At 33.0% G+C, this 257702-nt stretch overlaps 10 protein-coding genes and 3 long non-coding RNA genes across 26 annotated transcripts; 4 read left to right on the forward strand and 9 right to left on the reverse strand.

Moving 5' to 3' along the window:
• Positions 1–3875: 3875 nt before the first annotated feature.
• LOC111418350 (1,4-alpha-glucan-branching enzyme) lies at positions 3876–19650 on the reverse strand. Of its 4 annotated transcripts, XM_023050872.2 has the most exons (8): positions 19632–19650; positions 19504–19563; positions 19272–19359; positions 18767–18936; positions 18582–18697; positions 18391–18519; positions 4845–5586; positions 3876–4790 (listed from the first exon to the last, which is right to left on the reverse strand). In XM_023050872.2, the coding sequence occupies exons 3-8, from the start codon at positions 19352–19354 to the stop codon at positions 3979–3981; spliced, it is 2052 nt and encodes a 683-aa protein (XP_022906640.2). In that variant the 5' UTR covers positions 19355–19359; positions 19504–19563; positions 19632–19650; the 3' UTR covers positions 3876–3978. The 4 variants fall into 4 exon arrangements, with proteins under 4 accessions (XP_022906640.2, XP_022906639.2, XP_022906641.2 ...); XM_023050871.2 differs by lacking the exon at positions 19632–19650 and having other exon boundaries at positions 19504–19585; XM_023050873.2 differs by lacking the exons at positions 19504–19563; positions 19632–19650 and adding an exon at positions 19425–19485.
• Positions 19462–28626, forward strand: LOC139430868 (uncharacterized). The gene is made up of 2 exons (XR_011641241.1): positions 19462–19658; positions 28429–28626. It is a non-coding gene; the product is annotated as an uncharacterized lncRNA (long non-coding RNA).
• A 2321-nt stretch (positions 28627–30947) lies between these two features.
• Positions 30948–46638, reverse strand: LOC111418351 (annexin B11-like). Of its 3 annotated transcripts, none has more exons than XM_071198276.1 (6): positions 46588–46638; positions 46368–46407; positions 36719–37100; positions 36513–36665; positions 36099–36454; positions 30948–31375 (listed from the first exon to the last, which is right to left on the reverse strand). In XM_071198276.1, exons 2-6 carry the CDS (start codon positions 46389–46391, stop codon positions 31322–31324), a joined length of 969 nt encoding a protein of 322 aa, XP_071054377.1. In that variant the 5' UTR covers positions 46392–46407; positions 46588–46638; the 3' UTR covers positions 30948–31321. The 3 variants fall into 3 exon arrangements, with proteins under 3 accessions (XP_071054377.1, XP_022906643.1, XP_022906644.1); XM_023050875.2 differs by lacking the exons at positions 46368–46407; positions 46588–46638 and adding exons at positions 37407–37994; positions 38358–38500; XM_023050876.2 differs by lacking the exons at positions 46368–46407; positions 46588–46638 and adding an exon at positions 38358–38498.
• Positions 44369–46640, reverse strand: LOC111418354 (annexin B9-like). The gene is made up of 4 exons (XM_023050881.2): positions 46588–46640; positions 46368–46407; positions 45355–45531; positions 44369–45301 (listed from the first exon to the last, which is right to left on the reverse strand). Exons 2-4 carry the CDS (start codon positions 46389–46391, stop codon positions 44531–44533), a joined length of 972 nt encoding a protein of 323 aa, XP_022906649.2. The 5' UTR covers positions 46392–46407; positions 46588–46640; the 3' UTR covers positions 44369–44530.
• Positions 46641–55194: 8554 nt separating this feature from the next.
• On the reverse strand, positions 55195–64749 carry LOC111418352 (annexin B9-like). 3 transcript variants are annotated; one of them, XM_023050878.2, is made up of 5 exons: positions 64589–64749; positions 64281–64320; positions 56644–57012; positions 56328–56504; positions 55195–56266 (listed from the first exon to the last, which is right to left on the reverse strand). In XM_023050878.2, exons 2-5 carry the CDS (start codon positions 64302–64304, stop codon positions 55496–55498), a joined length of 1341 nt encoding a protein of 446 aa, XP_022906646.2. In that variant the 5' UTR covers positions 64305–64320; positions 64589–64749; the 3' UTR covers positions 55195–55495. The 3 variants fall into 3 exon arrangements, with proteins under 3 accessions (XP_022906646.2, XP_022906647.2, XP_071054400.1); XM_023050879.2 differs by having other exon boundaries at positions 64640–64745; XM_071198299.1 differs by lacking the exon at positions 64589–64749 and adding an exon at positions 64378–64454.
• A 6451-nt stretch (positions 64750–71200) lies between these two features.
• LOC111418353 (annexin B9-like) lies at positions 71201–72781 on the reverse strand. Its single transcript, XM_023050880.2, has 5 exons — positions 72662–72781; positions 72219–72594; positions 72057–72136; positions 71468–71896; positions 71201–71406 (listed from the first exon to the last, which is right to left on the reverse strand). The coding sequence occupies exons 1-5, from the start codon at positions 72668–72670 to the stop codon at positions 71356–71358; spliced, it is 945 nt and encodes a 314-aa protein (XP_022906648.1). The 5' UTR covers positions 72671–72781; the 3' UTR covers positions 71201–71355.
• Positions 72782–85928: 13147 nt separating this feature from the next.
• On the reverse strand, positions 85929–87611 carry LOC111419801 (PHD finger protein 5a). Of its 3 annotated transcripts, none has more exons than XM_071198318.1 (2): positions 87526–87611; positions 85929–86353 (listed from the first exon to the last, which is right to left on the reverse strand). In XM_071198318.1, exon 2 carries the CDS (start codon positions 86330–86332, stop codon positions 86000–86002), a length of 333 nt encoding a protein of 110 aa, XP_071054419.1. In that variant the 5' UTR covers positions 86333–86353; positions 87526–87611; the 3' UTR covers positions 85929–85999. The 3 variants fall into 3 exon arrangements, with proteins under 3 accessions (XP_071054419.1, XP_071054416.1, XP_022908436.1); XM_071198315.1 differs by lacking the exon at positions 87526–87611 and adding an exon at positions 86402–86576 and having other exon boundaries at positions 85929–86347; XM_023052668.2 differs by lacking the exon at positions 87526–87611 and adding an exon at positions 86402–86574.
• A 1987-nt stretch (positions 87612–89598) lies between these two features.
• Positions 89599–90528, forward strand: LOC139431200 (uncharacterized). Its single transcript, XM_071198852.1, has one exon. The coding sequence runs from the start codon at positions 89599–89601 to the stop codon at positions 90526–90528; it is 930 nt and encodes a 309-aa protein (XP_071054953.1).
• A 7922-nt stretch (positions 90529–98450) lies between these two features.
• On the reverse strand, positions 98451–106036 carry LOC111415195 (uncharacterized). Its single transcript, XM_023046749.2, has one exon. The coding sequence runs from the start codon at positions 99516–99518 to the stop codon at positions 98451–98453; it is 1068 nt and encodes a 355-aa protein (XP_022902517.2). The 5' UTR covers positions 99519–106036.
• Positions 106037–107407: 1371 nt separating this feature from the next.
• LOC139430891 (uncharacterized) lies at positions 107408–111661 on the reverse strand. Its single transcript, XR_011641255.1, has 2 exons — positions 111458–111661; positions 107408–111405 (listed from the first exon to the last, which is right to left on the reverse strand). It is a non-coding gene; the product is annotated as an uncharacterized lncRNA (long non-coding RNA).
• A 6270-nt stretch (positions 111662–117931) lies between these two features.
• Positions 117932–137016, forward strand: LOC111415317 (protein MTO1 homolog, mitochondrial). 2 transcript variants are annotated; one of them, XM_023046934.2, is made up of 9 exons: positions 117932–117949; positions 118008–118207; positions 118262–118380; positions 118437–118629; positions 118684–118973; positions 119028–119495; positions 125430–125764; positions 136544–136820; positions 136880–137016. In XM_023046934.2, exons 2-9 carry the CDS (start codon positions 118027–118029, stop codon positions 136979–136981), a joined length of 1965 nt encoding a protein of 654 aa, XP_022902702.2. In that variant the 5' UTR covers positions 117932–117949; positions 118008–118026; the 3' UTR covers positions 136982–137016. The 2 variants fall into 2 exon arrangements, with proteins under 2 accessions (XP_022902702.2, XP_022902703.2); XM_023046935.2 differs by lacking the exon at positions 117932–117949 and having other exon boundaries at positions 118123–118203.
• A 21-nt stretch (positions 137017–137037) lies between these two features.
• On the reverse strand, positions 137038–231023 carry LOC111415318 (methuselah-like 1). Of its 2 annotated transcripts, none has more exons than XM_071198367.1 (7): positions 230322–231023; positions 213502–213780; positions 185277–185355; positions 147592–147770; positions 139652–139790; positions 138185–138356; positions 137038–138107 (listed from the first exon to the last, which is right to left on the reverse strand). In XM_071198367.1, exons 1-7 carry the CDS (start codon positions 230983–230985, stop codon positions 137931–137933), a joined length of 1689 nt encoding a protein of 562 aa, XP_071054468.1. In that variant the 5' UTR covers positions 230986–231023; the 3' UTR covers positions 137038–137930. The 2 variants fall into 2 exon arrangements, with proteins under 2 accessions (XP_071054468.1, XP_022902704.2); XM_023046936.2 differs by lacking the exon at positions 230322–231023 and adding an exon at positions 219529–220356.
• On the forward strand, positions 154903–155926 carry LOC139430899 (uncharacterized). Of its 3 annotated transcripts, none has more exons than XR_011641261.1 (3): positions 154907–155574; positions 155633–155724; positions 155782–155926. It is a non-coding gene; the product is annotated as an uncharacterized lncRNA (long non-coding RNA). The 3 variants fall into 3 exon arrangements; XR_011641260.1 differs by having other exon boundaries at positions 154907–155216; positions 155270–155724; XR_011641258.1 differs by having other exon boundaries at positions 154903–155724.
• Positions 231024–257702: the final 26679 nt, after the last annotated feature.

Raw genomic sequence — 257702 nt, forward strand, 5'->3', positions numbered from 1 at the left:
AGATCGGAATATTTGCGAATCAATAAATAATTCGTTTTTCTTCACTTTTATTTATTTATATTTTCTTTGTAAATAATTTGTATGTAGAGTATACTAGTACTTTTAGTTAGAAATCAAACTTAGCAATTAAAATACTACATGCTACGTGCTCTGATTAATTTAAAAGATTACATTATATTTATTGTGTTTAATACTTTCAAGTCTTATTAAAACTTGACAAAGATATAGAAAAAATGCATTCTACAATTTATAAAATTGTTACAATAATTTTTCAATTGGTAGTTAGTTTAACAATTAATTTTTAATTTTAATTTTATATAATAAATTAGGATGCTCTTTGGATACGCCATTGGATAAAGTCTGACTAGGGATGGCAAATATAGTAAATACATCGATGTAATCTATCATATGATACATCATAAGCATCCGACGATGTACTCAATATATCGTTTAAAAAACATCGATGGGTGTATCGATGTTTTTTTAATCAATTTCCACAAGTCAACTGAAGTCCTTAGATTTACAGAGTACCGCAAATACCTTGTCAAATATATGGTCCAAATGCGGAAAATTTGAATATTAAGCTTTGTGGAGAATTGGTTCTTTTTATATTTAATATTAACTATGAAACCGTTATACTATCCATAGCAAGTAAGGAATTTATGAGGAGGTAATTCTCAACGAAGCTTGATCTTTAAATTTTCCGCCGTTTGGATCATATTTTGTATCGCAAATATTTTTGCCATTCTTTGTAAATCTAGGGACTTTAAATTTAACACTTCGATACATTTTTAATAACTGTGATATAACAGAGGGATTCTATAAATTTATTTAAAAATTATTTATGTAATAATAAAATATAAAAATTACACTTTCAAGCACTATTACACAAGTAACTGGTGGACACCCTCTTGGAGACAAGTCTATTTCGTGTTTTGGATGCAGTGGCTCCAGCCTTGGAAAAGAGTCGTTCATTAGGAACGGATGTGGCGGACACTGTTAAGTACTTTTGACTGAGTTTGTATTGCGATATACAGTTTTCATTTCATCCCACACTGCCAAGGGATTTTCTGACAAGGTGTTTACTCCTGTATTAAGGTACTGTGATAATTCATCACTGCTGCTGTTTTCTTTACCTTCTTTCATGCCTGCGTGGGCCAGCGTTTTGTGATGAGCCCAAAGATCAAAGGTTACTGTCTCATTGTAGTCAGTTGAATCCAATGGTGACAGCTCATCGTCAGAATCAATCTTTATATGGTCGCGCAAATATTTTAATATTGACGCGATAGCCAAACTATCGCTAAAATGAATATTTTTAAATCTTGGATCTAAACAAGTGCCAACTGCCAATAGAAAGCTTTTTTCAACAGTGGAAAATCTTTTTTCAAACTCCTTCAATACCGATTGTTTTATTTGTTGTCCACTTTCCGAACCAGGATTCAACTTTTTGTATTCTTCAATTGTGCAGCTTATCCTACCCAATACACAACGCGAGTTTCAAGTTAATACAACTTTCACTAGATGGCGACAAAATTTTACAAATAAAGTTAGGGCTATATCAATAACCTTTTTCATAAATATCGAAACCAAAGTGTCGATGCAAGCGCTTCGATGTATCGTTAACACAAAATATCAATTTATATTTGCCATCCCTAAGTCTGACCAATTTCATCTAAATCATACACGCCACTGTCGCTAGGACCAAGGTCAATTTTGTTTCCAAACAAATGCTCTTGCGTTGGCTTCAAACCGGTATACGGGCGATACGGACGAACATAGGCGATGCGGCTTCTATATATACAATTTCTTTGCATGGAACAGTCGCTTAGGCCTAAAAAAAACTATGAATGCATAATCCAACTCCACCACCCGAGGAACCACGAGGCTGATGATAAAAAATATAGTTCTTTATCATGAGATAATCCAAGTCCACACTTGTACCAAACCACGCATATTTCTGTATTCTAAATGACACCATTGTGCTTATTAACACAGTATATTTCTCCAACTCGTACACGGGCAACTTTTTACAGCTTCAATCTTAACGTTCATCCTGAATCATTGCGTCTTGAAGATTTATAATGTTAACTTCCGTTTAACTACTTTTGGAACGTCCACTGTTTCCTTTATAATCATTAATCAATGACAATGTACGCACAAATTTAGCATATATTCGTCGCATCGTTAAACTAAGGGTGACCCAAACACGTCCATCCCTGATGCTACCTTCCTTCTTTCTTCTAATCTAAATCTGATGGCCATATTTAGCTTCCAACAACAGAAAATTAAAAGTAATGTACTACCATACAGCAGTAGTTTCTTATAAAGTAATAACATTTGATTCGACCTCAGTAAATTCTATTTCTACGAATTACTCAGATACTTGTTTAAATGGGTCATAAATGAATGTAGAATTTCCAATAAATATTGAAGTCGTCGTTACTCCAACAAAATAGCTTTCTAAACGCCAGACTTTCTATTTTGAATAGAAACATCGTTCTTTGTAGAAACATCCATGGAAAACTGTTAACAAATTTCTAAGCGGTATATTAAGTTTGACAACTTCTGGGATCCTCTTGTTCAATAAATTCTAACCTAAACACTCTTTGGATTGATTTGAATTATGTTCTTTCTATTTCTATACATGAACCTAAGCTGTAGTATCTAATGTGATCTTTTTATTTCATCCTCTCCATTAAAAATTACCACTAAAGTTCTCTACAAGGAAGTAAGAAGTAAAAAAAGAATAAATTCATTTTATGACATCAAGAATATTTTGGTTTCCATTTAATGTTTAATTACGTTAAATTTCCTTCTAATCTCCTGGTGCTGTTCTCCCCGACAATCTCATTACTATTTTTGCTCTTCATTCAACATAAATGAATATTAATGTTTTTTTATTGATCAATTTTGTAGCTTATGTACGTACTATGTGATTCCTAATCATATCCAATAGCTGAAACCAGAAGAATCTAAAATAAATTTTTTTATGTATATAATCATGAATAAAATTGATTCAGGTGTGCTCCTAATAAAGCTCTATTTTTATTATGATTTTGGGTATAATTAAGAGATTTTAAACATATAATACGTTATGGATTATTAAAACTATTATTGCTTTAGATTAATTTAAAAATATTAAATAGATCAATTTTTTATTAATGTTATAATCGAAAATGGAAAACTGCCAACAAAACTGAGTTTAGTGTAATAAATAAATAAAACCTTTAAATAATTTATAAAAGAAATAATAAAAAAAATAATGTTGAAAAACTAACGAAAATATTTTATATAATATGGTAAAAATTAATATATCAAAACATTTGGCAGAAATCGATGCGTATTTAAAACGATGACTAGAATATTTGAAGAGTGTGTGTTGTATACGTTTCTAAACAAAGAATTACACTTGATAAAATGATTACATTAAAAGTAGTTGTTAAAAAATTAATCGCATCCAGAAATAATTTTCTTTTTTAGAATTCGACGAGATAGTGAGTTGGAATAATTAATCCCAATTTTTCTTCTTGCTGAGAGACGTATTTGATGTCAAGAAGCCGATCTGTGTTACATTTACGCATGATGTTCAAAAAGTATTTATCAAACGTTTGCGCTAGAGGTATTTTTAGGTGAGCATTTTTGTAGATAAGAAACATATAATTAAAAGAAGATTATAAATAATTTCATAGACGTTTTATATGATGTCGTTGTATGTCGAGCGTATGTTATTGAGAAGTATCACATATTTAATCTATAGATTTGTTTAAGTTTTGACCAATCATATTTTAATAGTTGAAAATAAATCGAAAATTAAAAAAAACATTTCTTTTATTTTAGAAATAAGATAAGGAATTAGATCGTAAAAGAAAAAAGGATTTATATTGTAATCTTTAAAGATGTTTCTGCGTATATTTTATTAATAAAAACTTAACAATACAAAAGTTAACAATATATCAAAAAGGAAAACAAATCTGTATATTAATTTTTAACTAAAATAATAGCTGTTCTTGAAGGTACATAAAGCAATAAAGAATTTTTTAACCCACCAAAACCAATGGGTTCAGTAAAATAATTTAGATTTGTGTCAATACGAGCTTGACCACCAAATCTAACATCATCCGAAGACAAAATTATTTTGTAACAACCTGGTTGACTAACACCAACTCGATATCCCGAAAAACTTTTTGTTGGGTGAAAATTGAAAACAAATACCAATCCATTTCCTCTTTCGAAGGCTATCACCTTATCATTTTCGTGTTTCCACGAAACATAACTTGAATCATTATGTAACCAACCATATTTCTCCTCTAAATGATTCATTGCCGCATCAAATTCATTTAAGAACTTATACCGCAATAAATCGTCTTCAACCAAGTTCCATTGACGACGTGCGTAATGATATGAACTATTATTACCTAATCGTGGAAAATCTAACCACTCTGGGTGTCCAAATTCGTTCCCAATAAAATTTAAATATCCTTCACCCCCAAGAGTGTGCGTAATCAAACGGATTATTTTATGTAAAGCGATCCCGCGATCAATAATGGGAGTTAAATCGGATAAAGTACTCATATTTGTATACATTTCCTTATCCATTAACCAAAAAGCGATCGTTTTATCGCCGACTAGAGCCTGATCGTGAGATTCCGCATAAGATATACTCGGTTCCATCCATCTACGATTTGTTAAAGTATGAACTATATTTCCGATATTCCAATCTTCATCTTTGCATTCTTTCAAAAGTTGTATCCATTTATCGGGTATCGCCATTGCTAATCTATAATCGAAACCTAAATAAAAGGCATTAATTATAATTAAATTGGATTAGCATCACATCCGCTTACCTAATCCACCCTCTTCAATAGGTCTACACATTCCCGGCATTCCAGAAACATCTTCAGCAATCGTAACATGTTCCCCTCGTATTTTATGTATAACATAATTAGCCAACATTAAATAAACCAAAGCCTCAGTGTCTACATTTAATCCAAAATACTCATCGTAATTCCCACTAAAACCTTCCCCGATTCCGTGCGAATGATACAACATTGAAGTAACACCATCAAATCTAAATCCGTCGAATTGATACTCATCCAAATACCATCTCAAATTTGATAATAAAAATCTTAACACTTCATATTCAGAATAATTAAACAGTCTTGAATCCCATAAATCATGCTCGCCGCGTTTCCCAGAATGAAAATAACACGAATCAGTACCGTCAAAACGATTCAAACCGTCCGAAACGTTTTTACTGGCGTGCGAATGAACGATATCGAGAAAAACCGCGATGTTCATCGAATGAGCGGTGTCAATTAAACGTTTTAAGGCATCAGGGACGCCGTAACGACTCGAAACGGCGAAAAAACTCGTCACTTGATATCCAAAACTGGCGTAATAGGCGTGTTCCATGATTGCCATTAATTGTATGGCGTTGTAGCCTTGTTTTTTGATTTTTGGTAGAATATTATCGGTGAAATTATCGTAGGAACCAACATTTAATTCGGACGTAGCAATTCCAACGTGACATTCGTATATCCGTAAACTCTTTGGTTTTGGTACTTTTGAGTGTTTAAATTCGTATTTCTGAAAGCAAAGTAGAAATAATTAAAGGTTATTATCCTTTTATAATTTAACTTTTAAATGATTTACGGCTTAAATTATGCACCGAATATTTCTAACTAGAAAATGTCTTATTAAACTTATTAATTTTTGTTATTTAATTATCCAATTGTCATTTTCCGAGATATTCCCTTTATATCTTAAAGACATAGACAATATTTTTGCCCAACATGAGCCTTGGGAGTAAAATAGTGATACCATCTCGTGGTATGTTGTTCACAACATGAAAATTTTCTATTTTGTTATAGCTTTTTATTTGAATGGTTGAAAGACCATACAACATTGTTAATTAATTAATACAACTGACATATCAATTAACTAATTTATATGTATAGCACCACACCCTTGCTTTTATATGTCCTGTGCAAGGCATGCTACAGCCACTTCTCCTTCTATAAAGACGAACAAAAAGAGAAAGATGGGAGTCAAACAATCCATATTTATAAATTGAAACGATTTGATTTCATATCGATATCAGCATTTTGCTAACAGGTGATTTTGAGTGTTTGTGTAGTTTTATAAGTAAATTTGATTGATATTGACATTGTAAGCAGGTTTTTGTCCATAAGTGAATGTATTTTGTCATGTGGGGCCAAAAGAATGAAGAAGTTGTGAAATTTGTTGATAATTATTTTACCAAATTTTTACAGTATGTATATGTGAGGACTGTTTGTTGAGAGGTCACACAAAAGCTTTACATCTGCTTGTGTGTTAGATTATTTTTTGTTTAGCAAGTGTGTTAGTTTTGCGTCACTGTCTTTTACTCGCTCTCATTGGCTAGTAGATGGGTTTATCTATTAGATAAATTTAACTAAAAGATGGTAGTAATGGACCTAAGGCTCGTTACTACCATCTTCTGGTTAAGCTATCTAAGAGATTATTACCACGGTTACGGCTATTTTACATGCTCTGATTGACTACTAGATGGGTTTATCTATAAGATAAATTTAACTAAAAGATGGTAGTAATGGACCTAAGTTGTGCAATCCTTAAAGATTGTGTGTGGATTCTGGACAACGCGCCGGCTACAATGTCGGAGTCTCCTTTAATGTACCTGATATCTGATATGAATTGAGTTATGTAACGCAACTATCGCGTCTGACGTGGGTTTTTTCTGTGGTGGAAAAAAGTGTGGTGATTAATGGTTTGTGGTCAGTGTAAACCACAAATTGATTTCTATTGAAGAAATATCTAAAAAATTTAATACTAGTATAAATTGTCGACAATAGGGCTGTTAAGTTTTTTTTTATTGGCTTATACGAAAGTTTTTTAAAATTAATTGACCATATATTTTTTAATTTTTGATTCTGAGGCTTAGTTTTTCCAAAAAAAAATAATAAAGATTGAAACTACAGGGCGCGAACTCCAACGTACGTCACTCAGATTTGAGCGTACGATTGGAGCGTATAAAAATCAATATTTCCTGGAGAGAGACAATGCTACGAATCTTATGCGCTAGAAGAAAACGAGAGCGAGCGTAAAGTCTGTGATTTCTTTCTTCTTGCTTAAAACGTCATCTGGACTCGGGGGTGGGGAATTTTAAACTTTTACATTAATTATTGCAAAAATTAAACAATTTTCGAACGTAAAAACGTTACTAATCCGCCTAATTTAATTTAGATTATCGATTTTTTGAAAGACGGTCTTTCTAATAGATTGAACTTAACGGCCCTATTCTCTATCAAAAGTTAAATAATTGATTTGACTTGAAAAAAATTTTGAGGGCAAATAAAGCTGAATCTTATTGCTTATAATTTGTGATAAAACTGTACAAGAATGACAGATTTTGATAAAAGTTCTTTAGCTGTAATGAAAGAAATGTCGTGATGTGCCGATGAAGTGATTGACTTAACTTTTTGCGAATAAAGTGTTTCTGAGAGATGATGTAAAGAAGTTAGACTGTTTGAGATATTCGGTAAAAACCTGTGATAAAAATTTATCATCTCTAAGAATCACTGTAATTGTTTAAGTCTTGTAGGTTTTGGGAGTTATATGATGGCATTAACCCTAAGGGCAAATGCATTCAGCAGAAATATGGTCACTTAGAAAATCTAAAGCGGCAGCACCAAAAACACAGTTTGAACAGACCAAATGGTATAGAAATTTGCAATTCTCCAATCGTAAGAATCTTTTTAGGAACCATGTGAAGAAGCGACGGAAGAGAGGGTTGGCAGATTCCTACCCCCATCTGTTCGAATTCTTTCGGTGTAGACGTTAATTTTGGATATCTTTTCAAAAATGTAGTGCATTTGATTTCAAAAGAAAAAAATCTAGGGGTCGGAATAGTTTTTTTGACAATGGAACTGATTGAAAACAAATTGGTTTTCTAGTCTATTAATCTCTTATTCTTTATATCCACCAAGATACCAAATGCCTGAAGGAAATCCGCGCCAATGATTGGTTTACTAATATTGGCTATAATGAATCTTCTTCTATAGCGCGACAGCCCGATGTAGGGACTTGGTCTCCTTTATCAGGCTCCCCCTTTCCTGCCTATTCCTAGTCCTCCATTTCCAACGCTTCACACCTAGAACCCCCCTCGCGTCCTCTTCCACAGCAACAACCATCTTGGTTGTCGCTAAACCAAGATATTAAATTGCTATTTAATATCTTGCTAGGGATACTGTTCTGTTCTCATGTGCTATACAGGGTGTTTCAGGTTTTTGTAGCAGGACTTTAACAGTCGATAGATATTTTTAAATTAGCACAAAAACTTCATATAAACATAGGTCGACAAACGCTTTGTTTTGAAGATACAGGGTGTTTAAATTAAATTTTTTAATTGATAGGTATAATAATGTTTGCCATTGAAACAAAGTAGGTAAATTCACTAATGTTTTAGTTTATTGCATCAACTGTCAAATCACCAATAGATGTTGATAAATGTTAAATTAATTTTTCTTATTCGTTAACGTGTTAAATTCAATTTTCTTGTTTATTAACGTGCTAAATTCATTACTTTTTCCTATTCGTGTTAAACTGTCTTTTTTTTAAATTTTTTGTTTGCTGCATAAAAACTTTATAAAATGCTGTTTATTTTTCCTAACCAAGAGTTAGTGAATATTCATTTTGTTTATGGGTTTGCAAACGGAAATTCAGCAGAAGTAGCCCTAGAGTATAGGAGAAGATATCCAAATAGAAGACATCCGCATTCTTCTGTGTTTGTGAAAGTGCATAGACAAATAGTTGAACAAGGGCTAAATAATGACGGGTAAATCGTAATAATGACAATGTTAGACTGCAAAGAAACTTTAGAAGAAGAATTTTGCGTGAGTTCGACAGAGACCCCACTACGAGTGTTAGAAGAGCTTCGAATGCCTTATGAATTTGTAAGGCGCGAGTTTATCGCCTTTTAAAACATGATCATAGACATGCTTATCATTTACAACCCTTGCAAGGATTGCAACCTGGCGTTAAAAAACGGCATGTAACGTTTTGTCGGTGGATTGCTAAAGCATCAGCCAACAATCGAGATTTTTAAATAATGTAATGTGGAACGATGAATCGTGTTTCACAAGACGTGGGATTGTAAACTTTCACAATTTACATGTTTTGGTATCCGTACGCAATTCGGCCATGAAACTTCCGACAAGAATTTAGTGTCAACGTCTGGGTAGGTGTTTATAATAATCATTTTTTTGAGCCATACGTTTTGCCACCACAAGTAACCACTGCGGCGTTCTTGTAATTTTTGGTAGCTGAACATGCCAATATGTGGGATGAAAATGATTTAGCTTTAAGAAAGGCGTGGTTTCAACTTGATGACTGTGCAGCTTATCACGGTAGGGTGGTAAGAAATTGGCTAGACAACCATTTTCCTGCAAGATGGATAGGTCGTGGTGGACCAGTCGCATGACCCCACGATCTGCAGATCTTAATGCTTTAGACTTTTTGTATGGAGATATTTGAAAGGAAAATTGTATGAGACACCTGTTTCCACAAGGGATGAACTTTTAATAGAAATGCTTGTAATGACATAAGGCCGTTCTTAAATACCATTACTCGATCAGTAATTCATCGGTCAGAATTATGCAAGCAACATTTTTTACATTTTCAACAATTTCTTTAATTTTTTCTTTTATTATTTAGATTAAAAAACATTAATAAACTAAAACATTAGTGAATTTACCTACTTTGTTACCATGGCACACATTATTTTAACAACCTTTAACTATCGTCTAAAAACATTGGTCTGTATCGAATAATAAAATGCGGATTATCTTGAAAACGATAAACTTTGGCGCATTTTGATAAGAGTACCCTTTTTGCTTAGAAAATACAGAGAATAAGAATTTTTATTCAAAAAGCCAAAAAGTATACTGTCAGAAAAGTTATTGTTATTTTAATCCGTAAAGAATACGTTACAGAGCGGCTATAGTAAAACGGACTCCATAATCGTCTTTCTCATGTCCAAAAACCTCTGTATACCACATTTGAAAGGAATCGGTTGAAATACACGTGTAATATTAAATAAAAATCAATTTAAAAATTTAATTTTGAACACCCTGTATCTCCAAAACAAAGCGTTTGTCGACCTATGTTTATATGAAGTTTTTGTGTTAATTTTAAAAGATCTATACTCTGTTAAAGTGCTGCTATAAAAACCTGAAACACCCTGCATATGACGCGCCCATTGCAATTTTTTAAGCTTAATAATTATGGAGATAGGTGGCTTCTCATACACACTATAAAGATCTTTGTAGTATTTCATTCTCCATACCCGCAACGGAGTACAGCCCTTATTATAGTTTTATACAACCTTGTTTTCGTTAGATATATAATTACAATGTCATTGGTGAATCCCAGGATTTGTGTTGTTTTATATGCTATAGTGCCTTTAGCATCTATTTCACATTTTCTCATGCCATATTCCAGGACCACATTGAATACTGATGGTGCCAAACTGTCACCCTGCTTCAATCTCTGACTACTTATAAAACTATCAGTAAGCTTATTTTGCAATTTAACTTAATTGACGACAGTGTCACCCATAGTTAGCATAACTAATTTAGCTAGTTTCGCTGGTATTCCAGAACTCGACAAAATCATTCTTATTTTATCCCTTCTTATGGAATCATATGCTTATCAAAAATTGATGAAGCTATATTAAATGCCTTTATTAGATTCCCAGCACTATCCGTAATTTAACTCAGGACAAACAAACGTTATGTAGTCGATCTATTTGGCCTAAAACCTGCCTGATATTCACCAATAATTCTGTCTGTGTATGGTTCCATTCTTTATTTTAAAATTGCAGTCAATAATTTATAAGCTGTGGGTAACAAACATCCCTCTATAACTGCTACGCGTCCAATCGTCTGAGAATTTTCCCTCTGTCCACATCTTCTTCACAATCTCATACAAAGCGTTTATTCCTTCCCCACTGCTGCATTTAATAACTCAGTCGGTATATTATCAACACCCGCGGTTTTGTTTAGTTTCTGCCTATTCAATATTTCCTCAACTTCCTTACATGTCATCGAAGCTCCAGATCTTCGGAACCTTATTTATCCGTTGCTGCTGGGAGCTATGGTAAATACGAATGGGAAATTCCTTTTTAATTTCTTCTCTAATTATAGTACCATTATCGGCAGAAAGATTTGATTTGATCTTGGCTATGTTTCAGATATAATTTGCGAGTTAGAACCGAAATATCGGCTCCAGTGTCAATAAAATTTTATTGGAAATTTAAATTTATTTTTATAAGTCGATTTTTTTCTGCTTTTTTTTGAGGTTTATAACGTGTAGAATAAGTGTATAAAAGGATATTTCTGTATCAAGTAAGATAGCTAAGCTACAAACGTTTTTCCTTTATCTAAAAAAGAAGTGTAAACTAAGTTTAAAATTTGTAATAAACAGACGTCACATTTAATTACTGGTAGTACTTGAAGTTATAAAGCCAATTATGATTAGACATCAACAAGTTTGTTAGAAAGAAAATTACAAAAATTATCTTTGATCGCTGAGGACGTGTTGGTAGAACATTGATTGGGAGCCGAGCAGACGATTTAGTCGACTTAGAAGGCTGAAGATCAGGGGTTGGAGACAACAGAGGAGAGATGGACAAATTTGTAAGGAACTGTTGAGGCAGGTCAAGGTTCACAACGAGCTGTAGAGCCAAGTATGATGATATAGACAAGCCGTGTATTGGCTTATTTCGCATATGTTTTAAAAAAAGTGTTTGTGATAAACTGCTCAGACTCCTATAGACCTCCTAGCGATAAATTGATCTTGTTGAATTTGCGCCGTCAAAATTATGACAAAATTAGCTCCACATGACGAAAACAATCGAGCTTATCATGCAAACAGCTCTAGAAACTGTGTACTTATACAATATGAACACAATCGCACAACGCATGCCTCCGCTATTGCGTGTAGACACGGCTTTGGGTTGTGAGGCATATGTGTTTTGGTTTATTTTGTTTCATTGTCATTCTCGATATTTCGTTGGTCCGTTCGCCTTTAAACACACCTCAATAATACTTTTGAACCAGTCCTAAGTTTGGATAAAGTATGAAGGAAAACTCTAGGTAATAACATTTTCGTGCTTTATGATTTGTTTGCTAAAGTAACTTGATCTGTTTAAGGTATACGAATTTTTAGCATTTTCTTCTATAATTCGAGAACGGATGGAGATATCGAGATGCAGTTTTCCCTAATATTTAGCAAATTTTATGGTTACTAGTAAGAGTTTCAGAATGAAACGGAGAAAGAGCATTCATAAAATACGATAAACTTATTGTTAATGGAAAGGAAATACAAGAAAAGGACATCCAAAAGATACTCCATAAGAAAAGACACAGATCAGCGGAGGAAGAAGAAGAACACCAAACTAAAAGCATGGTGGGTAATAATTAAAAAAAAATGAATTATAACGGAAATGATGAAACGGATTACAATAATGAACGAGAGAACAGAGAGTAGAGAAATAAACACATCTGGCCTCCAAAAGCAAATTGGTGGTTACTTTACGAGACACACAACGAGACAGCAACGAAAAACACACAAAATGACAATACCTAGCAATCAAATTATAATACGAATTTACGCTCAAATATAACGATCATTGCAAAAATAAGGAAATCGAAAATGGAAACATACTACCCTACAACCTGGCTAAACACACAGAATATACAAAATAAAGGAGAAAAGATGCAAAAGATAAATCGACATTATAACAAAAAAATACTTGAATTTAGACATTTATTTATGATTAAAGAGGATTTATATTCTTTTAATGATTATAAAAAATACTTGAAATACTGACCTATAACTGTAGAACTTTGAGAGAAGATGAGAAATTAGAGGAATTGCTAGAAGAACTAAAAAAACGCAAAATGGCAGATAATAGGATTGAGTGAAGTCAGAAGAAAAGGTGAGCAGTGTATAAATATAAAGGGAACAATATTTTACTATAATGGATTAGGAAAGACAGGTGGAACCGGATTTTTAATAAATAAAAAATGTATAGATAATATTACCTCCTTTAAAACATATTCACACAGAATTGCGAAGATTATATTAAACTTTGAAAATAAAAAAGCCGAGAGAATACAAATCATACAAGTATAAGCATCAACTTCTACCGCCAATGAGGAAGAAAGAGACGAGTTTTATGAAAATCTACAGACAGCAATTGATAACAATAAATGTAAAAATACCATGGTTATGGGAGACTTTAATGCAAAGGTTGGTAAAAAAAGGCGAATCATATATTGGTAATTTCGGCATTGGGAATAGAAATGAAAATGGTGAAAAGTTGGTGGAATTTGTAAAGGGAAATAAATTTTACATAATGAATACATTTTATAATAAAGCTAATGAAATGATTGAGCTAAACAAGGAATGAAATTGATTTTTTTTATAGCAGACAAGAGAGAAATCACACAAAACGTAGAAATTGAACAAGAAATAGATATCGATAGTGATCACAAAGCGATAAGGATGACAGTACAGTTAGTTACAAATCTACTGATGAATTAAAAAGAGAAAGCTTTGAAGACCGAATAAAATGAGAATTAAGTTTGGAAGAAATTCAAGCCATAACATAGAAAACCAAAAACATATAATAACTAAGGCAATAACAAAGGTTACGAAAGATATTCAAAAAAATACCAAAAAAAGTAAAACTATACGTAAACTATTAAATAAAAGAAGAACAATAAAGAGATCGCTAAGAGAAAAGATTGAGTAGACAGAAACATCAAAATTAATAAGAAAAAAATGGAAAGAATGGTCATATAACAAAAAAATAATAGAATTAGAAGATACAAATAAATGAAGAATTAAAAGCAGGTGGCAACCATATAATGATAATATTGAAGGAAATTTTTAATAACTGTTTGAAACAAAAAAGATACCTGATAGCTGGCTCGTAGCTAAACTTGCCTTAATATACAAAAAAGGAGATAGGGAACAGATCAACAATTACAGACCAATAAGTTTACTTCCGGTGATATATAAAATATTTATGTCCATAATCACAAGGAGAATAGAGCAACACCTCCGAAGATCAAATAGGATTTAAGAAGAACTTCTCCACGCTAGACAATATTTTAGTCGTGCGGCAACTAATAAAAAATCGAATGAATATGACTTCCCAATGATCTTATTATTTGTAGACTTTGAGAAAGCGTTTGACAATGTAAGAACAGAAACAATTTTACAGGTCATACAAACGTGTATGACTTGTACATTCAAGACCAGTACATTCGTATATTAAACTAAACGTATATACACCGTGTCCCGTATCTTCCGCATCAGAGCATTATACGGTTGTAGGATACATTATTCTGAAGCGATATTTCTAATAAATTTTTTTCGAAATGTTTATAATAACCGCACGGGAACTGTTTTTCGACGTCCAATGGCAAATCGTAAATCAGATTCAGGTAATCGGCCCAACCTTCGCCCGGATCGCCGCGCCGATCAAAACACGTTTCTCACGTGTACTTACCAATAGATTCGACACGCAAAGAAAAATAAACTTTTTTCGTGAACCAAAATCGTCTGTTATTGAACAAAAGCGGAGAATTTTAAACAGTTCCCGCGCGGTCATTATAATCATTTCGAACAAATTTTATTAAAAAAATCGCTTCAGAATAATGCATCCTTCAACCGATAATGCTCTGACGCGGGAGATACGGGACACCTGTATAAATACTCAAAACTAAACATCGAAATGAACAATAATAAAAGGACGATAACTCTAGGAAATGGATTGAAGCAAGGTGATGTGACTTCTGCAAAGCTATTCAATGTAGTATTGGAAGCAATGTTTGTAGAAGAAGAATGGAAAGACTTGGGAAAAGAATAAATGGGCAACGGTTAAACAGGCAAAAGTTTGCTGATGACATAGTACTTATAGGAAAAAACGAAACAGAAGTAAGAAAAATGCTGGAAACAATATCGAGAAGAAGAAAGCAAACTGGTCTGGAGATAAATATGAGCAAGACAAAAGCAATGTACGTAAATTGTGAACAAAAAAATAAAATAATTGTTAATGGAAAGGAAATCGACAAAGTAGAGCATTTCGTATATCTCGGACAAAAGATTACAACTAAATACATAGGAGAAGAAATAACACGGAGAATGGCAATGGAATGGCAAATGTTTAACAGACACAAAAATATATGGAAATCAAACATAGAAATGGAGAAAAAAAATTGTGGGAAATGTGTGTCCTCCCTGTCATGGTTTATGGATGCGAGACATGGATATTAACAAACAAAATGATTGAAAAGATTAGGGTAACAGCAAGGGCAATGCATAGAAGAATGATTAGCATTACCAAGAAAGATAAGAAAAACAAAAGAATGGATAACGGAAAAGTCAAACATTGATGATATTGGAAAAATAGTATTGGACCGAAAATGGAATTGGGCGGGTCATATTATAAGAATAAAAGATAAGAGATGAACCAAGAAAATCTTAGAATGGTACCCAATGGACAAAAAGAGAAGAAAAGGAAGACCAACTGCCAGCTGGGAAGATGAGTTTATGAGGAGTTGTGGAGGGCCCAAGGTAGCTTGGGACCGACAAGAATGGAATAGAATGAAGGAGATATACAAGAAAGTATAGCTTTACGCGGACTAAATATCACGAGCATACGAACTCAGTCCAATTATGAGAGTGCCACGATTAACACCAAAATAGTCACCAAAACAAACAAGAGTGAAGATGAAATTTTAATTTGTTAAATTTTGATTTGTTAAATTGTATCATAAATGAAAGGCTAAGTTTACAATATTAATATTAATTTAGTATTAAATGTACAAACGTTTATGACTTATTTCTTTTTGTTAGTGACAAAAATAAAATAAATGGCTATCTATCTATCTAGTAAGAGTCTGTCAAGTAAATAGTACCGCTCCATTTAACTTTTTTTCAGAAATCACAAAAATATGTAATCGCTCCAGATAACGAGATCTACCTTATTTGTTTTAAACCAAACGGTCTTACTAAAAATATCTACAAGAATATAAAATGCTTTTTCTAACAAGACCAAAAATATTCAAATCGATTGAATGGTCCAAGATACGAGCCCTAACAACTATACATATATTGGGACATAATAGAATTTATATGTAATTAACAACAATTAAACAGATTATTTTGTTTTAATACATTTTTCAAATTAATATCATTTAATTAGACAATTAACAACAATTTTATCTAATGAACAACACAAAAATAAAATACATATCCTATTACTTCTAATTAAACTAGAAAAATGTACATTTTGCCTAACAACTATATATTGGGACCATCGAGATACATATAATTTACTGGAGTACGTGCTCACGATATTCGCTTGGTCAAGAAAACGGTCCGATTCGCCAGCATGTTCCCCCATCCTATAACGGCAAGAAATACAAATAGTACTAACTAATGGATATAATTCAGCATGAATTTATTCAATATTTACTAAGTAATTCAAATAATGTTATTCAATAATGATGATTTAATTACTTTCCACGCTGTGCTTTTAGGAATATTAAGTTCGTCTGCTTTTTCAAGTATTGTTTTATTGTGGCAATAATTTTTAATCATTAATTCACGGATTTTTGACTCTGTACAGATACCACGCACCATTTTAATTGATAAATACAGATTTACTCAACAACAACAATCTTACAAGCTTTAGAACAAACCGGCAATTTAACATTTCATTTTACGTTATTTCCACAGTTTATTTATCTTAATTTGTTTCATTTTTATGGAAGTTACTTTGCATTGTTCCAATATTAAGTTATTAGGTAAAATCTACATTTTTCTAGTTTAATTAGAAGCAATAGGATATGTATTTTTTGTGTTGTTCATTAGACAAAATTGTTGTTAATTATATAATCAAATGATATTAATCTGAAAAAATTATTAAAAGAAATTAAACTGTTTAATTATTGTTAATTGTATACACATTTTATTTGGTCCCAATATACAGGGTGATTCACATAAGAACCGACACAGAGCAGGGACATGTAGAGAACAATAAATTAAGATGATTTAACATAACTTACCTCTATACTAAGTTGTACACCCGAGGAGCTATAGGCCTTCAAAGTTGGGTCTTAAATTTTTAAAAAGTTCAATATCTTTGTAATACATTAAGCTAGAAAAACAAAATTTGGTATACGTTAAACTTTTCTTACTCTTATTATTTTTTAAAAAACTTTGTCGTTTTCATAAAAAACTCAAATAACTAAAGACACGTATTTCGTTAATGTTACTTAAAATAAGCGAAAATTCAGTAGTCGGCTTTGAAATTGTACGTCAAACTTGACAAATAGGTTATAAAGTTAATTGACGACAAGGTTTTATAACCTATTTGTCAAGTTTGACGTACAATTTCACAGCCGACTACCGAATTTTCGATGATTTTAAGTAACATTAACGAAATACGTGTCTTTAGTTATTTGAGTTTTTTTATGAAAACGACAATGTTTTTTAAAAAATAATAAGAGTAAAAAGTTTTAGAATTAAATTCCACATGAATTGAGGTAATAATGTATTAAATCCACCAAAAGGTTAAAAAAATCTGACAAACTTGCTACTAATTAATACCCTTGGTACACCCATAATTTATGCCAAATTTGGTTTTTCTAGCTTAATGTATTACGAAGATATTCAATGTTTTAAAAATTTAAGACCCAACTTTGAAGGCCTATAACTCCTCAAGGGTACAACTTAGTATAGAGATAAGTTGCATTAAATCATCTTAATTTATTGTCTTCTACATGTCCCTGCTCTGTGTCGGTTCTTATGTGAATCACCCTGTACAGTTGTTAGGGCTCGTATATAGTATTTGGAAACGCATTGGGATTACTATGACAGATATGAGAAATGTAGAAAAACAAATGCGTTGCGGTATTATCCAAGCTATCAAATAACGATGTCAAAAAGTTACAGCTCATCATCTAACTTGACAAGTGTGCCATGGTAGCGGGAATTTTATGTTTCATTATGACAGTTAAGCCCCCTAGCAGTTGGATTACGAACTTCCAAATATTTCTCTTGCCCACTTTGGTAAGGTATTTTTGCCAAACGTCTAGGCCCTAGGCCTTACCATTGTCGGCATTGTCAAACCTTAAAGATTTAGATTGAGAACTTAAATTGGTTTTCTAAACTTTTTGTCTTATTGTCCTGTTATTTTTGTTGCTGGCTAACAGCAATTAAAAGTATTTGACTTGTGAAAGTCAAAATTTGGATTGTTGTTATAAGTTCGCATTCTACACATCTAATAACTTATGAATTAATTAAAGTATTTACTTGATGTTTTGGTGGATTCCAAAATCTTTGTTGATAAATTGTTCCTTTATCTTTGGGTGGTTCAACTGCGTAGGTTGCCCATGGTGAAAGCCGATCTTCTTTTACACCATTCTCCATTTCTACAACCACCTGTTTATAACAAAAATATAATTTATATAGATTTGTTTTCTTTTTAGCGTTTCAAAACCAACCTTTAATTCTGAGAGGTGTTTTATTGGACAAGAACCATCTTGATTTGGTGGTAACTTAAGTTCCCATTTACCAAATTCAAGTTTTTTATATTTTGTTTCATCCCTATTCCAATTATCTAAACATCGCAAAAATCAAAACTCAAATAACAATCATGCGGATTTTAATTCAGTTTAAGCTAACATACTGAACTCTCCCGTTAGATATAATTGATTTGCACCTGGTGCCCATTCTCTACATATTACAGAATTATCTGGTTGTACATTAATCCCATAGTATTTATAACCTTGAGTGAAATCATCAAAACCAGATTCGCTTTCATCAATTTTTTCTTTTAGATCCAAAAAGCAAGCATATCTAAAAAATTAAATAAAATTTAAATACATAATTAAATAATAATTCTTTAAAACTATTTAAAACAAATTAACTTGTAAACGTGGATAATAGATGGCGTCAATGTGAAATAGAAATTTAAAACTTTTAACCTTAATTTATTATTTAATAAATTCGATTAAATAATTAATTAATCATAAAATATTCGTTTAAATTGTAACCCACATGGACAACATTTCTACAATAAAGATAAGGAATTAATAGAAAATTGACCTTGGATAACCTTCAAATACCATCAACATTTCTCTTAATCACAAAACTTTATACTTTAATCAATTTTGTAAAAAAAAAATGCTCACCTTCTCCGAATTTCCTTCTCGTAGGGTTTAAGATATGAATCCCTTTCAAAAAGTGCCTCGATATTTGGTACAGGAACTTCCATTGGATCTAAAGAAGAATATTTACCACCCATATTTTAATTATACAATTACAGCCGCTTTATAAACTTAAACCTTTATTCGTTCACTTTAACAGTTAAAGTAAGCGCCAATCAACGCAATGATTCGTTTATTTAGTAAGAAATGACCTTACCTTATCTGGTTTTTGTAAATGTATGCGCGCGATCACATTGAGGTTATGTTCAATCCGGTTCTAATACAAGATTTTTATATTAGTTTGGTTAACGTTTGGTTCACCAAGAAAGATATTTAATTACTTACTTTCGTAAGAGTTATTTGATATTTGAGGTTTGTATTTAATTTCTTATCGTAGGATTATGAAATAAAAATGTCATATTATTTTTTTGAAATTTTATTTGCAATAAGCTTATCTGCAAAAAAGTATGTAGGTATTAAAACAAATCGGGCTAAGCTTTTTGGCTCAGAATTTATGCAGTAATTTCATTTAACTTTTATTATTGTTGTCAACGTTTATTATTTAGTTTTCTTTTTATTATTATAGTATTGTATTATTGTAGTATTGCTCTTTTCTTTCTCTGACAAGGGAAGTAATACAACTATAGCACACCGATTTTGATGATATTTGGTACAGTCATAGAATGGACCAAAATAAGGTTTACGTATTTTTTTATATGTACGTGCGGTAAAAGCCCCTGGGCCGAGTTTTATGGGTTGAAAGTTTGGGGAAAAAGTTGATTGGTTGCCATAGTAACGAAACAAAAACAATACAAACAAGCAAATACCGCCAAAAAATGCGCCATAATTAATAAAGACATTTTTTTTTAACAGAAAAATGTTAAAACCACAAATGGCGAAGTTATTGGCTATATTTCAGACATTTGACATACCTGTATAACAATATATTTAGAAGAGATGTATTTTAAAACTCAATGTCTTCTTAATCCTTGGAATTGGTCCCCCCTACCCTAATTCCATATACAGGCTGTCCCAGCGAGACCGTTCATTAGACGTTTCTGGGGTTCTGGCCAAACTGGCGTTCTTTTCGACTAAAATATTTTCAGATTTCTAGCACTTCCGGTTATACCAGAAGTCGCCACCTACTTTATTTTTTTAAATGCAACATCCTGTATATTTTTACATATTTGGATTTATCTATTTTCAAAGTTTATGAATAACTTTATTTTTTGCAATTTGATTCGGCCGTTCTCGAGTTATTCGGTTTTTTCTAAAAAAAATCTGCTCTAGCAGACATTTGTTCAAAAAATCAGAAAACACTTGATTTTTGAGATATGAATTTAGGATTCGGAACATCCTTAAGCAACATGATGGAATATGTTTTGGTGCCGAGAATGGCTGTTTAGATCGTTTGGTCACTTTACTATGGCACGTTAACGTTTCGAAATTTTTTTAGCCAACTATGGTTTCCATTTAAAAAAATAAAGTTACGTCTAAAATCTCCGAAAATAAAAGAGATAGAAAAAAAGTAGCTTACATGTCATGATCCCGTTTTTCGAGAAAATGTTAATGCCGAAAACTCCGAACGGCTATCGTCTTTTGTTCTCGCCCTATCGGCAAATACTGAAAATTTTGCGAAAACGACAATCGCGAATAACTCACTTTTTTTTGGGAATTGGGATTTTTTTTCCCATCTTTTATTTTCGAGATTTTAGACGTAACTTTATTTTTTTAAATGGAAACCATAGTTGGCTATGACCTAAAATAATTTGTTATTTTCTTCTGATCACAAATATATATAGTTTGTGGGGTATATTTCTTATAGTTATTGAATAATTAACAAAAATTCATTTTATTCTATCTAAAACTATTGTATGTATTTAAAAGTTAATGTTGTTATGGTGATAACCATGCCATGATGGAAAACATTGTTTCCAATTATTGCCAAAGTTTGTAGTAGTATTTAAAAATTCACTAACAACTCTGGCGTTATGTGCTGGTGCTCCGTCATATTGAAAATATATCATGAGACATATTTAATGGCAAATTGTCGACCAAAGGCTCAATGTGCTGCCTTAATGTATTGAGGTATTTACCTGAGTTTAAGTTTTTATGGTAGATACTATATGCCAAATATCTATTATCTAAAAGCGCACACCATACAGTAAACCCCAATCTTCTTTGAACACTCAGAGACTTCATCGGTCCAGATGACATTTTGAACAAACAGCAGATTATTTAATTTTTCTAAATATCATCTACAAAATTCTAATCTTATTGTTAGATTGACATCTTCGGCACGTAAATAATGAGTAAGCCCCGCTTTGTATGGTTTATATTTATTTTTATTTCATATTCGGGAGCAGCGGCTGTTGGGTAAGACGTCTTGTTCAATTTCTCTGCAAGATGTTGAAGGATTTATCGCAAGTAAAGCCAACACATTGACTTCATCCTCTTGCAGGTCATTTTGGTATGTTTTTGCACGTGGTTTGGGGAAGGACCAAAAATCTATTAAATTTTCTGCTAATCCGCTGAAGGTTCTTACGTGCGGTTGTCTTCTTTCCGGATACCTTGTGAAATATAATTCCGCTGCTAACGTGGCATTCTTATCTGATAACACAGCATTCTATCATGTTACATTTTTCATAATTTTCGAAATTCATTGTGAAGTTTTATTCAGTTTTGTTATACTTTGACACTTAACATGCTGGTGCTTCGTACCAGCACATAATGCCAGATTATCGAATTTTTAAATACAAACTTTGGCAATTATTTGATACATTATGTTTCATCATAGTATGTATGGTTATCACTATAGCAACATTAACTTTTAAATACATACATTGGTTTTAGATAGAACAAAATGAATTTTTGTTAATTATTCAATAACTACAAGAAATATACCCCACAAACTATATATATTTGTTATCAGAAGAAAATAACAAATTATTTTAGGTCATAGCCAACTATGGTTTCTATTTAAAAAAAAAAGTTACGTCTAAAATCTCGAAAATAAAAAATGGGAAAAAAATTCTACCTACGCCACTGAATTCTTCGTAAAAAGTTGCCCATATAATGTTTTATTTATAATACTCCATCTTTGATAATAAGTGAGATATTCGCGATTGTCGTTTTCGCAACATTTGCAGTTTTTGCCGATAGGGCGAAAACAAAAGATGATAGCTGTTCGGAGTTTTCGGCATTAGTATTTTTTCGAAAAACGAGGTCATAACATGCCAGCTACTTTTTTTCTATCTCTTTTAGTTTTGGAGATAGCCTATGCGGACATCGAAATTGGGACACCCTGTACAGGGTGGGCAAATTTAAAATTATAGTAGGCGAGGAAAACGTTAAAGGACACTTAGTTACTATAGTAACGTTAGTTACTATAGTAACTAACGTTATAACATATCCCATATAAACATCGTTTCAATGGAAAGTCTGCTGCCCAGTTTATGATCCCTAATCTTCCTCTATCCCACCCAATTTCAAAAGAAACGGTTGCTAATATGAAAAAACTTCTAAATCTCATGGTTGGGGAAAACTGGGAAGATACTACCGAAGATTTCATTCATTGATACCCAACTGTTCTAACCTTACAACCAGTAAGTTTAGTAGAAGAAGATGATATAGTCTGTGACTGTTTAGTTCCTGAAGTTGTTCATGTTTAATTATTCATTAATTAATAGCTTTCTTGTATTTTTAATAAACAAACTTTATCTACAAATCATTTTTATTGGTGAACAAAGTCAGGGATAAGACACTGAAAAATTTAAATCAACTATTCAAAGTTTTTATTCGTTGGTACAAAACCAAGTTTATCCTGCATAATGGTACAAGACCAACTTTCTGTCATATTTGAGCAAAACCATATTCGAGCAATTAGGTAGTAATTACTGTCCGAACCCGCCTACTATCAAAATTTTGAACTTTAGCGCTTACTATTTTGGAATTGAAAATTAACACTTATTTTCCGCAAATACACCATACATCCGATACATCATTGGAAAGCTAAAAATATGCTCTTTTCATTAACATCATAACCAAGTATAGTTTGTATTTAAAAAAATACAACTTTGTGTTGTATCTCAAAATTCATCAAATATTTTTAAAATTTTTCAACGGCAGTGTATTCTACTTAAAAAAGTGTCTTAAGAACGTATCAACCCCATTTCTCTAATTTCAAAAATAAACGAAATATGAGCATTTTTTGAAATCACGAAAATTTAACTTTTTGGCTATAACTTAAAAACAAAAGAAGATAGAGGTTTGGTGTTTGCGGGATTGGGTTAGTCTCGAAAAAAGAGACCGGGACATGGCACCTACTTTTTTCATATCTCTTATAGTTTCTGAGATAGCCTATAATAACACCCAAATTTGCCCACCCTGTACGTGCGGTAAAAACCTGGGCCGAGTTTTAGGATTTGAAAGTTTGGAGAAAAAAATTAATTGGTTGTCATAGCAACGAAGCAGAAACAATACAAACAAGCAAATACCGCCAAAAAATGCGCCACAATTAATAAAGAAAATGTTTTGTATGCCGAGAATGGTTTAGATCGTTTGGTCACTTTACTATGGCACGTTAACTTTTCGAAATTGGGAAGTACCATAACTTCGTTTTTTAAATATCATTTTATTACTTAGTCGTTCATATGTCCTATACCTAACATTAATAATTAGGGTATTTTGAAAAATGCACACATATCATATCGATATTTAACCGAGTGTGCCATGGAAATCAAACCTTCTCAAAGAGTTCTTGTCAAAGTCTCACTTGTTTACGTCACTTGATGTATATGAGCTAATAATAAATTATCTGTTAGGAACCTGATAGTTTCTTTCTCGGATGGTAGGCGAGTTGGCGGAAGCCTAGATATGGTTCGAAAACTTAGATTCATCCGTCCATATAACTTTTTTCAAAAAGTATCACAAGCATCAAACAACGTAAATCGGACTTTGTCAATAATTCATTAAACATTTGTTTTCACACTAGATTAACATCGAGGACATAAGTGTGCATTTATAAAAAAAAACCCTAATTATTTCCCAAACTATTAATGTTAGGTATAGGACATACGGTATATAAAAGATGTAAAATGAGACGTCGAAGTAATAAAATATGGGGGGTGCCATTTAAAAAAATGAAGTTATGGTACTTCCAAATTTCGAAAAGTTAACGTGCCATACTAAAGTGACCAAACGATCTAGACAGCTAATCTCGACACCGAAACATACTCCATCATGTTTATTAGAAAAAATCGAATAACTCGAGAACGGTCGAAGCAAATTGCAAAAAGTAAAGTTAATCGCAAACCTTGAAAATAGACATATCCAAATATGTAAAAATAATATACAGGATGCTTCCGGAAGTGCTAGAAATCTGGAAATATTTTAGTCGAAGAGAACGCAATTGATAATACTTAAATCTGAATTCTCAAATTTTTATTTTTGGCCAGAACCCCAGAAACATCTAATGAACGGTCTGGCTGAGACACCTGTATAATTCAATGCTTCAATTTACGCGGGTTTTTCGAGGTACGTAACGTACGTAACCGCAGGGGTTAAATGGAAGGACTACTGTATAGCGTTGCTAAGCACCCTCACCAAGTTAAATATGCGCGTTTTTAAATTACTAAAAATTACTTTATTGGAAAAATAATAATTGCGAGTTATATTTTGTTATAGTTTCGTGCGTGCAGCGTTGTTCCGTCTATTACATTTATAACAGATCTATTATATACATTTCAGCAATCTATTACCAAGATCTATTACGTCCTTACATTGTATACATATTTTATTTTTCAATGTATGTCTATGTTTTTAGCATTTCTGTACGTTGTGATGTACCGAATTTATTCACAGTTCGCATGCCATAAATATTAACAATAACCTTATTAACTTTGGATAAACATACCGAAATGATTTTGTACTTTTAATAATATACAAGTAAGTATCATTTTAATAATTCAATAAACAATTCTATGAAATCAACATTAGATAACTAAAAGCAAAATAATGAATAAAATACATTACTAATTGATATTAATTTTCATTAATACTTATGTACATTTGTGAGAAGACTTACGAAAACCGAACAACTTTGACACAGGGATGAATCACGATCTATGTATAGATGAAAATCTGTGCGTTCCATTAACTTTAAACAACACAGGGTCTTATATGAAAGGAAAACAATATATAATCATTTATTGCACCATCAAGTGAATCAAGAAGAAGTATCTCCATCAGAAAGAATTGGTAAAAACCTGATGTGAACATCTGTCCTTTAAAGCAGTATAACAAAAAGTTAAAAAAAGCTGGATGCCTACTTTGGATAAAGATGATTTTAGTATTAATGATGGAACGAAATAGTGATTTTGCGAAATGCCGGATACCGGATATCGGCATCGCTTTCGGCCGGATATTCGGTTATCTGGAATATCTATCCGGCCATTATGGTTATAATTTCTAGTGCATTTCTGAAGTGATACCCTACATTGCCACATTACTGCGATTTTTGAACAGTAATGAAATTAATAAGAAAGCTGATAAGATATGTCAACTTATTTCGTCGACGAAAACCGGTTGAAGTAAGAGCTCACGTTTTAGTGTTGCTCCGTGTTTTTCAACCTTTTCTAGTGGTAATATCGCGAATTCATTGTTTACAGTTTGTGAGATAATTTTCTAGTGTGTCCTGTCTGTTGACTACTAGATTAGGACTCAAATGGTATGTTTACATACATTTTTTCTTTTTTTTCTTCGCGTATGGCAATAAAACGAATTTGTCGTTTGATATTATATTTTTCATGTTTATCACGATATACCTCTCCGTTGCCCATTCTTATTCTATTCGTGTTGTTGTTTTTCTTTTTAATGTTTAGTCACCCCGAAGGGCACCGGTGGTGTGAAGATTGTATCCTTGTCTCTTTATCCTGATCCTTGTCTTTTGGGTTTGCTTTTCTCTAATTATTATACCGATCCAGTGTGCTAATTATGAGCAAGCAATTATTAAGAATTGCAATTAATTTTGATTTATTAAGAATCAATTCTTAATAAAAAGTAAGCAACCATTCAGGACGTTTTTGACGTACTCAAGATCGTTGTCTCTGAATTAAATATAATTAAAACAAAAACAAGCGAAATAGCAGAACTTTAGCAGGAAGTTACAAATCTAAAGGAGGAGAATGATGTTCTGAAGACCAAAATCAAATCACTGGAGAGGAGTGCCAGGGAAAATAATTTAATCTTCTTTAATGTTCTCGATTCTAATGATGATGCAGCCAGTTTAGTAAAAGCGATTTGTCGTGATACGTTGGTGGTAGACGCTACTGATAAAGAGCAAGCCAATCGTTGTAAGATTCTCGTGGTACCTCTTCGGAATGAAGTTCTTAAGAACGCGTACAAACTCAAAGGTAATACAGACAGGGTAGTTCTGGATAGAGACCTAACCCCAGATCGTGCAGAGACGAATATCATACTTAAGACCATAGTTTCGCCAAGCTATACAAGGTAATCCAAATTCGATCCCCACCATTGGGATCTCAGAAACCATAAGAGATAAATAACCAATGATCATATTGAATACCTATGGCTTGCTGCGCAGGTGCAAGATGTCAAATTTGCAGTTGGAGTAGTTTATAGGCCTCCCAGGGGGACGTTTGAAATATTTTTGGATGAGTTCGAGACTTGCATCACCAATATAAGCCTTGATTATGACTACTTTGTAAGTTTGTAAGTTTGATGAGGGGCGGTTTTTGAGTAACTTGTACTCAATCCCCTGGTATATGATGTATGACATGTGCTCGGTGGATGAAAAATTGTATTTTCTTAACTGTAATCTGTTATCGTTGTTTGATAAGCATGCACCGTTGAAGGAGTTCTTCACTTCAAGAAGACGGTCATCACCTTGGCTCACATACAATATAAGATATATAATGCGCTTGCTAGATTCTGCGTTGAAGAGATATCGTGTTATGCGTAATGAGACTGCTCATGATTACTACAGAACTCTTCGCAATAAAACAAATAGAGCAATATTGAGGGAGAAGAAGGCTCTTCCCGATGTGATAGGACCCTGTAATTACCATCTATATGCTGACGACACCCAAGTGTACCTATCTTTTCACCCATCAAACATCGAGAACGCCGAGAAAACATTTAATACGGTGCTTACCCGTATTACAAGCTATTCTGGACTATTACATTTAAAGTTGAATCCGGTATATCAGTATTGAAATTTTGGGCATGTCGATTCAGTTGGCTGCTTGTCTTCACCTTCACATGGACGTTGACCTTCGGTTTGAACATAATACGTCTTGCCTCTTAAACAAGGCGTTCAATGCTTTGAGGCATATCTACCATAATAGACATGTTTTGGATCGAGATTGCAGAAGAATGCTGGGAGTCGTTGGTGTTCAGCAATCTGAATTTTGCCGATGTGGTTTATGACGAGTTCCTGAGAGCGAATGATTGTTATAGAATCCAGAAAATACAGAAATGTTGTTTCCTTTTAATATATGGTGTCAGAAGAGGTGAAAGGGTGTCCTGGGTCCGAATCATCGATGGCAGTCCATGGAACCCCGGTGTACTTGTATGAACGGTTACAACTGAGAAGAGAAGCACATGAAGTTAACATCCGTAGCCGTAACCTTCTCGTTATACCACATCATAATTCTCAGTTATTCAAACGCAATTTTTCATACAGAGTGGTGGTTTGCCTAAATCCGTTGATTTCGAGGTATGGATTTGTGATGAATGATCGGTTTATTCGGGGACAAGTGATTCGCGAAACTATGGGCAATTGAAATTATAAACAATTATAGATAATAGCTAATTTTTTTCTTTCTTTCTCGGTTTTAATTCAATTTTGTCTTGATTTGTGTACTTAACAGCCGCGTATATCAATTTTCGTCGATTTCATGTACAGGGGCTTTGGTAGAACACTTCATCGGGGTCATAACAACCCTGAATGCGGTGAAAAGTACCCTTCTGCTTTGAATTCTCTTTTCTACTATATTTTGTTAATCAATTTAATTACTTAGGATTAATTATAAATACATAATGTTCGGGTTTTCAAATCAATAAATGATTATTATTATTATTATTTTGACCCAAAATACAAAATGAACTTTTTTTTATACAGATTTAACAAACGAAGCAACTGACAGTGATAACAGCGACAGTTCTGTTAGTAATGAATGTGCTGATGAATTACGAGCGAAGAGAAGAAAACTAGAAGAAACTGCAACAAGAGGTTTAATTCATATATCGTATTGGGATTGTTACCATGAGGTTGCTAATGACAAACCTGAAATAAATAAAGTTGAATTAAATGGAAAAAGTCCGATTGGAGTTGAATTTTATTATTATTTACAATGTCCAATACCTAAAAAAGACACTAATTGCTGTGAATAGGGGAGTACTAAGCAATAAGTGTTTAATATCCGGCCAAAGCCGGATATTTGGTAACTATCGGGTGTCCGGCCGAATTTTAAAAAATGGCCGGATAGGCCGGAAACCGGACAGTTGCCGGATATTCGTTCCACCACTAGTTAGTATCAGCCAAAAACACATGAAACTATAACATTACCAAAACTTCCTTAAAAATGAATTCGATGTACTTGAAATACGCTAAACATACGAATATTTATCAACAATTCAGGTATGCAGAAAGTTTAATATTTATGTTTTGGCACCATTGATACAGCAGAGTACCATCTGCTTTTTGACAAGGAAAGTATTTTGTTGTTGTTTTGTCACTTCTTTTTACATCACTTGTACTTAACGGTATGCATGTTAGTTTTGATTCATTAATTTTATATTTTTCAATTACTCGCTCGCTTAAGTCAATCTGATGTAACTTTCGTTCCTTATTTTTTATTTTGTTAATCTTGACCTTTTCTCGGTCAAAACTGTTTGAGGTTTTCCACTATTATGTTATAAAAGATTCATTTAGTTTTGTTATTATTAATCCATCATAAATATACCGCCGCATTTTTTCCGAATTTTTGTTAATATCATAAAAATTAATTAATCGATATTTGATTGTGGGATATCATTGGATTCTTTTTTTTTAGTTCTATTAGAAAATGTTATAATATATATTATGTATAGTTTCATTAAAAAAAGAAAGGTGGCCCATTTTCCAAAAAAAGTGATAAACAATTTTTTATGCTAAATTATTTGGATTAACAAGAAATCAACGTGTTTCGGCTCATAACAATATACCGAGCCGTTTTTAAATGAGATGGGGGGTTACTTATGATGCGTATAGTATCATCATTATAAACATAACTGGAATGATTAATTTTTGATTAATGAATGCATCGCAATTAATAACCATCGTTATTTTCTCAACTTTTTGTAGATCTTGATAATTTATTTTGAAAGTATAACTCTTTCATGTAACTATCTGAAGGATAGATATAAGAAAAAAAATTGTTATAATAATTTCTTATTTATAATTTTTTCATACAAGCAACTATCTGCCTCGCCATTTTCCCATGTTCTCGACTTATCACTACCCATTTGTAACAACACTGAGATTGAAGTTGTGTGATTTTCTTTCTTGATATTTTAAATTCGTAGTGTTCACTTAATACCGTTGAGTGAACAAAAAAAAATTTAATACTAGCCAAGGTTGGACTATGCATTTCATGCGCCGAATCGTTGAGGCGCAAACTACAATTTTCCAAAACTTCTAATGATTTTCAAGAAAACTTCAATTTGTCTCAAACTGTGAATGTCAACGGAATGGCAGTATATGTAGATATGCCCCCTGATCACACACTAGAAAGAAGAGGTGAGGGAAATTTCTTTTACGGAAGAGCTGATGTTGGATTGTATTTATATTGTTTTTCTGTGACATTCAAAATGCTAGGGACATTAACATAAAAATTTCAAAGATTATCAAATTTTTGCACCATTACCAAATTTTACAACAGTGAAATTCAAGAATTTTCTTTTTCACTAATGCTAATGACAGAAAATAATGAAACACTGATCATACATTAAATTTTGAACGCATTAAACAATTTGACAAAGTATACTAATTGTAAATACACGTTTTGATAAGAATCTCTTACATTTTCTTAGAGCAACACTGGTTTCGTAAATTCCTGCAGTTTACTAGAGCTACTGCCATTACTAAAATTGTTGTTTGTATAAATCAGAATAAGTTGTAAGTCAAGAATGAGATAGAAAACAAATCTGCATATATGTGTAAGGTATAGTAATGTTTTGAATACTAAAATAAGTTGTAAATTAAGAACACAAAAAAACACAACAGATTATTTTGCCAAATTGTTTCATATTGACCCAAAAGCATATTCAGTAAACGATTTCATTCCATCGTTTACTCACAACATTCATAATCGCTAAATATTCGCATATTGATTTTGACAAACAGTGATAGTAAACATCACGATTGTCTTTGAATTTGAAGGTGAAGATGACATATATAATTTGATAGCTAAGAAATTTACCATCTCGCTCTCACATATAAATGAAAGTGATTTATTTTAGATAACAACCTTTGTCCCTCATAAATTTTTATAATAAATTGGACACTATCATAAAATCGTTTGATATAACCACTTTAGTATATTTAAATTTGCTAGCTAGAATAAAAATGTGTTAAATAGGTTAAATGAAAAAATAAAATCTTTAGCACATAGATTATTATATAATAAAATTTTACATAACACTTAAAAATAACAAATTTAGACTCTTACAGTTAAAATAGCTTCGATTGTTGTGTAATTGTAAATTAACAATAAAATATATTCAGTCTGCTTAAAATACATTGTAAAATTGAACGATCTTAAAGAATCATATTAAGCAAAACGTTTACTTATAGATTATAATATTGTATAACGATGAAAGTTTTATATCAAATAGATATTATAAAAAATATTGGAGTTAAAAGCGATTATGATTATATATAGATTTATAAAAAAACATTTTGTACAATATTGTCAGAGAATGTGTGTAAACGAGCACATTATACGGAATATATATCGTTAAAATATCATTGATTATTCTCCAATTAACGCCAACAAACACTTTTTGTAATCTCCAGATGTATCGCCCTAAAAAAAATAAAAAGTAAATTAACATATTTTTTCTGTTATTTTATTATTTTACTGTTAATAATTAATTAAAAATTAATTTGATGAATAACACATTTACATTAACCGAGAAAGTATCGTGTAAATAATACAAACATACTTAATTTTAATCAAATTGTGAGGAAGCATGCAATGTCTATTTTAATCTTGATCAGACACGAAAATAATATGAAAAGAAAAAAAAAGTACAATTAGAGAAAAAAATAGAAAGGAGACTCAAATATAACTAAATCTTCTGATCACTATCAACCTATTTTTACAAAAATCAAGTCGCAGTTTAACGTCTTGGAAATATATTTAAAGTAAATAATGTAATGTAATCTAGAGGTTTATCCACAACTGAAAAAATTAACCACTTGAAACGTTACTTGGACAAAATAAAGGAATATCTCAGATGGCAGCTGGAAGACTGCAAAGGTGGGCATTATTTCTAAGTGGATTTAAGTATAAATTAGAATATACCGAAGGAGCCCAACATTTATTAGCGGATGGATTATCGAGACTACCATTAAATCAAAAAATTGAGGAGAAAAGTTTGACTATTTCAACTTTTTGGTAGCTGAAAACTTACCCGTAAATAACTTTAATGTCAATTCAGAAATTATTTCTGAATTAAAGATAGGCAAAATTTTAAGTAAAGTCGTAATGAATGTTAGATCTAGGCGGCCGCAAATAACAGAGGAAGAATTAAAACCGGTTGCAACAAAAAAACATGAAACCAACTTTTTAAGAAGCAGATGTTTGAAGAGCTACACGTGGCACACACTTAAATGTCAAAAATGAAAACATTGGTGAGAGCATATTTTTGGTGGCTAAACATAGACAAAGACATAGAAAGTTACGTTAAAAATTTGCGGAAACAAATTCACATTGATTTTATGGTACCTTTTTAAATGTAAGATATTTTTGGTAATAGCCAATTCTTATTCTAAGTGGCCTGAAATTTATTTGATGAACAAAATTGATTCAGAGAGCATTATAAAAATTAGAAGTTAAAAGATTGCTTTTTGTGATTTCGGTTACCTAATAAAATAATTAGCGATAGCGGAACTCAGTTTATACGAAGAAATTCCAAAAGTTAGAGAGACAAATTCAATACATTAAGGGGAACAGAGACGTGTAGATCCAAGAGGGAGAAATTGTATATGTCAAAGATAACAGAAATGCCAGTAAGAGAAGATGGGCTAAGGCAAAAATAATAAAGATGTAAGGTATGCGTACATACTTATTCCAAGTTTGGGAAGATACAAGTGTACACTGAAAAAAACTTGTGCAAATAGGAACATTTTATAATGATTATGACAATAAATTAAAAACGATTTTTCAAACACAGCAAAACAAACCGACTGGAAAGGAAGTAACTCAACTAGTATTTGCCGTGGACATACAAAAGGAAAAAGAAGAAATATTGGAAGAAAAAAGAAATGAAAGCAAAACAAAATACCAGGCGAAAAAGAAACAATTTACAGGTGTTCCTGTAAGTCGTGGAATAATTTTAATCACATCTTACGATCGTTTTCTCTGCTAAAATTACAATTAATGTTAATTGCACATCATTGGGTTCAGAAAAAAATCTCTATTCAATAACGTGAAGAAAAACATACCGAGCAATTTGAAAATCAAAAGTTGATAATCGCTTGAAATTGAAGATGGCATTGGAAAAAGCTTATTTGTAGCATGAATCATAGCATTCGTCAAACCATTTCATTTGATACCTCGTTCATGAAAATCAGAAGGTAAATGACAGAGTTACTGCTTGCGGCGTTCTTGTGTGACATCCTGTATATACAGGTGCTTTTTCTCTGCTAAAATTACATTCAAAATGGATGTATTGTACATCAATGGATTCAGAAAAAGAATCTCTATCCAATGACGTGAAGAAAAATATATGGAACAACTTGAAAAACAAAAGTTAATAATCGTTTAAAATTGAAGATGTCATTGGAAAAAAATTATTTGTAGCATGAATCATAGTATTTATCAAACCATTTCATTTGATACCTCGCTCATGAAAATCGGAATGTAAATGACAGAGTTACAGCTCGCGTTTTTTGTGTGACACCCTGTATATGGGAATTTTATCACAAAAAATCGTTTAACATCACATTTGAAAATATGCAACACGGCATCAATTCTATCATATACTTAAATTTTACAACTGATTCTAAAAGCCTATTTAAGCCTAGTTAAAAAGATACAACCTCAATTATAAATGTTTTCATCAATCGTAGGTGTCTATGAAAATAAATTGTAACTGGAGCAGTAAAGCAACTGTCAAATCATTACCCAACATTCGTCAGTCGGTAATAGTTGTTTAAAATGACAAATAATTACAGTTTTAGTAAGCAAACTGCATTGCTTTTAACGTTGGGAGAGTGTTTACGCAATGCTAATGCAGTGGTGAGATGATATTGCAAATACCTGATGGTAGCTGTTGATATCAACACTTCAGACATTTCGGAATATCTAAAAGTACGGCTTGCCGTGTGCCACACGAACAGCTATTGTATCCATACCACTTGTCGACAGTGCAAGAATTAAAAATTGCTGATCATCCGTTGCGAGTACAGTTTTGCCATGCTATGATGGAAAAATATACTATTGATGCTGCGTGTGTAGAAAAATTACTTTTTATTAATGACCTTTAATTTGACAAATTGCTTTACTGCTTTGCTTACATTTATTTTCATGGGCGCCTACGATTAATGACAATATTTCGTGGACGAGGTTGTAACTTTTTGTGAATAACTCTAAAACGATGCGACTAATCAAAATTTTCTAAAATTGAAAATAATTTTAAAATAGGCTTTAAGAATCAGTTGGAAATTTTAAGGATTTACGACATAATAAAAAAGTGTTAAGGAAATAACCTTTGTGGACACCTGTATAGCATTGATCCCGTGGTTGCATACTTTCTCAAATGATCTTAAACGATTTTTCATAATAAAATTGCATTGTTTACCAAATTTTATCTTTCTAAGAGAAACAATATTGAAAATATTTAAGAAAATGTTTAAAAATTACTTAACTTTGAAAGCCCATGTCTTAGCCATTTATGGGTTTAGACCAAAAACTTATACACAAATCGTCATCATTTTAACTCTACTATTTGTGATTTAAATTATGCCACGACTTACAGAAACACACTGTATAAACAAAACACAAGGAATAGATATTTACATAACCAGTTATGAAAAGACTAATTTTAAAAGCAAATTACGTGAATTAAACAAAATTAGGCGTTTCATAACGTATTAAGTACAAAATTTTATCTAATTCCATTGAAAAAGCAATTTTTGTTCAAAAGTTGACTTATTCTATTAGTGATAGATGTCAATTTATCAATTTGTAGTTAGGTAATGGAATTCATTACATCACTAGTTATAAAAAAGTGACGTTACATACACGTCAGAAAGAAATGTAATAGTTATTTACGTAACCAGTTATGAAAAGACTAATTTTGTTTGACGAACGTAATTGTTAAAACGAGCGAGCGAAGCGAGCCAGTTTTGCAAATTACGTGAGTTATACAAAATTAGCGGTTTCATAACGTGTTAAGTACAAAATTTTATCTAATTCCATTGAAAAAGCAATTTTTGTTCAAAACTTGACTTATTCTATTAGTGACAGATGTCAATTTATCAATTTGTAGTTAGGTAATGGAATTCATTACACCACTAGTGATGTAATGAAATCATTACATCACTAGTTATAAAAAAAGTGACGTTACAAAACGTCAGATAGACATGTAAAATTTAATTTTCATAACGGAATTAGATAACATTTAATTTTCATAATGGAATTAGCAAATAGTATATTAAAAAACTAGTTTCGTAAGACACGCTTGAAATCAATTTTGACAATGTAGGGAAATAGGTATGTCGCAGTTGGTAACACCGTAACACTTGAAAATAGAAATTTGAATTGACAATTAGAAATTGTCAAAACACAAAATATATTCACCTGAAAAAAATGTTTCATATACACCTCCTAAAATAAGAGAAATTGCTTAGAGTTCAATGTTCTCATCATTGTGGACCTTGTATTCGATGAAAAGTAATGACCCAATGTCACCAACTTGAACTGGTTCCATAAAATGTTACTAAAATCTCATTACAGCATTGGATGCGGTAAGGAGTCTCATTACAGCACCCGTTTGAGTACTGTAATAGCTCATTACCGTCGCAAATTACAAAAAAGAAACTTATAAAATATCTCATTCATCAATCTTAATTTTTAGGTTATGATAGATTGATATAATAAAATTCAATTTTGAAATTTGGGGAATTCTTGCTTAGTACCTTGAAAATTATGCCATTTAGATTTTAATTGTTTATGGATACGAATATTAGGTTCAATTTGAATAATTTTTATACATTCCGATTTTTTCTATCGATTTTAGTTTTTGAGTTGTTCCCAATATCAATGACAAATATTACTTTTACAGTACTTTTTGAAGAAAATCCTACTATAATTCCACCTAATTTATCTTTAAATTAATTACCAACTAATGATATTAAAATAACATAAATAATAAAAAAAATATTTTAAAAAGATTGTTGCAGTTTTAGGATAAATTTAACTCATCCCACCTCTTAATTATCTTGCAATAATATTTCTTACTTATACTAGATAAGTTTTCAGATGATGATGTAAATAATTATTTTTGTTTTATAAATAATACCTTAATATCATCCGCGAGTGTTTTTCCATATTGCGCTAAATAATTCTGTTTGATTTCGCCCATATCAACTTCGCAACGGGTAACCACAACTCTTATCAATTTCTTATCGTTCGTACCCAAGCCAGCAATTGCGTTATGTAAACACTTCGCAAAGAATCCAGGTTGATTTCTAATTGATCGAATAATGGCTAGCAAGCAGTCTCTCGAATTACCGGAAAATTCATTCTTAACCGCCTGTTCAATATCGTGACCGGTGATTTTATAATACTCCTCGAAAATGAGGCGTAATTGGGCGAAGTTCCTCTGGCAAAGCACCATGTTGAAGGTCGATTCGTCAGTTCCTAGTCTCAATTCGCCTATATAAAAAAATATTTTAATATATGTTTAAGGTTTTTTGCGCAAAATTAAAATTACCAGCTTTGAGTAATTCTCGGGCATCTGCAGCTGCGTTTGCTTGGTTAGTCACCATTGACTCGTCCCTACAAGCGTTACATAACGACACCATGAGTCGTTTGAATGTTCCCGATGTGTCCCCTTTTAAATCTTCTTCTAAATTTCTTCCATACACTACAGAAAAAAAAATATAATAATTTGATTCATGTAAAATTTTTTTATCTTACTTGATGTATAAGCTTGACGGATCGTACGAATTTCATTATTACTCTTTGTACCCAACACTTCAATTAATACATCTTCATCCGTTCCTAAGCCTCTAATGGCGTCATTTAATTCTTTAGCATAAAATTGAGGTAGAGGTGTCATTAAAGCTACTAGTAAATCTTCAAATCTCCCGCTAGTTTCACTTTTGAGATCTTTAACCAAATCTTTTCCGTACATAGTTTTGAATTCGATTGCGATTTGTAGCCTTTGTTGATTACTTCGTCTTGCTAAGCAGTTTATGATACTTTTCTCATCAGTTCCGAAACCTTTCATAGCTTTTCGTAAAACTTCCGCATCTGATTTGGGGTCGAATGGATGTGCAGGTACTACGGTTGGGGTTCCCTACAAAAATTTTTAAAATGTACTATTCAATTTCTTTTAAGATTTATTCTAATAAAATTTTTGTATAATTTAAGCTTTCTAACCCTCCATCACCGTAAAAATAAATTTCAACGATAAGTTTATTTTTAATATACAAAAACAAATCTTTCAATCCCAGATTAACCCTGCTTTATACGAATTAACAACTTATCTAACCAATTACGCACACAAAAAGTATTTCAAGATACATAAAAAGCCTTGGAATTTATGTGGGACAAACAAATATATTTTTATCGCCGTAGATTTAGGTATAACAATAATTATTACCTTTCTCATCATATGGACCATATTATTTGAATTCCCATAAGCGGGATTACCTCCAGATGATGGTGCTGAAGGATACATGCTTGAGCCAGGACGCAAATGTCCTTGATGATGCGAAGGATATTGTGTATTGGGATTTGAAGGCATTGGAAAAGAATTGTTTGGATATGGAGTTGAGTGATGAGTTGTATTTGTGGGATAAGGAGCTGAGGATGCTCCAGACATTCCTGGATAAGAAGGTGAATTTGGATAAGGCGATGTATTTGGATAAGGAGATGTATGTGTATAAGGAGATGTATTTGGATAAGGAGATGTATTTGGATAAGGAGATGTACTTGGATAAGGTGATGATGATATAGGTGGTACTGGAGCAGGTCTAGTAGTTACTGGAGGTACTCCTGAAGAGTAATATGTATCATTCCCACTTGGAGGTGGGGGATTAGGATAATTTGGACGTGGCATATAAATAGGAGCATCATGTCTGAAGCCTAAACTTGGAGGAAAAACCCCTCTTGGTCCGCTAGGAGGATAACCACCAGGAGGATTATGAGGATATGGAGTTCCACCAGGATATTGAGGATAACCAGGACCCTGGAAGAATAAGAATTTCATTAAGGGGTGGATATAAGGATTTATTTTACTTAAATAATTAAACTTTATTAGTTCTATGCTTAAAAGACTTCAGAAATGAAAGTATGCCAATGTCAGACTATACTGTTATTTTTAACACTAATAGATGAGATTCTTAGAAGTCCTAACTCAATAGAAACAACGTAACAAAAATAGTTAAAGATAAATATTTATTTTTAAAAATAAAATTTTGTTACATCGCCTTTTATATCTATGTCAATGGGTAAACTTCTTAATTAAACTCGAAAGTTAGTAGCACAGAGTGCAAACCGCTTTTGTAGTGGGATCAGATCTATTTATAGAAGCAACAATAATAAAACTTACATGATGGTACGGTGGATAACTCATTTTTCTATCGGATTGTTGGTAAATAAAAGATTATAATAGAGAAAATTAAAATAACCACTCAAACTAGAATGATAAGATTACGACCCGAACGGGATCGTGCCACTTTTGCAACTCCCACTACTCGCTGATACGCGTTGCTTATATAGAATAGACCTATGGCTGATTCACACGAGTACATTTTCGATGTGGGTTTATTATTGACGTCATTGTTGGAGTTCTTATAAACTAATTAAACTTTCGGAGAGAGTCGTTATCTATTACGAAATTGATTTATAAAAAAAAAATAAATTACTTAAAAAAAGAACAAATAATTTTATTGTGTAGAAAGGAATTTATTTGTGTAGTGAAAAGAAGCGATCAATGATGACCTTCACTAAATCCAAGGTTGCTAGAATAGGTACTTATTTAGACGCTACTGTATGTGTCTGTTTTAAAATATTCTTGACCTTCATACAGTAGGAATTTAAAAGAAAAGAAATCAATAGATAAATGGAATAGAAATGGTTTCAAACGTGACGTTGAAACGTTAAAAGTTTCATGTCAATCTACATCAAAATAAAGAAGTTTATTTCACCATGTTTATGACGTTATCTGACGAAAACAAACGTAGATGATGATTCATAAAATTTCCATTTATCGTAGGTATTTACTAGCCAAAATAAATACAAAGCACTAGTATAAATATTTATGAAATTTGTAAATACAAGCTATAAGTTCACCAAATTACATTCATAAATAAAGAATATAGTTTTTTTTATAATACAGAGTTTCCCAAAAGTAACAGATAAATTTGTTAAAACAATTAAAAACAGTTTATAGAAAAATCGCAGAGACGGCTACATTTCAATTTTTTGCAATTTTTTGGTATAGATTTTAAATTTTTTCCGCCATTTTTAAACGAGTTATCGATATTTTTTTTAAATAGCAATCTCCATTTAGCTACAAAAATTGGCGGAAAAAATTTATAATCTATACCAAAAAATTGCAACAAACTTAAATCATTAGACTCGTCTCAGCGATTTTTCCATAAGCTGTTTTTAATTGTTTTAACGAATTCATCCGTTACTTTTGGGAAGCCCTGTATATTCAGTTTTTGTTTCAATACCTAAATGATACGAATGCAGTTAATTAATTAGGTGCTATGTTTAATTTTATCTTAAATGAATACCAAGTAAAATTATAATAAATAATATTTTCTGAAACTGTCAAGTAATGTTGCAATTGCAAGGCGTTTTGATAAAAGAAAGTTAATCTTTTCCAGACTCAAATGTTCCTCCTCAAATTGACATCTTTCTAGATTTTGATGTAAACAACTATTACGTCCATATGTAAATAAAAGAACTTCTTCTTGACTTTCCTTACATTTAATGGGGTCATACACACTTATTAAATTTAGAGAAAATTTTTATGTCAAACGATATATGCAAGTATATGCATGAACACAAAGTAAAAGAAATATTTTGATCAATTTTATATTTTGCGTAATTTGAAGTGAAAAATAGCAAATATTCAAACGAAATAATTTCGCGGCTTTTCTGTGACGTAGGAACCGCACTGCCTAAAACAAGTTAAATTGTCCGTTAGATAGCGCTTGCGGTGTGACAGTGTCAAAATAAAACCATGGATATAATAGAGTGTCTCTATTACATCCATGAACAAAACATAATAAACATAACCTACAAACACTCTATCTCTTTTCAATACAACCTAAATGACGTTCATCTCTTTCTCGCATTTGAGCGGGGAGCAGGGGACGCAAAAGTGAGAATCGTACGTCATCAACGCGGGACTTTTAAAAGCGCAAATGGGTATATAAATTTTCAATAATTTTTTTAACAATGACTTTGTTCGAAAATATTAAAAAAAAAATAACGGTAACTATATTTTTATATAAACTTTCAGAAAATATAATAAAAAAAAAATCGTGTATGACCCCATTGGGCTTTCTGTAAAATGTTTTTGATTGTTAAAGAATCAAAATGTTTCTGAATGGATCGCATTCCGTGCACTTCACTCTCACGGACCCTTTATATTTTTCCAACTTATGGAAGTAGAAATCAAAAACAAATCCAAATGAAGGGAAGTAAACCTTAATTCTTTGGAGGTGGAGGTCCTCTGTTTACAAACGTTAAGGAGGTAGCAGATTTGTTCGCATTTCGTAATTCCTCTCTAAATGAGGAGCACGCTCTTCTAAGCGCTGTATGACACGAGAGGGAGATGTTATTTAAGAGAAGGCCTTCAAAAACGTGTTGAAAAAAAGTATAAATCCAGCAAAAGTTGATGTAAAATGGATGCCAGTGGGCATAAAATTGAACTTCGCTTATGAGTCAACGTCAGAGAAAGCGCTTAAGAAGTCCAAATGAACTGCGACTTAACGAAAGGAACCGATGGTTGTACCAGTTAAACAATGACGAGTTAATGTTGGATAGCAGACCCGTTTCGAGAGCTGATCGATAGCACAGAGAGGGTGGTTAAATGAACCTTTTGTTGTCTAACGGTACTTACAAGCACAGACACTGTGTTTAATTTATTAAATTATAAAAAGAAATTAACTCAAACGCAGGATTTTTAAAATATTAGCTAATTGTTTTTATTTTGAATAAACATTTTATTGCTTATTACGGGATATGCAAAAGAAATTTGTACTAAAATGATTATATTACACAGAGTGGTCCATTTAACGTGAGACAAGCGAGTATCTTTAAAACGGTTTATTTTACATAAAAATGTACCAAATTAAAGTTGTTCTGTGCGAAGGAGGAAACCATATGACGATAACATTTTTTGACCTTGACCTTATTTTCAAGAAGGTCACGACCAATTTTGTAAATAGCACCCTATGTTTTTGATTGTAAAATTTGAATCTATGGATAAAAGTAAAATAATTAAAGCAAAAAAAAATACCGTGTGGTTTTGTTAGTACGACAGCGAAACATCTTTTGTAGACAAAATCTAAATAATTTTTTTATTCAAATAGTTTTAAATATTGTTTATTTATAAAAAAATGATTAAACTATACTATTAATCAACAACAAGTATAAAATTTATAATAAATGTTCAAATATTTCCCCAGCCACTTCAATACATTTATTAACTCTTTTACTAAAAGTTTCTTTACATCTTAAAAGGTTTTCTTGGCTACAATTTCTGCATGTATTTCTTATCTGCTCTTTCATGTTTTCTGGTGTAGTCGGTACTTCGCGATAAACATTATCCTTAAGGGCGCCCCACAAAAAAAATCAAGAGGTGTTAAATCAGGTGATCTGGCAGGCCAGGAAATTGGACCTCCCCTTCCAATCCATCGCCCAGCATAATCCCGATCTAAAGCTTCACGTGCAATATGTCAAAAATGTGCTGAATACCCATCATTTTGCAGCCACATATGTTGTCTTTCTTCCCTCCTCCAATCTACAAGTAACGTTGGTAAGATGTCATCTAAAAAATTTCGGTATTTCTCCCTATTCAGCATACCATCAATAAAGTATAGACCGATCAATTTATCACCAAACATTAACCGACCAAGGTCGTTGATGATCTACTTCACGCAACCATCTTGGATTTTCAACGCTCCAATAGTGCATGTTGGACATAACATGCACTCATTAGCACGTTACCAAAGAAATTGACGTCCAACCGCATTCGTTCTTGTGCCCATTGACAAATAATAATGGATTTTCAAAATCACCTCCATAAAGCTGTTGATACAATGAAATATGGTATGGGTGATACTTGTTGCGCTTTAATATTCTTAAAATTCTGGTCTTCGATATTCCGGCGTCAATTGCAAGTCGTCGAGTGCTAATTTGAGGATTTACCTCAACGCTAGCTAATACCGTAATTTCCTTTTCTTCCGTAGATACAGTTGTTCGCCGAGTTCTTTTTCATGATTTCACATTTCCAATGTTAGTGAAATCATTCACAACTCTGTAAAAGGTACTTCTCGAAGGCGTATTTCGATCAGGAAAACGTTCTCGATACAAAGCTATACTATCAGCAACTTTTCTGCCACTTTCTCCATAAATAAAAATCATTTCGACTTTTTCTGTCACACTTAGAGTGTCCATGATTTAATGACTTAGTTTAAACACTTTGCCTTAATGTAAATCGATGGAATTTGTTGCCAAGCAGTTTTTATGCAAATTTACTTTTACCTGTTACATTTTAAAACAATTCAACCAATTAAGTCTCTGAAAGCAATATTCTGAAAATGCCGACATAAGCAGTTCCACGAAAGATATACATTTTCAAAAGATATTTTGCCATTGTACTGGCAAAACCACACAGTAAATTTTTTAGTTTGTTTTTTTTAATTACTTTACTTTTATCCACAGATTAAGACTTTATAATAAAATATATAGGGTGCTATTTAAAAAATTGGCCGTGACCTTCATATAACCTTGAAAATAAGGTCAAGGTCAAAGAATATTATCGTCATATGGTTTCCCCGTTTGCACAGAACAACTTTTATTTGATTCATTTTTATGTAAAATGAGATAATCGCTTGTCTCACGTTAAATGGACCACCCTGTATAGTCCTGTCGTTTATCAAAAACCCGCCCTAAACAAATTCGCTTCTAAGCTATTTTATTAGCAACGTCGTTACCAAAACGGTCTGAAGCTTTGGTCGATGGAACGAAGCTCAATCAAATAGTACAGTCCTATATAATCCATCAAATGTGACTACAAATTGTAGTGTCCAGCAGACCAAACGAGATACGTCATACGTTTTGACGTATATTAAGAGACTTTAAGTCTGTTATAAAAGTAATCAGATAGATTCGCTAACAATCTATGCTAAATGCCGGGTCTATTCGCTTAAATTAAACTGGTAGAGCTGCCATCCCCATCAACAGGCATGAAGACACTTTCTCCTTTTATTGTCACCCAACGAACTGAACTATCCAGCTCTAATCGTTTCCTCCTTTCTGGTTTACATTTTCCTTGTCGTTATTGTTACCTCGCAACATCCGAGTGAAGATAGTGCTGAGCAGAAAGTTCATGCCGATCACCAATATTTTAGTTAAAGTGTAAAGACAAAGCGTTGAATGAATATATTGAGGTTGAAACGCTACGCCACCATAATCAAACGCTAATATGATATCTTAGTCAATCAGAATGCCAAAAATTCTGAATCGTCAACGTTTGGAAACGAAGAACTCCAAACGCGTAAAATTTGACCATTGCAAATAAAGTACATATTTATAATTCTTCATAAAGCCTACTTTCAAACTTTTTTGCAAGAAAATTTTGTCTTTTGTGGATATAACAATATCTGCTCACAGCAAGAAGGTAGGTGTGAAGAAAAATGAAAAAATCTTTTATGCCGAATACACAGTTTTTTAAAATCGGTTCATAAATAACTGATGTTCTTCACCACGAATGAGACTTAGATTTCTGGTTTCCTAAGACTTCAAAGATATTTCCAGAAAATTTCCTTGTATCAATTAGCATCTACTTGGCAATTTCTAAAGACTGTACCAAAATCATTTTATTTAAAAATGTATATCTATAAGATTATCGAGAATTTTATATATTTTTTTGTTGACGTGATAATATGTACAAATAATATGTACCTGATAAATCATAATTAACGATAACTATATGATGTTCGCATTAAAATTGTAAAATGAGCATGATAAGTCACATCGATAGAAATTTCAAGCATGTCTACTCACAAAATCATCTTATGGTTGAGATTTAATTTACTGGGATGATATTTTAGGAGTTTTAAAAGATTATCTAAAGTCGAATAAGGAGTTTCTTGCATGGCTAAAACTATGTTTTGTTGAATCATTTCCAACACATTTAGTCGACTAGATTTCGAATGATTATATTGAAACGATATAATAAATACCTATGTTGCACACATACTATGCAAGATTTATAATTTTAATCGCAAGTTGATCAAGGAAATATTGCATTAAAGAGCACAAGCACTTAATGTTGGAAATCGTGTTCCATTCCCAACTCTAATTATACACAAAATATCAATTTTTTGTAGTGAGAATAGATTTATTATTTTAATCAATTTACAATGAAAATACAAACAACAGGTAATACAAAAACGATGCAATAAGAAGAATAACATTTAACTTAACCAGATTTTTTTAAGGTAGATTTAGAATTATTTTTATTATTATTTTTAATTTTTACTCTGCTCCAATAAGAGTCAATAAGCACTTTTTGTAATCTCCAGAAGTATCTCCTTCAATAGCAGCGGCTAAGCTTTCCCCATATTTATCCTCATAAACGCTTTTTATGTCTTCCATATCGATCTCGCATCTAGTAACAACGACCCTCATCAATTTATTATCTTTGGTCCCAATTCCGGAAATAGCATCGTGTAAAGTCTTTGCGTAAAAATGGGGAGTGTTCTTTATCGATCGAACAATAGTTAAAAACGCGTTTTCAGCATCCCCAGAAAATTCGCTTTTAATAGTGTCTTCAATATCATTTCCAGAAATTTTTTCGTATTGACCAAAAATGACGCGTAATTGGGCGTAGTTTCTTTGGCACAGAATCATATTAAACGTAGATTCATCAGTTCCCCATTGATTTTCGCCTGCCTCCAAAAGTCGATTAGCATCTTCGACTGCAGCCTCGGTGTCTATATGCATGCTTTCATCGCGGCCAGCTGCGGAAAGCGATACCATTATTCTTCTGAACGTTCCAGAAGTGTCTGAACTCAAATCATCTTCTAAGGAACTTCCATATTCCGCATCGTAAGCTTCACGAATGCAACGAATTTCTTCGTTAGTTTTCGTACACATAACTTCAACTAAAACATCTTCGTCCGTTCCTATTCCACTAATTGCTTCGTGAAGATGTTGCGCATAAAGAACTGAGAGAGGAGTTAACATGGATGTTAAAAGGTGTTTGAAGTTTCCACTTGTTTCACTTCGAATATCGTGTGTTAAGTCCTGTTTAATAAAAAATTTTTATACATTTAAAGTTTTTTGTAGGATATATTTACCTTTCCATACATAGTTTTGAATTGAACAGCAATTTCTAATCTTTGAGCGTTAGTTCTTTTAGCTAAAACGTTAATGATGGCACTTTCATCTGTGCCAAAACCTTTCATAGCTCCCCGAAGTACTTCAGCATCTGCTGATGGATCGAATGGATCAGCAGGGAGCAAAGATGGAGAAGTCTATAATAGTTGTATATATTAATGAAATATGCTGGATGAAAAAACACCCAAAACAGGAATTAAAGGGATACGGAGGCACAAAAATCAATAATAAGAGAATGTCGTGTTAAAATATAGGGGGAAGATTCTTTTAATTTGTTTTTCGGGCAAAAAATTAGAAGCCTTTGGGAGTTATAACTGGCGAGGTATTCGACCTAAATATGTTAATTTATTAAAAAGGAGTGGATGTAGAGATAAATATTTAAATAAAAATATTAGGTAATAAAGATACCTGTTTTATTAATTATTTATAGTAATATTAGAGCCATAAAGTATGGAATATCATTAAGTTATTGATTTTGTTGTAATCACTTTTCTACAATCTAAAAGTATTCTAAGTAGTAGATTACAAATACTTTTCGTTATTACTTGCTACCTTGCTTCTCACATAAGGTAATCATGATCGATTGATATAATCTAATGCTTTATCTTTAAAACTCAACGACAGTTTTATAACTTAATATTTTTAATCCTATTTAATTTTTTTGAAAATCAATATAACAAAAATTCTATAGTCATTTCACTATTACTTTCTACGTTCCAAATTATCTTTTAAAACAAGTGGGTACATAATATTTTATGAACAACAAATACTCATACAACCCAACATTTACATACATTTTAAAAACAGGGTTACCTATTTCAATGGATTATCGACTTATTTCTTATTTTTTTATGTATGATATATGTTGGTGATGGTTTAGATATGATGGATTAAGATAGGGCTCATAAAGTAAATATGATAATCCCCAAAGTCAATAACTGTAATTGGAAAAATTGAATGTTCTAATACTCACATAAGGATAACCTGGATAACTCATAGTTAATATGAAATATCTGAAAAATATTACATATGAAAATAAAGAACTAAAAGTTCCAAGACGATAAAATCATCCATTAAATAAATTGTTGATTAAAATCATTTTTGAGTAACTTTGAAATTGTTAAGATTTAAAAGGAATAATAATTAGTTTAAAAAATATTTCTTTAACCATTTTATTTTAAACAAAGGCTTACGTGAACTGTTGTGGTTATAAAACCGGCGATGTAGACGTGACAGTACAGTTTGGATGCTGAAAGTCAACTAAAATGATCTAGTACAGCCGGCTGATAATTTTCTCAAGCATTTGTTTGAGTTTGCGCGGCGCAATTACGAACAGCGTCCTTAACGTTACTTGTGTTTTAAATTTTAGAAAAATTATTTAGAAGTCAACTAGTGAAAATATTTAATCAAGAGGAGACGTGACTCAGTTACCTAAAAATATTTGTGATCGATAAAATTTATGATGTACAAAAGAGATATTTCACAAAAATATATCACCAAAATTTATTATTAAAAATTTAACAATTTTATATTATCAAAAAACATTAAAATTATGAAATCAGGGATGCTACAAAAAAACGTTCACTAAACTTCTTAAATAATCCTAAATACTGAAGTCCAATTCATGTAAATCCAGAGATCTAAAATTCCTAACAAAATTGAAAAAATATGGTCCCATTATGGCTCCTGGGAGAACATGCAAGTAAGTAGTGATCAAAATAATGGAATAATAGTGCAGAAAGTCGGGTCACCTAAAGTTCCTATGGCGAAATGTCTTATGTTCGTTAATTAAACACTACTTAGTTTTATTATACAACTATTTATTAAGCGTATACTACATCTTACAACTTTTACTATACAGGATGTTTCATAATATATGCGCAGGACTTCGGGGTGTGATAGCTTGTCCAAAAATTTGAAAAAACATTTCTATCAACTTACCTTCTAAAACGCACCATTTTCGAGATACAGGGTGTTGAAATTTAATAACAAAATTCCTTTTTTGCGAATATCTCCGGAACCGTTTATCGTATAGAAAACAGCTTTTGTAAGCATTTTCTACTCATAATAAGCTAAGTTTTGTGCGAGAAAAAAATGTTTTAAAGTAATAATGACTATTTTACATAATTGGTGAAGATTTTGAAGGGGTAGTGATTGTTTTTCTCCCCAACTTCTACGCTACTGGAAAAAGTACGGTTTTGAGACGCCCATTTGAACCGCCAATGTTTTCTACACAAAAAAGGTACTGAAGGTCATGAGCTCTAAAGTTGACAGTTTTCTAGAAAAATCAACTTTTATGTTAAAAAACATGTTCAATTTTTTGAAATAGAAATTTTATTTTACAATTAAACAAAACTTATGCATTGACTGTCTAACACGCTGGAAAATTCCCAGAGTATTCCAAATTATGTCGCAAGATACAACAATGCGCTCTCTTAATTGGTCAACATTTTCAACTGGAGTAGCGTAGACTAGGGTTTTGAGATGTCCCCAAAAGAAAAAAACCTAAGGGAGATCGCGGTGGCCAAGGGTAGGGACCTCCTTAACCGATCCAACGGTCTGGGTATTTGTCGTCCAAGTATTGGCGAGCAACCAAACTAAAGTGGACCGGAGCTCCATCATGCATAAAGTACATGTTTTGTCATACTTGAAGCGGTACATCTTCCAGCAGTTCCAGCAGTACTTCTTCTAGAAATTGTCGATAATCTGCACCGTTTAATTTGTTGGGTAAAAAATGTGGGCCTATCAAATGATCACCGACGATGGCAGCCCAAACATTTACGGAAAATTGTTGCTTCTGCAATTTCATGAGGATTTTCTTCTGCCCATATGTGGTTATTGTGAAAATTGAAAATACCATCCTTCGAGATAAATGCTTCATCGGTAAACAGAACTTCGGCTCCAAACTCAGGATTTTGAGCTATTTTCTCTTGCATCCATGTACAAAAAGACAATCTTGGCGGAAAATCTCTCGGCAATAAGGCTTGTACTCTTTGGATATGGTAGAGATACAAAAGTTGCCTTTTCAAAATTCTCCAAACCGTCGAGTGAGATAGGTTTAAGTTGTGAACAATTTTTCTGGTACTTGTAGTCGGATTTTCATCAATTTCGTTGAGGACAGTCTCTTCTACTTGGAGAATTGTAACTTCCATAGGCCGCCCATTATCAGCAGTATTCATTTTAAAACTTCCATTTTCCCATAGTCGTTGGTGAATGCGTAGAAACAGTTATGGTGTGGTACTGGGCGATCAGGATGTCTTTCTTAAAACAACTGCCTTGCTTCTGCCGAACTACCGCACGCCATTCCGTAAAGGTAATACAAACGGTTCCGGAGATATTCGCAAAAAACGATTTTTTTTTATTAAATTTCAACATTCTGTATCTCGAAAATGGTGCATTTTAGAGGGTAAGTTGATAGAAACTTTTTTCAAATTTTTGGGCAAGCTATCACATCCTGAAGTCCTGCGCATATATTATGAAACACTCTGTATATCTCTCTTCTTTATCAACCTTACTACTAACGTCATCTACCTAACATCGTATACAACATTCCCCTTTTTTCTTATTTTTACATTACATAATCCTTAAATCTACTTGGTCTTCTTCTTTCTCTTCTTGTCCTTGTTTGTTAAATTTGCTGATTTACTTGCTCTCCCTAGTCTTTATTGTTTACATTCAAGTCTATGTCCAAATTATTGTCAAACCTAATTTCAGGCTCCAACTCTGTCTTCTTTAGCTGCACTCTATTTCTGCTAATCACTTCTCCATTTTCCTTTTGCACCCAATATGAACGTGGTTATGAACGTGGTTCAGTTTTCACCAACACCTTGTCATCCTTCCTTAACTCTCCATAATCTCTCGCTGTTTTGTCATAATATGATTTTGTCGTTACTTATTTGTTTTGATTGTAATTGTTTGCCAAAAATTGGCAATCTTGTACGAATTTATCTCCCAAATAATATTTCTGCTGGTGCCAGATTTAAATCTTTCAATTTCGTACTTCTATACATCATTCATTCTATCTTCATTCTTTCTCAAAATATTTCTTGCCGTTTGAACAGCGCGTTCGGCCTTTGCCAAATCTTTTGAATTCAAATGATCCAAATGGCATATTATCTGCCACTATTTTCCTCGGAATACCATGTATCGCGAATAATTCTTTTAACTTTTCTATTATTTCTATTGCCGTCTTTCTTTCCAACTTTATAATGTCTAACCATTTTGAAAACTGATCTCATACAATTAAGTAATCTTTTCCTTGATTGACATTCGGAATTTCTAAAGGTCTTTTTGCTCCCAACTATCTTCTCTGTTGACGTTATTTCTATGTCGATGGATCTCTATGGCTTCTCTTGTCAGTCCTTGGTAGTATCTGTTGTCCCTAGCCAGCACCTTTCTTTAATCGAAGTCTATTCGGTGTCCCTCTGCATGGCAATGTTCCGCGACCGCCGACTGCTGAATCTTCTTCAACCTTACATCCCTTTCATGCTCCTTGATGCAGCACTTGACGTTACATCCAGTTTGGCCAACGTAAACCTTCTCACAACTACACGATAGTCGGTAGACTCCCGTTCCTTTTAATGGAGTTAGTTTGTCCTTGGCTATCGGGAGTGTGCTTCGAATTTTGCTGACCGTCCCGTACCGCACCACAATGTCGTTAATCTTGAGGTGCCTGGCAATTCGTTTCGTTACACCTGAAACATAGGGAAGACAGATAACTTGGGTTTATCTGTCACAGATAAAAGAGGGAGGACCTCTGCTTTCGCTGCTTGATGGCCCGGTTGATGACCCTCGAAGTGTATCCGTTCTTCTGCAGCACGCCTCGTAGAAAGTGTTGCTCCTTCTACAAGTTATCTCCTTCACATATTCTCGCTGAAATAAAGTACGGATCACTGACCTCTTCTGTTGGGGATGACGATGTGATGAAGCCTGCAGATACCAGTTGGTATGGGTCTTTTTCCGATATACACCAAGATCCAAATCTCCACTTGTCGTCCTGGTGACCAACACATCCAGGAAAGATAGTTTTTCGGCAGTTTCTGTTTCCATGGTAAACTTAATCATAGGATGTTGAGAGTTCAAGTGATCCAAGAACTCTTGGAGCCGTTTTTGACCATGTGGCCATATCACAAACGTGTCATCCACATATCGCAGCCATAGTTTTGGTTTCAACTGGCTCTTCTTCAAAGTGTCTTCTTCGAATAATTCCATGTAGAAATTAGCTATAACTGGCGATAATGGAGATCCCATGGCTGCCCGTTCGAACTGTTCGTAAAATTCTGCTTTTCAGCTGAAATATGTCGACGATAAACAGTACTCGACTAGATCTGGCACGTATTCTGGTAATCCCTTTGGAATGAGCTTCTGGTGGAGACCATCCACAGTATCCTTAAGTGATACCCTGGTAAAAAGAGACTCTACATCGAAACTTACCAAAATATCCTCAGCATACAGCTTTATACCTCTTACCGATTCCACAAAATGTGTAGAATCTCTGACATATCGCACATCCAGTTCAATAGTGCCACAAATGCAAAAATTGCATATTTTCAGTTAAGGCTGAAAATACAGCCACAAGTTGTAGTTATGGCGCTGCGTTACTAACAATCCAATGATTCAATGATTTCAAAATCAAATGATTTTACAATGCGATACCGCCAAAAGTTGCAGTTGTGACTTTATAATTTTAGCAGTACGGTGTTTGTATTTATTTTCTATTCAGTTGCATCCTGATTGCATGATTCAAACGGAAGCAAGTACCGCGACTCAACTTCACACGGCTCATGTAAGGTTCACCTTTATATCTTAGTAAATTGTGTATAAACTAATGTGCACTGATAGTAAACCGAATGGGATTATGTCTCATGGCAAAAAGTTAGTTGAGCTGGCTGGCTTTCTTAAGACATCTACTTTCGAAAATAACGGCAACAGTGATTTTGAGGTTAGAAAACGCATATCCAATTTGTATGTTACTAATGTACATAAGCAGAAGTTAAGTGACGGAAATGTGTTAAAAGAGGTAATTTGTACTTAATTTCTATGCTGAAATTTCGTTCTCATTTATTAATCTTTATTTCTATTAGCAGTTCAACTGTCAACCAAAACTAAATAAAATGGAGCCAGAAAAGTCTGCTTTAGTGCCAGATTCTGTTAGTGCTTAGTTTTATGATTTCGTTTGAAATTCGTTTAAAAGCAAGTGTATTTGATTCAGATGATTCCGTTAAGGATAGGGATTATGAGCCTGCAGATAATGATTTATGTATGTGTACAGAGAATGAATTAAAAGTGAAACTGAATCGGATGGTAATGAACAAAAACCTAAGCCAAAATCACGAAAAAGATTACGCAGACCTGAAACCTGGAGAAGAAATATAAAAAAGGTTAAAGTAAATTCGGGAATGCCGTACGTGTCTGAAGGTAATAGGGAAATTCCGGGAAAATCTTTAAAAACCACCTTGTGGCCAAAAAATGTAGGTGTGCAAGCAGGTTAACAGAAGTGGAAAGACAGACCATACATACATCTTTTTTGAATTTGGCTGATAACAGCCTCTAAGACAGTTTGTTAGTGGTCACATAGAGAAATGTAAGGTAAAATATAGAAGAGCCGTGGAAGAAAGCAATCGTAGTGAAAATCTGTGGTATCATTCAACATCAAAGGGAACACGAATCAAAATGTGTAAAAAATTTTCATGAATACATTAGATATAGGTGATAAGTGTATTAGAACTACTTGGAAAAAAGCAAAAGGTCAATGTTCAGAAAGATATGAGAGGAAATCAAACCAAAAGGGAAACAATTAGTCCTGCGACTAAAAACGAAATTATGACCCATATAAATTCTTTTCACAGAATAGAATCGCATTATCTTCGAGAGCAAACCACACGCGAATTTTTAGTTGGATCATTAACTATAGCCTAAATGTACAGATATTATAGAGCCGAACAAGAAGCAAAAGAGTTACCTGTTGCAAAGAAGTATACTTATACACATATTTTGAATACAAAGTTCAACATATCATTTTTTCAACGAAAAAAGAATCAATGGTCGATTTGTGAACCATTCAAAAATTCTAGTCCCGAAGAACAACTAAACTTACAACAAAGTTACGAAAGGCACATGAAAAACAAAACAAGAAGTAGTGAAGAGTTAATTAAAGTGAATTGCTTTGACTTACAAGCAGTTTTACTAACTCCTTTTTATATTTCAAAATTCTTTTACAAATGCCGCTTAAATTGTCTTAATTTTACAATTTTTGAAATAACGAAGAGTGGATTTTGCTATTTTTGGTATGAGGCTATAGCTCACCGGGGTGCAAATGAAATAGCTACATGCCTTTTAGATTATCTTTCCAGCGAATGTATAGGAAAAGAAGTTATACAACAGTGTAGGACAGAATAAAAATAAAATGATAGTTTCCATGTACATGTACGCAATTAACAAATATGACATCAAAAGTATTACTCACAAATTTCTTACTGTTGGTCATACTCAAAATGAAGGGGATTCTACGCACGCCACTATTGAGCGTCAAAAACAAAGGGCGTTGAAAAGCGGCCCTATTTATGTTCCTTCTCAATGGCCTGCAATTATAAGAGCTGTTAAAAATGAAGGTAAACCTTACATTGCAAAGGAACTTGCTACAGAAGAATTTTTTGATTTTAAAAAGCTAAGAAAGAATTTTTCGGTTAGTCTAAATAACAATAAGGTCTTGTGGCACGACATTCAAGTAATTAAAGTTGAACAAAACAATCCGACTTCATTTTTTTATAAAACTGGTTTTGACGGTGAATATGAACAAATTAATGTTCAAGATAAGCAACGAGGACACATTAACATTAAAAATTATAACCTGGATAAAGCCTTTACAAATCCACCACAAATTTCGGCAAAAATAAAAGAACATCTTGCTGAACTATGCGCATTATTAAGAAAGTGTATCACCCTTTTTATAACAGTTTATTTGCTCAAAATGGTTAAAAGTGCATTTTTATTTGATTTTCATGTGTACATTACGTTTTCGTAGTAAATATCTTTTCTGTAATACCAACATTTCGTATTTAATAATAAATTTCCTTTAATTAATTTTGTATTTTATATGCAATATAGCCACACTATCATAATCACAGCGAGACTTCAATAACATTTTTGAGTATGCAAAAATTCAATATTGCCGCTACTATCAAGGCCACTTTGAAACTTAACTTTAGAAAATTTCATTTTTTGAAAACAAATATTTAGTTTAATTGTACTTACGAACAAAAGCATAACAATATTTTCAGATATTCGTATTCTAAAATTTGAAAAAAGTACACAGATAAAATTGTTTTCTTGATTTCTGTAAAACTATATTCACTATACATACTTACGGCACTATTAAACTGGATGTGCGATATGATTCAGAGTTCCCTGTAAAGGCAGACAAAATCTTTGCAAGATATTTGGCCAACTGGTATGTTGGGGAGTTGATGGCACTGACGATAGGACGGATGGGGACCTCTGGCTTATGAATCTTCGGTAGTCCATAAATTCTTGATGGTACCAGCGCCTGCACAAACAAACTTTTTTGCTGTTCTGCTGGAATTCCTGTGGATTTTATCAGGTCCTTCATTTTCCTTACAATTTTGTCTGTGAGGTCTTTCTTGAGTGATACTTTTCATATACATTTCAAGTCCATTTTAATAGCATATTGTGACCGACCCTTTCTGCATTGTCGAAGAAACTACAATGCCGGAAATCTTCTCAGGTTTTTCCGAAATTAATATCAAGACAGATAAAACAACCGCTGGCAGCGATCATTCAAAAGCACTCCAAAGACAAAAAGAAATCTAAGTTACTAACCTGGAATTCAGCTTCATAAATTATGTGATAATAATATGGTAGCAATAATGAAGGGAGTTAATGTTTGGACGAATAAATCGCTGTAGATTAAGGTAATATGTATAACGATTTAAGGCGATCGATTTAGACGGTAAAAGTAATTTTCTGACATGTATGGAAACATATCGAATCTAGCTGCCTACTGTTCTAAAGGCGTCATTAAATGATTCAATCGGTAGTATTGACTACCTGTGTGTACAAAAGGCGGGGGACGTAATCAACACGTGGTTATGACTCGCATAATTGCCGTCTACAATTCACACCACGCAGGAGATTCAACTAATTCCTAAACCTGTTATTGCTCAATCTCGTGTGACTAAAAGCTGCTTGTCCCTATAAGAATTAATTGTACGCTTACAGTAAAAAGCGTACGATTACGACGCAAATTTCTGACTTTGGACATCTCGTAAATACGCCTATTTAGTTCTTTTATAGGAATTAACCAGACAAATCGCTTCACCAAATAAGAACAACCGTGCATCATCATCCACCGAATTAAGAAAAAGCCCTCAATCTGTCAATCCTTCCGGTATCTGGGCCTGAAGTCTCTCGTGTTGTGCACCCTTCTTCAGAAACAAGTTCGAAGTGCTTCTTAAGAAGGTTGCAACATAGCATGCGAAACGTCAGAGTTTTCAAAAGACGCATAGTTTAACCAGAAAGTTTCTACTTCTTGGTCTAGTGTTAGTTCTAGTTTTAACTTCTTTCTTTACAGCATCCTTTACAATATTAATTACAACACTTTTTCATGCTTCAATTACTTTTTCTTAACATGTTAATAACAACTTTAAAGACATATAGGAAATTTTATGTAGCACTTCCTACTAAATCCTTATAAACGTTGTGACGTGTCGTTTCAACCATGAACCTATTATTACAAATATTGTAATGAACACTAAATATTTTAATATAAAAATGCATTAAAGTAGTAATGTATTAAAATATTTATTTACGTTTAATCGTGAATACAGAAAAATAAAATATAGAGAGAAGTGGAGGCACATTGACACATATATTTTTGTTGACAAAACTGTTATTATTATCTCGACGCCACTAGAAATATAGGTCAGTTTAGTCACATTACGACACAAATAGCATTCCTTGGCAATGGAAGAGATATCAATGTGCCTTACCCTTCCCTAACAACGTATTTTTATAAAAAGCGTGTGGGCCCGTTTATATATTTCTTAATTTTAACATTTTTAAAAATCTGACAATGTAAACATTTTAATATTCTCCAATAAGAGCCAATAAACATTTTTTGTAATCTCCAGAAGTGTCACCTTTGATAGCTTCAGCTAAACTTTCCCCATATTTAGCTTCATAAATACCCTTTATGTCTTCCATATCGATCTCACATCTGGTAGCAACAACCCTCATCAATTTATTATCTTTGGTTCCAATTCCGGATATAGCATCATGTAAGGTTTTTGCGTAAAAATGAGGAATGTTCCTAATAGATCGAACAATGGCTAAAAACGCGTTTTCAGCATCCCCAGAAAACTCGCTCTTAATTGTGTCTTCAATATCAATTCCAGAAATCTTTTCATACTCGCTAAAAATCACGCGTAATTGGGCGTAATTTCTTTGACACAAAATCATATTAAACGTAGACTCATCAGTTCCCCATTGATTTTCGCCGGCCTCTAACAGTCGATTAGCATCTTGGACGGCAGCTTCATGGTCTACATGCATACTTTCGTCACGTCCAGCAGCTGAAAGAGACACCATGATTCTTTTGAATGTTCCGGATGTGTCTGAACGCAAATCATCTTCTAAACAATTTCCATATTCTGTTTCGTAAGCACTACGAATGCAACGAATTTCTTCGTTAGATTTCGTACACATAACTTCTATTAGTACTTCTTCGTCGGTTCCTATTCCGGTGATTGCATCACGAATATGCTGAGCATAAAGAATTGGAATGGGAGTCATCATTGAAGTTAATAGTTTTTTGAAGTTTCCACTTGTTTCACTTCGAAGATCTTTCACTAAATCCTATTTAAGAAAATAAAACGGATGCAAATCGTGATAGATATTTTTTGTGTGACATTATTACCTTTCCATACATAGTCTTGAATTGAACAGCAATTTCCATTCTTTGATCGTTAGTTCTTCTAGCCAAAACATTAATGATAGCTTTTTCATCAGTACCAAATCCTTTCATGGCTTTACGAAGTACTTCAGCATCTGCTGAGGAATCAAAAGGATCAGCAGGGAATAAAGTTGGAGTAACCTACAAAGAAAATTATCATTTTAATGACGAACCAGAATAATTTATTTTCAAATAACATAAAAGATGTTAGTACGAAAGAAGATGATGAAAAATGAAAATATTGGACTTGGAATTTTGATTTAATTTCAATAGAATCTACCTGAATCTCAGGTTGTGGACTCCGTGGCGGTGAAGAGTAGTTAATATCCGTCGTTTCTGGTACTACCTGCGAATCTTGCGGATATGGATAAGAGGTTGGGGGAGGTGCCCCACCTGGATAAGGATATCCACTCGGTGGAGGTTGATGGGGATAGCCCATAGGAGGTGGATAATTACCACCCATCGGCGGATAACCTCCTTGAGGCGGCATATACATCGGAGAGTTTACATTAAATCCCATAGAGGGTGGAAAAACAGGTTGACGGTAATCTCCATGAGGAGGTGGCGCATAGTTTTGTCCTGGCATTGGAGGATGAGGTGAGGGGTAAGGAGGACCGCCGGGATATGGAGCCGAATTGTCGCCAGACCCCTAAAATCAATAATAAGTGAAAGTTACGAATAAAACAATAAAATTCTTTTAATGTTGTTGATAAAAAAATTTTTTTGAAAAATAAATGTTCATTTAGAGATAATATTTTGCATAAATTAATGTATAATATAAAATAAATATAAGTTTTAACGTTAAATAAATAAATATATAAATAGATAAGATCCTATTTTAAATATGTATTTATTTAAACAACCAAAACAATGAATTAAATTAATTTATTTTATTAACCCAAATATTGTAATATTTTATAAAAAATGGAAAATATTAACAAAAATAATTTTCGGGAGCATTTTTAAGAAGTGTTATTTCAATGAAATTACAATACAACATTTAGAGATCATTGCTCAGATAAAGAAATACAATTAATTGTATAACTCCACCAAATCTTAAATGTACAAAACTTGACTCCTGTTTCAAAGTAACGAGCTTGCGGTATTTCCACAACAATATTTTCTTTCGTATTTGAATGACTGCGTTGCTGGAAGGTTTACGAATATGATTAAACTCTGGGGAATATCTGGAAGCTTTGACTCACTGAATACAGGTGTTTATCTATTAAGTATTCTATTAGCAATTCACTTCTTTTGCTATTAATACAACTTCTTTAAAATTGTTGGTAAATGATTAATCTGTACACCGTTCCTTTAATGACTAGTTCAGAAACATAATAGTCGATGTTATTACATCTTCTTCTTGTATTATTAATTTTAGTTAATATATTGTACGTGAGATTATATTTAAAACCTTTAATAGCTTCAGTACTGCTATTCCGTGTAGTATCTCAAAATTTATTTTTAAATACAGGGTCATCCACGACGACCGTCCATTAGAACTGTATAGAGAACTAAATTAAGTGGGGGTTTGAAAATTTGCGGGCTTATGATGTTTGATGCGAGCTTAATAACTAAAATATTTCACAGTCGTATTTAGAGTTCAATTGTAGGTATACGGTATTTTATATAAAACTTTACAATGAATTTCGAAAATTATGAAAAATGTAACATGATGGAATGCTATATGTTATCAGATAAGAATACGACGTTAGCCGCGGAATTACACTTCACAAGGTATCCGGAAAGAAGACAACCGCACGCAAGAACCTTCAGCCGGTTAGCAGAAAAGTTAATGGATTTTTGGTCCTTCCCCAAACCACGTGCAAAAACATAACAAAATGACCTGCAAGAGGATGAAGTCAATGTATTGGCTTCAATTGCGATAAATCCATCAACATCTTACAGAGAAATTGAATACGACGTCTGACCCGAAAGCCGCTGCTCCCGAATATGAAAGAAAAATGAATATAAACCATACAAAGCGGGGCTAACTCTTTATTTACGTGCCGGAGATGTCAATCTAAGATTAGAATTTTGTAGATGATATTTAAAAAAATTAAATAATCTGCTGTTTGTTCAAAATGTCATCTGGACCGATGAAGTCTCTGAGTGTTCAAAGAAGATTCGGGTTCAATGTATGATGTGCCCTTTCAGATAATAAAATTTTGGCATATAGTATCTGCCATAAAAACTTAAACTCAGGTAAATACCTCAATATATTAAGGTAGCACATTGAGCCTTTGGTCGACAATTTGCCATTAAATATGACTCAAATGATATATTTTCAATATGAAGGAGCACCAGCACATAATGCCAGAGTTGTTAGTGAATTTTTAAATACTACTACAAACTTTGGCAATAATTGGAAACAATGTTTTCCATCATGGTATGGTTATCACCATAACAACATTAACTTTTAAATACATACAATAGTTTTAGATAGAATAAAATGAATTTTTGTTAATTATTCAATAATTATAAGAAATATACCCCACAAACTATACAGTGCTAGCGTAAAGTAACCCCCCCCCCCTGTTTAACTTCTGAACAGATTGAGATATCAATATGAGCAAAAAAACGTCAGTTTCTATATTTTATCAGCACAAATATTTTCTTATGGAAAATTTTGCTATCACTTTTAGTTTTTCCGGAAAATGGATCCACTTTGTTTTTTTAAATGGAACACCCAGTATATTATGGTATCTTCCGAAAGAATAAAACAATACGAATCCAACGATACCTCACAATCAAATATCGGTTTATTAGTTTTTTACATAAATATTAAACAAAATGCGAAATTTCGCCGGAAAAATCAACGTACCTTCGTTGACTACCTGTCGAGATACAATGGGCCAGATAAATGGTGGACGGTCAGTTAAATGTCGGTCTACGCTTGCGTTAAGCAGGGTTAAAATCGGCAATTCTTTTAGAATGTTTTTATGAAACAATCAATGCAAGAAAAGGATAAAAAGAAAGTTCGTCTTAAAACATCTAAGAAAAAATTGTAATAACAACAATTTTAAAGTTTGTAGGTACCTTGAAATTTTGTATTTAAGGCAGCATGCAAATATTGTCCTTCATTTCTATCTTGGAATTCTACCCGACCAAGTATAACCAAAGAAAGGCGAGATCAAAATGGCTAGAAGGAGTTTAGAGCACAAAATCGGAAGAATTTTAATATTCGCTCGTGCTGACAGAAATGTACATGAAACAGAGCGACAATTTAATGAACGATTAGAACTTTTTCCTGAACATCCAATTAGTCGAAAATATTTAAGAGAACCTGTAAATAAGTTTTTGGAAACTGGAAGCGTCGAAGACCGCAAAAGAACTGGTCGTCGTTCGATTTCTGAAGACACACAAGTGCAGATGTTAACAGAAGTAGTTAATGCGTGCATGATGTCGTCTGCTGCTATCGCATCAACGTGTGATTTGGGTCCAACGGCGGGGAAATATTTTTAGATTTGTTTCAGTGATGAATGTACTTTCTTTTTGGATGGAAAATTGCATCGGCAAAATGTACGTTACTAGAGTGATTTTAATCCACATGAATATCGTGAAGTTAACACTCAATTTTCCAAGAAAATAAATGTTTGGACAGGCATATTGGGAAATCACATCGTGGGACCGAAAATGGGATTCTTAACCGAAAATTAGACCGGAATTGTATTTAAGATTATTAGAAGAAGATATTAATCCAAGTCTTTTTTGCAAATTGTACACCAGAATCCTGACGATTTTGAAATGGCTCCTCCACATTATGCGGCAATGGTACGAAATTATCTTGATACCAATTTTAATGGACGGTGGATCGGTCGACGTGGGCTGATTGAATGGTCAGCAAGATCACCAGATCTGACACCTTTATTCCTTTTTATGGTGTTATTTAAAATCCAAGGTATATGAAATTTCGCTGGACAGTATTGAGGATTTAAAACAAAAAATTATTGACGTCTGCCAAAATATTGATCATCACATGTTAAGCCGTGTGAGAGAGGAAACACTACAAAAATGTTTGCTCTTAATAAATAAAAAATTCTTTTATTACTCAATAACAACACTAAGCCAATTTTTCAACCGATACGGCAAAATCTTTATTAAAAAAATTTATTTCTTATATTGGCTTTGATTTTTTTCTTTATAAATATTTTTTAATAAAATATGATTAATTCATAAATTTAATATACTTCAAAAATAAGTAAGGGAACTATCAATTTTAAATCCGTCTTAGCTCGAGCGTATACCTACCGTTAACCTACCGTCCACCATTTAACTGGCCGATTGCATTTCGACAGGTAGTCGACGAAGATACGTTGGCTTTTCCGGCGAAATTCCGCATTTTGTTTAATTTTTATGCGAAAAACTAATAAACCGATATTTGATTGTGAGGTACCGTTGGATTCGTATTGGTTTCATCTTTCGGAAGATACCATAATATACTGGGTGTTCCATTTAAAAAAACAAAGTGGATCCATTTTCCGGAAAAACTAAAAGTGATAGCAAAATTTTCCATAAGAAAATATTTGTGCTGATAAAATATAGAACCTGACGTTTTTTTGCTCATATTGATATCTCAATCTGTTCGGAAGTTAAAAAGGGGGGGGGTTACTTTACGCTAGCACTGTATATATTTGTTATCAGAAGAAAATGACAAATTATTTTAGGTCATAGCCAACTATGGTTTCCATTTAAAAAAATAAAGTTACGTCTAAAATCCCGAAAATAAAAGATGGGAAAAAAATTCTACCTACGCCACTGAATTCTTCGTAAAAAGTTGCCCTTATACTGTTTTATTTATAATACTCCATCTTTGATAATAAGTGAGATATTCGCGATTGTCTTTTTCGCAAGATTTTCAGTTTTTGCCGATAGGGCGAAAACAAAAGACATGTAATGTGTGCTGTTCAGAGTTTTCGGCATTAACATTTTCTCGAAAAACGAGATCATGACATGTAAGCCACTTTTTTTCTATCTTTTTTAGTTTCGGAGATAGCCTATGCGGACATCGAAATTGGGACACCCTGTACAGTCTAATTTACATAGATTGAAAGTATTGATAATTTTATTTATTTTTACAATTTCTTCAATTATGTCAATATTTATTTATTTTACAATTATTCGATTTAAATATTCTGCCATAACACTGTCAAACCGAACGATTGCTTCAAAGAATTAAAAAAAAATCCAATATATTTTCGAATACTATTCTATAATTCAAATCATCAGTAGTTTGCATCAGTACTTTGCAAAGTAGTTAGCTTTTTTGTTATCGCTCTTTTTAAGTCAGTCCACAAATTATAGCTTTTATTATGAGACGCACTCTTTCCATGCCGTTCCAAGTTTCTGAATAAATATTGTTTCTGCGGGTCGTTATTATTATTATTATCATTATTATTGACTACTACTTATATCGTACTTATATCATTATTATTATCGTTGTTATTTAAAATTTGCTAAAAATATTTTATTGAAAATGATCTGTTGAAGTTTTATAACATTATGAACGGAACCCAAGATAATTTCAGTTCACCTGAAATCCGATATAAAGATGTATTAGGATATATGCCGAAATTAGCTCTCGGCTGATTATGGAATTTGCAATGCATTCAGTCTGAGTAAATTTGTCAATAAGATTTAGAACTTGCCCATGAGATGAAATGTCCATTTATCGATTTTTTTCAACCGATCCCAGTTTCATACAATATTCTAATATACACTTGGTTTTTTATACATGTTCTATAATTTCTATAATTTTAATAATTCTTTTAATAATAATTCTATTCTGAAATTACTCTCAAATTGTCATATGGAGAAGATAGACACTCTTGACAAATGCGGTGTTTATTCTATAGAATGTTTTTCGTTTAGGCTCTTGTATCCGGTTTTATTTTTCAGTTTCATAGTCGTTTTTCTCGTGCTCATGTCAAGTTTTGTTTCGTGCGTTTCGTTCGTTTTAAAGTGTTTTAAAATATTTTATCTATACAATTTTATTTATACACTGTGTTTTTAACTTTAATTGTTCACAATAACATACTTCATTATTGATTGATATATTTCAATATGTATTCTTTTCATATGTTTTGTTTTAATGACGTCGTGGTTTCTTTTTAACTATTTGACATTAAGTTTATGATTGTAATACTTTTATTATGTTTTTCATTATATTTAATTGATCGTAATGTAATTATTTTTACGTAGATTCGGCTGATGATGCGCTAAGCTCGAAACCGGTTCCGAATAAATTGATATTAAGCATGTAAGAAGTTTTTTTATATAGTTTAAATTTTAAAATGATTATATTTACATAAAAACATGTTTTTCGATTGTAGTAAGGACAGGAATTTCACTCAGTATCGGAAATAGCTTCATATTTTAATGAAAATGAACATTTAAAAGATTTATTTGCAGAGTTTTTCAAAGTTCTAACATTATTTTTTACTATTCCGTTAACATCTTGTAGTTCTGAAAGAAGCTTTTCAAATTTACGCAGATTAAAACAATTTTTAAAAACAACCATGACGTCGAGTAGGTTAAACGACTGCATTATATTAAATGCAAACATATTTATTAAACGAAACAGTCAGAGGCGAAACACGTTTCTATTAGAAGATACCTATATTTTTTAAGTTGTCATAGTTAATTTTTATGAAAATAATTCTTCCGTTTAATGTTTAATATGTTTAAATAAATGTTTAAAATAAACTTGATTTTTTTTATCAGATTAGAAAATGTTTACCATACGGCACCTATGTTTAACCACCCATACGTATTTTCAAAAACCGGCGCCTATGCTGCGACGGGTCTAAATATTTAAAATTTTGTATATATTATGCATCTATAACAAATTTAATATCAAAAATTAATCTTTGTCTTTATAAAATATTTGAAACAATTGATTGCCATGGTTACGCATGGCTAGTGCTATTTTTCTATCTCACTTCAATGGGAAATTATGAAATTTTAAGGTTAGTATCGGCTGTACCAAATTAAAAAAAAATCCATATTAAAAAGTCTTTAGACTCGTCTCAGCGATTTTTCCATAAACTGTTTTTAATTGTTTTAAGAAATTTATCCGTTACTTTTGGGATGACTAACGCAAAGCTCCTTATATCTTCATCAATAAGTAAATTGGCAACATCCACGATACTATCAATAGCATTCGACATTGACGAGACTAATGTGATAATCTCGTTTTAGTCGAAGCGGTTTAAAAAGTCATAAGTTCCTTTCAACAAACTTAATGCAACAAGAATAAGGTAAAGTCATTCAAAAAGTTTTTTTATCTTTAGTTTGTGTAGTTCCTGTTATAAATAAAATTGTGCAATAAATTACCTCTCGACGAATAATTGTAATTGTTGCCAAACCTTATACATTAAAGAAATCATATTCCCGCTATGTTTTTACTATAAAAAAACAGTAAATGTTTAAACAAAAGTAATTATTTTTAGCTGCTAAGTATAGAAGATAAATATGATTTAAATTGTTTTTATACAGTGTCTCCCCATCTATCTCACATATATTTTTCTATTTTACATATGATCGATTAATAATAATCTAATAATTCTTATTTATAATGGCTAACAATACTGTTATCAGCTCATAACAAAAATCAACAATAAAACTAATACGCATATTCCCGTAATTCAGTACTAGGAAAATACATCAATGTTGCTCTAAAAGGAAGCCATAACAATGTAAAACCCAAATATATTCATTGTTAAATAGTTTCAAGGATTAATGAACTTTTAATTGAGGTTTTAATTGAAACGGGTGTTATTTATTGGAATTTACATGAGCTCATGTGCCGATGTAAATCAATATCGATGATATCGATCACGAAATGGATTTAGATAAAAATAAAAAAATAATCCTTATTAATAATGAAGGAAAATATTGGTAGTTTGTAACACTTACGTAAGGGTAACCCGGATAACTCATCGTTGTTGGGGAAAACCTGTAAACAACAAAATTAGAGTAAATAACGTTAAGGAAGTAGGAAAAGTCGTGTTACGTTGAGGTTATCGTCCTCAAAAATTCCTTGAACTTGTTATATGAATGTATTATTAATATATTATCAAAATAAGTAATCAACAATATATAAAGCTGAAATCCTTAACATTATTAAAAATTTTCGTTGATAACTTTTAGTAATAAAGCGATTATAATAAAGAAATTTATCAATAAAGTCTTTTTGGTATGTTGAGATTTAATTAGAAACTTACGTAAAGTTTTGTTATTACAAAAATGACAAGGAAAGTGATTACTTTTATTACCTAGACAACACTTTACTGAATACTGTAAGCAACTAAAACGACTAAAACGGTTTGGGTTTGGTTCAACTTCAACCGGCTGATCGGCTGATGTATTTCCCCAACATGTGACTGAACCTGCGCAATTCAATCCATCGAAATTAGCGCCGCATTTTAGAACTATATCTTTGAATGACCAAAAACAACATTCGTTGTCAAATCCACATAATATTGTAATCTTTAGGAATTATGGATAAGATAATCAAAATCATATACTTAATAAATTATAAACACTTTTGTACACACCTTAAAAACGGAATTTAAACAATACCGTTACACTCGTTGTTCTTTCCAAATGTAGCAATAAAAACCTAGAAATTAAATTTAGTTTTGAACGTGTATACTGTTTAGAATACAATAACCTTGACGCGAGAGTTCGAAACTTTTACCACGTGATAACAAGAATTAAATGCGTAATACTAGATTTGTACCGGTTTGTTTTAATGACTATGTATATTGATTGTGAGTTCTCAATACCATTTGGATTCCCAAAAAGTCTAATTTAAACTTTTTATTTAGACTGGTTATAAAAACCGCTAATACAATCAGTGATAGGCAAATGATGAAAAAAGTGATGGGTAAATACCCGGCGGGTAGGTATTTCTAAAATGGGTATTTATCCGAGTATTTACACCGGCCCAGGGTAAATACCCAAACAGTGGGTATAAAAGTGATACCAGTAAACATATATCAGATTCCAAAAAAAATGAAGAGGAAGATGATGAGGACGTTGAAGACGAGGAATTGTCAACATTCAAAGACGTATTATCAACGAATTCAACGTTGTAGAATCAACATTCAAACGAATCTGTCGTAATTTAGATTAGATCAAGTTATTATGATTATTATCATCAAGCAGCCCTCTGCGTCCATTGTTGGACGTCTCTCCTATTCTGTTCCATTCGATTCTATTCTGTGCTGTCTAAAATAGTCTGAATCCAATTGTTGGTCATTCTTTTGACGTCTATTTAGTCTGTTCGCTCGCGGTCTCCATTTAGCAACCGTTTTGTCCACTGCTCATTCTTCATTCGCGCGACATGACCCGCCCAGTTCCACTTAAGCTATATTATATATATCGCTATATTATATATACTATATAGCTATTATACATAGCTGTCAACCCTCTCAATCTCATTATCCCCAATATTGATGTTAGAGTTGGGAACAAGATTTGTCATAAATTTTGATTTCTCCACGTTGATATTTAGCCCGACTCTTGCACACACCTTCTTTAAGTCGTTCAGCATTAGTTTAATCTCTCCAAGGCTATCCGATATAAGAACTATATCGTCCGCGTAGCGCAAATTACTTAAGCATTTGCAATCAATGTTTATACCTTTTTGGGTGCAAACCAGTTGTTTAAATGCACTCTTGCGTGACTCTCATAACGAAGCCAAGCATGCGCAAAGCCTTAGCAACAGCTCCATCAACGTGGCCCTCAAACGTTAGTTTGACATCAAATGTGACGCCCAAATCCCTGATCTGAGTCACTCTAGGTATGGTATCATCACCTAGGCTATAATCGTATCTGATCGTGCCTGCCTTCCTTGTAAAAGAAATAACATTACATTTTTCAGGGTTCAGTGTCAAGAAATTTGAGCTGCAATAAGCAGGTGAAGAAACTCGTGTAAAAATTTTTAAATCGTCAGCATACATTAAGCAATGAGAGTGTTTAATTATTGAAAAAATATCATTGATATAAATATTAAATAGAAGTTAATAGAAATTTTGACATACAATCGAAGTGAGAGACCTCTTCAAGGAAAAACGTTGCATGAGACGGCGATGGCAGCAGTTGCGTGATCCAGCAGACAAAATCACCCTTAACAACAAATCAAGAAATTCGAACATTGAAAGAAGAATCAATTCCAATTTATCTCAAAGACCTAACAGTTGACAAGGACAAATCCGCCGCATTAAAAACACTTCCACAGTAAAAATCATCAGCTATGCAAAAATCAGAAGCATTTGCCAACCATCGAGCAGATATCAGACCATATTCAGACCACATGATGAAGTATCACCATATGCATGGCCACATCTTTCTGCGAGTATTAATACAGACAATAAGAGCATAGACTTAGATATAATCTTATCACAGACAAAGTATTCAAATAACTTCTAAAATCAATCATAATTAGACGACAACTGATTCTGTCGATTCCATAATCGATCAGGTTCACAAGATTACAGATCAGATCAAAAAAACCTTAGAAAACAAGCTTTACTGTTGATTTTCGGAATATACAAATTTCAAAGACATCAGTGCAGGTGCTCCATAGGGTAACGTTTTGGAACAATCCTTATACCTGCTTTACATACGTGTCTTTCCCTAACACTACGACGTATTAGCAACATTCACCGATGATACGACAATACTTGGTACTGGATTAGCAGTACAGGAACAAACTAGTAAGTTGCAGAATTTCACGTGTTGTAAAATGGACGAAACGTCTCTAGTGCACGTAAATGGCGTTATAGTAGAAGACCACCTTCATCGACACACCAAAGTGAATATTCAACAGCTACTTGACAACACTAACCTTTATTTTTAGAAGCATTGCGAGTGCAATAGCTTCTCATATTAGCTTGTAAAAAACCATTTTGATTGAAAAACTTGCATAAGAATGAGATGTAAGTTAGTTGGTTTTGTAAGTTTTAATGCATCGCATCATATTGGTGGCAAAAAGATTTTGTCATCAGGAATATTAAAAATTAACCATAGAAGTGATATGATCAACAAGCATAAGATCATTATTATAAGTAAAGTGAGGTATTAAGATATCTAGCAGACCTACAAACTGCCTAAATCTAGAGACCCCTTACCAAATGTAACCTTGTAAAAACCTTTGCGGTGTGATTGCAAGTTTATTTTACCACCCTATCCGTTTGCTTCTGGTGCTTGGTGAGGTATTCGAAAAAAAATGCAGCAAGTTAAACTCCATCCTTATCTGAAAAATGTAATACCAAATTATCATTCTGACTTTGGAGAAGACCACGAAACTATTGAAAAGGTTATATAAATCGTCAAAACAGTGAGACAAGTATTCAAGAAGAAAGCTACTGCGGCTTTCTGTTTGCTTTCGATAAAGTCTAGCATTATGATTTATTCACTAAACTTAAAAAGCAACTACCTCACCAATACTGTTCCCTACCGCGATAATTTTTGGAAGAGAGGTTCTTCTTTGTCTGACAGGAAGGTTAACCCAAACTTTTACCCATACAAGCTAAAGTCCCACAGGGCAGCGTGTTGGCGTTTCAGCGTTCCGACATTATACCTTATATGTATACTGCAGACATACCAAGCAAAATTTACACCATCACAGCCATTACGTTGACGATACTGTTATCGTGACTTCACATAGGGATCCCCAAACTGCTTCTTACCATCTTTAAAAGCACTTACTCAAACTGGGTGAATGGATTAAACGAGGGATGTGTCCACAAGTAAAACTAGACAATGTTCCTCTCCCAATTCAAACTAATTACTCTTTTCATTTAGACAACCATTTAACATGAGGAAAACACAATTGGACCAAGACGGTTGAATTGGGACTCGTATATAGAAAAATGTATTGGTATGATAAGATAAATTGTTTCTGGATCACTCCATCCTGAATCCTGTGTCTGTTTTGTTAGTTGTCCAATAGAAAGAAACGCATAAGAAGTTATTCCTGGTCTAACATTTAGCAATGTTATTCAAGAATACTCTAAATTGATATAGTTAATTTCATTCATTCTTTATCTAGCTGTGTATTGCAAAGTTGGATGGACTAATCCGCCTAACTATGCAAGGTGAAGAAATTTCTTTCTCAAAAGAAGTCAAATATCTAGGAGTAATCCTAGACAAAATCCTCTCATGCAATGGACATTTGGAGAGAGTTTTACACAAAACTAGACTGTCCTTGTGGACTTGTTGTAGTCTTTGTGTAAAAAAATCGGGTCTTACCCATGAAAGACTGCACCTGACTGTGGTTAGATCACATATGGAGCAGCAACCTGGTATAGGAAGACTGCAGTTATCAGTAAACTTTTACGAATTCAACGTGTAGCTGGATTGGCAATCTCTAGTGTGATAAGCACAACGCCAACTCTAGCAATGGATGTTCTGCTTGGCCTATCTCCTTTGCATTTGCATATAGAGAAAGTGGCTAGAACTAGCATTTACAGATTATAGTAATATGCTCCAAACTGTTGCGACAAGTCCTACCAAGGAGCTGTGAAAGACATTATAAGCACTGTGTTATCAATGCCGTCAGATTTGGCGGGATCACTATCAGTGACTAACGCTCGACACCAGATTGTATTGCCTGGACGGTAGTCCAGGCAATACAATCTGCATGTTCACAGATGGTATTTGATAGATGTATTTGGTATTTGACAGATGATATTTGCATGTTCACAGATGGATCAAAAACATACATATTAAGCAAGCTTACAGCATGGGTACGTCCTGTACTGTATTCCAGGCGGATGTATTTGCTATTGAAATGGGTGCTAAAATCCTTCTTGAGAGAGGGGTAAAAAACATGACAGTACGATTTTTCTCAGACAGTCAAGCCGGTGTCGGTTCTGGTTAATGACTGTAAAAGAACATTAAACACACTGAGTTGTGATAACGAAGTTTCTCTGATCTGGGTCCCAGGTCGCTCTGGGGTTGCTGGCAATGAAGCGGCAGATGAGCTATCACGAGAGGATAGCGTTAAAGCGTTTGTGGGGCCAGAACCAGCAGTTGATGTATCATATGCTATGGCCAAACATAGGATTGGACTAGTTGTGGGCTGAAGAGAGACCTCGCCTACTGTGGACCAGTTCTCCTGGAATGAGACATGCTAAGGTGTTTATTAACATCGGCACTGTCAAACCCGGGAATATTTTAGGACTTGCTCGTAGCAACACTCAAGTTCTAATGGGCGTCTTTACTGCCGATTAAAAATGCAGCTCAACTTGTTGGGTCTAGCTGACGATGTTGAATGTCGGCTATGTGCGGAGGACGAGGAGACGGTTGAGCAAGTTTTATGCTACTAGCCTGCTGTTAATCGTATCAGATTCTCGATTTACGGGTCGCATTTTATCTCCCTAAAGGATCTGAATGATTTTTCACCGAGCAAGGTATTAAGGTTCGTTAAGAACATTTTACTGCACTATGAAATTTGATAACGTTATTTATCGGGGTACAATAGATCCCTGTATAGGGTCGCGGTGTACGGTTGGTTGGTCCGCCTACCCGATATGTAATCTAAGTAATGTAATGTAATATCTACTGCACTTCTGTATGTTCAAAATTTTTCTTATTGTATTCCTGTTATCGGTATTACCAAACCTGAGAATGACCAAACCTTTGTTACCTTTTTGTATGTTGACGCTTTAGTAACTTATGAAGCACATACATACAAAGAAATTGTATAACTAGAAGCACATATAAAAGTTGAAGCCAGCATTCGATGTGTTTTGTTTACGTTTTCACTCAGTCCAGATCGGACCGTCAGGCCGACGATCACCGAGTATTCCCGAACAGTCCAATCTTTTCTATGATTTCTTTGAAAATAAATTTACCTGATTAATGTTTATCCATGTTTACCGAACCCTAATAAAAGAACAACTCTCTCCTAAGTAAACAAGGCTTGTGTGCACATTTGTGTTTTGACTTTGGCGAAGTTAACATTTTAGTAATACCGTATTTTTCGGGCTATAAGACGCACATTTTTACATAGAAAAATGGACTCAAATGTTGGGTGCGTTTTATGACCGGAGGTAACATTGAAATATTTTTTTCAATAAATTCTCTCTTAATTTGAGGTGTGTCTTATTGTAAATATACCGTATTTTTTTTAAAAAGATTTCAGTTTTCCTAAAGATAGAAAAAAAAATTATTTGTCACAAAACCATTTAGAGATTTTTTAGTGCAGTTAGGTGACGCGGTAGGTATTCTACAATTCGAACAAGAATATAAAAAACTATTAGAACATACCGGCAGTAAAGGGGCAGAATCTAGAAATGCAATTGCATTGATTAGATCATATTAATATTTAACGTCCGTATCCAGCCAAGTAAAATAAATAAAACAAATTTTAAATTATTTTTGTTAATATCAATCATTTCTAGGAATGCGTATTTTTCCAAAATGTTTTATCTCCATAAACAAAGCAACACAATGTAAATGATGTAAACCAACGAGTTACTACCTCCAAAATCATTATAAGTCTGATTGAATGTGATCTGATGAACCATGAAGTCCTCATTTTGTAGGTATACAAAGTTACATCATGTTTTTAAAGTGTCTATATAGCAAATACTATTGTTATAAATACATGATTAACATTGTGGTAATTCATACTTTGCGAAGAAGTTGCTGCAATATTTAAAAACGGTTGAAATAGATCAAATTTAAATAATTTTAAGCTGAGACAATTTTTGTTTGTCACAACTAAAACCACACTATATCTTTTGTAACTTCCAAATTTGCACATTTAGTGTTTAATGTTTGGATAGGTATTTGGACAAAGAAGTGAAATTTTGTTAAAATAATTCTATAGATTCCATACCTTTATTGTCATAGTCTCATGAATCATTTAAAATACACAACTTATAGAAAATAAAGCACTTTCAACTATGCAATGATTAAAAAATGTTGAGTCATTTTATATTAATAATAATAATAATACCCTGGGTGATGTAATTTATCCAACAATTTCTAATAAACATTTTTTATAATCCCCTGAAGTATCATCCTACAATAAAAGTAATTTTAATAATTAATTCTAGCATCACTTTTTAGACGATTATATTTACCCTAATAAAATCAGCTAAAGACTTTCCATATTTTTCCTCAAACACTTCTTTAATATCCCCCAAATCAATTTCTGACCTTGATACAACCAAACGAATCAAAGTACGATCATCAGTTCCGATTCGATCCATACTTTTATGGAGTCTTTCGGCAATGTATCCAATCCTATCCCTAATACATTTAATTAAATCCATAAGTGTATCTTTAGCTGTTCCTGAAAATTCGTTATCGATGGCAGTTTCAAAACAATGATCTGTAAGTTTTTCGTATTCATCAAAAATGAGGCGAAGTTGAGATCGATTTCTTTGGCATAAAATGGCATTAAAAGTGGATTCATCAGTTCCATGGAATAGTTCACCAGCACGTAGTAAAGTTTGTGCATCTTTGTAAGCAGTTTCTTTATCAGTTGCTTCGGATTCATCTCTATGACCCTTTTTAAAAGAGAAATGTTATAACTTTTACATTTACTAGTAATTTTTTATAAAATGACTAATAATTAAAAGTAAAAGCCCATTATGTAATAATGATAATAGACTGGTTGACCTTAAGATAAATGTTTTTAAATCCCTTCACAAATTAAAAAAAACTTACTGTTGCCAATGACACAAACAGTCTTTTAACTGTTCCTGATGTATCACCTTTTAAATCTTTTTCAAGGGAAGTTTGATACACTATAAAAATTAATAATATGAATCAGTACCAAAAATAAACTTTCCTATTTCAAATAAAATTGGACTTTCAACTTGAACTTACAGCCTTCGTAAACCTCTCTAATTGCAATAACTTCATTATTATTATGAACACCCAAAATTTCAACAATGGTATCTTCATCAGTACCCAATCCACTGATGGATTTATGAAGCTGTTTAGCTTGAAACTCCACAGGATTCGTCATCAAAGCAATAATAACATCTTCAAAATTCCCCCTTAACTCACTTTTCAATTCTTTAATCAAATCTTTTCCATACATAGTTTTAAATTCTTTAGCAATCTGTTGACGCTGATCATTAGTTCTTTTAGCGATAATGTTAATGATGGCTTCTTCATCGGAACCGAAACCTTTAAACGCTTGTTTTAGCGCTTTCGAATCTTCGACGGGATCGAATGGGGAGCAAGGAGTTACCGTTGGCTATTGTGTTAAAAAATATAGTAAGAAATGCATTTTTTAACAAATAAATTTAAAGTTTTGTACTTACTTTGCCCATTTTTTTCGTGAAGTGGAAAATGTTGAAATGTATCACACTCTTAACCGATATTTACTGATTGTGAGTGTTGCTCGTGCGGTCGACTGAAGCCGGCATTCTAATTTAGGAGGCAACGCAGGCGCACCTAACACTACCGGTTCTTACAAAAACTGTGGTGAGTCGCCAACCAAAAGGTTGTTCAACTTGATTCAACTTTAAGGGATTTGTATTGGATTTTGTTTTTAAAATTTAGTTTTTAAATGATTTATTAATTGAATGTTTAGAATATTTTAAGATAAAACGTTAAACATGGCTTAAACCTGTATTTAAGGTATTAACTAAACGTATTACTTGTTTAACTTTAGATATGGAAGATAAGAAAAGTCCTTGAAAATCATTTAAAACATGAAGGTTGATTGATGTTAACAGGAAAAATAATACAGGGTGTTTCAGCTTTTTGTAGCAGGACTTTAACAGTCGATAGATCTTTTAAAATTAGCACAAAAACTTTATATAAACATAAGTCGACAAACGCTTTGTTTTAAAGATACCGGGTGTTTAATATTACGCGTGTAATTCAACCGATTCTATTCAAATTTGGTATACGGAGGTTTTTTGGCATGAGAAAGACGATTATGGAGTCCGTTTTACTATAGTCGGTAGAGTATTCTTTACGGATTAAAATAACAATAACTTTTCTGACAGTATACTTTTTGGATTTTTGAATAAAAATTCTTATTCTCGGTACTTTTTTAAGCAAAAACGATACTCTTATCAAATGCACTAAAGTCGATCGTTTTCAAGATAATCCGCTTTTTATTATTCGATATAGACCAATTTTTTTAGAGGATTGTTAACCCTTAACTGGTCCGGTGACTCATTTGTCGCACTAACAGTCAGGCGTAGTCTCCAGGACTGCTTAACTTAATAGGTTAATAAAACTGCAAATGTGCAAATAAACTCAATATTTTAGATGAGTTTTAATTTTAATTATAGATATTGAAACTTGTCTGCATAGAAATGAACCTAACTAAAGCAATATATAAAAAGAGTTTACCTAGATTATAATGTTTTCCGAAAAGTTAATTAAATCTAGTTTTATAGTAAGTACTTAATTATTATAAAAACTTAACAAACTTTCGTTTATATTATTAGTTATGTTAGGTATTAGACAAACTAAAAAATAAAGGAAAAATAAATTTGACAAAAACATCATATTCCAACAAGGGCCAAAATTACTTATTTTTCAACGCAGTCATTGCAGACTGGTTTTGTACAGGATGTCCAAATTTCGATGGGTTTGAAGGGTATCTCAGTTATTATGAAAGATAAAAAGTTGCGGCTTTCGCGAACCTGAGCTACTTTTTTGTGAAACTTACAATGGCCAAATTGTACCAAATTTTCATAGCCCTCTTCGTTTTTGATATACAGGAGTGTTTCAAAATTTACGACTTTCAGACACCGCGTAGTTCGCGTGGGATAGCCGACATCGTCAAACGCCGTCTCATGTGATCCTCTACCAATTGCTTGGCTAGCTGCATTCCAAAAATACTTTTTTCTTTAATGGTCGGATTATCTCTATAACATTGGTGTAAGATATATGAATTGATCACAGAAATGTCTAGTAGGCGAAAAAAAAATGCTAAAGACCATCTTCGAGTGCAACGACTTGAGGTGCTTTTCGAACACTTTTCGTCCAGAGAATCTACTCCGCCTTTATTTTCATTGTAGTAGGAAACTATTTCGGGTTTCTGTACTAATGAATCATCAAATCGTCTATTATGCATGAATGATTTTACCAACATATGAAATCAACGTGCATTCTTCCCTGAATCCATACAATGTTGAGTTAGCTGCTCTTTTCTTATTGAGTTGAAAAGATGGTGGTATTTCGGCCTTATTTTTTTTAGTGTACCGACGTACGTCAAATTATTTTTCCATAACAGATCAACTGCTTGTATGGAAGAATTACAATTGTCAGCTGTAATATTACGATTGCTGTTAAAAATTGGCTTCGCTAAACGTAACACAGCTTGAGTAGGCTTTAGTAACCTCTTCTCTTCACCATTGAGGCCAAAACTATCAGAATCTTTTCCCGTATAGATGTATGTGTTATATAGATGACTGTTTCGTGCGTCTGGTAAGGCACTGTATTTTGAAGCCGTACTTTGCCAGTTTATTAGGTATATACACTTTGAAGCGGCACCTTCCTCGGAAGCTTACAAGCATTTCATCTATAGTAACAGACTGTCCAAGTCCATAAACATTTTGACAATTTTCTACAAATGTGTTGAAAATAAATGAAATTGCTGCAGCCGGATCGTTCTTTTTCCGCTCTTCCCTGTCCTGAGAATTGTCGAATCGTATAGCCGTCAAAAGAACAGCAAATCTCTTCTTACTCATGACTGCTCTGAATATTTCTCTTCCACTTCCGTCCGTTGCGAATATATGGTCTATATTTTCATGATTCGAATTGAATATCGCCGTATATACTAGAAGCCCCAAAAATGCCTTCAGCTCAGTGATATCTGCGTCTGTTACATGATGTCTGGATTATACAGAATATCTCTCGAGTGCGGGAAGTTAGCCCCCCATTTTTTGATTTTTAAATTTTTTATTGTTGTTCTAGATTGTTCTAGAGTTGTTCTACATTGTTCCAAAGCGGCAAATCGAAAAAATAAAAACTCCGCGAGAAAACCGAAAAAACGGGTTTTTTGGCTAGCCCCCCATTTTTGGAAAAATCAAATTTTCTTTGTTGTTCTGAGTTGTTCTAGTTGTTCTAGTTATTGTTCTAGAAAATCAAAATTATGGGATACAGCATTACGAAGTTATAACTAAAAATAGGTTTGGCCGCCGAAATGTTAGTTGATTGCTGTGACCATAGTTTTTCTATTATCAATTCCATATTACAAATATATACTTGTTATAGCTAACGCAATCTGGAACAGCTATTATTTTCACTAGAACAACTCTCTAAAGGGCACTTTACTCTTTGAAAATTAAAGTTTTTGGAAGTTTCAGTCAGTAATTCTTGTGTCAACGTTTTATATTACACAATAAGAATTAAAAAACATAGACCAATCTAAAATAACTCAAACTTTGCCGATTCAAATTGCTCTAGATGTGTTTTACGTTTAACACGGACATTAATTTTGCAAAATCACATATTTTCTGTTGCTCTAAATTGTTCTTGTTGTTCTAGGTACTTAAAATGTTTATTTAATCACTGCGGCATTAGTTCTTTTAAAGTTTCATATTAAAAATTAGTACTTACAACAATTAAAACAATTCAGAGCAGCTGTTATTTTCACTGGAAAAACCTTAAATTTGAGTTGTTGTGATATCGGACAGGAATGAAAAATTAAAAAATATGGAATAATCTGACCATCTAATTTCCTAAAAATCACCTTTCTCTTTAAACTTATAATAATAAAACATAAGTTGCGATTTAAAGTGTATTTTATTTTGTAAAACAAAGTAATAAATTAATAAATAAACTAAACTAACAAAAGTAGGTTGGGCTGCCAAAATCTCTAGGGGATTGCTGTGACCATAGTTTTTCTATTTTCAGTTCCATATCACAAATATATACTTATTATACATAAGCAATCTCTATAAAGAACACTTTACTTTTTAAAAATTAAAATTTTTGGAAGTTTCAGTTAGTAATTCTTTCATAAGTTAATAAGTAAGTTTCATTAATATCTATTTCAATAAAAAATATATTGTTCAAAATACTTGCGGATTCGATAGTACATTTCATAGTTTAGCATTTGCCCGTACACACCATTTAGAAATCATGTTGAGAATGTTTGCACAGATTGCTTTAGTTTCCTAAAATTATTTTTAAAAACCGGTTCTAGTAAAGCAACATATAAAAAAAGAGCTGAACTATTAACAGGAATAAATTATTTTGGAAACCAGAATATTGCTGGCGTGATAATAGTGAATGCTTTTTCAAATATTGCGTTTCTTTGCACACAACTATTTAAAGAAGAATTTAGTTATTGTAGGACTAAAAACTGCAATAATTGTTTAAACGTTACTTTCCATAAAAACATAATTTTACCAATCGACATTGAAATCGTAACAATATTTGGCTATAAATAATAATAAAGCAAGTAATAGAAAACTACATGCAAACTCTAAGCAACAATTGCAAAAAATGTGGTCTGTTTATAGAAACAACGAATGGAGAGAACAATAAAACAAAATTGAGTGATTACGCACGCAATTTGTCTTTGAATCTTTGAAATCTTTGAATGATGTAGGACACTATCCGGCATTTGTGCCCAACAATGCCAATTGGATATTATTTAATGACTTACGAAAAAAAAACGTACAAGTTGAAAAAGCTACTGAAATAAATGCACAAATGTGCATATATGTTTATAAATGAGCAAAGTGATGTAACCGTATTATTTCATGATATTAGTTTATTTACATAATTTAGTTTATGTAGTTATAGTTTACCTTAGAATAAGTTATTGTACTGATATAGTAATACTGATCGAATAGTTATTGTTTTATTTGTTAGTTTATTTATTAATTTATTACTTAGTTTATACAAAATAAAATACACTTTATCTACGATTGCTTGGATAAGTCATCATTACCGCACTCATTTGAGGTGATTTGAGTTACGTAATGAAGTTCATTACCGTACTGGTTTCATTACGTAACGCATTTTTAGCCTATTCAGAACAGACTTAATTTATTGAAACGAGCAACAATACAAAAGAAAAAGTGCTATCTACTTACAGAGAAACAATACTATTTATTATAAACATTAATTGTTATGTTTTTACATTTCAAAATACTTATTCCAGATGAGTAAACATGTTGTTGAAACTGACAATTCAAAATTGTCAACAATCATTTCAAAATATTTTTATAAATGTCAAATAGACTTTTCTAAAGAAATTGATTTTTTAGTAATTTTTAGCAGTCGTAGATAAAATGCTGTATATCACACGTGAGCTAGAGCATAATTACAGTACTCGTGTGATTACACGACTCGGTCTACGACCTCGTCGTGCAATTCTCCACTCTCGTACTGTAATTATGTTTCTAGCCCACTTGTAATATAAATAACTATTAAATCGCATCTTATGTTTTACTATTATAAGTTTAAAGAGAAAGGTAAAACTTGTGATTTTTAGAAAATTATAATGGTCAGATTATGCCATATTTTTTTAGTTTTTAAAACTATTATTATATTAAAGATTGGGTTCACTGATTCAACAAAACCTGTCCGATATCACAACAACTGAAATTTAAGATTTTTCTAATGAAAATAACAGCTGTTCTGAATTGTTTTAATTGTTGTAAGTACTAATTTTTAATATGAAAGTTTAAAAGAACTAATGCCGCAGTGATTAAATAACCATTTTAAGTACCTAGAACAACAAGAACAATTTAGAGCAACAAAAAATATGTGATTTTACAAAATTAATGTCCGTGTTAAACATAAAACACATCTAGAACAATTTGAATCGGCAAAGTTTCAGTTATTTTAGATTGTTCTATGTTTTTTAATTCTTATTGTGTAATATAAAACCGCTGACACAAGAATTACTGACTGAAACTTCAAAAAACTTTAATTTTCAAAGAGTAAAGTGCCCTTTAGAGAGTTGTTCTAGTGAAAATAATATCTGTTCTAGATTGCGTTAGCTATAATAAGTATGTATTTGTAATATGGAATTGATAATAGAAAAACTATGGTCACAGCAATCAACTAGACATTTCGGCGGCCAAACCCATTTTTAGTTATAACTTCGTAATGCTGTAACCCATAATTTAGATTTTCTAGAACAATAACTAGAACAACTAGAGCAACCCAGAACAACAAAGAAAATTTGATTTTTCCAAAAATGGGGGGTTAGTCAAAAAACCTGTTTTTTCGGTTTTCTCGCGGAGTTTTTATTTTTTCGATTTGCCGCTTTGGAACAATGTAGAACAACTCTAGAACAATCTAGAACAACAATAAAAAATTTTAAAATCAAAAAATGGGGGGCTAACTTCCCGCACTCTTATGGAGTCCCTTTTTGCTATAGCCGGTAGAGTATTCTTTACGGATTAATACAACAATAACTTTTCTGACAGTATACTTTTTGGCTTTTTGAATAATAATTCTTATTCTAGGTACTTTTTTAAGCAAAAACCGAGGGGTAATTCGCTGGTCAATATTTGTACACCATTTCCTACACTTCCTTATAATACCGGTAATATTCGTGCGTTTCCTTACAATACCTAAATTTCTTAATTTTTAGTTAAGTCCTTATAATTTTGCAATATCTTCCCCAATTCCTCTACAATTTCTGTTAATACCTATACCCTTACCTCATCATCTAAATAGGCGTCTCTATGTACAGGGATGGTTCAAATTCGATGTCTGAATAGGCTAACTCGGAAACTACAATAAGAGTTAGAAAAAAAGTAGCTTACATGTCATGATTTCGTTTTTCGAGAAACTGCTAATGCCGAAAACCTCAAAGCGCTATTGTCTTTTGTTTTTCCCCTAGAGGTCAAAATTGAAAATATCGTAAAACCAACAAGTGCAATTATCTTGGTTATTATTATAGGTGGAGTATTATAACTAAGACATTATATGGACACTTTTTTACTGAGAATTTCATGACGTAGTCAAATAAAATTTTTCGGTTTTAGATTTTGAGATATCATGACAATTTTCTTTTTTTTTAAATGGATTATTCGCTTATTAAATTCGTTATTTTTTTCTGATTACAAAAATATAGAGTTTGACTGTAATTAAATTTTCAGTTTCCTGTAAATTATAACTAGAAATTAAAAACACATATTTCTGATATTTGAAACAAATACATTTGTTGAACTATTTAATTCATATTTGTTTTACACAAAAGTTGGAATAGATTGAACTATTTCACATTTTTTATTAATATTTAATATTATTATTAAATGACTTAATAAATTATTGATAGATGGCGCTCATAATTTTTTAAAAATTTAAATAAACATAGCGACATTTGTTTGTATTCAAAAATTTTCTGAAGTGTCAACTTAAAAATCCTGTTTTTTAACTTTTATAGTACCGTAATTTACAGAAAACTGTAGATTTAATTTCTTTGACGACACTAAAAAAAGTCTATATTTTGCTTTATTCTAAAACAATAAGAAATAGACCTATCTAACCCCATATTTTTGTAATCAGAAAAAAATATCGAATTTGTCCACATAAATTGTGAAAAAGTGTCCACATAATGTCTTAGTAATAACTTCACCTATAATAATAAAAAAGATAATTGAATTTGTTGGTTTTACGATATTTTCAATTTTGACCTTTAGGGGAAAAACAAAAGTCGATAGCGCTTTGAGGTTTTCGGTATTAGCAGTTTCTCGAAAAACGAGATTATGACAGCTACTTTTTTTCTAACTCTTATAGTTTCCGAGATAGACTATTCGGACATCGAACTTGAACCAACCTGTATAGTTGCTAAAATTTGTAATTTTTGTATTCTGCTAAATAATAAAACTAAATAGCACATAATCTAAATAAAAAGTAAAATCAAATAAATCTTCAAAGTAACTGTAAACTAAACAATAGTTCTTTATACAAAGGTTTTCTAAAAACTACTTTAGGTTTAAAAGAAACGGTTTAATTTCTTCCAAGTAAAATAGTAAACCCTGTCTTCTATCCAAAACAGGATTAGACAGTTGAAGGACTAGGTCGCTTAAAGGAACGTATACCTCACCTTTAGCATCGGGCCATATAAATCTGTTTCTTGTCTTTCTAAATTGCCTCAAAAAATTCACTTAAATATTTTGATCATCAAGTATTGACCTAACTTTACCTACATAATATGTCATATTATTTTTGACTTTAAACTTAACAATATAAAATTTATCAAATATAGGTATTATACTTTTAGGTTATCTATTTTTTTTTTTGTTATGTGCTTTTGGTCTAGATTACAGTTTGCTCCAAAATCTGTGTCAGTATCAGACACTTTCATGTCAGTTTCTCCTATTTTTGACTCATATTTTTTAAATGTAGATTCATTGCTACTTAATTCTGATTCAACTGATGAAAAGTTCTCTGTGTCCGTACTATCATCGCACTTGACAGAGTTTTCTTCAGAAACGCTGTTGCTGCTGCTGTTGCAAATTTTCTTCTTTTTTTGTAAAAATTTCTTTACATTATTTTTATGCGTATTGAATCTTCTTAGTCTGTCCGTAAAGACTTTTTCTTTTGCATCATTTAACACTCAACAGTATGCAGATTTTTTGACGATCATACTTTGACCGTTTTCTAAATTAATTTTTAGGTATGGCGATGTTTCTGTTATTTTTGTTGAATAATCCTTTAAGTCCAAAGATGTAGTTGTGTAAGTAAATTCTTTATCATCCTCAAAATCTTGGAAAACTTGATTCGTTATGTTGCTTCCTTTTTTCGAATTAGTATTTCGTTAATATCTTCACATGTTTCTTGGTGTATTAAACATTATCTTATTCTGGAATCATGCCTAACTCTTTTGCAAAATTCAACGCATCACCTAATGCAATGTTTACGATTAATGCAATATCCAAACTCTTTATTTCATCAATGGTATCCGTTGACATTTTGCTAGAAATTTTATGTAATCGCTTTTCTTCTCTAGGAAATTTGAACAAGCCTTTTAAAGGTGAACGCGCACCTAGCAGCATCGCACTAGCCGCACGCGACGCATGAAACGATTTTTAGAATTTACTATATGATATCTTATGTAGTACCGCACACCTATCAGCACCGTACAGCCGCTTTTTAATAAAATGCTGTGGATGTACGAATTCAATATATGAATGCGTATGACGTCATCAGAATCACTACGTTCGATGCGTACAGGGCGATCCTGATAACTTCAAGTAAGTCAACTTCAACGTAAGTTGACTTTATCAAGATGGAAAGTACCCTTATTTCTCTTGTACAAAATTATGAGGAATTATATAATTTGAAACATCATAATTATAGTAATCAACTACGTAATCAATAATCGATAGTTAAAAATCTTCTTTTCTTCATTTCCTTTTACATCATCACGTGAATGCGGCCTCATTAAGTATGTGCATAGTGGGAACGCTTCGTCCCCCACGATAAAGTGTGGTAAATTATTTCCATCAGGTAGCGGTTTTGGTGGGGGCATATTAAAGTTACCTTTTCTGAGACTTTGTCCCATATTTGAATTTTGAAATATTCTAGCATCAGAATTTTTGCCGAAAGCAACAACATCTACCGCTGTGAATTTTTTATTTGCACCAACTAACGCTAGTAACACAATGCTAAAGTGTTTGTTATAGCAGAAATAATTAGAACCAATATGTTGTGGTGCTTCGATCAATATGTGTTTCCCATCAAGTGCTCCCACTGCATTTGGGAAATTCCATCTTTCCCGAAACTGTGCTTCCGATGAGAGCCACAAACTCTCGTTAGGTGTGGGCATTACGATTGGTTGTATAGAGGCCCAAATTGCTTCACAGGTAGAGTATACTATTTCTCGTATCTCTCCTATCTCTCGTACTGTAGTCTCGCCCAATCGATAGTTAGCAGCTAAAGATGTAAAAGAATTCCCGGTTGTCAGAAACCTGCAAAATTATTTTATTAGGACCTTAACTCATTTTTAATTTAAATATTTCATGTATTTCATACGTTTGCAGATATAACATGTAAAGATAAATGGCAAAGGATCAGAGAAAACTTTCGGAAAGCTTTAAATCTTCGCAAATGTACAAGTGGTCAGTCGGCAGATAGCCTCAAACCTCCAAAGTATTTTCAGGAGCTGAGTTTCCTAATACCATATTTAAATGACGAAGAGAATCGGCGATCAAACATATTAAGACCTGGAAGTCATTTGGATATAAGAAGTCCAGACTTATTAATTGATTCTCCCGAAGGGGATTCACAAATTTCCGATTCGTCTTCGTCTAATTTAAAAAAGTCCACTCCACTTACATCTCAGAAACGGAGATTTACACCGTATAGAGCACCATCAATCAACAACCAACCGACCACCGCAGCGACAGTGTTTCAAGAATATTTATCGAAAACGTCAACAAATTCAGGCTCGTCGCAAACTCCGACCTCAGATCCGTTGATAGATTTTTTCATGACAATGGCAAAGACTGTTAAAAGATTCCCAGTCAGAAAGCAGCTACAGATAAAAGCGGACTTGTTTCACAATGGTTTCACATGGTCCACAATGTAGAGGTAGAACTTAGCAATGAGGATGCATCTGGTACATCGACAGCACCAGCTCGAGAAATATCTCAAGAAACAATTCAATCCGTACCTCAATCGAACGATTCTACTTTATCTGTTAATTCAAATTCTATCGAATTCGAATTCACAGATGAATAACAGGTGTTCATCTGTCAATTCAAATTTTTAATTTAAAAAATAAAATTAAACTAAATGTATTCTTATCTTAAACAAACAACTAGTCTTTCTTCTAGTCCAATTGCCATTCTATACCTTGTATTTTGTCTAGTAATGTGCGGTTCTATGCTAAAAACTAATCACAATGAAAATTAAAATCGTCACTGTATACGGAAGACCTCTATGAAAAAAAAACATGCAATGAATACTAGAATCATCTACTAGATACTGGAATTAGCAACTTCACACTAGAATCAGCCAATGAAATTTGGAAATATCCACTGAATACTGGAATCATATATTAAATAGTGGAATCAACGAATAGATTTTGATTCTACTCGCTATGGAACAGATGTATAACCTCTGGATATTGGAACGATTTATTAGAAATACCGTACCCAGTAACTGAATACTACAACCAGTTTTAATCTGTGAACAAAGAACACATATTTAACGCTGTTGAAAAATTTACTTTCAAGAGGTCGAGTATATCTGGTACTCGATGTACTGGTATCCGAGGCTGTTTCACAAGGGATAAGGTGACTCGGAAAGGCGATATTTGATTTAGAAACATAGAGAAAAAAGGAGGCATGCTTGGAGTCGTTGGATTTGGTGCAGACGAAGCAATAAAACTAGAGGTAGTCTTAAGGAATGGTTTGGATGTTCGCAAAGGGCATTGATGCAAACGATTTTAGAATGGTTTTCGAGAGTCTAGGGTGTGGTGATACAGATATAATTCAAAAAAAGGTAGCTGAAAGCGGCAAAGAACAAATGGGGAAATTATGTAGTAGATTAGAGCTTATAGAACCTAAAATAAACAGAATGATTTCGTCCTAGCAGGACGAAAATGGAAGAAAGAAAAAACGCAACAGAGATAATTGGTAAAAAGTTTTCCAATAATGGTAAAAGGGTAAGAAACGGGGAAAATAGTAGTGATGAAAGATCATAGCCGATGAAGGTGGACAAAAAGGGGGTACAACAAATTAGGGCTAAAAAATAATAATATAATAGTACCCAGATGCGAAATTTAAGAAGAATGTAACTGATGATACGTAAAATGTGGATAAAACGTGGGATAAATTGTGACAGAGTCTACATTATGGTTGAATTTCGAAATATACAGGGGTCTCACATAACTGGTTCGTTAGAACTTTTATAGGGAGAATTTTGTAGAGGATTTTAATAACGAATAAATATAATAATTACTCGGAAACGAAAATAGCTAGGTACCAATAACTTTTATCGAAGTTAACATATTTTTTCGCATACAGTTAAAAGGTGTAATAAAAACTATAGCATTCCATTTTAAATAACAAAGTTGTGATCTAGATCCGGTCAACCGGAAGTGTCGGCCATCTTGAAAATATTTTAGATCGAAAGCTTATCATGATTCACCCCCACACAGTTTTGAAATGTTGGTAGTACGAGTTAATTCAACGTTCATTAAATAGAACTCTAAATTGGAACGATTATTCTTCAGATGCTATCAAATAGATTGTCATTTGTTGTGTCGGACTATCTTATACAGTCTGGTCAAAAATTGAATTACTATTTTCCATATACAGTGGAATTATACCCCAAACTTTTGAGGCAATAATTATACCCCAAAATTTACTCTCCAAGCGATACATCATTTTATAGATCTTGTTTTTATTGACACGACACAAAAGAAATTGTTAGTTAGAAGGTCGATTTATTTCCGAAATATCCGGCTTTAAAGATATACCACCTCTCAAGTTTCACTAAACATAAAAAATATTTCTAATAAAAAAACTTAAAAAAGGAAAATGTTAATCATTGAGAAAAGACCAGATTGAACCAGGTAGGTAATAAAAATTCATTTGGTTGTGTTCATTCCATGTGTTTGGGGTAGCAACTATTTCAAAAAAAATTTTTAAAATGTAAAGTGTATGCTACCGAGTGCGATTCGTTGGAAGAGTTATGCTACCGTATTATTGATGAATGCAGAATAATAACTCCTGAAATGCTGGAAAATGTTAAGCAAAAATTTGAACAAAACTTTTTAGCTTTAAGAAGAAAGGCCTGGTTTCAACATGATGATTGTGCAGCTTATCACGGTAGGGTGGTAAGAAATTGGGCAGATAACCATTTTCCTGCAAGATGGACCAGTCGCATAGCCCCTCGATCTGCAGATCTTAATGCTTTAGAATCTTTAGACTTTTTTGTGTGGAGATATTTAAAAGAAAAATTGTATGAGACACCTGTTCCCACAAGGGATGAACTTTTAATAGGAATGCTTGTAATGACATAAGGCCGTTCTTAAATACCATTACTCGATCAGTAATTCGTCGGTCAGAATTATGCAAGCAAAATTTTCTTCAATCTTTTATCATTTAGATTAAAAAACATTAATAAACTAAAACATTAGTTCATTTACCTACTTTGTTTCCATGGCACACATTATTTTAACTATCTTTAACTATCCGACTATCCTCTATCTTGAAAACTTTTTGTTTAAAAAAGTATCGAGAATAAGAATTTTTATTTAAAAAGCCAAAAAGTATACTGTCAGAAAAGTTATTGCTATTTTAATCCGTACAGAATACGTTATAGAGCGCCTTCTACCTGCTATAGTAAAACGGACTCCATAATCGTCTTTCTCATGCCAAAAAAACCTCTGTATACCAAATTTGAAAAGAATCGGTTAAAATACACGTGTAATATTAGATAAAAATCATTTTAAAAATTTAATTTGAACACCTGCATCTCCAAAATAAAGCGTTTGTCGACCTATGTTTATATGAAGTTTTTGTGTTAATTTTAAAAGATCTATCGACTGTTAAAGTCCTGCTACAAAAACCTGAAACATCCTGTATGAATTAATTTGAATACAATCTACTTAAAATAACTGAACAATAAAAATATATAATCATTTAATATTTTATTACAAAACCACACAATTATTTATTTAAATTCTTATGTCTAATTTAAAAATTAATTTAGCGCCTTTTAAAACCATATTTTTTCCTTTCATAAAAGAGATCAGTTTTTGAACTACCCAAGTTTACAATTTTGGGGCATCCATCTCGGTCCTTTTCTTGTATCGTACACTCTTTGCAGTAATAAGCATCGGAAACGCCAGGTCCACCACAAATAACGCATCGCCCTTGATAGGAACCATAATTGCACTCATCGCAAATACGAACAAGGGTGCACGGTCTCACGTAGGAGTCGCAAATAACGCATTTACCATCACACTTTTCACATAACCTCCCAATAGCAACGCCAGGTTGTTTTCGACAGAAAATTAAATCCGGATGATGTTTTGCCATTACTAATCAATTGAACTAAAACTAATTCCAAGTAAAATTAATATGAAAGTTTTTAAATCATTTACTTACGTTTTTAATTAATAAATATCTACAAACCACTGCAAACATAAATTAAGGTTAGGTTGGCTTTCACCGATTTTTTAGAACTGGTGAAAAAATAATTTAACGTTTTTAATTCATGAAATAATCTATCAAATATTTATTGAATTTGACAACAATCAACATTTATTTTAGTGTTTTTGGCGTTTATAAATTGTTAGTTGGTAACATGTAATTGTATGTCAAATACTTTGAAATATAAGGTTTGTTCCATATATACAGCGTGTCAGAGCATTATACGGTTGTAGAATACATTATTCTGAAGCGATCTTTCTAATAAAATTTTTTCGAAATGTTTATAATAACCGCACGGGAACGGAGTTTGAAGTTTTTCGCGCGTATTTTATGCAGCTTTGAAATGTAATTATTGTAGATAATTGACTTTAATTATAAATTATCGTGGATGCATCAAATAAATTAGAATATATGTACTTTTGTGTGAAATTGACGTTGAATATTGCTTTAAATATCAACTTTATGTAGGTTGTTCATTAAACATTATATTCTTTAAAATTAAATTAATACATATATAGATAGTAATTATTAAAAATGTGTACCAAAATATAGTTATTAATTTTTAACATAATTTGTGAGCTCACGCCCTTTAATAAAGTTGTTACATTAATTAAAGATATAAAATATTTACTTAGGGTATTTACTATTTAATGTACATAATATTCTATCATAAAATTTTCATCATATCGATGTTATTATTAATTAAATTTTTAAGAAAAATGTTTCAAGAAAAGGAGGGCTTTGAATTCTTTTTTATTACACTGAGATTTTTCCTTCTACCTGCTCAACCAATTTTTAGGCCCCAAAAATATCTCCCCTACTCTTTTTCTTTTTTATTTTACTTTTAACAAATTTTCTTCACTTTCTTAACAAATAATAATTACATTTTAAATTGCTTAGTCCTAAAATATGTTAATAATTATGTTATTATAAACATGAAACCTATAATATACATAACTAAATATTTAGATTTTAGGTTATGTTTATGTCAAACATTTATTTGATGATTTATAAACATCAAGGTCATCAGCTGCTATTAATTTTGAATTCACCGTCCAATAAGATAAAAGCGTACTCACCACGTGTTCACGCATATCTCTTGAGTAGACGGGGCACGACAGAGACAGATATATATATATATCTGCACTCTAGTGTTTACACTCTTTTGCTGCCTTAGTCAGCGATATAGGAGATAGTATATATATGGCTGACTAAGGCAGCAAAAGAGTGTAAACACTAGAGTGCAGATATATATAAGTTATGAGGTAGCAGGTGCCCCGTCATAAACAAATAATAATAATAAGACGTAGAATAGTATTTTTATAATGAATGACTTTCTCATATTATTTCTTTTTTGTAAACAGATAAGAAAAGAGTATAAATAAGGTTCGTTTCCGAATAATAAAAATCATTGTTAATTCAATATTCATTAAGGTAACTTCATAAGGGTCTTTTGGTGTACGCGATTACGAAACAAATAAATAAGTTATTTTTTAAAAATACAACCTCCCGGCTGTAACCCATAACTGGCGCAGTCAGTAGGATCGCGGTAATCGTTTTGAAGTGAGATCGCGAAAATCGTTTTGATTTGACTTCAATCGATTTTTAACAAAACTGTTTGAGTGCGGATAACCAACAGAGCCGTTGACTCCAGCCCTCAACGACAAAAGTATCAACGAAGTACCTAGACAGTACCTCAAATTGGAACTGTCGACAACCCCCAGATCCGTGGATAAAATTTCCCAGTATCAAAAAGAAAGGATAACAGTGATAAAATTTCCTGTAAAGAAAATCCGAAAAACCCCCATCCCAGGAGAAACCTCAAATCGGTGAACTCCGAACAAACGAAAGAACACACGAAAGCAAAGAAGAAAACAACTTAGTTTTTAAGAAAACCCGAAGAAAGAAAACTTCCAAATTTCAATGAAAATCATTTTATACAACTTGATTATTGGCATTACATTATGTATCGCATCAATCGAGCGAGTCACCGATCCAAACGGAGTAATCGCGATAAATTTAGGCACAGCGTACAACACCTTAAGTACCGCTAAAATATTTATTAGAATAGATTTAAAACGAGTTTTAGAGATAAATCGTTATTTAAGTAATTATGCATTAGAATTTATTAAGGAAAATAAATCAAACAAAGATAATAATTATAGGATTAAATTACAAGTAATCATAGAATTGAAAGATACTGTTCAAAATCAAATTAATACATTAATGCCAACCTCTAGAAAGAAAAGAGGGCTAGCAAACTTTTTAGGTTCAGCAATTAAATTTATTACGGGAAACTTAGATGCACAAGATGCAGAAAAATATGATAATATTATAAATGATTTAATTAAAAACGGAAATATGATAAATAAAAACTTCCAGCTAATAAATGAAACTACTAATAAAATAAATTCAAACTTCATAATGGGGTCATACACGATTTTTTTTTAATTATATTTTCTGAAAGTTTATATAAAAATATAGTTACCGTTATTTTTTTTTTAATATTTTCGAACAAAGTCATTGTTAAAAAAATTATTGAAAATTTATATACCCATTTGCGCTTTTAAAAGTCCCGCGTTGATGACGTACGATTCTCACTTTTGCGTCCCCTGCTCCCCGCTCAAATGCGAGAAAGAGATGAACGTCATTTAGGTTGTATTGAAAAGAGATAGAGTGTTTGTAGGTTATGTTTATTATGTTTTGTTCATGGATGTAATAGAGACACTCTATTATATCCATGGTTTTATTTTGACACTGTCACACCGCAAGCGCTATCTAACGGACAATTTAACTTGTTTTAGGCAGTGCGGTTCCTACGTCACAGAAAAGCCGCGAAATTATTTCGTTTGAATATTTGCTATTTTTCACTTCAAATTACGCAAAATATAAAATTGATCAAAATATTTCTTTTACTTTGTGTTCATGCATATACTTGCATATATCGTTTGACATAAAAATTTTCTCTAAATTTAATAAGTGTGTATGACCCCATTATTGAAAAACATTTAAATAATTTAATGGATTCTAATGAGAAATTGTTCACATTAGATAAAATAAATACATTAGCTGAGAGTCTCCTCTCTTTTTCCAATAAATTACGTGATTTGATTGAAATAATTAATCTTGCTAAAAGGAATATTCTTCATGCTATGTTAATAGAGCCGAAAGAATTAATTAAAGCAATACAACAATTTCATTTAGATGAACAACATAAATTTCCATTTAACGTTTTAGTAGAAAACACTCTTATTATTGAAAGCTTAATTCAAATCAAGGCATATTGGTACCAAAACACATACAATTTTATTATTCAAGTTCCTATTGTGGAAACAGTTCAGTATCAATTGTATAATTTGTACCCTATTCCAATAATAATTAAAAACAAAACTTATATGATTGAAAATAATTATAATTATATTGCTATTGGTAAAGACGATTATTTGTTAATAAATAAACAATGTAAAGAAATTATTCCAAATCAATATTTATGTACAGAACAAACAAAACAAAAATCTAAAGATCAATGTGAATTCGAATTAGTTACTCAATCAAAAATACAAAATTGTGCATTTAAAAGAATAGAATCTCAATCATTAACATTTATTGAAACCCCACAAATGTATGTTATAATTTCTAACAAAGAACAAAAATTGAGAGAACAATGTAATAAAAATGTCAAATATCATGTATTGTTAGGTACCTATATTATAAAAAAATCAAATGATTGTAAATATCAAATTAATGAAATTATAATTCAAAATTATGAAACAATTTTAAAAGAATATCAATTTTATATTGGAATAATAAATGTTACTAATTCAGAAAAGCATAGCATTGTTAAATTAAAGGAAATAAATATAGAATTACAAGAAAAACATTTAAATTTAGAACATAACAATACAGCTCATTATGTTATATTATACTTTGTTATTGTTATTGTATTAATACTGTCAGTGATCAAATTACGAAAATATTATTTAAAAAGAAAATTATCAAGAAGCCTAAAAATAGAAGATAAATCTTCAGTCGTCCTTCAAGATAAGAAGTCCGAACTTAAGGAAGGAGGAGTTATGTGGTAGCAGGTGCCCCGTCATAAACAAATAATAATAATAAGACGTAGAATAGTATTTTTATAATGAATGACTTTCTCATATTATTTCTTTTTTGTAAACAGATAAGAAAAGAGTATAAATAAGGTTCGTTTCCGAATAATAAAAATCATTGTTAATTCAATATTCATTAAGGTAACTTCATAAGGGTCTTTTGGTGTACGCGATTACGAAACAAATAAATAAGTTATTTTTTAAAAATACAACCTCCCGGCTGTAACCCATAACTTATATATCTGTCTCTGTCGTGCCCCCGTCTACACAAGAGATATGCGTGAACACGTGGTGAGTACGCTTTTATCTTATTGGACGGTGAATTAAAAATTAATAGCAGCTGATGACCTTGATGTTTATAAATCACCAAATAAATGTTTGACATAAACATAACCTAAATTCTAAATATTTAGTTATGTATATTATAGGTTTCATGTTTATAATAACATAATTATTAACATATTTTAGGACTAAGCAATTTAAAATGTAATTATTATTTGTTAAGAAAGTGAAGAAAATTTGTTAAAAGTAAAATACATTTACACTCTTTTGCTGCCTTAGTCAGCGATATAGGAGATAGTATATATATGGCTGACTAAGGCAGCAAAAGAGTGTAAACACTAGAGTGCAGATATATATATATATCTGTCTCTGTCGTGCCCCCGTCTACACAAGAGACATGCGTGAACACGTGGTGAGTACGCTTTTATCTTATTGGACGGTGAATTAAAAATTAATAGCAGCTGATGACCTTGATGTTTATAAAACACCAAATAAATGTTTGACATAAACATAACCTAAAATCTAATACAATAATGGCTTCTTGTTTTATTTATAACAAATTATAACATTTGAAATCGACAAAATTGTCATGGTTACATAAAATTTGGTTTGTTATTTGGGTTGCCTAAACAAAAGTAAAGAATATAATGTTTAATGAACAACCTACATAAAGTTGATATTTAAAGCAATATACAACGTCAATTTCACACAAAAGTACATATATTCTAATTTATTTGATGCATCTACGATAATTTATAATTAAAGTCAACTATCTACAATAATTGCATTTCAAAGCTGCATAAAATACGCGCAAAACACTTCAAACTCTTAAAAATTTACGATTCGCGCAAGCGCCTTCGCGATATGGGGGCACGACAAAGACAAAACATATATCATTCCGTCTGCTTTTGATGGAAACGCTCGCCACTCATTGCTTAGATAGGGAGTCAGCGATATAGGAGATAGTATATATATGGAGATAGTATACAGTGTGCACCCATTCGACCTGCGGATAGACGCATAAGCAACAGTTGGGCGATTGTAAGTGGGCGGAGCTTGCGCTCTCAGATATATCGAAAGCTTTAAAGGTTTGAGAACGGGTGGTTTTTGTTATGGTCGTTTTATCAATTGTTTTCACTAACAAAAAAAAATATAAAAAAGAAGGTTTTATTCTTTACATTTTTTTTTAATTAAAAAGAAATAAATCCCTCGAACACTGTACTAGCAATTTTCTTAGTTATGAGCATCAGATCATGTCACTGCAAAAATTTTATAGCAACAAATTTTCATCACAACTTCATACTAATAAAGAAAAACATGAAAAGCCGATGTAATGTACGGCTGAGTTTCAAGATGTCGTCCGGTCGAACGTCGTCGTAGGAAAATAAACACAATTTTCTTACTTGACTATCTTTATTTTCTCCAGGCGAAGGGGTTAGTACAGAGTATGGTGATCTTTTCGGTTGTAGTTTGATACTGTTAATAATATGGTTTTACAAATTTCGTGATCTTTTATATTAAGTCGAAACGATTAGAATAATCATTAAGTAACGAGAATTACCAAAGTTCGTTCTTAATTGTTTTCGTCTTTTGGTGATCAATTGTTTGTTCTTGATATTTAAATGACATTTAACGGATGTTTTCTTAGTTATCTACTTATGGTTACTCTATTTTAATCTTAAATTTCTTAATTAGATTATTATTTGAAGTTATAACAAGATAATGATTGTTGTTACATTATAGTTATATTACAATTGTATTACAGATACATTACACCTTCCCCCTTAGAGAAAAATATATACTTATATATTTTTTTGTCTTAAAATAAAATTCTTAACCTATCGTAGTAAAACGGCTTACGTTTAATTAAATTTAGATATATATATATATATACGCAAAATTATGAAATATTTTTTTAACTTTTTAGTTTTGCAATTCTGGTGCTCCTACGTAACGGAGATTGGTTTGTTTCCGGTAATTCGATATCTTCAGGGTCATGGTCAATCACTTCACTATGTTGTTTAGCAGTTATACATGGCAATATGGGTTTTCCTTTACGGTTTCTATACTTAGATTTGATATGTTTGTAAATTTTATATAGAACATACAGTCCTATAAATTTTAACGTTGTCATTAGGAAATAAACAAAATATGAATTTTGTAAGATATTAAATGATTCGACATCGTCAATTTTATCTGATATTTGGAAGAGTTTGTGGTTTACGATATCTAAACTTTCTATATCTAAGTTATTGATATGTAGGGGTGTAATTTCTGGGGATGTGTTTTTAATATTTTGTTTTGAATAGTGATCTTCTAAAATATTAAAGCTTGGGAATGTTATATCAAGGGTAGTTCCGGAAGTTAAATTTTTGTTAATGGGTTTTAAAACTGCTGAATTCGTAAAGAGTCGACACTTTGGTGGTAAGGTAATTATTCCTGTACCTTCGATAGGGAAATCGCGAGGGGATTCAGTTTTGCAATTTAAAGTTGCATCAATGCGGTTAGGCGTTACAAATAACCAACTATTCTGCGTATGTAGAGGGTGGAATATCTCGCTTTTAAATTTTGTCTTTCTTATGTCACAGGATTCGGGTATTTGATTGGAATGGAATAATAATTGCACTGAACAGAGATTTGATGTTCTTGTGAATTTTGTAGGATTTGTTTGAAAACAGATATAATGTTCTAATTCAATGGCTTTACATCCACTAAGATCGTCAATCGTGACGTAGTTTGTTTTAGAATTTGTCACTGATAAATATTTTACCAATGGTAATATAAAAAGAAACTCGTTGAGGTTGTTTTTCATCGGTAGTGGAATTAATTTGAATAATTCAAATGAATCTTGGGTAACCAAAGGGTTGGATATCTTGAAAATAAATAAATTAGAAGTGGCATAACTTTTGATTGATGACACTGACATAAGGTCTTTAACGTTGTGAAGTTCGATGCTTCTTACAAATTGAGTAGATGGTGGCAAATGGATTAGCGCCTTGGATAGTTCGTGAATATATTGTTCAACGGAGATTATAGAAGGGTGGATTATGTCTGACTTGGAAAATAGATATGCGTTTATTATTGTAGAATATTCGGTGTTCAGTTCATTGATTACTAATGATAGTCGAGAAAGATGTTCATCTATTTGTTGTCTCAATTCCAAGTTAAAATATTTAAATTCTTGATCCGAAAGTGATTTTTTAAAGTTTTCAAAGTTTTCGTTAAATATTTTATTGTTTAGGTTAACGTTGGTAAGTGACGAATTAAAATTTCGAATGGTACTACTTACAACTTGAATTTGTTCTTTTAGTAATCCTGCGAGATGACTTTCGTCTTTTTGAATTTTGTTAATGTTATTCTCATAAAATTCTGCATCACGGCTATCTAATGTACCAAATAATTCTTTAAATATTAAACCTACACCATTGACAAGACCGCGTTTAAATCGAGGTCGTTCTAACATTGAAGTGATTGAAAGCTGTAATTGTTTAATTTTTGGCAAAATCTCTCCAATTGCTCTTAGCGTTATGTTGCAATTTGTAAGGATAGTGTGGTTATAAGACGAGCACAGCTGTCTGGTGTCTCGATAAGCATTTTCTACCATGTTTAATTTTTGTGCAAAGGTATCTAAATTTATGTGGGTGACCATATCCCATGTTTGGTCGAAATGTTGGACTTTTCCTAACTTCTCAAAGTATAATCCTGATGATTGACTAATAGGAACTATGTTAATCGTTGTGTTGGTAGAATAAACGAGAACTATTAGGGATCTGGAACAAACGCATGTTTCAATCTGTTAGTGTGGACTGTTACTTTTTTATTTTTGATTAGAATGCTACAGTTGACTGATGAATTTATTTCTATTATTTTATAAGGACCACTATATTTTGGGGCTAATTTTCTACTATTTTCATTTAAAAGAAATACATTATCGCCTACTTCAAATTTTATTTGTTTAATTTTCTTATCGTAAATTGTCTTATTGTTAAATTTGGATTTTATCAAATTGTCTTTAGCTAGTTCATGTGATTTTTGCATTTTGAATTTCAAATCATCTAGATAATTATCGTATGAATATTTGAATTCGGGACTTGATGTAATATTTGAAGGGAGACGAGCTTTAATTCCGAATAGAAGTTCGAATGGTGAAAATTTTGTTGATGAATGGATGTTAGTGTTGTATGAAAACATAGCATGTTCTATCCAATCATCCCAATTAGATTGATCTTTATTAATGTAGTGTTTTAAGTAATCAGCTAACGTTGCATGACTACGTTCTAATGCTCCGTTGCTTTGTGGATGATATGCTGAGCAATTTATGTGCTTTATTTTGAAAAGTTTTGATGTTTGATTAAATAATTTAGAGGTGAAATCTCTACCTTGATCGGTGACTAAAATTTCTGGAATACCGAATTTGCAAATAAAATTTTGGACAAAAAGGTTAGCAATTGTGATAGCTTCATGATTAGGTGCTGGGAATGCTTGTGAGAATTTGGAAAGATCATCTTGGAGGGTGATAATAAATCGATTGCCTTTTTCTGTTAAAGGAAGGGGTCCTACAACATCCATGAAAATTTTTTCGAATGGTTTGGAACTGGTGGTGGTTATTTCCATGGGTTGTTTAGTTTTCTTGCGAACTAATTTGTTTCGTTGACAGGATTCGCATTTCTTTATAAAATTCTGGATGTCTTTCTTCATTGAAGACCATTTAAAGTTTTGTTTTATTTTGTTGTAGGTTCTGTGAAATCCTGAATGACCTGCTGTTACACTTGAATGATATTCTTCTAAAATTTCGGGTATTTCATTGATCGTTGGTTCTTGCAAATTTCCATAACAAATATTAATTTTTAATTTACTTCTATGGAATATATACCTAATCATGGTTCTGACTTTGCTCCACTTGATTTTATCATACTGGTCACCAAATTTTGGCATACTAACTTCTGTTAATTTTTCCTTTTCTAGGGTTTCTTCCAATTTAATCAGGATATCGTATATACTTTTGTAGTCTGTTGCTTGCCAATGATGTTCTTTGTAAATTAGGTAATATTTGGATTGTTTTCCTTCAACCTTTATGATGTCGTTAATTCGTTTTCCACTAAGAATGGTTCTATCTTCGTCCTCAATATTTTTATTCTGTTCTAGGTCTGCGGCGATTGGTATTATGATCGGTTGTTTGGAATTTTTGAGTTCTGAATTGGATTCTACGATATTATTATTGATAATAGGTCTGGAATTCAGAGCTTTAAGAAAGTCTGAGTAGGTTTCTTCGTTTTTCGTCGCGACGGCAACGATCCTGCTGAGTGCGTCAGCATTAGAATTTATTTTTCCAGGTTTGTATTGGATTTCGTATTCATACTCTTCTAGTAACAATCTCCATCTAACTAATCTGGAACTTGGATCTTTGCAATTAAATAACCATGTTAATGGACGATGGTCGGTCAAGATGAAGAATTTTCTTCCATATAGATACGGGCGGTAGTGACGTACACTCCATATAATGGCTAGTAATTCTCTTTCTGTCGTAGAGTAATTCTGTTCTGCTTTATTCAGTGTACGACTTGCATATGCGATAGGTAGATCGCGAGACGTATCTTTCTTTTGCGACAACACTGCTCCGATTGCGTAATTACTTGCATCAGTGGTGAGGAAAAAAGGTTCTGCGAAGTCTGGATACTGTAGGATAGGTTTAGAACTTAAGAGACTTTTTAATTTTTCAAAAGAATTCTGTTGTAGACTGGTCCATAGGAAAGGAGTATCCTTTTTTAATAGTTTGGTAAGAGGTTGGGCAATAGAACTGAAGTTTTCTATGAATCTTCTATAGTAACCTGCTAATCCAAGAAACGATTTAACATCTTTAGGGTTTTTCAGGGAAGGATAATCGGTTATGGCTTCGACCTTTTTGGGATCTGGTTTAACACCTTCAGATGTGATTAGATGTCCTAAATACATTACTTCGCGTCTTAAGAATTCACACTTGTCTGGTTGAATCTTTAAATTATATTCACGTAATCGTTCGAAAACTTCCTTCAGTCTTCTGTTGTGGTTTTCTAAAGTATCGGAATGGATTACGATGTCGTCGAGATATACAAAGCAGCGTTCGTTCTGGAGACCCGATAATACATTGTTCATTAACCTCTGGAACGTTGCTGGAGCGTTTTTTAATCCAAAGGGCATTCTTACGAACTCATAGTGTCCTGACGGTGTTGAGAAGGCGGTTTTGTTTGCATCTTCTGGATCCATTTGAATTTGGTGAAATCCTGATGTGAGGTCTATTGTTGTAAAATATTTTGAATGACCTAATTGATCTAGGATATCGGATATGTTTGGTAGCGGATATGAGTCACCTACAGTTTGTTCGTTAAGTTTCCTGTAGTCTATGACTATTCTCCATTTCTTTTTTCCAGATGCATCCATCTTCTTTGGTACAACCCAGAGTGGAGAGTTCCAAGGAGAATTCGATGGTTTGATTACGTTTTGATCCAACATATTGGTTATTTGTCTATCTACTTCTTCTTTATGGATGTGTGGATACCTATAGGTTTTGGCATTTACAGGGAACGAAGTGGTAGTAGGAATTTTGTGTTGGACAGCATTGGTATGACTTAGTTTGTCACCTTCTAAAAAGAATATATCATTGTATTCGATACAGAGCTTTCTTAATGAAGAATTTTCTTCGGGATTAAGATGATTAGTTCTTAATAATTCGTTAATTTTTTCTAGTCTATTAGAATCTGAATTTTGTGTTTGTATGGTATGAATTAGAGCTTGATTTTCTTTTATTTGTAGGGGAGTGATTTGAACCTTAACGTTTGGTAGTCTAACTTCTTGTTCTGTGGTATTCAATATTGATGTGATTACATATTGGTCGTCGGAAATCTTTACTAAGCTAGGACATGAAAATACACCTTCAGAAATATCTATCTTTGGACAGATTCCTTCTTGAAGTTCTGAGTTAAGAGTTCGAATTCTTACGATTGTTTCGGATCTAGGTTTTAGAATTATTTGAGTTTGGTTTTGAATTTGATTTTGTGGTTGATTTAGATTTCGATTTTGAGGTTGGATTTGATTTTGAGATTGATTTAGATTTTGAGGTTGAATTTGATTTTGAGATTGATTTAGATTTCGATTTTGAGGTTGAATTTGGTTTTGAGATTGATTTAGATTTAGAGATTGGATTTGATTTTGAACTTGAGGTAGATTCTTGTTGAGGATAGATGAGTTTGTATTTAGATTTAAAGGTATGGAATTATCATCGATTTCGAGGGTATCTAGTTTATAATTAATTGAGCAATTAAAAGATTGAAGCATATCGGCTCCAATAAGGCCATCGAAAGGAATTGGAAAGTTGTCGGGGACAACATGGAAGATGTGAGAATATCGATTTTGATTAACGACGAGATCTAGGTATACGTAACAAATAGTTTTTAATGGGGAACTTGGGTTATGATCAATGCCTTTCAGTGTAATGATGTTGTCTTCGTAACATGGAATTTCGCCTTTAAGTTTATTTAACTTTATCAACGAAACGTCAGCTCCAGTGTCAATTAAAAACGAAGTTTTATCATCGATTAATTGAGGTACATTGATTTCGACATAGTTACGATTTGTGTTGTTTACTGTTGAGATTCGGCCTGAACAAAATTTGCGTTTCTCGGCTTGGCCGAATTTGGCTGAGCACGCTGGGAGTTTAAATGTGAGTTATAAGATTGAGGGGTGTCTGAATTGTGATACTGTTTGTTTTCTCGTTTATTATTGTTGTACTCACGTTTTCTGCATTCACTGATCACATGTCCGTTCTTTTTACAATAATTGCAAAATTTCGAATTGTAATTACTATTATAATTATTAGAGTTATTTTGATTTGAGTTTGGGTTATGATTTGAACTGCGATGTGAATTTTGACTTGACCCTTGAACCTGATTGATATGGAATTGCCTTTTATTATTTTGGAATTGATTTTTGTTATTGGGTGGTTGTTGATTTTTATATCTACAATTGAATGTGGTGTGACCCGATTTGTTGCAAATATTACATAATTTTGCATATGAATTATTAACATTTTGATATTTGAATATGTCTGCTTTTGATTTTAATTCTTGTTCTTCGACTAACGCCAAAGCGATTGCGCTTTCTAGAGAATCTGGTTTTTGTGACTTTACAATTAACGCAAGGTCTTTATTTAGACCACTTATAAAAATTCTTAATGCTTCGTTTTTCAATAAATCTGTGCACGCTGTACGAGCTTCTCTAGTAAGGTCCTCGTCTAAAGAGTTAATTAATTTTACATAACAGTGTTCTATTTTATTTGAAAAGGATAAAACGTTTTCGCCTACATTTTGACGACAAGAATTTAATTCCAATTGCCATTGGCTCATGGTTCGTTTTTCGGAATATAAATCTAACAAATGTTGTTTTAATTCGTGCCAATTATTAAATGAACGGTTTCTTATTACGGCCCTAGCATTATCAGTAATTCGTGTTTCTATAATAGCGAATAAAATATTTTTTAATTCGGGTTTAACATATTGATTAGCTTTGTCACAATTATCGATAAATTCATGAAGTTTATGTTTTGATCCGTCAAAACGTGTTAACATATCTTTTGCGATTTCGATTGAAACGTATGACCGATTTGAAGAAGTTGAGGAGTTTGATGAGCTTGCTAAGTCTGTGTTTACCATTTTGATAATTTTAAGTTTAATTTAGATTTAGGTAGATTTAAGAAATTGCTCGTAAACGCAATATTATGAAAATAGACGTTGGCGACACTTACAATGAAATAATCAGACGCATTTTTCTTTTGGGCTTCCTGATTTCCTTGGTTCTGCGGTAGGTTCTTGGAGGTTGATTGATTTTTCTTCCTTCAAGTTTTGCGAACTGGAACTGTTGATCAGGTGATATCCCACTTCTGACACCAATTTTTTGTAATGTACGGCTGAGTTTCAAGATGTCGTCCGGTCGAACGTCGTCGTAGGAAAATAAACACAATTTTCTTACTTGACTATCTTTATTTTCTCCAGGCGAAGGGGTTAGTACAGAGTATGGTGATCTTTTCGGTTGTAGTTTGATACTGTTAATAATATGGTTTTACAAATTTCGTGATCTTTTATATTAAGTCGAAACGATTAGAATAATCATTAAGTAACGAGAATTACCAAAGTTCGTTCTTAATTGTTTTCGTCTTTTGGTGATCAATTGTTTGTTCTTGATATTTAAATGACATTTAACGGATGTTTTCTTAGTTATCTACTTATGGTTACTCTATTTTAATCTTAAATTTCTTAATTAGATTATTATTTGAAGTTATAACAAGATAATGATTGTTGTTACATTATAGTTATATTACAATTGTATTACAGATACATTACACCGAAATGAAAAAAATAACTGCTCATTTATTTAATAAATGCTCAAATAACCCAACCGGTTGTAAAAATTCTGTCGGACGTTAGCAAATACATCCGGTGTAATTGTATTGCTTATTTCAATAATTTTTGCTTGTAACTCCTCTAAATTTGCTGGACGGTCATCTCCATATCCGTAAATCAAATTATTTAAAAAGGGCCACAAAAATAATCGTTGGGGCTAATCAGGGGATCGTGCTGGCCATTTAATAGGACCTGAATTACCTATTCACTATTTTGAAGTCATATTTAAAAAATTTTCCACGTTACGGGTATTATGAGCCGGACAGCCATCTTGCTGAAACCAGAGATTTCAAAGTTAATCATGTAATTTTAGGTTTGGGTGACTATAAGAATTTTTAAAAAAGCTACGAAGAATGCCAGAAAATTTGATTTTTTGTTAAAATAAAAATTTATTTTCTTTACAACCTGTAAAAATTTCATTTTTAAAAAAATTTGAAAAGATAAATTCCCAACTTGTATGAAATCGCTTTGTACCGCCCTCCGTGCAAGTGTCTGTCTTCGTCGCACTTTGAGGTTCGTGTGGTTACTGCGACCTGCGGATAAAGCTTTTCAATGTGTTAGACAAGGCATCGAATTGCATACCATTTTAATGAGTTAGATAAAGAGACACATATCAACTCCAATCGGCCCGATAAGTAAACGTAGTATATCTGTCCTGTGTTAACTAATAGAAGCCTTATTGTCGTCTTTTTTCCACTTACGTTAAACGTATCCGCAGTTCACCGGCGTGCACTCTGTATATATGGTTTGTTCCAACCATAGACAAAGATAGTAATATAGATGAGGCTTGGTCTACTGCGCATCCAAAAAATCTTAACAGATTTAATTGCGGCCATTTTTATCCAATATGACTGAGATAGCAATATACTACTGTCATTGTTTATGGCTGGGAAGTAGGATGGAAGTAAGTTAAAGTTAGTTATTGTTTTGTCCTTTTTCACTTAAAACCTAACCTATAAGTGATATATTTAAAAATACCTATATCAATAACTTAATAGGCTAATTATATTGATTATATTGATAGATTACATTGTGTGTAATTGATTATGATCATATTAATATGGTGAATTGTTACGGTTGCAAGAAGGAGATTATTGTTCTTGTTCTGAAATACTTTAAAACAATAAATTACTATAACAATATAGCAATTTAAAGAATTTTTTAAAAGAAATTAGAACAATTATTATCATTGAAGAAATTGTTTATTGTTTTCAATGTAATATATTGATATAATGGAATAAAATATTGAAATACAAGCATTGCATAAAATGAGAAAAAAAACTAACTGAAAACAATAAGGTTTTTTTTTTGAAAAATGTAAAAATAGATTTGGGTCCCTAGCAGGCAAGAAAAGCCTACAAAACAAACATCTGAATGTATTTGTTGGTTAGGTAAAATATTTCTTTTAAAAACAACATCACTCTTGATCTATCTGCCGTTGTAATTGTTTCCAAAGAAATTGTATATATAGAAGCAGTTGTAAACATTAGGTTCGTTCCAACTGCACTTTTGACTGCCAATTGACAGTCACCAGCCTGCGCAGTTGAAAAGTTCCAACGACCGTCGGACGCGTCATGTACGCGTCCGCGACAAGTCAAATGCGTACCTAGTTTCGACAATGTACGGTTTGTCACGTTCTTTAGCGCTTGCGCATAACAGAGCATAACTCATTTCCAATTGTGCAGCCGGTCTGTTTGTATCTCTTATGGGTATCTTTACCATCAAGCGGGTCTGTCACGACGAGCTGAGTCTATATCTATGTGGCAAATTACTGGCACTATTTCTCTGAAAATTTGCATATAGCGTTTATCCGAGGTGCTCGTTTCAGCTAAAATATTTTCCGTGTTCTCCAACTTCCGGTTATACCGGAAATGGACCCCAACTTCGTTATTTTAAATGGAATGTACCAATTTTTATTGTATTTTCGAGATCCCCACTAAATTTTAATATAATTTGATATAAGTCATCATATGTCTAGAATGCACCATTTATGGATTATTTCCGTTTTTTCGAAAATTATGGCAGATGCAACCCTTCACAATAAAAGTAATTTTTCGAAATTACACTCGAGTCCGGCCAAATATTCTCAGGGTTTGCACAGAGAGGACCCATACTTTACATAACCCTTGAAAAGTTTTTTAAAAAATTATACAGATTGGTCAGAAGTTTTCCCCGAATTTCCCTATCTCGAAAAGTCGAAAACTTCATTTTTTTAAATGGCAACCCTAATTTGGGGGTTGCTTTTCATGTATTATGTAAGCTATGGGTTGTCTCTGTGCAAACTTTGGAAATATTTGGCCGGACTCGAGTGTAATTACGAAAAATTATTTTTATTGTGAAGGGTTGTATCTGTCCAAATTTTCGAAATGACTGAAATAATTGAAAAATGGTGCACTCTAGACATATGATGACTTTATCAAATTGTATTAAAATTTTCCGGGGATCTCGAAAATTCAATAAAAATTGTTAAAATAACGAAGTTGGGGTCCATTTCCGGTATAACCGCAAGTTGAAGAAATCTGAAAATATTTTAGCTGAAACGACCACCGTATGCAAATTTTCACAAAAATAGTGCCAGTAGTTTGCCATATACATATAAGACTCAGCTCGTCGTGACAGACCCTGTACATTTGGATCAAGGGCGTAGATAAGGGGGGGGTAAAGGGGGTAATTACCCCTCCCCCCCCCAGAATAAAGAAAAGAAAATGTGTATTTTCGTATATTTTTTTTAATTTACTACTATTTTAGGGCTTTAGCAATAATTATATTTCTAATTTCTGACGTTAATGTTTATTTTATTTTCCCCCATAAACCTTGATTCTAAGCAAGGTTTATATATAAGAGGTTGTCTAGATTCGTACGCAATCATACTGCGCATTACGTCACATGTGGAAAATAATACCGCCAAGCAATTCAAATTAAACAAATGCACGGAGCACCACATGGCCATGAGGTTGCGTGCGCAATCCGTGATCGCTACGTCACGAAACACTCCTGCTCTTGCCCCTCGCCCACAAACTAAATCAAAGTATTGCAGCATAGGTACCTAGACAACCTTTAATATATAAACTTTGGATTCTAAGCACTATTTGGCGAGCATAACGCTGTAATGTTTCTAAATTACCCCCCCTAGAAATAAAAGATATCTACGCCCTTGATTTGGACTTGGATTATTCTCTACTCTTTTACAAGTTTCTGGTGTTTTGTTTAACAAATATTTAAGAACTTTTATTTCATATGTATGTTTTATGATAAGTTTCATAGACAAATTAATCAAAAAAGTGTAAAAACATGCATATTTTATTTAATTTTTCTAGTAAGGGTTATTACGTTTTTTTTACATTTCTAATTAATGCTACTTTAGTTCATTATTGTTAAAAAAATGAGTAAATGGATTTCGTTTGAAATGGTAAATTGTGGTTGCAGCGCTAACTATCGGCAGGGTTGGATATAAAACGTACAGGGTGGGCAAATTTGGGTGTTATTATAGGCTATCTCAGAAACTATAAGAGATACGAAAAAAGTAGGTGCCATGTCCCGATCTCTTTTTTCGAGACTAACCCAATTCCGCAAACACCAAACCTCTATCTTCTTTTGTTTTTAAGTTATAGCCAAAAAGTCAAATTTTAGTGATTTTAAAAAATGCTCATATTTCGTTTATTTTTGAAATTAGAGAAATGAGGTTGATACGTTCTTAAGACACTTTTTTAAGTAGAATATACTGCCGTTGAAAAATTTTAAAAATATTTGATGATTTTTGAGATACAACACAAAGTTGTATTCTTTTAAATGCAAGCTATACTTGATTATAATGTTAATGAAAAGAGCATATTTTTAGCTTTCCAATGATGTATTGCAAGCATAGTGTATTTGGGGAAAATAAGCGTCATTTTTTAATTCTAAAATATTAAAGATTAATATTCAAAATTTTAATTATAGTAGGCGAGAAAAACGTTAAATGCCACTTAGTTACTATAGTAACATGAGTTTATTAATCATTTCATTCATGAATTTTTCGAAACAAGTTTCCCGCTTAAAAATTCCTCATTATCTTTAAATACATAAAGCGATAAAATTAAAAAATGATTCTTTGAAATGATAGATAAGGCTCCATATCCCATATAAACATCGTTTCAATGGAAAGTCCGCTGCCCAGTTTAACATCCCTAATCTTCCTCTATCTTATCCAATTTCAAAAGAAAAGGTTGCTAATATGAAAAAACTTCTAAATCTCATGGTTGGGGAAAACTGGGAAGATACTAAATACCGAAGATTTCATTCATTGATACCCAACTGTTCTAACCTTACAACCAGTAAGTTTAGTAGAAGAAGATGACACAGTCTGTGACTGTTTAGTTCCTGAAGTTGTTGTTCATATTTAATTATTCATTAATTAATACGTTTATTGTATTTTTAATAAACAAACTTTATCCACAAATAATATTTTATTGGTGAACAAAGTCAGAGATAAGACACTGCGAAATTTAAATCAATTATTCAAAGTTTTTATTCGTTGGTACAAAACCAACTTTATGCATAATGGTACAAGACCAACTTTCTATCATATTCGTGCAAAACCATATAGCAATTAGGTAGTAATTACTGTCCTAACCCGCTACTATAATCAAAATTTTTAACTTTAGCGCTTAGTATTTTGGAATTGAAAATTAACGCTTATTTTCCGCAAATACACCATACATGCGATACATCATTGGAAAGCTAAAAATATGCTCTTTTCATTAACATCATAATCAAGTATAGTTTGTATTTAAAAAAATACAACTTTGTGCTGTATCTCAAAAATCATCAAATATTTTTAAAATTTTTCAACGTCAGTATATTCTACTTAAAAAAGTGCCTTAAGAACGTATCAACCTCATTTCTCTAATTCCAAAAATAAACGAAATATGAGCATTTTTTGAAACCACGAAAATTTGACTTTTTGGCTATAACTTAAAAACAAAAGAAGATAAAGGTTTGGTGTTTGCGGGATTGGGTTTATCTCGAAAAAAGAGACCGGGACATGGCACCTACTTTTTTCGTATCTCTTATAGTTTCTGAGATAGCCTATAATAACACCCAAATTTGCCCATCCTGTACATAGAAATTTCAAACCGTTCCAACAGCGTTGACGAAATGTACGCGTACACGAACGTATCCACAGACGAACATGCGCAGAAAAAAGTTCTGTACTAGTCGTGTACGCGTACACGACCAAGGTACAAGACGAGTCAAATTTGTGCGGTTGGAACGAACCTATTAAAACTTGAAGCCAACGCAACACGTGGTTTGCTTACTAACAACCTTTGTCGAAACCAGTTGAAACAATGAACGTGCATAGATCGGACCATCGGCCGATTATCGCCGAACACTCACGAATATTATTTTAGCCGCTAGAATAAGACATACACTAAAATAACGAATCCTATTTGCGAATCAATAAATCTTCAAAGTCGTTCTTCTTTCGATTCATTTCTCTTCATTTTTATTTATATATATTTATACATTTAGTATACCACTACATAGTTAGAAATAGAACTTATCAATCAAAATAGTACATACTTGTATCGTTTACCAAGTATGTATATTGTTTGTGGAGGTATATATGGTCCACAATGCATAGTAGTGTCACAGAATAACCAGAACTGACAGCTTTGTCGGAACGTTTGATGTTTTAGATTGGCGAGTTTGGGACCTCGATGCTTTGGCGCCATGTATGGCTCCACTGTTTCAGCCATTTTATTGGAGTTTATAATACAGGTTCACACGCTTAAATTCGTATCGTAAAAGAATTATTTATATACAGCATTTTTTTTTTGTGTTTATACTACTATTTTATTTAATAATAAATATATTATTTTATAATATACATACACAATTTATATATAAAAGTGGAATTGCAATATAAATTTTTTTAATCCATCGTTATTAATAATTTTAAGGACAGAATTACACGTTCTTAGTAATTTACCCAAACAGTTAATGATAAGAAACATTATTTAATTATTTGAGATACACGTACTTATATAATAGTATATTATTCAACAAGCGTATAATGGCGGCTGTTACCCACGAAGAAGAAGTTGCAACACGAGCGAGCGAAGCGAGCGAGTGTTGTAATCTGAGTGGGTAACATCCATTATACGCAAGTTGAATACTATACTTTATCTACAACTATTTAATTTTGAAAAAAAAATCAAAAAAACGAAAAAAAAATAAACTTGATAGACATTTCAGACATAACCTCAATATAAGAAAGCTGTCATTTCTGTTAATATTTTATTTTTTGATTAGTAGGCAGTGTTAGAAGTGTGGAATAATGGCCTCATTATTCAACACTTTGTCTGTCATGGGTAATGAGTGTCATTACCCGTCAAAAATCAATTGTATAACGAATAGATAATTCAATAGTTGTAGATAAACTTATGTATATATCATAAATAGACTTTAGGTTGGAGTCAATATGTCAAACTTTTATTAGTAAATAATAAACCGATGTGATATTAGCTCAAAATAAACTCCAATAAAATGGCGATTCACAAGGCCCCATTTTGTCTAGACGGGCTCACTGTCATTTCTGGTTATTCTGTGGTAGTGTGCCATGCAGTGCATGGCACATGCATGGCACACTACATTGTTTCTAGGTCCTCTGACTAATTTAAAAGATACAAGATTATATTTATTGTGTTTAATACTTCAAAATCTTATTAAAACTTGACAAAGATATAGAAAAAAATTCATTCTACAATTTATAAAAATATTACGGCAATAGTTTTTCAATTGGTAGTTAGTTTAGCAATTAATTTGTGATTGTAATTTTATATAAGAAATTAGGATGCTCTTTGGATACGCCACTGGATAAAGTCTGGCCAATTTCATCTAAATCATACACGCCACTGTCGCTAGGACCAAGGTCAATTTTGTTTCCAAACAAATGCTCTTGCGTTGGCTTCAAACCGGTATACGGGCGAACATAGGCGATGCGGCTTCTATATATACAATTTCTTTGATTGTTTCATTGTCTTAGCGTCTTCTTATTTTTCTTAGTGTTCTTATTATTTTTCTTAGTGTTTTTTAGTACCTACATAGTTTATTTTTATAGTTGTTAGGTTTTTGCGTTAGTTAGTGTTTCCTTAGTATAGTTTTTAAGTTTAGTTGTATAGCTTTTGGGTTTTAAATAGATTTAAATTCGTTAAAACGTGTTAATTTACAAAGGTAAATAAAACATTTTTCACTAGTTCCCATAATAATAGTGTATGTATAAACATTTATTGTTTTTGTTTAATTATTTTAATTTTATTTTACAGTATGGCTTGTTGTGTGCCAAATTGTAAAAATGTTCAGAGGTTACTTCCTCCAGAGAGTGAAATATCATTTCACAGGTAATAATATAAAATTGTTTAAATATAATAGCTATTTATATTACAAGTGGGCTAGAAACATAATTACTGTACGAGTGTGGAGAATTGCACGAAGAGGGCATAGACCGAGTCGTGTAATCACACGAGTACTGTAATTATGCTCTGGCCCACGTGTGATATACAGCATTTTATCTACGACTGCTAAAAATTACTAAAAAATCAATTTCTTTAAAAAAGTCTATTTGACATTTATAAAAATATTTTTAAATGATTGTTGTCAATTTTGAATTGTCAGTTTCAACATGTTTACTCATCTGGAATAAGTGTTTTGAAATGTAAAAACATAACAATTAATGTTTATAATAAATAGTATTGTTTCTCTGTAAGTAGATAGCACTTTTTCTTTTGTATTGTTGCTCGTTTCAATAAATTAAGTCTGTTCTGATTAGGCTAAAAATGCGTTACGTAATGAAACCAGTGCGGTAATGAACTTCATTACGTAACTCAAATCACCTCAAACGAGTGTGGTAATGATGACTTATCCAAGCAGTTGTAGGTAAAAAGAAATAAATATAAAAATATATAAAATTTTATGATGTAGATTACCTGAAGGCGAAATGTTTAAGAAATATTTATTGCTTATTAGAATGGAACATTTGACATGGAAAAATTCATTACGCATTTGTTCAACACATTTCACTGAAGAAGATTTCATTGTAAAAGGTGGAAAAAAATGTTTAGGTCCTAATGCTCTACCTTCCCTTAATATTCCTGAGTCGGATCAAAGAATGGAAGATTCTACACTGCCGGAGATGAGTAGTTCGTAAGTCCGTTTTTATATGAATAAACTTTGCAATATAGTGTATCTTTTATAATACAACTATTAATTAATTATAGAAGTGGAGATGGTAGTCGAAGAGGTTCTAAACGGTTAGTAATATTGATTTTTTCTAAAATTTAATTCTAATTATCATATGCTTTTAACATTTTAGGCAATTGGATTCATCTGGAAGCGGAACATCTAGTGGAACAAGAAGAAAGCGTGTGAAATTTATCCAAAGTATTCACAGTTACAGGTATACAGTCAATTTTGATTTAATTTTACTTTTTTTATTAAAATTTTTATTTATTTTAATTTGTTCCCTAATGTTTTAGTTCTTCTTTAGAAAAATTTCGCAGCGTAAAACATAGAATAGGTAAAAAAAATTGCTAAAAAGGATCAGAAATTAGCTTGCCGAAAAAAGTCATTAAAAGCCTTAGACAACAGATTCAGTCACTAAAACAGGTAATTGTAAAATTACGCAATGTCAATCTTGTTTCAACAACAGCCGTTGAGTATTTGGAAAGGTCATTGGATGGTGTACCGAAAAGTTTAATTTTACGCTACATAAAAAACAGCCAACGGGGCGCTATTACGAGAGAATTGTATCCCCCTGATCTGCGAAAATTTGCAATGACACTAAATTTTTTTTCAAGTAGAGCATATGAATACGTTCGTAAAGAATTTAAATTAACATTGCCACATCAAGCTACAATTAGAAAATAGTACACAGCAGTTAATTGTGAACCTGGTTTTTAGCAAATTTCATTAAATACATTGAATGCTATTACTAAGCAACAAGAATCAAAAGTTAAATAAAATAACAATGTCTTCATAGAGAGTTATTTTATTTAATGCTTTAAAATGGAAAGAAATAACGAATACAACAACAAGAATCAAAAGGCTTTAAAACCATATGTTCTTTAATGTTTGATGAAATTGCAATTAAGAAAAAATAGACATCAATGGATTTGGTTACATGGATTTCGGTATACCAAGTGAAGATGATGACCGTGAACCAGCATCAGAGGCGTTAGTTTTTATGGTGGTTAGCTTCACACAAAAATGGAAATTACCAATAGGATATTTTTTTATAAAATCCTTAAACGGACAAGAAAAAGCTAACCTTGTTAAAGAAGCTTTAATAAGATTAAATGAAGTGGGCGTCATAGTTCCATCAATTACATGTGATGGACCAAATACCAATTTTGCAATGTTTAAAGAGTTAGGGTGTGACTGGTCAGATTTACGAAATATTAGATCATGTTTTAGTCATCCCACAACAAAAGAAAACGTTTATGCCATATTTGATGCAGCACATATGCTAAAGTTACTAAGAAACCATTAAACATTAAATATAAAGAAACATTAAATATTATAGTGGATGGCAGAAATGAAATGGTAAGATGGGATTATATTGTAAAGCTGCAAAAATTGCAAGAAGAAGAAGGTTTAAAAATAGCCGCAAAATTGAAAAAGAACCATATAAACTGGGAAAACCAAAAAATGAAGGTAAATAATATGCAGTAGAATTTAGAAAATGTTTTTTAACTAATTTTTGAAATTTTTTTTAGGTCAATTTGGCTGCACAAGTATTTAGTAACAGTGTTGCTAAAGCCTTAGAATTTCTAAAAAACTGTTTGATGTTGGATGATTTTAAAGATAGTCAAGCAACTATCAACTTTTTAAAAAGAATTAATAATGTGTTTGACGTATTAAATTCAATTAACCCGTTTGGTAAAAATTTTAAATCTCCCCTTCGACAGGGAAACGAATTTTATTGGAGGCCATATTTGTTATGTGTCCAAAATGAATTATTGTTATTAAGAGATAACTCGGGAAACTATTTATACGCCTCGCGAAAAAAAACTCCCATAATTGGTATGCTAATAACAATAAGTTCAATTATTGGCATATACGACGAATTTGTAAAAACAAATAAAATTCCTTACCTGCTGACATACAAGTGTAGTCAAGACCATTTGGAATTGTTTTTCTGTTGTATAAGGTAAGCTAAGTAACTATATATGTACTAATAACTAGCTTAATATTGCTTTTTGTGTTTTTGGTAGGACAAGAAATGGGTGGAATAATAATCCTTCCTGTCAAGAATTTTATTATTTCTTTAAAAAACTGTTATTGAATGGCAATATTCCAAATTTAGAAGGAGGTAATGCAAAGGTACTGGGTACGACAGTGGTATTAAGCATTCCATCATCCCTCGCTAAATATAATATTGTAACATGTAATACTAATCGATATAAAGAAATCGATATTAATTTATTGCAAGAACATAACATATGTGGTTATGTAATAAGTAATAACGATGACCAAATTGTACATTGCAATACATGTTTAAATGTTCTACATAATGACGATAACCAGGCCAGCAACCAAAATTATAAATTTGTATTATTAAAAAATAAGGGTAAATTATAAATTCCTTCTATTGAAACAGTACTAATTATATTGTTCATAATTTCAGGTGGATTGATAATATCATCGAGAGGGGTTGTCGATTTGTGTATGAACACAGAAACATTAATTAGAAAATTAATGTTCTTAACGGAAAATAAAATTCCAAGCGATAAAAACATTATAAACAATGTAACACAAACTATATTTGAAAAAACATCAGGAAATATTAATAATTTATTTCCTACATTAAAAAATCATTTTATGGAAAATGATATATTGGACGAACATCTATATTTTTTAATTAAAATAATTATAAAATCCTACGTCAAAATTCGATTGTACAATTTAGCCAAATTGTACAATGAAAAAATGTTGGGTCCTCCTGTAAGGCAGAAGTTGAACAAACTTATATTATTTAGCCATCAATAAAAATTGTATGAAATAAAAGGTATTTTTATTATTTTCATATGTTATTTAATACTTTGACCGCCATTGCTTACCGAAACTAATCATTTCTTTGTTTTACTATTACAAAATGATCCTAGAACAAAAATACTTCCAATTTCTAAGTGCTAAAATAGTGTGAATATTACCTTGGAAATTAATTTACAAATTCCTATTACGGACCTGCTTCAACTGAGCTCTGTGAACCTGGAACCTGAGTTTACAATATTTTCATTTTATTACCACTATTCGATAGAGAATCGTTTGTACTCGTTTGTACAACCTTGACTTTCGTTTGTACCTCAGGACTTAAAGAGAGAAAAAAATTTTGAAAAATTGTCGGTACCTCACTTTTTGATTTTCTAATTTTATTAATACCTTTCGGTAGAGAATCGTTTGTACCTGTTTGTACCACTTTCGATTTCGTTTGTACCTCAACCGGTTCCAAAATACAGCGATTTTTTTATTTTTGAGATTACCGCTGAAAGTGTGTATGTCGGTTATTAATACAGATATCGCAAAACTGTCGATGGAATTCGATAGAGAATCGTTTGTACCCGTTTGTACCACTTTTGTTTTCGTTTCTACCTTAACCGATTCCAAAATACAGCGATTTTTTTAATTTTTGAGAATGCCGCTGAAAGTGTGTATCTCCGTTATTAAATACCGCTTGATAAGGTGAGCAATATCAATTCTAATGCAATACCGTGGACGAGATACGGTGTTGTTTCCACCGGCAATTAAAAATAATTTCAACAGAAAATTAAGCTACACGCGGCATTTTTAAACTTCTTCCGACACCCGAAACCCAAAATTAATCAACAAAGCGTTTAATCAAACAGTATAATAAAAAAGACGAGAGTAGAATAAAAAAAAATAATATCCGGATAAACAGACTTGTTTGCAAAGAAGTATTAAAAATACGACCTATCATAGCACATCTAAGAATTAACCTTAATAACGTTTCACAGTGAAGATTATCGACGAAGATGATATAATTAATGACGAATGTGACAAAAATTGAAAAGAAAAGCGAAAATACCTGCTAATATGTTGACTTGGGTACAACACGTGTTTGTATGGATAAGTCCAGTCGATATAAATCATCAAAACATTAAACGGTGCATACCAGACCACATCGGCTAGAGTTGAGAACGGTTACGACCCAAACGTCAATTTCGTTTTATGTACTTGAAAAGTATAGGAACACCGAGACCCAGGGCTTCCCCTAAGATATTAAAAAATTTTGGAAACTGTTGGGTTATAAACGAAATTGAATGCGGTACAAACGATTCTCTATCGAATTCCATCAACAGTTTTGCAATATCTGTATTAATAACGGAGATACACACTTTCAGCGGTATTGTCAAAAATCAAAAAATCGCTGTATTTTGGAACCGGTTGAGGTACAAACGAAAACAAAAGTGGTACAAACGATTCTCTATCGAATTCCATCGACCGTTTTGCGATATCTGTATTAATAACGGAGATACACACTTTCAGCGGTATTCTCAAAAACCAAAAAATAGCTGTATTTTGGAACTGGTTGAGGTACAAACGAAAACAAAAGTGGTACAAACGATTCTCTATCGAATTCCATCGACCGTTTTGCGATATCTGTGTTAATAACCGAGATACACACTTTCAGCGGTATTCTCAAAAACCAAAAAATAGCTGTATTTTGGAACCGGTTGAGGTACAAACGAAATCGAAAGTGGTACAAACAGGTACAAACGATTCTCTACCGAAAGGTATTAATAAAATTAGAAAATCAAAAAGTGAGGTACCGACAATTATTCAAAATTTTTTTCTCACTTTAAGTCCTGAGGTACAAACGAAAGTAAAGGTGGTACAAACGAGTACAAACGATTCTCTATCGAATGGTACTAATAAAACCAAAATATCGTAAACTCGGGTTCCAGGTTCACAGAGCTCTTCAACTGCTTTGCTAAATAGAGAAAGACGGTAATATGCTAATATCGAGATATACTATGTGTACTGGAGTGCGTGCTTTGAGCTAGAAAACGAGCCGGCCTCCTCCACCCCATAACGGCAAAAAGCTTCAACGTAACATACGTAATATTTATTTTTTTTTTTTCCTAACTATAATAACTTAAATATGTATTATTTAGTATTTTGCATCATTATTGAATAACATTATTTGAATTACTTAGTAAATATTGAATAACTTCATGCTGAATTATATCCATTAGTTAGTACTATTTGTATTTCTTGCCGTTATAGGGTGGGGGAACATGCTGGCAAATCGGACCGTTTTCTCGACCAAGCGAATATCGTGAGCACGTACTCTAGTAAATTATATGTATCTCAATGGTTAATATATTCCTGTTGCAGTCACATTGGATAAAAATGGCCGCGACCAAAACTCTTAAGTTTTATTTCGTACGCGCAGGAACAAGCGCAACCTATATTCTTTTTTTTTGTCTATGGAACAACCCAACTCTACCGGTTGGATAACTATGTATATCTATAAACAAGGGTAATATCTTATGCTCACGAGTGCTACCTACCACTGCCACTAGAACTAACACTAGACCGAGACCTAGAAACATTCAGATTTAGTCCCACGTCTCTCAAGATGGCTAAACCCGAATGATTCTAGTTCTAGGTCTTGTGTTAGTTCTAGTGATAGTGCTAGTGTAAAACTAGAACTAACACTAGACCTAGAACTAGAAATATTCGGGTTTAGCCGTGCGTCTTCAGACTTTTCTAAGTTCTTGTCTAAGACGCCAGGCTAAACCTAAAACTTCCTAGTTCTAGGTCTAGTGTTAGTTCTAGTTTTAGTTGTTATTTAACCCTAAATTCTTGTACATTTTAACTGATCTAAAAATTTTTTTTTTTGATTTAATCCACTTACCTTGCTTATAATTTCATCCATTTACCCATTTTGTATTAAATACAACCTTTCATTCCAATTAATTATGTGTTTTTCATTAAAAAAAACTTAAATTCAACGTCAATTTTAACAAGCAAAAGCAACTGCAATATTTTTATCATAATCACCATGATAACCGAGTCAAATCCTATCAAGTTGGATAACCTAAAAATAATAACATTTTAACCGTTAATATTTCGCTTTATATTTTAATATTTTCTTTATTTTATTTTATATCTTTTTATTTTACATTTTTATATTTTTGTATATTGCTTCTTAAGTGAAATACACTGTATAATTAAAAACATAGAAATGTCAACTCTTCCAATGACGTCACAGAAAGGCTTTTGCGGGGGGATAAGTTCATAACAACAGCGTTCATATGGAGTTGGGTAACCTAATACAGCAAGGTCCGTTGAGTATTGGTTATAAGGTTATCCAACTCGAACAAATTGACGTTGACGGGGTGAGGTAGAAAACGTGACATCATTGGAGGAAAAGTATAATATAATATACAGGTGCCCATTATGTATGGAATATAGTATATAATATATTTTGGTATACAGGTGTATCTGAATGACTGCAACAAACTTCAAGGGTGGTTCTTTAGTGAATTTTAAAGGTACTTTGATATATGAACCATGGGCGACTTCGGCTCCCCTAAGGAGCTACATCCCTCCAAAAATGGCGGAAAATTTTGGTTTAATTTTTTTTTCTCAAAAACCATAAACGCTAGAAAAATGAAATTTGGGGAATATGTTTAACTCATAATACGGTACGTTTTGACCCTATTTGTACTTTCAACCTACCCTACTAAACTACTCAACGTAACCAGCCCCGTTCAATTTATACCTAAATTTCTTTTATGAAAATGATAAATACATTGGAAAAATTTCAGTTAGATAAAACTATTCTAAACCTTTTTTGTCTCTCTGATGTTCTTCTAAAACTTAATAATTTCCGAGAAAAAAAATAATTAAGTAAACACTAACTGTTCAGCTGTAGGGTTGTTAATCGAAAGTTGGAATGAATTTTTAATGAAAAAATCTTAGTAGGCTTTGCAATTTTTGTCATAAATATTTTTGACGTTTAAATGTCAGTGGTTTTCTTACTACTATTATTGTTTTATTTAAAATTTTGAAACGTCAAGTGAACGAGCGTAAATGCGATAGAACTTTACTTAAAAATTAATTTGAAAAACAATAATAATAGTACGAAAAACACTGACAATTAAACGTCAAAACATTTCTGACAAAGATTGCAAAGCCTACCAAGATTTTTTCATTAAAAATTCATTCCAACTTTTGATCGACAAACCCGTTGTTTAACAAGCAGTGTTTGCTTTATTTTTTTTCTCAAAAATTAGTCGTTTTTGGAAAAATTTGTATAAGTATCAACTTTATAAAAAAACATTTTATACAAAAGTTGTTTAATATTTTATTTACCATAATAAGACAGCATTCAATTGTTTTTATTTCAGAAAACAAATGAGTAACGAATAACACTTGAAGTTTTTTAAATGGCCATGTATCCTTTCGTTAGGCTCATTTGATAGAGAATTGTTTTCTCTTTACGATGACGTAAAATTTTAGTACCCTTACACCAGAACATTTTTGAATAAAATTTAAAAATTGTTTATTAACAAAATTTAACTAATAACATGAATCTAGATATCCGAGATCGTCAAGTACCTCGAATTCCGAACACTAGCTATAGAATTAGAAACATTCGGGTTTAGCCGTCTTTAGAGATGTGCGGCTAAAGCCCAATGATTCTAGTTGTAGGTCTGCAATAAAAATATACAACATAGTGATATCTAGCAACATAATGTTTGAACTCATTTTAATGTTTTTTTTAATAAAGAATACATCATAAGAAAACACCATGAAGTTGTCATTTGTCTATTATATGATAATTAACTTCAGATTTAAAATGTCAACCTCAATATTGACATATTTGTAATCTTCATTAAAAATCCTTTAAAATGAGTACAAACACGACATATTTATCTTCAGTATTAATGAAGTTATGGTCAACGTTCGGTTACAAATGTTAACGTCAATTTTGACATATTTGTAATCGTCGTGAAAAATCCTTTAAAAAGAGCCCAAACATGATACGTTTAATTCCAATATTACTCGAGATATAAACAACTTCCAATTTGAAATGTCAATGTCATTTTGACATATTCTTAATTGTTATAAAATGTCTTAATATTTGTCACAAAAGCAAAAATACAATTAAAAAAAATCAAAAATTAAGGTTGGTATTAATATTTAAAAATTAAATTGTTATCTTCATTGTTGCTAAGTTCGGGTTTAACGATTTTTATTCAAACTTTTTTGTTTTTTGAGATAAGTGAGATGACGCACTTATCTGGACTCTTTTTAAAGTTATTTTAATGAAGATGACAAATATGTCAAAATTGACGTTGACGTTTCAAACCGGAAATGATTGTATTTCCATTAATATTAAACTTAAATATGTCGAGTTTGGACTTATTTTAAAGGAATTTTTATGAAGTTGACAAATATGTCAAAATTAAAAGTTGAAAGTTCGAACTTTTTGGTTTTTTGAGATTAATGCGTCAAGTTTGGACTCACTTTAAAGGTTATTTTATGAAGATTACGAATATAATAAAATTAAAGTTGACATTGACAACTTAAAATTTTTTTCACTACTAAACTCGACTGTTTTTAGTTCTAGGTCTAACTAGAATCACTAGAACTAACTAAGTGTTAGTTCTAGTGATAGTGCTAGTGTAAAACTAGAACTAACACTAGACCTAGAACTAGAAATATTCGGGTTTAGCCGTGCGTCTTTAGACTTTTCTAAGTTCTTGTCTAACAGGCCCGGCTAAACCTAAAACTTTCTAGTTCTAGGTCTAGTTTTAATTGTTATTTAACCCTAAATTCTTGTACATTTTAATTGATCTAAAAATATTTTTTTTTTATTTAATCCACTTACCTTGCTTATAATTTCATCCATTTGAATTAAATACAACCTTTAAATCCAATTAATTGTGTTTTTCATTAAAAAAACTTAAATTCAACGTCAATTTTAACAAGTAACTGCAATATTTGAATCTTAATCACCATGGTAACCGAGTTAAATTGGACAACCGTAAAATAATAAAATTTTATTCCGATTTTTTTATCAATTCTAACCTAATTTTTATTAATTTTAAAGCAATTCGTTACGATTATTTCGCATTCATAACAAATTCGTTAATTGTAGTTAATTTAAGTCGATTCTAATTAAGAGAAATAAATTAAAAATATCTTTTTTTGATTTAATCCACTCACCTTGTTTATAATACCCTAGATAAACCAATTTTGAGTTAAATATAGCCTTTTAAAACAATTAAATAAGATTTTTTCCTTAAAAGAACTTAAATTCAATTTCAATTTTGACAAGCACCTGCAATATTTGGATCTTATTCACCATGGTAACCGAGTCAAGTTGGATAACCTAACAATAATAAAATTATAACCGATTATTTCGCTTTATATTTTAATATTTTTTTAATTTTAATTTAATTTTTTTTTTATATTTTTGTATATTGCTTCTTAAGTGAAATACACTGTATAAATAAAAACATAGAAATGTCAATTCTTCCAATGACGTCACAGCAAGGCTTTTGCGGGGGGATACGTTCATAACAACAGCGTTCATATGGAGGATATGGAGTTGGACAACCTTATACAGTGTGTTTACCATTACTCAACGGACGTTGGAAATATAGGTTATGTTTGAAATTTTCGATAACTTTAATTTAACCTCAATTCCTTAATTTTTATTAGATTCTTTTATGATCATAAAATGCATAAAACCAAACGTATAATTAATTTTTATAATAAATTTAATCGAACATTTTCAAATAACACTCAATATTATGATGTTGTGGTTATCGGTGGAGGTCATGCAGGATCCGAAGCATGTTCAGCCGCTGCAAGAATGGGGGCTAAAACATTATTGGTTACCCATAAAAAGAACACCGTAGGTAATTGTATCAAAATACTTGTAATTACTTAAATGGTCATTAAATAATTTTTAGGGGAGATGTCTTGTAATCCTTCTTTCGGTGGTATTGGAAAAGGGCATTTAATGCGTGAAGTTGATGCTTTGGATGGAATTTGTAGTAAAATATGTGATCAATCAGGTATTCAATATAAGGTAATAAATAGGTTTTGAAATAAATAATAAATTTCGATGTAAATATGAATTAGTAGGTTTTAAATAGAAGAAAAGGTCCTGCTGTTTGGGGACTAAGGGCTCAAATTGACCGAGATTTATATAAAAAACATATACAAGAAGAGTTGTTTCATAAAACTTCTAATTTAGATGTGATAGAAACATCCGTTGAGGATTTAATTATTGAAAATAATAGTGATTCATTAGTTGATTGTAAAGGAATTATTTTAAGTAAATAATAATTATTTTATTTGAAATTAAATTAATTCCATTTTTTTCTTATAGAAGATGGTACAAAAATTAACTCAAAAGCAGTTATAATGACAACAGGTACTTTTTTAAAAGGTCAAATAAATATTGGTTTAGATATAAGACCTGCTGGAAGAATAGGTGATGAACCAGCCATTGGTTTAGCAAACACTTTAAGCAATTTGGGCCTCAGAATGGGTAGATTGAAAACAGGAACCCCACCAAGGCTAAAAGCATCAACAATCAATTTTAACGTTTGTGAAAAACAACTAGGTGATGATCCACCAGTTCCTTTTTCATTTATGAATGATAAAGTTTGGATTGACGTAATTTTATTCTAACTACAAAAATTAAAATGATAATTCAATATTATTTTTTAGTCCAAAGATCAATTGCCATGTTATTTAACACATACAACCCCTGATCTTGAACCAATTGTAAGAAACAACCTTCATGTGAACAATCATGTTAGAGAAGAAGTAACAGGCCCAAGATATTGTCCTAGTATTGAATCAAAAGTGTTGAAATTTGGCGGTAGAAGACATCAAGTTTGGCTTGAACCTGAAGGTCTTAATAGTGAAGTTATTTACCCAAACGGAATATCTTGTACTTTACCGGCCGAATTGCAACTCCAACTTGTTCGTACGATTGTTGGTTTGGAACAAGTTGAAATTCTTAGATGTGGATATGGCGTTGAGTATGAATTTGTTGATCCACGAGAACTTTGGACTAGTTTAGAATTGAGGAAAGTTAATGGGTTGTTTTTGGCAGGACAAATTAATGGTACAACAGGGTATGAAGAAGCAGCTGCTCAAGGCATTTATGCTGGAATTAATGCAGCAGCTAAAGTAAGTCAAAGAAAAAAATTTGTTGAAATATACACTGACCGGTAAAAAAACCGGCCACTAAAATTTAAATTAAATTCGATTTTAATGATTCCTTTTTTGATCGAAAGGTTGATTCTTCTGTATAATAATCCTTCGAGAGAAATTTTTATTTGGATATTAATTTGAGCATATATGGGGTGCAAGAATGAGAAAAACTATTTTTCTCGATATTTGTAATACTCTGTGGGATGCAGATGCTACAGCAGAGGGTGTTAATTGGAATCAAACGGTAGCCCAATCTTTTCTGAACATTTTGTTTTTTTATTCATTCTATTATCTCTGTTACTAACGAAGATGCTGAATGTTTTAAAACGAACGCCTGTGAAAACAAGACAAATAAGCATAAGAAATCTAAGGTGGCGCGCTAGATAGGGTATGTCAGTTGTTTCGAATAGTAAATTTACAGTTGTTAAAGCTGCCATTGCTAGTAAGTGATGTTGCGCGTATTGTTACTTTAATTGAGGATGGCAAAAGTCAGGGGTATCTTGCCCATACGTTGAGTATACCCCAAACAACAGTTCAGGATGCCTGGAACCGATATGTGGAAACAGGAAATTTTACTAGGCGGCAAGGTTCCGGTAGAAGAACAGTGACAACAGCAGTTGATGACCGATTTATTGTTCTAAACTCTCTGAGGAATCGTAGAACGACAGCTGTAGAAACTCCGCATCGTCTTTAAATGGTGCGTGGGGTTGACGTAAGTGAAAGAACCATTCGTCGAAGACTTGCTGAAAGTGATCTGACTGCAAGAAGACCTGCCACAAGACAGTAGCTGCTCCAGAGACCAGAGTCTTCAATTTGGACTCGTCCATGGTGGGCAAATTTGGGTGTTATTATAGGCAATCTCAGAAACTGTAAGAGATACAAAAAAAGTAAGTGCCATGTCCCGGTCTCTTTTCCCGAGACTAATCCAATCCCGTAAAGACCAAATCTCTATCTTCTTTTGTTTTTAAGTTATAGCCAAAAAGTCAAATTTTAGTGATTTCAAAAAATGCTCATATTTCGTTTATTTTTGAAATTAGAGAAATGGGGTTAATACATTCTTAAGATACTTTTTTGAGTAAAATATACTGCCGTTGAAAAATTTTTAACATAGCTGATAATTTTTGAGATATAACATAAAGTTGTATTTTTTTAAATACACACTATACTTTATTATGATGTTACTGAAAAGAGCATATTTTTAGCGTTCCAATGATGTATCGCACGCATGATGTTTCTGCGGAAAATAAGTGTTATTTTTCAATTTTTAAAATATTAAAGATTAAAATTCAAATTTTTAATTATAGTAGGTGAGGAAAACGCTAAATACAGTCAGTTCCAAAAAAAGTGACGCACTTGATTTTTGACCTAATTTCAATATCTTATATTTTTTAAACCAGTGGGCCGATTTTTATTATTTTTTTATTTCTTGGTAGCCAATTCCTTTGTCTTTCAAAAAAAAATTAAAAAGGCGGAGATTTTTTCAATGACTCCTGGATGGTAGCGGAAAAACTGGAACCATGTTTTTTTCCTAATTTCTGACTCACCCTGTGTATTAATCAAGTAATGGTATAGAAAGTGCTTACACCCTACCGGGTGTCCCTCAAAAGTGGCTCACCCCCATATTTTTCTTTATTATTGGTGATATAAGAAAACCATTTGGAATGCATAGTTAGGTCGCTAAAACGGATTATTATGACATGAAATCATTCTTTTTGTACTTCCGGTTATACCGGATGTGAGTTCTAATTTCGCTATTTTTTTAAATCTATAATTTTTTTTTCTTCAGTTGGGTTGATAGTATAATTTCACATAACTTTTACTTGAAAAAATTTTCACGATCACTTATAATTTTTGAAAAAAAAATTATTTTCGTTATTTTATAACGTTTTACAATTAGTACCTTCGGAAAATGTATTACAACTTTTGACGCATAGTAGCTAGGTTAATAGTATAAACTACGTTATGTCCCTCTAGATTTGCTATTTCTCGAGCAGTAATCACTGCTATGCTTTAGTCAGTGGTTCTTTTTTAATAATGGTGTAAATTAACAGTTGTATTAAATTAGTTTTAAAAGAAAAACGCAATCAAACAATTAAGTTTAATTCAATTATTTTTTATTTTTTTCTTTATTTTTTGTTCTTTTACACTAAATGTTCTGTAGCTGATAGTAACTTACAATGTCCATTGTACATTATAATTTGGATTGTTTACTTTATTTTGGTTAAAACCTCTCAGATCACCTGACCTCACACCTTTAGATTCTTTTTATGGGGCAAAATCAAAAATGAGCTGTATAATACAGCAGTAAGGTCTCGTGAGGTATTGGAAAATAAATCGAGTTAGAAATTGTATTACCTAAATATCTCCGCAGGAATAACGTCGAGTCGTTAGATCGACAATACGCAAGATACAATTATGTCAAAATCGAGGCGGGAGCATTTTGAAAATTAGTTTTTTCGAACTTACAATTAAATTAAATTTAATTGTTGGATAGCGTTTTTCTTTTAAAACTAATTTAATACAACTGTTAATTTACACCATTATTAAAAAAGAACCACTAACTAAAGCATAGCAGTGATCACTGCTCGAGGAATAGCAAATCAAGAGGGACATAACGTAGCTTGTACTCTTAACCTAGCTACTATGCGTCAAAAGTTGTAATACATTTCCCGAAGGTACTAAAACGTTAAAAAATAACGAAAATAATTTTTTTTTCAAAAATTATAAGCGATCGTGAAAATTTTTTCAAGTAAAAGTTATGTGAAATTATACTGTCTACCCAACTGAAGAAAAAAAAATTATAGATTTAAAAAAAAAAACGAAATTAGTACTCACATCCGGTGTAATCGGGAGTACAAAAAGAATGATTTCATGTCGTAATAATCCGTTTTAGCGACCTAACTATGCATTCCAAATGGTTTTCTTATATCACCAATAATAAAGAAAAATATGGGGGTGAGCCACTTTTGAGGGACACCCGGTATATGAAAGACGTTTCTTTTATGAGCATTTTGTTTTTTTATTCATTAATTTATCTATAAAGTTGTCCGAATTGAAGCTTTTTTGTTGAAACCTTGCATATTACCAACTTTCTGAATTTATGGAAAAACAGTTTTCTAGTGAAATAAACTGATACGAATTTTTAAAAAAGTTTTATTAAATACTAAATTATAAACTGGGATAACTGCTTAATACCGTGTACCATTACTTGATTAATACACAGGGTGAGTCAAAAATTAGGAAAACAACATGGTTCCAGTTTTTCCACTACCATCCAGGAGTCATTGAAAAAATTTCCACCTTTTTAATTTTTTTTTAAGACAAAGGAATTGGCTACCAAAAAATAAAAAAATAATAAAAATCGGCCCACTGGTTTAAAAAATATAAGATATTAAAATTAGGTCAAAAATCAAGTGCGTCACTTTTTTTGGAACTGAGTGTACTACTTAGTTACTACAGCAACGTGAGTTTACTTGTCATTTCATTCATAAATTTTGCGAAACGAGTTTCCCGTTTAAGAAGTTCCGCATTATCTTTAAATAATACGATAAAATTAAATATAGAATATATTGGAGTCCGCTTTGAAGATGATACATAAGTCTTCGTATCCCCATTCAAACGGTGTTTCAATGGAAAGTCCGCTCCCAGTTTATGATCCCTAATTTTCCTCTATCTCACCCAATTTCAAAAGAAAAGATTGCTGATATCAAAAAACTTCTACATCTTATGTTTAGGGAAAACTGGGAAAATGTTCTAATCTTACAACCAGTAAGTTGAATAGAAGAAGATGACAGTATATATGACTGTTTAGTTCCTGAAGTTGTCCATATTTAATTATTCATTAATTAATACATTTCTTGTATTTTTAATAAACAAACTTTACTTGCTAATCATTTTTTATTGGTGAACAAAGTCAGGGATAAGATGCTGAGAAATTAGGTAGTATTTACTGTCCGGACCCGCCTACTATAATCAAAATTTTGAACATTAGCGCTTACTATTTTCGAATTGAAAATTAACGCTTATTTTCTGCAAATACACCATACATGCGATACATCATTGGAAAGCTAAAAATATGCTCTTTTCTTTAACATCATAATCAAGTATAGTAGTTTGTAGTTAAAAAAACACAACTTTGTGTTGTATCTCAAAAATCATCAAGTATATTTAAAACTTTTCAACGGCAGTATATTCCACTTAAAAAGTGTCTTAAGAACGTATCAACCCCATTCCTATAATTTGAAAAATAAACGAAATATGAGCATTTTTTGAAATCTCGAAAATTTGACTTTTTGGCTATAACTTAAAAACAAAAGAAGATAGAAGTTTGATGTTTGCGGGATTGAATTAGTCTCGAAAAAGAGACGGGGACATGGCACCTACTTTTTTCGTATCTGAGATAGCCTATAATAACTGTTGCGTTGCGGTAATGTTTTTATTAAAACAACGAGCCGAGCCGTTGATAGAAAATATATTGAAAAAATACTACTGAACTACAAACTATTCCGAACTATTTTTTTAACAGAACAAAGAACAAGCGTAAAGCGTTCCCTTCGTGCTACCAACATAAAGAAATATTTAATTCTGTAGCTTTCGGACGAACAAGTAGCGACATCTATAGGATAACGTATTGTAATAATACTTAACAAATATTCAACAATAACACCCAAATTTGCCCACCTTGTACATATGAATTGGGAAATGGAACAATGGGGTAAGGTGCTCTTTACTGACGAGTCCCGATTTTGTCTCCAGTCACCTGATGGTCGAGAATGAGTGTGGAGACGTCGTAATGAAAGGTTTGCGACCTGCACAATTTCGGAAAGAGTACCTTCCCATGGAGGTTCGGTCATGGTATGGGCGGGTATTTCGACGGAAGCGCATACAGCGCTCATCTTTGTTGAAAATGGCACGCTAAATGCCCACCGTTATATACAAGATATTCTGCAAGAAGCTGTCTTGCCTATTCCCATTTTATTGGTGACGGATTTAAGCTAATGCATAATAATGCGCGACCGCTCGTAGCATGTGTGGTTAGCGAATATCTTGATGAGGTGGGTATTGAACGGATGGAGTGAAGATTAACATATAGCCTTCTTTGGAAATTCTCGGCCACACCATCACAGAACCACCTACGAAACGTTCGCGTTTCATAATTGTAAAGTTCACAAATCTTTTATTTCAACTTCTTCATATTCGCTCCCGACCATCTGGTGATAGTAGACAAAACCACTACTCAATCGTAAAAAGGACTTTCCTCCATTGCGATCTCAATATTCACATGTAAGCGCGCAGATTGAAGACGCGTTCGTCCATATCTTAGCAGCCTCGGTCCTTTGGCAGCCTTCTTGCAGCCAGAGCACTTCTAGCAAGTTTTCAGCGAATGGTTCTCTCACTGACATCATCAACATGCACCATTTGAAGATGACGCCGAGCTTCTACAGCTGTCGTTGTACGATTGCTTAGAACAATAAAACTGTCGTCAATGACTATAGTCACTCATCTTGTTTTCACATGCGACCGCTTTAAAATACTGCATCTTCTTTAGTAATAGAGATAATAGAGTGAATAAAAAAAGAAAATGCTCAGAAAAGATTGGGGTACTGTTTGATTCCAGGTAATACCCTCTGCTGTAGCAGCTACACCCCACAGGGTGTTACAAATTTCGAGAAAAACGTTTTTCTCATTTTTCTCACCTCGTATATGCTCAAATTAAAATCTGAATGAAAATTTCTATCGCAGGATTATTACAGAAGAATCAACCTTTTCATCAAAAAAAAAAAATCATCAAAATCAATTGCGCGGTTCGCGAGAAAGTCAGCTTTGAAGTTGTTGCTAATTTATAGTGGCCGGTTTTTTTGCCGGTCAGTTTGCTATATTTAATTTTTTTTAATTCTCTGCTTATGATAGGTTTTGGGTAAACCACCTTTAGTAATTGACAGAAGTGATGGTTACATCGGTGTTTTAATCGATGATTTAACAACACAAGGAACTTTAGAACCATACAGAATGTATACTTGTCGGGCAGAATTTCGGTTAATGTTAAGGCCAGATAACGCTGATATAAGATTAACTGAAAAGGGTTATAAATTAGGGTGTGTTTCTGAGAATAGATATCAAAGAACCATGGAAATTGAAGAAAAACTTATTGAAGGAACCGAATTGTTAAAAAGTTTTAGTAAAACTGCTAGTAAATGGAAGGAATTGTTAAAATTAACACCTACAAGAAATAATTTACAAAAAACGTATGTTAAACAAGTTGATGATAACATTAATTTTTTATTAATCGAAACAATTTGTTCATCAGAGTAATAATAGTTCAATCAAGCTTATCAGGTCAAAATTTTGTTATTGTTATGGTACTTACAAGATTGTAGCTTACTCATTTGATATTTAAAATGCTTTATCAGCTGTTGATTATTATGTCTTGCCTGGATATCATACTTACTTTACTATCCTAATCTTAGGCCCATTTCACTTGTGTTTGGTGCACTGATTATCTGGCGTTCACTTTATAATTGACATTGACGCCAAGGTCGAATATATTAAGGAAAACGTTTTGGTTATTTGACACAAAGGGACACTTGCCTGCGCCTTGGCTGAGTGATGAGATAAAGTATCTTTTGTAGTAGCATCACCCTTCTAAACTATACAGGTGTGCATAAATTGGCAGAAAAGCTATACGTGGCGATAGGTATTCTTCGTTTGATTCTGAAGCGAAAATCTTAATGCAAAAATGATGTACCATGCTTACATATTCACAAGGTTCTCAAAGATCGGACAATTAGTCCACATTAATGATTAATATTGAAAATCTGTTGATGGAAACGGCTGCAATTTAGAATAAAAATAACTTTAGTATGATTTTTTTTGATCAATCAAAATTGATCTAGGGATGAAATCGGACTGTACGTACCGTAATCCCCGTAGCACTAATTGGGATCTGTTTAAGAGTTGCCTTGCAGATAACCTAACTAGTGTTATCGGTACCGTTAGGAACTGTGATCAGGTTGAAATAGCCACGGAGCAGATCTCTGTGGCAATTCGCTCTGTATATCACAGTAGCAGTCCACTGAAGGTGAAAAGTAGTAATCGGGGCACACCCTGGTGGAACGAATCTCTTAGCTCCGAAAGACAAGAGGTCCGAAAGCTTTTCAACCGGGCCAAGACATTAGGGGAATGGGAGAAATATAAACAGGCTCTAACGAATTACACCAAAAACATACGTAAGGCAAAAAGAGAGTCTTGGAGGAGGTTCTGTGAGGGAGTGAAAGACACACCCAGCAGTGCAAGAATTCACAAGATTCTCGCATGAGGGCCGATAATGCCACAGCGGGCTATTCCTGCAAGGCAAAGCGCCCCTCAAATACGGATTGGAGTGTGGCTAGAAAAGTCGTCACTTACACATCCGTGGACCAGGCAATTCAAACGTTTAAGCCGTTCAAATCGCCTGGAGAAGACAATATCTTTCCTGCTTTGTTACAGCAGGGGAGGTCTTTGTTGTTGCCAATTTTGGTAAAAATTTTCAGAGCGAGTGTCGCCTGGAAATATGTGCCGGCAGAATGGACTAAGGTACGGGTATCTTACATACCCAAAGCGGGCCGTTCGGTCCCTACTTCTAATGCCTTTCGACCCATCAGCCTAACGTCATTTCTGCTGAAAACCCTTGAAAAAGTTCTGGAACGGTATATCCGTACGGTACCATTGATATCTGGTCCATTGAGTCGCCACCAGTATGCTTATCAAGCGGGAAAATCAGCAGAATTGGCTCTACACAACTTAGTTGGTAGAGCATCCAGGACGCTGCAGGATAAAGAAATCTTGGTTTGTGCGTTTCTGGATATAGAGGGAGCGTTCAACAACGCAATACCACAATCTCTTGAAAGAGCTGCTCTTGACAGGGGAGTGGAAGCAACTATAGCGGGTTGGGTCCGCAATATGCTAGATAGTAAAATAGTTTCTACTTCACTTCACGGTGATACGGTGATAGTTGACGATCTGATTGCGATAGTCGAAGCCGTTGGTGTGGAAATACAAGCTTATGCTGATGACATTGTCGTTATGGTCAAAGGAACCTGTTTGCCGAGGATATCTAAAGTCCTCCAGGTGACCCTAGACACCATTTGCGCTTGGTGTAAGGGAGAGAACCTCTCAATAAACCCGCAAAAGACAATTGTTGTGCCCTTTACCAGGAAGCGAAAGTTGGATGGACTAATCCGCCCAACTATCCAAGGTGAAGAAATTCCCTTCTCAAAGGAAGTCAAATATCTAGGAGTAATCCTAGACAAAACCCTGTCATGGAATGGACATTTGCAGGGAGTTTTGCACAAAGCTAGACTATACTTGTGGACTTGTCGCAGTCTTTGTGGAAAAAATTGGGGTTTTACCCCTGAAAGACTGTACTGGCTCTATGTGACTGTGGTTAGACCTATGATCACATACGGAGCAGCAGCCTGGTATAGGAAAGTCCGACAGACTTCAGTTATCAGTAAACTTTCACGAATTCAACGAGTAGCTGGATTGGTAATCTCTGGTGCGATAGGCACAACGCCAACTCTAGCAATGGAGGTTCTGCTTGGCCTATCTCCTCTGCATTTGCATATAGAGAAAGTGGCTACAACAACCATTTACAGATTTAAGCAATATGCTCAAAACTGTTCCGACATGTCCTACCAATGGGCTGCGGAAGACATTATAAGCACTGATACTGTGCTATCAATGCCGTCAGATTTGGCGGTATCACTATCAGTGATTAACGCTCGATACCAGATTGTACTGCCTGAGCTGCAGTCCTGGATCGAAAATGAAAATTCTCTGGTACGGGCAGACATTTGCTTGTACACAGATGGATCAAAAACGCCTGAAGGGGTAGGAGCAGGAGTATACTGCCAGACACCTCGAATTAAGCAAGCCTACAGCCTGGGTACGTACTGTACTGTACTCCAGCCGGAAGTATTTGCTATTGACATGGGTGCTAAAATCCTTCTTGAAGACAGTCAAGCCGCTCTCCAGGCGCTGCAAGCCGTGAAAACGGTGTCGGCTCTGGTTAATGATTGTAAGAGAACATTAAACACACTGAGTTGTGATAACAGAGTCTCTCTGATCTGGGTCCCGGGTCACTCTGGGGTTGCTGGTAATGAAGCGGCAGATAAGCTAGCACGAGATGGCAGCGCTGAAGCGTTTGTGGGACCGGAACCAGCAGTTGGTGTATCATTTGCGATGGCCAAATATAGGATTGGACTGTGGGCTGAAGAGAGACTTCGCCTACTGTGGATCAGTTCTCCTGGAATAAGACATGCTAAGGTGTTTATTAACATCGCCACTGTCAAACCCGGGAATATTTTAGGACTTGCCCGTAGTAGCATAAAAGTTCTAATGGGTGTTTTTACTGGGCACTGCCGATTAAAAGCACACCTCAACTTGTTGGGTTTAGCCGACGATGTTGAATGCCGACTATGTGCGGAGGAAGCAGAGACGGTTGAGCATGTTTTATGCCACTGCCCTGCCGTTAACCGTATCAGATTCTCGATTTTTGGGTCGCAGTTTATCTCCTCAAAAGATCTGAATGACCTTTCGCCGAGCAAGGTATTAATGTTCGTTAAGAGCATGGACTGCACGGTGAAATTTGATAACGATATCTATCGGGGTACAATAGATCCTTAGGGTCGCGGTGAAAGGTTGGTTGGTCCGCCTACCCGATATGTATTCTATGTAATGTAATGTAATGATTTTTTTTCACATTATTTTATTTAGGTTTTAAAGTATTTAATTTTTCTTAATTAACGACATTCACGGAAAACAGTTGGCAACATAGTAGAATTTCGTTTTGTCATTCAGAGTAATAGAAGTAATTTAAAATTAAATAAATAATTCACAATGAATTATTATGTTAATAAAATTTGAATTTAAAAATATTATGTTGCAATTTTTTGTGTTGTTTATCAATAAGTATTACTTTGGCAAAATAGTCGTTTAATTTTGATTAGTGTTTTACGACGAAATGACGCAAAAATGTATTTGTACATTGAATTTCAGAAAATATTACTGAACGTGATAGTACCTACATAAAAACAATGATTCCACATATTTACGTTTGTTTTAAGTGCTTTCTGAAAGCATACAAAGCGCGATACAACATTTTCGCATTAAGATTTCACTTCAGAATGAAAAGAAGAATGCACCATGTACAGGATGGCCCGTTACTAGTGGCATACAGAGCAACAGTAAATTCCTTACATTAAATTATTACGATTTAACCCGATTTATGTTAGTCCAATTGTTAATAATAACGAAGATACACCATCTGTATCTTCGTAAAGTTAATATTTTATTTTCGTTTTTCTTTAATAATTTCGTTTTCTCTTACATTATGAACATGAAAATTGGTACATTATCATTTTTTAAGACGATAAATAATATGGTATTAGTTTTGATCTATCTTTCAGATAGCGCTGCTTACCCTAAAAACTCCCTTAAAGTAACCATATCTTTTTCATCGTTAATCTGCATTTTGCTTTTAAATCCTAAATTAATGAAATTCGGCATATCGCTATAATTTAACATAACAAACTTTTTATCTTATTCAACTTTTGTTGTACAGGGTGTCCCAATTTCGATGTCCACATAGGCCATCTCCGAAACTAAAAGAGATAGAAAAAAAGTAGCTTACATGTCATGATCTCGTTTTTCGAGAAAATGCTAATGCCGAAAACTCCGAACAGCTATCGGCTTTTGTTTTCGCCCTATCGGCAAAAACTGAAAATTTTGCAAAAACGACAACCGCGAATATCTGACTTATTATCAAAGATGGAGTATTATAAATAAAACATTATATGGGCAACTTTTTACGAAGAATTCAATGGCGTAGGTAGAATTTTTTTCCCATCTTTTATTTTCGAGATTTTAGACGTAACTTTATTTTTTTAAATGGAAACCATAGTCGGCTATGACTTAAAATAATTTGTTATTTCCTTCTGATAACAAATATATATAGTTTGTGAGGAATATTTCTTATAGTTATTGAATAATTAACAAAAATTCATTTTGTTCCATCTAAATCTAATGTATGTATTTAAAAGTTAATGTTGCTATGGTGATAACCATACATACTATGATGGAATATAATGTATCATTTTTTTTTGTTCTTTCTAAAACTTGTATGTATTTAAAACTTAATGTTGTTATGGTGATAACCATACCATGAGTTTCCAATTATTGCCAAAGTTTGTAGCAAGGACAGTAGAATCTAACAGGACTGCTACATCTATTGTATTTTGTAGTCGACTACGGGTTGGTTGCCCGCACTCTACGTCACACTACTTGCCACGCCTGGTAACTGTCTGTGTTTTTAGAGGTTACATGATAGACATTAAACGTCTAAAAACATAAAACTTGAAAACTAATAGGAATACGTCTATTAGGAACTAATAGGAATACGTCGCATAGACCATAACAACAGCTAGGCGTGGAAAATAGTGTGACGTAGTTTGCGGGTAGGTTGTTACAACAATGGATGTAGCAGTTCTGTTAAATTCTACTGTCCTTGAGTTTGTAGTAGTATTTAAAAATTCACTAACAACTCTGGCATTATGTGCTGGTGCTCCGTCATATTGAAAACATATCATTTGAAACATATTTAGTGGCAAATTGTCGACCAAAGGCTCAATGTGTTGCCTTAATATATTGAGGTATTTCCCTGAGTTTAAGTTTTTATGGTAGATACTATATGCCAAAATTCTATTATCTAAAAGGGCACACTATACATTGAACCCCAATCTTCTTTGAACACTCAGAGACTTCATCGGTCCAGATAACATTTTGAACAAGCAGCAGATTATTTAATTTTTCTAAATATCATCTACAAAATGATTCGATTGACATCTCCGGCACGTAAATAGTGAGTTAGCCCCGCTTTGTATGGTTTATATTTATTTTTCTTTCATATTCGGAAGCAGCGGCTTTTGGGTCAGACGTCTTGTTGCAATTTCTCTTGCAGGTCATTTTGGTATGTTTTTGCATATGGCATATGGGAAGGACCAAATATCTATTAAATTTTCTGCTAACCGGCTGAAGGTTCTTATGTGCGGTTGTCTTCTTTCCGGATACCTTGTGAAATATAATTCCGCGGCTAACGTCGCATTCTTATCTGATAACATATAGCATTCTATCATGTTACATTTTTCATAATTTTCGAAATTCATTGTAAAGTTTTATTCAGTTTTGTTATACTTTGACACTTAACATGCTGGTGCATCGTACCAACACATAATGCCAGAGTTGTTATCGAATTTTTAAATACAAACTTCGGCAATTATTTGATACATTATGTTCCATCATAGTATGTATGGTTATCACCATAGCAACATTAACTTTTAAATACATATATTAGTTTTAGATAGAACAAAATGAATTTTTGTTAATTATTCAATAACTATAAGAAATATACCCCACAAACTATATATATTTGTTATCAGAAAAAAATAACAAATTATTTTAAGTCATAGCCAACTATGGTTTCCATTTAAAAAAATAAAGTTACGTCTAAAATCTCGAAAATAAAAGATGGGAAAAAAATTCTACCTACGCCACTGAATTCTTCGTAAAAAGTTGCCCATATAATGTTTTATTTATAATACTCCATCTTTGATAATAAGTGAGATATTCGCGATTGTCGTTTTTGCAAAATTTTCAGTTTTTGCCGATAGGGCGAAAACAAAAGACGATAGCTGTGCGGAGTTTTCGGCATTAGCATTTTCTCGAAAAACGAGATCATGACATGTAAGCTACTTTTTTTCTATCTCTTTTAGTTTCGGAGATAGCCTATGCGGACATCGAAATTGGGACACCCTGTACAGGTGTCCCAGTTTTGATGTTCTCATAGGCTATCTCCGAAACTACAAGAAATAGACAAAAAGTAGGTTACATGTCATGATCTCGTTTTTCGAGAAAATGCTAATGCCGAAAACTCCGAACAGCTATCGTCTTTTGTTTTTGCCCTATCGGCAAAAACTGAAAATTTTGCGAAAACGACAATCGCGAATATCTCACTTATTATCAAAGATGGAGTATTATAAATACAACATTATATGGGCAACTTTCAGTGGCGTAGGTAGAATTTTTTTCCCATCTTTTATTTTCGAGATTTTAGACGTAACTTTATTTTTTTAAATGGAAACCATAGTTGGCTATGACCTAAAATAATTTGTCATTTTCTTCTGATTCTGACAAATATATATAGTTTGTTTGGTATATTTGTTATATTTATTGAATAATTAACAAAAATTAATTTTGTTCTATCTAAAACTAATGTATGTATTTAAAAGTTAATGTTGCTATGGTGATTATAACTATGGAAACCATAGTTGGCTATGACCTAAAATAATTTGTTATTTTATTCTGATAATAAATATATATAGTTTGTGGGGTATATTTCTTATAGTTATTGAATAATTAACAAAAGTTCATTTTGTTCTATCTAAAACTAATGTATGTATTTAAAAGTTAATGTTGCTATGGTGATAACCATACGTACTATGATGGAACATAATGTATCAATTTTTTTTGTTCTTTCTAAAACTATTGTATGTATTCAAAATTTAATGTTGTTATGGTGATAACCATAACATGATGGAAAACATTGTTTCCAATTATTGCCAAAGTTTGTAGTAGTATTTAAAAATTCACTAACAACTCTGGCATTATGTGCTGGTGCTCCATCATATTGAAAATATATCATTTGAGACATATTTAATGGCAAATTGTCGACCAAAGGCTCAATGTGCTGTCTTAATATATTCAGGTATCTACCTGAGTTTAAGTTTTTATGGTAGATACTATGTGTCAAAATTCTATTATCTAAAAGGGCACACCATACATTGAACCCCAATCTTCTTTGAACGCTCAGGGACTTCATCGGTCCAGATGACATTTTGAACAAACAGCAGACTATTTAATTTTTCTAAATATCATCTACAAAATTCTAATCTCAGATTGACATCTCCGGCACGTAAATAATGAGTTAGCCCCGCTTTGTATGGTTTATACTTATTTTTCTTTCATATTCGGGAGCAGCGGCTTTTCGGTCAGACGCCTTGTTCAATTTCTCTGCAAGATGTTGATGGATTTATCGCAAGTGAAGCCAATACATTGACTTCATCCTCTTGCAGGTTATTTTGGTATGTTTTTGCACGTGGTTTGGGCAAGGACCAAAAATCTATTAAATTTTCTGTTAACCGGCTGAAGGTTCTTACGTGCGGTTGTCTTCTTTCCGGATACCTTGTGAAATATAATTCCGCGGCTAACGTCGCATTCTTATCTGATAACATATAGCATTCCATCATGTTATATTTTTCATAATTTTCGAAATTCATTGTAAAGTTTTATTCAGTTTTGTTATACTTTGACACTTAACATGCTGGTGCTTCGTACCAGCACATAATTCCAGAGTTGTTATCGAATTTTTAAATACAAAGTTTGGCAATATTTTATACATTATCTGCCATCATAGTATGTATGGTTATCACCATAGCAACATTAACTTTTAAATACATACATTAGTTTTAGATAGAACAAAATGAATTTTTGTTAATTATTCAATAACTATAAGAAATATACCCCACAAACTATATATATTTGTTATCAGAAGAAAATAACAAATTATTTTAGGTCATAGCCAACTATGGTTTCTATTTAAAAAAATAAAGTTACGTCTAAAATCTCGAAAATAAAAGATGGGAATCAAATTCTACCTACGCCACTGAATTCTTCGTAAAAAGTTGCCCATATAATGTTTTATTTATAATATTCCATCTTTGACAATAAGTGAGATATTCGCGATTGTCGTTTTCACAAAATTTTCAGTTTTTCCCGATAGGGCGAAAACAAAAGACGATAGCTGTTCGGAGTTTTCGGCATTAGCATTTTCTTGAAAAACGAGATGATGACATGTAAGCTACTTTCTATCTATCTCTTTTAGTTTCGGAGATAGCCTATGCGGACATCGAAATTGGGACACCTGTACATTGCTCAGGAAGACCACTTTACCTGCTACGGTTAACAAACTTCTTGCGTTAACTTTGGTACTTTGAGGATATTCGACGTAAAACTTGGTTACATTTCGTTTTTTGATTGAAATTGATTGAAATTATACCTTACGGGGACACAATCCGGGGACACACGTGTATTATGTTATGTAGAAAGGTTCAATGATTACAGGAAATGCATTTTTTTGTATCGAGCATTTTGGCGCCGATAGTAGTCTTGTGTGTGCGGAGATATTCTTCCTAGGGTGCGACGGTATCGCAGTTTTTTTCTGATAGCTCAGATAATCCAAGACTGAGCTCCAAATACATATTTATCGTTGGAGAGACGTAGGTTACGTAGTTGTAGGTGATTTTTTTGATAATGAAGAACGGTGAAGAACATCGGCGTATTGTTGTAATCTTTTTGTGTGTCGGTTTTTTTTTCAGGATGATGACTCATCTAGTTTCTACTTTCATGCGAACACTTCTTCTTCTTATTGAAAGCCTTATGACTTGTTTTGGCGCTTCGTCATTTCTGGTTCTGCTCCTCCTGTGATACTGAGGTCCAGCTGTCCTTCTGTCGCTTTGAAGGTCTTCCTAATGGTTTTTTTGTGTATGTTTTGCATGCCTCGTACATTTTATCCGAAATATTTGGTGAAATGATTGTACTTTTCAAGAAGATGTGGATGAAACTCTTAGACTTTGATTTTGAGAAATCGAAATCAAAGTCTAAGGTGTGAGAGGGTGTCATTCAACAGGTTCCTGAGTTATCGTTTTATTTCGGTTGTATCCCCACCTCTTGGTTGCCCGTCTCCAGAAAGCTTTGATAAAGGTTATTGCTTTTTTCACATCATTCTGGGACAATATTCTCTTCGATATCCTCTGGGGATGCACTTCTTGGCGGTATTTATTACTGCTCCAAGAAAATTATGGTGTTTTTGCTGTTTGGTCGTATCCAACACAGGCAAGGTCCCTAGAGAATTTGAAGATGTGGTTCACACTCTTAGAGTGTGGTTTCGAGGTCATCGAATGATATTTTGAGATCCCGATACGGCAATCTTTAATTTGTCATTATCGGTTTCTCATGTGAGTTTCTTTAAAATATGTTTCGAAGTTTTTGATACTGGACGTAGTGTATTTTACGAGAGATGGTTGATTATTACCTTGCAATTGGAACGGTCTACATTACTTTTGGAAATTTGGTGAGTTCCTCATTTTCCTTTGAAGAGTTGTCGGTATCTTCTTCTCTGAAGTTGTAGGGGTTATTGTTATAAACTCTGATGCTTTGTCTTTGATGGATCTTCTTCGACATAATACTCGACCTTCTACAGCAGATTTTGATTCAGCTTGTTCGAGACCTCGCTTAAATAATTTCGTTACCCGTAAAAAAAAATAGGAAAAAGAAAAACTACAAAACTGCATTCGTTATGTATTGGATCTGAGGAGTTTTCAGTACGTTGCGTTGTTCCAGAATCATTTACAGATATTATCTTCTCAGAATCGTAAGTCTTATATTTTCTATTCCATATGAGATTTTTCGATGGCAAGCTCTGACGTAAATGTTTTGTATTTCTGAACATTATGATCGCATGATTTGCTAACTCGATCTTGGTCTAACAATTTACTTAATTTTTCATTTCACACGATCAAATCGTTTACTGTGCAATCGATTAAGTTATGGACGATTTTGCCTATTATTATTTGTGGTGCACCAAATATTATTACATTTAAAAACCGTTTATTAGCCTTGTTTTTTACATAACTTTTCTTTTTTTGATTGCACTCTGGTTTTTTCTTTAAAATCATACCAGAAAAAATAGTTTCACAATTGATTTGCCAAATCGTGTGCAGATTTCTCTAAATACCATAACATATCTTTGTAACTTCCATTTTAGTCAAAAATAGTTGTTTCAAAAACCTGACCTGATCGCGAGAAAATGATGCAACTTTTGATATTCAATCACATCTTGTCATTATTTTACACCTAATTATTTTTATTTATAGGGCTTTTGAAATGTTATCAACGAACGATAACATTACCGTCGATGACTTAGCTCAAGTTATACCTGAATTAAAACCTTTAACTTTTGATATAGCAGTAAAAAATAGATTAAAAATTGAAGCACTTTACGAATCTGCTATTGCAATGCAAATAAACGAAGTGGCCGAATTGAAACGAGATGAAGCTTATCTAATACCAAGAGACATCAATTATAATTCAGAATCTCTTAATTTAAGTTTTGAAGAGAGAGAGAAATTAATGACTTTTCAACCACAAACGGTAATTATTAATTAATACTTTTGTTGTTCTTTATTTTCCTTTGTTATTGTATTTTATAGATTGCAGCTGCAAGTCGAATACCTGGAGTAACTCCAGCTTCAATAGTAAAATTGTTACGGTTTGCAAAACACCGAGATTGTGATTATCTTGCAAATGTTTAAAACTGATTTTAGTAAATATAATTGATTTTAGTGAATTAAGTATAGTTTATAACACATTTTTTTGCCAAAAGTTGACTTTATTAAATACTGGTACAACATACATAGTATAATAATAACGAACCACAACATAACTTCTATTTACAACATACAAAGGGGGGTTTTAGGAGAGGGGAGGGAAATTAACGATTCTAATGTACATAATACTGGTTATAGTATTATTATAAATGTTTCACGTTACTTAATACGAGCTATAAATTTGCAATAAATTAATTTTTTCTTTCATTTACATCGTAAATATACAAAAATATCCAAATATACAGAACCCAAAAAAATAGGTTTGCAATTTCATAGCTGCTATCTGTAAAAACACATTTACATAATTAAACATTGAATTCTAAAAACTAACATCAAATTTGTTGTTACATCGAAAACGTTTGGCGTGGTAACACTATAAAGAAAATAAAAAAATAAACAAAAATTAATTCAAGAGAAATAACGAAAAAAGGAACTTATCTACGCAGTATTATGTTTATAAATAAGAAAAATGCGCATCAGTCTTAATTTAGTGATAAAAACTAATAACAACGAAACTGTGTCGATGATAATAAATGCAATTATAGGCTTAAAGCAAACACATTATTTCTTTTTTTTCTATTTGGTGTGCGTCACAACATGTACATTATCTAACATATACTTATATATGTTTATTTGTCAGCAATTATATAAATCTCTTTTCTTAATATATATGCTGACTAGCTGCTTAGAAATTCATCTTTCATTTCTAAATAATTACTATCAAAAATAGATCTTCTTTTATCAAAATAAATCAAAAGAATAGAAAATTATTGTCACAATTCCATCATAATTTTTTTGTTATAAATTCTTCATTTTCGCCAATTTAATTAAAAAAGACGGCAAGATAAATTTTCCTTTCTCTTTTCCTTCGTCTTTAACAGCTTGTTTCCAAGGCTATGGATTTCGTGGTATTCGACACGCTATGATTGCACATAGTATCCCCCATTGAAGGTTGACCTTGCGATGTAGAAGAATGATGATTGGTGGTTCCTGCGGTCTCAACAGCGCTGCCTCGACGCCAACACCAGTAGCGTTTAACAGCAGCCAATACCTATAAAAAAGAAGAACAATAAGAAAAATAAAATAATATGGAAATTTCTTTGAGTGTTTTAATGAATTAATTATTACCTGTGGTTGACAACCGACGACGATAAAGATAAAAACTCCCTGTAAGCAGTTGAAGATATCCGTAGAGTACCAATATTCATGAGGACCTCCAACAGCCCAAGAAATGATGTCTGCTATCCAAAAGACTCCCATTACAATGACGAGTTTTAGACATACGCGGCCAAGTGCAGCTCTAAAAAATTAAAAAGAAAATGTTTAAAAAAAGTTTTAAATGAAGATGGATGTTAAAGATTGTGTATAAAAACGTATGAATGTATATTCGCAAATCTCGATTAACTCTAATAACGATTTGATGGAAACGTCGCATCGCGTCTCGCCGTATGTGGTTAAACCGGGTCCATTAGTGACGGGTAATTGGATCCAGGGTAATGGCAAAAAGGAAGGAAAGATAATCGGAATAATTAATAAAACGGATGCGTCCGAGTGCTTCTATCCGTTCCCGCTCATTTTAATTCAAAAGTTTTAAGGTAAAATGGAGGATATAAAAAAAAGTGGATGAAACCTAAAAAAACAGTTTTCTACCTTCGCTTATTAGCGGGATTTTGTTCCCGGTAATCACACGACCCCCAATTTGAAGTGGAAATGACCGACTAACCACGACCTGAGTTCAAATTACACGGTACTTTTCTTCCAGCTAGATTGAAGTTTCGAAAGTAGTGCTTTTGGTTCGTCTTCAAAGGGAAATAAACGCAAAAACCCAATTAGGAATACAATTACCAGTTCTGGTTGGGTTCGTGTGGTTCACTACCTCTCCAATATCTCCCAACATTTTTTAATTATATACTTTCGTCCTTATTTATAGTCGTTATCTTTGGGGTTTGAAGATAATAAGTTTAAACGTGTAACCTTTTCTTTGTTCTAGAACCAAGAAAATTCAAATCGCTATAAAATCAGAATTTTCTTTTTGGACTTTCTTTGTTTCTGTATCCGCTAAGAGTTAAATTAATCTTTTCGACCTCATCAGGTAACCGCATCTTTTCGATTATCCACGGTCGAGTAACTTAGAAGGTTCACACGGTAACATTTTTTTATACTTTTTTTTGAACACCTTTCAAACGATTAATAACTGTTAAAAAAATTTAAATGTATACAATTCAACTGAATAGTATAAATGCTACAAAAGAGATTTTTTCTTAATAGTTATTTAATGGTTAAGTACCGAGATCTGAATATAAAAAATGAGGAGCTAAAAAAAGGATTGTAAAAGTGAAACGAGTGTGGGACACGTCGGTGTTCTTCTTGAAAGCATTAAGGTTCTGAATGCGGCCCTATAAATTCCTTTGCTGGATCGTTAGTGGAGCGGAGCGCACCAGTAATTAATCTGCATTGCCTTTTCAAGCAAGAAACCAAGAACCAACGACCCGTACGTGGTTTTGCGGAAACTAAAAGCATCAAAACGATCGGGAATTTTGCCTCAAAAAAGTGTTAAACACTACAACAAGTAGAAATAATTCGAATTACTCTTACCTTTCCGTAGTTGACTTCACAAGTTCTCTTTTCCAAAGGCCACAAGTTAGTTCTCTTGCTGTAGCGATGAACAAAGCTAAATTGACCGCCAGAAGAATACCGACCGGGATAAAAAAGTATAACATAATTTCCATATTTCCTGCAAAATAAAATAAGTTTTATTAATTAAGAGGGAACATATGGTAAAAGATGTTAAAAGTTGTCATAAAAGTGGTATATGCAGGTAAAAAGTTACCTTGTGAAAGCAATTAAGAATGGCGGTTTTTGATAGCAATTAAAGTTAATTAATGTTCTTTGCAGAGATATGGACTCGAGGGGGTCGTAAATGAATTTTTTGATAGTGAAACTATCTCCGAAGGCAGGTGGCCATTAAAGAGGTTCGACCTTCAGGAGCCGGATTCATTAACATTATCCGAAAGTGGAAAGACAGACTTAAAATTTGATGTCGCCAACAACTTTTTAACGAACTCGAATCGAAATAAATCTACCATAACTTCACTTCAACAAGTATTGATATAATTAAACAATAAAATGTGGTTGTAAAATCGACCAGAACCAATCAACTTGAAATGGCTTTTTCGATCCCTTTCGCAAACGCCAGATTTCCACCAGGTTATTGCACGGTATGATGCGACTGTCTGTGTTGCCATCACGTTTCATATAATAAACTTCTTCGTGGTGGCGCCAAATTAAAATTGTCAAAATATTTGTTGCGAAAATGGAGACAGAGAAGTGGTTTAAGACGCCTTGAAATTGCACGTTATTTTCCTTTATCTTGAACGTCTTGCTGCAAATTGCAACGGAAACTACACCGGAGCAACCGCAGTCGTTTATTATACACCGGGATGCATCGTTGCTTTTTTGGACATTAGCGGTCATTAAGGTGAAATTAGACATGCTTATGCGCTTTTTGCAATGGCCACGGAGATCAGTATTAAGTGAGAAGATTAATCACCTGATGTTACATGAATCATCTGAGAAGTGAAATTTAAATGACGACAGTTTAAGATTTGCATCGTTTCGCAATTTTTTAAAACTACATCCTGCTTAATATAATACACATTTTAAAAAATTAATTATGTTAATCTTTATCATTATAAGTTAAATCTTTTTTACTCATACAACTAATAACATGAGTAACACGTGTCTTAAATTTAAATTTCTTTTTTTCTGGGTCACCATTTCACAACAAACGGATCTCTTCGCAAACAACGTATCCACAGCAGGTAAACCTCCTGTCGAAATGATTCATTCGGTCAGCCCATAAAACCGAGAGATGTGGGTAGACTTTGATACTTTGAAATTAAAAGGGTCGCTCGTGTATTTACCATCTTATCTCTCACCAATTCGACGTCGGAAAGCCGTACACATGGCGATTAAGAAGTCATCGACATCTATTTCGTTCTTATCGGATGTATCTTGACGAAAAGAAAAAAAAAGTCCAGCGAACGTGATTCCTCACGGCGATGCGTTCAAATTGAGGACGGTTTTAATTTTGAAATATATAGATAAGGTTGTTCTTTGTTTCAGTATCGTTGTTAAAACCCCGGGCGGCGCCAAGTGGTGTATTTCGCAATTGTCGTAATCGCGTCATCCTCATTTAAAAAGAGACTTTATGTGAACACATCCTGTGTCTTTCCTTTTGTTAGCTCGTTTGGCAATTTGGACATAAGTGATTTAATTAAAATTGAATTAGTTTAGATTACGTTAAGTCGAATGACTTAAGAAGGGCTACTTAAATGCATAAAGATACATAATTTTGTTTTATAAGTAATTATTTTATTTAAAATTTGAACTTCATAATTAAATTCATAAATAAAAAAATCATCCTACAATGTCGTTATTCGAGAAACTATTTGAATTTGCCAAAGAAGACGCCTACATATTTTCTGAATCATCTCGTGATTTAAGTGGATTCATCAGCAAACATATTCTGACGCATCATCACGTAATGCAAAAAAATGCTAACTGGTTAGTTTTTATTGCGATTTTTTAACATAGTTCTTTATGTATTTTCTTTAAAGGACATTAAACGATTTTTTAATTGCCTGCCTTACATTATTTCGAGAATGACAGAGACTCACTGGTACTAAATGACACCATCAAATTAAAGACTGGAATCTGAAGGATGCATTTCGCAATTACCTTCCAGTAAATAATTATTGCAAGTAATTATAGACGTAATAACGCAGTTTTTTCTCGCGAGTTATTTAAAAATATCTCCAATACCGAAGGCAATAAATATGCGGGAAAATGTTGTATCATGGTTACGGAAAATAGATTTCTTGGAAAATACATTTTACAAAATGTAGTTTATATAGTATTTAAGCGTGAACACAGCTTGATCTTGGTTTTTTCTAGTGAAGACCCTGAACACGGAACTACGCGATGTTATGCCATAGCCTTTTGTTTCATCGTTCTCGTCTAATTTTCGCTAGAGACATGAGAAAGGAACGATCTTGAACAATTCTAGGTTGCAATCTGCAAGAAATTGATTCAAAGAACTCTATCGGGATTGCTATCACCGTTATGTTCCCGCCTTTCTAAGATTGTTTGATGATCGTTCTCAAGTTGTACAAGATTGAAGAAAATTGAAACGGATGTAGAAAATAATATCTTAGGGATATGAAGAATTCCGAGTTATGAAGAAATTTGATGTAATCGGAGTTATTTGGGTACGATATTTATTAATGAAAATTGTGATTTATTTATTTTACCCAAACAAGTTGTTTCTATTTACCATTTCAACGAATTTTGGTAAAATTGCAGCCCAGTTGATTATTGATAATACAAAGAAAAGACAAATAATAAGAATTCTTAGTATGAATTTTATGAAAATCAAATATTTATAATAAATGAAAGAGGCTCCAGATTTAGTCTTTTTACATAATCTTCAACTTTTAATTACATCAGCGGAAGTTGTTACAGATCGTCTACTAATTATTTAAGAATTGTTTTTTGTTTTGTTAATTAGTTTTGAGAAATTCACAAAATTCATTTCCGCGTTAGGCATAGTGATGTATTCATACTTGATCCTTGGAGGGGAGATAGAAAAGGAGACCTAAGAGAAGGGCTGGGTGCAAAAACCAGGTGGCTCCACTTTTGGGGGAATTTGACTTTTTCTTTGATTTTGGTTTTCAAAACTGTGCTCTACAGATTAATGCAAGAACCAGGCAGTTTTACAGCTTAATACGACTACAGAACGTTAAAAGGAGCTACCTGTTATGCTGTTTCAATGAAAATCGTCGTTTCCTGTCACCTGAACTAAACATCATCACCCTGTATAGACCCTATTTGGAAAAATTTGAGCTAGAGCAGCATCGCATAATGGCAGAAAAAGACTTCAAATCCTACGTTAGCTACGATTTTTATCGTAGAAGTTTGGTAGAAAACTTTAATCTAAGCTTTGGACACCCGAGGTCTGACACATGTCTAAAATGTGACGCCTACGAAAATACTTTAAAAAGTTTAACGGATGAACAGGAGAAACAAAAGCTCATAACTGAAAAAAATCTTCTTCTTGGTAAAACGGATAGTTTTTACCGAGATATGAAGGAAAAACAAAAACTGGCTCTTTCTGATCCTACAGTGGAGATCATTAGTTTGATTTTGAACAGAATGTACCGTTACCACATCTCCCAGCCGGAAATGTGTTTTATAAACGTCAACTGTGGGTATTTCCACTTTGCATTCATCAGATTGATGTACTTTCAAAAGTTTCTTTTACATGTATGATGAAGTTATTGGGCTCCAATGAGGTTATTAGTTGTTTGCATCATTTTATTAAGACTTCTATAAAGTCAGAGGTTAAGACGCTGACAACTGCGCTGCTCAAAATAAAAATAGCGTTTTAATCAATTTTTGGCAAACATTAACACTACAAAAACGATTTGTTAACATTAGACATCACTATCCTGAACCAGGATATAGTTTTTTGCCATGCGATCGCAGTTTTGCTCAGGTCGAAAAACAGAAAAGGAAGCAGCAAAGGGTGATATTGCCCGAAGAGTGGATGCAAATAGTAAAAAATTCATCCAGGAGGTTTGAAGTACTTCATGTAACGCAGAACATGATACTTGACTATAAAACTTAATAAACACCCCGTTTTAAGAAAACCATAACAAATGGACATAAGGAAAAGTTTACCATTTCAAAGTATCGAATAATACAATTCGATTCAGCCAGTGTCAATACACGAAAATATTCTGAGACCCATAATGCTCTATTCGGCCACATGATCTTGAAGTTGACAGAAAAGGGTATAATGAACTTCTTCCATGACATTCTAAATGACAAGAGGTACTATGAAAGAATTTGTTCTTCAGCAACCCCTTCTGAAGAAAATACAGTAAAATCTTCTACAGATGACAATGAAACGTAGATAGGTGAGTAGCTTGGATATTGTTTAATATCTGCAAATAATGTTGTCATTTTATAGCTCCTGTTATGTAAGAGTATTCTCGTACAAAACTAAGCAAAAATATCAACGACAACATTTTCTAACAATAACATAATCAAAATCCAAATTGGAATTATATTTTCCTTTTAGAATACATTCAGAATATATTTTAAAATACTTTTTTGATGATTCCCAAAAGTTTACTAAAATGGAGCTACCTCGATTTAGCACCCAGCTCTTAAGTTGTTAAACTAAAATTAGAACTAAAACTAGAACTAACACTAGAAACTTTCGGGTTTTGCCGTGCGTCTTTTAATAAAAGGTTTGACGTTTCGGATGCCATGTTGCAACCTTCTTCAGAAACTGGTTCGAAGTGACGAGATCAAAAATCGGTAACTATATATAAGTCGGAAAAATATATATAGTTACCGTTTTCGGCAAAACCCGAAAGTTTCCAGTGTTAGTTCTAGTTTTAGTTCTAATTTTAGTTTAATTCACACCAGCCGTGAAAGCCTTCGTACTTATCTTAAGTTGTTGTTGAAATATACTTTCTGGTGTCTTAATAGATGTTGGAAGTGTATAAAGTATTTGTAGAAGCTTCTGCACATTTGGGTACAACTTCTCATTACAAGCCTCCAAACAAGCTAACGTGTTATATTCGGCTAAGGTTGATACAATTGTTTAAATATTTGTCCCAGATTCTAAATTTAATTTGATTGTTGTTTTGACATAATTGACATACAGAATTTTGACATAATTCCTCTAAGTATGTAACAGTATTTTCGTGGAAGCAATCTGAGTAAAAGCCAAACAATTGTCAAAAACGATATCTTCACAGAAATCGTGAAGCACTAATGTTTCATAAAGTGCAGAGAAAATAAGAAATTTATCACCGTTATAACCCCTGATGTGTTTTAGGCTACTCAATCTTCTATTCTGTCCTTTCACCACACAATCATCTCCACCTCCTAAACCTCACTTGTCTTAAATCATCCATACATCTCGATCTCCACTAACTCTTCGACCCACTGGTCTGCAATCTGCAACTATCTTTGTTGTCCACTGATCGCTCATTCGTTCCACGTGTTTCCTGCATCCATCCGAGTCGTCTACTTTTAATGAACCTGACAATATCGGTACCATCTATTAATTGGTATAATTCGTGACTCATTCGTAACTTCCAGGAGTTTAAACTTCCTAAGAAGTTGTTCATCTGTGGTTGTTAAAGCTCAGGCTTCGTATTCATATGTTACCACTGATCTAATAAGGCTTTTCTATAAAGTTATCTTTATGTTTTTGTTCACCATTCTAAATTTGAACAGTTCAAATGACTTTGATAGGGGCCGAATTATCGGTATAAAAGAGGCGTGTTTCTCATTCCGAGAGATTGGGAGAAGACTGAATCGGGACCACACTACAGTTGCTCGGATATGGCATTTATGGTCCGAAAAGGGTATTCAGAAGCGATGTCCTGCTGAAAGACCCGTCCGAAGAAGCAACGCACGTGAAGACCGACTCCTTAGGCGGATGGCTACCAGGGATCGATTTCAAACAACAAGGTCGATTGCTGTGGATTGGACGAGAGCTTTGAACCGACACTTGTCGATGGCAATTGTTTACAGAAGAATTTCATCCTTTGGGCTTCATTCATACCGTCCTTTCCTTCGGCTTCCATTAACACCTCCGCATAAATCAGCCAGACTTGCATGGTGTCAAGAACGGCAAGGGTGGGTACATCAGTGGAATGACATCCTCTTCAGTGATGAATCAAGGTTTTGTTTATGGGTGAATGATGGTCGTAGAAGGGTGCGGCGACATCTAGGAAAAAGACGGAATGTTAGTTTGTTCAAAGACGACACACAGCCTTAAAACCTGGGGTTATGGTTTGGAGGACGATATGTGCTGGACGAAGGTCACCCCTTCAGGCACATTCCAGTTACATTAAATGCACGTCGTTACAGCAACAACGTTCTGGTACCGGTGGTAGAACCTTTCATACAGACGTTGCAGAATGCCACTTTCCAACAACATAATGCAAGACTTCATACTGCTGTGGTTACAAGAAGGTTCCTGGTTGGATTGCAAATTTTGCCCTGGTCTGCACGGTCACCGGACTTGTCGCCGATTGAACATGTCTGGGATAGGCCCAGGCTTCATGAGAATCTGGATGAACTTCGACACCATCTAGACTCTAGATGGTCCTCTAGATACTAAAGGTTGCATGGAACAAGATACACCAGAAAGACATCAACCGCCTAATAGAGAGCATGGGTAGAAGAGTTAATGCATGCATAGCTGCGCGTGAGGATGCAACCCACTACTAGCTTTTTTTTTCTTGAAATATGTTAATTTTTGTTTTGTTTTTTTCAACTAAACTTTCATCGTTTCTTAGTTGATAATAAAGCATTATTTTACCGAAGTTTCAAAATTGTATTCTAATTCTTAATGGGTGGTGTATTTTATGTATGTGGAAGTGAGTGTATGATACTAAGCCTTGTCTTCGTTTATCTGTAGCAGTTTGTTCTGCGATTCGCTAGCCAATATGTTCAAGTGTTCTTTCAGTCCTTTTGCACTCCTACTGATAATTGCTATGTTATTGGCATAGGCGCATATCGCCAGCAGTATCTAATTTTCTGAAGGCTGCCTCCAGCACCAGATTGAACAATGTAGCCAATCATCATCCGTGCATCACCCTATCGCATCTTAGCATCCATGCTAAATATGTATACTTGTCTGATCATAATGACGAGAATTACAACAATTTGTTGTACCCACTACCTAGTAATTATTTATAACGTTTTATATTTATTTTGATTACCCTTGCAAGGTTTTTGCTTAACGTTTATGATAACGTAAGAATGGCATCATAATTAATTTAATCAAAAAAACATAAATTCTACATCAGCCAAATAGAATCGTTCTTAATTTCGTTTGCTAATTCGACACTAAATTGAAATAAGTATTTCGTGACTATGATAAACTTCAATAACTTCAAGCGATTGTATTTTACTTAACTCATCAATTCTATCAATCTATGGAATTATCTGTTTAGTTGAAAACAATTTTGGAATTTAGATATGAATGCATTAGATATGCGCAAATGAGTGGATGAAATCGAAGAAAATTCTTATATTCGATTTGTTTTTTATGTCTCTCTCATTCGCTCAATGGTAATGTACGCCTGTGAACTTGTCTGCATTACAAAATAACTTATTGAGAACAGCAGTGGACACCGAAAAGTTTCCAATAAATAAACGAAGAGAGAGAATATTTATATGATTCAATATTTTTTCTATATTTATTACTATTACTTCTCATAAATAAAAGGATTTAGGATTAACTTCATTTCTATTAGAACCTATAAATAACAGTACCTAAACTTAACGGATAAAGAGAGGATTATATTAAAGGGAAGTGCAACCGCAATAATACATTGGCTTTATGAGAGTTGGGGTTCCATGATTAAGTAGAAACTCCTCCCGTTTTCACATTAATTGAAAATAGTAACTGTTGATGAAATGTTACATAATAAATTACTTACCCTGAAACCAACAATTGTTTTTTCCAAATCCCGGTTGATAGAATGTGTTTTCATCACCAACCAGATCCAAAATCAGACCAATTACGGCAATTACAGCTGGAAATCCGCAAGCGTAAACGACGTAAAGGCGCAGCCTGCAACGTTCCTGGCTCTTCTCCAAATTTTGAGGCCGCAAGTCTCTGTAAATAAAGTGAAAAAAAAGGTTATTTATGGCTGCTTTAGAAAACGTCTATTCCATAAGAATTTAAGAAATAGTCGTCTGAATAGAGTAAATTATGTTATCCTTATTTAACCCGAGGGTATTTTTACCAGATGGCGAACAACCCAAAAGATCTCTCCCTCCCTTTCCAGCTTATACTACACAAAGATTTTGTATTACTTTTGTTTAAATATCAACGAAATAGAGAATAAAGCTGAAATTAAAGCATTGAAAGTACAATTCTTGTTGTTGTTGTAGTTTCTTTGTGCTCCACCGTTACACAAAGATACCACCAGGGTTATTGTGTTCTCCGTCTCTTTTAAAATCCTGCGCCAGATTGGCGCTGAAACCAATTCATAGTCTGGCTCTCTCAAGTGGGCTGTACCAAATGGGGAACTTCTTTTATGCTTTGGATTCATTAGCGAGAGCGTTTAGGCAGTTGGTGGGTACAAATTGGTGAGGAATGAATCGGCAGATCGGCGAAGTCATCGCCATTGTGGCCGACTTCACAAGTGTTAATCGCGACAATCAAATTAGCGTTTACAAAGAGGCGTCGCAGTCGCTCGCGGCGCTTAATGGAATTGGCTCTTCCTTTAATATTACCATACTTTGATGGTAACAGGAAACTCAATATACAGTTACTTCTCTCTTTTCTACCTAAAGAAACGGCCTCAATGTTAACCGCAAATTCTTTGTTAGAAAACTGTAATCCTAAAACATTGTACACTCGTGAAGTTATGTAAACCTATCACGAGTGTCGTGTACTTATTTCTTTTCCTACTAAAAAGATAAATTACAGGAAAGCTGACGCTGCCGAGATTACCTTGAGACGTGCAACATTTTGCGCAGCACGGATATTCAATATGTACAATAATAAATTTAAATCTTAGGTGATTTTTTAACGGGAGGATTAACGGTACTTCAACTTATTGTTTAATTTAAACACTGGATTTAAACTTAAACAGAACGGATTTATGTGTTTTCTTTCCCGGTATTAAAAGAAGTTGATAAAACTCTATTTTCCAGGAGTATTTGTTATCTTATGGCCGTTATTTTTAAAAACACTTTGTTGTGAGTATGTGGTGTTTTCGAAAATATACGTCTAAAATATATTTAAAATATATATACGGGTCACTTTCAATGCATTTTACGAGTGGATAAGAAATTCTTTAAAAAGTTATGAGAATGCCTTCATCATGTTCTACGCTCCGATTACTTTAGAAGACACCTGGCGTTTAATAGATATAACGGTTGAAATGATAACATTATTTTATTCGTTTTATCAAAAGGTTTTTGCACGGATAGTGGGAAAAGCTATGTGATGGCAAATCCCACTTACTTAGAGTATCTTTTCAGCGTATCTTCTGTGTTAAATTATAAAAAATTGCGTGGCCGGTATAAGGATTTGCATTTCGAAACCCCGCGGACGCGATGCATAGCAAAGTATGGCGCAAGTAACTAGGAATTCTTAGGCAATCGAAGACAAAGTGGGTCGCGGAGAACTTTCCGTTTTGGGCGCGGTGTACTGCTGCAGGTGAATTCACCGTCATGATGAGCTTAATGGTGCCGTTAATGCCAAAGGTTTATTTTATTACCAATCCAAGTTGTAACCCGAAGGTAAATCGCAATTTATTCTCACGCGGTACAATAAATTTTATTACAGAAGTAAGAGGATGCATCCGAAAGGTTTCTCATCGACAGCTACAAAGCTTGTAATCAAGATCGATCGTTATTTGCCAGGGCAAACACGATAATCGCGACCATTAGTACGTCGTAGAAACGATGTGAGGGCTATAAGTTGGTATTCGTAACGCTTCGCCGAACACCTTAAAAAAACGACATAATCCACGATTAGCGTTGGTTCGTTTCCGGGAAAAATCCTTACCATAATTTTCCGTGTTACCGCTCTCTCGGGCTTACGGTTTGTCTTGACAACTATTTTCCTTAACGATTATTTCGACCCGATTCGCAAGAGAAGAGTCACCGCGACAATCGGTCTCGCTACCATCGAGAAAGTCACCGCAATCTAACGGTGTCAACGTCTTTCGGAAACGGACCATGATAATAACGGAAGCAACAACCGAAGAAAACATCGCTAATTGGGTACGACAATAGAGTGGAGTCTACGATGAATTTTAGGTCGATTATAGCCGCAATTGGTGCTGATCTCCAATAGACCGTAATCACTTTAATTCCAACGGGAAGTAGTTATTTTAATGAGGTGCGGTGATCATTATAACAAATTTTACCGTACGATTGATGAGGTTTTTCAATCACCTTACTCAAATATTTGGTGATACTTATATACTTATTACATAGAAATACTTTTGACATTTGTGTTAGTTGTATCCTAAAGTATATGGTATTTATCCTAAAGTTGATCTTTGTCTTACTACCAATGTGAAGAAAGTGTATTTAAAAGCTTTGCCAAAAGTAGCAATTTTTAATGAAATACCGCCTTGTTTCGGACTTTCTTCTCAACCAATAACTACTCGCTGGGGAACATACGGTTTGTTCCTACAGACAGTAAGAAACAAGTTAGTGGCTTGTTCTTGATTGTATCACAAGGAGCATCCGTCAACTTATCTAATTTGTAACTTGTCGACGATTTTTGAAGGAACATCACATTATGGAGATTATGTGCTAACTACATTTTAAACAAAAGCTCTATACAGGGTGTTTCGGTGACTCGGAGAACAAATTTAACCACATATACTAGAGTGAAAATGATGACGATTCATGTAAATTAGTGTAAATTAGTAAAAGTCTTCAAATTTTAAAGATACAGGCCATCAAAGTAAGGAAATTTTAACACATTTTTCCAAATATCTTAAACACTATTTACAGTAAAGCGCTGAAATTTGGTACAGTATAAATCAATGTGATGTAAAATCGTTAGGCAATTTATGAATTGGATCGGTCCGCGGGGACAATGCAAAGTTTGTTTGCTCAGAACTTTTTTATTCTATCATAAACTCTACATTTTTTTTGCAGTTTCTAATAGTAAATTTAGTTTAGGAACTTTTATTACTCTTAGATAATATTGATAAAAATCACCGTTTTCGTGTTAAATGCAAAAATGTTGGGTTTCGATTTCAATAGTAGCACTAAAAAAGAAAGAAATCTATGTTAATAATTAATCTATTTTTTATTACTTGTCTTGTTATTTTATGTACCTTTTTTATTATTCCCGTTAGTGTTGTCGTTTTTTGTTTATTTTTTGTTGATTTTTAATTTATTGTTTTTGGATTCTTTTATTAAACCAACTAAAACAAATTAAAAATGTGATTTAGCTAAACCTACACTTGGACATGTTGCATACATAATAGTTATGACAGCTCAGTTAGATTTTCACTTGTCATTGCCAATTCAGATTATTTATATTTTTTTTTAGTGTTATTGAATTCGGAGCCTAAAATTTTTGCATTTAATACGAAAACGGTGGATTTTATCAATATTCTCTAAGTGTAATAAAAGTTTCTAAACTAAATTTACTATTAGAAACTGCAAAAATAAATGTAGGGTTATGATAAAATAAAAAAGTTCTGAGCAAACAAACTTTAGGAACAGCCTGTATAGCATTTTTCCCGTGCACCGATCCAACTCAAAAATTGCCTAATGATTTTGCGTGATGTTGGTTTACACTGTATTAAATTTCAACGCTTCACCATAAATAGTGTAAGATGTTTAGAAAAATGTGTTAAAATTTTCTAACTTTGATGGCCTGTATCTTTGCAATTTGAGGACTTTTACTAATTTTTTTTATATGAATCGTCATCATTTTCACTCTAGTACATGTGGTTACATTTGTTCCCCGAGTCACCGAAATACCCTGTATAATAGTATTCCACCACTCGTACAAAATAATCTGTAGAATTGAGGAATATAGATTAGAACGTAAATCAAATTGTAATTCTACTATTCATATGTTAATTAGTTTGATTTCAGTTCTACAAGAATTTTTAATAATTCATTTTTGGTATGATTATTTAACTGAGATGTTTGTCATTTATTCTAATCAAAATTGATGTTAAATATCTTTCTGTTCTACTTTTTATTTCTTTCTATTTTCCTCTTAAATACAGGTGTTTCTGTAAGTCGTGGCATAATTTTAATCACAAATACTAGAGTCAAAATGATGACGATTCGTGTAAAAACTTGTGGTCTAAACCCATAAATGGCTAAGATATAGGCCATCAAAGTTAAGAGATTTTTAAAAATTTTCTTAAATATTTTCAATATGGTTTGTCTTAGAAAGCTAACATTTGGCAGACGGTGCAATGTTATCATGAGAAATCGTATAAGATCACTTTTGAAAATATGCAAACATGGGATCAATGCTAACAGGATGTTCACAAAAGTTATTTCCTTAAAACCTTTTTATTATGTCATAAACCATAAATTTTTCAACTGATTCTAAAAGCCTATTTCATTTTGAAATTATTTTTACACTTACAAATTATTTTTGTTTAGACGCATCGATTTCGAGTTATTCACAAAAAGATTTAAGTTCGTTTAAAAGAAATCTGTCAAATTATTACACAACGTAGCATGAAATCTGGATTTTCTTCAATACAATTATTCTTCAGCATTTCTCAAATTAATGGTTATCTGTAAAAAGTACTTTTTTCTAAAAACGCAGCATCATAGTATGGTAACACTGTATTTGTAATGGATGATCAGCAATTTTAAATTCTTGTCTCTAAAACTCTCGACAAATGGATGGATACAATTGCTGTTCATGTAGAAAATGCCAAGACGTACCTTTGGATATTCTGAAATGTCTAAACTGTACTAGCAGTACTAAGGTCTGTCACAAAATCCAAAATGTTTTCTTCTGGTTGTGATGTACGAACTGACCTCAGATTCCCGTTACATGCTTCTGTCTCAAATTTCCTGTCTCACGTACTATGTGTTTCGATATTTAGAAATGTTTTTATATCAGCTTGTCTTTACTTACAATTTATTTCCATAGGCACCTACGATTAATGAAAACATTCCAAAATCGAGGTTGTATCTTTTTGCAAATATCTCAAATGCGTCTTATCAAAAATTTCTAAGAGTGAAAATAACTTTAAAATGAAATATGCTTTTAGAATCAGTTGAAAAATTTACTGGTGTGAAGTTATCCATAAATCCCAGCAATAAACTTAAAACATTAATAATTCCGTAACCAATACGATTTGGGTAACCAAATTTCACACACAGGTCACTCTTACCCTCAAGAACAGCTAACCACCCCCATTTGGTAAAAAAAAAATTTTTCAACCCTCACCCCCGAAAAAGGGATGTTTTCGCCCTGATGGGCACCTTCGAATTAAACGAAATTCTACCACATAATAGAACACACTTCTAAGTATTTTTATCAATTTTCAAAACACCGTAAGCCCTAACGGTTTTCGAGAAAAAAATCAGTATTATAAACCGCGGATGGGACTTTAGGGGTGAATTTGACCCCGTTGGGCACCTTCAAAATTGATGAAATTTTAGGATGATTTAGAGGATGCCTTTAGCAATTGAAATCAACCATCCAAACACCGTAAGGTATAACGGTTTCCGAGAAAAAAAATGTGTTATTAGACACTATAGGTACACAGCGCGGCGCGGACTTTGGGGGTGAATTTGACCCCGTTGGGCACCTCCAAAATTGACGAAATTTTAGGATGATTTAGAGGATGCCTTTACCGATTGAAATCAACCATCCAAACACCGTAATGTATTACGGTTTCCGAGAAAAAAAATGTGCTATTAGACACTATAGGTATACAGCGCGGCGCGGACTTTGGGGGTGAATTTGACCCCGTTGGGCACCTCCAAAATTGACGAAATTTTAGGATGATTTAGAGGATGCCTTTAGCGATTGAAATCAACCATCCAAACACCGTAATGTATTACGATTTCCGAGAAAAAAAATGTGTTATTAGACACTATAGGTATACAGCGCGGCGCGGACTTTGGGGGTGAATTTGACCCCGTTGGGCACCTCCAAAATTGACGAAATTTTAGGATGATTTAGAGGATGCCTTTAGCGATTGAAATCAACCATCCAAACACCGTAATGTATTACGATTTCCGAAAAAAAAAATGTGTTATTAGACACTATAGGTATACAGCGCGGCGCGGACTTTGGGGGTGAATTTGACCCCGTTGGGCACCTCCAAAATTGACGAAATTTTAGGATGATTTAGAGGATGCCTTTAGCGATTGATATCAACCATCCAAACACCGTAATGTATTACGGTTTCCGAGAAAAAAAATGTGCTATTAGACACTATAGGTATACAGCGCGGCGCGGACTTTGGGGGTGAATTTGACCCCGTTGGGCACCTCCAAAATTGACGAAATTTTAGGATGATTTAGAGGATGCCTTTAGCGATTGATATCAACCATCCAAACACCGTAATGTATTACGGTTTCCGAGAAAAAAAATGTGCTATTAGACACTATAGGTATACAGCGCGGCGCGGACTTTGGGGGTGAATTTGACCCCGTTGGGCACCTCCAAAATTGACGAAATTTTAGGATGATTTAGAGGATGCCTTTAGCGATTGATATCAACCATCCAAACACCGTAATGTATTACGGTTTCCGAGAAAAAAAATGTGTTATTAGACACTATAGGTACAGAGCGCGGCGCGGACTTTGGGGGTGAATTTGACCCCGTTGGGCACCTCTAAAATTGATCAAATTTTAGGATGATTTAGAGGATGCCTTTAGCGATTTAAATCGACCATCCAAACACCGTAAGGTATAACGGTTTCCGAGAAAGAAAATTTGTTATTAGACACTATAGGTACACAGCGCGGCGCGGACTTTGGGGGTGAATTTGACCCCGTTGGGCACCTCCAAAATTGATGAAATTTTAGGATGATTTAGAGGATGCCTTTAGCAATTTAAATCGACCATCCAAACACCGACCACGGCTTCAGAGAAACAATTTCGTTATTAAATTGTACACGTATGTAGAGCAGATAGTAGGTGCCTTTAGCGATTTTAATAGATTATGAAAACTGCGAAACTCTTAATATTTCATGGAAAAAATAAATTTTGTTAAGAAAGGCATTTTGTAGTTTTATGGGCTTTTAGTCGTTACTGGCAAAGGGTAAGAACTCCGCCACGTGCAGTTCCAAAAGGCGCAGGTATTAAGGAAAAAATATGTCCATATTTTTTGCATTATAAGTGCATTCCGGGAAAATAGTTGCCGACTTATTCGGTGTTGTTTTAGAGCGTCATACGCATTTTTTAGATTTTGCCCGAAAGGTGAGGAGTAAACTTATAATATATAAAGATTCCTCAGCTATTGCAGAGATCAGCTGTTCTAGTTATCTCTTGTTAAAACCAGTGACCAGTGAAGATGTCGACGAAATTACTGTTTTTGGGCGATAGTAATTTTTGCCGAATGCTACGTACTAGAACTAACTACAAAGTATTTGTTCTAACAGATGTGAAATTAATTCCTACTAATGGTATATATTTTAGGACGACAACCAAAACAGTCAAGCAACGGAAAATATTTCCTCGACTTAGCAGTAGGCGGTCAAACAATACTAAAACTTTTGCGGCGCGCAAAGTGTATTCCAAAAACATGTTACCCTTGGTTTTGTGGAGATATTGTTGAACGTCATATCGTTATAATGATAAGAACTAAAGATATACTCCATAAAACATCACCATCCCAACTGAAGTCCCAATATTCTCACCTCTTCCGCTTCCTTCTTTCCTTAAATCCTAAAGGAATACAAATTTGCACAATTCCTCCCTGCAAAAACTTCGAGTCTGTGAACGTAAGATATTATAACTTCTCTGTCATGCTATAAATAAATACTCTCCATGCCTTTATAGGAAATCAATCATTACATTCGACGGTTTTGTGCTGAAAAGCAAATCAATTGTACCGACATTGAAGCAATTGTTAACAGAACCATGATGGAAGGGTAACAAAACGTAAAAATGTTTCTTTTCTTATGTATTTAATACAAATTTCTACACAGGGATGGCATTTACTTAAATGAACAAGGGTTGGAAACGGTCTGGAACGCGGTAGCAAGTAATTATAATCATATTCTCAATCCATTACACAATTTAATTATAAGTAAAACAGACCATTAATATAATAAATTTCTTTCTCTATCAAAAGTTTTTTTTCTATCAAAAGTCCGCCCTCCAAATCATCCTAAAATTTCATCAATTTTGGAGGTGCCCAACAGGGTCAAATTCACCCCCAAAGTCCGCGCCGCGCTGTGTACCTATAGTGTCTAATAACACATTTTTTTTTCTCGGAAACCGTAATACCTTACGGTGTTTGGATGGTTGATTTCAATCGCTAAAGGCACCCTCTAAATCATCCTAAAATTTCGTCAATTTTGGAGGTGCCCAACGGGGTCAAATTCACCCCCAAAGTCCGCGCCGCGCTGTATACCTATAGTGTCTAATAGCACATTTTTTTTCTCGGAAACCGTAATACATTACGGTGTTTGGATGGTTGATATCAATCGCTAAAGGCATCCTCTAAATCATCCTAAAATTTCGTCAATTTTGGAGGTGCCCAACGGGGTCAAATTCACCCCCAAAGTCCGCGCCGCGCTGTATACCTATAGTGTCTAATAACACATTTTTTTTCTCGGAAACCGTAATACATTACGGTGTTTGGATGGTTGATTTCAATCGCTAAAGGCATCCTCTAAATCATCCTAAAATTTCGTCAATTTTGGAGGTGCCCAACGGGGTCAAATTCACCCCCAAAGTCCGCGCCGCGCTGTATACCTATAGTGTCTAATAACACATTTTTTTTCTCGGAAACCGTAATACATTACGGTGTTTGGATGGTTGATATCAATTGCTAAAGGCATCCTCTAAATCATCCTAAAATTTCGTCAATTTTGGAGGTGCCCAACGGGGTCAAATTCACCCCCAAAGTCCGCGCCGCGCTGTATACCTATAGTGTCTAATAACACATTTTTTTTCTCGGAAACCGTAATACATTACGGTGTTTGGATGGTTGATTTCAATCGCTAAAGGCATCCTCTAAATCATCCTAAAATTTCGTCAATTTTGGAGGTGCCCAACGGGGTCAAATTCACCCCCAAAGTCCGCGCCGCGCTGTATACCTATAGTGTCTAATAACACATTTTTTTTCTCGGAAACCGTAATACATTACGGTGTTTGGATGGTTGATTTCAATCGCTAAAGGCATCCTCTAAATCATCCTAAAATTTCGTCAATTTTGGAGGTGCCCAACGGGGTCAAATTCACCCCCAAAGTCCGCGCCGCGCTGTATACCTATAGTGTCTAATAACACATTTTTTTTCTCGGAAACCGTAATACATTACGGTGTTTGGATGGTTGATTTCAATCGCTAAAGGCATCCTCTAAATCATCCTAAAATTTCGTCAATTTTGGAGGTGCCCAACGGGGTCAAATTCACCCCCAAAGTCCGCGCCGCGCTGTATACCTATAGTGTCTAATAACACATTTTTTTTCTCGGAAACCGTAATACATTACGGTGTTTGGATGGTTGATTTCAATCGCTAAAGGCATCCTCTAAATCATCCTAAAATTTCGTCAATTTTGGAGGTGCCCAACGGGGTCAAATTCACCCCCAAAGTCCGCGCCGCGCTGTATACCTATAGTGTCTAATAACACATTTTTTTTCTCGGAAACCGTAATACATTACGGTGTTTGGATGGTTGATATCAATTGCTAAAGGCATCCTCTAAATCATCCTAAAATTTCGTCAATTTTGGAGGTGCCCAACGGGGTCAAATTCACCCCCAAAGTCCGCGCCGCGCTGTATACCTATAGTGTCTAATAACACATTTTTTTTCTCGGAAACCGTAATACATTACGGTGTTTGGATGGTTGATTTCAATCGCTAAAGGCATCCTCTAAATCATCCTAAAATTTCGTCAATTTTGGAGGTGCCCAACGGGGTCAAATTCACCCCCAAAGTCCGCGCCGCGCTGTATACCTATAGTGTCTAATAACACATTTTTTTTCTCGGAAACCGTAATACCTTACGGTGTTTGGATGGTTGATTTCAATCGCTAAAGGCATCCTCTAAATCATCCTAAAATTTCGTCAATTTTGGAGGTGCCCAACGGGGTCAAATTCACCCCCAAAGTCCGCGCCGCGCTGTGTACCTATAGTGTCTAATAACACATTTTTTTTCTCGGAAACCGTTATACCTTACGGTGTTTGGATGGTTGATTTCAATTGCTAAAGGCATCCTCTAAATCATCCTAAAATTTCATCAATTTTGAAGGTGCCCAACGGGGTCAAATTCACCCCTAAAGTCCCATCCGCGGTTTATAATACTGATTTTTTTTCTCGAAAACCGTTAAGGCTTACGGTGTTTTGAAAATTGATAAAAATACTTAGAAGTGTGTTCTATTATGTGGTAGAATTTCGTTTAATTCGAAGGTGCCCATCAGGGCGAAAACATCCCTTTTTCGGGGGTGAGGGTTGAAAAATTTTTTTTTTACCAAATGGGGGTGGTTAGCTGTTCTTGAGGGTAAGAGTGACCTGTGTGTGAAATTTGGTTACCCAAATCGTATTGGTTACGGAATTATTAATGTTTTAAGTTTATTGCTGGGATTTATGGATAACTTCACACCAGTGAAAAATTTAAGGGTTTATGACATAATAAAAAAAATTTAAAGAAATAATCTTTGTGAAGATTAACCCTGATCTAACCCCAGATTAAACCCTGTATAGCATTGATCTCGTGGTTCGATATTTCCAACAGTGATCTTAAACGATTTCTTATGATAACATTACACTGTTTGCCAAATTTAGTCTTTCTAAGACAAGCCATATTGAAAATATTTATGAAAATGTTTGAAAATTTCTTAACATTGAAGGCCCATATCTTAGCCGTTTATGGGTTTAGATCAAAAATCTTTACACGAATCGTCATCAATTTCATTCTAGTATTTGTGATTAACATTATGCCACGACTTACAGAAATACCTGTATATTTATTTCTATATTTTCTATTTTTATGCTAGTTTTTATAAATCGAATTAATGAACATGACTTTTTATGAGGAGTGTTTTAGATCGAAAAGTCAATTTTTCTTTCAGAATTTTATATAAAGCAATTTGAATACAAATACTTTCTTAAATCATACTTTGGATTTGCAGTGACCTCATGGGATTATAAGATTTAATGAGACACAATCATCTTGAAAGGAAAGAGTACCGTACGATTGCAATAATTTGTAGTACTTATTTAGCTGACATTTTTCAAAAGTCATTAAACCACATCGTGCGTCTAAGATTATCTACTTTACACAGACTACTAAGTATGTAAACATAGGAACGTGGAAGGATTATTAAGCAATAGGTTAATGGCATCTCTATCTTGATTGCGAAGAAGAGAATTGAAGAGGTTCGATTGCAATCTTAAATGCTTAGATTTACGTTTAACGATTACAAGGAGTTTCATTATTGGTTAAAAATACAAAACATTTCACAACTTTCTCAACACACCGAGTAGAATGACCCCGGATTTGGAGGCACTGGAATTCTCCACCCGACGTCCTTGTCCGAACAAGATGAAAGTTAACGACTTTCACTGACCACCTCAGTAAAGAACACTGAAAAAATACTTACGAAAAAAAAAAGACATCATGCACTTTCACCCTCTATTTTAAAATGTCTTTCGTAATACATTTTACACTGTATCTTCTTTTGGACTTTGTACATAAATGGATTATTACGAAAATTAAAATAGATAGTTGGGTAATAGTAAGTGGAATGAACATTCTTGTAAATTCTTCCAGTGAACTGGAAGTTTATGGTCTATCGTTGTGTAACTCCTGATCTGCAATACCCGCAGTGTATACGTAGTAAATACTATCGTTACCTAACACGTTAATTACCATTGTAATAGAAAATTAACGATCTTTTCGTTTTAAACATTACGAAGCCATGCGGAAGAGTTTTATATGGTTTCTCCTCAAAACACCCCGCAATAAAAACAACACCTGTAATCGCCTGCGCAAACTCGATTTCGGTCTTAACCGTGAAGAGTGAACTTTATGAGTAGAGTCATAAAACCACCTTTATAATGCCGCTAAAGGTTTACCGTAAGCCATCGTTATCACTAAAATTGGGCGGTTCAAACAATTTTACGAACACTCAAATTCCTTATTAGCCAATATAAAGAGAAATTCCTTTTATATTGCAGGGGAAGAGAAGAACACCGAACCTGAAATAGATTTTTATTATGGCTGCGACAAAAATTTTGTAATAAAACGTTGATTTTATAAAATCGTAAAACTAATTTATATGTTCCGGTAAAAACGTCTCGATAAGAACTCGTAGTAGTAACAATTAACGGCGAGGAAAGGAAACAGATAAAACCATATCAATGACTTCTACTGAGTAGATATTAAGTAACGTTCGAGGATGCTTGCTCATTAACGCGTGAATAAAACATCTATTTATAGAAAAGGTCAGTTCTATTTAAGCGCAGACAACGAGTATGGCGTTGTCTTTGACACAAAACCAAAAAGTAACTTTTTATAAAAAAAAATTTAATGAAATTTTTTTATTACCATCTTAGAATAGATATAGAAACGTGATATTTATTTTTGAAATGTGATAGTTTATTTCGTTCATTCATTAATAATGATCAAAAAAAAGATGTTTTTCGGTTTTTTTTAATAATCATCATAAAATGTTATTTTTTGTTATAAAATTTTATGGCTACTTTAATCGTATAATATAATATTATTTTGCAATAGTGAGTGATCGTTAAAGTAGAAATAACAGTAAATATTCATTAAAAACGGAAGTTCTTAGAGAAGTTATGAAGATTATTTTAAGAGCGTTTATATACAAAAAAAATTTATTACACATTTAATAAATTTTTAACCGTAGAACTATAAAATTTAATAACTACAATTCAATTTGGGAGATTTTTTTAAAGGATAAAATTTATGTTCTCCAATTCAATTCTGGGATTATAATGAAATACCCACTATCAACGATTATTTAAGTCTATTAAGTAAGTAACCGATAGTTGATGTTTAACAGTTAACCTCAGCTGAGAATTTATCTTGCAGCTTTCTACTTGATATGCAAAAAACGAAAAGTTAGAAATTCTACGAGTACGGATAATATGTAAAGTCAATCAACAGGATATCGAAGCTTTTTATTATATAAACATGCAGTCTAAATAAAGGTTAACATGTTGTCTATGGCTTTATAATGAAAAATATTCAGATATAAATTTTTAATCAAATCAAGGAACCGACAGTGCTAGCATATTTCAACAACTGAAATAAATTAATCAAATATTAAATAAGTATCTTATTAAATATTCAAATACCTATAAAGTAGTAATGAAATTGTATAAGCGCAATTAGTACTAAACTCAAAAGTTATAGCCGTTTATTCAAATTACTGCGGTTTTTTGTAATATTTCCAAACCATAATCCATAACTTAACAAACGTAGCTATAACAAATTTCTGATCCAAACAAAAAACTCTCAACCTCAAAATGGACGATTTTGTTAGATATCCATGCTACAATTAATATTAACTATGATTATTTTCTTGATATAAAGTAAAAATTCCCAAAACCTCAAAATCTAAAGCTGATGAGAAAAGTGTTATGGATAAGAATTATTCACAATAAATCAAATTGTCTTGTCTGATCAGATAGGTGCAAAACAAAAGTACTTACAATTTTGAAATGGTCATTTTTAGTTATTAATTAATTATAAACAAAAATCTAAAACAAATCGAAACCCCGTTTGTATTAAAATGATGGTTTGAGAATTATATGTGGCCAATTTCGGGTACAAAGAAATAATTCCTAAAAACTCTAAAGAGTTTCGTAAGCAATTGCACTTAGTAATTCTGACTGATGTTGAAAAAGATAAAATAATTATATAAGTACGAAGACTTTCGCGGCCGGTGATACTGCTACATACTTTTAGTTCTAGTTTTAGCATAATAAAATGATTAAGCTACACTTAACCGCAAAATTAACGCGCCACTTATATATTTCGATTTATTATAATTAAAGTCAAAATTATCATACATTTTGAAAAACATATTAAGAATAGAATACATAAACACAGAATTATTTCGATAATAACAATAAGTTTGACTTAAATGAATTGTAGGAAATAAACGAAAACTGAAAATAAAGAAAATCAAGTAAAATGATCATTATTGTTCTTTTGAACCGTATTTAGGTTATCAGTAACTAGTGTTACCACCTCTGGCTGTTACTCTAGCCTGACATCGTCGTGGCATACTTTCAATTAGAGATTTGATGGTTTCTTGAGGGATATCTTCCCATACGAGAATAAGACTTCGTCGCAGCTTGTCTAAGCTGTTAGGTGGTGGATGCTGACTTCTAATCTTCCGTCCCATTATGTTCCAAAGATGCTCGATTGGGTTCAGGTCTGAACTACAAGCTGGCCACTACAGGACTTGAATATTAACATAATTTAAATATTCAGTAACAATATGTACCGCATGTGGCCTCGCATTATCCTGCATAAGTATGAACACATCGCCAATGTAAGGTGCAAAAGGTATCACAAAAGGTTCTAAAATGTCTGTTATGCATCGTTCAGAATTCAGACGTCCACCATCAACGATAAAAAGTTCTGTGCGAGCTGTTAAAGATATTCCACCCCATACATGTGGAATATCTTTCATTTGACCTTCTGTACACTCTTGGACGACGATCAGAACTTACAAGTTAAAACCGTGACTCATCAATGATGGGCTTCCCAATCCACGTGCCTTCTTGCAAAAGCCAATCTGTTTCTTCGGTGGTTTGCAGATAATCTGGGACCAGTAGCTGCTGTCCGAGGTCGTAAATTTTGAGTACGAAGTCTTTTTTTTATGGTATCTTGACTAATAGTAGTGCCACGAATCTCGCTTAGTTGTATTTGGAGGCTTCGTGCAGTAGTGAACCGTTCCCTAAGTACTCGAAGCATCAAAAATCGATCCTCCACCGCATTTGTAGCTCGTGACCTGCCTTGGCCACGTCGTCTAGCATAATCTTTGGTCTCTACAAATCTCTGCAGAACTCTACCGACCGTTGTATGAGCCAAGGCAAACCTTCTACCAAGTTCGCGATTTGTTAGTCCTTCATTGGACAAAGTTACAATTTGAACACATTCATCACGATTTAAATTTCGTCTAGCACGCTCCATTATGTATTGCACGAATGACAGTTATCTTATCAATTGGTAAAACAATTAAAAAACAATGCCTACTTTTATTTTAGAAGTGAGGCTTATTTACTTAAAAAACAAGCCCCTCATGAAAAGCTGCTATGATTTCAAAATTATATAAAGACGGACAAATCCTATACAAAAGGCGTAATAATGAACAAATTATCATAACTGATATTAATGAATCGGAAATATATAATATTTCTCGAAATAAAACCAAAAGTCAGAGTGGTGCGTTAATTTTGCGGTTAAATGTATTAATTCTTTATTTCTTACATAATCTATACATATTTGAACTGTATGTTCCTTGCAAATGTACTTCGAATAAGTTGCTCATATTATAACTGTTTTTCTATTTATTTTTAATGACCGCTTTTTGTTTGTTGTTGGACGAATTTATCCACTTATATTTGCACCTTAGCTATCGCATTAGAAACTAAAGTCTCAATAACGATGACATAACGATGTATTATGCATATCTAAAACATTCTATACCAGTACCATCAGTATACCATAAAACCGAAAGGTTCAGGCGAGAAGCTCGTGAAACTCAAAATTTCAAAATTAAAGCAAAATCTGAAGTTGAAGAGAAATGTGTTATGTCTAAGAATTATTTATAATGAACCAGATAATATAGTCTATTACCAAGTAAAATCTAATCATCTCTTATAAGTACGAAAGCTTTCACGGCCGGTGTGAATAGAACTAAAATTAGAACTAACACTAGAAACTTTCGGGATTGCGATGCGTCTTTTAAGAAAAGGTTTGACGTTTCAGATGCCATATTGCAACCTTCTTCAGAAACTGGTTCGCCTTACCCACATAATTATAAACATGTAATAATTTGACTGCTCAGAATTAGTCGTACTCACATTCTTCGAAAAAACCTGTATACAACTCAGATTTACCCCTAATTTCTAAATATAAGTTACACTATTGTTACTCCCATATTGTTACAGTAACCAAAACAGTTTGCATATAGTGTATTGGAGGAATATATTGTGCTCCCTCAAAAAAGAAGCAATTAAATAGTATTTTTACTCAATTATAATTAAAGGAAATATACAAAATAAATACATTTACAAAATGGTAAAATCAGAAAGTAAAATCTGATTCTCAACTGAATGACCACAAATACTCATCAATGAGACATGTGACAGATTTTAAATAATTTGTATCGTTAAACATAAAAACTGCTCATCATGAATCAAAATCAAAAAACTGTAGTCATAACAAAAGCACTTAGTAGCAATAAAGCTGTATATAAACTGATTCCTCAACAACGGGCTTTCGCTGTCAAAATGCCAATTCTTGCGAGAGTGTACATTATATTTTCCGAACCTATTTCAATATTCATCAAAATTTTGATAAGATATCGTGAACAAGAAAAAATCAAGAGAGTCCGAAGACTTTGCGTAGATTTCCAACATAATCCCTACAAAATTCAAGTCATGTCAAGTTTCTCAAAGGTTCAGACTATCTACGTCGACGGCGTTGTTGTATTTAAGTATTGAAGTTGCAGACATCGGCACTGCAATTGAAACATTCTAATGTGTGTACTATATCCAAAAGGTATTAAATAATACTTATTGAATTAAAGTGGTAACCGGTTGTTACAAACAGATTTGCGTTTACGTCGGCCGCGTTTTAAGAATGTAGTGCTTCGGCGGTAAGTAAGCAACGGTTTCTCTGTCATTCAACATAAAACTTCGTAACCGTTTTATAAACAACATTGTACACCGAGGCTATCAAATTTTTTGTTGATATACCAGATAGACAGTAGTCGAGGTTTCTTGCAGCTTTTCATTTTTTATGCCTAATTTCTTTGTTTTTGAAAATAAAACTTCGTGCCAAAATAAGCGTTATTTATGACTGAAAATACATATTTTATAGATTTATTTTTAATAGAGTTCCAGCATAATTCAAATAATTACCAGTATGGTAATCCAGTAATTAGACTACCTGGTAGATTTTCTTGTGTACACGATTTGAATATTTGGATTATGCACTCAATCCGGTCGGATAATAAAAAGTTTGAAAAAACTAAAGTATTTTTAGTAATTTTTTAGTGATAAAGTGAATTTTTTTTCACAATATATCGCAACTAACCGGCTTGCTAATATTTGACATTCACTTTCATTTTCAGACGATCGTGAACTTGACACAGAGATCTTCTGGAAAGTGATTGAGTAGCACTGATGATCTGACCTTCCTTCGATAAGCTTCACACTAGCTTCTTGAAAAAGTTATTAGTCCTTTATTTGTTTCTCCAAGAAAGTGCAATGAGAAGCGAGTATGTCATGTTGTTACGCTTCTCAGAAACTCCCGTTTGGATGTAATATGAGAATAGTATCGAAGATATATAGTAATCTTGAGAACATCAACACGTTTGGCGAATTGTATAATTAATCACGTAAAGGAAAAAACTGCAGTTGTGGATAAAAAAAGATGATGAGGTCAGCAATCATCGTTGTTTTGTCAAATTACACAACTAAATAATATTATTTCACAGGTCTTCTTGTCCCTATTCAAAGAACACCTCTTATAGCTTATAGACCAGTTTGCAAAATTCTTTGAAGAAGACAATTTCAATAAATTAAAGGGATTCTAAGATTTCAGTTCGAAAGCTGTAAGGATTATGCAAAAACCTATTAATAATAAGCCGGGTTGCAACTGTATCATCATATTGGTAATAATTATGTTAATATTTACGTTGTGTATTTCTGTAGTGTTTAAATTCTATAACGATATTGTAAAAACGTTAGATTTAATTTCTAATTAAGCTGTTAACCAGCACTTTAAGCTGATAAATATCCAACTGTCATATTCACTTATAAGATGACCATTTTATGACCAGTTCGGATGCATAAACGATTCCTCGACATTAACCATTAGATATAACTTTAATTAACAATTAAATTATCAAAGAATTAATATTTAACTTTTTTAGGCAGTCTTAATTTTTAAACATATTTATTATTAATTATTTCTATTTCTAAAAGGTTTTAAGTTTTAAAAATACCAAACATTTAAAAGCTTTTTATCAAATTTTTTTCCACATCAATCACTCGAAGCAACTTTTATGTATGTATATGTATTACTCGCGTGTCTTTGCCTTGTGTGTTACACATAAGTAGCAAAAAGGATATGGCGACTTGTACGGAGAACACTTTAACACTTGTGCGATCCAGTTCACTAAAAACTGGTTGCTGACAGCGGCGACTTACGCTACTTTATCATCCACGAGTAATATTCTCTCGGTATTGAGAAAATGTACGAACGGCATCTTGAACTCGGCTGAAAGATATTGCAGCTTGCAAACATTCATTTTAAAAAGCGACCGCGATCTTATGCGAATAAGGTCGTTATTAAACGTAACTAGCTCTCGGTTACATCGCACGTGCACGCGTATTTAAAGAACTATTTAAAACCCGGTTTTGAATGTTGTTTATTCGAACTAATCCAATAATAAAAGACCGGCGAAACATTCTTTAAACTCTGTAGAGGGCTTACAAAGGGGGACGTGACTTGGTTCTTAATTAAGGGTCGTAATACTAAAGGAATTGCGTTGAGACGAGAGGATTTAGGTGGGAAAGTACTTATTTAAAGAATATGTTAACGTAACTAGATAATCTATAACTTTTATATATTTTTTTAATAAAGCATAATAAAGTTGCGTCATAATGCTTTGATTATAAATATACAAAACAAATTAATAAAACAAATTGTGTATATTTTATGAGAAACGTATATGTCAGAATATTATCATAAATTTTACGAGAGCGTCTGGCTAATTGATAATTTAACGACCAATAAATTATTGCGATCTTTCTAGATTGTTGCGAGGTCAACGACGTGACCCCCACGCGCTCCGAAAAGAGCAAATTAATTCGTTCTGAAGAAGGGGAGGAAATTAAAACGAAACCGAATAAGTTAAGTGTTAAAGAAAAAAGGGTTCCCGGTCCAATTTAAAAGAGATAGCGATCGCGGCGAAGAGCACAGAGGCCGCTAATGATGATGGACGATCTCTTCGGCGTCGAAGGACAATTGGACCGCGACCAGAAGGAGCTCATTGTCCCTATCCGGAGCCTGAGGCATAAGATTTTTGCCGTCATTGAGCGCCGCCGCGTCGTCGTGACCTACATTAACGTTCGATCGGCAGCAATTAAGCGATTAATTTTGATGAACGGCCCGAGCAACGCTAAAAATAGACTTCTTCGATTCAAGACTCCTAACCCATTTTGGACGAAAGAATGGAGAATTCTTTTCAGTTATGGAAATGTAAACAAGGTGAAATTTCCATATACGGGTGACATCTAATTATTTACGAGGTTATTTATATGGGGTTATCGACAAAAGTATCAGTTTTTCAAGGAATTTTAAATTATCCTCCATATTCAAAATGTCATTATAATCTTAATGCTCGCATGTAACATTAAAAAGAAAGTACCTACTAAAATTCTCAACAATATCACTCTTTCAAAGATTTTATTCTTTCTGATACATCCTATATAGTTTCTTAGTTGGGATAACGTGTTTACCACCCGAAGAATCACACAAAAACCACACGTCCGAATGGGTAAATGTATTAACATTTTAAACGAAAGAATCATTGAAATTCTGTTTTGTAACCGCGAACTAAAACGAAGACTAAAATAATTGGATTACAACCAGGTAGTATGTGGTAGTTACTAATCAAAAATTATTCAGTAGTTCTGATTTTAACCAAGGTTTTACTACAAAAAAGTGATTTGAAAATACAAATTAGAAATGCGAGTTGATCAAGTCATTGTTTGTGATCTTAAGCCAAGCTAACGATTTCTTCAATCCACCAAAGATGTCGAAGTCTGTACACAAACAACCCAACCGCACGGACTGAAACATTGGATTAAAATTTGCCTAAAAGAAGTAAAGGGAAAATATAAAAGGGAAAATATTCATTTTATAACTAATTGTACGAGGTAAAGAATGTTACTAGAGGATTTAAAACACCGCCGACTGTAAGTTGCTTCGAAAGGTTTAAGAAAGAAAAGGAAGTACCGATCTGAAAGTTCAAAAAACTATTGTATAGTATTTATCAGTAGTCAAAACGAAATAGCTTGTTTATGTAAAATCCCATTTAATCATGCATTTTATGGCCTAATTAAACCTAAACAAGATTTACCCTGATTTTGGATTTAAAATTAGAAACTTCGCTAAACTCGTTTACACCAAAAATTTGAACCGGAAAATCGATGCCGGGGATGGAAAGCAAAAGAGAATGACGATTAAAAATGGGGTTTTAGAAGTTTGTTGTATCTAATTTTGTGGATGGAACCAAGGACAGTAGAATCTAACAGGACTGCTACATCCATTGTTGTGATAAGCTGCCCGCAAACTACGTCACACCATTTTCCACGCCCAGCTGTTGTTATGGTCTATGCTTTTGCTGTGTATTTTTAGAGGTTGTATCCTAGACGTATTCATATTATTTTTTAAGTTTTATGTTTTTAGACGTATTAATGTCTATCATATAACCTCTAAAAATACAGACAGTTACCAGGCGTGGCAAATAGTGTGACGTAGAGTGCGGGCAACCAACCCGTAGTGGACTAGAAAAATATAATGGATGTAGCAGTCCTGTTGATTCTACTGTCCTTGGATGGAACAGAAAAATTCATGACGGTCATTGTTGGGTTGGTTATGGTATTAATAATGGTTGTAATTTAAAACTAATTCTCAAAATTACACAATGCAATTTTGTCAGGAAACAAACCTATATCTATATAATTTTTCACTATGAATTTGGCTCTATACTGGAGACTACCTATTTCTAATTCTGTGCTTTGTTACCTTCTCAGTTTCTTATCAGTCGCGCTGCTCTTCGCCCAGAATCCTTTTTCTCTTTTACCCGTCTTTATTTAACGTTTTCCTCTACTACTAGTATCCTTCTAGTGATTCTAGTCTCCGTTCAATTACTCATTTAGAGTCTTTTTTCAATCTTCAACTTCTCTATCTATTACCTTTATTGCGTTCACAATCTCTTTCCACTCTCATTCCTCCAGCCTCTGATTAGACTCTATCCTCTATTATTGGTGTCGATTTCCTTTACAGTCTCTTTCCTCTCCTATTTTATATGCAATAACAATTGGTATAAAATCTCAGAACAAACATAAATTGATTTGATAACCACCTATTTCAGTAAAGAGCTGATGCTCTTACGTGGAAAGAAAAAGATAACGCGTATAAGAAACAGGCCGACGAATATAGCACCATAAATTTGATCAACAGAACAATAAAGATCACAAAAGTTCTTCTTCTACAAGAATATCGGCAATAATGTCCTCTTGCATTTTATTTAAAAAGAAACTACAACAAATCTACATTAACCAACAAGTCAACCTAATCTTAAATACACTTAAATCTGGAACATACATTTTTATTGCTCAGAATTTGAATAAAGGACAGATTAACTTTGCGAAGAGGTGAATATACAATTATTTTGACAAATAAGTCTTATTCTATCAGGTATTATTATTATTGCTACAGGGCTGAGGGGAGCGGCCACTCTCATTGCCGCGACCTATAAGATCATTGTAACTTTAGCCCTCCAAAGGTTTAGGGCAAATGTAGGTTCTTGAACCTTAGTATTGTTCTGAGGTCTTGAACTTTTATGTCGGTAGGTAACAAGGGAGTTTTACCGAAAATGTTGTGTCTTAGACGGCCTCTGGCGACGCAATTGCACAGTATATGTTCAGCAGTTTCTGACTCGTCGTTGCATAGTCGACAAGTTTGATCCTCAGCTTGTCCAATGTGGAAAAGGTGGTATTTTAGGGGCGCATGGCCGGTCAAGTAGCCTGAGAGCGTTCTTAGATTCCCTTTGCTGAGGGATAAATAATAATAGGGATAATCTTTGCTCTTTGGTTTTGTTTTGCGACGAAGTTATCATACTCTTCGCTTGTATGTGACCTGAAAGTTCTTTCCAGCGTAAGGCTACCTTTGAAACCTCCCAGTTGTTGATTATTTGTCTTAGGTGGCTTTTTTGTAGTCCACAACCAGGTTGGAGTCCAATGAAGGGCGTGTTCGCTGCCTCTTTGGTTCTATCAAGTAACCTGAGCAGATATTTGATGATCATTTGATTACAATTAGCAGCAACTAAATCTGTATATCTAAGACAAGGTTTTATTGATTCTTACAAATTAAGGCACATCAACGTTATTTGGACTAAATGAGAGGATCATAATTCAAAACTTAATGAAGTTGACGTATGTATGTCCTAAAAATGACAAACATTACGATTTTTCGCTGATATTCTACAATACGTTTCGGCCTATTTTATGGACACTTTCTAGTGCTAAAGAGTGTATTTTATATTTATTCACTTATCTTACATAATAACTTAATACGATAATGTATATATAGAAATATTTACTTTATAAACATTTTGCTCGTAACGTTCTTTAAATAGCCATCATTTTTTCTCACAATCATTAATTTTTCGTTAACAGAATATAAAACGTTTTACAAAATTTCCACAGGAACCCTTAATCTCTTTTTGCATGCGGGTTTTCTATACTTGAATCATGTATGATGATTAAAGATCAGCGGGCCTGGTGAGTTATTCGCTTTTTGATGTATATTTATAAGCGTCGAACGGTTTCATCAACAAACCCAAGTACAACAGAATAATAACGCAGAAATCAAAATTGATTTCATTTTAATGCATCACTATATTCTTAGGTATACCCCAACTATTCTTATTGTACTTGGAGCTACCGGTTTTGAACCAGTAGTTCCAAAGTTTCCAATCCTTGTCTTAGTTGCACTATTCTCATGGATTTCAAAGTTTTGCCGTAATTAAGACTCATTTTGTGCACCAGTACAATTCTCCATTACAACCAATAAGCCATGAGTGTTCCGCTTTTAACTGGGGAAAACACTATTAGATTACGTCTTTTAATGCAAAAGTTAATCCGATTCGCCTTGTTTTTTTAGTAATATTATATTTAATTTAAAAAAATCATGTATTAAAAGTCACTGCTATAAAATCCAAGGAGCAATTAATTTTTAAATGATATTTTAATTGAATGATTAGATTTAATCAAGATTCCATCCGCGTTGACGCAAAAAAGCAATTTGGTTGGCGAAAAACTTTACAGATGGTGCAATTTGACCCTAAATTAAATACCCAGCTCTCACTCCATTACCTATGTAAAAAAAACTTTGAAACATTTGGGAAGATGCCAACCACTTTTCCCTACATATGTCCAATCCGAATAAACGTTATTGTGAAATAGTCCGATTCGCTGCTATATACTTTATAATAAGCATATGAAAACTCAGAACTATATGTTCTATGAGATCTAGCAATATAGCAAAACTGATTGAAAATAAGACACGTTTGACTATGATTAACTATGATTACCAAACAGATGAGACAAATTAGTTACCAAACAAAAAGTGCAATCACTGTAATCTTCGTCGTTAAAATCGTTGAATCAATTAATTAACATTTAAAAGCAAAATATTGTTTGATTATATTTCGTTTGGATGATCTAGATTTGCGGTATGTAAAACAAAACTAACAAATAAAGTTTATGTTTTCTAATACCTCTAACAAGTAGTAGTTTTCCAATTGCTTTGAATGATTCTCAATTACCCTAAGTACATCTCATTGGCTAGCAATTGCTTGAATGGTTCTCAGTTTTTCACTGTCTGTTTTCACTTTTACCACTAAATAATTTTTCAAAATTGCTTTTAATACACCTTAATGGTTCCTAATACCTCTTATTGGCTCTCAGTCTGACCTGATTACTCCCAATGTCTCTCACATTGCCCCCAATATTTTTAGGTTGCTTCGTGTAATTTTCCATTTTTCCAAAATGTACTTAATACCTCTCAAGATTCTTCTTGAGAGAAACCATAATTGCTTCAAGCACTCTCAACATTCACTTCTACATTGACCTTGCTTGGTTGCTTATTTCTGCTTATAACGAATTATTCTGTTCAGCTAAACTTAGCATTTTTAATTAAAACTTTAAATTTATCTTATTTTAAAAAAAGGTTTAGAGTTTTAGTCTCCTTTTTGAAACTATCGATTCTAACATTGATTTATCTAATCGATTTTAAATTACGCAACTTCAAGCTGCGTTAAACGCTATTCAACTTCCGGTGTAACTTCCTTGTTTAAACTTACTTGTTTAAATCGTTCTTGTTTGTTAGTAGGCATGACTAGATATGATTAGTGGATATCTTCCCGTTGCGATTTTGTAAATCCGTTTTCAAATTTGTTCTATAAATATGGTATCATTTGAAGCAAATTTTTCTGTTAGAACGCGTTGATCTTCCGTTAACATTAATTAATGTTATTGTTGGATTGTTATGGGATATTAAAAGATCTGTTGTTAACTTGTTACCTTGACTCCTCAAATAAGTTTCTGACTCATATGATCCGTTTTTTTTGTGAAGGTTGTTGCATTCTCATTTATATTTGTTGTTCTTCCAATTTAGCTTGTTCTTCCGTTATATTATTGAACTCTGTATATGTATTATTAGAGCGTTCAATTAGATTCTTTAATTAACATATTAGCTCTTGTATTCAACGCATTGCTTTACCTCTTTAGGAGTAATACCCAATCATTATAATGGCGCAAATTGCTCCTTAACTGTAACAGTTCTTTTTAGTAATAAAATTTAACAGTTTAGAAAATTTCGCAATTAAGCACAGCGATACTTCACAAAGATATTTAATAATGTTTAATAACTGATCACCAGAATTCTTTTCATTATCAAAACCATTACAACTGATATCATACGATAATCGTAAGTTGAGTACTCATTTATTGAAGTTAGTGTAATAATAACACATTTTTTTTTAATTCTTCTTAATTACTCTATGCTATTTTACTTTCATTCAAAGTATCAATTGCCAATTTGCCAACAAATTTAACTTTAATTAGTCTAATTTGGTAAATATAATATTGGATTTTTGCTTAAAATAGGAATATTGAAAATAAATGTAACGAGAAATCTAGCTCGATAACTGGATTTAACCGTTAAGTAAGTTTCTAGTTTCATAACTGTATTTGTTACTCTTTTTTAATTTAGTTATACTCTTAAACTTTTGATATTAAATTTAAACACTTACTTGGTTTGAAAATTACATTTACTTACAACTTTTACCAAACACCATTTATTATTGTACATATAGTATATTTAAGTACGTAAATCTTCGTAAAAGAGGAGAAATAAATTAAAATTTATTATTACAATAATTCATCCTGGCACAAATAAATAAACTAGCCTCAAATTCATCACTCAACTCAATCTCCAGTCCGAATTGTTTATTAAGACGGAAATCTACGCCGACCGTTAGAAAGCGAACAGTGATCGAAAACTTTGCCGTTAGAAGAAACGATTTGTTAGCATTACAACCCTTTTTACTTCTTTCGTCATGGCCGATTCATGGGAAAACTAGAAAATAATGACAGACAGAGCGACGTTTCGCAAATCACGGTAATTGCACGCTGCCAAGTTCTTCGTTCGATCGCTTGACGATGGTTTATTCCAACTTAATTATAGATTGTTAAGGTCTTAAAGTGACGACCGCGGGTACAAAAAGTTTTTCACCGATAACCGTTGTAAATCTATTATCATAAATCTTCTCATAGCTTATGGTTAACTGTTTCAATAGATTTGTCACCGGGAGGCGTAAGTTCGCCGTCATCAGATTGGTTGTTTACTTAATGCGCACTCTCTAAGACGTGCTCGTTTTAACGATAGAGTCATACGAAGTGCTCGTGTATGACATGACAATGCACCCAGATCCTGGTTCGTAATGTCTTATCCGTGTATATATCTTGGTTGTCGTGCCGCATTCTCTACTACTAAACGACAACGATGATGACGTAGCTTTACGCGCGATGTCTTCGGATCCAGGTCGCATTGCGACATCCAGGAAGCAATTATGGTATCAGACGATGGCCCAACCGACTTAATTATTCTAATTGTGACGCCAAGTCTTGAATTTTAAATGAAGGGCAACAGAAGAAAATCAACTTGAAGATGAATATAGATAAAGACATTTTCCTGTCTAAAGTAACTACGTCGATGGATAGGATGGGTTATGCGGAAGACGACCTCAACCAGTATTATTTTCGTACACTCTCCGGCAGGCAATGTTCTATAAATGCGAAAACATGCGCAGTTTTCACATTTAGCTCTCTCCCTCGCCGTCTTTGAAGGCATACCGAAATAAATAACGCTAATTAATTCCACAGTTTCGTTTATATTTATTGCAGGGCACTATCGGTGTTTATAGACGCAAGGCGGTGATGAACACAAGTGGTAGATTGACGTAAACAAAAATTCTATAGTTAGTTTTCATTTGAAAGATCAAAGAAGTTTCTACGAATTTAACTACCTGATTAAATTTAAATAAAATTTTATTTTTAATCGATTACTAAATTTATAATTCAGTTCATAATTTTAAACGATATAAACTGAACAACGCTCTAAAATTCTCGACATGTATCTCATCTCTATTATTCTCCTTAATAACTCATTACAGGCGGTATTCTTCGTCCTAGATTCTTTAAAAAATTCATGTACAAAAGAGGCTGTATACCGCCGCAAGTTCTTGTTCGCTTTCAGTATACGACCATTAAAACATCTCCAAAGAGCTTCTTCCTCTTTAAACACGACACGGTCCTTCTACGAACGAACGCGAACGGCGTCATTGTAGTAACTAAATTAAAATGATGATCCTGCACTTTAAGCAATTACGGAGAAGGAACACCGCGCGCAGGACGACTTTCTTAGTTTTCAAGGAAAGATCGAGAAAGAATGACCTACGTCGGGTTCATTAGGGACCCAGTGGGCCGTAATTTCTTTGCTCGAGACTACGCGGCAAGTTGGTTTCCCCGATTCGACCTTTCTTTACACGTCCAACAGATGGTTTGGAATGCCGACGAAGACCTTCGAGACACTCAAACGACGAGGAGGGTATGCGTGAAGACCGTTTTTCGTTTTCTTTCATTTTTTTTTCTAGTTTTTTTGGTCGTTGCTTTTCCCTCGTTGATTAACAAGCGCAGACGGACTAAATATACACGTCGTTTTCGATGTAATTTAAATTCTTTAGATTTCGTTGACTGGGTGGGAACCGATTTCGGATGGCAGGTGATATACCGAATGATATTTAGAGATTTTCTTTCTTTAGATTCAAGGTTGGAATGTAAATGATTTTTGATGATAGCAAATAGCAAATAGCATCATTGAATTAATATTATTTTAAAACACGACTATTATTAGAATTGGATAAAGGTTAGTGTATATTGTTAGTTGTATATTGCATTTGAAGAATCAATTTGAAAATAAGCTGTGAACGTTTTGATAACCGCTTGTAACATATACAAGTTCAGTACATACTATTTAGCTTTGTTTTAACATTTATTTCTAACTGTTAAGAGCTCATGAATTGTTAACTGTTACAATCACATATGTCAAGTAATGTAATCAAATTTGTATTTTTAGCACTTTTACAAATATCTAAAAAAATACAAAAAATATCTTTAAAACAACTTAACCCTCCTTTTATTATTGATTTACTTGATTCTTATTAAAAAGAATTGTCTCGAAACACTTTTACTGTATATCGAAAAAACCTTTATACCTGGAATAATCTTTGTAAATGATCTAAAAATCCCTGGATCTCATTTTGAAGTTTCTGGAAAGTGTTATAGATAATTCTTAAAACTTAGAGAAATCTGTGGAGATCTTTAGTTTAGCAATTTAGCAAAACCTTAGATATCTGGAAACCTTAATGAAAATCTCTGTGTGTTCCTGAAGAACTTTAAAAATTACTGGAAATTCATAAAAATACTAGAAACTCCTCGGTGATTTTTGATATCTTTGGAAAAACATCTTCAAAATGTTTAAAAATCTCTGAAATGTTTCAAAAATTCCAAGTTATTCTATTTAGAAATTCAGTACATAATCTTTGCAAATTATCTGAAAATAGGCTTTAAATTTCTGGAAATATGTAACAAAATTTATAAATATTTTAGATATCCATAGAAATGCCCCAGAAGACATCTACAGATTTCTAGAAATACTTAAAAATATCTAGCTATGATTAGAAATTGTTAGAAATTATGGGATATCTTTTAAAATTTGTATAATAGATAATCTAGAAAATCTTTAGAAAACCTTAGGAATCCAATGAAATTTTAAGAAATCTTTGGATATCCTAGAAATTCTTCGCATTAATCATTAGAAATGCTGAGATCATTCACCTTTCAAGATCATTAGAAATTGTTTGGAAATCCTTGCAATTATAGAGGTATACCATAGAGAACATATGAAAATTGTTAGAGATCAAAAGATTCTAGATGTTTCCGAAAGTCTTAGAAACCTTAGAAAAGCCTGGAAATCCTAGAAAATGTTTAGGTGTTTCGAGATATTTTTAAAAGTCTTCCGAAACTATCTTGCATTAATTAATTATAGAAATGTTTACGGAAATCTTTACAATTTTTTGCCAATTTGTAGAATTCTTGTGAAATGCTTTCCACGTCATTGAATATCCTACAAATATCATAGATTTTTTTGTAAATTCAATAATATTATTGATAAATCCTCTAAATACTCTGAATTTCATTAAATATATGCCCGAATGTCTTAAAAGGTTTGGAAGGCTTATTATTATTATTGCTGCCGGGCTGAGAAGACTCGTTACCGCGACCTGTAAGATTTATTGTAACTTTAGCCCACCAAAAGTTTAGGGCAAATGTAGGTCCTTAATGAACTTTAGTATTGCCCCAAGGGCTTGTTCCTTTATGCCGTTAGGTGTCAAAAGAGTTTTACCGAAAATGTTGTGTCTTAAATGGCCTCTGGCGACGTAATTACACAGTATATGTTCAGCCGTTTCTGACTCGTCGTTGCAAAGTCGACAAGTTTGATCCTCAACTTGTCCAATGTGGAAGAGGTGGTATTTTGGAACCGCATGGCTGGTCAGGTAACCTGAGAGCGTCCTTAGATCCCCTTTGCTGAGGCATAAAACCTCTTTGGTTTTGTTTTGCGACGGAGTTATCATACTCTTAGCTTATCTGTGACCTTTGAGGCCTCCTAACATTATTTTGTTTTAGGTGGTTTTTTTGTAGTCCACAGCCAGGTTGGTCTAATGAAGGGCGTTTTCGCTACCTCTCTGGAAGGCTTACAAAGTACCACAAATTATAAAAAATCATTACACATCTTAGGATATTCTTAGAAATCTTTTAGAAATTCCTAAGCATGTCATCTTTAAACATCATTAGAAATAATATGAACATTTTTAGAATTCTGCCAATCTGTTGAATTCCTGTGAAATTCTTCGACGTCATTGAATATCTTAGAAATTCCATAAAAACCTATAAATTCATTAATATTGTTGAAAATAACTTGAAATCCTGTAAAATACCTGAGCTCTTGTTTATCCTTGGAAATGGTTAGAATGTCATGAACATGCTGAGCTATGGCGTGGAAATAATATCATATAATAATGTTATCCTTGAAAATCCTCAGGGTATTTTGTAAAAAGCCGTTAAAAATATCTCTAAATTCCGCATATCCATGCATCTTTGGAAATACGTAAGTATTAAAAAAAACATGGAAAATTCCTTGAAGATTATTTGACACCCTTGAAAATCGATAGGCACTTCTGGATATTCCAAAAAATCCGTTTAGAAATTCTTGTACGTGGCTTAGCACTTATCGACACTTTTTGATCTTTTTTATTATATTTGGTAGAGTGTAAGGAGTTAAACATTTTCACAAAATCATACTCACAAAATTCCTTCGTCTGCTCTTTTCGGTGTAATCACCAGTTATCCATTATTTTAAATCTCTTGCTGTTTCGTTCGTGTTAAACGTAAAATATTTATATTTGGTAGTTGCCATCAGTAAACATTGAGATTAATTTCAAATTTTAAACACAATAAGTACAAATATAGTACAATAGTTCAATAGTTTTGTTGTGTTCAGTATGAACAATAGTGCTTCGTGAAATATTTGGTTCATCAGAAACGTCTTTTCGAAATCTCGTCACAAATCACTTTAAAGAACCATTAGTAGTACCACTAAACACCTTCATCAAAAAATCGAATTGTGCTCCAAATAATCCACAAATAGGATTAACTATCCAAGTTGTTCTGAAATTAAACATATTTTCCTTAAGTGCTCTCAATCCCGATTTTCTGTTAGAGTAACTAAAAATGTTTCGTATTCTAAATTTACTCCGAAATGTTTATTCACAAACTGTTCAAGATATTAGGTACAGATGCACTGTGCGACGACTTAACCTGGATGTAAGCTTTACAAGGTTAGCTTTAGCGTCCTGCTTATCGTGGTACGATGGTATTTAACCCGATGAAGAATTTGTTTTATCATAACGTTGACTTAACCCAACCCAAGTCATATAAATCTTCACGAAATTCCTTGATTAGACAACGTAACAAGAATACTAATAATATCTACCATGCAAGGATAATTTCTGTTCCTTAGACACAGAATATGCTTTATATAATTAAAGCGTTATATGTGTCCATCACAAAAATACTATACCAAGGTTATGCTTTTATATAAAGCCGAAGTCGTTTTTGATTACCGATTAACTAGTAGTGCAGCCGCAATCTTAAATCTTCCGATTTGGTTCTCATCCGTTTCGAATACCACGTAAGTCAAAATAAAATGTGACGGCGATGTAATGAAGACATAAATGAAGATGAAACACTTCACCTGTCGAAATGACACGGACCAGATCGGCTGGCGATTAATGCCTCTATAAACATTTTTTGATAGGAAAACATGACTAATACAAATTAATCGTCAAGGTATTAATCTGGGATATTAAAATACATATATCTGTGTTTTTATAAATCCGTTTGTTGTCACAGAACTAGTTACAGGTAATAAATAATTTTTTTAATAAATGCAATAATTTACCACACTAATATTAAATGGGAATGGTAAATTTTCTAAATACAAATGCAAGATGTTCTTCTTATAAGTGTGTTGAGTCTCGTTATTAAATCTGAAATGCAGCCGTAACTGTAATAAAGTTAAAAGTTTAGCTAATTTAACGATTATGACTAAATTTGACGTAATCTTAAACATTATGCATAAACGTTAGTATTGCATCGCTTGTGGCTACGACTACAAAATTATGTTGCATGAACCCAGCCAATCATTTTTCTTTTATTCCAGGTCCCTAACGCGATTATAGTATATTCCTGAATGCCTCTTAATATTAGAATTTACAAGTTAATTTCCAATTTAATTCATTTAAATAACTAGGGAATTATCTGTAATTTTGTACAAATATTATGCGTAATAACTAACAATTCCGGTAATTTGGTGAAGTTTACGTAATGACTAGGAATTTTAGAAAACTATATACAGAGTGTTCAATATCCTACCATTATGACAAAACTTGTTGAAATATATAAATATAATTTTTATATTTGAAGAAGGTAACTTGCGGGAGTCATTCTAATGTTTTTTACATGATTCAGCAACTTTTTTGATAATTTTCTAGATATTCAATAATTAAGATGGGAAGATTTCAAAGAAACCCTGTATATAATAGTTATTGACCTTTAAAATTTTCAAATAAGCTGTGAAATTGTCAGTAACACCATTAAATTAATAAATTTAATAATTGTCCCTAAGTTGGAAAGGTGCTAAGTGACGAAAAGAATTTTGTTGGCAATTAGAACTGACGTCGTAATCACGTTGTTAATTTTATACTTCCGCAAACTTTTACGGTGCAACCTTTTTTACAATTTTATCACCTTTTTTACGTTAAATCTTCAATTAATCGAGGAATTTCTGAATTTCAAAAGGAATTAACTACGTAGTATTTAATCAAAATCGAAATTATTGAAAAAAGTTATCAAGGTTTATGTAAATTAAGAGGATTTTCTTTATCTCAACTGAAGTATAAGTGAGCATTTCTACACTCATTTTCACATGAAATAAACCACCCATTAAGAATTAGACTACAATTTTGAAACTTCGATAAAATAATGCTTTATTATCAACTAAGACGTTGAACAAAACAAAACAAAAATTAACATTTTTCAAGAAAAAGCTAATAGTAGGTTGCATCCCCACGCGCAGCTATGCATATGTCGCAGGCAAATGGTTGTTTCAGATAAATCGCTTTTTCCTAGTCAGATACTATCTGCCTAGGCAAATAGTTTTATTCCATTTATTTCAGTCTAAATTCTACTTTCCTAGGCAAATAGCATATGGCTAACATATTTTCAGGCAAATAGCTCTTTAAGCATTAATTCGTTGTTTGCTGTTTGAGGTTATGTTACTGTCATCATATATATGCGGTTGCTTGTGATACTGCGTAAGTGATTATTATTTTATATAAGTAATTTATTTAGTAAGTTGTTATATTATCGCAGTAAGTACTCGTATATAGCTCTTAAAACCTACCTCTCTCATTTAAATTGTTATTTCCAATTCTTAAATTACATATAGCTTCTTTTATTCAGAAATAAAATGGTAGACAAGGATGAATACTATATGTAACTAAACACGAAGTATGAAAATAGAAAAGTTATGAAACCGTAGAATATAGAGCGATGTAATGAAGTGATTGATATTTTAAAACAGTATACAACTAAAAAGAGTGGAAATGTTCAAGCGTTAACAGCAAAGGAAAAATACTACGGTGTAAAGTATGATTTACTAGAAATATCTGGTACACTAAAGGTGATACTAAAACAACAATCATGTACTTACAATCATGTGCTGATGGTAAGTACAAGTGGTTATTAAATTATCAGGACCACTCTACCAAGTTTCTGTACTTACGGCCATTACGAACGAAACGGGCCACAAAAGTGGCTACTGAATTGCTAAAAAAAAAAAATTTCCTTGAACAAGGTGCTCCAGTTATCTTGCAGAGCGATAATGGTCGTCAGTTTATCGCTGAAATTATTAAAGAATTGATTTTGTTGTGGCCAGACTGTAAAATCATACACGGTCAACCAAGGCACCCCTAGAGTCAAGGTTCCGTGGAGAGATCAAACCAAGACGTCGAACAAATGCTGAGGATGTGGATGGAAGAAAAGCAAACTTCGCGTTGGTCTTTACGATGCTATTTTGTGCAATGGCAAAAAATATATCATATCACCGCATCATAGGAAGGTCACCTTACAAATGCTTGTACGGTTCAGATCCAAAAGTTGGTTTAACGATAAGATCTACTAACGTTCCCATCGATATCATTAATATATCAACTGAGGAGGATTTACTGGTAATAACAGTGAAACAGCGGAGGCACCCACCAGCGATGAAAATTCATTATCAAGAGTATATGTCGATGATGGAACAGAAAACCACCTTCAAGGAGTAGTTGCAAATAAAGAAACTTTGAATGAATCTGTGTGTTGCCAACTTGATGAAAATGTTATGGAAACTTGTGATGAAAATTTTAATAGCGATACTGGTTCTAATGTTATAATGGACTGTAGTAATAATTGCTGTGTTTGTGGCGTGGAAAGAACAGACGTATTTCCTTGCAGCAAAAGTTACTTGCAGTCTCTGCCCGAGTGAGGAAAGTATTAAATCTAATAGAGTAGTCTTACGAAGGTCAAGTGAAAGCCGCGGAGTTAATGAAGAAGAAGAGAATTCTTTTTGATGATTTGAAAATAGGAAAATACGTAACTATTGCAGTTCCAAAATTTGATAGAAGGCCATTGGACAAAAAGAATGTAAATGTAAAGAAGGTAATAATAGTTTCTTTTCTGAGAGAAAATTTTTTAATGATTTATTTTTTTGCAGGTATTATAACAGAATCAGCGAATAAAGTCTATAAAATTGCTACTAAAGCAGGGATTTTAAAAAATTGGTTAAGTTGAAGCGACCTGACACCGGTGTCTTCAATAACCTTTGAATATAAGGATGTTCCCCAGGATGCTTCACAGTCGCTGTTTTCTGGGCAAGGGATGTCAAAATGCCGGTGCCAGCCTTCGAAATTTCAGTGCAGTACAGAAAGGTGTACTTGTTTCAAAAATAAGATGATGTGCAATAGTAGATTCCATTCCAGCAACAATTGTCAAAACAAGAAAATTTTTGTTATTAAACTTAATAAAGGTATATGAAACTGTTATGCATTTTTTTGAAAATGATACGTACATAGTTTGACTCGTTTAAGACTCATTAGTGACGTTAATTTAAGAAAAGTAGGTTGATAACGGTTGGAACTACTTTATTTTATTGTGGACAGGTCTATATTGCATTGTTGTATCGAAAAAATTGTATTTGCCTAAAACAAGCTTAGCCAGATACTATTTGTCTGGTCTAATAGTATTTGCCTAGACATTTAATGATAAAACTGCAACGAACTACTGTTTGAACGACCTTGTTGTATAAAATCGATCCCCGGTAGCCATCCGCCTAAAAAGTCGGTCTTCACGTGCGTTGCTTCTTTGGGCGAGTCTTCCAGCAGGACGGCGTCTCTGAATGCCTTCTTCGGACCATAAAGACCATACCCGAGCAACTGTAGTGTGGTCCCGATTCAGTCTTCTCTGTATCTCTCGGATGAAAGACGCGCTTCTTTCATACCGATAATCCGGCCCCTATCAAAGTCATTGATATGGGCAAAATTAATAAATTAAATATTAACAAGGCATCTACTTGACAGTTTGACAATCAAATAAACTGACATTTTGTGGGCAGAAATTCATTAATTGCTAGCAAGAAAATATTGAATGTTGGAGATAACAATGGTACAGGAAACATAACAGTAGAGTTTTTTAGGCGGAAACTTTCATCGTGCCTTAGTTGATAATAAAGCATTATTTTACCGAAGTATCAGAATTGTAGTTTGAATTTTAGTGGGTGCTGGATTTCATATGATATGATTATATATTCTGCTTTTCAAAAGAAATGAACCACCCCATAGGAGTAGGCGAAGAACTTTGAAATTATGTAGAATTAGTTAGTCCATGTAGACAAACAAAAAAAAAATTTCAAAAATTGCAGAAGGAAATTGCGTGTTGTTGAATAATATTTTTCGGAGTAGTTCGCCGTTTATTTGTGATTGTTGTCACTGCATTAGTAAAGTTAGTGTCGCAAAAATGCCACGAGTTCGAAGACGTGCAAATTTTCGCCATCTTAAGCCCTTCGAAAGAGGACGAATTATCGGGATGCACAAGGCTGGTTTAAGCTGTTGGGAAATTGGCAGACGCATGGGCCGACCTCACGCCACCATCAGACGGACTTGGATGGATTGGCAGGAAGAACGCTTAGAAACCCGTCGACGTCCTAGAGTGATAGTAGCACGCGAAGATCGGCTGTTAAGGCGAAGTGCAATATAAGACCCAGTAGAACCAACGAGTGTTGTTGCAATCAATTGGATACGAGCAATTGGTCGCAGAGCACATTTAGGTTACGTTCATATCGTCCTTATTTTCGTCTTCCTATGACTCAACAACATAAAGATGCCAGACTGCAGTGGAGCCAAAACCGACAACATTAGGAACATGAATGGGAAACTATCATCTTCAGCAACGAATCCCGATTTTGCTTATGGAATTCTGACGGACGTTTACAAATCAGACGACCTAGAGGTCAGAGGCAAAATTTACAGTTTGATCAGCGTCGCCACACGGCTCAAACTCCTGGTGTAATGCTGTGGGGAGCAATACACTATGGTGGCAGGTCTCCTTTGACATTCATTCAGGGCACCCTAAACGCGTGCCGTTACATTGACGCCATTCTGGAGCCCGTGTTAGTACTTTTCCTCCAAGACCTTTCAGAGCCCGTCTTCCAACACGATAATGCGCGACTTCATATTGCTCACGTAACGTTAGAGTTCCTAGCACAAAACAACGTTCTGCAATTGCCTTGGCCGGCAAGATCCCCGGACTTAAACCCTATTGAACATGTCTGGGATATGATGGACAGAAAATTGCGTCCATTACCCCATCCTCCCAACACTTTAGAGGAATTACGTCAACAGCTACAGGTAGCCTGGAATGAGCTGCCCCAAGCGGCAATCGACCATCTGATTTCCAGCATGCCACGAAGGGTTACTGAATCTATAAGAGCGGAGATGCAACACATTATTAACGATATTGTCAATAAATATTGTCATTTGTTTATGAAAATTTAATCATTCGTTTGTCTCTAGGCACTAACTATTTCTACGTAATTTTGAAGTTCTGCGTCTCCTCCTTCGGGGTGGTTCATTTCTTTTGAAACCCAGTGTAATATTATGATGTGCAAATGATTTTTTGTAATAATAAATTTTTAACTTATTAATTGTTTAAATAGTTCTATTGGAATTTTAACATACATTAATGTTATTTAGTGACCTTGATAAAAGAGTTTTAAAATAAGCTGTGAAAATTTTAATAACAGCTTGTAAACGTTGTACAATTTAATTCGGACCTTAAAAATTCCTCAGGTTTTTCAAACCTGTTTCCGAAATTAATTACCCCCGTGTTTAGATTCGAGGAAGCTGTTCGTTATTACATTTCGGGATACATAAAAACCTTAACTACCGTATTCGCGGTATCGTGCAGAAGCACTAACCGTTAATTATTCGCGAATAACCTCGCCTCCCGGAGTTGTGTTTACTTGATCTCGGTTTATTTTAGCTTCGGGGCCGAGACGTATCGGCCCGAAACAGTATATAGACGTCCGCTAAATGTTTAGATTTGGAGGGCCAACTTTTCGCGTCTCGGTTATAGCTTTATCAAATTCATTGCGATCGCGAAATTTACATTAGCCGTGAGGTAAACAGTCGGAGACCGAGGTTTGAAGCAAACCAGATCGCCCCTAAGCCAAAACAAAATCTTTGAAAAACACCTCTATACCTTTTGATGTAAAAAAACTAAGCGGGAAATTACGCTTTTCCCCTCAGAATGTTTATGAAAAACGTCCGTTCCGGATTACTTTTGGTTTTCCTCTTTCGAAAGTTATTGTTTTGACGTTCGGACGTCACAACCTGTCTAAATAATTAAGTGAACCATTCCATTTAATTGATGTTATTTTAAAAGAAACCACCAGTAATCAATGTCATTTAATTTAAAAAAAGGAGATGTAGAAAGGTTCATTAGCGAGTCGTACTCATTGACTTCTTTACTTCTTGACTTCTTATCGTCCTTGGTGGTCCAATATCATTTAAATAGTTTTACTTTTAAAACAGGTTTTAAAAATTATCCAATTTTATTTCATTTTATCTTTTTTAAAACTATTTTTAGTATTTCCACATATTTTGTCTTATAATAACCAAAATTTACTTACCTAAAAGTCCACCAGATGTTGAAGCACATGGTATTAAGCCAGAAGAACGCCGACAGGAAGAGGAAGTGCATCGAAAAAGCTGAAACAAGAAGAAATCATTGAAGACGTGGCGTCTTGATTTTTAAAGGTGTCTGAACATCGGCCAACGAAAACAGATTTAGCGATTATTATGTCATTCGAGACTTGGGTTTGTTTTCCTTGCCACCTTCATCTTGTGGCATGTTTGTTTGGTTAAAGATGGGATGGTCGCGAAGCAGTGAAAGCCGTTCATTTCACGACGACGTAAATAGTTAGTTTCGCTTTCCAAGTCTGAACGTATACGGAGTTTGCAAAGTGAACGTGTGCGTGCGATTACCGGATCGTTTTAGCGGATCCATAACTTTACCGGCAGCTTTTAAGTTGTTAAGCGTTTTAGCGTGATGGTTTTATTGGTAGAAAGGTTAAGGCGCAACCAAGACACGACCATGAAACGACGATCTTGAACGTTAAAACTATTTTTAGTGATATAATGGCTGTGAAAATTAGTTGGTTAGGGTTAATGGGAGCTAATTGAGACGAGTGCGAAAGAAAATTAATGGGCATTTAATGAACCGATTGTTTAAATAGTCGTCTTACTTTTTTAGATTTTTTTTAAAACTTTTGTTTATATTTCTTGATAATGACATGTTAAATAATAAAAGTTGGGGATTTTTAGTATCGGGTTATTTAGAAATATTATTCATATTTTTAATGTGAGAAGACTAATATTACAAGTATTAAATTAGCTTTGACTATGAAGGCAAAGTTATGAATTAGCGTTAACATAACTATCATCATTTCCGGCATAGTAGTGTAGGAGTTGACGAGATAGGTTTATACATGCTCCAAAAATAATCGGATAATAAATTAACTTGGAGACGGTAAGCCGGATATAATTTCATCGCCTTGGTAGGAAATATTTGGATAGTTTACAGTGCCGCTATACATATTAATAAAAGGCTAACATTTTCGTGTGGCTTTTATATTTGTTTGCAGCGCGTTTCATGTATTCTCAATGATATGATAAAACATAAATATATCCAGTTTCAATATAGGAAACTTTATAAAAGTAACAGGTTTATTATGTTAGGATTATAGTTAAAAATTTATGTTTCCCAATTCATAATATTTCAAAGTAATAGTCTTTAAATGTGTTGATTTATTTTTTAAATTTTTGTTATCAACCCAATTTTGAGCACAAAATGGTTTTTCTAACATCGTTAACCTATTTGTACCAATTTTAATGCTGTTTCCTCAATCTACAACGACTGAGGAAATCCTTTCGGATTTGAAGTTACTAATTAAATTTTAAACTCAGTACAAGTAAGGTTGGGTTACTTAGAAGAACTTGAACTCGTTTGTATATTTTGGATAAGTTGAGCTATTTTCGTACACGATACCTTAAAAGAAAGCTTAAACAATAAGGATTTTAATGGGCCATAACTTATTTTAATCTATTGTGATAAACGTTTATCGTCGAGTTAATTGATAGAGCTTCAAATATTTTACAGCATTCTAGGCATTTTTATTTTATATCATCTGAATAGATTGAAATATTGTGATGCTTGATATTTTAAACGAATGTATAATTTACAAGGATTTCAACATATGTCTTACATCCACAACGTTCAGTTAAAACCACAATAATTCAATTACTCGTTATAGCTTAAAACTGTAAAAAAAAACTGTATCAAGATATTTCAAGGCGTATTAATTTAAACGAAAGCTTTAACAAAGAATTCATGACAATGTAATGTGTTATATATTTGAATTATATCATATGAGTTAGATTGGGTTAGTGAGATAGGTGTTTATAGTAAAAACCAGGTTTTGACTCTATCTTCTATATCATCTGGAAAACTTGAGATATTTTCATGTGTGATATTTTAAAAGTAAGTTTAAGTAAGGATTTTAATATGACATAACTGAACTTAATCCAATGTGTTTAACAACGAGTTAGTTAGAAGATGTTCAAATATTTAACACTAAATTGGGTACTTTTGTTTTGTGTCATCTAGTTAGACTAACATATTTTGATTCTTGATATCTTAAACGAATATATAATTAATAAGGATATCAACGTAACATGTCTTGCCTGTCTAACATCTAGAACGTTTACTATCAGGTTATTCATTGTAATTAAAATAAAAAAAACTTTGATAAGCATAATTCCTTTTGATAACGATAGGGACAACCAAGATATTTCAAGATATAATACCTTAAAAGAAAGCTTAATTAATAAGGAATTGATAGCAATATGACGTGATATATTTGAATTAGTTTATATCGGTAAGGTTGGGTCACTCAAAAAGGTGTCAATCGTAAAAACCAGGCATTGATTATATTTTCTATATTTCTTGAAAAAATGGAGATATTTTCATGTATAATATCTTAAAAGAAAGCTTAAATAATGGGGATCCTAATCTGACATAACTTGTTTTAATCCATTGTGTGAAACAGTAATCATCGAGTTTATAGGTAATGCTTCAAGTGTTTAATACTAAATTACACCTCTTTATTTTATAACATCTGAATACAGTAAGATATTTTGATACTTGGTATCTTAAACGAATGCGTAATGACTAAGGGTTTTAACGTGATATGTCTTGTTCGTGTCTAATATCTAGAACGTTTATAATCAGGTTACTTATTGTACTTAAAATGGATGAAACCGTGTAAACATCATTCCATTTGATAATTATTGGGAAAACCAAGATATTTCAAGTCGTGCTATCTTAAAAAAAGCTTAATTAATAAGGAATTAATGACAACATAACGTGTTATACTTTAATGATTTTAAATCCGTAAGATTGGGTTAGTCCCAAAGGTATTAATCAGTGAAAACCAGACTTAAGAAAGCTTAAATAATAAGGATTTTAATATGACATAGATAACATGACAGAGTTTCAAATATTTAATACTCAACTGGGTCTTTTTATTTTATATCATCTGAAAAGATTGAGATGTTTCGATATAGCTTAAAATGGAGAAAACTGTGTTAAATGTCATTTATTTTGATAATTATCGGGAAAATCAAGATGTTTCAAGACGAAATATCCCAAAAGAAAGTTTAAAAACAAAGAAAAGAAAGAAAAACAAGTTCTAATTGTTATAATTTAATATCTGTAAAGTGGGATTACTCAAAAAAGTTTCAATCGGTTAATAACACGCTATTTATTGTGGTTTGATAGTTTGAGACATATTCCTGTATTAAATCTTAAATAAAAGCTAAAGTAGTATGAATTTTAATTAAAGAAAACGTCATTATAGCCAACATATTGACAACGGTAACATTTCTAAAGTGGAATTGGTTTGCACATATCATGTGAAAAAAATCAATAGACAACAAATTGTACCCAAAAGGACAAACCCAAGAAAAGTGGAACACAGAAAATGCGATGAATAGATGAAGTTAGAACGTTTGCTGGCGCTCATAGAGCGTCAAAGGGTCGAAACCGTTACGAATTGAACGAACTTGGGTTTTTCCAAACTAAATAAGAAAAGAATTTTCATTAATAAATTGATTATTGTTTCGTTGTTATTATTGGGAAATATTTAGGTTTGTGTATTGCTACATTAATGTTTCTTGGAATAAAGTCTGTTATTATTACAATTTTTGTAAATCAACTTTGAAATCGGTAGAAATTAATAAAAAGATAATAAGCGAACAAGATCAATTTTTTCATTATTATTTGGACAATGCAATAAAAAATGATTACTATACACTCGATCATAAAGTTTATACAATTTTAACGATAATTTTTCGTATCAGTTTATCCCAAGAATGAAGGTCGACTAGAAAAAATAACTATTTCTTTTGAAATTTCCTGTATACACGAGTGTACTCGTGTATAGCAATAGTATAGTGAATAGTTAGTAATTCTATCCTAATTACTGAAGGCATCGATAAGAAGAAGACCTCTGTACAAAGGCCCCATTGTCCGAAGAGGTCACCTCTTAACAAACCCAGTGTCAGACCAATCCATTTTGATATGAACAACTACACGAGGATAATTATAGATCGATATGTCTTACAAGTTAAAATCATTATTTGTACGCAAAAAGTGTGTACAACACAGTCGCATTAAATTCTCACTACAGGGAATCCAAGATGATTTTTGCGAACCCAGGATGTTTAGATGATAAATTCGACTTCAAGTTCGTCATTTCCGACATGTGTGTTTACGTTTCCGTGCAATAATTTCAGTACAAAAAAAATTTGTTTAAAGATGTCTTATTGTCGCTTTAGCGATTTTTTAAAGTCTCAACTTAACTAATGTTGTTTTGTCGTTACTCCAACGGTTTATTTATAGAGGGTTCAACATGAGAGTTGTATAAACAAATAAAACCTGTACGTACGTGTTATTTAACTCGATGTGTGCGTTTTTCGATGTAACAGTGAAATTTGAACTTTTTTTACTTCTTCGAGGTTTATTTAATTACGTTTTGAAATATGAAGTTTTCTAACATCCTGTATTTCGAGTTATATTTCTTTCTAAAATAAAATGATCAAATTCCAAAATATTTTTAATCGTAAAGTTTAACAGTGTAAAGAAAAAATAAAATTAGCTCTAGAATTAGATGTTTTCGTTTAACAGGAGATTTCCAAGACGTCTGTTTACAGATCTCATTTATGGTGTGGATAATTTACGGTTATATTGTTTATAATTTTTCTTGATGTTATATCCGAATTTGTTCCAAAACTTGGTCGTTGAATGTATAAATAAACATTAACGTTAAGTGTGGCTTTGTTGTTTGATGTTTTTGCCAAGATTGATGCACTAGAAACTTTTCCAAAACATACAGGTTACAAAAATTTGAAACCTATTAAATTTTTTAATACTTCTAAAACTCTTAACGAGAATAATAAAAGTTTTTAAACTCAAATAATTTATTTCTGATTTTTAAGGTCTTTTGGTTTTAGTTTATACATGTGTTTTGAAATTATTTTAGAAAGTAAGATTGAAATAAAACGTAATTCCATAAGCGTGACTCCTATAATAACAAGGTAGATGAAGTATCACGAGCGTCTTGAATATTAATCATAACGATTTAGTGCTTGCGTCTTGGTCACGTTATGTCTTGGGATTTATCGACGGTGATTCAATTAGAACGCGGGCAAATCGGCCGGTTCCGGTCCTGTAGGAAAAAAGGTTACAATGAGATGCGATCCCGCGGCGGACCCCGTAACAAATGGCACGTACTAGAACCGTGCAGATAAATCATCTCTTGATTAAAATTGATGGAACAACTAAAGACGAGGTACGAAAAAGTTACCGTGGGTTTGATTGTTTATTAATTGCCCAGATGATTTACGTTGAGAACGCGCCTCGTTGGCAAATTGTTACGTGCCCTCAAGATTTTGCGTTCCAATTAAACCTAATTTGCTATCCGGAAAAACTGGATACCGTTACATATCCAATTAATATAATATACTCGCCGTTTTACATTATTTAGTTCATTTGCCTGTGCCTTCGTTTGCAATAAAACGAAGATGTGCATTTCGGTTTCTTTGCGCAGCAAGTCGTGGTGGTCTTTTTATTGGTCTCGTCCAGACAGCAACAGGCAGTCGTGCGTGAGACTGAACCATAAGAAGCGATCCAGCGAGCCGTAATTAAAACTAATTGAGATGGGGAGAATACATAATCGCCGTCGGATTATTATAATTCGTTTTCCTTCTCTTCACAACCTTCTTTTAATTTTCTTAATTTTCTTTACACCCAGAAAAGGATGTGTTATATAGCATATAATTAATTTTTGATTTAATATATATGGGTAATATTGGACCCGATTAACCTCGTTTCAGATTTAAGACATAACACGAATAAAAATGTTCTTTATTATCTCAATAAAGAACATTTTTAATATGCCGTATTATTCCAACGATTTCCGTTTTAACGTTTCCCGTAAAACGAGTCACCATACGATGTTTCGATGTCTATATCAGAAATTGTGCGATGCTTTTTCGTTCGGGAGACTTACAATGAACCGACTTCGAACTACACGGACGACGACGAATAAAGAAACTGTCATTCGCTTTGCAGAAGATCGTCCAAACCAGTATTCCAGCCATAGCCAGAACAATTTATATCTCTTAAATCATTGTATGGAGGATTCTTAACGGAAACACAATACATCCACATATCATTACCAGCGAGTTCAAACTGCTATGCAAAATGATTACAAACCGTATACGTTACTATAACTCAATTAATAAGATTAATAACAAATCACATTCGAAATTTTCATGTTAACAACTTTAACAGTTATTAAGAAGTGAAGGAAATTAATAAATTTTGAAGATGCATTGTTGAATCATCATATTTTGGTTTTAACTACTTCCAGTTCAACGATTTCGCAATTGTGCAGACCCACACTGTGTAATTTCAGCAAAAGATTTAACATAGATTAATGCAACCCATATACTGAATCATTTCATAGTCACATCACTATGGAAACCTTATTAATTAAAAAGAATTTATTATTCGATGGGAAATATCAAGCCAAGTTTGGACCAGTTAAACCTTTTCTAAGTATGATCTTAACCAAATTCGAAACACTCCACCTTTACGTGACATATCATATTACATTTCTGATTAATTAAGTTTTCTTTTAAAAACATTTTAAGGGGCTATCAGAGTGAAATTTTCAAAAATCGATTTTTTTTTGCTTTTTTCGATAGTTCATAATTTCAAGAACATAATATTAAAATTTCAAAGTGGTATTCCAAATAGTTTTAGAATAGTAGCCTTCTAACTACAAACCTCCAGCAAGTCAAAAACACATACAGGGGGTACCCATTATGAATGGAATATAGTATACAAGGTGTGTCAAATGTCTGGAATATAGCCAATAACTTCGCCATTTATGGTTTTAGAGAAAAATGTTTCAAATACAAGTTTCTTTATTAATCATGGCGTATTTTTTGGTGATATTTGCTTGTTTGCATTGTTTTTCTGTTTCGTTGCTATGGCAACCAACATTGTTATTTTAAATGGGATGCATATATTTTTTTTGCATACTTTGATAGAGGATAAGTCCCTCTATGCGATGAACATATCAAATCATATGGTTGTATAAGAAAAAAATCGAGAAAAAATGCGTTTTTTGAAAGTGTTAAATCAGCTAATTACAATCAAAGTAGGCGCAAGAGAACTTGCTATACCGCTCTTCATTATCTTTAGTCACTCATTGGCTCAATCAGTATTTCCATTACAGTGCAAAAAAGCGTGTGTACTTCCCATCTATAAGAATGGAAGTAGAAATTATGTTTCAAATTACCGCCCTATTTCTATTCTTTTTGTTTTATCTAAGGTTTTAAAAAAAATTGTTTATGATAAATTATACCGTTCAATACAACTATTTATTAAGCAGCAGCAACATGGTTTTCTTCGTGGCCGATCTGCAGAATCCAATCTCGTATCTTATACAAACCACATTCAAGCTTGTCTGAATGAAAATCACCAGATTTCAGCGAAGTCTTTGACAAGCTGCATCATGGGGTACTCCTGACTAAATTACAAAAATTTGACTTGACTGATGGGTTATTAATGTGATTGGCGTCTTATATCTCTGATAGATGCCAGGCTGTAAGAATTAATAATTACATATCTAACTTTATTCCGGTCACTTCAGGAGGGTCCGATTCTGTTTGTGGTTTATATATCGTTTATATCTATGAATGCTTTCACCATAGTAATTTTTTGCCGATGATTGCAAAATATTTTTCAATGTTGAATCTTCTTCTCATTGCGAAAAACTTCAAATGGATCTTCATCGTTTGCAAACCTACTACGTATACTAATAATTATCTCTTTCTAAAGTATGGTAAATGCAGTCAAATAACGTTCAAAAGAAAAAGATACACTATAAATCAAGAGTATAGGTTTGGACCCGGACCCTTAAGTGTGTTGTCTAAGGTAAAGGATTTTGTCTTAGTGCTCGATTCTAAACTATTATTCTTCTATCACGTAGAGGAACTTACCAGTAAGGCGAAGAGCTTAAGTTTTATTATTAGAATGTCAAATTCATTTAACAATCTACAGTGATCAAATCTTTGTACATGGCTTATCTGAACAGTAATTTTCTTAATTTTGCTTCGATTGTATGGAATCCTGCGTATGCTGTGTACATTGACCGTATTGAGGCTTTGTAGGTCAAATTTGTGCGTTATCTGTGCACTGTTGCACTGTATTCGGTTTGCGTACACTACGAGGACGTGCAGCTGCTACGGATTTGGTATTTTTGTTTAAACTAATGAACAGTTTTGTCGACTCGCCAGAATTTGTGAGACACATTCCTTTCTTAATTCCTAGTTATCCCACTCGAGATCAATGTCTTTTCCAGTTACCCGCTTCTACTACTAATGGTTATTATAATTTGCCTTTATCGCGATTGATACATTCTTACAATCGTCATTGTTAGTTGTTTGACATTTTTGGTTCTTCGTTGGCGTCTTTCCGCAAGAGTATATTAAGTTTGAATATCTGTCATTGAATATATGGGTAATTCGAGTTCAATCTGGTTTATATTATTAATTAGGAACACTATTTTTATTTATATCTAGAATTTGTTATTTGTTTTGCTATGATACTAGGTTTTTATGATGTATTGATTTGTTATTATTTGATTTTGTTATTATGTTGATTTCTTTTTTGTTGTATGAATTCTGTTAGGAGATGCTATTGTGGGGGAAATCCTGTTAGTATCCCGAAAAAATAAATAAAGTATATACTTTTCACTAAATCAATCCCTTTTTAAAAAAAAATTACTTTTTGAATTATTATCTATTTTCTAGTTTAATGATTGTCATCGATTAAATTAAATTGCATGATACGTATAAAATCCATTTGTGGAAATATTTGCATGCAATATCACAAGTTGTAAATGAAAGTATCTCCTTTTTAATAAATCAATAAGCCTTTAAAAATATATTTTTAACTTTCAAGAAATACATTTTTTAAATATTTATCAATTATTGAATCTTCGATTACATTTAAAAATCTGTATAAAACCTATTCCTGCGTGAATATGTACGGATATTTCCTAACTTATAAATAAAACTATCTAATTTATCTTAAATTTATTTTGTGCAATAAATTATTTCAATTTAACCTACTGCTATCTGTATTTATTACTATGTTGATTAATGCTTTTTTATTTTATCATTTTTCTCATTTTTTCTTTGTGATTTCCTTTCAACACGATAATCCCACTACTGCACGCACCTACTTTCCATACTATTTCCCACCTTTCATTTTAATTTTCCGCTATTAAGCATAATGACACAAACTGTGGATTAAGATAAAATCTTAGTCGAATCCAAGAAATACCTCTTTTAAGTACAATTTAATGGAAATTAAATTAAATCATAATATAGCAAGACTGGCTATAAAACCAAAAGTTTTTTGTAAATAATCTTAGTGTAAGATAATGATAAACACCAATTCGCATAACAGGAAATTATGATGATATTTCTTCGTTTCGTGTCATTTTCAGCTACGAACGAATCAATTTTCGAACGGTCCGTTTACGATCTGTTTAGTCTTCAAAGAGGAAATATTAGTAATGTTATTTAGCGTAAGTGGCTCTGTCTAGTAAACTATGTGCAAAACAAATCGAGAATCAGCGGTGCGAACATAAGGAAACAATAATTATGCGTGACCGAATCCTTGAACGCTGTTCTAACGGTTATGGTTTGAATAACTGCATAATTTGTTGTCTGAGTTAATTAAAACGCGTTCCTGTGGTGATTATTTCCAATTGATAACTAGTATTAGACCTATTTGTCATTACATACTTGATTAAAATTGCAAAGAAAAAAAAAATCCTAAAACTTAGAAACTTGTGAAACTCGAACAAAATTTTAAATGTATTTAGTTCACTACAAAACCAAGCCCGTAGTAGGTATTTAATTATTAATATCTAGTGGCTTTTTCCGGTTATACCAACGTTGAAATGTAATTTCATCAGCATTCAAGACACGTTGTGGCAAGAAACATTTCACGTTAAGAAGAACCAGTTTTAAGCATCGCGAAATGTATATATTTCGTTTTTGTCGGATTGAAGCTATTCTCAAAGCTTTAATTACTCCATCCGCATCGGCTGTATTCATAATTTATATTTCCAAATAAGTTACTGCGTCGCCAAGTTTCTTTTAAAAACGATGCTGTGGACGTGGGCTGCATCGCGATTCAATCCGTTTATTAAACGACCAATTAACAAAGACAATTTACAACTTAATTACTTACATAAACGATTAATTAAATTTGTATTTTTGTTCAACGAGAACAATTTCCTCTTTAAACCGCATAAACCATTGAACGTAATCTTTTAATTGATTTTCTTCATTAAAATGAGATCGCAAAGAAGCAATTTCTGAGGAAACCACACATCAATTACACAACTAACTTCCACGGTCTTGACAGTATTTTCTATATAGGTAGTAGATAATAAATCGTGGTATTTACTTAAGGCATACAGAAACAATCTTTCAAAGCTATTTGATGGTGTTATTTTAAATACAAGAGATGGCGTCGTATGAAAGAAAGATATTAGTTCCTGTTCAAATTCCCGATGATGATTAAAAGGGAAATTCTTTTTTGATATCAACCTTTTTCGTATTTTAAATGAGATCTTCGTAAAACGATTTTTCTTTACAATAAATTTTTCTTTGAATTCGCTTTGTTGTTCACAAAAATTATTTATTAATTCTTCGGGATTTTCCGTTAATTCCAAAAGAGTTACAAAAGGGCCTTTACAAAAATTTATTAAGAAACTATCTTCGTTGAGGTCTTCATCCCGTTCAATTAAACCGATTAAGTTTAGATAACGATTCACTTTTCTTCTTCCTGCTTTTTTCTTGGGAGTAATCACTTCTTCTTTTGGAGGACACCGTTTACGATGATTACTTGGATATGTCGTAGAAGGAACAGCAGGTTCATTAACGGAACTTTGGCTCTCCACCAATTCAACGCCATCCACCTGTGGTGTACCAATAAATATGACGGTTTTTCTTGGTTTGATCACACCCATTTTTAGTTTATTTTCAGTTGTCAAAATTAATTTTAATGATTGAACAATGGGTTAATCATCACCAAGCAACGAGGAATTTCTCGTCATCTAAGTTCACAATCGGTTAACGTTCGCGAAGAAAGCTAATCATAACGACTCCGGAAACGTGACATAGTTGCCAATTCGATACAATCAAACAATGTGAATGCGTAGTAAGCATTTTTCATGACAGTGTTATGACCGCTTTCGCGACGACAAGATGCTCGTCACGTACTCTAGAAAATTTGTTGTAGACAGTTATACGCTGCGGATCCTTGACAAAGCCTTGACCATGTTGTAGGAATACGAATCGACTTTGGTTTGTTCTCCGACTATGCGTATGCGACGAAGAAGGACCTAGGACGCGGTATATTTATTGCACGAATGGACAATAAGCCGCGAAGACGGTAGCTGAACCGCGTATACATTACGCACTGTTCCTGCTGTCAACGAGCTGGTGCCAGTCAGAAGCAGCAGGAACCGCGAAGATGTCAGTGACCTGCGCCAATGGTAGCGGCGACGGTCGTGCTGCAGAGAACGCCTGCTGAGCCGACGGACTGGTTTTCGTACAGAGTATTGAGAGTATGAAATAACAGCATTTCTCAAACATTTTTTTGCTCATTACTCGTCATTAAAACATACATTTCTAATTATATTAGTTTTTTAGTTGATTTCTATCTGCTTAGTTATGTATACATATAAGTCTACACACCGTTGGTGTTTGTGATCAATTACTGTACGGGAGCAATTAACGCCAAGGGGCTATTAAAAAAGGTTTTATTGCTACGGGTGACGATGGACTATTTACTATACCTTATTAGAAATGGTAATAAATAGGGTACAGAAAATTATTTTGGCAAGCATTTTAACTTCTATCGCAGGTTTATTCTTCAATTTAAGAATACAACTTATGAATGACGTGGAATGAAAACCATCATTAGCATTATTATTATCATCAATTAAATTTCTTTCCACCATGAAAGTTGGAACGCCCACTTTGGGAAACAATTGCAGTAAATCCAGCCTAACATAACCTAACCCATCCGAACCCAATCTTAATGTTGGCTTATATCTGTTGTGAATTGAAAAGAAGGCTATACCATAGGAACATAAATATCCAAGAAATTATACACGATAAAGTTCTCTCAGAGTTAAAATATCAACAAACAACTCCATCATCACAGATACGTAATGATAAAACGAGTAAGACCTAAACGGAACTGATGTGATACGAAAATTGGATGATGCTGATGCTCTTACATTGGCGAACCAGCCATGGCTCAAAAATTACTTGTGAATCTATATTCAGTGAAAAATTAATTGAGACGATTTGCCTGCTAAGTGTTTAAATTATGAGATTATAAATTGATTGATACTATGCTATGGAATTTGAGCCTTTCAGTAAGTGGACATTACGACGCTAGTTAAAAATTTTGAAAACCTATTAAGGCATAAAAACCAGAGATGATAAACTGTGGATATGATCAAATGAAAGTTTTCAAAGATGATAATAGCAATTCTATAATCCCGGTCAGCAGAAACCTGTGGCGGAAATAGTGGTCTACAAAATTTTTATTCACCCATAATACGAATATTTTTCAAGAAACAATCAATAGCTTACAGAAATCATTCAAGTTGTTATTAACAATTACTATTTGGCAAAGTAATTGCAACATTGCAAAATTTTAGATCAATGACAACACACTAGGTTGAAGCTTTAAAATTTCATCATCATCATCGATTGATGTTAGAGCCGATAAAACACCTTACAGAAACTTTATGTCCTGGTTAATTTCTTCATACTTGAAATGATTTTGCAGATATCTGAAAATTGTTGCTTTTGTCTTCATATATTTACTGGAATTTGATAGCTATTTGAGCTAATGGATACTTCATAACTAAATCTTGAGTATGGCTAGGCACGCCAAGTTTTTGTAAAAATCTTTTATTTTTTCAAGAATAGTGAAATCAAAACTGTTGTCAACAAATTTGTTAACTGCCGTTTAACTCGAGCAAGAAGACACGTTAATGTGCTTTGAGTCAATAAATGGACATTATTGTATCGAACACAGGATTGCACATTTTTATAAGAAAACGGTGAATCGGCTGTTTTAGTAGATCTTTTGATTACATTGTTTGTAAATTCAAAATTACTTAATTAAAAAAAAAAAATAGAAAGTTCCGGCATAATATTTGGTCTGATGTGCCACGTTGGTCAGCCAACTTATTAGAAAGCACAAAACTAATTTGGATATATGCAAGCAAGAAATGCGCATCACTAGAGCACATGATTTTTCCTTTGAACAGGTTTCACATATATTTACTAATTCACATGCCCAACTATAATAGATGGTTGGTGTAACTTGGTTTACCTCCTTGGCTTTTGCACGAGAGTTCAACCGGCAAACGATTTTGGCTTGATTAGGCAATATCCTACATTATTGGTTTTAAGTTTAGTCGAGCTCATTTTATTTCTAGGCGCTGTAAGCGATATAGTATTAATTGCAACGCATTGCAAGAGTCTTCGGCTTAACCAATCAAAATCATACATTTTTATTATAATAGGACAATGTCATAGTCTCTGACATAAATTTAAAGAAGATTGCTTGGGGTCGTTTTCAATGTGTTGACCAGTTTTGGGGTGAGATAATATTTATTATAATATTAGAGCCTAGGTCAAAACCACTCAAAGCAAAGCACTCAAAGCTGATTAATACATTTTTTATAGTTTCTCCGCCAGGTAAGTCCAGGTCTGTTGCAGCTGGGACGCTGCAATATGTGTATTTCAATTTAGTATCAATTGCAGTACCAGGACCTTGACTTAATTAATTGGTCATCCATTATAAGTTTTTGTCAAGATGTCTTGCTAATGATGGGTTACAATTAATCCATTCAAGTATTAATTTGGGGGCATAATATTGTGGTTATACACGGCAATCTGTTATAATTAATTCATATTACGTATATTATGTTTGATAGGCCAAGAAAATTATAAACGGACGTTGTGTCAGTAGTCTGTCGTGAAAAATGTGTTTAAACAATTGTTATTATTGTCAACAACGTAATTCAAACTTCAAAGAAAGACGTTAACGTTACCAACCTACGACACAAATCACTAGATATGGGGAAAAACTACTACCAACCGACTTTTATTTCGCCGATTGCAATCCTACCGACAAAAACAATTTATACACCAGCGTATATCTTTATCTTCCCGATAAGTTTATCGGCCGCATAGTTATCAGACAGATTTATGTATCGGTTTGTTGTATAACCAGCCCTATATCATGATTTTTTTAAATTCATAAAATAAATTGTACCGGGTGGCCAAATAAGCGTGCAAAGTACTGTATCTCGGACTCGGAAACTAATCATTGTAGAGACTTGCAGTAAAAAATTGAATAACAAAAGTGGCTAATTGTAAGAGAAAATCCTGAAAATTATTTTCAGGTTTCTAAGATGGCTGCTAGAGGTCGTAAACGCCATCTTGAATTGAAAAATGTTGCTTTTTTCGGAATTTGATGAGAAAATTTAACGGATATCGATCAATTTTTTTTTAAATTTTTTATAGTGCCTTCGATTAGAAGATACTTCACCTTACTTTCGAAACCATTCCTCATTCCATTGGTTTTTTAGTCCAATTAGAAGCGAAAATTTGGCGTATTAACAAAAATAAACATAATTTTAAACACATAATAATTGTAAAACTAATTGCCATAAAAAAATTAGTTCGAGCTTCTAAAAGTTTCTTTAATACTTCCTTAAAAGCTCAAATTGCCGTCTATCACGTTGTATGTATTCTATTGCGCGAAAAAAACTGCGCCTTCAATTTCTGCTGTTGGTAGATTGTGAATGGCATTCCGAATCCTATTTTCTATGTCTTGTCTGGTTGTAGCTTGAGTTTGATACACCATTAACCACCCCATAAATAAAAATCCAAACAAGTTAAGTGTGTGGCTAGCCATGAAAGTACACTTCTTCTTCCGATCCATCGCTGTTGAAATAATGAGTTTAGATAATCCCTCACATTTATAGCAAAATGTGCTGGATAACCGTCCAGTAGTAAAAACAAATTGGCCGTGTTTCCAATGCCTTATCAAATTTATCAAAATCCATTAAATTTTCTCATAAAAACTTCTTTCGGGCGGCTTTCACTAGCTTGTTTGGGCTTCATTTTGCTATTTTCTCATGGAAAAAAAAGTAATACCAATAGATTTAACTTTTTTAAGAAAATTCACAATTTCTATTGTAATATCGAAAAATGCCTTCTAGTGGCAACATACCAAATTACAATCACCACAAATAAGGTAAGATTTTTTGTAATCCTAGAAAAGCTCCTTTCAACGTTACCCAGCTTATTAAATTCCACTCAGCCGTTTTGAAATTATTGGTATTTGCTTACAAACATTTTCGAACACCCCCCACCGCTTTATTTTTAGAGATAAGGCAAAAAGTGTTAACAAAGAAAACTATAATTTATCTAAACTTTAGAATGCACATACTTTTTTTGTTATATTAATACAGAGGTATTCCGAGAAAAACCACATTTTTTAATTCAATATGGCGGTTGCCCCTAATGGTTATCTTAGAAACATGAAAATAATTTCTAGAATTTTCGTTTAGCCACTTTAGTCGTTAAATTTTTTACCGCAAATCTCTACAAGGAGTCGTTTCCGAGATACAGTACTTTACACGTTTATTTGGTCATGGATACTTAAAATTTGGCATAATCTAATTTGAAACGATCCTTTATATTCTTAAAAAGTTTCCAACGTTAATATACAATGTGTTCCATTAGGAACAACAAACTCAAATACAATATCTTTCAAATGCAACGAGCAATAAATTTTATTGTAAAAATTGGATTTTATATGAAATATCGATTAGAACGAAGCTTTTATAGTTATCCCATAACTTTTAATTTTAGAATGAAGTAGTTTGAAAAAAAGAACAATAGGTATAAACAGATTCTTCAAAAATTCGCTTTTCTTCATTTTTGTCCATGAACATTTATTTTTAGTATGAATGTCAAAAATTGACACGTAATACAAAAACTTGTTGTAGTAATAAATAGGAGTTTTTGGAATTGGTCATTAATTCAGAATGAGCTTCAGATTTTGATGCTGAGGACTTTGGTAAAACAGTAAAATCCATTGTTGTGCGTGTATGGATCTTATGCCCCACATTGTCCCGACTTCTCCGCTATGTCCAGACCGCATGAGCAAAATGAGAAAAATATATACTGACTTCCATAAAAATTGCAACACCTAGAATTTATTGAACGATTTTATTGAAATTTTCGTCAACGATGTCTTTCATTAGAACAAACAAACGATTAAAATTATAAAACTTAAAATATATAATATTATAAATTATTATATTAGAAAGTTATCTGGAGGATGTGGTAAATTACCCAGTCGCCTACCGATCTCATCCCATACATGTTCAATGGGCGAGAAATGAGGAGACCCAGCAGGCCATGGGAGGACGGCAATGTTAGCTTCTTCCAAAAAACGTGTTGTAGCCCTTGTCGTATGAGGGCGCGCATTATCCTGTTAGAAAATGGGATTTTCCAACCCCTGAAGATATGTAAGCACAACGGGTTCTAGCATATTAGCAATATAACGAGCGGCGTTTAAGTTGTCATCAATGAAGACCAAGGGTAAGCTGCTACCGTAACATATTGCAACCCATATCTTCACTCCTTGTGTGAGGGCTGTGTTGCGTTCCACAAAAAATGTTGGATTTTTACGTTCTCCACGCATCCGTTTGACCCTCCTACGACCATCGTGGCCCCACAAGCAAAATCGGGACTCGTCATTAAACACAATTCGATGCCATTCTTACGTCCAATTAGATGCCACAGACGGTGAAGTGGTGTAAGAGGAAGACATAAAAATGGACGATATGAACGCAGCCCATAAGACCTTATCCCGCGATAAACAGATGACATTGACATATTAAGCGACGTTCTTCGCGATCTGTTGTTCTACGGGGACGTCTAGATCCAGGACGAGTTGTTGCACCCCTTCCTCGGACCCCATATGGACCAAAATGTTGATGTTGACGTAGTCTTGGAAAATGTCTATTTGCAAAATTGATAGTTAATTGCACACTGATTTGTTTATTTCTTCAAATTTTGTGTTACTGTGTAGTGCAAAGGAAAAAACAAAAAAGAACCAAACAACTAGCTAGATTTTATTCAAGTTTTAATCGTTTATTTGTTCTAATGAAAAACATCGTTGACAAAAATTTCAATAAAATTGTTCAACAAATTCTAGGTGTTGCAATTTTTATGGATGTCAGTATATGTATCCAGTATTACTCGTTAAAATTAATACACTTGATACCAAACAGACTTAACAAAGTCCTAAAACAACAAATCAAGATAAACAGTCCATACAGGATATTGTTTTTCTGAATTTTTACTTTCAGTATGAGTACCAAACGTCTATGCATTATGCAAAAACTTACAATAAATTGGAGTCCATCATAGTTTGTCAAGAAAGTCCTAACTTTGAAATAATTCAAAATAATCTGATTATCTACTAAAGAGATAAGCAAATATTTGTTAAATTTTCTAACGCCGCCGGATTTTGATTAAAATGTTTGATATTGTCAATTAGACAAAATGTTCTGAGAATCTTTTTCATTTTAATTTGCTGCCATCCATAATAGGTTGGCAGAGAAGTGTGTAACAGATAATGATGATCCGTGTGGTGAAAAATCAACGTGTAGGTTAAGTTTATGCCTTAGTGTTGTACAGTTAGAATTAAATATTAGCACAGAAATTAATTTAACAATACAGGGTGTTTCGGTAACTCGGGGAACAAATTTAACCACATATACTAGACTGAAAGTGATCACGATTCATGTAAAAAAAAATTAGTAAAAGTCTTCAAATTTCAAAGATACAGGCCATGAAAGTTAGGAAATTTTAACACATTTTTCCAAATATCTAAAACATTATTTACAGTAAAGCGCTGAAATTTGGTACAGTATAAATCAATGTGATGTAAAATCGTTAGGCAATTTATGAGTTGGATCGGTCCGCGGGAACAATGCTATACAGGCTGTTCCTAAAGTTTGTTTGCTCAGAACTTTTTTATTCTATCATAACCCTACATTTATTTTTGCAGTTTCTAATAGTAAATTTAGTTTAGAAACTTTTATTACTCTTAGATAATATTGATTAGAATCACCGTATTCGTGTTAAATGCAAAAATGGTGGGTTCCGATTTCAATAATAGCACTAAAAAAAAAGAAATCTAAGTTTTTGAACATTTCCTTTAGTATTTTTTATTACTTGTCTTGTTATTTTATGTACTTTTTTATTATTCCTGTTAGTGTTGTCGTTTTTTTGTTTATTTTTTGTTGATTTTTAATTTATTGTTTTTGGATTTTTTTATTAAACCAACTAAAACAAATTAAAAATGTGATTTAGCTAAATCTACACTTGGACATGTTGCATACATAATAGTAACGACAGCTCAGTTCGATTTTCACTTGTCATTGCCAATTCAGATTATTTATTTTTTTTTAGTGTTATTGAATTCGGAGCCTAACATTTTTGCATTTAATACGAAAACGGTGGATTTTATCAATATTCTTTAAGAGTGATAAAAGTTTCTAAACTAAATTTACTATTAGAAACTGTAAAAATAAATGTAGGGTTATGATAGAATAAAAAAGTTTTGTGCAAACAAACTTTAGGAACAACCTGTATAGCATTGTTCCCGCGTACCGATCCAACTCAAAAACTGCCTAATGATTTTACGTGATATTAGTTTACACTGTACCAAATTTCAACGCTTTACCATAAATAGTGTTTAAGATATTTAGAAAAATGTGTTAAAATTTCCTAACTTTGATGGCCTGTATCTTTGCAATTTGAGGACTTTTACTAATTTTTTTTTAAATGAATCGTCATCATTTTCACTCTAGTACATGTGGTTACATTTGTTCCAAGAGTCACCGAAACACCCTGTATACTGTGTAGAGTAAGCTGCGCGTGCTTGTAATTGATATGATATGATGATTCTTACTTATAAGCAAAATCGGTAGTCATAAAGATTATTACTTGTAAGTATTAAATAGTTTCAAATATATAGACAAAAAATTGTTATAAAAACTATTTTCAACATTGCATCCATTTTAGTCAAATTCAAAAGTTGGTATAGGTAAACTATACCATACGAAAACTAACGTAAACTAACGTAAACTATACGTAAACTTTTAGAAAGTTAAATTTCTGAAATGATTTATTGAGAACTGCTGGTTTTAGAGCACGATCTCCCTTTTACATTGAATACACCGGACTCACTGTAGTGTGTGGAGATCTTTTGTCCCACTTTTCACGACCTTCCCGAGGCAACAAAATTAATGGTGACAGGTCAGGTCAGTGTAAATCGCTCCGACTATGGGTAGGGGTTTAAATTTTTAAATGTCCATTTACATCTTTACTTTTCTCTCAGGTATACGAGCCCGTCTTCTCGTATATGATTTGTACTTTGTTCGCATAAAAGCTCCGTTGGAAAAGGTGAACGTCCATTCCACTTTTCTCCTTATACACGCGTTGGCTCGTGGAAAAAAATGTTAGTTCTAAAAACGCACCTATTCTTGTATTAAAAACTGGTTTACTGCTCTAATAAACAAGACGGTGCGAGTACACATCTGGCCGGTGGCCGCAATAAGGTCAACTAGTTGGTTTTATGGTGTTAAGTTTAAACTAAAAAACTGGTCCGTAGACATTACACGCTCGTGACGACGCACCGATAAACAGCTAAAGAGAATGAGGAAGTGTGCGTTTTCTCGGTTCTACTGTGTTCTGCGGCGACATTTAATGGTCCTCGCTAACTGCCCAACACCGACGTGATAAGGAATCGAAGAATTGGATTCTTGGAAATCTTTCAATCTGAATGTGGCCATTACACAGTTGTTACGATGACTTTCTTCTTGTCGCAGCTTCAATAGAATCACTAGAAAGTGCGACAACGTGCGATATAAATAACGATTAAAGAAGAGAAAAATGTTTTTCTTAGATAAATTTAGATTGTTATACGACCTTCCAGTATCGAAGAATTTATTTCTTTTTTGCCTTCACCGAGTACAACCTTCAAGGCTACCGGCTGAAGTAATTTTCACTATATTTAGAAAAACATCTTCGATAAATTCTCAAGATCCGTCAGATTAAACCCCCGTAAAATCGTAGGGGACCCGCCCTCAGGGATGCGGTCGCAATTAGCGCTTTTCCTGCACCAGTTTCTTATTATCCCGCACCTCTTTACCATAATACGCTGTCCGGCGCGAAACTTTGATTTATCGATCGCAATTGGCGTTGCGTACGACCAAGATCGATTTATCGGGACCGGAAAAAAACAACATCGGCACACACAGAGGCTCGCACCGGACTCGCTTATTATGGTAATGACCATTATTATTTTAAATATCCAGGTCCTGCGGTACTGCTTTTTAAGAGACTTCGCATCCCTACATTGCCTCGCCAATTCCTTTTAGCACCGTATAAAGTAATAACTAAATTTGCAAATTTATTACTTATTCTTGTTGCACAAACAACTCAAAATAAAATTTACAAAAATGAAGATTTTAAATTATCTGTTAGCCAATTTAAATCGAATTATAAAACTAAAGCTATCGATTAAATCGCAATAATTCTTGCGGCATCTAAAGTCAATTAAGATGAAAGATAATAATGAAATTTTCTAAAAATAATAATTAACTTTTGTAATAGAAACGTCGATGATGTTGATGAGTTTTCTTTAATTTTAATAAAACCTAATAAGAAAATCAGGTGTTAACCGTAAAAAGAAACCACAGACAGGAGAAAACGTTAACAGAATGCAATACGATTGAGCTTTTACCGTTTGGCACGATGACTCACGTCGTCTATCGGGAATTTTTATATACTTGTCGAACGTAACAGTTTAGTACGACCGCATACATGAAAACAGCTCGTCGAAAACGAATGTTGTTATCGTTGGCGAGCTTCTATTAGTCCACGTCAAAGAAACCTATAAAAGCTCACCCTGTCGTAAACACGAATTTATAAAGTTGTTATTGTCAATAAATCGTTGTTGATAAATTATTTGGGGATTTAAGAAAGTATTTGTTTGGTGTTATCAACAGAATCATAAAAAAATGTTTATACGGAATAATACTTCAATTGTAAGGTTTCATAAATAGGACATTTGTAACGGTATACATAAATAGATTTCAGATCATGGCTCATCAATTATATAAATACAAAAACAATAACCTAATCACCTTGATTTTATCGCAATTCATCATTATCGTTATTTACCAGTTTTATAGATATTGACCTTTTTCTTGTTAGTAAATTACTAAAACGTCTATTAATCTATTATCTAACCATAGTGTTTTGTACGATTCGTGTTTTGGAAGATTTAATAAATTCGAAATTTGAAATTTCATTAATACATATGTATCTAATAATACAAAGAAATTCACTGAAATGTGGGGCTACTGTTTGATATAAATGGCTGTAATTACCAATCATAAACATGCTTACAAATTACAATTACTGCGTAAAGACAGGCCTGTTTAATGAAATTTGCCCAATATCACGTTTGTATACAATAAATCTCTCTTGCCCTCTCTAAATTGAAGGGTTACAAAACCAAATATTCGCGCAGGGGTGATAATTTATGCAAGAGACAATATTACATCAATAAATTTCATTAAAAAGTGCTAGAGTCGATCAGTTACCTAATTAAAATGTCTTCAAATTGCTTCCTTTGCGTATAATGATAGAAAAAAATTAATATTACCCTAAATTGTAATGTTACGAAAATTAATTCGTATACAAGTGATAGTATACATATGTAAGAAATAATATCATATTATTGTTGCATTGATTATTGCTCCACTGAAAAAGAATCAGAGCTTTGCATTTAATTAAAATATTCTGAAATTCTGGAACAAAAATGCTAAACAACTCCAAATGTTTCGTACTGAGTATGTAAGGTGTGTAATACACAAGATAACGCTTAATAATTACCTTGGAGAAATAATTTTTGGCAGAATGGAAATTAAAAAGAAATTCAAGATTTTATGGTTTTAAGGTTAATATGTAATATATGTAAGAAACGAGATAACGTTTAAAATAGATTGGAAAAATATCAGAATCGACCATTTCATTAAGATTATATTTACAATTTTTAATGATATAAGGATAAAATAAAATTAAGATCATCCTAAATTAAAGGGAAATGATTTTCTTATAAACATAGTAATATGTGTGGTATAGGTAAGAAATGAGATTAAAGTTGAACAATTAATTAAAATACCCTAAAATCAATATTTTTATATAGAAATAAAGAATAAAATTAAGATTCACCTAAATTGAAAGGTTATGCAATAAAATATTTGCTTAGGGCTGATAATCTCTGTAAAAACAAGTACATTAATAAATTGTATTGACGAATGGCCAGATAACAATAAAGAAATAATCAACCCCAAAATGAAGGGTTGTAAAAATAAACACTGGTTTAGAGTACATAACGTGTGCAAAAACAAGACAACAGATTAAAATTACACCGGTAAAGTCAACCAGCTAATTAAAATGTGCTGGAATTTACGAAGACCTATTTGTGTATAACGAAGGAATAAAAATCAGATTACGTCTAAATGAAGAGTTACAAAAACAAAATTTCACAATTTCGTCTAATTTTAACATGTTGTTTGTATACATATACAGGTGTGTCAAATGTCTGGAATATAGCCACTAACTTCGCCATTTGTGGTTTTTAAGAAAAATGTTTCAAATACAAGTTTATTTATTAATCGTGGTGCATTTTTTGGCGATTATTGCTTGATTGTATTGTTTTTGGTTTTGTTGCTATGGTAACCAACATTCTTATTTTAAATGGGATGCATATGTATTTTTTTTGTATACTTTAATAGAGGATAAATCTCTCTACGCGATTAACATATCAAATCATATGGTTGTATAAGAAAAAAAATCGATTTCTGAAATTATTAAATCAGCAAATTACAATTAAAGTAGGCGCCGAAATAACGCCGTTGACAGCTTTAAATGCCAAAAAAATGACAGTTTCAACAATTATGAAAAATTAATGATGTGACACATCATTTATCATTTATTATAGTTTCGTTATTGGTAGCTGTCTTCAGCCGTCCACTTTTTGGAACGTTTTTAACACTTCCGGTGTTAAAGAATTTTTTTAACATTTTGGATACTGTGGATTGTGTAATTTGTGTATCCGAGTAAATATTATTTAACAGTGTACAAACTTCATTAATATCATCATTAATATTTGGATTCATATGATTTGATATGTTCATCGCGTAGAGGGATTGCCATGAGTTGGTTGCCATAGCAACGAAATAAAAAACAATGTAAACAAGCAAATATTGCCAAAAAAATGCGCCACAATTAACAAAGAATTTTTGATTTGAAACATTTTTCTTTAAAACCACAAATTGGCTATTTTCCAGACATTTGATACACCCTGTGTAACTCAAAAATAAAATGAGCTGCGATGACAAAATTTTGCATACAGGGTGTCCCATATCTTCCGCATCAGAGCATTATACGGTTGAAGCATACATTATTCTGAAGCGATTTTTCTAATAAAATTTTTCGAGTAATTATAATAACCGCACGGACACTGTTTAAAGTTGTCTAATAGTGAAATTTAATATATTCACGGAAGAAGATTATTTCTCTTTCCGTGTCGAATCTATTGGTGAGTACACGTGAGAAACGTGTTATGAACGGCGCGGCGGACCGGCCGAGGACTCACCGAGGGTGAGGCCGATTACTTGTGTCTGATTTACGATCTCCTATTGGACGACTTTAAACAGTTCCCGTGCGGTTATTATAAACAACCGTACAATGCTCTGATACGGAAGATACGGGACATTCTGTATAGGTATTAATATACTTTTGTAGTTAACATATCTTCAAATAACTTTCAATAAAATCGCGTAATACTTTATCAACCAGTAAAAGTATTAAGGGGTTTGGTGGCATATCCGGTCCAAATTGTTGATTAAATGGAATTACATTATTATTATCTATAATTTCTTGTATATGGAGGCTTTATTATTATTTTAATATATGAAATATGACACCAAATTTCTCCTTTAAAATGTTTATTTCTAAACCATTATAAATAAGTCGACGCTTCGGGAACTATTCCCACCAGGCTTTAATAATTTTCACGATTATTGACACTATTTTTTAATAATCACGTGATAAGATGCATAAAAGTATATAAAGAAACGATCAATGATAAAATTGGTGAAAAGTTGTTGATAAGAAAATTATTATAGCCTGATGATGTTTAGAAATAAACATTTTAAATTAGGAAATTGGTGTCATTCATATATTAAAATTATTATTATTGTAGCGCATCACGCACTCTTATTATTTTTATATAGAAACATCATATAACATGATGTTTCTATACATCCACCATGGGTTGTTATATCAACATAATGTATTTTCCCATGGCGATTTTGTTATAGTTATAAAATAATAAATAAACGGATAGACACACATAAAACAGTTTATCAAATACTCCATTTTAATTTTTAATATTTTATTATACGATTAATTAATATAGAGTTACAAATAAATATGCTCTATAATTATCATTATTCAAAACTTGATCATACAACCTGTTAAACTGTAATATAAGATAGATAACGAAACCGGTCAAAATTTTAAATTAGTATTTAATATTGGCGCGCAAGGCTGTTATGTCTGCCTATGTGTTATCGAGTCTGTCTTCTTACAGAATAGTTACTTGTGGTGTTCCTTGCCATACCCATCTTAGACCTGTATTAAGCTGTTCCAGAATAATGGTAGAGAACATCAAATTAGCGCCTTGTAGAGTAACTCATTCACTCATTCAACAAAGAACTTAGATTTGAAGAGTAATTAATGATGACTTATGTAGTACATACTAATGACGACCAAAAGAAGTCACGCAAAAGAATTACACGTTCCGAATGAAGGGGATCAAAGGAAGAGTTATGAAGTCTATACTCTTTAACTATATAATTTAATTAATAAATTATAGAACTACTGTAGTAATTTTCCAAGAAATGATTTTTCATAATTTATTAAAGTTTATACTAGAAAACTTAACAACTTCCAGAAATTACGATTGATTTAAAACATTTATTTCTCAAAATCTGAAAATTTTTCTAAATTTAAACTTCGTTTTAAACCAGATAAGTATCTGCTATAAAATTGCTGTTATTACAAGAAAATTTTCCAAAAATAACGATTGAATTAAAAACTTTATATCTCAAAAACTAAAAATGATATTTCAAAAATTACCACTTCATTGAAAAGTACATACATAGTTTAATTGATAAATAATGAGTATTTCGCAAAAAAAATTTAAGTCGTTAATTTTACACAATTTTAATTAATTTTTAACCCTTTATAGAGATACCAATAATCATTAAATTAATTTATTTGATTTACGAAACAAAAATAACCACTTAATGTATGCTAAAACAAATTCTCACACATGCATACACAAACATTCCTGAGAAAGAAAAGCTATAACTGAAATGTCATGGAATTTGATTTATCACTATAGACAAAACCATACAAATTACCAAACACCACTTTATCTTTTTTTTTCTTATGTTAACAACCGTTAAGAAAATACATTTAATTACAATAGATGATTTACAACTGATTGTCACGCGTCATCCTGTTGACGCATTCTTAAACAAATCTTTTCAGCGGCCTGATACAAGGTTGAGTTGGAATGAAAACAATAAACTGCAGATCGCAGATTTATAGTCGTTTATGAAACCTTGGAGAATTGCGGCCTTGTTTTCGATATGATACACATTTCGAGTAGAAACTGAATGATTCCACAAATTTTACATCAGAGTATTTGAAATATGCAGGCGCGAGTGTACACGGTCAAGTGCATACAAACAACTTTGTAAAGGGAAAAGAAAAAGTCCTTCGCCTTCTACGCCTCGCACTTTCTACAACCGAACCCATGAAATCATAAATAAAATAAAAGTGTGGGTTTATTACTATTCGAATAACGGTTTAGATGTTATATAGATGGTATTACCTATTAGTCGTGGAGATTCAGTTTGTTTTACGACTCTGGGGCAACCTATTTATAACGCGAAGCACAGCATTTCCGTAAGCATACTAACGGAGAATGGTTGTATTACATAAAAGAGATGAAAACGAGTGTGTAGTCACGTTGTAAATTATAAATTCATTCAGTAGTCATAATATAAGAATTTTATTTACGAAAGCATCACTCAAATTTTTTTTGCTGGGTAATGAAAACCCACGCAACGAAATTGTTTGTAATATTTACCATCACAAACAATTCCACGAAACAAAGAGCATTGTACACACGAGAATACAAAGATCTCGAAAACATTTATTTCTTTTTTTTTCTTTTATAGCAACACTTTCATTTTAGATCGTATACATATGTAAAGTATGTTCGATATCGTTCACCTCGAAGCACATGATCTGATCTCCAGAGCAAAACCTGTGGTCGCATTCCTTTTACAAGAGCAAGCTTTTGCTTATCGAAGCAGCAGCTTCTCTGGGGCGGAGGTTCTAAATCGATTATTGCTAAAACCATTGGCAAATTAACAAGTAAGATAAATGGAAATCCGGCTTCCACGCTATAAGCTTCGTATACGCGTAGGCCTTTCCACATACGGCAAATGCGACGTATACATAATGTATGTAAGCTTTATAGGCCTTGTTCGCGGCCGTGGTACGCAAGGATACCATCGGCAAATAATAATAAAATATGACCGACGATGGCGGCAGAAGGGCGCAATGCGTTGGATGAACTCTGATTTAGAACGTTGTTAATAGCCCGACGAAGCCTTTAGCATGATTCATACAAGGTAGGATCTTAAAACGATCAGAGACGGTTAATGATAATTGATAAATGAGGTCTACTATTTTGTTACCGTTATAAGAAGGAAATTAACGACTCTTAATTGGAATAATTAAATCAGCGGTTTTTTTTGACGGAGAAGTCAATCACCTGGTTTATAAACAGGATGGATGAGAAAATTCACAAATACGTTTAATGAGGGGATAATAAACTTGATATCAAAATCTGGCAACAGTTACAAAGCATTGAACCGTGATCGGTTAAAAATATTTTTTTCCATTTAAGAATGTGCATCCTAAAACAATAATAACCTAAAAGGATTTACTGCTTTGTTTCTATTTTTGAACGAATCAACAAAAAAAAATAATAAATTAATGTACAAATTAAAATATTATTTGAAATTTCTCAATAAATTATGGCCCATTTTCGTAATCCCAAGTCTTCACCTACAGTCACGTTTTTCAAGTAAACATCATCGGTTGTGAGTTGTAACTCAACGATACATAAACATACTTCTGCTATTGGACCGCGTTATAAATTATGAGTTGAGAAGAAAAAAAAGAAGCCGCAATTAAATAAATAAAGCTTGAAGGCACGCCTACCAAGGAGGTTGTTATATAGCAAATGCTATGTAGCAAAGAGAGAGAGTGTGTTTGTCACGAATTGAGCAACACGTGTGTTAAACTTTCCGACGTGAGAAGGCAATCGCCGAAACGAGTCCCTTGCTTATACAAGAAATACCGGCCCAGACTATACGATGCTTAACCCAAAAACCTACATCTTCATCGGTTCCGTTGGACGACATTGACCAATCCTCCAACAGCAATAACAGTAATACCCCAAGAACTAGACGAAACAGAAAGTCAATACGATAAATGTTTGATCTCGTTAGTTGGGTGATTTAACTCGTTTTATAAATAGAAAAGCTCGTAACCGCCGACGCATATTGTTTACGCACGATATTCGACCGGTTCAAATGCGTATTATAGATGATAAATTGATTTCGTTTTGTGCACGCACCACCATATCGGTGGGCACGGAGAATATATCTTTATTAATTTCATGGGACGTGCTCGACACTTGATTTATAGCCACCGTGGAAGGTGTATCTACCTGCGATTTACGCCGGATGGGTTTCAATTGGCCAGTTAATTGGAATCTATCTGAAACCGCGATCAGTTCGAACAACAATCTATAAATTTCAATTTTCAAATAACGCTTTCGAAAAGAATACTCACCGAGTATCGTGCACAATGCTTGGAGGTCAGCCAAACTGGATCCGCTGAATTGGATGATGCACAGTACGATCTTGCCGAGTAGCAAACACAAAACGTAATTCGTTTGACATCTCCAATGTAAAACGTGATGACTTGCCGGCATCAAAAAACTTGCAATTAATGTTGCGGCCAAAAAGATTACACTTAATGATAATGCAATTGGGTATATAATAAATCTAATGTCGTTTGGTTTTACTTCAATAATGTGTTGTCGGCAAACGAGAATACCAGGAAGCTCATCTGTAACAAAATAAAAATATAATTAAGTTATTTAACTTATATACTTACTAAAATATTACATGTTATATTTATATAAAAAATTGAAACGTTAGTCATTATTTGAGATGTTAATTTAATGGTAAAGCTCACTTTTTAAATTAGATCTGTAAACTAACAAACTTCTCATATACAAAATAATCGTATTTTAAAAGAAATTAGAAATTTATTTTGTAAAAACTTATTTTTATCGGCTCCTTCCTCGTTGCAACTCATCTTCTGTAGATTAAATTTTTATTAATAAAGAACAACAATAACAGAACACTTGAGAAGTTATTCACAGCATACAGTTTTCTTTTCTTTCTAATATCTGTTAAGGTCGAACGTTTAGGGTTTCTGTTGGTATTACCTAGAGTCCTTATTAAATTTATGTTGTTTATTTTTTATTTGTAGTGATATGTTCAGTAACTAGATAGTTGAGGTTATGAAAGTTTAAACATCAATGGCGATACAAATTAATTTGAAAACATGATATAACAAATTAAACTAAAACTAGAACGAACACTAGTACTGTCGCTAGAACTAACATTAGACCTAAAACTAGATACTTGAAGTCGTGCGTCTTTTGAAAATGTTTTTGACGTTTCGGTTGCCATGTTGCAATCTTCTTCAGAAACAAGTTAGAGCTTGTTGCAACATGGCAACCGAAACGTCAAAAACATTTTCAAAAGACGCACGGCTTCAAGTATCTAGTTTTAGGTGTAATGTTCTTCTGCAATCTTCTTCAGAAACAAGTTAGAGCTTGTTGCAATATGGCAACCGAAACGTCAAAAACATTTTCAAAAGACGGAAGGCTTAACCCGAAACTATCTAGTTCTAGGTCTAGTGTTAGTTCTAGTTTTACTTTAATCAACACCGGACATGAAAGCCTTCGTAGTTATATGATGTGACAAAATTGTTAATCATCCCCAATATTATCAACTTTATAATATTTTAACAGGTATAATAGAAAAAATTAAACTGTAGTCATGACTGCAATTTTGATGCTAAAATTATGACATCAAAAAGACGATCTTCACTTCTCCAAAATACTGTCGCGAATTAATTTTATATTTGCAAAAGGAATGATAAAACATTTAAATATCTAAGTGCCACGAATTAGAATGCAAACAAAGGAACTCTATCCAGATATCAAATCACTAAAGTGTTATTCATGTGGTGATATAATAAACAAGTATATTACGAATATTTAACTTTGAGGTTGTCCTCTCTTTATGCTTGGATTCGGTTGTATAAGTGCTTAGTATGCATATCACAATGAGATAGAATTACACAGGCGTTCATTTGAAAACTTCCTATCACAATTTCTGGAAATCTGAATATTTATGGTCATAAATTTATAATTTTTTATACAAAAATTAGCTCATTCATTGTATAGGATAATACAAATTTAATAAATAAATTGTATTGGTAGCTCAGGATTATTTTAGATTTGAGGAAATAATTTTTGAAATGGTTTAATGACCTATTTACTTCGAAATGTTTTTGTGAAATAACCATTTTATCTTAACACTAAGTTTCGAACGTGTCTTAAGTTTTCTTGTAACTCACGTAACTTTACCGACACTTTCTTCTGTACTTTTGTACGGGATAAGGTTTGGCGTTAGAACAAACTATGTTTTTCTACAGTGTATATTATACAATTTAAATATTGCTTAATAAAGAGATGCCATTTATGTCCATAAGTAAACCCTGCCAAAACTTGCACCAACTAATAGCTGACTACAATCGAAAGTAGTTGGCCAAAAGTCAAAATATCTTTTCTCTAAGTCTATACTAATTAGTACAGCGTATTTTTAACATTAAATACAACAAAACAAAAATTTAAATGCAAACATAATCGTTGTCATATAGAAATGAAATTACCGTTCAAATTCAACCAGAAAAAATAGTTATTAAAGTAAAGATGATTAAAAATTTGAAAATATTCAATTTGAAATCTTTTATGGAAAATTTAGGAGAGTTATAAAGTACAAGTGGATGATTCATTTTGGTAAGAAAGCTATTAAGTTGTCAATTTGGTAACATATACAGTAGAAATAAATATGGAGTTTTTAATAAAAATTAACATTTTATAAACAAGATATGGGAGTGTTGTATGAAGAAATAGGTGGAGATGATAAGAAGATTAACTGAAGGAGGATGTTGCCATAAGGATCCAACTGGGTTGAAAGAGTGAGGGATGTTTTCAAATAAGTAATATAATTGTAATGCCAAACACGGAGATAAGAAAGTGCAAGGATTGTTTTGGGGCTATTAAATACCTTTTTGGTAGTCACGAGAAAGATTACAGCAATGTTAAGAATATTTTCGGTAATTGCACGGAAAGAATAAACAGTAGGTGAAGAAATTAAAACCTTATTGTGGAGAGAAGGATTATTCCTGCTTTGTTGTATGGGGCGGAAATATGGGGTGTTAGGGTCGATGATTCTAAGGTGATTAAGGCTTTGAATGATGTTCAAGGCCGGCCTTGCTATGCAAGTCATATCTAGTATTATACCGAGATATTTGACCGCAGAAGCCTCTCTAAAGTAATGACCGTAATTGAAAACTGGTGAATAGGAAAGAAGATAATAATAGAAGATAAGTGGTGTTTTTATAAGGTAGAAAGACAATGGGATGAAGTAAGGTGCTAAAGTGTTTGCTGAGAGAACAAAAGAAGACGATGGGCCTTTCTTACAAGACAAGTAACAATGTGTCAGATGAGTCTGTTTGTTTTTGACGTTTGACTTGGTAAACGCTTGGCAGAATAGCAATACATCGTCTTCAATAACATTTGGATATCGGTTGAGTGGTAGACAAATAGTGATAGAATAATAATGTGTAGGTGGTGAATAGAGGTGAGGTTAATATATTATTTCCAAGTGCATGTAAAGCAACAGCTTTACCTTGATTAATATAAGAAAAAGATACGCAGATGAAGTATTGAGGAGTGGAAAAGGGATGGTTGGAAGAGATCAGGGATTATGGAGATATTTCTGCCGGATTTGTGTTTCATTATGGAGATGTTCCTTATGGAGAAGGTACTCGCGAAAACAATTATAAAGACCTTAGTAATGTTAATTTGTTTTAACGTTGTATAAGCGGATCAACAATGAAAGTATTAATCGTGTCATCTGTAAAATGATACCAAACGAAATACTCTGGTCTTCAAATTTTCGAAGTTGCTGCAAATGTTGAATTTGAAATAGGGAGAAATGCACATCGTTGGGCTGAGTTAGTAGATGCACAATCTATTGGGTTTCAGATGCACTGCGACAAAGCCACCAACAGAAGGAAGAATGAGGTTGATACAGCAAAAAATAAAGATTTAATGGATGCATTAATGTCTAAAGAAGATCCGTCTTATAGTCCAGGTTATGTATTTCAACATATTAATCCTAAAATCTCGCTAATTTTTAGATGATGTTGCTAAAGGAGAGCTCTAAAGGAAGTTATAAGCTGGAACTTAGTACTTGGATACACCGTTATTGCATCAAACCTTCATTACAAATTAAGGTGTAACGAAGATTGAGTAGAAAGTTTATCTGAACTTTACACAATCCATTATTTTGATTACTACCTGATTAACTGACTTGCTAATTGTTTTCGAATCTGCAAAAAAAAGATCATCGGAGAGTTGATCAGTCTGATATCGAGTGAAAATGATTTGGGATATGTTCTGTTGAGATCTGACTTCTTTTGAAGCGTGTTTTTTATCAATTGTGGAAAATTTATTACTTCTAACTATTTAACTAACTTGAAGTCGGTGCCATCTAAGCTTTTCTAATGGACTCTCTATGTAGTCTGTGCTTGTTTAGCTATTAGAGTAATCATCTTCGCTTCAAACTAATAAGATTCAACCATGCTTCTGAAATGTCCCCGAATATTGTCGAATTTTCGAGAGGTATTTGGTAGATGACTGGATTACTGGATGTAGATGTGCAGCAAATCAGAGATACTCTTATTAGAGAAGGTGTTTCTGATTGTTCAATTTAGATCAATTTTTCTTTAAATGACGATGGGGGCTAACCATTCTAATAATTTTCTGTTTATTGGAAACACCTTTATAAGATCAACTTTCAACTGGAAAAAATCGGTCAAGATACAAACAACCAAGAGATGAAGAATTCTACAAAAGGCTGCATATAATGTAAAATACTGAAATGTATATAAATTTATACAATGTTTACAAAAAACTCAATTCATTAAAGATTTATTATTTAAATAAAAATCTTTATCGTAACTATTTATATAAATATAAAACGGATTTACAATTTGTAAAACATTAATGTAATTATGCAAATTCTAAAATTAAATAAACTCAGTAAGTTTTAATCTAATCTTTCAGCAATGATTATAACGGCAAATCCAAAAATAACTCGAGTAGGTTTTAAATTAACTTGTTACGTTAGTTGCAATCATATTTTTATTTTCATAAAAAATTAAATTAAATAAAAAAATAAAATAATTTTCCTGTTAGTTGGACGCTGACCTCAATATATCTGAACAAATATTGTTTTATAGATACATCACGGTACATTAAACGATGGATAAGCGTTGGAAATGTCTTATCTTATGTATACCCAAAAAATAATTGACATTGGAGTTCAATAATCTAGCGAAATAAGTCACGTAGTGAAAAGTTTAAGAAAAAAGAATGATTTATCACAGCTTGTTAACGATCAATTTTCTAATGAGCCGCCAATTTGTCCAAATCTTATGCAAGCGATTACTAAAAATGGACTTTGAGCTGGTTTAAATTTACGCACTATAAATCGAGTGACAATAGATTGTTAAATCAGCATTTAAATCAGCAAGTCGCGTTTCGCAATCGCCCAACATACTTAATGCATTTGACGATCGTTTGTGATTTGAAATCGATTTTAACAACAATAAGTTTTAATAATATTGTGCTATTTATTCGTAAATGTCACGGAGTAATTAAATACGTATAACAATAGCAATATGAGTTTTATTAAACATCCGTTATGACACGGAGATATTGTTCGATGGTATGAATCAAATTGAAATTCCGTCGATGGATCATATTTTTTTCCATACCTGTAGGTATATTCTTTGAAGGTAACCGACCCACCTTTCATTGTATGCTAAATCGCGGGTAACGAAATAAAGGTCTCTTTGAAGGACGCCAGGTAAATAATATACATGCAAAATTGCCCGCGGAAAATAGATCCTAGGTGGAGGTTTATTAAATGTTATTGTTGTTTATGAGCTAAAGAATTCTTAACCTAGAACTATAAATTTGCATATTTTATAGTTATTCACATAGAAGAATTTATCTTACATAAATATTTAAGAAAATTCTTGGGGCATATCTGAAACATGTGAAATCGTTCTTTATCAGAATTTCGACCGATTATTTTATTATTTAAAGATCTGTTAAGTATCTTTGGGAATTTCTAACACAAACAATTCCAGAAAGAATAATATTGACACATAGATTATTCAGTCAATTAAAAACAATTACTAAGTTTGGATGATTTAAAGCTGATTTCACACATATTACTTAAAACGTTTTAATACAGGAATTTATATCTTTTAAATCTACTCGTTTGAGTCATTAAATTTAATTTAATAATAAGTATAAACTAAAATAAGTATCTAATCACTTAAGATTGTTATTCTCATGAAAATTTAATTGTGTAATATGAAACCATGTTAAACTTACAATATATCTACCGTATTACACGTTAATGATAAAGTACATACCGTTAGATTCTTTCATGTACTCAATACAGTACGAGTCGCTAGGTAAAACGGTGTCAAACGCTGTAGACTTAAGACTTCCATTAGTAAGCATTGAAGTCTCACTATATTGTCCAGCTAATGCATAATCAGTGCAATCCGGTAAACTGTCTACCAAAACGGTGTCATTAGGCACGTGTATTGTTCGATTGTGGTTGAAAATATCGCATCTGCGTTTATCTAAAGAGTAAACGGCGTTTTCACCACAACACCGATTAACGCGTTCCCTTTGAGGGCTCACTGAATCCGTTTCTGTTATACAGACCAACACCACGTCGTAATCCACACAATAACTTGATGGTAACACAAATGTTCCAATTTCTGTTACAAATAAAGAGCCGTTTTCGATAGCGACGAATGAATGGAGTCTTTGGTGAAATGTCGAAAAATTTTTGCAATTTGGTCTGGTGTCTTCGCGTATTTTCCACATTTTGGGTAATCCCGAGACTAATTTCGGTGATTTAGTCGGATTCATCGTTAAATACTTGATGGTCCAGTCTTCGATGGTCGAGTTCAAACACACCTTCTTCTGTTTATCTAAGATTTCCGTCGATTTACAACACTTGTTGACGTGAACACTATCTAACGTTTTTGCGTTCGCGAGGAAGGTAAAGAGGACCACACATATTATTGGAGGCTTCATTTTGCCGGCTGTTAAAGAAATAACTCTTTCTTTCTATAAGTGTATCTCGCGCGCGAGATATAAACACGTTAACTGCGCGGGCTCAACAACGACGACGAGCGTCACAGACTGGCGACGTTTACGAACTGGTTCTTCTTGGTAAGTTGGCGACTGCCGCCGTTGCTTGTACCGATTTCTATCCCCACCTTGAGGACCTCGCCTCTTACCTTTCTTTAGCAGCTGCCGCCGTCGTTGTTGGTGCACCGGAGCCGAACGGCAAAAGCTTCTGAGTGCGTTTATGCGACCCCAATGGTGTCTCTTTACCTACGTTACCGAAGAAGAACCAATTCGCTGAAATAACTGAGCGGTACTCATTTTTACCAAAGGGGTTTATACCTGACATAGTGGAAATACCCAAGAAGGTCGACGTAAACGTCTATTACGGCAGGTTCAAATATCATTTTACCAAATAAAAAAACAAATTAGAAATTTATATTGGAAAGAAACTAGTATCTACTTTGAATTTTTTTCAGCATTATGTTTGTGTGTATGCGAAAAATATAACTTAAAATGACATTGAAACTTTTGTGCTTACTCAATTTCAATCAAATTGTGTAATCGGAAATTACCTTGTGTTTTTTAACATCAACTAGAATTTAACGTAAAGATAATTCAAGATAATTAAATATGATTTTTCTAAATATAGATGCTATGAGTATGTATATTGAAAGTTTTGCTAATTTTGTCAGTAAATTTTATTGGAATTTATACGGAAGTTAATTTTTCAAAAATTAATCGGGATTATTAAAGAAACTGTTCTTACTATTAAAGTATAATAATTATATAAATTTCTTTAGAGTTTAAAGAAAAATTTGGTGTATTAGCTGGTTTTAGCGGAACAAAAACAAGTTAAGCAAAGGTATTTGCTTATTTTTGTTAAGCAACGTCCTGTGCAAAATGTTTTCAAGTTCTTTAATAATCAATTTCCTATAAAGTATAATCGATCTTATTCAAAAGGAAGGAGAAAATTAGTTTTTCTTTTAATTGGTCAGATAAATGAAAAATAAATAAAATAACACCACAAATAAAAATACAATGTTCTCAACTAGTTTTTAAGAAAAGAATTCTTAGAATTCGTGATATTAATATGCATCAGATTTTGGCGATTCTCGCATTACACTTAGAAAATAGTGAAAATAACTAGGAGTAGTTGGACCTGGTATTTAATGTAAATCATGCGTAATGGAGTCTTTAGCGATTTGCACTGTATTCTATGAAAATAGTAATAGCGGGACTGGAACTGGTTATGGATTAGGTTTGCTTGGTTCAATACAAATAATTTTTATCATAATACTTGGTCATTACCCAAATTTTGGATCCATACTCCACAACCGATTACATTAAGGTTTCATATACATAGTGGACATTTTGTTTTTCTTGTCGAAGTGACGGATCTTAATTGGGACATCAGTATAAGCTTTCTTTAATATAAGATTTCTTCCTTGGATCTCTTTTGAGGTGTTGTTATCCGAAGTTACCAGTGAGTCCAGGTATACAAATTGCTCTACAGTTTTGATATTATGCTTTCCTATACCCAAGCTTTCCAGATGTCGACGGGTTTGCGTGTACACATTTTGTGTTATTGGGTTTTAAATTTAGCCCACTTTTGTACACTGCTTTCTCTAGTAGGTAAAAAGATTCTATCATGCCCCTTCTTGATCTTGTAATGATACTTGTAGTGCATACCCTGCCGCAACCCTTTATTTATTCTGAATATTGGTGTTGTTTCATGTTGTATTCTTACTACACTTTCCACCTTCAGTATTTATTCTACAAGAAGAATTAGGTGTAGGTATAAACTCCAGCATGGTCTTCATTAAACATTTCCAGAAAATGCTGTCTTGGACGATCTCAAAACCAATAAACAAATGGTGGGTTTCGCTGTTAAATTCTATTCAACGATTTCACGCATTACAAATGATTGGTCGATAATCAACCTCTGCCTGCAGAACCAATATTGATAACCTATGATTGCTTCGGCATAGGGTTTTAGTCTTTCGAATAGAATAATAGATAATATTTTGTAAGCTGTTCAACAGGGCGATTGTGCTGTAGTTGGCATACAGGAATCATGCTATAATGCTATATTCGCTTAGATGTCCGTACGCTTCTTAGAAATTCATAAAGCGCCTGTATCAGTTTCCAGCTGCCATCAGGTTACTACATGCGGACAGTTCTTGTTCTATGTTGTCTGACGAGTTTGGCAAAACCACCTTCCTTCGTTTTTCTTGTTCTGTGTCCAGTTGTTCTTCATATTAAGCATAGTTATTATTTAATGTGAGCATGCGTAATGGTGATTAGCGATTTTCGCTTTATTCTTAGAAAATGGTGATAGCTAAGCTGAAACTCGTTATGAAATATGCTTGCTTGGTTCAATACTAGTTTTCATAGGTATCACGGTTCTTTATCGATTATACTTTTGGGCAATGGTATTTAATAAATATAAATCATCCATAATGATAATTTTGACGATTTTAACTGTTTTCTATAAAAGGGTGAGAGCTACGCTGCAATTGATTATAGTTTTTGATGAGTGATAGATTATTTAATATAAACCATCCGTGATGGAAATTTTGAATATTTTCGCTTTCTCTCTATAAAATAGTGATAATTAAGTTCGAAGTAGTTACGGATTATGCTTGATTGATTTAATACGAATATTTTTCATTTATGTCATGGTATTTTAAAGATTTTGGATTTAAAGAAGTAAAAAGTGATTTAATATGAACTATTGGAAATGGAGATTTTGACGATTTTCGTTTTATCCCTATAAAATGGTGATAGTTAGGCGGGAAGTAGTTATGAATTATGCTTGATTGATTTCGAACATTTTTCAATCATGCCATGCTACTGTAAGAATTGCAGTTTTAGAGCAGTGATAAATTATTTAATATAAACCACTCGTTATGAAAAGTTTGATGATTTTCGCTATATTTCTAAAGTATGGTTAAAAGTTAGGTTTGAATTTATTATGAATTGTGCTTGCTGGATTCAAAATGACATGTACATGTCTTGGTAATTTTTGAGTAGTGATAGATTCCAATAATGGAGATTTTGATGATTTTTGCCTTTATTCCCAGAGAATTGTGATTACTAAAATGGTGATATTACACTTGCTTGGTTCATAGGAACAATAGTTGTAGGTTTAATAGTTCTCTATCGATTGTAGTTTTTGAGCATCGGTAAAATTTTGATATAAATCTTAGCAAATTTTTCGCGTTATCTTGGAAAATGGCAGTAACTTGACGGAAACTAATGATGTATTATGTTTGTTGGGTTTAGTGCGAACTATTATAATTTTCGTACATATCAATGTACTCCGAAATTTTATTACTCATAATCGGGAACCCTTTTATGTCATACCTTATAAGCAAGATGTTGGTCACTATTTGACATAACATTTTTCCGACCTTTCAACTTTTTAAAATGGAAGCCAAACCTAGAAAATCTATGTCTAAGCCACAGATTTTGCTGCTTTCCAAATATTAAGAGGTGCGCTATCATATACGTCAATCTTCTATTCAAAGCAGCTACTCTCTGCGTTCCATATTAATTGTTACATTTCAGTTCAGAATTTGGTCTCAATACAGTTATCACATTTATAAAATTATCCCAACATTCATGCATTATTTTATGACTAATAGATTAATAAATTTTACAAAATATCCATCGATGGTAAAAGAAAATCCTTTTTAGAAAGTCATGTCTATTTTATAAACGTGTATAACATTTTATTAATTTGTCCCTTTTATTTAATTTTGATTTTTGAACAGGTCCATATCGCAAAGGCCAAATAGTAATGTTTGGGAAGTTGAAATGAAACTCTTAAAGTTTCTGTTTGTTTTTATTAAATGTACTTGGTACCGGTTTCGATCAAGTAATAACAGATCATCATCAGCCAAATATACAAATGCGTACAAATTAACAAGATATAAATAAAGTTATAAAAATCTAAAGAAAAAACAATGATGCTAAAATTACTTACAGTTAAAATTGAAGAAAATCGTTAAATATCATATATAACATGTTGATCTAATTTAAAAACACATACATTTATATAAATAAAATAAAATTGAGTGCAGTTTAAACGACAACGAACTAAAATGAAATAAATGTAAATGGACGTCATACAAAAAATGTGAAAAACAGGTCTTCCGAAATATTCGACCAAATGTACATACCAGGATAAAATACATACTATATATTACTTTTATAAAAAGGAATAGAGAGGGGTTTCTATAAGGTTGATCTGATCATTCATTAGTAAGATTTTCGGGTCATCTCAACGTTTGTCGATTTTGAATTGTTCTAGTAAACCGAGTTTATTACCTTTGTTACATACGTGTATAAGGGTGGAATATTTTGAAGTCAATGTTGTGTCCCGTTTTAAGTCCATGTTTATATACGTTAGAAGTAGGTTTCGTTTTGTGTTCTGCTAGTCGTTTTGATAATTTTCTGCCTGTTTGTCCGATATATATAGCTTTGTACTTGATACATGAAATAGAGTAAACTCCACTTCAATTGTGGTTCCTCTTTATTCTTGTAATTGCTGAGTAATTTAAGAACGCTATTTTTAGTTTTATAGCTATCTTTAAAGTCGTGGTTTTGTAAAATGTGCTTAATTTTAAAATTTAAAGGATTCTATGGCAATGAACTATAATTATCAGGATTTCGGATGATCTTTTTAAATAGAGGGTCATGTTTTATAATGGTTTTATAAAAAGATGTATTAATAAGTTGTAAAAGAAATTTATATTTGCGAGCCAAATTAAAGATAAAATTTAATTCACTAATTTTATAGGTAGGTTCTATAGAAAACCGTACCGTTCTACATAGATAATATTGAAAAGCTGCCAATTTATGGCTTTGAGGATGAAATGAATCGTAAGGAATAATGGTATTGGATGAAGACGGTTTTTTTTTGTAAATGTTAAACATTACTGAGTTAGATCTTTTTGAAATTGTCAAATCTAAAAAGATTATAGAATTATTGCTTTCAATGTCCAATGTGAAATTTAATCTTGTATGGATTTTATTTATGTGTCAGGAAATTGTTGAGTTCTACTGTATCTCCGTTCCATATGCAAAATATATCGTGAACATATCTTATCCACTTATTTATGGTATTAATAAAGGGGTTGGTGTTATGTAGAATAAATTGTTTTTCTATAGAATCGATATAAATATCAGCTAAAATACTGGAGATGGAGAGACCCATAGGTAGACCCAATTCTGATTTAACGATTTTGTTATTAAACTGATAGTAATTTTGTGTAATTATGTGTTTAAAAATAGTTAAGAGATAACAAGAGATTATGTTGTTTTTAAAATGGTTCTCGAATATTTCTTGAATAATATTATGAGTATAGTCTGTATCCACGTTAGTATATAAATTGGTTATATCGAATGAAACCATAGTAGTGTTGGTTATATCTGAATCCTTAATCTTATCTATCAATTCTATCGAGTTTTTCACGGTATATTTAGGAACTAAGTATATCTGTTTGAATATGCCAAGCATAAATTTGGTTAGGAAAGAAGTGGGTGAATTATAATAAGCAGTACCTAATAGGTAGAATGGGGAATTTGACTTTGTGTAGTTTAATCGTACTGTATAATTGAGGAATGTAGCTGTTCATAGGGATTAATGAATTAGGGTTCTTTTCCAGAAATATGATGGAGTCTTTACATTCTTTAATAACTTCTTTAGTTTTGGATATTATGAGATTGAGTGGGTTTTTGTAATCTTTTTGTATTCGTTATTTGTGAGATATTCATTAGTTTTTTGAATATAGTTGTCTTTGTGAATGATCACCATTCCCGCATTTTTGTCTGCTTTAACGAATAGTGCATTATTTATGTATTTTAAGTTTATTTTTAATTGAATTCACAGTGTATACTCTGTTGGGTGGCTTCTTCTTTAACGTTGATAATAATTTCTTCTAGTTCCAGGAAGTGGAATTGTGTATTAACTTGTCCATGTAACATTGTAAGCTTTGTATAATGGAAATTCAAAGAACAATAATGTTTACGTTTTTCTTTGTTAAGTATATCATTCAATTCTTCTCTTCTTGGTTTCGTCGACATTTTTAATTTTTATTTCAGCAAAGTTTGGAGCTATCTCTTCTTTAAGACATGTTTCGATGAAATAAATTAAACAACAAAAGAGACAGAGCAAAGACAAACATTTTTTCCAATCTAACCATATTGATTTAAATTATAAGAAACCTGTGAATTCAATTAAAAATAAATGCTGCACTATTCGTTAAAGCAGACAAAAATGCGGGAATGGTCATCATTCACAAAGACGACTATATTCAAAAAATTAATGAATATCTCACAAATAACGAATACAAAGAGATTACAAAAAACCCACTCAATCTCATAATATCCAAATCTAAAGAAGTTATTAAAGAATGTGACTCTATGAATAGCTACATTCCTCAATTATACAGCACGATTAAACTACACAAAGTCAATTTCCCCATTCGACCTATTACTGGTTATTATAATTCACCCACTTCTTTCCTTTTCCGTACACTACTATGGTTTCATTCGATATAACCAATTTATATACTAATGTGGATACAGACTATACTCTTAATATTATTCAAGAAATATTCGAGAAACATTTTAAAAACAACGGAATCTCTTGTCATCTCTTAACTATTCTTAAACACATAATTACACAAAATTACTGTCAATTTAATAACAAAATCTTTAAATCAGAATTGGGTCTACCTATGGGTCTCTCCATCTCCGGTATTTTAGCTGATATTTATCCCGAATCTATAAAAAAACAATTTATTCTACATAACACCAACCCTTTTATTAATAACATAAATAAGTGGATAAGATATGTTGACGATATATTTTGCATATGGAACGGAGATACAGTAGAACTCAACAATTTGATAAAAGTTGATAAAAGTTCCTTACACACATAAATAAAATCCATACAAGATTAAATTTCACATTGGACATTGAAAGCAACAATTCTATAAACTTTTTAGATTTGACCATTTCAAAAAGATCTAACTCATTAATGTTTAACATTTACAGAAAACCGTCTTCATCCAATGCCATTATTCCTTACGATTCATTTCATCCTCAAAGCCATAAATTGGTAGCTTTTCAATATTATCTATGTAGAACGGTACGGTTTCCCATAGAACCTACCTATAAAATTAGTGAATTAAATTTTATCTTTAATTTGGCTCGCAAATCATTATAAAACATGACCCTCTATTTAAAAAGACCATCCGAAATCCCGATAATTATTATATACATACCACACAATCCTTTGAATTATAAAATTAACCACATTTTACAAAACCACAACATTAAAGTTAGTTATAAAACTAACAACAGCATTCTTAAATTACTCAGCAATTACAAGAATAAAGAGTAAACACAATTGCAGTGGAGTTTATTCTATTTTATGTATCAAGTACAAAGCTATATATATCGGACAAACAGGCAGAAAATTATCAAAACGACTAGCAGAACACACAACAAAACCTACTTCTAACGTATATAAACATAGACTTGACACGCGACACAACATTGACTTCAAAAATTCTACCCTAATACACGTATGTAACAAAGGTAATAAACTCGACTTACTCGAACAATTCGAAATCGATAAACGTAGAGATGACCCGAAAATCTTGTTAATGAATGATCAGATCAACCTTGTAGAAACTCCTCTCTATTCATTTTTATAAATATAATATACAGGTATATCTGAATGACTGCAACAAACTTCAAGGGGTGATTCTTTAGTGAATTTTAAGGGTACTTTGATATATGAACCATGGGTGACTTCGGCTCCCCTAAGGAGCTACACCCTTCCAAAAATGGCGAAAAATTTTGGTTTAACTTTTTTTTCTCAAAAACCATAAACGCTAGGAAAATGAAATTTGGGGAATATGTTTAACTCATAATAGGGCGTTTTGACCCTATTTGTACTTTCAACCTACTGTTCTAAGTTACTAAACATAACCACCCCCGTTCAATTTTTGTCTAGATTTTTCTTATGACAGTGATAAATACATTGGAAATATTTTATTTAGATAGATGAAAATATTCTAAAAGTTTTTTGCCTCTCTGATGTTCTTCGAAAAGTTAATAGTTTCTGAGAAAAAAATTAATTAAGCAAACACTAACTGTTAAGCTGTAGGGTTGTTAATCGAAAGTTGGAATGAATTTTTAATGAAAAAATCTTAGTAGGCTTTGCAATCTTTGTCAGAAATATTTTTGACGTTTAAATGTCAGTGGTTTTCTTACTATTATTATTGTTTTATTTAAAATTGTGAAACGTCGAGTGAACGAGCGTAAATGCGATAGAACTTATTTGAAAAACAATGATAATAGTAAGAAAAACACTGACATTTAAACGTCAAACAATATTTCTGACAAAGATTACAAGGCCTACTAAGATTTTTTCAATAAAAATTCATTCCAACTTTTGATCAACAACCTCGTTGTTTAACGGGCAGTGTTTGCTTTATTATTTTTTTTCTCAAAAATTAGTCGTTTTTGGAAAAATTTTAGAGAGACAAAAAAGTTTTAGGATACTTTCATCTACCTATGTAAATTTTAAATGTATTTACCGTCTGCATAAAAAAATCTAGGCATAAATTGAACGGGGGTAGTTACGTTTAGTAGTTTAGAAGGGTAGGTTGAAAGTACAAATAGGGTCAAAACGTGCCCTATTATGAGTTAAACATATTCCCCAAATTTCATTTTCCTAGCGTTTATGGTTTTTGAGGAAAAAAAATTAAACCAAAATTTTCCGCCATTTTTGGAGGGGTGTAGCTCCTTAGGGGAGCCGAAGTCGCCCATGGTTTATATATCAAAGTACCCTTAAAATTTACTAAAGAATCAACCCTTGAAGTTTGTTGGAATCATTCAGATACACCCTGTATAGTATGTATTTTTTCCTGATATGTACATTTGGTCGAATATTTCGGAAGACCTGTTTTTCACATTTTTTTGTATAACGTCCATTTCATTTTAGTTCGTTGTCGTTTAAACTCAATTTTATTTTATTTATACAAATGTATGTGTTTTTAAATTATATCAACATGTCTTAACTAATTATATATGATATTTAACGATTTAACGAATTTTGACTGTAAGTAATTTTAGTATCATTGTTTTTTCTTTAGCTTTTTATAATTTTATTTATACCTTGTTAATTTGTACGCATTTGTAGATTTGGCTGATGATGATCGTTATTAATTGATCGAAACCGGTACCAAGTACATTTAATATAAAACAAACTGAGGCTTTAAGAGTTTCATTTCAACTTCCCAAACATCTTTTATTTAAAGTTCCAATTTTTATAAAAAATAGGTATGTCCTTATTACTTCAAATTAAATGATTTCTTGAAATATAGCAGAATATTTTTATAATTACAAATATGTAAAAGCTAATAATTATAAGATAATAATTATGACTTAATGATTGTTTCATATTTTTAAATAAAATACATAACAAATTTAATAATTTTTCTTTTTGTTAATACCACAACTCCGTCAATCATTACGTTCCGTAATTTTATCCAATTTACAATTTTCTCAATCATTATGAAATAATAAACCATAACGATCGGTTTGTAGGCAAGGCCGATTTCACTACGAATAAGATTTTTTTCAATTTGGTTTATTAGCCCCGTTTCGAATATGCGATTGCCTCCTCGTTAGAATTCCAATTGGGACTCTGCCGCCGAGATTTATAGGCCGCTACATCATAAAGGTCCGAATTAACACTTCTGACGGCGACGCGGCGGCCGTCTTTAATTGGCGTCCCACAATCTTGAAACGGTGTAGTGATGACATTATTATAGAATTGGATCGTGTTCCAATTTTTCCCCGGTTCTTTCGAACAGATATTTATCAACCGCAAATTTCCAACATACATTCTTATTCGGCGAATATCTATGATTAAATTAGGAATTCTAAACGGTAGTAATAATATTTTTATCCATTTCGATTACTAATCAGTTATTAATAAATATTACAACAAATATATAGAATTGTTAGAAAATAAGATTAAATTATATCTTACCTAATTCATTTAAATATTCCAAACAATATTCTTGAACGTTAATTTTGATGTTTCCCCATTCAATACTTCCATCATTTTTAATTGTTCCAGTAAAATTTTCTTCAATTGTAAAATTTTTACAAGGAAACCCGTCATAAAATAAAATATCTTTTTCTTGTTCGATTTTTGGTCCTTTTATTGGCTTTTTTGTAAACGAACGCAAACACGTATTTTGAGTAGACGAGAATATCGCTTGTTTTCCACAACACCTATGCACAATAGTTTTATTTCCAAAAAGGTTTGTATATTCTTCAGAACACAACACCAAAACTTGCTCATCAAAGCAAAAATTTTTGTCAACAGTTATATTGTACGACAGCAAATAATATCCATTATTCTCCACTACGATCAGCTGTTCAAGTGGTATGAATTTGTAATGATTACATATAGGAAACTCATTTTCAATAAAACTCCAACTATCAGGGTAACCCTTAATGAGAATCTTCGATTGGTTCAATGTTGTGATCGTGTAAACTTCATTCGTCCACTTATTAATGTACTCTTCACACTCCATGGTATCAGTATTGAGTGTTTCATTAAATCCACAACATCTGGAAATAGTGACGTTGGAGTCCGCTGACTCAATTGAAACGAAAAACAGACAAAAAATCACTACTGCAATCATTTCTTATCGATGTTAAGAAACTCGACCGATTTAGTTGGGATGCGATGATGTACTATTCGTAATACCGATGGGGTATAGTACGTGAATAGAGATTAATCTCATCCCCACTACCGATTCTAAACGTTAGCAAAGGGAGGAACAGGATGAAATTTATACTTCCGAGAAAAGCAATCTGTGCAAAAAGACGAAATTACGTATAGTCCAGAGTAGTTTAAATTTAGTAACGATAATCTTATGGAGATGCTCTTCTGTCAATTGCCGCAGAACATAAACTATAAAATGAAACGTTTTGGCAACTGTTTGTAAATATTGCAGTCGTATGTGCTAATTCGAGACGATTGTGCCAAAAGAAGACTTTTACAACTTAGAACATAAAAAAAGTTAATGAATAAAAGTTCGTAAAGTTGTTTTTTATAATGTTTATTGTCGTCATAAATAAGTTTTATTTTTGTAGTTATGTCTAAAATCGTAAACAAATTATCCAGGTATTATTTATGATACCTGTACAATTTATTTATGTTTGTACAATTTTTTAAAATCTTTAAATAATAATGTCAAGAATGAATAACGAAAAATGAAAACAATTTTATAAGTCTATTTATATATTTTTAAAATGGATCATGAAAGCAACCTTTGTTATTTAATACCCAGTACTTCCCAGTACATTATTTCACAAATCTCAATAGACTGTTGCAAACTGTATCAAATCTAATATGTTCATTTGCCTTTCTCTTCGAATCCATCAAATGAGAAATAATCTGTTTAAATAAGGTCGAATAAAACTAGCACTGATGAGTTGGGTTCACATTATCGGGAGATCTGGTAGTTATGGAAGGAATTAGGTCGTTTTGTGAAATCCAAATATTTATCCCTTATTATTAAGATTTCCTCGAAAAATTGGGCTTTTGCGAAAACTTCGTCGTGATTACAGAAAGATTGTAACTGCTAACTAATTTGCACTCTTCTATTAAAATCATCTTGAGGATGAGATTTACGTTATAAGGATGGTATTATAAGTTACCAGTTATCATTTGCTTTAGTATTAAATGTCATATCAAGATATATGTATTTAATTTTAATAAATTTAAATAATACTGTTCTGTTTCAGAAATTATTTACTAAGTCCTCTCGATGCACCGAGAATTGAGGCGGTACAACTTTACAATAAGAACACAATCAGGGACAAATCACAAGTAAAAATGTGAGTTGCATGCAGTTGGCAACTTTATTAAGATTATCTTTAGGATTCAATCAATTATTGTTACAACAGCCGTTTTACACAACATGTGCTTTATGAATGATGCTTTACCACCTGAAGACCGATGATGTCCATGATGTTTATTATAATCAACAAAGAAAATATTTTCTGTTTACATTAAATTCTTAACTTTTCCACTTCAACTTCTTTTCTTAATTGAACCAACTCCATTTCCGCTTCATGCCTTGGCTTTTAATATAGAAGCATTAATGATGCTAATTCCAATCTTCTTTCCTATCTTTAACAATTCAAAGCAATTCTTGAATATTTTTATGGATAGCAATGTGCTTTTGCGTTTTCACAATTTATTTTTCACGACCTCTATGTAGTCTCTTTCTTTTCTATACCATCCAATTGTGATGGAGCGATGGACACTATAGATCCCACTGACTATGATACCGATTCCATACATACTTCTCCAGCAGCCTATTCTACGTTACTACCTATTGTTTATATGTTTATGACTGAGGTTGTCACTGTTATATAATGATGTACAGAATCTGAATCACAAACCGAGGGCAAACCCTGTACGCTTAAATGAACACGGTACAGTACGTATTTCGGGTTGTCGTATGTTCCCCAATATTGGCTAACGGATTTTTCAAATCGTCATACGGATATTTCAGTCCTTTTGGGTTTTTGTATCAATTGACACACAATCTATTAACACAATGCCTATTAATACACAGTTGGTAGACACACAGTCTATTGATTGCATTTAATACGAAAATGCATGGTTAACATTGCTTGTGACGTCACAAAACGTAACATCACATCTAAACTTTAAAGTGATTTTTGGGTATGTTTTACACTTTTCCGCACTTTTTGTTTATTGTTAACGTCTTTTTTAAGTCATTTTCTATTGATTAAAAAAAAAAAAATTTATATTTTTATTAAAAATGGATCGCTGGATGTCGCTTCTACAGGCAATATCATTAAATCGTTACATTTTTACCTCTTTACCTTATTTATAAGCATTCTTCAACCTGTAAGGATGAATAAGTTTTTTATGTAGAATATCAATAGCACTAAAAGAGCGGAGGGCTGGATTGAACGTGTTAATGTATAAACGATGGTTGCACGAAGCTTACACTAAGTTTAGGGAATTCTGCGATATATATGGAACGAAGGAAGACAAATGAATAAACAAAACTTTATTATCTTTCGAAGAACGTAAGCTTAGTCCCATCTTTGATTGAGATGATGAAGAAGATTTATGAATTTTACATACAGAACTACATTTAAGACGCCAGGTTATGATTGGTTAGGATTTATCTCCAGCAAACTAGGGACGAAAAATGGATTGCTGTAATGACTCATAATAACTAAATATATAACTAAATAAGCACAACTATAAAGACTCATTACTAATGAGTCTTTATAGTTGTGCTTATTTCTGGAAGTCTGTGGAGTGCAAAGGAAAGGCGGGTAGGTATTTCTAAAATGCGTATTTACCCTGGTCCGAGGTAAATACCCAAACAATGCGTATAAAAGTGATATCATTAAAAATATATCAGATTCAAAAAAAAAAAAATGATAAGGAAGATGATGAAATGAACGTTGAAGACGAGGAATTGTCAACAATCAAAGACGTATTATCATCGGACGAATCTGTCGTAATTTAGATTAGATCAAGTTATTATGATTATTATCATCCAGCAGCCCTTTGCGTCTTTGTTGGACATAGACATAGACGATTCTATTCTGTGCTGTCTGAAACCAATTGTTGGTCATTTTTTTAACGTCTACTTCATCTGTTCGCTCGCGGTCTCCACTCAAGCAACCGTTTTGTCCACTGCTCATTCTTCATTCGCGCCACATGACCCGCCCAGTTCCACTTAAACTTTGCCGCAATGTTGACCACATCATTTACGACAGTTCTTCCTCATAGGTCTTCATTTCGTATGTAGTCCGTCAGAGTTACACCCAGGATCGATCTCTCCATCTATCTTTGCGTTACTTGGATCCTCTTGGCAGTGGCTACCGTTGATGTTAAAGTTTGGAGCCGTAAGTCATAATCGGAAACATGCATTGATTGAAAGCCTTTCTTGGGCTTTTCTCTTGAAGATGTCTCTAAGTTTCCCGCAGGCTGCCCATACGGATGTGATCCCTCTGTTTAGTTCGCTTGTTTGATTATCTCTCGTTACACGAACCTCATAGTCAAAATATACATAGCTGTCAACCCTCTCCATCTTATTATCCCCAATGTTGATATTAGAGCTGGGTACAAGATTTGTCATAAATTTTGATTTCTCCTCATTGATATTTAGCACGACTCTTGCACACACCTCCTTTAAGTCGTTCAGCATTAGTTTAATCTCTCCAAGGCTATCTGAAATAAGAACTATATCGTCCGCGTAGCGCAAATTACTTAAGCATTTGCCATCAATGTTTATGCCTTTTTGGGTCCAATCCAGTTGTTTAAATGCACTCTCCAGGACTGTGATGAACAATTTGGGTTCAACAGTGTATCGCCTTGTTTTAGTCACAATCAGTACTTTACTAATTCTACTCTCTTCAGTACTTTCATGCAATTTTACCGTCATTGTAGCATTCTTGTAGATGTTATAAATAAGTTTGGTATATCGATAATCGACTCGCCATTCTTGAAGTGCTTGAAAAAGTACCATCAACTCAATTTAAATTAAATTTTATAAATATTTTTAATACCCATCTTAATGCTGGCACAGTAAGTAAACAAGATTTATTAGTGGTCTATTAAAAATTATCTAGAATTTCTCATTGCTCACAAACTAAAAGTGACTGTTTACTGTGCCGTCTACAGGAGTCATGAAGGAGCCGATGTTCTTTGAAGTGGGTGGAGGCAGTGTTGAAAGAAAAGAGAAAATTGAAGTATACTAAAGTAAGAAATAACCTAGAAAACTTTGAGTGTCCATCGGAATGTGACTTTTTCTTTAGGTGTATCACCGTACACGTTATTGGTCCAAGGTCATTGGCGGAAAATATTTTCAATGATTGCCAACCGTTTTTCCATCATTTTGAACCATGTGGAATACTTCCTAACCGTTTAAACAAGTTTTCAAGGGATTCCAATCAGGTTTTCATCATTTTGAACAACTTTGATAAGTAATGAATTAGTTCAGAATCATTTAGATATAATTTGCCACTATCCCTGTTATCTATCAGGGTACAATAGATCCTTAGGGTCGCGGTGGTTGGTTGATCCGCCTACCCGATATGTAATTTATATAAATGTAATGTAATGTCGATATGATTTCAATGATTATCAAATTAGTTTTCAATAATTTTAAAGAAACTTCGGTAACTGTATACATATATGACATATAAGTGAGATATTCTTGGTTATGAGCCATAAAAAGCCTTTTCGTTGCAGTAATTTATAATCCTATTAATTTTAAATTAATTAACAGTAACTATTAATTAACGTTTTTAGATGTTTTAATAACTCCAAATATTTCCACTAAAAAATAATCTCTTCATTAGATTTTGAATACTTGTTACTATAATTGCTAAGTATTTCATGATTACTAAATTTGTTATCATAGGTATTAACAAATATTATGAATTTTAATGTCTTTAACAATCTTTTTTTTGCTTTTTCGTGCTTTTTTTTCTATAATAAAAAAAGTACTTTCAATGTATTTTAAAACCCTTTTTTATGTATTCGGATACTTTATGATTAAATTCGTAATCTCTTCCCACCAAATGTTAATCCTCTCAAAATCTCCTCCCACCAAAATTTTAATCTCACAAAATCCACCCAAACACCCATAAATACCAATAACGACTATTCCTCGCTGTGATCTTTATTGAGGGTGTACAATCGCTCATTGTATCGGGAATACACCCCGACACGTGGCTAAACGACCCTCGCGTCTTCATCTCTCGTTTCGTCGCTTTGGCAATCTAATTTCTACTGCCAAATAAATCGCAATAGGTCCTCTGCATGAATAAAGAATCTTGTCATAGATGCATAATAATAGTACATCCTCCCGGATCCCTCTTAGATCCTGGGGGCCCCTTTTTTATTTGAACCTAAAAGGAGGGTGTCGTCAACAGTAGCAGTTGATGGGGGATGTTTGTTAACATCCCTTAGCTGTTCGTGAAGTGGCGACGGGGTGGTGGATGATATCAAAGTTTTTTGGATGAGTAACGCTTTTTGTATTTTTTTTAACTTGTTTTTCAGAACATTAGATGGTGGGATGTTTTTATTTACATCTCAATCTTTAATTGTTTTAATAACCTTTATAATAACGTGTTCTACATTGAAACTATCGTAAATAGACTGTTACGGTAAAAGATAGTTTGTTGCTTTTTGTAGTTCGCACCAGCATGTTATTTAAAACTAAACTCGATCTCGGCGAATCCAGGTTCCGAAAACTATGGAAAGAAAATACACACCCAGTTACTGCAGACTTTAATTAAAACAGATGTGAGCCGGTACTAAAACTAACAATTCTCGAACTAGAGATCAAATATTTAAGAAAAACGATTTGTTAACATTTTTTACGGTTAAGTTCTAGGAAAACATCTTTTAGTACAACCGCTTAATAAATTTATGATAATAATTACAAATACTTTTCAAGCTTCCTTTTCCCAATTTGAATTCCAGGTATTCCTTGATTAAAAATAATCGTTTGCGTTATCTAGTTATATTTTGCACTAACTTTTTCTCTATAAATACCTTTAAAACATCCTTTCTGCTTCAGAAGCCTGTATCTTCCGGCAGACGCCGGATATTAACACTAAGTCATGTCATAACTTGTGCACACAAAATTATACGTTACATTAAAGATTCAAACTGTTTTAATATTCTAACATTATAAGTTGCATTAATTATAACTTTATGAAATAGATAAATTATTCTAATCAATGTAAAATAAATTAAGTTCACATTCAACTACAGTTAGTCAAATTAAAATTTTTGGAATTATAGAGAAACACTGTTAACATCTGAAGTTTGTTGTTTTTGTGGCTCTGGGAGTAGAAATTTAGGTCATGTACTCAACTTGTTGAATCCTAGTCGATTTATTGCAAATTCAAGTCGGGAGTTGTGCGAAAACAGATTGGTAAGCGTTCTCCGAAAGAAGAAAATTAACGAGACGACGTGACAAACGATCTCGATCTAAATTCCTTGTTATATTTTCAGACGAATGTCCTGAGCCTTATTTCAGCAATACACACCGACCATTTGTTGGCGGTTTTATCACCACGTACGAATCGTACGATCTAATAAATCGTCATTCAACTTAACGATTACACGAGACGCCCCGTTTTAAAACAGCAGTAATGCTAGAATGTTGTTTTACGCACGCAAGAAATGAAACAGAATACTTAAGCACTTGTATAACGTTACGTCTGCTGTGGATTCCGGTTAAAGTTTCCTGTCAAGTTCTCAGAATTAAACACGGTCGGTCAGCAAATTCGTGGCTAAGTCAGTCCATTTTGGAAAGGAACGCCCGTATTTTAGCGTCTCGCGTAAACCGAACTTGGACCGTCTAAATATACAGAATGAACGATGGCACAAATCAACGCGATAACCGCAATTTTTGCATCCGTCGGCCGTAAGTAAGCTCTAAAAACCGAACTGGAATGTGAATAAATCCGCGAAATCTTTCACGTGAGCCCAAATATTGACGCTACAATTCATCATATGCCACTGCTAGGTTTAGAATTAGAATCTTGTTTATAACCCGACGTTGATTTATTGCATGGTACTTAATGTATTGTCTATGTAGATTTGCCTACAGAGTTGGAACAATTTAAAAAAATCAAAAAAAGAAATTCTTTACATTGTCGTCTGTTCAGGTTTAATGTAGTCTTTAATTATATACTTACACGAGCCTTAAAAGAGGTAAAAGTTTCTTTTTAAATCCGGGAATTGTGGAACACGTGAAAGGAAAATTTGCCGACCCACTTTTCTCTGAAAGTTATTGAAGTTATATACAGTGTGATTTAGTTATTGATTAAGATTTAAAATTAACAGTCCTAGTTATAATGATTAAATCATCTAAAATTGCAATTACTGTATTGCAATTTATTATTATAACTACAAACTTTTGGAAGCTTTGTAAGTTTGCTTTAAATAATTTTTAAATTTAAATAGTAATTTAGCAAATATAACAATTGAGGACCCGTGCGACGATAGCAACAAACCTCCCAGCAACAAACTTTTACCCGTAATTTCCTATCTACTTTCTTAACTGATATCTTCGTTATTATTAGAGATAGCGAAAAACTAAATGCACCACTTGAAAACTTGAATCTTTCTCTATCTAAAACTGGGTTTTCGTCTGCCTATAAATTGATATTAAGATCACTAAAAAACTGAAGAACACCGCGCTGTACTTAAAATAGCTCAAAATTACCAAACTTCAAGGCCAAATTGAAATTCCGGGTTTTCGTCGGTCAATATCTATCGGCGTCATGCTTAAATCACCCTTAATGTCCATATGAACCATATCTATCTTATCGGAAATTTCCTGCTCTTTCTAGTGATGTATAACGCGGCGATCACACGTTTGCACAAGTACATTTTTGGCCAAAAACTACTAACAACGTGGATTTTTCTGTTTCTAGTTAACTCCCATTTGTAACAGAGTCTGTCACGACGACCTGAGTCAAAATCATTATAAACGGTTTATGGAAAAATCCCTGAAATGGGTCTAAAGATTTAACTTTTGTGCAATTTTTTGGTGTAGATTTCAAATTTGTTCCCCCATTTTGAACCCATTAACGGTTAGTGGCTTTTATAGAGATCACTTGTCAATAAGGTCAAATAGTTGCATTACCATAACTAAATCGTTTCTAAAAACAATGGTTCTAGAGTTTTCTCCTGGTCATATAAGAAAGTTATCGACCCGAACAAGGTTTAAAAATGGCTAAAACATATGAATTTTGCAGTTTTTGGACAAAAAAGTACGTGTGCAAGCACGTGATCGCCGCGTGTTATACACCACTAGAAAGAGCAGAAAATTTTCGATAAGATTGATATGTTTCTATAGTTTTCTCCCTATCAAATGAGAAAGTTGTTTAGAGGAAGAGTATTTAAGCGTTTCTGCGTGTAGGGATGGATATTAAGGGTGATTTAAGCATGACGTCGATAGATATTGACCGACGAAAACCCGGATTAAGATAGCTGAAGAAGCGTCCTTTCTGACTGTGATAACAGTTTTTTAAAATTCGATTTCATAACAATTGCACAAGGCCTTGAAGTTTGGTAATTTTGAGCTATTTTAAGTACAGCGCGGTGTTCTTCATTTTTTATTGATCTTAATATCAACTTATCGGCAGACGAAAACCGGTTTTAGATAGAGAAAGATTCAAGCTTTCAAGTGGTGCGTTTAGTTTTTCGCTATCTCTAATAATAAGGAAGGTATCAGCTAAGAAAGTAGATAGGAAATTACGGGTAAAAGTTTGTTGCTGGGAGGTTTGTTGCTATCCTCGCACGGGTCATTTTAACAGGCATTTATTTGAAAAACAACACATGCCCAAAAAAAGAATTTTGAGAAAATCAAGAAAAACTGCTTGCCTTTATACTGTGTTAAGGATTTAGATTTTATTAAGGTGTTTTTATAATTAAATGTGTAATAAAAAAACAACTTTTGGCTTTAGTTTTTGTTTATTTTGCACACAAAAACCATGATAATTTTGGCGTATTAGCACTTGCCCAGGATACTCTTTAGATATTTGATACATTCGAGCTGGGTTTAGCGTAATTTTTGGTTTGGGAATGAATTTCCAGAAATACGTTGTACATCTTTTTCACATTTAACTCTGATGGAAGGTAAATTTTTTTTCTGCCCAGTCTTCGTGTGTAGTAACTTTGTCGGCCTTTGAAGGAGAAAATGTGCTCTATTACTACTTCAACATCGGAGGGCTTTGTCTTCTTTGGTCTATTTCTATGTTTTTCACGACCATCTTTTGGAGAAAATCCACTCATAGCTAAGCTGTTTCTAATCCGGCAAACTCGCATTTCACTAATACCAAAAATCGTCGCTAACGATCCTTTGCAGGATTTGCAGAGTTATGTTGCATGAATAACATCTTGAGCTTTTGTGACGTGATTCCAGGTCAAGTGTTTCGTCTAAATCCTATCACGCCTAGAACTTTACTGATATCCAGTGTATTTGGTCTAAACTATTTCCAAACAAGCTCAGAACAAGAATGGAAGAAATCGAATTTTAGTGACTTCTGTATCTATAAAATTCGCGGAAATGTAGTTTGTTCCAATCAAAATTACGCGTCTAAAACTCTTTCATAGATATTATCGTAATGATAACAGTTGGAGAATGACAACCACGGACCACATCTACACCTATCAATAGTTATAAAGAATTGATTGATTGTAATTAAAGACATCGTCTTACATAAGTAATGAAGTCATGATATTATCAACTTATTAAACCTTTATAAATTACCTTTATAAAGTACGATATTTGACACCATCGTACGACTTCTTCATTGGTTGACGTGTTATTTCAAAAACTTTGGAAAAGCGCAGTCTATCCTTGACATCAGAAATAATAAAAATATTGCTATTGACCGGTGGCCACACTGAGGGAAATTATTCTTGACTCTCAAGAAAAGTTTATTCTTGAACGTATTTCTTAAAAACAAGTATAAGATACTCTTAAAACAAAAATATTTTTTTGTTTTAAGAATAGAAATATTATCGAATGAAGCATGTCATATTCTTGGCATCGAAGAATATCAATTTTTTGTATCAAAAAATCCATTCTTGCGTCAATAATTTATAATACTCAAATGAAGAATTATACAAGATTGTTGTTACATGAATAAGTTTTTCTAAAAAGAAAGATACGTTGTTCAAATCTTAAGAAATCTATTCTCGATACGAAAATGGGGTTGTTGACGTAACACTAAGATACTCTTTTTCAAGATTATTGATTTACTTTTACTAAGAATTCGTTTTCTTGAGAATCAAGAATATTTGTATACTTGCTTTGAGAATATGCAGTTTTTCTTCACTCAACAAAATGTTGTTCTTGTGAATATATAAGAATATGATAAGCTTGAGTCAAGAGTAATAATCTTCGTTCAAGAATATATTTCTCTCTGTGCAGATACTGATGAAACTAATCTTTACAGTAATAGTAACGGTAATTACAACTAAAAAAACAATCAAAGGGTGTGATCTCACTGGATGAGATCACAAAAATAAGATTAAGCTAATAACTAATGAAAGCCGCACTAAGGAAAATTATTCTTGACTTTCAAGAAAATTTTATTCTTGAATGTATTTCTTAGAAACAAGTATAATAATAGAAATATTATCGAATGAAGTATATCATATTTTTAGCATCGAAGAATATTAATTTTTTGTATCAAAAAATTCATTCTTGCGTCAATAATTTATAATACTCAAATGAAGAATTATGCAAGATTGTTGTTACCTGAATAAGTTTTTCTAAAAAGAAAGATACGTTATTTTTGACTTTTCAGAACCATTGAGTGAGGGAAAATTTGACGTCTTACGATAATGATCTTCCATGTCAATGTACCCATGTGATAATCTATCTGATAAACGTAAAGATCCTTCAGGAAACATCTCAAGTTTTTGGAGAATGGAAGTGGAAAAGCAATCACAAGAGAATTGATATTCTTCGTAAAGCATTACAACGAAGAAGGAGACCGAATCCAAGAGACCGAAGAACTTAACTCGACCAAGAAGCTGCTTATAAATACGAATATATTCATTACCTTCAGTTTCCATAGCTTCTCTCATTCTTTTTGTTACTTCGAACCATATCTCATGTTGAACTCCGTATACCTCCTGGTACCTTTCCCTTCTTCAAACATTTGACCGAAACTTTGTCCCCTAAAGGCCTCCTAAACTTATATAACATTTATCTGTACAGATAGCAAATAAGACCTTGATGCTTTCCCCTTTATACAGGATACTGTATACAGGTGTTTCGTATCTTCCAAAGCAGAGCATTATATGGTTGAAGGATACATTATTCTGAAGCGATTTTTCTAATACAATATTTTCGAAATGTTTATAATAACCGCACGGGAACTGTTTAAAATCGTCCAATAGCGATTCACGGAAAAAGCTTTTTCCGTGAATAGCCATTGGTAAGTACACATGAGAAAAATCGCTTCAGAATAATGTATACTTCAACCGTATAACGCTCTGATCCGGAAGATTCAGCATACCTGTATATTTGACATTACTGGGAAACTTTTTGGGAAGTTGCAACGAAACAGGCAAGACAATAGCATTCAAGTTGTTATTTAACCCTATTATCGTGTGGTTACTGTGGATATACAAAATTATAAAAAATTGAGCTAGGATCAAACTTCGACTCCGTATTCTCGGACTACGGAAGCTATCGAGTTCTTTTCTGGTTAACAATTCGCAGTCAATGATTGATAGCAGAAAAAAGATGGGGAGCAAAGATACTGCTGTTCACCTGAATGCCAAATGCCGCTGGACGAAACCGAAAAACAATCAAATATCTAAGAGCAACGCTTCACAGCAAACACACACTTTGTGAACACTTCAAGTCGTGGACATAATACATATGGGGGAGTCGACCCAACAGAAGCGCTGATGGATGTTTCAATTCAATGATGTTGCACAAATATGATAAGTGACCGTATATATGATTAAATAGCTGTAACTAGATTAAAGCGATGCAAGGAAGAGACGGTTTAAGCTTTACCTAAGGTGTGTTGCCGGTCAAGTTATTGGTTGAAGAAAAGAAATAAATTAGTGATATGAACACATTGCTAGATTCAGTGGAAGTGCGTAATTTGGCTAGAAAACGTATGTTTGATAATGAATCCAGCGTGGGATTTAGTGAAAGGGTTGAGCATCGGACATAATAGCACACCGTTAAATTACCTATGAAGGAATGTGTTAGATGGGAGCACCATTGTGGTTACAATCTTATTAGGTTGTGCTTAATGTCATAATTTTTTTGATTGCAAACCTCATCACTTGGTTTTGTTGAACGGGCAATTTAGTTGTTAAATCTTATATTATATGAGGACTCATTGTGTGATTCTTACTCGTAGGCAGTAGATGTTCACTGGGGGTCTGTAAACAACAATCTTGCATCAGATGATTTCCATGGTTTTATTTTTTGGTATTACAAGTTATTTTAATTTGTTACACTTGCATTTGTATACAGCAAAGAGTCAGGGTGTTATCCTTGATAATAAAGCAGATCCTAAAAGTATTTTTGTACTTGTATACTTGCATTTTTAATTATTATTGCAATTACGGTTAGGAAGTGTAGATAACTTTGTCAACATAGCATAGTGATAATAAACACACTCAATTTTTATTTTTACTATTATTATTTTCCCAATCAAATGATATATTTTAACGATTCAAGAACATTATAAATAGGAAACACGTTAAAGAAGATCATTAATGTAAGAGGATAGAACTAAAAGGTTCATTAAGTTTTTATTTAACCACCCCACACACAGAAACAATAAAGATTCATCGACATTCTCGGCCATTTAGATCATCGGTGGTGATGATCGTTGGAGAGTTTGCGTTCTCGTTTCTTGACATCTAATCACCATAACTTATCCGTGTAAGGCGCCATGACCACTATACGGGATCGCTAGTGATAAATGGTTGTCCCCATTGCTCTGTGTTTACGCATCGGCGGATATTTGCTCCCCGGAGATGGTTTATGAACTAACGTACTAACGAACAAGACCTGGAGATCCTCGGTCTCGTAAAGTGGAGGGTTGTTACACGCTCGGATTTCTCGTAATTCATTAGGCGAAAGGTGGGCGGTGATTTCCTGAACGCCCAATACTGCAGGATAATAATTGCTTCACGATGATCCATCGTTTTAAACCTTTCGCGATGGTTATAAAGGTCGAACGGTTACAAAAGAAATTACAAATTAAGCGCAAAGAACAATCCTTTCTCTATCGTAAACTCAACTGAATATGGTAAATATCGTAAACGTGTTAAATGGATGAGAATACCGTAAAGTCTTGTACGATTTGATTTAGTATCTAATGATAAATAGATAGTAAATAAATTTTGATTATCGATTTGAGTGAAAAATAATATATTAGTAACGGTAAACGTTTAATTTATTACTTGTGAATAAACAATAAATTAAAACAGTTATGAAATAATTAATACCATTAGATGCAACAAACCTTTATAGATTTTAAGCGATATTTCTATTTTATGGTTGAATAAATTTATGTCAATAGACATTTCCTATGGTCGGTCGTGCTTTTAGTGCCGTCGGCAACTTGAAAGCATCAATAAGAGGGGGTCTGACAATTCAATTTCTAGCTCATCTCCGATTTTAGCCCCTACAATTCAATATCGACTTTAAATTGAGCGATTACATCGGTAAAATCTAAAAAGGAAATTGCTCTGCGTTTACACAAAGCCACATCACAGCAAAAATATGTCTATAAAATATAAACGGGAATTTTACGCTTTATTCTTTACGGTTTTATGAAGAATTGTCTCATAGGTGTATAACTGCAAACAATGCCCAATTAACAAATAAGCCAACAAAGAAAAAATACGTCCCGATTTATTACATTCTTACTGTACTTGTTTTAGCACGCAACATTCATCAAACAATCATTTCTTCTAATTGTACTTGCTATTCAGTAATCATTTCTTTTAATTTAGATGCACTTCCATAAAGCCATTCATTTCTAAAGTGCAGTTAGCAAAGTGCTGGGAAGAACACCTCTGGTTATTGAAGTTAATTTACAGTAATAATTGTGGGTTTTGTAAATATAATAAAACATAAAAGAAGGAAGAGAAGTGTGGATTTTCTATGTGAATCTTATGAGCATGTTATGAGTGCACGCATTTCCGGCCGACGAAGCTTTTAATCGATTCGCGAATGTAGATAAAATGCTAATAAATCAAGTGCCGTATGCGTCTCGGTTATGCCGCTTCGCTCATTAAGATTTAATTATTCCGATCCGACGGCCTGGATGCTGCTAATTTCAACGCTTCGTATGTAGATTGCTTATGATTAACTTTTGACGGATAATTGACGTATTAATTTCTACGTTTATGTTCTGAGTAAATTGTTTTAGATTTGATTTTGTGGGCGTAGGTAATTAATCAAATATTTTTAGTACTTCATATAATATTAAATAAAGTCGAAATACACAGAAATGGTAAAAAAGCAAGTTATAATGACTTGTTCATTACATTTTGTTGATTCCTTAAAAACAAATTTTATTAGCAACATTTTCTCTTAGCATTATTGATTTCGAATTAAAATAAACATTATTATCCAAAAACTTCAACTTAAAGATTTAAATCGGTTAGGTTAATAGTAATAGTAGATGGGTTATAACCGCTTATGGTTTCCACTTTGTTGATTCACTACAATTTTTATGAATCCCTAATATTTTTAGTTTTCGAGTTAAAATTCAGATCACTATAAAAAGAACTTCAATTTAGAGAGCTAGGAATTTAATGGTTAATATCTAAAAATGCGAAATAGTTATGATAGAATCGTTTATGGATTAAGTTATTATGCTTTATTATGAACAATTTTCATTGATATCAGATTCACTTATCATTTTCATTTTTTTAGTTATATACGGGTGTCCCACGTAAGCGACAAAGTACATGAATGGCGAAATCGGCATTAAGGAGCCGAAATATGCAGTTCTTCCTTAGACAAAAGTTGTAGGAAATTTATCGCACTATAAACGGAAAAATGGAATGATATAGTTTTTATTGCGTATTCTGATTCAACATACAAAACTAAGTTGACTTCGATAAGACATGTTGATACCTAGTGCTTTTAGTTTTTGAGTTACTTTAATTAGAAACTTTTTTGGCAATTAACACTGTGTCCTTTAAATCTGAATTTATTAGCTACTGATCGAGCTAGAAAGTTAAAATTTGTAACAGTTGCTGCCATTGGCTACATCAGTCTATCTTATACAGAATATCCAATAATCTAATTACCGTTTTACCATACTCAATTGCACAAAAAATCGGAACACCCCATATTTGATTACCTTATCAGATAGAGAATTTCATTTTCTACAAATCTTCAGATCTTGCAGTTGTTGAGATAGAGCGGAATGAATCAAAATCATGCAAAGAATGGCAGATTTAATATTTTTTCTATTAGTAGACCATGAAATATATGCATTTGACAGATTTCAAGTGATGATTCCATAATTATTTGTGATTTCATAGGTGATATGCGTTGACTTGATCCAAATTAAAAAAAAATAACAAGTTAACGATGACAAATTAAACAAATTTTTAAATGTCATATTTTAATTAATAGTCTAGTTGTTTATTTATTGATTAATGCTTCATTATGAATTACACAAAAGACGAATTTGTGACCATGGTTTTTATTTTGGGACAATGTCAACGAAATACTTGTCTAGCTCAAAGAGTATATCGTGAAAGATATCCAAATGCCCGACTTTCGAGCAGGCCGATAATGAACTATGTACATTTGAAGATATTGGAAGTGTCGACATACCTAAACGTCGAAAAAAGTCGTATGTAGTTCGAGAAGGAACAACGAACTAAATATTTTATTAAGTTTGTAAGAGAATCCGCATGTCAGTACACGAGAGATCGCTAGAGCAACAGATATGAGTAAAAACTGCTCGCTAAACTGAATTATAAGGCTTCACAACTACCACCAACAATTTCATGGAGATGATTTTGCTAACAGAGTAGCTTTCTGTGCGACAATTTTAGATGAAATAATTGAAACCCCTCTTTTCGTATCATCAATTCTATTTAGTGATAAATCTACATTTAAATGTAACGGGTTAGTAAACCGACATAATATGCATTATTATGCAACCGAAAATGGCTAAGGCGCGTAAATAATCAAAATGTATGGTCGTTAAATGTTTGGACGCAATATTTAACCATAAAATAATTAGGCATTCTGACGGGACAAATGTACAAAACATTTTTAGAAGAAGAGTTGCTAGAAAATGTAGATTTAGAAACTAAACAAAAAATTATATTTCAACATGACGGGACACCTGCACATTAACCCAGATATGCCTAATGTACTACATTTAGGACTGTCAATTCCTGTTGAAACTTGCAAGGTCATGAGCGCCTGGAAATGCGCACATCACATGAAGTCGTGTATTTTAGATGTAGCAGTGAGAGTGATAACTTGCAGTTTAGGTGTTTTCTTTAGATTTTGTTTTAAGTGCATCCGAAAGTCAAGATAGGTTGGAAATGGATTATTGCCCGGTTCGCTTTGAAAGGTAAGGTAATTTTCAATTATAGAAATTAGAATAATATTATGATTCTTTGATTACAGTAACAATAAATAGTTGCATAATTAGTATTATTTAAAAGTTTTGCATTATTCAGTAAATTAGAGTATAAATTAGGTTGGTGAAAAACGGGTGTACTATATATAGGACATTAGGATAATAAACGACTATCACGTTCATCTAATTGCAGGGGATTTTCGCTTCATGAAGCCCTTGCTATGATGACGACATTGTCAGCCAGGTTGATGAAATAACTATATTTCCTCCTGTAAACGCTGCAGCCGACCTGACAGATGAAGATTCTGGAGCAGAAAATGATCTTACAGTGAATAACCTACCGTCATCACAGTTACAAGCGCCGGTGGAAATCGTAATTGAAAGTAACTACGACAGTGATTTTTCATCAGATGACAATATACCTCTATCAGAGTTACAATCACAAAACACGGCAGCAAGAAACAAACAAAAAGTAAAAACTAAAAAGAGACAGATGCACTACAGTTGGATAAAAGAAGATAAAAGGATAAATAAGGATAAAAGGCGATCACAGAAAACCCCTTAGAGCTTTTCTCAAAATTTTTTGACGAAGAACTAATAGAATTGATTTTGAATCAGAGTAATAAGTACGCACAACAAACAAATAGAAAAGCGAATATAGAAAAGCAGGAAGTAAACGCTTTTATAGGCGTTTTGATACTTAGTGGATATATGCAAGTACCGAGACGGAGGATGTTCTGGGAACGTGAAAAAGATTGCCATAACGTCATGATTACAGAAGCAATTTCAAGGGACCGGTTTGAGTATTTGTTTTCTAATCTTCACGTCTGTGATAATCAGCAGTTGGACCAGAGTGAAAAATTCGCTAAACTAAGGCCGCTTTTCACACTGTTGAATAAAAAATTCATGGAGAATTCCTCGCTTGAAGAAATGCACTCAGTTGATGACGCTACGGTTCCGTATTATGGACGTCATAGCTGTAAGCAGTATATTCGAGGAAAACCCATGCGCTATGGATATAAGTTATGGGTAGGAAGTACCAGGTTAGGTTACCTGAATTGGTTCGAACCTTATCAAGGAGCCTCTACAAATATAAGTGAAAACTTTTCTGAATTGGGAGTTGCTGCTGGAGTAGTCTTAGAATATGCGCAAGCTTTACGTAAGGAATGGCCAGATAAAAAATTTTATCTCTTTTTTGATAACTTTTTTACGTCAATTCCGTTGATCGAAAAACTAACTGACTGGCATTTTTATGCTACTGGTACGGTTAGAGAAAACAGGCTAAAAGACATTTCTCTTATAGATTCAAAACTCATAAAGAAGCAGCGCAGAGGAAGTTACGATTATGCAAAAATTGTAGAACAGAATATAATTGCAGTAAAGTGGCACGATAATAGTGTAGTTTCTGTTTGTTCCAATTTTTCTGGAGTTGCCCCAATTCACTCGGTCACACGTTATTCGCAAAAAGAAAAGAAGAATATTCAGGTACAGCAGCCGCATCTTATACAGATGTACAATACAAATATGGGAGGTGTCGACCGCTCTGACCAAAATATCAGCTTACATCGAATTTCGATCAGAGGAAAAAAATTGTATTTTTTTTTGATATCTCACTGTATTGACATGGCAATTCAAAAACGCATGGCATTTGCATCGCAAGAATGGAGGAGAATTAGATCAACTTAGTTTTAGAAGGAGAATTGCTGTAATGCTGTTGGTTCAGAATAAAAAAACATCGTCATATCAAAAAGGACATACCAGTAGGTCTCACGAAATAGATATACGGTTCGACCGAATAGATCTTTTAGTTATGCCCCAAGAAAAACAAACTAGGTGTGCTCATTGCCATCAAAAAACTACAACGAGATGCGCAAAATGTGACATTGGTGTACAACGAAGTGTTTTGTGCAGTATCACACTAATAAATAATTTTACGTTTATAGATATTCATGTGCCGAATGTCCTACATGTAGGACGGCTCAAATTTCCAATTTAAAAAAAAACAAATTGTCATGGTTTGTTTGTAAGACTTTGTTTTGCTTCTTTAAATAAGTTTTCAATAAAGTTATTATGATTTGTAAAGTGGTTTTAATTTAGGCACATATGGGTTAATTCAGTGACGTTTTGCAAAACTTTTTAAATATTAGATATGGAAGACATTATCACGGAGGTCCAATACCGTTGCTAGCAAGATCACCTGATCTAACTCCCCACGACTTCTGCCTTTGAAGATATGTCAAAACCCAAGTTGTACGGTAATATTCCAACGACGAAAGAAGATATGAAGAATAGAATAAGGGAAAGCTTTAGAAATATCTCTGTACGATGAAAAATTATTTATTAAATGAAATTGGTTAAATGAAATTTATTAAAAGATTGGTGTTCCATTTAAAATTTTCGACTTTTTTGCAATTGAAAATGGTAAAGCAGTAATTACATTTTTTAACATCCTGTATAAGATAGACCGATGTAGATAATGGTACTCTATTTAAGGATATCCAAGCAGCAACTTGTAATCGTTAGTAATCGTTCAAAAGATGATGTTTAATGTCAACTTTCAGATTACTAAAAATTTAAAAAAAATTCGTAGTAAAAATTCAATAAAGAGCTTTATACCAACTTTTACACGAAAATTCATGTCAAACGACAAGGGAAGTGAGAAAATTCACTGAATGGGAAAGGTTTAGAAGTGTTGAGAATAGGTTCCATTTGCTTTAATTGACAATAACAAAAATCAATGAACCACAATTTTGGCTGGTTTGCTTGCTCGTTTACTCATGGACACAAGTAACGATTTCTTTACTGAATCTTTTTCTGACAAATCTCTTTCAAATGTACGTGAAGTTTCGATCAATACTGACGCAGAATTGAGAGCTTGGTTGGATGAATTTTTCGAGTTGAATCTGAATGATTTTTACAAACGAGGTATTATTAAAAATCTTATTGAACGTCTGGAAGCAGTTGTAAACAACAAGGGAGAATGGATTATTAATTATTAATTTTTATTGAAAAATATAGCGTTAAATAATGATATGTAATACAACAACATTAACAATACCTAATAATGATATAGATTTCTTGTATTAAAAAAATCATTTGAGTTGGATGTTCCTTTGGATGCCGTTTATTTGTCTCACCGGGTAAGAAACGCCGGAAACAGTCCCAGAGCTGTTATAATAAAGTTTTCTAGAATCGGCTATAAGACTATGGTTTGTAATAATAAGAAAAAGCTTAAGAATTCGCGGCTGATTATTGTAGATGACCTTACTAAGACACGGCATCAACTGTATAAACATGCTAGAGAGAGATTGGGTAAAACAAAAGTCTGGACGGTACAAGGTGCAGTTTATGCATCTGTTAATGGAAGAAAAGTCAAAATCGAGGATGTATCCGACGTAGACAAAATTGTTACCACGGAAGGAAACTTGAAAGAGGAGAGACGTGTTATGACGCGTGGTGCTACTAAATTAAAAAAACAATACGTTTAATTAGAATGTGCTTAGCACGCTCTATATGGTTAATAGTTTAATTTAACCCTAGGATGCATAAACCGGGCCTCTCAGGCCCGGCGAGATTTTAGTTACTCATAATTTTCTTAAAATAATTTCAATCGGCTTGGCATTTAGATATGCTCTAAACATGTATGTTCAAAAACATACAAGTGTAATTAGCAATCGAAAAAAAAAATCGTTTCCATTAGCACCCCGTATTTACATAAACCGGGCCTCCGAAGCCCGTGTACTACTAGTTACTATAGAACAAGTTTCAACTTGTTCATTACAGGTTGAGGGTTATTATAATTTGTCAAACACTGCTGCGCGGAGTTGTGCGTGTCTGTGCAAGTTAAAACGTGCATTACTGTTGGATGTATAAAAGTAGGTGCAGCTATTTTTCATTCAGTTGGGATAGAAATAGAAGTTGGATTGAGTGAATAATGGCGTCAAAAAGGAACGTGAAAAGCGTGAGATTTAGTTATGAAGAAATATTAGTGCAGTGGGCAGCTGAATGTGATGATCTGCCTTCTGAAGAAAGTGATGTGTCAGAAGCAGAAAATGATGACACAAAAGATAGAAATTTCAAATTGGTTCCTGACGAGTATTCTGGATCCAGTTCTGATCATGGTGACGATAATTCACAAGATGATGTTGATGATATTGGTAAGCCTTCAACGAGTGTTTACATTGCTCCAAGTGGTCTGGTATGGAGTTTGGAACCTCGAGCAAAAAATAAAATTCAACCACACAACGTTATTCGGCGTGCGCCAGGACTAACAAGGAAACATATGGCTGCAACACATTCTTATTGTACAAGAAATTGTGAACTGTACTAATTTAGAGGGCAAACGTGTTTAAGGAGCAAAAGGAAAACCGTGGAAAGATGTAACTGTTGATGAATTTCTTGCATTCTGTGGTTTACTTATTCATGCGGGAGTTGATAGAAGCTGGGATGTTTCTGTCAGAGAATTATTTTGTGATGAATTTGAAAATCCTGTATACCGAGCCACAAAGTCCATATTTCGCTTTGAAGAAATACGAAGATTCGTCAGATTTGAGGACAAGAGAATCCGGAATGCGCGTTTGGAAACCGATAAGTTAGCAATGGTGTCCTATATTTGGGATTTATTCATTCCGCAATGCAAATGCAAAACCTGCGTCATACCTGATACTAATGTAACTATTGATGAACAACTCCTTGGGTTTAGAGGTAGATGCACATTCGTTCAATATATGCCAAGTAAACCGGAAAAATATGGACTTAAAATATTTTGGATGTGTGAATCTACGTCTATGTTGGTCGGCAGCCCGGAGTACCTCCACATAAAAACCTGGGGCTTGAAGTAGTACAAACTCTTGTGCGTGGCATTCATAATTCTGGTCGCAATCTCACGATAGACAATTTCTTCACTAGTGTTCCGCTAGCTACTTATCTGTTGGATAAAAATATTACTGTTGTGGGTACACTACGTCAGAATAAGCGTGACATTCCGAAAGAAATGAAAGCCCCAAAAGATCGTGTAGTGTACTCTTCATTGTTTTGTTTTCAAAATAACGTATCCGTGGTAAGTTACGCACGTAAAAAGAACAAATGCGTAATTTTACTAAGCACCATGCACCACGACGCATCTATCAATGACGACGCTAAGAGGAAGCCTGAAATCATCTCTCATTATAATAAAACAAAGGGCGGTGTTGACATCATGGATCAATGGTGTCGACATACACGTGCAAGAGGCAAAGTAAACGATGGCCCATGACATTTTTCTTCAACATCATTGATGTTGCAGCACTAAATGCATATACAGGGTGTACCACCTAAGTTGCCTCGGTCCATAGCCGAATTATGATTGAGTTTTTCAAAAAATGTTTCAAATAAAAGTTGAATTGAATCATATTGTACATATTTTAAAATTAGTTTCAGTAATGGCGGACTTCCGCTTCTACCGGAAATGGATATCAACTTTGTTATTTTAAATGGAACATCCTGTATATTATTGCATTTTTGGATTCCTCGTGAAATTTTAATGGTACTTTGTTAAGGATAGCTTAGGTCTAACTGGTATCGTTTTTGAATTATATGACGATTTTAGAAAAATATGACATTTGCAGCGTCTTATAATAAATAATATATTTGGCAATATTGCCGAAACTGTGAAAGCTAGAAAGATTTGGTTTTCTGTTTTGTATTAACAATAAAAGAGCACACGTTTGCTAATAGAAAATTATGCATTTATATTACGGAGTTCTTAAGTAGGGATCTGTAATTTTCGAACTTTTTAATCATGGATAACTTAATTTTTTTAAATGGAACAATATACCAGTTTTTGCATAACTGGATGTAGAATTTAATTTCCTTTCAGTTTTATGCAGGTATCATGGTGTCTATCTTCAACGGTTTTGGAGATATTCTCGATTTTTCAGTTTTTAACGATAGATACTTATTTCGCAGCGCCGCGCCGGCCATCTTCCCCTCGCATTTTACCAAGCTTGGGACTGGCAGGAATATTACTTGCATGCTTAAAAAGTGGCCAACAAAACACAACAAGACCACTGGAAACAAAACACAAATAAAGAAACACTATTGCATCAAATGTTCAAAATGTTGTCCATTTGTTCACTACATAATAGAAATCGTTTTTGTAAGGAGTTTTGAACATTTCTGAGCATTTCTGGAGTGATTTCTTGAAAAGCTCTTACAATACGTTGACGCATATCGTCAGGAGTAGTTGGTGATGTCTCATAAACCTTGCTTTTAATGAAACCCCATAAAAAGAAATCGCAAGAGGTAAGATCTGGCGATCTCGGAGGCCATCTAACAGGTCCTCCTCGTCCTACCCAGCGGTCCGGAAAGGACACATCCAAATACCGACGTACTTGGGCGGTATTGTGCGGTGGAGCACCATCGTGTTGGAACCACATCCACTGACGAATAGCTAGTGGAATATTTTCCAACAGAACGCCCAAACTATTTTCTAAAAATTCTAAATAAATCCTACCCGTCAAACGTTGATTATGAAAGAAAGGGCCTATGAAATGCGTTCCAATGATACCTGCCCACACGTTCACTGACCATCTGTACTGGCTATGCGTTGCAAGGAATCGATGGGGGTTTGTTGTATCATAATAATGACAATTATGACGATTCACAAACCCATTTTTGTGAAAGGTAGCTTCATCCGAAAACATCACCTGTCCGAAAAAATTTGCATCAAGATTAGTTCTTTCAATTACCCACTGACAGAATAACAGCCTGCTTTCGAAATCGCCTTCAGTAATTTCCTGGTGCAACTGGATTCGATACGGATGATAATTATGTTTTCTTAAAATCCTGTGTAACGAAGATTTACTGTTGTTTGTCCTCCTACTTATTTCACGCACACTAGATTCTGCATTTTCTTGCACAGCTAACAATACCTGCAACTGGTTTTCATCCGTAAGTACGGAGTTATTACGGTTGCGCTTAGTACGTTTTACGGATCTAGTATTTGTAAATCTTTCCAGTAAGGACAGAAATGCCCTCCTATTTGGATGCCTCCTATCTGAATATTGTTGTGCGTAAACTCTTGACGCTAACAAAGCGTTTTTGTTACATTCGCCGAGGACGAAAACCATATCGACTAATTCTTTCCGCGTAAGTGACATTCTTAATTATTATGATAACAAATAATACTTTGAAAACCAGTTCGAATGCGTAGAACACTAATGACAGTTCTAATGCGTGGAACAGTAATGACAGTTTACCTAATTTGTTTTCCAAGCCTACTTCAATTTTTAATAGTATTGCAAAGCGTCAACCACCTTCCATTTTACCAGTCCTAAGCCTACTTCGCAATACATATCTATCGTAAAAAACTGAAAAATCGGGAATATATCCAAAACCGTTGAAGATAGACACCATGATACCTGTATAAAACTGAAAGGAAATTAAATTTTACATCCAGTTATGCAAAAATTTGTATATTGTTCCATTTAAAAAAAATAAGTTATCCATGATTAAAAAGTTCGAAAATTACAGATCCCTACTTAAGAATCAAGTAATATAAATGCATAATTTTCTATTAGCAAACGTGTGTTCTTTTATTGTTCATCCAAAACAGAAAACCAAATCTTTCTAGCTTTCACAGTTTCGGCAATATTACCAAATTTATAAGACGCTGCAAATGCCATTTTTTTCGAAAATCGTCATATAATTCAAAAACGATACCAGTTAGACCTAAGGTATCCTTAACAAAGTACCATTGAAATTTCACAAAGAATCCAAAAATGCAATAATATACAGGATGTTCAATTTAAAATAGCAAAGTTGATATCCATTTCCGGTAGAAGCGGAAGTCCGCCATTACTGAAACTAATTTTACAATATGTACAATATGGTTCGATTCAACTTTTATCTGAAACATTTTTCGAAAAACTCAATCATAATTCGGCTATGGACCGAGGCAACTTAGGTGGGACACCTGTATAGTCTTTACGAAGGAACATCCAAACTACAACATAGGAGTAACTCACAAACGCAGCATGTTTTTGAAAGATTTAGCGAAGGAACTAGTGATATCATATATGCAGAGAAGATCTACTAACCCTAACCTACGGCGTACTGTCCGGGAGTGTATGAGCAGATTTATTGATATATGTGGTCCGCCAGCCGCTCACACAAGTGCAACAATTAAGAGAAAAAGATGCTCAGTATGTCCCGCAAGTATTGATCGTAAAAGCACAATGATATGTATTACTTGTAAAAATAATATCTGTAATGAGCATAGTATTAGAGTGTGCACTAAATGCTTCTCTAATCCCTAAAAACAATAAACAATAATGTTCACTTTCATATTTAACCTCACGTTTGTAACGTACATATGTATAAATAAATAAAGTTTTACTTCAATAACTTTGTTTCTGTTCTGATTACATGTGATTTTATATAACGGGTCTCAGAAGCCCGGATTATGTAAATGACGATATTTTATTGGTTAAGTATCCTAGGGTTAAGTTTAATACCGTTATTATTTTCATTTTAGTTTTTATAATATACAGGGTGTATCTGACTGACGTGCCCAAACTTCAGGGGGTGATTCTTTAGTCAATTTTAAGGGTACTTAAATGTAAAAATGGTAAAAATGGCGGAAAATTTTGGTTTAATTTATTTTTCTCGAGAACTATAAACACCAGGAAAATGAAATTTGGGGAATATGTTTAACTCATAATAGGGCACGTTTTAACCCTATTTGTACTTTCAACCTACCCTTCTAAACTACTAAATGTAACCTTTTACCGTTTACATAGGTAGGTGAAAGTATCCTAAAACTTTTTTGTCTCTCTAACATTTTTCCAAAAACGACTAATATTTGAGAAAAAAATAATAAAGCAAGCACTGCCCGCATTGATTGATATGGTGGAGCCCTTTGACTTAACTCAGAAACTCAATGACGTCTTCTTCTTTGCTGGATTTAATATTCATATCGAATCCCGATCTAGTGAGTGATAATGGGGTTTACGCAGTGCACGGTATGACAGATCATGATCTGGTTTTCTGTAAACTCAAAATTACTTCAAACGACGAATCTAGATCTCATGTTCTCATTAGATCATATACTTACTTCGACTATGAGATATTTCTGAAGGACTTGTTTCGAATGCCATTTTTTCAAGTTTTTGACATAAGATGTGAATGACAAGGTTACCTGCTTAATGCAGCTTATCTTGGCGGTTTTTGACGTGCATATGCCTCTCAAAACAATCTCAAGAGTGCATGCCCCGACCCCTTGGATCACAGATAATATAAAGCTCATGCAAAAGCTACGAGATAAGGCCTATACAAAGTACCGCACCAACATGTCTGTAAGTAAATGGGAATATTATAAATCTTTCTGTAACTTGGTAGATACATCGATTAACTGGAAACGTTTACAAGTAATTGTTGGAGAGCTCTACAGAATGCGGGAAAGTTTAAAAAAAACTGTGTGCTTCCGCCCCATCCCGGTTCGTTAAATGATATTAATAATCATTTTATTGCCACAATTGGGATGAGTGTTGGATCAGACAAAGAGCTTGTAAATTTTTATAACTCAAACCTAAAGCAGGGTGTATATTTCAGCTTTCGAGCAGTAATTGACGACGATGTAGAACGTGCTATGCACAGTATGAAAAGTAATGCGCTTGGGTATGATTATCTTAATACTAAATGTATCAAATTATGTTGCCCTTACTTGATACCCTACATTCGCGATATTATAAACTCAAGTATAGCTTCCGGTGTCTTTCCGAAAGCTTGGAAAAAAGCGTTAATCAAGCCGTTGCCCAAAATTAATAAAGCATCAGATCTCAACGATTTGAGACGCATTAGCATTCTGCCTGTGCTCTCAAAAATTGCTGAACGAGTCTTATATGGACAAATGGCGACCTTTGTGGAGCAGAACAACATTTTGCCAGGGAATCAATCAGGCTGTAGACGAAGTTATAGTTGTACTGCACTTATACACATTATAGATGATGTTGTCCGGGAAACTGACAGGGGTAACGTGACTGTCCTTTGCTTGTTGGACTACTCAAAGGCATTCGATACGGTCGACCTTAAGACTCTTGTATCAATCTTAAAGTATTTGGGGTTCAATAATAAGGCAGTAAGTTTAATGCGTGATTTTCTTTCGGAGCAAGAACAAGCGGTGTCTGTGAACGGTCAACAGTCTGATTTTCAGCGTATTGGGTCTGGGGTGCTACAG

Source organism: Onthophagus taurus, chromosome 1 (assembly GCF_036711975.1).
Source record: "Onthophagus taurus isolate NC chromosome 1, IU_Otau_3.0, whole genome shotgun sequence".
In the NCBI taxonomy this organism is placed as follows: domain Eukaryota; kingdom Metazoa; phylum Arthropoda; class Insecta; order Coleoptera; family Scarabaeidae; genus Onthophagus; species Onthophagus taurus.

What these genes read in the sequence shown, in the direction of transcription:
- LOC111418350 (XM_023050870.2), bottom strand. Translation starts at nt 19,384, where the DNA reads ATGGGTGGTAAATATTCTTCTTTAGATCCAATGGAAGTTCCTGTACCA. An exon ending in GAGAAGGAAATTCGGAGAAG is followed by an intron (nt 18,937 to 19,271) that starts GTGAGCATTTTT and finishes TTAATTTTTTAG; the next exon opens with ATATGCTTGCTTTTTGGATC. An exon ending in TATTGAAGAGGGTGGATTAG is followed by an intron (nt 4,791 to 4,844) that starts GTAAGCGGATGT and finishes CCTTTTATTTAG; the next exon opens with GTTTCGATTATAGATTAGCA.
- LOC111418351 (XM_023050875.2), bottom strand. Translation starts at nt 38,381, where the DNA reads ATGAGTTATCCACCGTACCATCAT. An exon ending in GTTATCCACCGTACCATCAT is followed by an intron (nt 37,995 to 38,357) that starts GTAAGTTTTATT and finishes TTATTCTTCCAG; the next exon opens with GGTCCTGGTTATCCTCAATA. An exon ending in CACTCGCGGATGATATTAAG is followed by an intron (nt 31,376 to 36,098) that starts GTATTATTTATA and finishes TATTTTTTTTAG; the next exon opens with GGCGATACATCTGGAGATTA.
- LOC111418354 (XM_023050881.2), bottom strand. Translation starts at nt 46,391, where the DNA reads ATGAGTTATCCAGGTTATCCTTAT. An exon ending in GTTATCCAGGTTATCCTTAT is followed by an intron (nt 45,532 to 46,367) that starts GTGAGTATTAGA and finishes CAACTATTATAG; the next exon opens with ACTTCTCCATCTTTGCTCCC. An exon ending in TCAAAACTATGTATGGAAAG is followed by an intron (nt 45,302 to 45,354) that starts GTAAATATATCC and finishes TTTATTAAACAG; the next exon opens with GACTTAACACACGATATTCG.
- LOC111418352 (XM_023050878.2), bottom strand. Translation starts at nt 64,304, where the DNA reads ATGAGTTATCCGGGTTACCCTTAC. An exon ending in GTTATCCGGGTTACCCTTAC is followed by an intron (nt 57,013 to 64,280) that starts GTAAGTGTTACA and finishes TATTGATTTTAG; the next exon opens with GGGTCTGGCGACAATTCGGC. An exon ending in TCAAGACTATGTATGGAAAG is followed by an intron (nt 56,267 to 56,327) that starts GTAATAATGTCA and finishes TTTCTTAAATAG; the next exon opens with GATTTAGTGAAAGATCTTCG.
- LOC111418353 (XM_023050880.2), bottom strand. An exon ending in TGTTTGTGTCATTGGCAACA is followed by an intron (nt 71,897 to 72,056) that starts GTAAGTTTTTTT and finishes TCTTTTAAAAAG; the next exon opens with GGTCATAGAGATGAATCCGA. An exon ending in CTTTAGCTGATTTTATTAGG is followed by an intron (nt 71,407 to 71,467) that starts GTAAATATAATC and finishes CTTTTATTGTAG; the next exon opens with GATGATACTTCAGGGGATTA.
- LOC111419801 (XM_071198318.1), bottom strand. Translation starts at nt 86,332, where the DNA reads ATGGCAAAACATCATCCGGATTTAATTTTCTGTCGAAAACAACCTGGC.
- LOC139431200 (XM_071198852.1), top strand. Translation starts at nt 89,599, where the DNA reads ATGTTAATAGAGCCGAAAGAATTAATTAAAGCAATACAACAATTTCAT.
- LOC111415195 (XM_023046749.2), bottom strand. Translation starts at nt 99,518, where the DNA reads ATGGTAAACACAGACTTAGCAAGCTCATCAAACTCCTCAACTTCTTCA.
- LOC111415317 (XM_023046934.2), top strand. Translation starts at nt 118,027, where the DNA reads ATGCATAAAACCAAACGTATAATTAATTTTTATAATAAATTTAATCGA. An exon ending in CCATAAAAAGAACACCGTAG is followed by an intron (nt 118,208 to 118,261) that starts GTAATTGTATCA and finishes AATAATTTTTAG; the next exon opens with GGGAGATGTCTTGTAATCCT. An exon ending in AATCAGGTATTCAATATAAG is followed by an intron (nt 118,381 to 118,436) that starts GTAATAAATAGG and finishes ATGAATTAGTAG; the next exon opens with GTTTTAAATAGAAGAAAAGG.
- LOC111415318 (XM_023046936.2), bottom strand. Translation starts at nt 220,207, where the DNA reads ATGAAGCCTCCAATAATATGTGTGGTCCTCTTTACCTTCCTCGCGAAC. An exon ending in AACATCTGGTGGACTTTTAG is followed by an intron (nt 147,771 to 185,276) that starts GTAAGTAAATTT and finishes CTTTATTTACAG; the next exon opens with AGACTTGCGGCCTCAAAATT. An exon ending in GTGAAGTCAACTACGGAAAG is followed by an intron (nt 138,357 to 139,651) that starts GTAAGAGTAATT and finishes TTAATTTTTTAG; the next exon opens with AGCTGCACTTGGCCGCGTAT.